Genomic DNA, 283,740 nt, shown 5'->3' on the forward strand with positions numbered 1-283,740 from the left:
AAAGGTTGTAATTATATAATACTCTCAGAATACTCCAACACCTTTGTTGATTACTAAGTGGTATTCCAAGGACTATACATTAAACAAAGAGGTAGGTGAACTCTTGATATAGTTCTAAATTGGTTATTTTAATTCCCAATTCTGATAGTTTTTTAAGAAAATCTTTACACGAAATGTAAGCCAGAGGTAGAATGGTTTCTTCTTGTAGCAGGCCGACAGACTGCTGAGTCAGGGCACATGGCTTCTTGCTGAATTTAGCCCCTAGACATCCCTAGGCCACGTGCCATTTCACAGGCACCAACAGCACAGGGTATGTGAGGGCTCACTTTAAGTTCACCCATTTCATTTACTTTCTCAGCTCCCCAGGCATCTCCGTCCCTGAGCTTAAATAGACTGACTGGATTCTGCCTTTTACTGACCTCATCAGAAACTCTGTCTCAGACACATTGTGATTTTCGTGATTTAACTGAATATTTGCAAGATGAGGTAAAAGATGGAGTAACTTACAAAGTGTATTGATTCGCTCCTCTAGTTGACTTCCAACTTTGCTTTTTCTCTTTATTGTGGCTTATCTCTTCATCATATTCATAACCATATAAAAGCCCCACTCCTGGTATGGAAACTTCCTTGCTATACGTAATATTAGAATTTGTAGTCAAGCTTGTGTACTGCAATTAATTCCCACTACGGATAACCTTGCAGCCAGAGGGACTTTTCAACTGTCCACACTCTCTACCCACCTCCAGGGAATTCTAAGTGAATAAACTTTTCTCTATAAAATAAATAACCACCAAACATGTTTTCTTAGAAAATCAGAGAGTTTTCAGATATTTTGAATAGACTTTATATATCATAGATATCTAGCAACAGAGAAACAATGAACAAGATACACACAATGTAATGTGATTTAAAAAACTTAATAGGTCTTTTGATTTATGTCAAAATACATTGCATGTCAAAAAACCAGTTTCTGGATTGTGTTACTTTTATCACAGTGAAAAATGCCATTAGATTTGTCATTGGAAATTAAGTAATGAAATGATTTGACATATGAAAGAAAATTTTTAAAACAGAAGTTTTTCTTGCAGTTGTCACAACTCATTTAGATACCAATTGTCTGCAATTGCAAATCCCTGAATCAAAATGTCAGCATAATGACTGTCTATGGTGGGGAAAATATCTCTGAGGTGAATTCAAATATTAATTGCCAGAAAAATGCCATCATGGTTTTTTTTCTTTCATAAGTATTAAATACATGCACAGACATTGAAGAATTTGGCAGAATTAAAGACCCAAATCCAAAGCAGTCTCAAGAACATTCTAAGTCTGATGCTATTCCGAAGTTTGTTCATTTACCCAAGTATTACATCATCTATGCTCCATAAATCTTCCCTACAAACTTCTTGAGACACTTGCAATATTTTTGGAAGAAGAGAAAAGATAGGAAAGGAATAATCCCTTGTTCACATTGCTCTCTTTGTCGGTATGTCATAGTCTTGATATGTCACATGCAGGCTATTATGTACTTTGTCATTTTCTTTTCTTTTTGGAATAGTTTTTGTAGAAGAAAACTACTGAAATGTTTGAGAAGAAAACTACTGAAATGTTTCTTTTCTTTTTGGAATAGTTTTGTAGAAGAAAACTACTGATAACTCTTAATAAATTATTTTTTAACTTGCGGCTTACAGAGATACCCACAGGATATACTTTTGAGACTGGTGTACTTGAATTTATTATAATTTTTGTTTAAAACTACAGCTTTATTAAATAAGGATATAGAGATTATTACATACATATGCAAAAAAGAAAGATATTCATTCATAGGCCACTTAAAAATAATACAATTGAAAAAATATGAGATTGCATAATAGAAACAGATTAAGCTAGTTTAAAAGTTTTAGTATTTTACAATACAAAATAGTTGAATACTTAGACAAAAATAGTTTGCTGCTATTTTCAAGTGTTCCAAAATTGGAAAATATGTATGGCATTGTTGCATTTGATCATGTTTTGTGGGACTTATTTTTGGTTGTGGGCTATGAATTAAAAATTTGCATTTGGTAGAAAAAAAACAATAATTGAGGTGAAGATATAGATAATACCAAGATAGGAATCAAATATGATAATTGTAGAAAGATGTCATAAATATACCACACAGTTTAGCTAAGGGCATGAGTCACTAAACATATAGGTGATATGGTTTGGCTCTATGTCCCCAACCAAATCTCATCTTGAACTGTACTCCCATAATTCCCACGTATTGTGCAAGGGACCCAGTGCAAGAAAATTGAATCATGGGAGTGGTTTCTCCCATATTGTTCTTGTGGTATTGAATTAGTCTCATGAGATCTGATGGTTTGATAAGGAAAAACCCATTTCACTTGGCTCACATTCTCTTCTCTTGTCTGCCACCATGTGAGATGTGCCTTTCACCTTCTGCCATGATTGTGAGGCCTCCCCAGACATGTGGAACTGGAAGTCCAATAAACGTCTTTCTTTTGTAAATTGCCGGTCTTTGGTATGTCTTTATCAACAGCATGGAAACAGACGAATACTGTAAATTGGTACTAGCAGAGTAGGGTGCTGCTGAAAAGACCCAAAAATGTGAAAGTGACTTTGGAACTGGGTAACAGGCAGAGGTTGGAACAGTTCGGAGGGCTCAGAAGAAGACAGGAAAATGTGGGAAAGTTTGGAACTTCCTAGAGACTTGTTGAACGGCTTTGACCAAAATGCTGATAGTGATATGAACAATAAGGTCCAAGCTGAGGTCATCTCAGATGGAGATGAGGAACTTGTGAACTGGAGCAAAAGTGACGCTTGTTACATTTTAGCAAAGAGACTGGCAGCATTTTACCCTACCCTAGAGATTTGTGGAACTTTGAACTTGAGAGAGATGACATAGGGTATCTGTCAAAAAAAAAAAAAAAAAAAAAAAAGGATTCAAAGCAGCAAACCATTTAAGAGATTACCTGGGTGCTGTTAAAGGCAAGGAGTTTTAAAATGGAAATGGAGCATAAAAGTTTGGAATATTTGCAGCCTGAAAATGTGATAGAAAAGAAAATTCCATTTTCTGAGGAGAAATTCAAGCCAGCTGCAGAAATTTTCATAAGTAATGAGGAGCCAAATGTTAATCACCAAGACAATGAGGAAAATGTCTTCAGAGCATGTCGGAGACCTTTGTGGCAGCCCCTTCCATCACAGGCCTGGAGTTTTAGGAGTAAAAAATGATTTTGTGGGCCATTCCAGGGTCCCTCTGTTGTATGCAGTCTAGGGACATGGTGCTCTGTGTCCCAGCCACTCCAGCCATGACTATAAGGCGCCAAGGTGTGGCTTGGGCTGTTGCTTCTGAGGGTGGAAGCCCCAAGCCTTGGCAGCTTCCACATGGTGTTGAGCCTATGGGCACAGAAATCAAGAGCTGAGGTTTGGAAACCTCCACCTAGATTTCAGAGGATGAATGAAAACGCCTGGATGTTCAGGCAGAAGTTTGCAGCAGGGATGGGGCTCTCACGGAGAACTTCTCTATGAGGGAGTGTGGAAGGAAATGTAGGGTTGGAGCCCCAACACAAAGTCCCTACTGGGATACTGCCTAGTAGAGCTGTGAGAAGAGGGCCACTGTCCTCCAGACCCCAGAATGGTAGATCCACTGACAGCTTGCACTGTGTGCCTGGAACACCCACAGATACTCAACAGCAGCCCATGAAAGCAGCCAGGAGGGGGGCTATACCCTGCAAAGCCACAGGGGTGGAGCTGCCCAAGGCTGTGGGAGACCACTTTTTGCATCAGTATGACCTGAATGTGAGATATGGAGTCAAAGGAGATCCTTTTGGAGCTTTAAGATTTGACTGCCCTGCTGGATTTTGGACTTGCATGGGGCTTGTAGCTCCTTTGTTTCAGCCAATTTCTCCTATTTGAAATGGCTGTATTTACCCAATACCTATACCCCCATTGTATCTAGGAAGTAATTAACTTGCTTTTGATTTTACAGGCTCATAGGTGGAAGGGACTTGCCTTGTCTCAGATGAGACTTTGGACTATGGACTTTTGAGTTAATGCTGAAATGAGTTAAGACTTTAGGGAACTACTGAGAAAGCATGATTGGTTCTGAAATGTGAGGACATGAGATTTGGGAGTGGTTGGGGTGGAATGATATGGTTTGGCTCTGTGTCCCCAACCAAATCTCATCTTGAATTGTACTCCCATAATTCCCATATGTTGTGGGAGGGACCCAGTGGGAGATAACTGAATCATGGGAGCGGTTTCTCCCACACTGTTCTCATGGTAGTGAATAAGTCTCATGAGATCTGATGGTTTGATAAGGGGAAACCTGTTTTGCTTGGCTCTCATTCTCTTCTCTTGTCTGCTGCCATGTGAGATGTGCCTTTCACCTTCTGCCATGACTATGAGGCCTCCCCAGCCACATGGAACTGTAAGTCCAGTAAACCTCTTTCTTTTGTAAATTGTCCGGTCTTTGGTATGTCTTTATCAACAGCATGAAAACGGACTAATACAGTAGGTGAAACAACAGCCCTCAAATATGCCTACACTTGAATCCTAAAGTCTGTGAAAATTACCTTTATGGCAAAAGGGATGTTGTAGATGTGATTAAATGAAGGATCTTGAGAGGGAAGATTATTCTGTATTAGGTAGGTTGACCAATATAACCAGAGAGGTCATTATAAGAAAGATGCAAGAGGACTGAGAGTTAGAGATGAAGGCTATATATGATGACAGAAACAGTAGTTAGAACAATGTCCTTTGAAGATGGAGGAAAGGCCACAAGTCCAGGAACATGGATAGCCACTAGAAGCTGAAAAAAGGAAAGGAAACAATTTTCCCCTCAGACCCTCCAGAAGGAACAAACTCTACCAACATCTTGACTTTAGCGTTATAAAACTGATTTTGGACTTCTGTCCTCTAGAACCTTAAGATAACAAGTTTGTGTTGTTTCAAGTCATCAAGTTTGTAGTAGGTTTCAAAAGACCTGTAGACAGCTGGTCCTTTGCAGAGCAAACATTGTTTCATTCAATGTTGTGTATTATAATGTTGATGAGGAAAAAATATATATAATATAATGTTGATGAGGAAAAAGTCAATTCCTGGCCAGAGCCACTGTCTGTGTGGAGTTGACATATTCTCCCCATGTCTGAGGAAATTTCCTCCAGGTATTCTACTTTCCTCTCATATCACAAAGATGTGCACATTCAGTGAATCTTTGTGTCTATGTGGTCCCAGCCTGAGTGAGTGTGGGTGTGTGCATGAGTGTATCCCGACCCTATGATGAATGGTGTCCTGACCAGGCTGATTTCTGCCTTGGCCCCTGAACTTTTCTGAACTGAAATAATTGAGTAAATAATTATCTTATTTGTTTTTACTAATTTTTCTTACATGTATGTATACTTCACATTTATTTCATTGTTTAATATGAGAAGTGTTTTGGTCTTTATTTAGAAGTTTGGTGATGTTTTTGTGACCAGAAATATTCTGCAAGAACTGAACTCTAGTTTATATCAATTAGCCTATGGTGAAATTTGTTTTGTTACACTTGTGTTGCTTAAAGAAGCACCTTCCGAGAATCTATGGATGCTGTTAAGTGAGGACTTACTTAATTTGTTATAGAAACAAATAAAAATGAATACAACATATATATGATTTTATATATATATCAAAAATTATATCAATGAAATCATTAACATGAAGATTTCTACTCTTCTAATCAATTTTTCCCTCACACAGGAATATCATAGGATGATTGAGTATGCATAAAATTTATATTTCTGCAAGAGATAATATTTAACAGAGGCAATCAGTGTTGTGATTAAGAAATATATATATGTATATATACACATATATGATGACTGAGAAGGTCAGGAAGTGGGTAGGATATAGAGAAATCTTGTGTGTGTAAGTGCTTACAAGCATCTGAGAATGTGAACAAGCTAAGTCTTGTAGCTAAAGTGCTCTTTTAGACTTTATGACTTAGGTGTTAAGTAACTATTATAGGTGTATAAATATTTTCTTTCTTTTTTTTTTAAAAGATGATTGTATTTGCAATCTATTTCCATGATATCTAGCCTGGAAATCTGGGATAACAATTCTTAAATTAGTTTAGTTCAATTATTATTGTTTTTTTAGAGACAGGGTCTCAATATGTTGCTCAGGCTAGACTCGAACTTTTGGGCTCAAGGTATCCTACTGCCTCAGCCTCGTGACTAATAAAAATATTTTTATTACTTCCATGACTTCAAACTAGTCATGACAGCCTAGAAAGTGTCTTGGTTTTAAATGGTTCACAATTTGGACTAGTTACCAAGCCACAAAAATATGATTATAAAGTGATTATGTCAATCATTGTTTTATGTTATTAAATCTTTATTTAGTATTAAATGTAAAAGCAAGAGGCAAGTGAAAAAGCAAAATTATTTGTATAAATTATTTCAACTAATTTGTAAATATGGATAGATTTAAAGACTAAATAGAAAAGTTAACATTAATTTCCTCTGAGGGATGAGATTATCAGTGATTTGCTCTGCTACTTAATTATATATTATTTTCTAAATTATCTAAAATTAGTATATATTTTATAGTCAGAAATTATGAAAAGTAAGGCATTTAATTTAGTGATATTTGTGCTGCATATATGTTTTCTTTATAATTAATATTTATATCAGATAGCAGTTAATTGCAAAGTTTATATTATTAAACAACTTCATATAATCAAATTTATAGCCACAAACAATTTTAATAGTCCACATCTAAAGAACCTTGAGGGCTTGGTCATTTGAAAACAAAGCATACAACAAATTTTAATAATTAAAATACATTACATTTCTATATGGCAGATGCTAGTCTAAGCATTTCATACAGCAACTTCTTTAATCCTTGGGACAACCCTGTGCCTATTATTATTCTCATTTAGCAGATGGAGAAATTGAAGGGCAGAGAAATTGGGTGATATCTGGAAAGCTTGTACCTAACAAATGGTCAGGATTCAAACTCAGGCAGTTTAACTCCAGAGCTGTACTTCAATCCCCTTTGTTTCCTATCTCTAAAATTTTTGCAGTACAATTTTAGACTGAAAATTTGGAAAATCAGTTTTATTTTCTTTAATTATGAATTTTTGGGGTCTGCATTTTTGGTGTTTTGTTTGTATGTAACATACGTAAGTATTATATATGAGTTGGCCTTATTCTTGTCAAGGGTAAATTATATGAACTGTTATACACACATGCATACATACACATACACATTATACACTTATCGTACCTGCTTTTACCCACTGGTCATCATTTTATAGCATATGGTCATGTTTATGGAAGTATTCTGCATGTCTGCAAGCACTACCCATTTTGTTGAAAAACTACTTTCACACAGGGATATGTCTCTGGGATAGCCTTACTCATGTTACGCAGATCAGTTTCTCAGCACAAGAATTTAGGGCTGGGACTCAGTATACATGAGAATTTAAAATCTACAAATGTGTCAGGCCATTTGAGGCAATTATACTTAGACAAACAGATACCATAAATCAGCTGAAGGAGAAAGAAACAAGAGGTAGATGCACAGAGAGAGCCTGTGAGTAAAGGCTTTCAGGATACAAATGGGTTGTGGGTTCTACACTTCCATTACCCAACAGTGACCTCTGATTTCTGCTCTACATTCTCAGAAAGTGGCTTGGAATCCTTGAAATAAACACCTCTTTTTTTGAGCTATGTGGTATTCTTATTGCTTGAATTGAAATAATCCTAGATTGAAACAATTACATTTCAGAGAAGAAATGTTTATTTCAAAGAACTATGAAAAGAATTTTAAAATAATTTCCTCTTGCCAACAATCTTGAGAATTCTACATTCTGCTTTAAACTTTTTAAATAAAAAAACTAAATCATGTGTTTAATGATACCCTGGGAGTTTGTCTGTTGACTAGTTCTCAGTAGGGCAAGTAAGAGGTACATTTTTTTTTTTAAATAAATTCCATCCCTTATACAGATGCTGAATGGAATTCTCACCGAGGTTTTGGGGAGGAAGGGGAAAGAATTATAAGTGCTAATGTTGATATTATTTATAAGTGTAATAAACTGCTTTGTCTCGTAAGGAAAGTCTAATTTGATGTAAAAAGTATATCTTTTAAAGACTAAGTTTATTCTTTGGGAGGCCGAGACGGGCGGATCACGAGGTCAGGAGATCGAGACTATCCTGGCTAATACGGTGAAACCCCGTCTCTACTAAAAAATACAAAAAAACTAGCCGGGCGAGGTGGCGGGCGCCTGTAGTCCCAGCTACTCGGGAGGCTGAGGCAGGAGAATGGCCTAAACCCGGGAGGCGGAGCTTGCGGTGAGCGAAAACCCGCCACCTGCACCCAACCCGGGGGAAAAAGGGGGACTCCGTTTTCAAAAAAAAAAAAAAAAAAAAAAAGACTAAGTTTATTTAAAAGGTAATTTTAATATATTTTATTGAACTCTGTGTAAGCCTCAAAATATAGGTAAAACACTTAGGAATCAAAATTGACATGATTTCTTTGCTTTATAATGTTCTCTGTAGTTTTCTTTTCATATCAGCAACATGTGATCATTATAGAAAACTAACAAAATAGTAGAAATTAAATGAAAGTCATCTACATCCTTTTCATAGTGAGATACACATTTTAAATCAGTAATGTATTTTCCATCAGTTTTGTCTCTATGTGAATGTGTATATCCATTTGAAAAATACTGGCATTGGAGATATAATTTTAATCATGATTTGAGACAATATATTTGTGAGTATTTTTTTTTTTTTTGGAGACAGAGCCTTGCATTGTCACCCAGGCTGGAGTGCAGCGGCACAATCTTGGCTCACAGCAACTTCCATCTCCAGGTTCAAGCAATTTTTATGTCTCAGCCACCCAAGTAGCTGGGATTAGAGGCGTGCATTACCATGTCTGGCTGATATATATATTTTAATTTTTAGTAGAGATGAGATTTCACCATGTTGGCCAGGCTGGTCTTGAACTCCTGGTCTCAAGTGATCCACCCGCCTTGGCCTCCCAAAGTGCCAGGATTACAGGCGTGAACCACCATGTCTGGCCTTCTATTATTCTTATGTTATTAGTATTATTTCTAAACAGTAGATATTTTAAAGATTATGTTCTACAAATGCCACTGATACTGGAATTTATCTAATCTTGAGTGTTAATGTCAGAGGTGTTGGAACCAGAATGATTCCATCTTGAATAGAGGCCAGGTAAAATAAGGCTGAGATCTACTGAGCTGCATTCCCAAGAGGCTAGGCATTCTTAGTCACAGGATGAGATAGGAGGCCAGAGGAACTGGTATCACAAGACACAGGACATGGAGACCCTGTTGATAAAACAGGATGCAGTAAAGAAGCTGGCCAAAACCAAGATGGCAAGAAAAGTGACTGCTGGTGGTCCTCACTGCTCAGTATATGATAATTATAACGGATTAGTATGCTGAAATACACTACCAATAGCACCATGACTGTTTATAGGTTCCATGGCAACGTCCAGCAGTTACCCTATATGGTGTAAAAGGAAGAACTCTCAGTTCCAGGAAATCCCTGCCCCTTTCCTGGAAAACTCATGAATAATCAACCTCATATTTAGGATATAATCAAGAAATAACTTTGAAAGTAGCCATCCAGCAGCCTTGGAGCCGCTATGTCTGTGGAGTAGCCATTGTTTTTGTTTTATTGCTTTACTTTCTTAATAAATGTGCTTTCATTTTACTCTGTGAACTTGCCCAGAATTCTTTCTTGCCTGAAATACAAGAACCCTCTCTTGGGTCTGGATCCAGTCTTCTTTCCTGTAATATTAAGGCTGCAATAAACATCATTGTACGTGAAAAATCAACAAAAGATGTTTTGCTTTTAACTACTTCCACTATCGTTTCATTTTGTTTTAGGAAGGTTTCGTTTTGATAAAAATTGGGAATGTGTGTATCAGAATGCTTTGTGTTATATCATCTAATCCTAGCATTAATTTATATCTATTTTAGATCATTATTGTGTTGAATATTTTCTTATAAGCCACACCATGCTGAACATATACAAAATTTGGCATGGGTTTCCATTTTACAATTTGAAAGACCTCAATTAGCTTTATTTTTGAATCTAGAATTAGGTAACACTTCATTCTATAAAATAGAGTAAGTGTTCCAATGAACTACTGAGCAGAAAGAGTTGGCTTTGTATTACTTTATTATTTGTAACTAAGAGTTACTAGTTCTTTAAAGTTATTTTTCTTATAAGGTGGAGACAGAGAGATATATTAATAGAAAAGTGACTGAATAGTTAACATCAGGTTACTTCAGGCTACCTCTTTGCGTTAGAATTAAAGCAGGGGAAATCTCATTATCATGCTGATTAAAGATTGAGGCCTGGGTGGTGGCTCATGCCTGTAATCCCAGCACTTTGGGAAGCCAAGGCATTCGGATCACTTGTGGTCAGGAGTTTGAGACCACCATGGCCAACACGGAGAAGCCCTGTATCTACCAAAAATACAAAAATTAGCCGGGCAGTAGGCACCTGTAATCCCAGCCACTCAGGAGGCTTAGAAAAGAGAATTGCTTGAACCCGGGAGGCGGAGGTTGCAGTGAGCCAAAATCGTGCCACTGCACTCCAGTCTGGGTGACAGAGCGAGACTCCGTCTCAAAAAGGAAAAAAAAATATATATATATAAATATATATATAAACTGGATGGTTTGGGAAATTGGATGTTAGTATCTTTCTCCTAACTTCTCAGAAGATCAGATAACAATTTAGATTGGGTTTGGTGACCTGAAACTTTAGCATGGGAGACTTCATATTGATTTTTAGCTTATTCTGTTGGACCTAGTACAGAAACAGCCCAAAACAATGACCTCCTATAATTTTCATTTGACACTAGAAAGTTTCAAGTGCTGTCATATGCTACAATTTCCCGGTAGGCTCTAAGAGCTTACTAAATAGAAACATTAATATTAGCAAAGTAAAAGAATAAGTTAAACCATGTGCTATAATTTAAGTGATTTTTTTTGTCAGTATCAGATTCCTTAAAAAGTAGGTTAAAACATATGGCAAATCACACTACAGCTGATCCAGCCAGTTACAATATGTACATGAAACTTTGAGATTGTATATCCGTGATATTGTGATTTAGAATAAGAAATTTATATTTGGTCTTCATTCCCATTCTTGGCACAGATCTTCTAAAATCCTTGAAATTTCCTAAGGGATAAGATCCATAAAGGTGAAAGGAGGGACTTTTGTTAATCTTAACTAACCTTTTTCAGCCACACTTGGGTTTATGTAATGAGATGACTTTTGGAAAGCCCCTAAGGATAGGGGCTGGTTTCCAGGGGAACTAACTATGTGATTAAACACTTGGAACTGGGCGGACACGGTGGCAAACACCTGTAATCTCAGCACTTTGGGAGGCTGAGGCGGGTGGATCACGAGGTCAAGAGATTGAGACCATCCTGGCCAACATGGTGAGACCCCGTCTCTACTAAAAATACAAAAATTAGCTGGGTGTGGTGGTACCCCATCTCTACTAAAAATACAAAAATTAGCTAGGTGTGGTGGCATGCCCCTGTAATCCCAGCTACTTGGGAGGCTGAGGCAGGAGAATCACTTGAATCCGGGCGGTGGACGTTGCAGTGAGCCGAGATTGCACCACTGCACTCCAGCCTGGGCAACAGACTGAGACTCCATTTCAAAAAAAAAAAGACTTGGAATTTTGAGTGGGATCCCCGACTCTGGGAGAGGGAAGAAAAGCTGAAGGTCAAGTAAATCACCAGTGGCTAATGATTTAATCAATCATGCATATATAATGAAGCCTGCATAAAAACCCAAAAGGAAAAGGTTAGGATAGCTTATGGGTTGGTGAACAAGAAGACATGCATTTGTCAGGAGGGTGGTGCACCCAACTCTATGAGGCAGAAGCTCCTGCACTTGGTACCCTTCCAAACTGTAGCCTATATATAAATATCTGTATCTGGCTGTTTATTTGTATATTTTACAATATCCTTGCAATAAATCAGCAATAGTAACCAAACTGTTTTTCTGGGTTCTATGAAACACTCTTGCAAATTATTGAACCTGAGAAGGGGATTGTGAGAACCTCAGATTTGTAACCACGTGGGACAGAAGTTGTGGTAACCTGGGGACTTAATACTTGTGCTTGACTTCTGAAGTGGGAGGCAGTCTTGTAAAATTGAGCTCTTAATCTGTAGGATCTGAGGTTATTTCTAGCTAGATAGCATCAGAATTGAGTTAAATTGTAGCACACCCAGTTCTTGTTCACTGAGCATTGGAGAACTGCTTGGTGATATGGTTTGGCTGTGTCCCCATCCAAATGTCATCTTGAATGGTAGCTCCCATAATCCCCATGTATGATGGGAGGGATCTAGTGGGAGGAAATTGAATCATGGGGGTGGGTTTTTCCCTGTGTGAAATGGGGAAAAAATGGTTTTTTTCCATTTCACACAGGGAAAATATGATAGTGAATAAGTCTCACAAGATCTGATGATTTTATAAAGGGTAGTTCCCCTGCACATGCTCTTGCGTGCTGACACGTACGATATGCCTTTGCTCCTCCTTCGCCTTCACCATGATGGTGAGGCCTCCCCAGCCGTGTGGAACTGTGTGAGTCCATCAAACCTCTTTCTATTTATAAATTACCCAGTCTTGGGTATTTCTTCATAGCAGTATGAAAATGCACTAATACACTTGGTATGGGTAAAATCATCCCATGTTTTGGTGACCAGTGTGAGAATATTGAAAGTGGTGTGCGTATAAAAGGAAAAACCATTTCTTTATTTTTTCCAACCCCATATGATAAAATAAACTTATACTTAGAAAATTAAATTGATTTAGATTTCTAATGCCTAAGTATGTCTTATACCTTACCTTCCTTGCTGTGTCTGAGAAAAAATGATATAATCAAATGTTTTAGCATGTACTTACAAACTGAGTATCTTGAATTTAATTGGTATGTAGTTGATTTTGACAGTCTTATTAAGTGTCAAAAGGAATGCTGAAGGACAAAATTGGAGAGAATCTGAGAAATGCCCGACATATCTTTATATTTTAGTTCATTAAAATAGTATTTGATAATAGACTATTTATAGGACATTCAAAATTGGGAAAGGATTAATTAGCTAATATTACTGGTGAGTACTAGGATCAGGTACTATCATTAGTGCTATAATTAATATTGGTTGAAATTAATTAACCAGCATTACTCGCAAGTACTATTAATGGAATTATTTATTGGAAGTACTATACCATTGCCAAACAAAGCATTTACTTTTAAACCTGGAACTCAAGTGGAAGTGAATAGTCTACTAAAAAAAGAATTTGAAATGCTCTATTCATACTACCCAAGATGAATTGCTGACCATTGGCTGCTCAGGCTAGAGAGAAGGACAGAGCTGTGGCATCACAGCTTCATTCCTCATGGGAAATAAAACAAGTGGCTAGAAATTTATGAGAGAACAGAAAAAAAGAAAAGCTTTTCTTGCACGTCTACTCATAAAGACCCAGTATTTAAAATAAACTAAGTAAAAGACTGTGAACTTAGCAACTGGGCTCAGAGTACAACGATATCCAATTGCAAAGCAGAAGCAGGGTTGGGGTGGGGTCAGTGCTGGGGATTCACTAAACAAGAGCATCAGACCAAGGTAAAGAAAAGAGACAAAAAGCCCAAATTAAATTAGAAAACTCTGATCTGTCTAAGAACTATTAATATTATCCTGTTATCTACGAAGAAGAATTTAACTGTATATCAGAGCTCCATTAAAGAATATTTATACTTGGCGGGGCGCAGTGGCTCATGCCTGTAATCCCAGCACTTTGGGAGGCCGAGGCGGGCGAATCACGAGGTCAGGAGATCGAGACCATCCTGGCTAACACGGTGAAACCCCGTCTCTACTAAAAATACAAAAATATATATATATATATTTTTATACTGATTTATAGGATTTATATCAACTTATAGATGAATAATTTCAGAAAAATTTATATATAGAATCATATTTATGCATATGCATGTAATACACCCAACATACACACAGAATGACATACTTTCCTTTGCTTACAATAAAAGTGTATTAGTCTGTTCTCACATTGCTAATAAAGATATACCCAAGACTGGGTAATTTATAAGGAAAGAGGTTTAATTGACTCACAGGTCTGAAGGCTTGGTAGGCCTCAGGAAACTTACAGTTATGGCAGAAGGAGAAGCAAATACATCCTTCTTCACATGGCAGCAGCAAGAATTATGAAAGCTGAGCCAAAGGGAAAAGACCCTTACAAAATCATCAGATCTCCTGAGAACTCTCTCACTATAACAAGAACAGCAGCATGGGGCTAACTGCCCCATGATTCAATTACCTTCCACCAGGCCCCTCCCACAACACGTGGGGATTATGAGAATTTACAATTCAAAATGAGATTTGGTTGGGAAAACAGCCAAACCATATCAAAAAGTAAATTGTATAAAGCCAGAGTTTTAATTCACTATTTCTTAAGGAATTTTTTATCTTCGTAAAAACCACAAGTTAAAATGTTTTATGCCTCGTTGTGTCTGAGAGTTGAACTGCTTTTACCCACTTTAAAAAGAAAATCAAGATTCTGATGATCAAATAGTAAGTAAAAACTGACAAACTGCATCCCTTAAAGAATGATTGTTACGGATATTTACTCCTTAATCAGGACGGCGAGTTTCATGAGAAAGACAGATATATTTATTGCTTTTGGTCATTCATTGCTTCTTTCAGTAGCAGCATACCCATTGCAATTTGGGGACTTTTCTCTGTTTTATTACGTATAATCTGTGCCTTGTTTTCCCCCAGCATGTTTCAAACCTGACCAAAACTTGGACAGTTAGCACTTCTGTTCTGGTACTTAACTTTTGATGAGAGAGACAGAAATATGAAAAAAGGGTGGTCTGATGCTCTTGTTTAGTGAATCCCCAGCATTGACCCCACCCCAACCCTGCTTCTGCTTTGCAATTGGATATCATTGTACTCTGAGCCCAGTTGCTAAGTTCACAGTCTTTTACTTAGTTTATTTTAAATACTGGGTCTTTATGAGTAGAAGTGCAAGAAAAGCTTTTCTTTTTTTCTGTTCTCTCATAAATTTCTAGGCACTTGTTTTATTTCCCACGAAGAATGAAGCTGTGATGCCACAGCTCTGTCCTTCTCTCTAGCCTGAGCAGCCAATGGTCAGCAATTCATTCTAACCACAGCCAGAATTTGAAATTTCCTGAGCCCTATATCATTAGAGCTACTCTGGTTCCTGCCCTTTTAAAGACCTTGATCCTTTAGCTAATTTTCTACGCATAGGTAAGTAAACCTAAATCAAGTTTTCTTTTCTGCCCAACTTAGCCTAGTTTACTTTAAATTGCTTGCAACAAACTATCTTAAGTTACACATTACATAAATTACTTATTTCTCATAATGTATTTGAAACAAAATTCTAAACATATTTGGAATACTTGTGTTTCATCAACAAAATAAAAGACATCATTTTTTTCGCCTGTCACAATATATTGAAAGCAATATATTGAAACTCAGCACAATCAGATTCCTGAGTGCTGAATCTTGGAATAAACACTCTTATCAGCCTCCAATTTATGCAATCTGCTTTCAGTAGTACTGGCATAAAAATGTTAAGGAGTTACTGTCAGGATTAATAGACTTTGCACCACTCCAATGCTAAGCATGTATTCATTGCCTGACCATTAATTAGATAGCCTTCAGGAAATGAAGCATTCTAAGAGGAAAAGAGTGGCATCACAGAAAAATGGAGAAATAATTAACAAATCCCAAGTTTACAGGCATTTAAAAATGTTAAATGTTACTTGCCAATTGACATTTTAGTTCAAGAACACTGGAAGACCATTATGCAAACAGATGTTCTGAGGTACTATCTTTTTAAAAAGTTACTACGTAGGAAGAGGAAGCCATTCTCAACTCGAATTACTTGTTAAATATTAATAGATGAAATCAAATAATTTTAGTACTACACTTAGAGTTTCAAGTGCCCCCTTTCTCTCATAAAAGAATGTCTTTACTCATCTGTTATGTTGCTTTCTACTTGTGGTGACTTTAATAGTTTGACATATTTTCCCTGCCTATTCACATTGCAAAGTTATTATATCCAATTCTCCATACAAGGGACCTAAGAAATGCAGAGTGTGATTGTTTGACATTTTGATGGTGTCAGGGGTGCGGCGGCGGGGGAGAGAGATTTATCTGTTTAGGCAGCACAGGCTTCGCTCACACTATTTTTTTCTGTCATATGATCTATGGACCTAGAATTATTTCACCTCTGAAATATCAAATTCAAAATTGAACTTGCTGACTTCAGCCATGTAACATTCCATTTCATTCATTTGCTTAATTCCAGCAGATTTCTTCCAACTTTATCATGACGTTTAGTATCTGGCTTCCTCTAGCTTCTTATTCATTCGATCACAACTATCTATTGAATGCCTCCTCTGTACTGAACCAGGTTCTAGGCTCTGGGAATAAGGTGCTAAATAAGACATACAGGACATTTTCTCAGAGACATCAATATTTTAGAGAGAGAGAAAAACTGAAGAAGCATATTTTAATGTTGGGTAGAAATGAATGACATCAATAATTTAACTGAAAAAGAATAAAAAGTGATGGAATATATATGACTCTTTTAAAAAGAGTGTAATAATTAGCTCTCGCCACAATATTGCTGCAAAATAAAGTTACTTCAAAATTTCAGTACAACACACCTATCTGCAGGCTGTCTAAAGTTTGATTTAGGCTGGGCTTACCTCGACTTGGCTCCATGCTACAGGTTGAGTTCAGTTCCTTTCCACCTGTTTCTTCAACCCGTTTAAGTCAGTAGCCACCCATGCATGTTCTTTTCATGGCAAAAGATCAGAATAAGAGGGAAAGACAAATTGGGTAATCACATTTTGAGCCTTGGTTTTGTCAGGTTTGCTAATACTTGATTGGTTAAAGCAAGTCACAGGGCTAGGCCCCAAATCAAGGATCAGAGAAATACAAGCCGCCTACATGTGCATAAGGCCATGAAAGGTTGGAGTTATAAAAAATTAATGCAGAGGAGTGAAGAGTTGTGTCCAATTATTCAATCTATCATTTTGAGTGAAAGGGGGAAATTTCATTGACATTTCATTTAATTTTTGAATAAGGGATTAAAGAAGTGATATTAATAACTGACAACAGAACAGACCAAGTAGTGGAAACAACAAGTGCAAAGACTTAAAAGTAGAGACAAGTTAGAGAAATAACAGTGTATTTAGAATGGTAAACATGGAGTGAATGAAGGAAGAGTAATAGTAGAAGATAAAGTCGAGGCCGGTCGCGGTGGCTCAAGCCTGTAATCCCAGCACTTTGGGAGGCCGAGACGGGCGGATCACGAGGTCAGGAGATCGAGACCATCCTGGCTAACACGGTGAAACCCCGTCTCTACTAAAAAATACAAAAAGCTAGCCGGGCGAGGTGGCGGGCGCCTGTAGTCCCAGCTACGCGGAGGCTGAGGCAGGAGAATGGCGTCAATCCGGGAGGCGGAGCTTGCAGTGAGCTGAGATCCGGCCACAGCACTCCAGCCGGGGCGACGGAGCGAGACTCCGTCTCAAAAAAAAAAAAAAAAAAGAAGATAAAGTCGAAAGTTGTTTAATGATAACATTTTCGTAGATCTTTAAATCAATGAAAGTTGGATTTTTAAATAAGTACATCGGAAGCCTTTGGAATACTCTGAGCAGGAAATATATATAATCAAATTTCTGTTTCTAGAAGATCACAGTGGCCGGGTACGGTGGCTCACGCCTGTAATCCTAGGACTTTGGGAAGCTGAGGTGAGTGGATTGCCTGAGCTCAGGAGTTCCAGACCAGCCTGGGCAACGTGGTGAAACCCTGTCTCTACTAAAATACAAAAAATTAGCTAGGTGTGGCAGCGTGCACCTATAGTCCCAGCCACCTGGGAGGCTAAGGCAGGAGAATTGCTTGAACCCAGGAGGCAGAGGTTGCAGTGAGCTGAGATTGTGCCTCTGCACTCCAGCCTGGGTGACAGAGCAAGACACCGTCTCTAAAAAAAAAGAAAAAAGAAATCGCAAGTAGCTATGTAGAGAAATGACTTTAGAGGGGACAAAAATGAAAGAGAACAATCACTTACGAGGTTTTTTGGGAAATACTAGGGAGAGAAAGATTATGACTCATACTAGGATATTAATAGTGGAGGGTGAGAAGTAGAATTCTGGATACAGATCCAGGTTATTGGCAAGACTATATTAATATGGGAGGGGGGCAGGGAAGTGCTGGGTAGAGAAGGATGGGATCCCTGGTGAGGGCTCTACCCTCGGGCCTGTGGCCACAGACCTAAGTCAGAATGGGCACTCCTGCTTTCATACCTAAATGTTGCATTTTCCAAGACCACTCTGGCCCACCACAACCCCCATCTTGTGCCCATAAAAACCTGAGACCTAGTAGGTGCAGACACAAGCAGATGGATGTTGAGAGGAACACATCAGCAGACACTGGCAGAACAGCAATGATGGAATGATGTGGATGCCAAGGGGACTTTGACCAGGAATGGTTGGAGGAGAGTCCAACCGCTGGGTGGCCAGACTCCAGAAGACGACCATCTTCCCACTTCATCCCCCTTCTGGCTCCCCATCCATCTCACTGGGAGCCACCTCCACCACTTAATAAAACCTTGCACTCATCCTCCAAGCCCATGTGTGATCTGGTTTTTCCAGTATGCTGAACAAGAACTTGGGATACAGAAAGCCCTCTGACCTTGCAATAGGCAGAGTCCAATGGAGCTAACACAAGCAGTCTGCAGACGGCAAAGTCGAAAGAGCACACTGTAACATATGCCCACTTGGCCTTCGGGAGTTGTAAACACTCAGCCCTAGACACCCAAAAGCCATCCCCATGACCTCTTCACCCACCCGTCTGCATGCTCCCCCGAGGAATTTGAGCAGCAGGCAGCCACACCCCTGTTGAATGTCCTGTGAGGGGGATAAGGGAACTCTCCCATTTCAATATTATATGATGATGGCTTGGATATAAGAAGTAAGAGAAAGAGAAGAATGAAAGGTGACTGCTAAGTTTTTAGTCAGAATAACTTGGTAATTGGCATGGCATTTATTAAGTGGAAACAACTGAAGGAAGGATGGGGTTGGTGGTAAGAATGGAAAATTTGTTTTACATAATTGAAGTGTGAACTGTTTTTCGGACATCTAAATGGAGATGTTAAGTGGTGGGAGAGTAGGAACAGAAGAGATTGATGTTGAAGCTATCAGAAAATAGGTGATATTTAAAGCCTTGAGGTTGGATGAGATCACTTAGGGAATAAGGAAAACGGCTCAATGATTCAGTGCTAGGTGTTTCCAAAATTATGATTCAGAAAGAGGAGATAGAACAGGAGAGCAAGACTAAGGAGTGACTGGGAAGGTAGGAGTAAATCTGAAGATAAATGGTTGTCAGGAACCTAAGTAAAGAAAAAAATTTCAAGAAAGGGAGTGATCCCCTGTCTCTTTTTGATCTTGCTACCGAGGGTCAAGGAAGATGAAGATTGAGAATTCTTCATGGGTATTTGGCATGATGGAAATTATGAATACTCTTCACAGGTACCATTTCTATGGTGTGTTTGAGACAAAGTCTGATTGGAATCAGTTAAAAAGAGAATGAGAGGAAAATAAGTCAGAATATTCAGCTCTTAGGAATTCTACCAGCTGGGCTGTGAACACCTCTTATCTTTATTTCCTGTTCGTATTAGATCATATGTTCACAGTTTCAAATCAGTTTAACTCTATTGCTATATTACTTTTTCACTTGAATACCCAACGGCCCCCCAAATCTTGACCGATATAACTACCACCTTTTCATTTCTATAATTGAGCAGTTGAGCACTGCTGAAGGAAATCATAGACTCACTGTGCCTTGAAAAATTCGTATCATCAATACCATCTGTCATTCTCCCTGCATTTTCCTTGTTATTTGTCTCTCCTATTCCACACATATATAATTTACTTGTTCTACATATATTCTTTCTATTATAATCCTCTCATAGGAAGAAGTGTCCCTTCTTATAATTTGTCTGTCTCAGTCTTATACAATCATTCCTCCTACTTCCTCAGCAATCTTGCTCATTAATTATCTCTTCTTTTTCTTGTAGTTTCATGACCATCCTCCTTATTGGCTCTTTCCCATCTTCATTTATGCATTCTCCATTACTTTCGATCATAACCTCCATATTTCCTCACCTCTCTGCTCCAATCTTTCATTATTCTCCCACCAATGGCTACATTTCTTTAAAATGTGTCTCCAATCATCAAGACCATATCTCGCCTTCCATTTCCTGTTTAGATTTCTGCAGTCTGGAACCCACCTTCACCACCACTGCAATAAAACCTTCTTGTGATTGTAATCAGAAACTTCACTAAATCTCATGGGAATGTTAGAAACCTAATCTAATTTGATTTTTTTTTTCCCTAGTACTTGACACTGTTGCATTGTTATTCTTACTGAAATGTTCTCTTTTGTTGGTTCTGGTTGCTTTCACGCTTAGTTTGTTTTTCTCCTATCTTTCTGGCTGCTCTAAGTAAATGTGATAGCTGGTTTCTCTTTATGTGTTACATATTGGTGTTTCACAGGGTTGCAGCTGAGGTTTTATTTTCTTCTCCCTTTGTGTTCTATTACTGCCTGACCTCATTCACTCCCATGACTTAATTGTCATCTATATCCTGATGATTCACAAATGTATCCTCCTAGGCATGTATTTCCAACAGCCTCCTGGATATTTCCACCTAGCTGCTCCTCTAATAACTTAAGCTCAGCAAGAACATCATCTTGTCCACTGAAACCTGAAACATCCTCCAAAATCCTCTATGTCATTGAGGGGAGCCACCATGCATCCAAATACCTAATAAGGACAATTCGATTTTTTAAAAAAATATACCCTTTGTTTATGCCCCCAACTAATTAGCCAAGTCTTGTTGAGTCTAGATCACATCTAAATCTTTTTATTTATCCAATTCCATTCTTCCCCCTGTGTATCTACTCAAGTTCAAGAACACCATGACTTCTCTCTCCTGGATTTTCCTGGATTTCTTTAGCAGCTCTCTAAATCAGTTCCCTAGTTTTAGTCTCAACTTACTTATTTATCTATAATACAAGTATGCTAGTGTTAGTTTCATTTCACACTTTTCAAAGTCTCTCCTTTTTTTTTTTTTTTTTTTGAGATGAAGTCTCGCTCCTGTCACCCAGGCTGGAGTGCAATGGTGCAATTTTGGCTTACTACAACCTCCGCCTCCCAGGTTCAAGTGATTCTCCAGCCTCAGTCTCCTGAATGACTGGGATTACAGGCGCCTGCCACCACGCCCAGCTAATTTTTGTACTTTTAGTAGAAACGAGGTTTCACCATGTTGGCCAGGCTGGTCTCGTACTCCTGACCTCAGGTGATCTGCCCGCCTCAGCCTCCCAAAGTGCTGGGATTACAGGTGTGAACCACTGCACCGGCCTAGTTTTTTTTTTTTTTTTTTTTTTTTTTTTTTTTTTTTTTTGTAGAGTTTAAACCTCTTCGGGTTTTGATTTTTTGAACACCCTTGTCCATTCATCTCCCATTCTTCCGGAAACTAGCTATATCCTATTATCCTTGAGATCTCTGCTCAAATATCACTACTTCCTGGGTATTTCTTCCCTCTCAAATTCTGACTTATTTCCTTTACAGTACTTATATTGAAATGTATATATCTTATATGAATAGTTTCTGTAGTCTGTACATGCAAATTAACTTCATATTGACAGTAATGCACATGTTCTGTTTTTGCCCACGACTTGTACCCATAGAAACTCTATTGCCCATTCTCCCATGAATATTTCTGAAAATCTTTGAAACAAGTCAGTGCATCAGTCAGCAAATATTTTTTCAAGGACCTGTTATGATGCCAGGCAACACTTTAGATTCTAGGAGTAGAGAGATGAAAACATTGGAAGGCCTACAGGATTATAAGACATTCAATAAACCCACAAACACATACATAATTTGAGACTGCAAGTAAATGCTAAAAACAGTAAAACAAGAAACTCTGGCAGATTAACAAGGTTGAGGGGCTGAAAGGGAGAAAGGGGCAAGAAGAGGTTACTGTTTTAGGCAATTGTGAATTGACCTGAATGGTGAGAAGACAGTCATGCAATCATCTGCAGGTAGATAAGTTCAAGCCAAAGGAACGTACTAATGTCTTGACTTGAGATCAAGCTTGGCACAAGCAGAAACGAGGGTCTTGTCATAGCAGCATTAGTTGTAGAGATAATAGTAGATCAGATTGGTATTCAGGGCCATGTCATGCAAGGCCTTATAGGCATAGCAGGAGATTGGATTTTATTCTGGCTGCAGTGGGAAGTCATCGAGGGTTTGAGCAGCACAGTGGTCTAGTTTGATCACTGGTTCATTTGCTTCTGTGAGATGAGGGGACTCACATGTTCTCACAAATAGACTTCTCCCATATAGTCAATGCATGGGTAATGCACAGGGTCTTTCAGAACCTTAAAAATGCAATAGCTAAAACACAAAGCTTGCAATTTCTGGTTGCCTTTCAAAAATGGACTCTGCTGCATCATTATGTAACCGACTCCCTGTCTTCTAGGGGCAAACAAGGGTAGTGGCATTGGAAACCTCACTTTGTTTCCCCAGTGTTAGTCTGGTTCTCCTTAACTGTCCACAATATTTTAGAGCTACAGTGGTAACTTGTTCACCATTACATCCCCAAGTGCACAGTAACTGAATAGGACTCAATTACTGTTTGTTGAAGAAAGGAGAATTTATGGAGGTAGAATGGAGAATTTTAATGTTCTCTCTATACAATTATTAACTCTTCCTAGGGTCTATTTATATTCCCCAGTGTCCGTCATTCATTTCCCTGAAAGAGTGGTGCACAGTTCACTGCAATATTCTGACATTTGGAACAAATAATCAGGTCTCCTTGGAACAATGGAGCTTTCATTGCTCCAACCCCGACTAGATGAAGACTCTGTATTGCTTATGTTTACTTAGATCCCTATGCAGAAAACATACAAACAACAACAAACCCTTTATTAAAGTGAACTTGAAAAAGTTCACTTGGATTGAAAAGGCATATTTTTTAAAATTTACATTTGGAAATTCAAATGACAGGATCTAGAGTTCTAGGATAGAGTGGTGATTGACAGTAATGAGCAACAATTCAGAAAAGAGAAACATATTGCTAGTCACAAAACCTCTAATGCCCCAAACAATTTCTCTGTTTAAAAAATTAGTCCTTGGTCCTTTTTAAATTATCTTTTTTTTTTTTTTTGTCAGAAGAGTTATAGCTGCCGTTTTAAGCTCAGTTTCTTTCGCATTCATACTCACTAAAAAACAAAACTGCAAAACACAAGAGCTCTAGATTTATGTTCAGATAAAAGGCTGAAATCCCAAACACAGAGAATATTGACAGCTCTGACAGATCCATCTCTGACATTAACAGTCAAAGATGGTTGCATGGAAACACTAACAGTCAAAAATAACTCCTTTTGTTATAAAAAATAATGAGAAGGAGATGAATTGAAAGACTTTGGGACCCAACTGAATATCACAAAGATTATTCTAAAGTTTTAGGCCTGACATTTTGTCTAATACTAATTTTCATTCTAAAATTTTCAAAATGAGCCTCAGAGAAATTTGCTTCACAGGTTGCTAATTTAAGCTTAGAATGGAAAACTGTAACTTTCTCACAATGGCACTTTAAAACATTTAGTTCTAAGTTTTCCTGCTGTGATCCATACCCTGGGTCTTACCTTAACTCACTCACCACCTTCCTCAGGGCACTAGAATTGTATTTCAGCTTTTTGGTTTCACTTTCTCAGTTCTGTTACTATCACTGTTGTCTATAGAGCTTTCCTGAAACAGAATTCTCATTTTTAAAAAGTGATATTTTATGCCACAGTTTGACAAAAAAACAGAAATTAAGAAGGTGAAAAACTTAAAGACAGTTTTTAAGATTCAGGAAATAGACAAAGAGTTACAGTTCTGTAAAACCATTTTGAAACCATCAAAGTAGCTATTTAGGGAAGATTTTGTAAAGTGGTTGTTTAATGGGATTTTTCACCTTCTAGTGAGATATATTGGCAGACTATAGCAAGCCTTATTTCTGAAAAAATTCAACTTGTTTGAAAAAAATGGACATTTTCATAGTTTAAGAAGGATCGAAATTCAGCTGAACTTATTTCCTGTATCTATAAATAACTGTTTATTGAAATTTACCTTCTCACAAATTCTATTTCCTTTCTACCTACAAAGCTCTGCCTGAAAAGTGCCTCTCATTAATATTTATTGGAATTATTTAGTTCCCTAATTTTTCCCTCCGTTTCTTTTTCAGTTCTCCAAGCATACTGTTTCACCTTGGGGAAACTAAGAGCCATTCATTTTTGAGCCACCTTTGAAATTTAAGCTGCCTTTTGCATTTTTATCAAACTCATTCTCTGACTTTTTTTTTTTTTCCTGGCCCAAACTGAGCTTATTTTAACAGAAGACAAGAGACTAATGATGTTGTTTGATTAATAACTTGGTATATCCAAAGGTAGTTTAAGCTGAGGCCACACACTCTCTTCCCAGGTCCTCATCCTTATTTAAAAAGCCATCAAAGTTTTCAGTTTTCTATGCTGCTCTTAAAATATACCAATACACTGGTATAGTTTTCAAATTAATAGCTATACATTTATACTTTTTGTTCACCTATATTTATCAAATACTACCTTTTCTGAACAACTCTTACAGGAGTCCTAGAGCAGCATGAGTTATGGCAGTGAGATAGAGTCCATGGACTTAAGAGATGCTATTGGCTGCTTGGCATATCTCACACCACGGGAATCAGACTTACTGAAGACAAGGAGGCTTCATAAAGATTTTCTTCAATTTTGTCTCCCCTCCCAACACAATAATCTATTGCAAATATTGGTATATGATTTGGACGGAATGAGAGCAATATTAAAGGGGACCACTAGCTGTTACAACCTGACTGCATTGGATACTCTTGCAAATGGGTAGGTGGAGTGTCGTGTGTAAGAGCATGGCCTCTGGATTCAACGACTTGGGTCTGCACTGAAGTTATGCTATGGACCAGCTGGGTGACCCTGAGACACTAACTGCTTTCCTTTGTGCCACAGGTTCCTTACTAGTAAAATGGAGAATAATGAACTCTACTTCATAGGGTTCTCACAAAGATTAAATCAATTAATACATGTAAATCACTCAAAACATGCCTAGTCCATATTAATCCTGTCTTCATATTTGTGCTTTATTAATGATTCTTTCGAATTTTGTTTATTATAATAGTTTAAAATATTCCATTAAAATACTATTTTGTTTGATTACTGAGTTTTTTGTCTCTCCCTTAAATTTTACACCAGAGGTAAGTGTCTTGCTCCTTTCATACTAATCCTTGTCCTGTTTCTTAAATTATTATTATTACTAGCTTTCTTGATGCTCCTGGTCAAATTTGAAAAAAAAATTTTTTTGTTCTGACAATTTCAATTGTGAAATAGATAGGACATGTAGAAAATAGATTTTAATAAATGTATACATCTTGAAGTCTTAATACAAATCAAGTAAATGCAGGTGTAACCACCACCTAGATCAAGAAAGAAACATTACCAGCATCTCATGCCCCCTCCCAATAAGGATCCATTTCTCCTTCTGAAAGGTTGACTCGTATCCTAACATTTCTGGTAATTGATCCCATGACTTATTTGATTGCTGTCTATCTAAGTATGCGTTCTCAAATATTATCTTACCTGGTCTATTTTTAAAAATGATACAAATAGAAAGATGCACATAAAATACGTATTCTTTTAGGTTGTGAGATTTACATAAGTTGTTATAGCTGTAGTTCATTTAATTTCCTTACTGAATAGTAATCCAGTGTATCAATACACTATAATTTATTCATTCTACTATTAATTAATTTTGGATTTGTTTTCAATGTTTGGCTATTATTAGCAATACTACTAGGACCACTCTTAAATAAGTCTCCAGGGGAACATGTGGTACATGTGCTTGCATTTATATTACGTATGTGCTTGAGAGTTGAATTAGTATTAGTGCTGGTTTTCTGAACATGTTTTACCAGCTTTTAACTATTAAACTAATTTTTTAAATTTAATAGTGTATCTGGAAATTATTTTGTATTTTTTATATACATAATCATGTCAACTGTGATTAGTGACATTTGGATTTCTTCCCTTCAAATCTTTCAACATATTATTATTTCCTTATTGCAATAAGACCACCATCTCCACGACATGTTGGTTAGAAAAGTCTGTGTTATGTTCCCAGGTTCACAAGGAAAGCTTTTGACAATTCATGATCAGGTGAGTTCTTTGCTATAACGTTGGTGTAAGGTCCATTTGTCAGATTAAGAAAGGTCCTTAATGTTTTTAAACACACATACATACATCAAATAATATTTTCTTATATAAAAAATGTTTTGTACATCTGTTGAGATGGTCATATGATTTTTCTCCCTTATTTGGTTAATATGATAACTTATATTAATGATTTTCTAAGGTTAAGCCAAACATATGTCTGGGGTAAACCCAAATTAGACATGTATGCAGCATCTTATTATATATTCTGGAGTAGTTTTCTGTTTTTTTGCTTAGGATTTCTGCATCTATACTTATAAAGAGATTGGCTGACTTGTAGTTTTTTTCTTGTAATTTTTATGTCTAGTTTTTTATTGAGGTTTTTATGAACTGTTAAAACATATTTTAGAGTATTCTTTATCTAGTCTCTGTAAGATTTTGTGTTAAAACTTGCATTCATTTTTTCTTGAATATTTAGTGGGATTTACAAGTGAAGGTATCTAGGTCTGGAGGTTCTTTTTTTTTTTTTGAGAAAATTTTAAATTATGGATTTAACTTCATTTTTTCCAGATATCTATAGTTTCTAGAACTTCTTTTGTTAGCTTTTATAATTTATATGTTTCTAAAGTTTTGTGTACTAATTTGTTCTTGCATTGCTATGAGAAGTACCTGAGACTGGGTAATTTATAAAGAAAAGAGGTTTAATTGGCTTATGATCCTGTAGGCTATACAACATGGTACCAGCATCTGCTTGGTTTCTGGGGAGACCTCAGGAGGCTTTAACTCATGGCGGAAGGTGAAGTGGGAACAGGCACATCACATGGTGAAAGTAGGAACAAGAGAGAAAACGTTGGGGGTGGGGTTTGCCACACAATTTTAAATGACTAGATCTCATGAGAACTCACTCACTGTCATGAACACAGCACCAAGGGGATGGTGCTAAACCACTGAAGGGAAATCCACCCCTACGATCTCACCACTTCCCATCAGGCCGCACTCCTATGATCTCACCACCTCCCATCAGGCCCAATTAATATTGGGGATAATAATTCAACATGAGACTTGGTGGGGTCATATATCTAAACTGTATCAGTTTCTAATTATCATTTTCTATTGCTAACTTAATTGTTTAGTAACCACATAATATATTCTATATTATTTTAGTTCTCTGAAATATTTTGAGATTTGTTTTATATATAGTTTAGCATATAATCAAATTTTAATATTATGTTTCATTTTAAAAAGAATGTTTCTTCTGTAGCTTTGAGTAGACTGTAACGTACATATCCAATTATAGTGTTTATGGTGTTCAAATATTTTATATTGCTGTATCTTTCTGATTCTCTTTTGTCCTTTTGTTTGATCAGCTAGTGAGAGATGTGTGGGTTTACCTATTTTTCCCATAAAGTTGTGTAGATTGTGGCTTTGTATTCTTCAAACTATGTTATTAGGTGCATACAAATTTAATATTGTAGCTTCCTGGTTCATTTTAACTTTTCCTCCATTATGGAGTGCCCTTTTTTATTTTTAGCCATGCTTTCTGCCTCAGAGCTGTTTTTGATATTAACATAGTCACACCTGCCTTATTTGGTTGATAGTACAAAGTATAACTTTTTTATCTGTTACCTTTTCATATTTCTATATCATATTTCAGATGAAGGATTTATAAAGAGTATGTAGTTGAGTTTTGTATTTTAATTCAGTTTTTATCTTTAAAACAGAGTATTTAATTCTTTTTACGTTTAATGTAATTTAATGCAATGTAATTACCAATATCTTTTAGCTTTGCCATCTTACTCTGCCCTTTCTATTTGTCCTTCTTGTTTTGGGTTTTCTCTCCCATCTGTCCTTCTTTTAGATTGAGTTTTTTAATATTTCTTTTCACCTCCTATTAGCTTGGATGATATGCAGTCTTAAGATTCTTGTACTGGTCTCTAGAGAAAACTTCATTCTTCACTTCCCAAAGTATCATACTAATTGTTATTTTCACCCTGATCCTGAACAACTCAAGGAACTTGGAACACTTTAACTATGCCATTTTTTATACAATGTAATTATGTTCTATATTTTGAAGGCCACAAGATATCACTGTTATTGTTTTGTATGATCAGTATCACTGAGATATTCGCAAATATTTATGTTTTTGTTGCTTCTTAATTTTTTTCAAAGTGTTCTCTTTTTATGCAATTAAACAGTGGCTTTTAGAATTTTTTTTTTCATTATAGGCAGACTCATGATTAAGTCTTCACATTTTATATTCCTGAAAAGGTCTTAATTTTACCTACATTTTTGAAAGATATTCATAGTTGGTAATAGAATTCTAAGTTATCAGTTTTCTTTCAGCATTCTAAAGAAGTAATTTTATTCTTGTCTGGCTTACATTTTCCTGCTTAAAAGTCAGTTTTAAATCTAACTGATGCTCCTTCTAAGATAACCTTTCTTGTTTTCTCTTGCAGTATTTACATTTTTTTTTTTGTCCTTGGTGTTCAGTGGTTTTACTGGTATGCCTGTGAGAGGTCTCTTTGTATTCATTCTGTACAGTTTCTCATACTTCATGAATCTATGACTTACTTGATGACCTTCTTCAGTGTTAGAAAGTTATTAGTCATTGTATTTTAAAATATCACCTGTCTCCAATTTTATATTTAATACGCATTCTTTCTATTAGCTTTGTCTTGCATCCCATCATCTGTATTTTCCAGCTGATTCTCTCAGCTTTAGTCTGGAGTTATTTATCTATGGCAGAGCCTAATTTGCTATTAAAACTATCCAATGAATCCTTTATTTGACTTATTGACTTTTTCAGTTCTAGGATTCCCTTTAATTCTGTGGTTTTAAAAATTCTCCCTCAAAATTCTCCCTCTTGTCTTTTATCTCCTTAAACATAGTAAGTATAATTATTTTAAAATCAATATTTGATAACTCCAATATCAGAAGCTTTTAGAGACTTTTTCCACTGTTATTTCTGCTTCTGTGTGTTCATGTAATCTTGTGTCTTTATTGCCTGAGTATTTTTAAACTGTGTCTTTGAACAGTATTTACAAGCATTTGGTAAAAATAAACTCTGGCATAGAATATTATCTTCCTCCAGAGAGGATTTATATTTTATTATTATTATTGCTTTGGCCAGGTATCTTAAGAAAACAGCTTTTCAAAATTATCTTAATACAATTTCTGGATTAAATATTACGTGAGTTTGAGCTGCCATCCTTGTGGGAGCCTATTTTCCTTTCTTTTCTTTTCTTCTCTTTTCTTTTTTTTTTTTTTTTTTGGTTTGGTGATGTTTTTATTGTGTGTGTGTGTATATATATATATGGTGTACAACATGGTATTTTTGTATACTTATCTTGATATACATAGTGAAGTGATTATTAAAGTCAAGTAAATTAACATACCCATCATCTCGTATAATTAGGTTTCCTTTTTTTTCTTGTGTTAAGAGTACTTAACATTTCTTAGCAAATTATCAGTATATTATACAATATTATTAATTGTAGTTCTCATATTATACATTAGGACTCTAGACTTAGCCTACAAAACTGCAGTTTTATACCTTTGGACCTACAACTACTCATCCCTTCCTATCCTCTGCATAACTGCTGTTTTATTGTTTCTCTGTATTCAATATGTATTTTTTTTTTTAAGATTTCACTTGAAAGTGAGACTATGCATTATTTTCTTTCTTCATCTGGCTTATTTTACTTAACATAATGTCTTTTAAGTTCATCTATGTTGTGGCACATGACAGGCTCTTCTTCTTTTTAGGGATGAATAATATTTTGTTTTATATTTATATAATATATAACAAATCACACACACACACACATGCACACACCACAAGTTTCTTTATCCATTCATTTATCTATTAAGGGGTGCTTAGATTGTTTCTGGATCTCTGGGGCCTGTTTTTGATTCAACTTTACACCTAGGGTACAGCCTTTCAGTGAGAGAAGTTCAGAAGTTCCATTCTGTTCTGTGAGGACCTGTACTCCAAATCCTCGTTCTCATGCATGAACACTGTCAGCAGTCCCACTCATGTTCTCAACTTTCAACTGTTCCTTCTGAAATAAGAAAGAACCCCAAGAGAAGAGAAGCTCATAACTTGGGCTTCCTTTGTCACTGGATTACTGCCAATTAATCATTGTTTCATTAGTTCTAAAATACAGGTGCTAAAAAATATGTTTTCCTGGTCATCCAAGATTTTCTTGTCTTTGGTGGGAGAATTGGTGCAAATTATCTCATCTGACATTACTAGAAGTGGAATTACTTTTCCCATATAAACCCATTATGCCAGATAAGCAAAAATATCTACACAGTTTAAAGCCACTGAAACTGAATCCAATTTCTTGAGGCCTTGTTTGTTTAACAGAAAAACTCTAACTTAATTAGGAAAGCCTTTTTACAAACACAAAACCATCCAAAACTATCCAGTCTTAAAGGGTTCAGGCAAATATTGGAAAAGAGATGTCAATTGAAGGTTTTTCTCCAAGTTCATTTTCAGTTCTATTTAAATATTTGTATTGTTACTATTATAACTTATACCAAGGGCATGGAACTATGCTAGCTATAGAGATACAATGTGGCTGTGTGAACAAAATAGACAAAGCAGTTGTTCTAAAGAAGTTTAGAGAGACATGATGAAAACATCTAGGATTAAATGAGATAATTGGTAAAAAGTTCTTGGTAATTAAATGGATAATTGGTAAAAAGCACAGTTCCTGGTATATAGTATGTACTCAAACACTGTTTTTATGTATCAGTATACACAGCCATTTCCAAATAGCTGACAATACCTAGGCCCCTGTGGACCTGTGTCCCTACTGAGTAATTTATGGGAATGAGCAACCATGTGCAAACAGATTAGACAATGGGAGGGCTCCATGTAGTCATGTACCTTAATTGTGGACTTTTATTAACCTTTCTGCTTGTTTCAAAATACATGCTATGATCTGAATGTTTGTGTCTTGCCCAAATTCATGTGTTGAAATCCTGACTCATCCAAGGTTATGTCTAGGCCTTTTGGGAGGTGATTGGGTCATAACAAGGCAGAATTCTTCAGAATAGGATTAGTGCCTTGTGAAAGCTGCTCCAGAAAGCTGTCTTGCCCCTTCCACCATGTGAAGACACAGTGAGACAAGATTACCTATGAACAAAAAAAGGGGGATCTTGGACTTCTCACACTCGCTCCAGAACTAGGAGAAATAAATTTCTGTTGTTTATAAGCTACCTACTCTATAGTATTTTGTTATCGCAGCCTGGATAGACTAAAACAATATGGGAAGATGTTTTTATAAGTACATGGAGGAGAACATTTCAATTTGGCCTCAAGCTCCAGTATGGCTCTGTATAGCACTTACATAACTGTCTGATGAAAACAGAAATGGAGGAGATGTTGATGGGTGCTAACATTTCCAGTGAATGAGGGGCTTGCTGGGACATAGATGGCAGTGACAAGATGGAGTATGTGTAGTAAATACATGAATTTTGGAGAAGAGGGAGAAATCTTTCTAAAAAGATAACAAGAAGTAAGACAGACCCCACAAAATACCTCTAGGCGTTAAGATACAAGAGAAAATATTGCTTGCTTGACAGACTGCATGATAAACGGTATCCTCAAGGAATGGTCAGTACTTGACAGAAGTGTAATGGTAAAGAGAACACAAAAAGGATGAGACTTTTGTGGAAAAAAGACTATGTGATATGGTTTGGCTATGTCCCCACCCAAATCTCATCTTGAATTTTAACTCCCATAATCTGCACATATCATGGGAGGGAGCAAGTGGGAGGTAATTAAATCATGTGGGCAGTTTTCTGTGCTGTTCTTGTAATAGTGAATAAGTCTCATGAGCTCTGATAGTTTCATAAAGGGCAGTTCTCCAGCACATGCTGCCTTGCCTGCCACCACCTAAGATGTGCCTTTGCTCCTCCTTCGCCTTCTACTATGATTGTGAGGTCTCCCCAGCCATGTGAAACAGTGACTCTATTAAACTCTTTTTCTTTATAAATTACTCAGTCTCAGGTATGTTTTTATTAGCAGTGTGGGAACAAACCAATACACTATGGTTTTAAGATGGTACCGTGGCACCTTTCATGTGTAGTTTTTGTGGAAAATGAAAACAATTAGTCCGTGCTTCTTTTCAAACTATGTATGACTTTCTGAACCAGGGACAACTACATGTTATTTTTTTCTTCATTTTAAAGAGATTATTCTCTCTACCATTGTATATTAAGTGACTATAGATTGATTAAATGTATCATTTAACTCTAGGTTCAGGATTATAAAAATAAAACATCTAGACCAGATCAAGAGCTTTGTCCGTTATCCAGAGATGAATTAACTGATATGACTTTGTGTTTCAACACTTTAGTGAGGAGGTGAAATGTGTCCTACCTGTATGTGGGATATTTGTGTTAGAAGAACAGGACATTTCACATATACATGACTGAAAAATGTACACACGATTGTATGTGTGTGTTTTCTCATATACGCAATAAAGAGGGAACAACTGTTCTGTTGGCTTAGTACAGTTGATCCTTGTACAACATGGGTTTGAACTGTGTGGGTCCATGTATATGTGGACTTTTTTCTACCTCTGTCACCCCTGAGACAGTGAGATCAACCAACCCTTCTTCATCCTTTTCCTCAGCATATTCAACATGAAGATAATGAAGATCTTTTTGATGATCCACTTTTACTTAATAAATAGTAAATATCTTTTCTCTTCTTTTATGATTTTCTTAGTAACTTTTTTTTTTTTTTTTTTTTTTTGAGATGGAGTCTCACTCTGTCGCCCAGGCTGGAGTTCAGTGATGCGATCTTGGCTCACTGCAAGCTCCACCTCCCAGGTTCAAGCAATTCTCCTGCCACAGCCTCCCAAGTAGCTGAGATTAGTGGTGTCTGCCACCACGCCTGTCTAATTTTTTGTATTTTTAGTAGAGACAGAGTTTCACCATGTTGGCCAGGCTGGTCTTGATCCCCTGACCTTGTGATCCACCCTCTTTCGCCTCCCAAAGCGCTGGGATTACAAGCATAAGCCACTGCGCCCAGCCAATATTTTCTTTTCTCTAGCTTATTTTATTGTAAGAATAGAGGATATAATACACAAAACAGACAAATTATGTGCTAATCAACTGTATGTTATTGGGAGGGCTTCTGGTCAACAGTAAGTTATTAGTAGTTGGGTTTGGGGAAGACAAAGTTACATGCAGATTTTTGACTGTATGGGGGTTGGTGCACCCAAACTTCAGGTTGTTCAAGGGTCAGCTATACTTCTTTTCACTCTCTTCCGGCAATAGCATCTCCTCCTTGGGTCACTGCTCTTCCCTCATTCCCCTATCCTGGATACTTCTGAGAGGCTGTCAATCATTGCACTGAGCCCTGTGGGCCATAAGATTTGATTGGCTTGGGCCTATCAAAGTGTTCCATTCTCCTGGTTAAGATATTGATTGGGAAATGTGCATGTGTTTTAAGCCAGACCATCTCTAAGGGCCCACTTTTATAATTTTTATATGCAGAGATTTGGAAAAGATAATCATCTCTTTCTTCTGAGATAATAATCTTGATTGATCTGAATGAACCTGGGGCTATCTGTAGTCATGCCCGTAACTTGCCCCCATCACATGGAAAATGTCTTTAAAAAATGTGAATGGAGCAAATATATAGATAGAAACAGAGCTGAAAAATGGAGAAAGAACTGGTGATATTATTCCCATCCTTTATTTCAATGATATATAAGACAACCCACCTCTTTTTAGGATTCAGAGTAGACCGAAGGGGATTTATATTTACGATAAATGGGATTCTTGTTCAAATCCAGAAAGGTTGGATAAGGGGGTAAGAAACCCAGCAATGAGCAATGTAAAGATCACTGGGCTGAGTTTCTAGCTTAGGCTCTTTAATAATTTATATACATGTAGGTAAATCACTTAGCCTTTCCAAGAGTTCTTTCCCCTGTAAAATGCCAACATTAGCTTTAACTATTTCTGATATCCTTAAAACTGTAAATGTGCACATTCTAAATATCTCTAAAGTAATCATACTTTGAAATAAGTGCCACCTGTGAGTAGGTAGAAACTTAATAATTTTTTGATAATAATATTTTATTTTTTCTTTTCATTTCCTTGCTTTTAAACTTTCTGTTAAAAAAAAAAGTAGGATGCTGCTAGATTAATCTAGTGGAATGTAAATGCAATCAGTGACTAAATCAAACGTGTCTGTAGTCCACAACATTTCCAAAGCAAAAACAAAATTATAGATCTTTCTGATTTGAACCAGCTGAAGTAACTGCTGATTTTTATAGTTGCAATGATATAGTGAATTGTCAGAATTGTCTCTGCAGATTATAATGCTGAGCACTTATGTATGTAAAAACACAGCAGCCCCTACCCTAATTTAGAGGTTTGTGAAGTTTGGCATTGGCAATGCCCCTGTTTGTCCCTTCAGCGAGATCTCAACCTTCTCAATCAGTCCCTCTGACTCCCTTTTCAAGCTCATGGCACTGAGATTCATCATAAGGACCAACCAGGTAAGCTGTAGTGGCTGCATGGACTGTGATGTTGGACAGGGTTTCAAGACTGTATCTAGACTCTTGAGAGAGGATGCTACAATAAATAAGCAATATCTGTAAAGGGCACAAGCCTGAAAACCAGGGATTCTATGGCAGGATATGCCATACAGTTGCTAACTTAATTTTGTATTCCAAATGTTATTCCCCTTTTGATTAAAAGTAGCCTTCAAATTTAATTTTTAAATTATAGGATGGAATCTTTGATTTGTATACAACAGGCTTCCCTACTGGGTGACACATTTTGGGATAAGGGTGCTTTCTACATTATTCTTCATATTCAACCATCTATTCTACTTACTAACCATCCAGGACAGCATGGATTTTTATCCCTGATGTCGTTCACAACTCTGATTTGTTCCCAGTGTGAAATATCACTTAGTATTGGTTTGAAATTATATTCTAAACTTAAAGCCCACGATTTCTGTGTGGGATGTAAAGTTGACAAAACACGTACATTTTTCCTAATGCAAATCCTACATGCGTTGACTTTGAGGTAGTCAGGCTGACACTGTCGGAGGCGTGTAAGACAGAAAATAACTTCTGTTAAATAAAAGCGTAAGAAGTGAGGAAAGAGAAACAGATCTGTTTTGTTAAATGGAATTTTTAGAGACAGAGTAAATGGTTCTGGTTTGTTTTGAAGGAGATTAAGAATAAAAATAAAGTATTTAAAATGAAAGTGAATGCATGTTAGGAGGTTAAGGAAAGCTGACAATCTGCCAGTTGTGACAACATTTAATAATATTCAAATTAATTATAATATTGAAAATGAAAAATTCTGACTGCAAATGAATAATGAATAACAAAACCAGACACGGCTCTGAGGTGAAATGTGATTTTCATGAGGATGGGAACATTTAACATTTATACAGCAGTTCGTATTCTCAAAGTCATGTATCAGTGACAACTGTAAAATACATCTTTAATTTGAATTGATGAAACACTCTGCAGGGGTACATTCAGGTGGTAGTCTGCTCCCCTCTCCAAATAAAATGAGAGAAAGAAGAGATTTGAATATAGAAATACTTAAAAACTACTTATAAAAATGGAAGTCAAATGCCCTGATATCCAATCATAGAAATGATTTCATTCTTGGTAGGTATGTCTTTGTTCTTCACTCACATGAATATTCATAAGCTGCCACAGCTCTTCATGTATTTAGAAGTACAGGGGTAATCCTCATTCTGAATGCAAAAGGATTGATTTATAAATATGCACTGTAATCCTTAGATACTACTTTAAATAAAAGCCCTTCAGATTATGTATTTTCTCCCAAACTCTCATATCTGTACTCTTCTTCCCATTTCCTTGCCTTGGTTGAACTTTAGCTAAAATTTTCTTGAAGGCCAAACTTTCTAAAGGTTTTGTTTCAACCATCTAATGATCTGTTCCCATGCTCAATCTACTATCACAGCTACAGAGAACCCCAAAACAGTGCTGTGGTGGATACTTCATTCCTAGTAACAGTGTTTTAATAGGATGTCACTGCCATCCCACAATTCTACCCACTTACAGTCAAGAATGACCAAGAATCAAATTTTCCCCGTGGACTGGAGCAGTAGCAATTCATATCGCTTCTAGGCTTGCTTCACATGCCCTTTCTCATGGCCTTTCTTCTGGCTGGAGTGTTAATGACCAGAGCAATTTGGGAAGTCACATAATTGATTGCAGAAGTGCCAATATCCTGTATCTCTAAATGCCCCTATAGAGAATAGCTGCCCTCGAACCTGGAATACCTCCTTGGACTTCTGTAATGACTATAAAATACATCTTTAATTTGAATTGATGAAACACTCTGCAGGGGTACATTCAGGTGATAGTCCACACCCCTCTCCAAATAAAATGAAAGAGAGAAGAGAATTGAATTAAGAAATGCTTAAAAAATGCTTATAAAAATGGAAGTCAAATGCCCTGATATCCAATCATAGAAATGGTTTCATTCTTGGTAGATTGAGTGTCAACAGGAGATGGAAGTAAGTTTTATTTTGTTTTTGAGGCATATTTAAAGGTCTTCTTGGTTTTTCCACTTTACTTACCCTAATTAATACAAGTCTGGATTTGTTACTACAAATGTATGGCCTCTAAGCCCAGTGGCCTCTCACTAGCATTGTACACCCATTATGGAGCTGCTTCTTACTTTAACTCTGCAGCTTTTTGAAACCTTCAGAACTCTCTTCAAGGTATCCTTCCACTTTCACCCTTTGTTTCTCAGCAGATTACATTGACTTATAGAGAAAATAATGCCACAAGGCATGAATTTCTTTAATTCTCTCCTTTCACAACTGAAAACTTATCCATGTTTGTGCCAAATCTTACTTCTTTTCTTTTAGATTTAGGAAGAATTTTATTTCTCTTTAAAAGTATTCTCCATATGAGTTCTAAATTTTACCCTTCCATCTGCTTCAAGCTCCTTCTCTATTTCTTATTTTTTCTCTCTCTGATATTATAAATCTCTCCTCCCTCATTCCTGTATTTCTTCCCTTAAAGGATAATCATGATCAAGACTCTTTGATCTTTAAAAATTTAGCCTGTATCCTAAATTATTCCTAATTTAGCCTGTATCCCCATCTAATTCTTAATCCATTTCACTTCCCTGCTTTTCAAAAAAGCTTCCTTAAAGTGTATTTTAGTTTCATTCTTCATTGTGTGATCTCTCATTTGCCCTTCATCCTGCAATTTGGCTTATATATCTAAGGCTGCGTTGAAATTGTCTTAAGGAAAGTATGATGAACATTTTGTTGCTGTATCCAGTCTTTCTAAAAGGTAAATGTGATCACTTCACGTTCTTTCTTAAAAACACTTTACTGTCATCCTAAATCAGAGTTAAGACAAAATACCTTAGTATGACTTATGAGATACTTTAGTATCCGTCCCTTTTTTATTCTCTTATTTCTTTATCTGTAGTTTCCTTACAAGTACCTCGTGACCAAATGTTACTGAACTATTTAGAGTTCATGATGCTTAGGTCTCTCTAACTTTTCCTGAGTTGTTTCCTCTACTTAGAAAGTACGTCCTCAATCAACCATGTGTTTAAATAGCTTCTTATACTTCAAGACTCAACTCCAGTATTTCCTTTCTCTTATTGTTTTTCCTGGACTGTTACAACTTCTTTTCTGCCCAAATAATGCTTAGAGTTTACTCTAGAATTTAACACGCTGCGTTATAATGTTTAATTCTCTTACTAGACTATAAACTCCTTGAAGAAAAAAAAAATCCTTGTCTTAATTTTTGTATCACTAGAACCTAGCCTAGTGTCCAGAGCAAATAGCTAATATATATTTATTGAGGAAGGGGATTAATAAGTTGCATCATTATTAATAAGTAAGCTCACAAAAATGGTGACTCTTGGAGGTATTTAGTAATGATACACCAGATACAGCAGATAGCATTGTTGATAATATGAAACAGCACAATGCCAAAAACAAGATGACATTATAATTTTTTTCAAAATTAGAAATAGAAATATCCATTTAAATTATTTAAAAGAAAAACATTTGTATCTAAGAATTGGTCATCAGATATTTTATCTTTTATAAGAAAAGTGTGTGTGACTTTATAAGAAAATAGAAAAAGTGTAAATCACAAATTGCTTCTGAATAGCAACCAGGAACGCAGACTGAAGGTCATATGTGATCGACCGCAGAATAGAAAGCAGTAATCTGAATTATGGACTCCACAGGGACCAACTACTGCAGGATACTGCAGATCCTCTTAAACAGGACAATGGTAGTGGACAGATGCCAGGTCTTCAGAGAATGGAATCTCTAAGAAGGAAGGGGCAATCATCGCCTTTGTTAACTAAAAATCAGATTGACACAGAAAAATTTCTAAGAGAATGTTTGACAATGTCAAATGTGTGTGAGGAAAGAAGCCTGATATTGGAGACTCAGCTACTCATGAGTCAGAGTTAAAGAAAGGAAGGTTTTTAATTGCACTGGAATGCCTTCTGTCATTTGAAACGATCTGGATTACACAGTTTCTAAATAATCAGATGGTAAGCCAAACCTATGGAATGACTTTCAACCTTGATTAAAGAAATGAGCACAGGCCATTTAGAGATAGTAATGAGGGCAGAATGATATTTTCCGTGACACAAATAGAAGACAAAACAATTTAAAATGAAGTGAACAGCAGTGCTGAGATGAAGTAAGATTAATGAAATAATAGTTCAATGGAGGCTTGGAGGCTTTTCTTGCGATTCTGAATTCTAAGTTTATTAAATGCAAGGGTCAGAGGAATTTCTAGGTCATTTGATGCTATCTCAAGGTCAAATGAAGGCAAATAGTCTCACATTCACTTCCACTGTTCCTAGTTTCTTCTATATTTCTTCATTTCAATGTTTAAAAAGCCAATGTTTATTCTTTACAAATTTAAATTGTGTTTGCAGTTTTTCTTCACCTGCAAAGCTGAAAGTAAACTTATGTCTATTTTCCCTTGTAAGCTACTTCATCTGAGTCACTAGAACAGTAGCTTATATTTTGTTTACTCTTAATTCTGGAAGTTTTTTGCATCATGATACTCTGCCCTCTCCTTCTCTTTATTGAAATCATTCCAGTTGGTTATTTATTTTTGTCTCCTATTAAAATGAACCTGAAAACTTAGGTTTATGTGGAAGTTATGGCAATTATTATTTTTAAATCCAAGTAAATAGCTTTCTCACCCGATTGTATATCCTACACATTTATTTGCACTCTGTTTAGACATGCTATATTGTACAAAGTGTGTTTCCCATTATTTCCATTTACCACAAATTTATGCGTAGGTTAGCCAAGTATATAAGCCATTTGTGTCTGTAAATTAAGAAACAGAAAACCTTGACAATAAACTCTAAAATTTACTTTCTCTCAAATATCCCCAGTCCTTGAGAAAATAAATGACTAATGGTAAATAGCAATCTACACCCAACTATGTCTCTTCTTGCACACAACAGAAAAAACAAATCAGCACTGAAAAGAGGTAATGCAGTGTGGTTTGACAGTTTTTAAAAATTAATTTTATTTTATTTTGGTGGAAACAAAAAAATCAACAAAACTTCTCTGATTGCCTCCCAAATATTTTGCCATTTTGAAACTTGGTGTGGATGACAGTATTTTGCTCATAGCTAAATAGAATACATGTCTTATTGAGTGTTTATGATAATAGCAGACACAGGAGCAAAGTTTAAACATTTATCTAAGGAAGAATATTTTTATCTACTAATTTGACTATTTAGAATACCTAGTGAATATTTCAAGGGATAATGATCAGTATAATCAGGTAGGAGATGCCCCTTGACCTAAATGCAACATTAATAGGAGAACACATTTTCACAGTTTATCATTTACTTATCTAGACTAGCTCAGTTATTAGTGTCCTAATTTTATAAATACCCCTGTATGCAAAACTATGATAAATCTACCTGTGCTGATGGTACAGAAGTGGAATGTGAGAGTTATCACAGGAGCTATTGCTGAGACGAGAGAACTATCACTTTTGGGTCACGTTGAAAGAGCCCAATGAACTGGTAACACCTCTTTAGAAAGGAAGACCCTTTAAAAATGAACAAGGACAAATGAATTGTTTGTAATGTTTTATTCTTTGAGTTCCCTGAAGAGTGGGTATACACATTTATAAGAATGTCATTTGCTTGGTTTCAGAAAACTTGGCAGGGTTCCATTTGGAATTCAAAGACATACCTCATGAGTTGAGTTTCAGATAAATTGAAAGAATCCTAATAACTTTTCAAAATGAGAACCATGCCAATTTCTCACTGTCTAATAACATTCATCAACTCATCTCACAGAGAGGTTTGAAAAAGCTATTATCTTCAAAACATGTTTATTGGCTAGAATGTTTGCTTATTTTTCCTTCCGGTATGTTTACCATGAAAACAGTGATTGGGAACCTAAGAGTAACATCAATACTAGGAATTTAGTATTTCTTTTCTAGAGTCTTATTCAAACTTTTTATTAAGTAAAATGAGTTTGAAAAGTTGAGTTTTTTCCTGTTCCGGAGCCTAATTTTATTTAGGATCTGACCCATGAAAAGTCTTAATGAGTTACATAAGATGTCATTCCTTCAGTGAACTACAATGAAAGATTATGAAAGTAACTGATGAATGGAGACATGAAGTGCTATGTTTTTTTTAAACAATTGGAAGTACTGCAGCAGTATTTACTGGAGATTCCTTGGGGGGCAGTGTGAGGAGGGCTTTTCTCCTAGGATACCTCCTTAGACCAACCCAGAACTCTGGGAAGCTGCTCTTGAGGATTTTGTATCTTTTCATCCCACTAGTGGGCCTAATTTGCAGTGACCCCCTTTACCTGTAAGTCATAGTATCTGCAACAAGGCCTCACTTCTTGGGAAAGATAGCAAACTTGTAGTTAAAAGGCTCTAGGCCCAGTCCTAGATGTAGGACTTTGAATAAAATCATGAATGCAATCATGTAATCATTTCCTCCTTGTAAATTAAGATTTGTTACTAATTTATGTATTCAGCTGATATACGAGCAACTTTCTATTGTGCCGGGAATGGGGGCAGCAGATAAAGACAGAACCACTAACAGGGAGGAGGTCATTGCCTACAGAAATAGCTGTTGCAGTACTCTTCTGAGCCTGAATTTTAAAAATAACAAACATGGCTTTGCTTCATGATCTATGAAGTACCATATGAATTCAGGAGGTCTGAAAACAAAAGGTAGCAAGTTCAAGCTAAAAGATTAAACTACAAGCATGTAGTAGGTTGAATATGAGAATAAAATAAAAGTGTAGTCCACCCTTGATTATTTACAGATTGGCTAGAGTTTATGATTATCAGTGCCCTTCGATTATCCTTTTCCTTCCAGCTACCAACTATTGAATATTTTTTTGCTCATTAACACCTGTCTAGGAGTGGGAAGGTGAAATGCTAATCAGACAATTTGGTTAATTGTTAGTGGCTGCTATAATCCTTTTTTTTTTTAAGTTGGGAAATATTTTACTAAAATATTGGCTGTGGACCACTAAAGTTTATGTCACCTTCGCTTCCTTTTATTGCAAGGATAAATGCAGATATTTAGTTTTTAGTTAGGTATTAAAGAGAATTGAAAACATAGTAATTCATGAATCCATTGGTTTTCAAGTATCACACTATAAATTCACATTATGTAATTCTTATTGGTCAGTGTTCAGAAAATATTAATCTTCTACAATATGATTACTTTAAAAGAAAGCTTTAGGATTTAATAGTTGCAATTTTAAGTGTAGCCCTATAAAAATAACTGCACTTGCTAAGTGGATTTGTATCAACAGGAACACAACTTTTAGAAAATTACTTAAGACTACCCTCCCGTTTGCCTGTGGTAGACATTTGGGACCCTCCCCAAGCCAAATAAGGGAAAGAAGAATGTTCTGACCATTAAAAGCACTAAGAATAAATCTGAGCTCTCATGGATAAGATTACTTTCAACTCTTTACTTCATGTTTTCTGACATAGACCCCAAGATCTGTAATTGTCTTAGAGAAACTGTGCGGGCTTAGATGGTACTTTGTAGTTCATTTGGCTTCTTCTTCTTCTTCTTTTTTTTTTTTTTTGCCTGTCTCTCTTTGGGGCTGGAGAGCTGGTGTGTCTCTGTGTGTGTTCCTCTAGAGTGCCAAAAAAAAAAAAAAAAAAACCATGCTGAAGAGTCCTAGGGAGATGAGGCTATTTTTGTTTGAAGCTGATACTTCTAGCTGAGCCACAAGTGCTGCTTGGAAAGGGCTTAGGTTGATTCCAGGGGGAGAACTCTGCAGAGGAGAGGCAAAGTTCAACAGGACAACAAAGAAGCAGCAGAAACAGCCAGGAAAAAGAAGAGCCCCCAGGTTTTGACACAGAACCCTCTACCAGAGTTCTCAAATCCCCAAATAGTCTGCAAAGTGCTACTTGACGGGAACTTTTCAACTGACATTTACTTTTGACGACCACCATGACTGAGATCACTGCTGAAGGTATTGCTACTATTTTCCAATAGTATCAAGTAAGGAAAAAAAATATGCAAATTGACAGCCACATGGACTGTTGATGTGTCCATTTAAAACGTTGCTTTAAGGTAATTGTCGTGGTCAATGATTCTATACAGGATCTGAGAAGTGGATTTAGGAGCTGAGAGGCTGCCAGATCTGTATATTGGGGGAGCAAAAAGAGATTTCTCTTAAATTTTGCATGTGGAAACTGTTCTCTGCTATACCAAAGGCCCCACTAGATAACAGTTGTTACTCACACCTCTATAAATAGCTATGGTCATGTAACATGATGGATGATATCTTATCCAGCAAAAATTACAAAGTTTTCAAGGATGGAGACCATGATGAACTTAAAATATTACACTAATGCTTACTTAAACTTAAAAAGTAATTTGAAGCATTTTTACTTTATGATATTTTTAAATGGAGACCTTAAGTTTGTTTTTCCTTTCCTACTAGGGTATGTAAAACACACACGCATATATATGATTTATATACAATTTAAGACATAAGTGGTCCCACTAAATTTGTATTTATTTGACCGTTAATGGAAATTCAGAGATAAAGATTGGAATTCCACAAACTTACTGTGCATCAATATGATTTTTAAAATAAAGTAATTAAGTTTAGAATTCTGGTTCTTTTCATAAATTCATTCTTCATTTTCCTCAAAATGGTAAATTCTATCTTTATGTTACAATAAATATTTTCTGCTTCAATGCTTTACTGAAAGCTACATACTATAATTATAATACATATCTTCTATTTGATGGTTGCTAGTTATATATATTTATATTCCATATATGCTTCATATATATATATGTACATATTTCTTAGAATGAAGAAGCCCTTCAAAACTAAATTACTTTGAGTACAGACACAGTCTGGTTCTAGTTGAGGTAAAATTTTGGAGGTGGATCTAAAATTTGCTTCTGACAGCTGTAAGAAACTCAGACAGGTGGTGCTCTTAACAACTTCCAAGTTAAATGCTATGCTGGTTTGCTTTGAATAATACAACTGAACTATAGAATATGTGTTTTTATTTTGGGGGTAGAAATTAGTATCCACACACAGTAATTTCTGTTGGAGATTTTCAGTCAATATTTGTAAGAATTGCCTTATTTGTACCTTACACTGAGAAATTCAGTCTGACACCCCAAATTAATAACAATTACTGAGAGAGTTCTGTGTGTTAGGTATTTTGCTCAGAATGTTATGTGTGGTTACTTATTTAAAACTGACACAATTCAATTAAGGAGGCATTATTATCGCAGTTTGGCAGAAAAAGGAACTGTAGCTAAAACGTTCTGTGACTTGCTCAAGACTACAGCATTACTAACATTTAAAGCCAGCCCCTTTAAATCTCGTTTGTGTGTGTGTGTGTGTGTTTTCTTTTCTGTGAGAGGATATCAGGTTTACTCTTTACCAATTTTAGTTCAGAATTTGCTAACTAAATATAAATAGCATTTTTCCTATTCCTTAAATATTGTGTGTCATGTTGCTTTTAGTTTGCCTTAAAGAAAGCTATCTATAAAAACTTATTGCTTAGCTCTGCACAAGTTATTAAGATAGCTATGAGTGTCTTAATCTGCTGTTTCTCTACCTCTGCTCACTGTTTGGGCTCCCAGGTGATTCAGGAGGTCGGTTGACTAAACCATCTTGGGCTTGTTTGTGGCTTATGTTCTGTAGAACTTGCAGTTGATTCAAAAGACTTTTTACAGGAAAATTTGTGATTATGAAATAGAACTTTTGTTTCTGCCTCCACTCTGCAGGGGTTTAAAAGGGCCTTAGAAGACCTTCTGGAGTCACCCATAAAAGTAATTGAATTAGTAATAAAATTAAAAAGTAGAAATACCATCTAATTCCTGGGTGATGGTCATTTTCCACTTCCAGATCTTAACAGTTCATAGGATTTATATTATCTGAACATCAATTATGTACTTTTTTTCATTTTCTGGAGTGATTTATTAATAATATTTCTCAAATGAAAATTAGACTGTCAACTCAAATGAAGTTATCTTTTAAGGTAGCACAGTCATTCATTGGAGGATATCCAAAATTTTTTGCACACTGTTTTACTACACAGTTTCATGTTACCTTGACAATTCTCACTTTCTGTGCCCTAGCTACAATTGCCTTCCTCCAGTCCTTTATAAAAGGTATACCTTTGTACAATGCCTTGGTACAGGCTATTTTCTGAGCCTGGAATAGTCTTATTTTATCTCATCTGTTATATTTCTTTCTCAACCACTTATTTATTTATTTATTTATTTATTTATTTACTTTAGAGCAGAGTTTCTCTGTCACCCATATTAGAATGCAGTGGCATGATCATAGCTCACTGCAGTCTCAAACTCCTGGGCTCCAGCAATCTTTCTACCTCAGCATCAGAAGTAGTTAGTACTACAGGTGTGCACCACCATGCCTGGCTAACTTTTTTTTTGCTTTATTTTTGTAAAGACAGGATCTCCTTATGTTGACCAGGCTGTACTTGAACTACTGGCCTCAAGCCAAGATTCTCTTGTCTCTGCCTCCCAAAACATTGGGAATACAGGCATGAACCACCACGCCTGGGGCTTGCAATCACTTTTGGACATATTACTGAAATGCAAGCACTCGATCAGTAGACCTATGCCACCTATCAATTACAATTTCCATCCATTTATCACACACACAAACAAAACAGTTTGTGGCACTTAAGAATATAAGAGGTAACTCATTACCTTAGAAAGCTCTAGTCAACTGTCCTCATCTCAGGTTTTGGGAAGACGAGGCTCATACATATTATATGACTCTCTGATGGTCATGGGGAATTAGGAGAGACCTGAGGATACATTTCATACCTCCTGTGCCTCATCCCATAGCTTATTCAACTACAGTGATGCCGTGCCTATAACCTCACCTAGCTGCTCACATCAATTTCCATTGCAGGTTCCAAGCTGGCTTACTTCAACCAGTGGAAGAAAGGAAACAATGTTAATTACAGAATTGTGTTTCAGGTACAGAGCAATAGATAAATTAGAAATAGGACAAAGTTGAACCTCAAAGGATTTTAGGGTAATAACACCTTTGATTCTGGCACAATAAATTAATAAAGATAATTATAACAACTTACATTTATTCTGAAGACATAAGATGTCAAGCACTGTATTAAGCTTGATAAATATTCATTTAATCTTCACGGTCACCAAATGAGATAAAGGCTAGTATTATTGCTGTTTAGAGAATAGGAAGCTGAGGTTGAGAGAGTTTAAAGAATGTGCTAGAATTCACACAACTGTATGTGATATAGCCAGGATTCATAACCATGCCTGACCACAGAGTCATATTGGATATGTCTTCTTGCTGTGCGAGACTGTTAGGTTGGTCAATTAGGTTGTTGTTGGAGCCTATACTAGGACCATGTTACATTTAGGAGGTTGAATCAGGCCCAGATTGGATTACACTCAAACAGCACACAGGTTTAGGGCTATAAATAGTCCTTTATCTTCCTTGCAATGTAATGTGTCCAAGTTGCTGGGAATCCTATATATAATTAACTTCGTATTTACTAGAACGCTTAGTTGAAGAAAGCTTTTTATTTAAAATGCTAGAAGAGCTTATGTCAAACTGTCAACTTATAAACCATTATATAACCTCAGGCTTCAGGAGAAAAATTATTGTACTATGCGTGGAATTCTTTCCTTACCATTAGCTGAATCACATTTCACTGCTTCTGTAACAATCAAACCTCGGAGAGGATTTGATATTCAAAATTTGAGCAAAAGTGGTCATTTATATTCTACACACCGCATTGCTCCCATAGACTCTGCAGCACAAGATTACTCACGGTTGCTCTCAAAAAAAAAAAAAAAAAAAAAAAAATTCAAGAATTCACAGCCAGACTACTTAACAAGTAGGCAAACAAGTTATATCATCTAGCGTGACAGATGGTGAAATTATGAGGTGGTCCAACCTATGTTTCTTCATTTACCTCGTCAAAGCAAAGGGCAGCTGCTCTGGCTTAAGTGGGGATGACCTGGGGGTACAAAGGATTGTAGCACTAGTTTCAAGCCGTGTTTACTTCCAGGGGATGTTCTTCATTTTCCTGATAAAACAACATACCACATAGAAAATATTATTTTTAGTCTCATAAGTACATTTTAAAACTGACATTAGAAAGATAGCCTATTCAAAAGAGGAGGACCACGACGGTGAAAGTCACAGTTAAATGAAAAGATTTGTGCATGGATTGTTTAAGTAGAAGATTGGATTTGTTCATTATGCAACACTTGAGGGCAATGCACAGACCCATGGATAAAAGTCTGGAAGCCACAAAAAACGCACACTGTTGGCAAAATATAAGGCAAAACCCAACCAACCAGTAAAATGATAGCTAGAACTGACTCTTCTGACTAGAAAGAAAGGAGAAAGCAAGAAAGGAGGGAAGGAAAAGGAAATACACAGCCTCCAATTTTTAAGAAATAGAGGCATGAGGAATATACTAAAATCTACACCACAGTAGGCAGTAGGCTATGGGAACTGCTACAGTACAGACAACCCAGTTACTTCAAATAAGTTCCTGGGAACAAAAACAAGAAAATCTGGAGAATAGATGAAAAGAAATGTAAAAAGGTAGCAACCCATCACAATGTGTGTAATGATGGGATCATGATTCAAGCAAACAACCTTAAAAAATTCTAATGAAATAAGTGAACATTTAATACAGTCTGGATGTTAGATAACCTTAATAATTATATTTTTAGTGGGATAACTGTATTGTGGTTGTGTTTTAAAATTACTTAGTATTTGGAGATACACATTCAAAGATTTATGAAAGAGGTGATGTGATGTTTGCAGTAAAGAACAAGAAGTTTCATATTATTGGTGACATTAATTAGAGACAATAATTAGAAACAGTTTGTTTTTGAGATAGGTCATGAGAAAACCTGAGAACAATTCAAAAGCCTAAGGAGTCAACATGATGCAAGAAAAAATAGTTCTAAAAATTGCTATGGCTTGGAACATTGCATTCATTGACAGGGTATTAAGTATGAAGCTTTTGTATGACTATCTCTTTGAAATATCACAGAAACTGTGAAAGGCAGGTATCAAATAAACCTGATTAGTCTGACTCTGAAACTTCTTGTTCTTTACTGCTCAAGTTGACTTTAGGAAAATAGGAAAAAAGGAGAAAAAAAAAAGCAATTTTGAAAACCAGGAGAGTATAGTTCACTGAAAATCAGAGAGAAAATATAGTGCAGAGCTAAGAGAAAGAAGCATTAAGAAAAGAGAATGTGATAGAGTAGTAAGTGCATGGAGTTTTACTTAAGTCAGAAATTGGGGTTCAGGCACTATCTCCACTACTCAACCACTCTTGGTCTGGGGAGGATGGAGCCTCACAAGAAGGGTCATGAACTTGGTTAATTAAAAATAGTATGGCCAGAGGAATTTTTTAAAATTTTACAGGATCAGGCTATTTGGCAAATTAACTTTACGCTTTTTAAATTGTGCAAGTCATCCATGATGCAAAATTTGCAGTGACAATGAGCAGAAAATATAGCTGTGTAGTGTCAGCCCTTGTTAGGTTCCACTAAGACACTTTTTCTTATAGTTTTTATTATTATTTGTAATAGGAACTATTTTTCTCCCATCCCATAAGCACATAGTATCCATGAAAATGTTCTGTTTATCAGATTAAATGTATGTGTTTTTTTTTCCTATTTACTTTTGGTCATCATTGTGACAGTAATTTAAAATTCATGCTACTTTTACAATGCAAAAACGAATTGAGGCTATTCAGTTATTATACTAAAGGCTTAGGAATCCGTAGAGACTTAAAGTCTCCAATACTGTTTGCATTAATTTTTAATCAGTTAACAATATTTAATATGAGAGAAACATAAAACAGTGCAACTAAGCAATTTTAAAATCATCTACATTGACCTTTGTGTTGAATATATCAATTTGAAAAGAAAATGGTTAAGATTTTCCAGCAAAGCTTTTGGTTTTATACTTATGCTTAGTTGGAGCTCAAAGACAGTATTAAAACATTATTCTTTTCTTCTTTCAAACAAAAAGAAACCCGTTGGGTACATGTTTAATGTATTTTGTAAAAATACATGTTATCTAATGTAACACATTTAAAAAGAACAAAGTAGGGAAAAAATCTTCATCTCGCAACTATGCATTAACATCATACAATAATGTCAAGTTTATGGAGTTAGGCCCCATTTTACTTAAAGTTCTAGGAAGATTTGTCAAGGTTAAGTTTTTGCTGTCCCCAGTTCCCACCTGCCCTGTATAATATGAATGACAGGCTTGGTTTTTTATAGAGAATACTTATTTGATTGTCACGCAAATATATATTACCCCTAGTGAGAGTTATACAGAGACAGATGAACTTCCTGGTCCAAACAGATAGTAATTTTTATCTTCAAAGGAAACCAAAAAGAGTATCTTTGGCAAATGTGCAATGAATAAAGTCTTGCTCTGCTCTATACAAGTTAATGCTCTCTAAACTTCAAACATCTCCACATCTCCATGCCTGAAGTGAAGCTGTCAAAGACACACAGAATTTACAATTTTGAGAGATTCTTTGGTATGTAAATGAGCTGTTTCCTCATAAACTGCAGACTCTATCTCAGTTACAATGTACTTTAAATATTACATTTAAATATATGTGGTTTAGATGTTTTCTAATATGTTATCTGTGCCAGAAGCTAGTGCATGTGGTTTTCACCCAAACAAGTAAAAGACATGATATTTTGACCTATAAGAACAAAGATAATTTAAATGGAGCAACCTGTTCTTCATAGGGGAAACTTGGTTTCATTTAGACAGCATGAAGCTGGAACTCACTGTGACAAACCAGTTTTATCTTTGCTATGCATTTGCTGCATCATTCTCCCCTCCCTGACACAGGTTACTAAAGTGTTAAGAGAAACAAAAGAAATAAAAAAATCTTAGTATTTCAAACTTAGTTTTAATATGGTCTAGGGCATTCGTGAGCTCGTGGATGTGAGAGATTCCGTTTCCATTTATACAGACGTTCAAAATACATATTTAGCAAACTTTCCTTGGAAAATTGTTTGTTGACTTTGAAAATAAAATCATCATGTGATTAGGGGAATTTTCTCTTTGAGGTAGACATTTAATATAATGTCAAGACAAAAATAACAGATATGAAGTGGCACTTCTCTGACATTCACTGCTGGAGCTATTATTTTTGCCCATGGTTATTCTTATTTAACCTATATATTATTGCCTAGGGGAAAAAGTGTACTGTAAAATCTGAAAGTTACTATAGTATAGTAAAATGCCAAGTTTGTGAATTTAAATCTGCAGAAATATTAGGCATTGCATTTAGAAAAAGGCAAGTTACCTCCATCTGAAATATAACAAAAGTTTAGACTGTATGGTATTAATTATCAACCTAGACATAGATTTATAAAGCAGTATGTCATGCCAGAGGTTCAGTTTTATTCAATATTTTAACACCTATTATGCACCAAATTGAATGCCTGACAATGTGGACACAAAAATTAATAATAAAAGGTCCCCGCTACATTGCAAAACAAAAAGGAAAGAGCCAGAAATAATAGTGAGAATAAAGGCTGGACAGATTTTAAAATATTTGATTCAAATTTGAAATTGCAGGCATGTCTCTTTTTATTGCACTTTGCTTCATTGCATGCCACAGATACTGCATTTTTCAAAGAAAATGAATAAAGTTATCACCACCATTTTTCCAACAGGACGTGCTCACTTCCTGTCTCTGTGTCACATTTTGGTAATTCTCATAGTGTTTCAAATGTTTTCATTATTGTTTTATCTGTTTTGGTGATCTGTGATCGTTGATCTTTGTTATTAATATTATAATTGTTTTAGGTCACCACAAGCTGCCTCTATATAAGATGGTGAATTTCATCAATAAATATGTGTATTCTGACTGCTCCAAAAACTAGACATTCCCACTATCTCTCCTTCTCTTCAGGCGTTTTCTATTCCCTGAGACACAACAATATTGAGATTAGGAAAATTAATAACCCTACAACAGCCTCTAAGTATTAAAGTGAAAGGAAGAGTTGCATATCTTTACTTTCAATCAAAAGCTGAAAATAATTAAGCTTACTGAGGAAGGCATGCCAAAAGCCAAGATAGGCTGAAAGCTAGGCCTCTTGCACCAAATAGCCAAGTTGTGAATGCAAAGGAAAAGTTCTTGAAGGAAATTAAAAGTGCTACTCTGGTGAACACACGAATGTTAAGAAAGTGAGACAAACTTATTACTGATGTGGAGAAAGTTTGAGTGCTCTGGATAGGGATAGAAGATCCAATTAGCCAGAATTCTCTTTCAGCCAAAGCCTAATCCAGACCAAGGCCCTAAATCTCTTCAATTCTATGAAGATGTGGAGAGGTAAGGAAGCTGCAGAAGAAAAGTTGGAAGCTAGCAGAGGTTGGTTCATGTGGTTTAAGAAAAGAAGTCATCCCCATAACATAAAAGTGCAAGGTGGAAGCAGCAAGGGTTGATGTACAAGCTGCAGCAAGTTATCCAGAAGATCTAGCTAAGATCATTGATGAAGGTGGCTACATTAAACAACACATTTTCAATGTAGACTAAACAGTCCTCTATTGGAAGAAGATGCCATCCAGGACTTTCAGAGTCAGATAGGAGAAGTCAATGCCTGGCTCTAAAGCTTCAAAGTTTAGGCTGACTCCTGTCAAGGAATAATGCAGCTGGTGACTTCAGGTTGAAGCCAATGCTCATTTACCATTATGACAATTCCAGGGCTCTAAAGAATTATAATAAATTTACTTTGCCTGTGCTCTATCAATGAGATAATAAAGGCCTGGATGACAGCCCATCTCTTTACAACATGGTTTACTGAATATTTTAAGCCCACTGTTGAGATTTACTGCTCAAAAAAAAAAAATTCTTTCAAAGTATTTCTGCTTATTGACAATGCACCTGGTCACCCAAGAGCTCTGATGGTGATATACAAAGAGATTAATGTTGTTTTCATGCCTACTAAAAGATCTATTTTGCAGCTCATGGCTCAAGGAGTAATTTTGATTTTCAAAACTTACTTTTTAAGAAATACATTTTGTGGGCCACGCTCGGTGGCTCATGCCGATAATCCCAGCAATTTGGAGGCCGAGGTGGGTGGATCACTTGAGGTCAGGAGTTCAAGACCAGCCTAGTCAACATGGTGAAACCCTGTCTCTACTAAAAATACAAAACTTAGCCTGCTGTGGTGGCAGGTGCCTGTAATCCCAGCTACTTGGGAGGCTGAGGCAGGAGAATCGCTTGAACCTGGGTGGTGGAGGTTGCAGTGAGCCGAGATCGTGCCACTGCACTCCAGCCTAGGGAACAGAGTGAAACTCTGTCTCAAAAAATAGAATAAAATAAATAAAAAATTTTTAAAAATACATGTTGTAAGGCTATAGCTGACATAGGGAGCAATTCCTCTTATGGATCCAAGCAAAGTATATTGACAACTTTCTCGAGAATTCACCATTCTAGATGCGATTAAAAAATATTTTTGATGCATGAGAAGAGGTCAAAATATCACCATTATCTGGATTCTGTAAAAAGTTGATTCCAACCCTCATGATGACTTTGAGGGGCTCAAGACATCAGTAGAGGCAGTAACTGCAGATGCGGTGGAAATAGCGAGAGATCTAGAATTAGAAGTGGAACCTGAAGATGCTTCAATCTCATGATTAAACTTGAATGGATGAGGAGTGACTTCTTTTTTTTTTTTTTTTTGAGCCAGCATCTAGTTCTGTTACCCAGGTTGGCGTGCAGTGGCACAGTCTCAGCTCACTGCAACCTCTGCCTCCTGGGTTCAAGTGATTCTCATGCCTCACCCACCAAGTAGCTGGGATTATAGGTGTGTACCACCCTGCCAGGCTAATTTTTGTATGTTTTTGTAGAAACAGGGTTTCACCATGTTGGCCAAGGTGGTCTTGAACTCTTGGTCTCAAGGGATCCAGCAGCCTTGGCCTCCCAACGTGCTGGGATTACAGTCATGAGCCACCGTGCCTAGGAGTTGCAACTCCTGGCCTAGGAGTTGCTTTTTATGAATGAGCAAGGAGAGTGGTTTATTGAGATGGAATCTACTCTATTCTTTTTTATTATTATTATACTTTAAGTTCTAGGGTACCTGTGCACAACGTGCAGGTTTGTTAGATATGTATACATGTGCCGTGTTGGTGTGCTGCACCCATTAACTCATCATTTACTTTAGGTATATCTCCTAATGCTATCCCTCCCCCATCCCCCCACCCCACGACAGGCCCTGGTGTGTGATGTTCCCTTTCCTGTGTCCAAGTGTTCTCATCGTTCAATTTCCCCCTGTGAGTGAGAACGTGTGGTGTTTGGTTTTTTGTCGTTGCGATAGTTTGCTGAGAATGATGGTTTCCAGCTTCATCCACGTCCCTACAAAGGACATGAACTCATCCTTTTTTTATGGCTGCATAGTATCCCATGGTGTATATGTGCCACATTTTCTTAATCCAGTCTATCATTGATGGACACTTGGGTTGGTTCCAAGTCTTTGTTATTATGAATAGTGCCGCAATAAACATATGTGTGCATATGCCTTTATAGCAGCATGATTTATAATCCTTTGGGTATGGTATTTCTAGGAACCTACTCTACTCTTGATGGAGATGCTGTAAACGTTGTTGAAAAGACAACAAAGGATTTATAATATAACATAATGTAGAAGATAAAGCAATGGCTGGGTTTAAGAGGATTAACTCCAATTTCAAAAGAAGTTCTCGTATGGGTAAAATCCTATCTAACAGTGAATGTCACATACTACAGAGACACCTTTCATGAAAGACAGAATCCATCGATGTGGCCAATTTCGTTGTTGTCTTATTTTAAGTAATTGCTTCAGCTATCCCAACCTTCAGCAACCACCACCCTGATCAGTCAGCAGCCATCAATATTGGGGCAAGACCTTCAATTAGCAAAAGGATTATCACTCACTGAAGGCTCACATGATTGTCAGTATTTTTCAGCAACGAAGTTTTTTTTTAAATTTTCTATTTTTGTTGGCACAGAGTAGGTGTATATATTTATGAAGTGCATGAAATATTTTTATACAGTCATACAATTAGTAATAATCACATCAGGATAAGTGGGGTATCCATCACCTCAAGCATTTATCCTTTCTTTGTGTTACAAACAATCCAATTATACTCTTTTAGTTATTTTTAAATGTACAATAAATTATTGTTGACTGTAGTCACTATTGTGCTATCAAATGCTAGATATTATTATTTTTAACTGTATTTCTGTGCCCATTAACCATCCCCACCAACAAAGTATTTTTAAGGTCTGTACATTGCTTTTTAAGACATAATGTTATTGCACATTTAACAGACTAGAATGCACTGCATATATAACTTTTATACACACTAGGATACAGAAAAAAACTGTGATTTGCTTTCTTGCAATTATTTGTTTTATTGTATGATATCTCCAAGGTGTGGCTGATGGTGTTTGATGTAAAGAATGTCATATTATTGTTCATAAATCTTATGATTAATTATTTCACTTTGAAACTTGCTGAAAATAATTTAGGGTAAGTAAAGAATGTCCTATTCTTAACACTGATAATTCTCAGTGCACATGACATTATTGTGAAGGTGTAATAATTTTTCAAGGAGTAAGGAGATCAAGAGTACATTTGATCAATGCAGAAATGACAAAAAAAAAAAAAAAAAGAGAGAGAGAGAGACAGGAGGAAGGTAAAAATTAGTAGTCTGTGGGATGTAGCCCTGCGAAGACTGGGGTACCAAGTTACCTTACTAAGAAATTGGGTAAAAGTCCTGATTTAAATACTCAATTTTCAGTCAGGCATACTGTTGCTATAATACTATAAAATCTAGATGTTTCATGTTTCTGATTCATTTGTAACTAGTTATTATGTTTCCTAGTTCTCTGTCATCCCATCTGAGTGTTCTCCCATTATTTTAACTTCTATTGCTGATTTCCATCCCCACATACGCTACTTTGAGCTTACTGTGTTTGTATAGAGACCATTTCCAGCTCATGAAGAAATAATAAAATAATACGAACTGTCAGGTAATCATTAAACAAGTGTCTTCAGGCTAACAAAGAAGAATCAGTTCCTAAAGTAAAACCAAATCTACCAGCATGGGTTGTTCTAAATAATATGAGGACTAGTGGTTAGGTCAGTGGTCTTGTCAAGAGTTCCTGTAAAAGCAATGACAGGGTCCATAGACCAAGCCTCTGAAAATGTGAGCAGAAAGTACTTAGGGTAGCGGTAATGATTAGATTAAAGCAATAAGTCAGCAGAATTCTCTAGGGCCTTTGTTCATAGTGACTGAGAGTTAACATTAGAAATAATAGTTCTGACAGTTTCCAGAAAATTTTGGCTACCTCTTGAATTATGTACACCAGACTTCACTGCTCAGTTTCTGCCCAGTCCCTCAGGATTTGAAGCGTCTTGTTGGTCTGGCTAGAATGATGTGCTATCTCATCGTGCTATGGGTCTCTGTTTTTGAGGGACATGAGCTCTCAATACTCATGTGCTTTGAGACATAGTATTTTATCTTCTTCCTATCACTCTATTATTTACCTGTGGATGGAGAGGAACAAAAAGTCTGGCCCCCTGAGTGATAATCATGCACCTAACAAACATTACTTGTATATATTTTTGGTATTTACTCTTTTAATTCTAGGGATGAAATGTAAAATATATATAAATCTAGTCCTCAAGAAATGATGAGATAATTGTATATGTAACTCTCTGATACTGGACTGCCAGTTCAAAGTTTCTTGAAACAAGTATGTATAAAATTATATACAAAAATTGTGAGATATGTTTCTTGGTTTCTCATCAAATTTAAAATAGACAATGTTTACATATATAAAGCTATTAGGGAATAAATCAACATAAAACAAATAAGCAAATCAACTATTATGAGATATTACTATTGGGAAAATCTGAGAAGCAAAGAGAATGGACGGATTTGTTTGATCAGGGACTGATATAAAGGAGGAGAACTTACGTTAACATTTGAAGAATGTTTCTAAATTAAAGGACAGGGACACAGAAGAAAGAGTAAAGAATTAAGTTTGTAACATCCCTAGGTCCTAAAAATTCATGAAAGGTTAATTCATTTTAGAAACAATTATTTGATTTTTTACACTAAATTAATAAATATGTTGATCTTGGGTTCAATGAACAAAACTGGAGGAGACACACTTCATTGGTATTCGGGGTGGAAAAATTTGTTGTAACGACCTTCCCCAGAGATTGCAGAATAATTAATACCCAGTAGCACCTCTCACCATAATTTAGACTCCATAAACACCCCCAAAATTTTCCTATCAGAGATAATAAACTACACCACAATTAACAAGAACATAAAATAAAGATGTGCATAGATGCTAGTGGTAACTTCAAAGGAGATGGGATTGAAATCCTCAACTATGAGAAACTCTAGGCTTAGTTGTCATTCAATTTTATGTATAAGATTCTTTTGATGTCAATAGAGGGGATTTGGATTGGTGAGAAGGTCATTTTGCTTCTCTAATCAGTTGTTTGCCTCAATTTGCTACTTATAATTCTATAGTAGAAAGGAATAAGAAAGACAATAACCTCAGGGAAATATAGGGCAAAAAGATTCACAAACTAAATGGAATGACATACTTCCCCCTTGAGAAAAATCAGTGAAAGGTGATGGCTTATTTTCTGTGTCCTTGAGCTAACTAATGAGTTGAAAAGTGACAGCATAATTTGAGGAGAGGCACAGGTGGAAGCAGTTCTGACGGGCAAAGTGAGAGAGTGCTCTGTGAAATTGCCCGATAGTTTTACACAAGCTAAATAACAAACCTCAAGGTGGATTACATTTCTTTTACTTGAGAGTCACCCTATATTGTGTCATGTTGAACTCTACGTGTTTGCTTAGAGTACCTCCAGTGTTTTTTTAATCCTTTACAATACTATCATGATGAAAAATGTATTTTCAAATCATATAAAAACTTGCTTAAAATTAAGTTGTTAGGTAATACTGAGCTAGAGGCCAAAATGCACAAAAACTGTACATACAAATGTAAAAAGAATTAGGATACTGTTATGATTGCTGAATAATGCTGTCCTGCTTAATTTTCAAGAGACCAGCCGCCTCCTCAGTTCAGTGTTAAAAAAAAGGTATGAGTCATCATAATTTTAAAAATATTTTTCTTAAAAATTCATTTTAGTAAAATACAGACTCTGAAAGGTTCATAATCACATATGTGGCTGACCCTTGAACACCGCAAGGGTTAAGGACACCGACTCCCCAGTCGAAAATCCACATATAACTTTGACTCCTCCCAAAACTTTATTAATAGCCTACTGTTGACCAGAAACATTACCAATAACATTGTTGATTAATACATATTTTGTATGTTATATGTGTGTGTGTGTGTATGTGTGGGGTGTGTGTGTGTGTATATATATATATATAGGGAGAGAGAGAGAGAGAGAATTACAATGAAGTAAGCTAGGGAAAGGAAAATGTTTTTTAAGAAAATCATAAAGAAGATAAAATATATTTAGTATTCATTTAGTGGAATTGGAGCATCATAAATACCTTCATCTTCATCATCTTCACATTAAGTAGACTGAGGAGGAGAAAAAAGAGGAAGGATTGGTTTTGCTGTCCCAGTGGTGGCAGAAGCAGAAGAGGTTAAGAAGTTCGAGGGGGATGCCGGAGAGCCAGGCACTTTTGCTATAACTTTCATTAAAAAAGATCCTCACATAAGTGGAACCCCACAGTTAAAACCCATGTTCTTCAAGAGTCAACTGTCTTTATATATCATTTACTAAGGAGCAACGCAGTTGACATCCACCTAACCAACACCTAGATCAGGAAACTATTCCCAGCACCTGGAAAGCACATCTTCATCTATCCACACTTTGACTCTCACTTTGGTGTTGCTTCCCAATAAAGGCTCCTCTGTCTTTGAACTTTCCTCTCCAGTGAACCAACTTTTTTAGTAATGGTTTTCTTCCTTTGCTTTATAGTTTTACGACCTCAACATCGATAAACAATATAGTTCTGCTAAGTTTGTTGTTTATATAAATGGAGCAACATGGCATGTATTGTTGTGTTTTGCTGCATTAATTCCTCATTCTGTTTGTAAGAGTCATTTATGTTGTTGTATGTAGCTAGAGTTTGTTGTTCTTCTTTCTGTACAGTGTTCCATTGCATAAAAAAATCACTGTTTATCCATTGGATTTTTGTTTCAATTTTGGGAGGCTATGATGAACAACATTTTTATGGGTTCTTTTTTTAGTTTTAATATTCTATTATCAATGTATATTTATTTCATGGCACTATGTTCTGTGGTGAAAAGGTGCATTCAGCATGAAGCCACTGTGCTCACTCAAATTGGATTGTTTAAATCTAGTTGGAAAATGTGGAGAAAGGATGACCTTGTGGATATCTCCTAGAAATGTCCTGTTTTTTAGAATAAATTGATCTAATCTCACAAGATATATAAAATGGAGGAGCAGAGAGAAAGTGAATAGAATCCTAAGGACTTCTCAGAGTTTTGTCACTGAGATAGTAATCCTCACCATATAGTAACCCCATTTTGAGATTGTATGGGCAGCAATGTAAAAACTGACATATAGAATGAGGCATTCAACTAATATTGATTGAATGTCATGTCTCCTCATTGCCAAGCATTTTACTTGGAGCTGGGCCAATAGCAGTAGACAAAAAAGGTCCCTATTTTCCTGCTGCTATTAGAACACTCTCATCTTTTGACTAGAATCTTCGTTGTCACTAGGTTCTGCACCTTGCTGTCCTGGCTGGCACTTGTGAGTGCAACTGAGTTTTTGCTTGTTGAGGCCCCTCCTTCTAGGATCCTTGGTACACTTTTATCCAATGGACATCATCTTTAATTCGACTTACTGGCATTTATTATAATATTGCTGTTGTTAACATTCAGGCAAAACTTAGGTTTCCACTTCTACTCTTCCTGCTTTTAGATTAAGACTGACCATCTTTAAAAGGTGACAACTTCAGGCAGTTAATTTTATCCACTTTAGTTTGCCAGCTTAAGCTCTCAAAAATTATTCAATATTCAATCTAATGGAAGGAGGTTTTACTGAGGTGGAAAGCCTAACTCTGCCTCAGTGTGTGAGAAAAGAAGGATTAAGAGAGACTCTATCTCCATTTTTCTATATTTTATTATCTCCAAAAATGAAAATGAAAACAAAAATTCTATTTGTAAAACTTTGTGAAGAGCATGGGTACATCAGACATTCTTTTCTGTTTTTTGATTTGGGTCAAAATGTATGAATACATGTGAGCTTTGTAGACATAACAACTTTGAGAAAATTCCAAATAAGTTTTATTCTCCCAGATCAGAGTTTGTCAATGTGTAGTCCCCAGACCAGCAGCGTCAGCATCACCTGGGCACTTATTGGAAAGGGACGTTATTGGGATACATCTCAGACTTTCAGAATCACGAACTATAAGAGGAGAGAAGGGCGTAGTGATCTGTGTTCTAACAAACCTTTCAGATCATTCTGACACATGTTGAAGTTGAGAGCCACAACCCTAGTTAACTACATATAGACTTTTAAAACAAATTTCCTACTGCTTCCAATTAATTAGGAATGAAGATCCAAATCAATCATATAGTATAGTGGCTTAAAACTCACAGTAACAGAGGATTCTTTTCATGATAAATTTATGATCATGCACAAGAAGATTCTTTTCATAGGCAATGGAAATCTGAAGAATGGAGATGAAGGGAAAAAAATGAAAGAAAGAAACTATTTGCCTGGAAGAGAGCAAAAGTGTGTGGAGGCCAAGAGCCCAACAAGTGCCCACTGAAACTCATGAACTTCCCCCATAATCAGCTATTTCTCTGGAACTGCAGAGTTCTGTTTTTTATTCGTACGCTCAGTCTCTAAATTTTGGAGTCCTCATTTCTTGTATTCACCTTTTCCTTTTTCTTCTCATTTAAACTCCAGTTATTTTTTAAATTAGAACTCCTGTTCTAATTTAAACTCCTGTTATTTCATATATGGATGTCTGTACATGACGGATTGTATTTTTCAAAAGTGGCTGCATCAAGATTTCCCATCTCATGTGTTCTTATACTGTGATCTTGACTCTTCTTCTCTTGAGAGGTGAGGTCTATTTTTCCTCCCCTTAAACACAAACAGACCTGTATAACAGCTTCAACAAAGAACATACAGAGCAAATGGCTTCCAAGGTTAGATCATAAAAATGCCAGACATATCCAGGTTGCTAGTTTGGGAGATCTGCTTTTGAAACTATGCTGTGAAAAAATTAAAGCAGCCTGGAAGCACGCCCATAATGAAAGAGACCAAGACCTTGACCTGCAAACCCAGCCAAGCTTCTATCCAACAGCCAGCACCAACTTTCCAGCAATGTGAATGAGTCATCTTGATAATGGATCCTCTAGTCCCCAGTTGAGCCACCACATGTGACAACTGTGGAGAGAGGCAGGCCATACCTGCTGAACTCTAACCAAATTACACATTTCTGAGCAAAGTAAATGATTATAGTTGTTTTAGGCCACTAAGCTTTGGAATCTTTTATTATGCAGCTACAGATAATACATTATATTAGCATCTTTGTAATCTCCTGACTTCTAATGTATCTTGCAATCTGGCACACTAAGTTAAGTTCATAATACTACATTACCCAATGAATAATGGTAACTTATTAAGTGTACAGTTGTTTCAGACAAATTCAAAATGATGCTAGGCAACTTTACAATTGTTATACTTCTTCAGTTTCATCATTGATGTATTTACACATTCATTCCTTGAGTAAAATATATTTAGAAATGTTGATTATTATAATAAAATGTTTGAGTTACTGGAGATAAATTCATAAAAAAGAACCAGGAAGAAGAGGAGGAGAGAGGGGAAAAGAAGGAAGAGGACGAGGAGGAAGAGGAGGAGGAGGAGAGATAAAAGCAGATTCTTAACTAAGGCTGTCACACAACTTGGAGATTTTGCAAATGTGAATGGGCATTTTTTTAAATTAGAGTGCCCGAAAGATACATGGTTGTGAGCCATGGAATTTGAGCAATACTGAATTTCACTGAGCAGGCCTAAACCCAAACAAACTGAGTGCTCACACAATGTCTACTGATGACAAGTAGTGAGAACATTGGTTGTGGTATACAGAATAATTATCCCCCAAAATATTCATGTCCTAATCCCAAGAACCTGTAAATATGTTATCTTACCTGGAAATGAGAATTTGCAGATGTGATTTTATTAAGCACCTGGAGAAGGAGAGAGGACCCTGAATTATCTAGGTGGACCCAATAAAATCACAGAAGTCCTTAAAATTGGAGAACTTTTTCTGTGGGTGGTCAGTGGGAGATGCAATCAGCCACTACTGGCTTTGAAGATAGAGGAAGAAGCTATGAGCCAAGGAATGTGGTAACCTATAGACAGTAGAAAGTACAAGGAGATGAATTCTCTCTAGAGGCCCCAGAAAAGAATGTGGCACTGATGACACTTTGATTTTAGCCCCTTGAGACCCATGTTGGACTTCCATGTACAGAATTGTAAGATAAATTTGTGTTAAAGTTTGTGGTACTATGTTATGATGGAGTAAAAAACTAATATACCAGTGTGTATCTGGTTACTATAACTCTCTCTTACTCACTAGAAGACAAATTTTTAGAGGGCTCATATAAAATTAGCATAGGAGAATGGCAAATTCATTTTTCACAGGCCCAGTGCAGTGGCTCATGCATGTAATCCCAGCACTTTGGGAGGCCGAGATGGGCAGATCACCTGAGGTCAGGAGTTTGAGACCAGCCTGGCCAACATGGTGAAACCCGGCTCTACTAAAAATACAAAAATTAGCCGGGTGTGGTGGCAGGCAAACTGTTATCTCAGCTACATGGAGGCAGAAGAATCACTTGAACCCAGGAGACAGAGGTTGCAGTGAGCCGACATCGCACCACTGCACTCCAGCCTGGGTGACAAGAGCAGAACTCCGTCCCGAAAAACAAACAAATTTATTTTTCATGAAATATTTTTACATAAATATTTTAAAAAATAAATAGTCTCCCTTTTATATTAGCAATCTGAAACTAAAAAGGAGTTCCTTTATCAAGGTCACAGAGCTCATCATTGTGACAACTAATGATACACCGATGAACAAGATTACTCTTTCTGTAGCAACGACTTTCACGTCAAGAAATGAAGTTATCTAGCAAGTAACATTTTCCAGCTAATAATCAGCAAAATTAGAGAGGCACTTTATTTTTTTTTTCCCACAAATGGATATTTGAAAAGTTTAGGAGAGAGATTGTAGCTTGTCAATATTTATTTCTTCTTATGTTGCTACGTTGAACCTGCTTCCATTCAATTCAACGATCTTTTCTGAAATACAAGTTGTGACTTGTTATATAATCAATGGTGTTTGTATATATATATTCAGCCACCTACATACAATATATAATACATATCATCTGAATTTTAAACTGAATTTTTAAAAACAACACCTCTGTTCTTAGACCAGGACACCTTGCCCTACTTTGGAATGGGTATCCTTCACCTTCCTGGGCTTGCACACACCAGGAAGCTATGTACATTTTCAGCTGGATAAGAGCCTATTAATAGAAAGCTGACACTGCTGTGGTTAAAAAAAAAAATCAGGTCAGAGATTAATTTCATGAAACCCATAGTCATGTCAGCTAAATATGATCTGATGATCTGTTTGAGGTAGGTGAAGGATGTGTGATCACTCTGTTGTTCAAACTCAAATAAATATATATTTGCACCATGAAATATTTTTTCATTTGGCTAGGAATTCTAATCTTTGCATAAAATCATGCAAATTTTAAACTTCTGAAACAATTTTTGTGCTTAAACATCTTCCAAATAAGACAACTTAGAGAAAAAAAAAGGTCATCAGAATGTGGGATACAAGAAGATATGACAAGGTGATTAACTGAATTTGTTGAAATAATAAAAGTTAGAAAGAAAAATGTGAAATAAGCATAAAGTTAGGTTTACAGGAAAGCAAGCTGTATCAATTTGACCTGGAAATACCAGATGTTATTTAAAGGGCAGAATGTAGACATACCTTTGATGAGGAGTATTAAAAGAAAATATTCAGGAAGGAAAACAACAATAACAACAGCGCAAAATTGTAAGTGGTAAGAAATCATACATACATATTTATACAGCATTTACACAGTATAAATGCATATGAATAAATATGAAGTATACATATAATTGATTTGTGATGCACAGAATAAAATGTAAAATTAAAGATTTTAATAAATACTGAGTTCCTACAACATATCAGACACTGCATGAAGCACTAAAAGAAAATATTTGATTTCTTTTTGCAAACCTGCTTTATAAATAAAGTGTAATGTATATTATGGATATAATTTTTGTTTTTAAGATGGGGCTTCACTCTGTTACCCAGGCTGGAGTCCAGTGGCATGATCATAGCTCACTGCATCTCAAACTCCTGGGCTCAAGGGATCCTTCCAAGTCGCTACAAGCACAGGCACATGCCACAACACCCAGCTAATTTTTTTGTAGAGACAGGATCTTACTGTGTTGCCCAGGTTGATCTCAAACTCCTAGCCTCAAGTGATCCTCCTGCCTCAGCATACCAAAGTGCTAGGATTATAGGCTTCAGCCACTGCTCCCAGCCTAATTTTTATAGGTCTTTTTTGCTTTGATTATTATGTATTTCTAACTGACACATATTTATGAGTTACATGTGATATTTCCACACATACATACAACGTATAATGATCAAGTCAGGGTAATTAGCATGTTCATCACATCAAATATTTATCCTTTCTTTTTGCTGGAAATATTCAAAATCCATTATTCTAGCTATTTAAAATGTGCAAAAAATTGTTGTTAATTATAGTCACTTTACAATGCTGTAGGACAGTGGAACTTATTCTTCCTATCTAGCTGTAATTTTAAATCCATTAACCAACCTTTGGCTATCCTCACATCCCCACACTTTCTAGCCTCTAGTAACCACTATTCTACTCTCTACCTCTATGAGATCAACTTTTATAGCTTTCACATATGAGTGAGAACAAATAATATTTGTCTTTTTGTGTCTAGCCTATCTCACTTGACATAGCTCATCCACGTTGCTGTGAATGACAGGATTTCATTCTTTTTTAGGGACAAATAGTATTCCATTGTGTGTGTGTGTGTGTGTGTACATGTTTTTCAAATGTGAATGGGCATTATATACATACATACACACACATACACACACACATTCCATTATATATATATACACACACAGACGCACACACATTTTCTTTCTTCATCATCTGTTGACGGATAGTTAGGTTGATTATATATCTTGGTTATCATGAATAGTGCCACACTAAACCTGGGAGTGCAGACCTCTCTTCAACATACTGATTTCAATTCGTTTGGATATATACCAAGTAGTGGGATTCCTGGATCAATGGTAGTTATATTTTTAGTTTTTTGAGGAAGCCCCATACTATTTTTCATAATGGCTGCACTAATTTACATTCCCACCAACAGTATGTGGGAGTTCCCTTCTCTACATCCTTGCCATTATTTATTATCTTTTGTTTTTTCGATAATAGATATTGTAACTGGAGTGAAATATCTCGTAATGGTTTTGATTTATATTTCACTGATGATTTGGGATGTTGAGTATTTTTTTTCATACACCTGTTGGCCATTTGTATGTTATCTTTTGAGTGATGTTGATTCAGTTCATTTGCCAGGTTTTGAATCACACTATTTGTTTTATTATTTGTTTTTGCTGTTGAGTTTCTTGTATATTCTGGACATTAATATCTTGTAACACAAATACTTTGCAAATCTTTTATTCTATTCCGTTGGTTATTTCTTTACTATGTTGATTGTTTCCTTGACTGTGCAGAAGGTTTTTTAGTTTGATATAATCCCATTTGTCTATTTTTGCTTTTGTTTCCTGTGCTTTTGTGGTCTTCTCCATAAAATCTTTTCACAGACCAATGTCTTAAAGGAATTCCCCTAAATTTTCTTGTAGTTTCATGATTTCGGGTCTTACATTTAAGTGTTTATTCAATTTTGAGTTAATTTTTGTATAAATTTTAATTTAAAATTAAATTTTAATTTAAAATAAGTTTAAATTAAAATTTTAAATACATTTATGTTTTTCAAAAATATTTGACCATTCTGCAGTTATAATATTGATATAAAGAAATATTCTTTAATAAGTGTAATTAAAAATAATTTCTAAAATTGTATTTTTATATATAATAACGTAATACCATAACAGTAGCTTAAAGTCAGTAGCTAGTTTAAATATTTCTATTTTAGAATAACATTGCAAGTATGTTTTATTTTCTAAATTTACATTTTGTGTATTTTTGAATTCATATTAAAAGGGTCAATTTGAGAGTTTTTTTTTTTTTTTTTTTTTTTTTTAATGAAGCATTGTCTCACGGTAACATTCTTACATTCATCGTATGGTGGGGAGTTTGGAGCAGGAAGTGATTTATACATACCTACAGCCATGCCTCCCAAACCTTAACATGCATATGAATCACTTGAGGATCTTGTCAAAAGGCAGATTCTGATTTAGTAGCTCTAGGATGGAGCCTGAGAACCTGCATTCCTAGAAAGCTCCCCAGGTAATGAGGAGGCACTGGTCTTAGACCACAGTTCTGAGTAGCAATATCCTAGAGCATCTTAAAGGGTAACTAGAAAATAACTCTGCTTTGGCTTCCAGTCTCTAGGTTTCAATTGAAATGAATAAAACAATGGATAACCTGTAAGAAAGGACCAGAGGAAGAAGATTTTCTTTTATCATTTATCTTTTATGTGACTGTTGAAATAATGTATATGAGCCTTTTTAAGAAGGCAAGTTCACAATACTGGTTGTTTGTGTGCCAACCAACTCATATTCATTGTTTATGTGGTATCAAATAGTTTCAATCCTGCCAAATCTAAAAACAATTTTTTTACCCTTAATGATACTTTTATGATTGCTTTGGAAGGCTTAGATTTTTTAAATGGATATTAATTGTAAGACATTTTATTGCGATGCTTTTAACACTTACATAATATCAATTACCATCAATTTATATTTACTGAATATCATCTGGTGTCTTGTATTAGGTTTGACACTTCTGAATACATTTCTCTCTACAATGCACTGCAAACTGTCTCCATGTTTAATTTAAAAAAAAAAGTTTCAACCAAGCTCTGAATAATTGAGTTCATTGAGCAGAATAAAATAGTTGATTAATTAATAGTGTTGACCTTTAATGGATTAGTGTTGAAAAATATTATGCTCATCTCTCTTTCTGTTAAGAGTGATAAATTTTTAATTCCTTGTAATAATTAGGAAACATAAAATATGCAAATATATGTTTAAATGTACTTATTAATTAAACTGATACCAAATCATTACGTTTATTTTAATTGAAATTGGAAATGTTTCCCAGTTTTAATTTAAGTTGGGATTTTACTCATGGAAAGTTTGGCATTAGCTGACCATTCCCAAATCATGAGTCTGTTTACCGTTGGCACACAATATGAGCCTCAGATTTGTTCAATGCATAAAATTTCCCAATGCTTTGGTAAGTGAAGAATGATGCAATTGCTCTTTGTACTTATTTTAGGTCATTAACCAAATGTAGCACTTTTCCTTGTTATTTGATACATCTAATTTTACTTTTAAGCTGTAGTCAGTTATTGATTTTCTTTTTTTCTGTTTTTTGAGACGGAGTCTCGCGCTGTCAACCAGGCTGGAGTGCAGTGGTGCGATCTCAGCTCACTGCAAGCTCCACCTCCTGGGTTCACCCCATTCTCCTGCCTCAGCCTCCCGAGTAGCTGGGACTACAGGCGCCCGCCACCTCGCCCGGTTAGTTTTTTGTATTTTTAGTAGAGACGGGGTTTCACAGTGGTCTTGATCTACTGACCTCGTGATCCGCCCGCCTCGGCCTCCCAAAGTGCTGGGATTACAGGCGTGAGCCACCGCGCCCGGCCAATTTTATTTCTTTGATGAGAAAGAAATGTCAGGATAATAAGTAGGTGGAATTATAGAAAAATAGAGTTGGAATGAGTTGAATACCACCTCAAACAGTTTCATATTAAGACACAAGTGTTATTCATATTTAAAAATTATGTTCCTGGAGACTACTTCTAGTCTTTCTACCGTCCCTAGGCAGGAATATGCTTAAACTGTGAGAAAGTCAAAGAAAATGAATATCTACCCTATAGTTAAAAATGTCCCTGCACGGGTACTGAATATTTTCCTTAGAAAACTACTTGTGCCTAACCATACTTGTATCAACATGTCTTCATCTAAGCCAGGCACAGTGGTGCGTGCCTGTAGTCCCAGCTATATCGGAGCCTGACGTGGAAGGATCCCTTGAGGCCAGGAATTCAAGGCTGTGATATGTCATCATCAGGCATGTGAACAGCAACTGCACTTAAAAGATGTCGTCTTCTAAATCTCTCCTGTTAAGATTTAACACAATTCCTTCCTTTTTTTTTTTTTGTCTTGTTTTTGAGACGGAGTTTCCCTCTTGTTGCCCAGGCTGGAGTGCAATGGCACAATCTCGGCTCACTGCAACCTCTGCCTCCCAGGTTCAAGCGATTCTCCTTCCTCAGCCTCCTGAGTAGCTGGGATTACAGGTGCCTGCCACCATGCAGAGATACATTTTTTTCCCCCTGTATTTTTAGTAGAGATGGGGTTTCACCATGTTGGCCAGGCTGGTCTCGAACTTCTCACCTCTCAGGCGATCCACCCGCTTCAGCCTCCCAAAGTGCTGGGATTAGAGGTGTGAGCCGCTGCACTCGGCCCCCTCTTCTATTTTCAAACTTGAAAATGGCAGATCACCACTGTCTTTATAGAGACTCTGTTTTGTAGAACACTAATCTTAAAACATCGTTCTTAGCTTTTGACTTAAGTTGAAAGATTTGAACCAAGAAAAACTTTTCTTCATATACTGTGTATTATTTCCAGACTTTTAGTCATATTAACTTCTTATGCACAAATCTCAATAGTGTGTTTTGGGAATGTGTAGATGTGATATTTCAAACTTTATTATCAGATAAAGCAAAGGTTCTGACTGATCCAAAAATCTCCACCAAACTAATTAGATGGAATGCCAGCCTTGATTCTGTGCTTGTGCTTACCGACTAAATATCAGCTCTGTGTATCAAGAATATTTGGTCAAAAAATTGTATGAAGAGTCAGACAATCATAGATCTAAAATCCTGCACTCACAATGTGACTTATCCATGTTATCCTTCTGAAATGCAGCTTTTTTGATCTATGATAGAAAGATTACAATGACAGTTCATATCCTATATATACAAAAGTACCAGCACCACCTTATACATAATAGGACATCATAAATATGAATTTATTTCTTTTATCTTATGTTGATCAAACAACATTATGGGAGCTCTAAAGAATTATATATCTACATAGATGTATGCATGAATCAAACATACATACATAAAATGGATAATACATAAACATTATTTCATTTTTATTTGTTCATAATAGTAAAGATTATAATGTTCCTCTAACTTAAGCAGACTACAGTGTGGGCAACTGTTACATTGTTCTTTTTTGCCCTCTCATATCTTGTGAATATAGTGTAATTTTTATTCTACTCAATTCAGTTCTCTTGGTTATTCCAAAAGTATTCGCATTTGCATTTATCAGATTTAGAATTTAAAGCAAAACCTTATTTTCATACATTGAGGTTTTACTGTTTTACTTTTCAATTTTCATTCACATACTAATCACATTTTAGTATTTTACAGGAATTATGAAGTTCCTAAGTAAATTACTTCTTTCAGCTCTAAGAATGCTCACAAATGACTAAGGCAAATAGAGTCTTCTCAGAGTTGATTTAGCTTATTGGGGCCTTGTGTTATTTTTCTATTGTGCTACAGTGTTATCACAAACTCAGCAGCTTAAAGGCAGTCTTGATTATCCCACAGTTTCTCTGTGTCAGGAGTCTGGGCGTGACTTAATTGGGTCTTCTACTTCGGGGTCTCTCAAATCTGCAGCACATTTTTAGGATCTGATCTGCTCCCCTAGATGTATTTAGACTCCAGGAGTCCCACTTTGGTGCTCAAATAAACTAAATGCAGTTTTTTCCTTTTGTTACATGTTATGAAAAACATGAGGGACCACATACATTTAACTTTGTTTACAGAGAGCCCTCATACTTAAAAGAGGAGGCACTTGGTGTCTGGTCTTGCATTAAGTTCTACTCACAGTCCAACTGTCACTGTCTAAGATGAAGGTAACATTATAGGCTCTTACAGCATGGATATGTCTCGTTTGTAGCATTTGTCACAGATACAATTGTTCATTTATATGATTATTTAATAGATATCTCTGTCACTTACTCTTGGCCCAGTAAAGATAGAGACTATGAAAAAAATTGCTTACCTTTTGAACGCAAGCACCTGGCAGAGTGCTGGTACATAGTAGGCACTCAGTAAATCATTGCAGAGTAATGAACACATAGCCACATGGAATGAGAGTCATCAGTAACTCAAAGCTCTTCCTGGGCCACATAAGTGATGTTACCAAGCATCAGGAAGCAATAGAGGCTGCATTGATTTCAAGCTGGGACCTGTTTTAAGGGAAGAAAGAAATTCACAGTGAGAATGGTGCATTACTATGGCTGAGCCATGTTGTTCTTTGGTATATTCATTTTTATCTCTATTTTCTCTAAAATTTTTTTTTTAATTTATTTATTATTATTATACTTTAAGTTGTAGGGTACATGTGCATAACATGCAGGTTTGTTACATATGTATACTTGTGCCATGTTGGTCTGCTGCACCCATCAACTCGTCATTTACATCAGGTATAACTCCCAATGCAATCCCTCCCCCCTCCCCCCTCCCCATGATAGGCCCCGGTGTGTGATGTTCCCCTTCCTGAGTCCAAGTGATCTCATTGTTCAGTTCCCACCTATGAGTCAGAACATGCGGTGTTTGGTTTTCTGTTCTTGTGATAGTTTGCTAAGAATGATGGTTTCCAGCTGCATCCATGTCCCTACAAAGGACGCAAACTCATCCTTTTTTATGGCTGCATAGTATTCCATGGTGTATATGTGCCACATTTTCTTAATCCAATCTGTCACTGATGGACATTTGGGTTGATTCCAAGTCTTTGCTATTGTGAATAGTGCCGCAATAAATATACGTGTGCATGTGTCTTTATAGCAGCATAATTTATAATCCTTTGGGTATATCCCCAGTAATGGGATGGCTGGGTCATATGGTACATCTAGTTCTAGATCCTTGAGGAATCGCCATACTGTTTTCCATAATGGTTGAACTAGTTTACAATCCCACCAACAGTGTAAAAGTGTTCCTATTTCTCCACATCCTCTCCAGCACCTGTTGTTTCCTGACTTTTGAATGATCGCCATTCTAACTGGTGTGAGATGGTATCTCATTGTGGTTTTGATTTGCATTTCTCTGATGGCCAGTGATGATGAGCATTTTTTCATATGTCTGTTGGCTGTATGAATGTCTTCTTTTGAGAAATGTCTGTTCATATCCTTTGCCCACTTTTTGATGGGGTTGTTTGTTTTTTTCTTGTATATTTGTTGGAGTTCTTTTTAGGTTCTGGATATTAGCCCTTTGTCAGATGAGTAGATTGCAAAAATTTTCTCCCATTCTGTAGGTTGCCTGTTCACTCTGATGGTAGTTTCTTTTGCTGTGCAGAAGCTCTTTAGTTTAATTAGATCCCATTTGTCAATTTTGGCTTTTGCTGCCGTTGCTTTTGGTGTTTTAGACATGAAGTCTTTGCCCATGCCTATGTCCTGAATGGTACTACCTAGGTTTTCCTCTAGGATTTTTATGGTATTAGGTCTAACATTTAAGTCTCTAATCCATCTTGAATTAATTTTCGTATAAGGAGTAAGGAAAGGATCCAGTTTCAGCTTTCTACTTATGGCTAGCCAATTTTCCCAGCACCATTTATTAAATAGGGAATCCTTTCCCCATTTCTTGTTTTTCTCAGGTTTGTCAAAGATCAGATGGCTGTAGATGTGTGGTATTATTTCTGAGGACTCTGTTCTGTTCCATTGGTCTATATCTCTGTTTTGGTACCAGTACCATGCTGTTTTGGTTACTGTAGCCTTGTAGTATAGTTTGAAGTCAGGTAGCGTGATGCCTCCAGCTTTGTTCTTTTGACTTAGGATTGTCTTGGAGATGTGGGCTCTTTTTTGGTTCCATATGAACTTTAAAGCAGTTTTTTCCAATTCTGTGAAGAAACTCATTGGTAGCTTGATGGGGATGGCATTGAATCTATAAATTACCTTGGGCAGTATGGCCATTTTCACGATATTGATTCTTCCTATCCATGAGCATGGTATGTTCTTCCATTTGTTTGTGTCCTCTTTTATTTCACTGAGCAGTGGTTTGTAGTTCTCCTTGAAGAGGTCCTTTACATCCCTTGTAAGTTGGATTCCTAGGTATTTTATTCTCTTTGAAGCAATTGTGAATGGAAGTTCATTCATGATTTGGCTCTGTGTTTGTCTGTTATTGGTGTATAAGAATGCTTGTGATTTTTGCACATTAATTTTGTATCCTGAGACTTTGCTGAAGTTGCTTATCAGCTTAAGGAGATTTTGGGCTGAGACAATGGGGTTTTCTAAATATACAATCATGTCATCTGCAAACAGGGACAATTTGACTTCTTCTTTTCCTAACTGAATACCCCTGATTTCTTTCTCTTGCCTAATTGCCCTAGCCAGAACTTCCAACACTATGTTGAATAGGAGTGGTGAGAGAGGGCATCCCTGTCTTGTGCCAGTTTTCAAAGGGAATTTTTCCAGTTTTTGCCCATTCAGTATGATATTGGCTGTGGGTTTGTCATAAATAGCTCTTATTATTTTGAGGTACGTTCCATCAATACCGAATTTATTGAGCGTTTTTAGCATGAAGGGCTGTTGAATTTTGTCAAAAGCCTTTTCTGCATCTATTGAAATAATCATGTGGTTCTTGTCTTTGGTTCTGTTTATATGCTGGATTATGTTTATTGATCTGCGAATGTTGAACCAGCCTTGCATCCCAGGGATGAAGCCCACTTGATCATGTTGGATAAGCTTTTTGATGTGTTGTTGAATCCGGTTTGCCAGTATTTTATTGAGGATTTTTGCATCGATGTTCATCAGGGATATTGGTCTAAAATTCTCTTTTTTTGTTGTGTCTCTGCCAGGCTTTGGTATCAGGATGATGTTGGCCTCATAAAATGAGTTAGGGAGGATTCCCTCTTTTTCTATTGATTGGAATAGTTTCAGAAGGAATGGTACCAACTCCTCCTTATACCTCTGGTAGAATTCAGCTGTGAATCCATCTGGTCCTGGACTTTTTTTGGTTGGTAGGCTATTAATTATTGCCTCAATTTCAGAGCCTGCTATTGGTCTATTCAGGGATTCAACTTCTTCCTGGTTTAGTCTTGGAAGAGTGTAAGTGTCCAGGAAATTATCCATTTCTTCTAGGTTTTCCAGTTTATTTGCGTAGAGGTGTTTATAGTATTCTCTGATGGTAGTTTGTATTTCTGTGGGGTCGGTGGTGATATCCCCTTTATCATTTTTAATTGCGTCGATTTGATTCTTCTCTCTTTTCTTCTTTATTAGTCTTGCTAGTGGTCTGTCAATTTTGTTGATCTTTTCAAAAAACCAACTCCTGGATTCATTGATTTTTTGGAGGGTTTTTTGTGTCTCTATCTCCTTCAGTTCTGCTCTGATCTTAGTTATTTCTTGCCTTCTGCTAGCTTTGGAATGTGTTTGCTCTTGCTTCTCTAGTTCTTTTAATTGCGATGTTAGAGTGTCAATTTTTGATCTTTCCTGCTTTCTCTTGTGGGCATTTAGTGCTATAAATTTCCCTCTGCACACTGCTTTAAATGTGTCCCAGAGATTCTGGTATGTTGTATCTTTGTTCTCATTGGTTTCAAAGAACATCTTTATTTCTGCCTTCATTTCGTGATGTACCCAGTAGTCATTCAGGAGCAGGTTGTTCAGTTTCCATGTAGTTGAGCGGTTTTGATTGAGTTTCTTAGTCCTGAGTTCTAGTTTGATTGCACTGTGGTCTGAGAGACAGTTTGTTATAATTTCTGTTCTTGTACATTTGCTGAGGAGTGCTTTACTTCCAATTATATGGTCAATTTTGGAGTAAGTACGATGTGGTGCTGAGAAGAATGTATATTCTGTTGATTTGGGGTGGAGAGTTCTATAGATGTCTATTAGGTCTGCTTGCTGCAGAGATGAGTTCAATTCCTGGATATCCTTGTTAACTTTCTGTCTCGTTGATCTGTCTAATGTTGACAGTGGAGTGTTGAAGTCTCCCATTATTATTGTATGGGAGTCTAAGTCTCTTTGTAAGTCTCTAAGGACTTGCTTTATGAATCTGGGTGCTCCTGTATTGGGTGCATATATATTTAGGATAGTTAGCTCTTCCTGTTGAATTGATCCCTTTACCATTATGTAATGGCCTTCTTTGTCTCTTTTGATCTTTGATGGTTTAAAGTCTGTTTTATCAGAGACTAGGATTGCAACCCCTGCTTTTTTTTGTTCTCCATTTGCTTGGTAAATCTTCCTCCATCCCTTTATTTTGAGCCTATGTATGTCTCTGCGTGTGAGATGGGTCTCCTGAATACAGCAGACTGATGGGTCTTGACTCTTTATCCAGTTTGCCAGTCTGTGTCTTTTAATTGGAGCATTTAGTCCATTTACATTTAAGGTTAATATTGTTATGTGTGAACTTGATCCTGCCATTATGATATTAACTGGTTATTTTGCTCGTTAGTTGATGCAGTTTCTTCCTAGCCTCGATGGTCTTTACATTTTGGCATGTTTTTGCAATGGCTGGTACCGGTTGTTCCTTTCCATGTTGAGTGCTTCCTTCAGGGTCTCTTGTAAGGCAGGCCTAGTGGTGACAAAATCTCTAAGCATTTGCTTATCTGTAAAGGATTTTATTTCTCCTTCACTTATGAAACTTAGTTTGGCTGGATATGAAATTCTGGGTTTAAAATTCTTTTCTTTAAGAATGTTGAATATTGGCCCCCACTCTCTTCTGGCTTGTAGAGTTTCTGCCGAGAGATCTGCTGTGAGTCTGATGGGCTTCCCTTTGTGGGTAACCCGACCTTTCTCTATGACTGCCCTTAAGATTTTTTCCTTCATTTCAACTTTGGTGAATCTGGCGATTATGTGTCTTGGAGTTGCTCTTCTCGAGGAGTATCTTTGTGGCGTTCTCTGTATTTCCTGGATTTGAATGTTGGCCTGCCCTACTAGGTTGGGGAAGTTCTCCTGGATGATATCCTGAAGAGTGTTTTCCAACTTGGTTCCATTTTCCCCCTCACTTTCAGGCACCCCAATCAGACGGAGATTTGGTCTTTTTACATAATCCCATACTTCTTGCAGGCTTTGTTCATTTCTTTTTCTTCTTTTTTCTTTTGGTTTCTCTTCTCGCTTCATTTCATTCATTTGATCCTCAATCGCTGATACTCTTTCTTCCAGTTGATCGAGTCGGTTACTGAAGCTTGTGCATTTGTCACGTATTTCTCGTGTCATGCTTTTCATCTCTTTCATTTCGTTTATGACCTTCTCTGCATTAATTAGTCTAGCCGTCAATTCTTCCACTTTTTTTTCAAGATTTTTAGTTTCTTTGCGCTGGGTACGTAATTCCTCCTTTAGCTCTAAGAAATTTGATGGACTGAAGCCTTCTTCTCTCATCTCGTCAAAGTCATTTTCCGTCCAGCTTTGATCCGTTGCTGGCGATGAGCTGCGCTCCTTTGCCGGGGGAGATGTGCTCTTATTTTTTGAATTTCCAGCTTTTCTGCCCTGCTTTTTCCCCATCTTTGTGGTTTTATCTGCCTCTGGTCTTTGATGATGGTGATGTACTGATGGGGTTTTGGTGTAGGTGTCCTTCCTGTTTGATAGTTTTCCTTCTAACAGTCAGGACCCTCAGCTGTAGGTCTGTTGGAGATTGCTTGAGGTCCACTCCAGACCCTGTTTGCCTGGGTATCAGCAGCAGAGGCTGCAGAAGATAGAATATTTCTGAACAGCGAGTGTACCTGTCTGATTCTTGCTTTGGAAGCTTCCTCTCAGGGGTGTACTCCACCCTGTGAGGTGTGGGGTGTCAGACTGCCCCTAGTGGGGGATGTCTCCCAGTTAGGCTACTCAGGGGTCAGGGACCCACTTGAGCAGGCAGTCTGTCCCTTCTCAGATCTCAACCTCCGTGTTGGGAGATCCACTGCTCTCTTCAAAGCTGTCAGACAGAGTCCTTTGCGTCTGCAGAGGTTTCTGCTGCTTTTTTGTTGTTGTTGTTGTTGTGTAGCTGTGCCCTGTCCCCAGAGGTGGAGTCTACAGAGACAGGCAGGTTTCCTTGAGCTGCTGTGAGCTCCACCCAGTTGGAGCTTCCCAGCAGCTTTGTTTACCTACTTAAGCCTCAGCAATGGCGGGCGCCCCTCCCCCAGCCTCACTGCTGCCTTGCCGGTAGATCACAGACTGCTGTGCTAGCAATGAGGGAGGCTCCGTGGGCGTGGGACCCTCCCGGCCAGGTGTGGGATATGATCTCCTGGTGTGCCTGTTTGCTTAAAGCGCAATATTGGGGTGGGAGTTACCCGATTTTCCAGGTGTTGTGTGTCTCAGTTCCCCTGGCTAGGAAAAGGGATTCCCTTCCCCCTTGCGCTTCCCAGGTGAGGCGATGCCTGGCCCTGCTTCAGCTCTCGCTGGTCGGGCTGCAGCAGCTGACCAGCACGGATCGTCCGGCACTCCCCAGTGAGATGAACCCAGTACCTCAGTTGAAAATGCAGAAATCACCGGTCTTCTGTGTCGCTGGCGCTGGGAGTTGGAGACTGGAGCTGTTCCTATTCGGCCATCTTGCTCCGCCCCCCCCCGAAAGACTCTCTCTAAAAATTTTTAATACCCTGGCATCTACTGAGGCATCATTAGACATGGCACTTGTATAACTTCAGTATATTTTGGAGACTCTTAATAGCTATTGCATGCAAGAAATCATTCCGTTCACTTGCAAGGTCAACTGGACAGGTGAAAATTAAACCTATTTTTGAAATCACTTGTGGTTGTTCCGTATAAAATTATTCTCCAGTTGTAACTTTAGTTTATTGAAAAAGTTTATTCCAGGATTTCTAGTATGAATTTACTTCTAATTATTTGGAAAGTTTCTTATATATCATCCATCTGCTGAACAATCATATTCTAAGTGCCTCCTTTTTAAGCTAGATATAGTAGAAAGAACTAGGAATAGAGACTGGTAGGGTGGAAAGACAGGAATTTTAATGTAGTATATCTATAAACTTTATATGAGAATAATTATGATTCATGCACACAATATCATGATAGCACGTAAGCAGGATACTAGTCCATAGGCTAGGGATAAAAGTGGGAACATTCTCAGGAATGAATTCTATTTAGAGGAGATACGTGAGTGAAGTCTTTAAGAACCAATTCAAGTCAGTTTGGAGAAGAACAAAGAGAGAAGTGATTAATTCCCTAATTTTGGTCCATCTGTGTTTTGCCAACTTATATTTAATTCTCTCATATAATTAAAAAAACAAGTGTTTATCAAGCAGTTTGAGATTGGCAAGATGGATTTCTTTTTTTATAAATACACAAATAACATATGTTTGAGTTATAAAAGAAAGTACAGATAACAGAAAAAGAGATACACTCTTGTCATTATAACAATATTATGCTTCTCTAATTTATTTTCACATATATAATTATATATTTTTACAAAAAATGAGGTTATGCTGACTAATGTTTTACAATAAGTTCTCTCATAAAAATTTCTTAAATTTTTCCTATCAGTAAATACAAATTTTACTCAGCATATATATGCATGGATATATTGTATTTCATTATATTATTTACTTAGCTGATCCTTTTTTGTTGAGTATTGCTTCCATTCTTTTTTTTTTTTTTTTTTTTTAGATGGAGTCTCCCTCTGTCGCCCAGGCCGGAGTGCAGTGTCACAACCTCGGCTCACTGCAACCTCCGCCTCCTGGGTTCAAGTGATTCTCCTGCCTCAGACTCCCAAGTTGCTGGGATTACAGGCGCCCACCACCATGCCCGCCTAATTTTTGTATTTTTAGTAGAGACAGTGTTTCACTATGTTGGCCAGGCTGGTCACAACCTCCTGACCTCAAGGGATCTGCCTGCCTTGGCCTCCCAAAGTGCTGAGATTACAGGTGTGAGCCACCCAGCCCAGAATGCTTCCATTTTTTTTTTCCATGAATATAAACAATACAGAAATCATCATATTTTTGCTCAGTGTGATTCATTCCTTTGTAAAACTTTAAAATGCTGATTCAAAGGCATGTGATTTTAAGCATTTGACATAATGACAAATTTTCCCCAGAAAACTTATCCCAGTTTTAACAACCATATTCAATATGTTAATCTTCATTTCTTTATACCTTTTCCAATACTGTGTAATGTACTTTTGAATGTTTTCTGATGATATAAGAAAAAATATATCATTTTTAAAGTTGCATAATGAGATTGAAGTTTATCATTTATTGTTCAATTCTGTTTCTTTTGTGAATTGCCTACACATTTCAGGATAAATCTTGTCAAATTCAAATGAGTTATAACCATATATTTGAAATATATAGACCTTTACTAGGTTGCTTCCAATTCTCACTGATGTAGTCATTTTTTCACTAAGATATTTATGATAAACACAACTCTTGTGAAAATGTTTTAAGAAGGCTAAAGTGAAATTGGCAATAAGATAACACTTTTGAAGACTGTGCTGGGATCAGGATAGAATTGCAAGTGATTGACAAGTATTTTTAAAATTAAATTATCATAGCTGCCCTAGAAGATAGATCATAATAATGAAACTTAAAGATAAGGAAATTAAAGTACAGAGATATTAAATAATTTATCCAATCCATTAGTAAGATGTACAGAAAGGAATTAAGCCCATGTTGTCTGAGTTCATATATATGTTTATAAGTTTACACATTGAAGCATCACATTTATCTCAGGCTCCTAAGTTCAATATCATTATTTTCACTTGCAGTTAGTACGTTTTGGAGTATATTTGACACTTTATTGGCACTTCTTCATAGTAAAAGCTATCTTGAAAGTATAAATCTGGGCTGGGCTTGGAGGCTCAAGCTGTAATCCAGGCACTTTGGGAGGCCGAGGTGGGAGGATTGCCTGAGGCCAAGAGTTCAAGACCAGCCTGGGCAACATATGAGACCCCATCTCTAATTTAAAAAAAAAAAAAAAAAAAAAAAATGAAGAAAAGAGAAAGCGTAAATCTGAATGTGGCATTAATAAAGTTACATGTTTAGAACACAGTAGGCTGTGAAGCCATGGAGTAGCTTAACAATAAAGGAAAGAGACTTTAATATTTTCCTTACAAATGAAAGTATCTTCAGGTTGTAAATCAGAATTTATGAATATGGCAAATAAACATAATCTGAAAGTTGTGTACTTTCTATATGGAGAGCATCTGACGATTTAAAAAAAAAACACACTTCCTTCAGCGAGACAAATGGCATGTTTGTAAATTCAAACACAAACCATGTGTGGAGAGACTGCAATCTTCATCCAAACGCTTGTTTAACATAGCAAAGGGCCATGTGCTGAAAATACAGTCTACACATGTTAAGTCCCAGTAATCTTCTAAATTAATGTAATCTGCATATATAGAGAAAGTATATGATCACAGTTTCTGAACCTTTTTTGAGGTTTCTTCTGAGTTTCTTCATAGGCATATATCAACATTTATAATCTATTTTATTTTTTACCAACAATAGTGAGTTTATATCCTTCCAGCACAATGGTGCTTTTATAAGTCCCATTGAGTTTAGTCTATGAAGCATATTTACTTTCACATTTCCAAATTAGCAGAATTAAAATGTTAAAGACCATGTACTTCATAATGGAAGCAGAAATTCATTAAGAAATAATTTATGAAAATGAATCAATAAAGTAATCCCTAATTAATACAATAATCCAGTACTGTAATTGAATTCAGTTTCTTTTTGAGAACCACTTGTGACTGTGTCTGAAAGCATTGCAGTGTTTTCAAATTGTTTTGTAAAAAGAGAACCCTCCAGATTCTTTCAGTGGAGGCAAAGGCAAAAACTTAGGCTTATCAATGTGTGGGGGTACTCCCAGAGGCAACAAGTTCCCAGGGGACCTCAGTATCTAATCTAGTGCTTGCCAACATGTAACAGGTGCCACTAATGGTAAAGATGATTGTATATAGTGTAAAGATGAGCATTTCTATTTTAATAGTCATACATTTCTTTGAATATTTATTAGAAGCAATATAACTAGCACATCTAACCCACAATTTATAGATTATAGCTGATGAAGTTATATTTTTTGAAAATTGTTACATAATAATTTAAAAAATATTATAGCTTTATACATAACAAAGAATATTTTGCTTATGATTAAAAATGGGTTATTTAATAAATACTGCATGGACACATTTATATATCAGGAAGAAAATCAGTGCACCTCTGTTTCTACCATATATGAGTAACTACTGAAGGATTAACATCTTAAATATAAAAACAAAACAATAGGCCAGGCACGGTGGCTCAAGCCTGTAATCCCAGCACTTTGGGAGGCCGAGACAAAATACAAAAAACTAGCCGGGCGAGGTGGCGGGCGCCTGTAGTCCCAGCTACTCGGGAGGCTGAGGCAGGAGAATGGCATAAACCCGGGTGGCAGAGATTGCAGTGAGCTGAGATCCGGCCACTGCACTCCAGCCTGGGTGACAGAGCGAGACTCTGTCTCAAACAAAACAAAACAAAACAAAACAAAACAAAACAAAACAATAAAAATGTTAACTAAACTAGAAAACTGTATGTAAAGCCTAATGATGAGAAACTTCCTGAGAATGAAAATTTAGAACATACTTTTTAATAAGATGGACATATTCATACACTCACACAGACACACACACACACAAAATCTATTGTACAACAAATTATGGCATAAACAAAGCAAATAGGAAACAAAGGGAAAAAAACCATGCTTGTTCAATAGAAGTCTATATTGGTCAGATGTATTTATGCACGTATGTAAAATGTATGTATATGTATCTATGGATTAAAACATTAAAATAAAATATTTTTCAGATCATATTAAAAATAATATGAGTGATACTTGATTATGTTAGAAATAATAAAGTTGATATTTAAATTACTGAAAAATCTCTTTACGGTCTTTCTCACTCTACTATTTAATTTTGTTCTTTGTAATTTCATTAAATGTCATTTTTGTCTTGCTTGCACTATAAATATATTTAGCAAATTCTTTATTCACGGGAAACTAGGAGATGAACTTCAGCTTGGTAACATCAAATGACCACACATTTGAAAGGATTGATTTTCCAATAATGATCATTGGCTTGGCTTCCTCTTTCACAGAGATAATGAGGCCAGTCTCTGCCCATGCCACGGAAACTTCAACTTGAAAATTTTACTTAGTGATGCTAACCATCAAAAACAAAATAGGAGGCTTAATAGGCATAAAAGTTAATTAAACTATGGTTATAGTTTTTACAAATATTAATTTCTTCAGGAATGCTTTTGTTTAAAAAGCATTTGTTTTTGTTTTTGAGATACAGTCTTGCTTTGTCACCCAGACTGAAGTACAGTGGTACAATCTCGACTCACCTCCCGGGTTCAAGCAATTATCCTGCCTCAGTCTTCTGAGTAGCTGGGTTATAGGCACACACAACCACATTTGGCTAATTTTTTTTTTTTTTTTTTTGTAGAGACAGGATTTTGCCATGTTGCCCAGACTGGTCTTGAACTCTAGGCCTCCCAAAATGTTGGAGTTATAGGCTTGAGCCACACCTGGCCCAAAAGACATTTTTATTTGTTGTTGGCTGCCATTATTAAACCGTCTTGAATCATATGAATCCTCGTACATATCTGATGTGTTATATCAATTATTTCAGGCTTTCTTCCAAAATATCTGCTTATTTCTCTCCAATATGTTCAGAGGAGTTTTGTCTAGTCCTAGAAAGAGTTAATGTATATTTTATACATGTATGTTTATATATATGTGTGTATGTGTGGCTTTGATGGAAATAATTATTAAAATATTTATTTTGACAAAGTATCATTTAGAATAAAATGAGGATAGAAGGCAGCATACCATCTGGCTACTTTGTTACAAGAGTCACAATGATGACAGCTTACCTCTCAAATTAAAGTCTTATTTTGTAAACAAATATATCTACATGCATCTAATCAACAATGATATGCAAATCACATCTGCTTGTGCACACAATGAGATATGTGTATGTGTTTAAATGTTTGGCATATTCATTAATAATATAAAATATTAAGAACCAAGAAATGAACATTATTTTTCCAATCTAGGTACTAATCTATTCTAGTGCCTATAAATTCATAATTTTCCCCAGCAAACTTACTTCTTTTCCTTGATTTTCCATAATGGTGAATGACATCACTGTCTGTTTATCTACCTACTTTCTAGAAATAGAAGACTAATAATCAAATCATTGACCTTCCCCACCCTCGATTTATCATATCATTACCCCTTCCAACACAAACACTCTCTGATCATCAAATAATTTAAGTCCTGCAGACACTGTTTCCTGGATATTTTTAAAATTCCATCTCTTTCTCTCTATTCTTCATGTCATTCTGAGAGTTTGGCCTCTTATCACAAAAACCTGGATTTCGGCAAAATCTTATAATTTAGCTTCTGAGTCTTACCCCAACTACTGTCCCCAGCTGTTTAAATAAACTTTCCAAAATACAAATATGATTAAGATCCTTCTGTAATATTTAACTCTGTGTTGTTTGTTATGAAGTCCAGCCTCTTCGTTTCAGCACTCATGGTCATTGTAAATGTATTTTCTGCCTACCTATCTCTTTATCCTCTTCTCTCTCCATTTTGCTGCAAGTGTCTTTGCCTCCAGCAACATGAATAGACCTGCAATGTCATGAAATGTTAGTTGTAGCAATCTTTCAGTAACTCATCAATTTATTCCAGATATGTATAATGTTATTCCTTTGGATAAAAATATTAACTCTAATCACATTTCCTAAACAACATATAAGAGAATATCAATAGGGGTGAGTACATTATTGGAACTGATGCATTTGAGAAAAGTAGACTATTAGATGCATGTGAATTGCTAATTTCAGTTTATGTCCAATTATATCTTCAGAAATGCAAGTTGCAAGGTAAAAATTTCTGGAAAGATCTAACTTTTAAGAAATGATTGCAAAGTAGGTATCCAAAGGAATTTCCAGTTATCATTGTCAGTGAAGCGTTCAGAATCTATGGAAGATAGACAATGGCAGTAAGCAAAGTATAAAGAATCTCAAATCTTTAAAAATTAGGGAATATAAAGTGTAGGTCCATCTTTTTCATTATCATAACATGAAACAATGTCTGAAACATAGTAAGTGCTCAGCAAACATTTGATAAATGAATGTATGAATGAATAAATGCATGAATATTGGAGGGATAATTGAATAAATAAATAAATTGATCCCATTTTATAATATTTAGCTATGGGATAAAAACAAAACAAATATCAAAATAAGATGTCTTGAAAAATCATCACAGACCTCAATACCAAAAAAAAAAAAAAAAAGGTATATATGTAAATAAAAGAGGCTTTGAGAGGAAGGGAAATAACTCTGAACACAATTTATAGCACTAAAGTTTCAGTAAAGGATAAGATATGCATTGAGTTTGGTTAGAAAGATAAAAATTGAGTGTTGACATTTTTCCTGTGGCCTCTGAGATAAGACTAAGACTAAATCAGGCTGTTCATTTCTAGTTCTAATTGTGTGTCTGTGATCTTAGATTATGTGTACAATTCATGAAAAACCAAACTCAGAAACACAAGCATTCTTCTCTTCTTTAACGCCTTTCTAATTTTTTTTAATTTTTTTATTTTTTTGGTGCTAATTACTTTAGGAAACTAGCACAGAGAAAAAAGTAAAAATAAATACTATTATGGTTGTGATTGGATTTCAGTAGTTCTTTGATCTATCCATGTGTGATACATTAGTTTTTGGAATAACAAAGGTCTGAGTTCTAAATATCTGAAATTTAAGTGAGAACTAATGCTAGATTAAATAATACATCCAACATTAAAATTCAGTTTAGTGCTGCTGCATAATCTTATAAATGTAAATCACATACTGATTTTTTTTTTTTTAAATCACTGTCCTTTGGCTGAAGTAATAGCATGAAGTCTTTGATATGTGTGAATAGCACAGTAATTAAGTTGGTTTTTTTTTATGCTGGTTTGAGATTTTGTCCTGGGCTATGGGTGTTAGTGCACTGACATATGGAAATAACCAAAGCTTCCTTTCAAAAGGTGCTCTTTCCACCCTAAGTGCAGAGAGAGGGAAGTTTATCCTAAGGAGTATGATTTTCATGGAGTCCAGTTTCTCTATGTTGTCAGTGGTACCCTTCACATGGAAGGAAATACACTGAGATAGGGTAACTCCTGGAGTCAGCTGAGTTGGGGAACCCCTCTTTGCTCTTCAAACTCATTGTATTTTTTAATTTTAATTTTAATTTTATTTCAATAATTGTTGGGGTACAGGTGGTTTTTGGGTGCACAGGTAAGTTCTTTAGTGGTTGTTTTTGAGATTTTGGTGAACTCATCACCTGAGCAGTGTACACTGTACCTAATATGTAATCTTTTATCCCTCATTCCCCCACCAACCCTTCCCTCTGTGTCCCCAAATTCCATTATATCATTCTAATGCCTTTGCATTTTCATAGCTTAGCTCTCACTTATAAGTGAGAACATATGATATTTGGTTTTCCATTCCTGTGTTACTTCACTTAGAATAATGCCCCCCAGCTCCATTCAAGTTGCTGCAAAGGCCATTACTTGATTCTGTTTTATGACTGAGTGGTATTCCATGCGATATATATAACACATTTTATCATTTGTTGGTTGATGGGCATTTAGGTAGGTTATATATTTTTATTCAAACTTATTTAAAAAAAAAAACAGATTCAAATGCAACTTCTCCTCGCTAGAATGTACACATCATGAGAGCAGGGACTATATTGCCAGTGTTTAGAAGAGGGCCTGACATATAGTTACCGTTCATTAGGTATTTACAATTATTCTTGATTAGTTCCAGCTAATAGAATTAGTTCCAGCTAATAGAATTGACAAAGTCTAGTTCTCTAGTCTTGATACCACCGTTTTCCAGTACTTATCACATAATGTTTCTGAGCCTCAGTTTCCTCTTTTCTAAAGTAAGAGTGAGATTAGCTGCTAACCAACCTCAAGAAGATCAGTTGACATGATGTATGTGAATTGTGTAACAAACTGAAGTGTTGCACAAATGTATTAATATAATATTATTAACCTAACAAAGAAGTAAAAACTTTGGAAGTGGTCTTTTGTTACCTGCCAGTTTATAGTTCCCCAGTTCATATAGATCAAAACTGGGACTGCCACCGGTTGCAGAAAGATGCCTGGACAAAGAAGGGAGAATGAGTGCAAATCTGACATGTTCTCTATGCAACAAACCCTGAGCTCCGGTGTAGCAGCCCTGACTGCTTAGAGGAGGGAACTCCTTTTACCAATTAGCACCAATGGGGCACGTGGAGTAACTGGAGCCATGGCAAAGACCACCATTGATTCTCCATCATACTCGATTTAGTGTTAAAAAATATAGTCCCTGTTATAATGAAACCTGCTATTCAATGTACAGAAAGAGCTGCAACTTTATCCTTCTTAAATCCTATGGGTGGGCATACCGCAGGGGTGAACAAAAGGTACTGATGACAACTATCACTTTGACTTTCTTTAACCTGTTGCAAGGTAAAGCATTATGCTGTTCATAGAAAGTTGATACATTTTGGTCCTCAAAAGTCAAACTTGTCAATGCAGGACATTTTGTTACCTACTTAAATTCTATCTCTGCTGTGCATCCAGAAAAATATAAAACTTTAATACTGATATCTTCATTAAAAGTGGATGTGCACATATTTAATAGTCATCATCACAAAATTGATTATGGTCGGCTTTAAATAGCCTTTCTTGGCCAGCTTTGTATACTAACATAGATAAATTGTCTAATTTTGCTGGTGAGAGAGTGGGGAAAAAATAAGGAATTAGGTAGATACAGCATGTATGTTTTTCCAATTTTCATATTTGGAATTCTTCAGTTATGTTCAGTATCTAACTGATAAGTACAATATAAATTTTTTTTTTGTTTTTAAAACAATTTACTAACAGCCATAAGTACATGTAATACTATTCAATAGATGCAACTGTGCTAAACAAAGACAGAATTCTTTACTCTAGGGTTTAAATGTGGGAAACAAAAATTGGACAATAGAATTATCCCTGTACTTATGAATATCTCTCAACAATACTTATAATTATTTGTGATTTTGAATGGTGAATGTTCTACTGCCTCATCCCCCTTTCTCCAACTGCTGTATAACCAGAGCTGTTAATATTTTTGGACACAAAACTGAATGCATTTCCTATCCCTGTGTGTCTCTACCAGGACAAAACTTTAGGACCCAGAAAAACTGAGAACAACTATCACTATTTCTGCTCCCTCAAATTATATCCTAGCACTTTTATTTGCCTAGTGCCAGTCATTGTGCTGAGCACCAGAGGTATACAAATGAGTATGAGAAGTTTCTAAGAGCTTATGTTCTAATGGGAGATCTGGAAACGTAAACAGGCAATTGCAATGTGATATGCCAATATGTACAAAAAGGGTATTCTGGAAATATCTGGGAAGGACATTTATCTCATCTCAGAGGCATATATCCATGGCTTCCTGAAAGAACTGAAGCTTGAGCTGACTAGCACCTGCTCCACAATAGATAAAATGTAAACATATTTAAAAGTGCGAGGATGTCTAGAGTTTTATTTGTATAACAATTCAGCTGCATAATACTAAAAAGGTTTTGATAGGTTGCATAATATTAAAAAGGTTTTGATACTGAGACCATAACCAACCCTCATACATTCTTTAATTAAAATGGGGAAATACATTTGTGCTCCATATAACCATCTTACAAAAATCTTTCAGGACATAATGCTTGTTTAGAAAAAAAATAGCATCAAATTGTGGAAGGGATTAACCAAGAAAAAAAATGGCAATAGTGTGCTTTTTTGCAATTGGTAGTGAACGCATTAAAAACAGTATGATTTTTACATGAATGAAAATGCATAATTTTACCTATTATGCATTCTGAACATTGGTTGTAGAAATAAATTTCTGAACTGTTTACATCTCGTGGCTTTATTGCAATGGTAGTTATGAATGAGTTTAGCATCAGTTGTGTGCTTTGCAATGTAAAGTCTCTTCAAATAAATGAAACTCTAAGCCTCCAGGGCTTATATTCTCAGTTATATAACCCCAATTATCATATCCATGAAAAAGCAGTTTAATCTCAGTATTTTAGAATTTCATGTACAGAGCAAAGACTAAATGGATAGAGCTGGCGTAATTTCCCCTCTGAGAGACATTGTAAATAGTCATATTTATATGCAAGAATATTTATCATTGTTATCAAGTAATAGTCAGGGAGTTTGTCAATAGAAGGAAGAGGAGTTAACAGCTATTGTGCTTGACGTCTTGCTAAATACTGCAACTATTTTTTATGATCATCCTATGAGGTAGTTTTAATGATCTGTTTTTATAGAGAACACAGAGGTGCAGTTGCTAATACAAAGTCAGGATTCAAATCCAGCACTGTCCCATCCTAGCACTTTTATTTCCTGTGCCACATGCCTCCCCTATGCCTGATTCATATTTATGAAATGCCAGCTTAAATTATTAGTACCAAATTTTTAAAACATGTAATATTTTTTAAAGTTTTTACTACGTCAGTTACTTTTCTAGACTAAAAGAGCAGAAATTGGCAAACTCTTTTTGTAAAGGGCCTGTTAGTAAATGTTTTAGGTTTCGTGGACTGTATGGTCTATATCACTCCTGCTCAACTCTGCCACTGTGGGAGGAACGCATAGACAATAGACAAAATGCAATACGAAAACGAATGTGTGTAGCTGTGTTCCAATAAACTTGAGTCCTAGAAAGGGAGTAGGTAGCAAGGTAGACAATCAGATGAACTTATTTCAGATTTCAGATGCAGAATACTCAAATTCATGAAGGACCAAGAGGTCACTTTGAGTCCCAAGACTCACACAGGTTTTGGGTTTGCTGGAGTATATAACTAGAAGGGATGAGTGATGGGAGCTAGGGTTTCTTTTTTTTTTTTTTTTTTTTTTGAGGCCGAGTCTCGCTCTGTCACCCAGGCTGGAGTGCAGTGGCCGGATCTCAGCTCACTGCAAGCTCCGCCTCCCGGGTTCCCGCCATTCTCCTGCCTCAGCCTCCCGAGTAGCTGGGACTACAGGCGCCCGCCACCTCGCCCGGCTAGTTTTTTGTATTTTTTAGTAGAGACGGGGTTTCATTGTGTTAGCCAGGATGGTCTCGATCTCCTGACCTCGTGATCCGCCCGTCTCGGCCTCCCAAAGTGCTGGGATTACAGGCTTGAGCCACCGCGCCCGGCCAGGAGCTAGGGTTTCTTAAACGTCGTGTGTGCAATCTTTGATATTCATCTATGTTTTTTTTTTTTGTAATTTTGAAGCTATACACAGGGCCTTAAATGTAGAAGTGGAAAATATACATACAATATGATCTATTATTTTTGCTTCAACCTCACGATAGCATGTCTATTGCACTTAGGATTTTGCTATAGGGTACATTCCCTAAAGGGCATTTACTGAGTACTGCTGTTTACCTTGAATATTACATACTTTCACTTTCCATTGATCTTGGTCACCATAGAAGGAAAGGTCAGTCACTAATTTATATTTGAGGAAAATGACTAGTTTTTAGACAAATGAAGTGATACCTCTAGGGTCCCTCAGCAAACTCTTCTTCCAGCACCCAGTTTACTGTTCCATCTACAACTTTTTGCTATGGAGCCATAGTATATTCTTAATGTCTTATTAAAATAATCTGATAAGACCTTTTCTAATTATTCTTTACTTTCAGAAGAACTAAAGTCATCTTCAAAGGAAAAAATAATACAGGAATACCTTGAAGATACTACAGATTTAGTTCTAGATCACTGCAATAAAGTCATTATCTCATTAAAACAAATCACAATACTTTTTGGGTACCCCAATGCATATAAAAGTTATATCTACACTATGGAGTAGTCCATTATATATACAATAACATTATGTCTAAAAATATATACATTCTTTAATTTAAAAATACTTCATTTCTAAAAAATGCTAACAAACATCAAAGCTTTCAGCAAGTCCTAATCTTTTTCTGGTAAAGAATCTTTCCTTGATGTTGATGTCTGCTGACCGATCATGGCAGTGGTCGCTAAAGGCTGGGGTGGCTGTGGCAATTTCTTAACAAAAGACAACAATGAAGTGTGCTGCATCAATGGACTCTGTCTTTCACAAAAGATTTCTCTGTACCATGCAACAATGATAGCATTTTACTCACAAGAGAACTTCTTTCAGTATTGGAGATAATCTTCTACAACTAGGCCAGTTTTTTAATCTATTAATTTATAAATATTCTAAATCCTTTGTTGTCATTTCAACAATGTTCACAGCATCTTTACCAGGAGTAGTTTCCATTTCAAGAAACCACTTTCTTTGCTCATCCATAAGAAGCATCTGCTCACCTTTTCAAGTTTAATCATGAGCTTGCAGCAGTTCAATTCCATCTTCAGGCTCCACTTCTCATTCTAGATCTCTTCCTATTTCTATTCCATCTGCAGTTATTTCCTCCAATGAAGTCTTGAACCCCTCAAAGTAATCATGAGGGTTAGAATCAGCTGTTAAGGAAATCCTGATAATATTGATATTTTGATGTCCTCCTTTGAATCCCAAATATTTTTGATGGCATGCAGAATGGTGAATCCTCCAGAAGACTGTAAATTTACTTCATTTATATCTAAGAAAAGAATCACTAGCTATAGCTTTGCAAAAACATATTTCTTAAAAAATGACTCTAGAAATAAAAATTACTCTTTGATCCATGGGCTACAGAAAGGATTTTTGTGTTAAGGGGCATCAAAAACCACATTAATCTCCTTAAACATCTCTAACAGAGCTCTTGAGTGATGAAGTACATTGTCAATAAGCAGAAATATTTTGAAAGATATATATATATATATATATATATATATTTTTTTTTTTTTTTTTCTGAGTAATAGGTCTCAACAGTGGGCTTGAACTATTCAGTAAACAATGCTGTAAACAGATGTGTTGTCATGCAGGTTTGTTGTTCCACTGATAGAGCATAGACAAGGTAGATTTAGTATAATTCTTCAGAGCCTTGGGTTTGTCAGAATGGTAAATGAACATTGGTTTCAACTGTAAGTCACCAGCTACATTAGCTCCTAATGACAGCTAGCCTGTCCTTTGAAGCTTTGAAGCCAAGCTTTGAATTCTCTAGCTATGAAAGTCCTAAATGGCATCTTCTTTCAATATAAGGCTGTTTCATCTACTCTGAAAGTTTGTTGTTTAGTGTAGCCATTTTTTCATCAATCATCTTAGCTACATCTTCTGGACACCTTGCAGTGTATAGCTTCTACATTAGCATTTGCTGCTTCATCTCACACTTCTATTTTATTTTATTTTATTTTATTTTATTTTATTTTATTTTATTTTTTGAGATGGAATCTTGTTCTGTCACCCTGGCTGGAGTGCACTGGCATGATCTCGGCTCACTGCAAACTCCGCCTCCCTGGTTCACGCCATTCTCCTGCCTCAGCCTCCGGAGTAACTGGGACTACAGGTGCCCGCTACAATGCCCGGCTAATTTTTTGTATTTTTAGTAGAGACGGGGTTTCACCGTGTTAGCCAGGATGGTCTCGATCTCCTGATCTCATGATCCGCCCACCTTGGCCTCCCAAAGTGCTGGGATTACAGACGTGAACCACCGCGCCTGGCAACCTTGCACTTCTATCTTATGGAGATGGCTTATTTCACTAAATCTCATGAACCAACCTCTGCTAGCTTCCAATTTTTCTTCTGCAGCTTCTTTACCTCTCTAAGCCTTCATAGAATTGAAGAGAGTTATTGCCTTGGTCTGGATTATGCTTTGGCTGAAGGGAGCGTGTTGGTTGGTTTGATCTATTCAGACCACTCAAATTTTCTTCAGATCAGCATTAAGGCTGTTTTGCTTTTTTATCATTTATGTCCTCACCAGAGTAGCACTTTTTAATTTCTTTCAATAACTTTTCCTTTGCATTCACAACTCAGCTGTTTGGTGCAAAAGGTCTAGCTTTTGGCCTATCTCAGCTTTGAACATGGCTTCCTTGCGAAGCTTAATCATTGTAGCTTTTGATTTAAAAGAAGAGATGTGTAACTCTTCCTCTCAGTTGAACATTAAGAGGCCATTGTAGGGTTATTAATTGGCCTAGTTTTGATTGTGTCTCAGGGAATAGGGAAGTCCAAGGAGAGGGAGAGAGAGTAGAGGAGGCCAGTCAATGGAACAGTCAGAACACACACAACATTTATCAATTAAGTTCACCTTCTTGAATGGGTGGGATTCATGGAACCTGTAAACAATTAATGGGTGCAAACAAATACAACAGTAACATCAGAAATCACTGATCACAGATCACTGTAACACATGTAATAATAATGGAATAGTTTGAAATATTGTGAGAATTACCAAAATGTGACACAGAGGCATGAAGCAAGCACAGGCTACGGAAAAAATGATGCCAATGGACTTGCTGGACACAGGGTTGCTACAGCCTTCAATCTGTAAAAGTGCAGGATCTGCAACATGTGATAAAGTGAAGGGCAATGAAAGGTTGTATGCCTTTACTTGTATTCTTTTAATTTCTCACTTCAATTTCCAAATCTCTTTAGGGTAAGTTCACTTAGTAACCAGTCAGTCTTTCATCAGGATCCACTGCAGGGCAAATTGGTTTTGTCCCATTCACCAATAGCTTGCTTTAGGTCATAGAGTCTGAGAAGAATGTGACTACAGAAAGTGTCATATAAAAAATAATAAAATCCTGTTTCATAGGGAACACTACTAGAATAATGAGCTTTATAAAAGACTTTTATTCAAAAGAACTATGAAAAGTACAAATGACCAATGGAATAAATTAATAAGTGATTTCATTAAAATGTTCTGCTTTACATAATTAAGATTTAGATGTTATAGATTATTCTCAGTTTAAATTTCATGAGAAATAATTTGAAGGGCACCAGGAAATGTTACTATTTAGCTGTAACACCCATTTTACCATTATTATGAATTCCAAAGACTCAAAAATGGTCATTATTTTCTGTATAAAGAACTGTGAATCTCAAGATGGCATGACTTAATGCTATTTGCATACCACAGAGGCATATTCTGGGTGGAGTCATGTTCTAGAATTTTTTTTTTCCACTAGTTTGTTTGCTTTTTGTTTCAAGGATCAGGCCTTCTTGCTAGAGAATGGGATTTGTTCATTTCACAACTTAGAATTTCTCAGGATTAATTGATAAATTTAATAAGCTTGATTTTTAAAAACTAAAGTCATGCTAACTAAATAATACTAAAAATATATTAAAATGCAATTTTTGACATTTCACATTATAACTTTTCAGTTGTTTATTAACCCTAAAATGATCCCTATATTTTAGGTTCTGAGAGTAGTGGATTTTGTTGAATAAATTATCATAGAATCATTTAACAAATATTATAACCAGGATTTCATTCTGTTTGGTAACATTCATGCTGTAGACATTTTTAAATCACTAGATAAACATTTTCTTCTTCTGGGATAAGTGAAGAAAGTGGGTTTCCTTTGGAGAAACATTTTTTTTTGTAAATATTTTAATTTAACAATCAATTTTTACAATGACACGATGTAATTAAATTATGTAAAAGCTACAACCTATACTAAAACTTTCTCTGAAAGCTCTATCCTTCACAGAATTGAAGAGAGTTAGTGCCTTGGTCTGGATTAGGCTGGATTAGGCATCCATAAATATTGATTTTTGATGAAAGAATAAAATATGTGGTCTTTTACAGTTTATAGATTCATAAGGTATAAATAATAGGATTATTTGAATGTTAAAATCTTATTTAAAGAATCTAATATTTCAATTTATTGAAAAAATGAGTAATTTTGCACAAATAGCTGCATTTAATATCTGGTCGAATTGCAGTTACTTTGAATTCTGACATTCTATCATTTCATTAAAATATGTTGATGGCATGTGCCTCACTGACCTATGGTGTTTGCACGTATGTGCACACATGCGTACATATTTTAAAATATACACTTTTCTACATACAAATATTTTTAATCCAGCCAACCTAATTATGACCAGAAGCCATCCCTTGGATGATTTCTGTTTTTAGCTACATCTGGAATTTGAGAAGGAATCAATTTCCTCTACAATTTAATCAAATTTTATTTTACACAATTCATTAATAGTAATGCCTTAGGTATACATTTAACTTAAACTTTTAAAAGATAATTTTATTGTATGGTGAGGAGACCATATAGCATTTGTCATAGGTTGAGTTGTATCTTCCCTCATCCTTATGTTGAAGTTCTAATTCCCAGAAACTCAGAGGATGATCTTACTTGGTCATAGTGTCTTTACAGAGGTAATTAAGTTAAAATTAGGTCATTAAGGTGTGATCCAATCCATTATAACTGGTATCCTTACGGAAAGGGGAAATTTGGAGACAGAAACACATAGAGGAAGAATGCCATGTTAACATGAAGCCAGCCATCTACAAGACAAAGAGAGAAGCTTAAATGGATTCTTGCCTCACAGACCTCAGAAGAAACCCTATCAATGCTTTGATTTCAGACTTCCGCTTCCTCCAGAACTGTGCGGCAACACATTTGTGTTGTGTGTAAGTCACTCAGTTTGTGATATGTTGTTATGTCAGCCTTAGCAAACTAATATAGCACTTTTTTTTTTTTTTTTTTTTTGCCAGATGACAAGTCAGGCTTCATCCACGGTTAAGTTTTGGTAAGCCCTACTCATATGATGGCCTCATTTTATTACTGAAGTGCTCTCACTGAGACATTGTGGCTTCTGAAACGATGGAATATTTCTCAGAAGTCATATATACCTCCAGAAATCTGGCTTGAGTGACGATTTTCAGTTTCACTGGTACAGAGATGTTATATAAGCCTATAGCAATGCAATTGTGATCAATTTTGGGGCTAGCATATTTTCCATGATGGTTTTCTTATGAAAACGGCCTTAGCAAAACTCTTTAATGATCTGGCTCTTTTGATGATCTGTAGAGTTTTTGAAAGAAGACATGTTTAATTGGAAGTAACATGGGTAAAATAATTGATACTATTTTTGAAGAACTTCCTGTAATACTGAACCAGTGAGTTTAATATTCAAATTTGAATATATAATGTGTATCCCTGTTGTTATCAGATTAAGAAGGAAAGTGATTTTTATGCAAGAAAAAAAAAAATGATTCCTAAACTGTTTTTCATTTCTCTTACTTTTTTCTAAGGTAGAAGCAGACATTGAATGGCAGACATCTTGCAGAGTGTAACCCTAGATCCATACTATTCAAGGGAGGCTGCTTAGTAGTTTCCAAAAACACAAGCTCTAAAGCAACCACAATTTTATAAAGCCTATTTTACTGAATCAGCTATGGCTTGCTGATACTGATGCAGTTGTAGTGCTTGAATAAGCTTAGTAAAATAAAGCTTATGAAGCTCACTCCACAGAAACTACTGCTTTGAGTGATTTAAATGTCAGAAATGTGGGCTTGTCATTTTTTTTTTCCCAGTAAAATCCTATTCAGATAAGCTATTTGAAATGATTCGATAGGGAATTCACTCTTCCGTGTAATACTGACAGTCCCAATGCCTAGAGTCCACCCTGGACTGACCCCAAGGAAAGTGACTTCCTCCCCGTCTCTAGCAGTAATACAAGGTTGAGTCCCCCGACAGTAAATACCAACTTGGTTCTTAGAGGACAAGGGTCTCATTTTTCATTTATTTTTTAACCTCCTTTAGATGCTGAGGATGTAATTTTATCTTTGGAATACTTAATAAAATGACTGCCCTCCTGCTTAGTAAAAACTGAAATGTTAAGCAGTGTGAAGGGGCTAGATAGAAAAAGTCCATTCATTATTTTATTTATATCTTTGCTTTTAAAATCAGTTTCTATCAGCACTGCAATTGCCCAGAGAAAAAGCCTTTTATTAGTTGCCAATGAGTGGCATTTCTTCCTCACAAAAAATTTAAGACCCCCATCTTAGGTCTATTTGGACGAGCAGGATGAGAATGTTGAAGACTAAGCAACACACAGTACTTTGAAAACTCTGATAATGAGTAGACTTCAGAAAACTGGTTCTTTTTAACTCTTCTTTTTCAGTTTCCTTTCATATCAAAGAGGAAAAGAATACTTGTCCCCACTCTCTAGATGTGTGCAGCTTTATCAGCCTGTTTCTAAAACTGTGTGAGTTCCTTAGAAGAAAGGTGTTGTATAAAGTATTATTTGTGTTTACCTAATTGCTTGCTCTTTTGAAATATGGGCATGAATACCTTAATGTTCTTTTCAGAAGCACATAAAGGAGCTTCAGGCTCATTTAAAAGTCCTTTGAAAGGCACAGGAAGCTGCTGGTTATTTTCTTCATAGATTAAATGATAAAAACAAAACACATAAGAAATCTTATCTCCCTAAATTTTCAGGCTGCATTTTCATCATAAAATATGTGTATTTCCTTCATGAGACATGTATACTCAATCCAGAAAGATAGAGGTTTGGGCAAAACTATCATGATCTGTTCTAAACCTTTTAAATAACTTAATAAAGATTTGGGCTGGGCATGGTTGCTCATACCTGTATTCTCAGCACTTTGGGAGGCTGAAACAGGTGGATCATCTGAGGTCAGGAGTTCGACACTAGTCTAGCCAACATGGTGAAACCCTGTCTCTACTAAAAATATAAAAATTAGCTGGGCGTGGTGGTGCATGCCTGTAATCCCAGCTACTCAGGAGGCTGAGGCAGGAGAATTGTTTGAACCCAGGAGGTGGAGGTTGCAGTGAGCCAAGATAGTGCCACTTTACCCCAGCCTGGGCAACAAGAGTGAAATTCCATCTCAAAGAAAAAAAAATTGGGGTTCAAGTAAAACAAATATAATAATATGTTAATACAATGGTGTCCACATTTAAATATATTTTTGTTCTCACAAAATTCTTAAATATTTTATTATATGAGAGAGAAAAATACTCTGTGGATTTGTTTTCTACACAATTGTGGTAATAGCATTAATTCTGGAGTCACTGAAGAAAGTGTCAATTTATATTACTGATAAATTTATATTACTGATAATTAAAGATGCATGAAAGTAGACATACTTTATTATACTTTTTTTATATCAAAGCTCTTGGGCTACTCAATAAAATCAGTCATTTCCCTGTTTACTGATTATACACTTTAATACAGTGGTTTCCATTCTTTTTTGGCACCAGACACCGGTTTTGTGGAAGACAATTTTTCCACAGGCCAGGGCAGGGGGCATGGTTTCAGGATAAGTCAAGCACATTATATTTATTGTGCACTTTATTTCTATTATTATTACTATTATTATTATTATTTTGAGATAGAGTATCACTCTGTCACCCACGCTGGAGTACAATGGCACAATCTCGGCTCACTGCCACCTCTGCTTCCTGAGTTCAAGCAATTCTCCTGCCTCAGCGTCCCAAGTAGTTGGGACTACAGGCATGAGCCACACACCTGGCTAATTTTTGTATTTTTAGTAGAGACGGGGTTTCACCATGTTGGTCAGGCTGGTCTCAAGCTGCTGACCTCATGATCCACCCGCCTCAGCCTCCCAAAGTGCTGGGATTACAGGCATGAGTCACAGCGTCTGGCCCTATTTCTATTATTATTACACTGTAATATATAATGAAGTAATTATACAACTCACCATAATGTAGAACTGGTAGAAGCCCTGAAGTGTGTTTCCTGCAACTGGACAGTCCCACCTGGGGGTGACTGGAGACGGTGACAGATCATCAGGCATTAGATTCTCGTAAGGAGCACACAACCTAGATCCCTCCGATGCACAGTTCACTACAGGGTTCGTGATCCCATGCGAATATAATGCCGCTGCTGATCTGACAGGAGGTGGAGCTCAGGCAGTAATGCAAGCCATGAGGAGTGACTGTAAATACAGATAAAGCATTGCCTGCCCACCCACCACTCGCCTCCTGCTGTGTGACCTGGTTCCTAATGGGTCTAGGGCCTGGGAGTTCGTGACTCCTGCTGTAACATATCTCTATTCATATACACATGCGTATTAAAAATTGTAATTATTAAATTTTCACTACTTTTCCAATAAATGGATGGAAATTTCCTTATAAGTAGAAAATATGACTACTTTTGTTTATATTTAAATATATTTTGAAAAATAGGTTGCTTCATCACATTTGCCTGAATACTGAGAAAAGTAAAATTTAGAAAAGAAACTTAGGTCTTAGTTCTTGCATTTCCATAAATTTCCTGAAAGTAGCTATTGGCAATATGATAAATCTACCATTTTCTGACTATAGTTTTAAGCAGAAGCTTTATATGAAGTACTTATCATTATTAGTGAATACATCTACATGAACTTATGGTTACCTTGTGTGCCTTTGAAGGAGGGGGGCTGTCATACTCTCTTGCAGGTAATAAAATAGAATCTATTGTGACACAATAGTATGATTATGACTCCATATGGGGTAAAGCAGCAGGAAATGATTAATTCTTAAGGAAGAGCTGATTTCCATGAAAATATCTTTAGGAAAGAGAAAGTAAAAAACACACATTAGAGTCAACAAATCATGGAAAGCTCATGATTCTGAAGCATTCAGCTTAGTATTTTTTTCCAAATTGAAATGGCACATCATTACTCAAGGCTTTTGTGTTTCAGTGGGTTTGCAATTCAATGACAATGGAACAATTTAGTAGGAGGACTGCTGGGGCTAGGTAAAGTTTTATTTGTGCAAATTTGGCCCAGGAAGAAAATATGTCAACACAAACATAAAATACTAGAAAATTAATTTCCCAAATGAACCGAATATAGTTCATGTATCTTATGTTTATCTTATTCAAATGATATTTGCTAAGAATCAGAGCCTTGCTACTATTTCCGTGAGATTGAATCCACATAATTTGGGAGATTTTCTGCAGATTCTTTTCCAAAACTTCTAACTCACAAAATTGGACAAATCCTGGAATGGATTATCTTACTGCATGAGACTTCCTGGGTTCATGAGAGGAAGATGAATAATTTTTCTAGAATGAACCTGATTCAACCTGTCAAATTAATTTTCATAAAAGGTCTGTTCATGAGTCATATTAATTTTTATCCCTAACCTGGCCCACTATATATAGTGCCCTCTGACATTTTGATTTAGGCTACTTGGGCATGTAGTGGTAATAAGGAATCCTGGCCACGATTTCTGTTATTTTAACATGAAAGATATTTATTCTATTAAAATGGCTATGCTTATCAAGTTTAACATATACTAATAGTCTTTTAGAGCATTTCTTTAAACATTTCAAGAAAAAGAGACATGCTATGGACTGGTTTGCATCCAGCCCTGCCCCATAAAACTTATATGTTGAAATCCTTACTCTTAATGTAATGGTATTTATAAATAGGGACTTTTGAGAGGTAATTAGACAAAGTCATAAGGGCAGGGCCCTCATAATAAACTTGGTGCTCCTATAAGGAGAAACACCAGCGATTTTGCTCTCTGCCATATGAGAACACAGACAGAATGTAGCCATCTACCAGCCAGGAAGAGAGGCCTCACCAGTACCCAACCTTGCTGGCACCCTGACCTCAGAGCAACCTTCAGACGCTGAGAAGTAAATGTCTCCTATTTAAGCACTCTAGGGATAGTATTTTGTTATGGCAGCCCAAGCAGGCTAAGACCATGAATCATCACACATTTGTAAATTGATAATCAGATTTTTATTCCTTTTGTAAAGTAAAAATAAAAATCTAAACCCCCCAACTTACTGAATGGCTCCTTCCTCTCTGCCAAGGGAATTCCAAAGTAAACCTGAAAAACTAGTTCAGGTCATGATGGGAAGGAGGTGTCAGACATGTCTCCTTATATCCTCTTCCCTTTGGAATTCAGGTGCAACTGGCCAGCATTAACATTAAAACAGAGATTTTAAGAGTTACAAAACAGACTCTTTGTAGCAATAAGATACCAGATCCCAACTTCACTAGTATAGCGTCACATGACAGATAGCAGACCCTAAAAGAAATAAAAATATTTTACCCTAAAATACTTTTGACATATTTTGAAATGGCCTTATTAAGCTGTCTCTTGTAGAAAATCTACATTCTGTAGAGAATTTCCCTCCCTTTCCAGATCTTATCCTGATGCAGGAGAGAGTAACTGAGAGTCTAGCACCTTTTTGGGTTTGGTAAGAGACATTTGCCATCTATTCTCTCTGAAGCCTTCATCTACATAACAAGAACCTTGATCTCCACAACTCCTTATCTTAACCCAGACATGGGTTATCTATTGATTCTGGGTTCTTAGATAATAACCTTACTCTTACTTAACTTTTTCAACCAGTTGTCAATCAGAAAATCTTTGAATCTGCCTATGACCTACCCCCTATTTCGAGTTGTCTCACTCTTCTGAACTGAACCAATATATATGGTACATGTATTGATTATTGGCTTTGCCTGTAACTTTTGTCCCCCTAAAATGTGTAAAATCAAGCTGTAACCCATTCACCTTTGGCATATGTTCTTGGGACCTCTTGAGATGTGCCTTGGGCTTTGGTCATTTATATTTGGCTCAGAATAAATCCATTCATTTATGTTACAGAGTTTGATTCTTTTTGATTGGCCATCTACACATTTAATCTCTTCAATCTGGTTTTGGAAACCTCTCCTAGATGTTGCCACTTGGAAATTTAAAAGCTTTAATAACATCTGAAATTGTCTCCCTACAAAAAGTTTTCTCTGCTTAATGATTGACATTATTTAGTTAATATATGCTTTCTTTCAGTCATTTTTCTCTAACCCACTAGTCTTTCCTCTATGGTTGTAGCCTTCTTTGGACCAGCAAAACTTTGCAGTTCTTATGAGATTCTCTTGAACAGATATGTTTTTACTTCTACCATTAGCATACCTCTCATCTCAATGTTTTCTCATATCATGAAAATGTTATCTTTGCTACTTCATTTATTTCTCTGATTAGAGTTCACTATGTACCGCATAACCTTCTATATGCAGAAATATTGAGGTTATTTAACATGACAGTTTTTAAAGCTGATTTCCTGTAGCTACACCTCTAATATTTCTCATATTTAATAAGTATCGGGACCTTATTGTGCAAAATGTGCTATGAAAGTGCTATGAAAGGATAGATGACTTGATCCCTACCTAGTGCCTTGTTGAAGAACAAAGAGCTATAAAACAGAATAATTTTGTTCACATCACTGTATTCATCAAAAAATGCTATAGTATTACAAGTAAGAACAGTAGAGTTCAGGCCAAAAGATTAAGGAAATATTGTCAAGGAGTTGACATCTGAGGTAAATCTTGGAAGAGGAGTTTAGATTTATACAGTGGGAATTTAATAAGATTTAAAAAATAAATAAATACAGATTCATCAGGAACCTTTGGCCACTTTAAATTAGTAAAATGCAATGGGTTTCACCTGTAATGTCTTAGGAATTCAATATCTCTGGTTTCAAAAAATGAATTCTAACCAAGTGTGGTGGCTCTTGCTTGTAGTCTCAGATGCCTGGGAGGCTGTTGGGAAAGGATCATTTGAGGCTTGGGTTTGAGACCAGCCTAGGCAATAGAGCGAGACCCTGTCTCTAAAAATAATAAAAAATTAGTTAAGAAATGAATTCTAGTTTTCAACCTAAAATAATCAAAAGTATCAGCATCTCATAATTTAAAGAGAGTTTCTTCAAGTGCAAAGTGTGAGAATGGACCACTTGGAAACACCAACTACAAAGGAATGGAGTCAGTGTTCCAAAGTAGAGATGCTGAGGCTTTATTTACATAGAGAGGAGCTCTAAGCAGTTTTCCAACATTATTTATACAAGGTTGTTGCATAGTTGCAGCTATTTGATTGGTGATAGGCAGGGCTTCTTTTTGTGAGGGTGCATTTAATATTTTTTTATAAAGGGTATAACAATCATGGTTTTCTGTCATCTGTTCTAAGCAAACCAGGACTACAAAGAGGAAGTTAATCTATAACAATGTCATTAGGAGGCAAGAGGTTTTCCCCTGATGTCATTTAATTCTCTCTAGCCATTGCAGAGAACAAGAAAAATATGTAGGTAAGTTAATCTATAATCTGAGAAAAGAAAGTGTAACTCTAGGTAACTCAGATCACAGTCCCATCTTTCTCAAGGCTTAAAGTATTTTGGGGAGGTTCTAAATTTTAAATTTTAGCTTTAAAATTTTACTAGCTTTTAAATGTTACTGATTTTACATAGTTATGCTCTAAGCATTGCTTTTCACCTTTAAATTCAATTTGCTATTTGTAGAAAAACTAGTATTCTGAATGGTGAGGACCTGCTAAATTGAAAATGTAAAGTCAAAGACCAATAACCAGCTCGGAAATGGACTGAAATGGTCAGTAACAAGTACCCTACTGACCAAAAAAAGAAAAACAAAACAAAATGCAGGACCAGATAGATTCACAGGTGAATTCTATTATTAATTGATATAAAATGAAGAGCTAGTGCCATTTCTTCTAAAATTGTGTATTAGTTCCTTTTCATATGACTATAAAGAACTGCCCGAGACTGTGTAATTTTTAAAGGAAAGAGATTCAACTGACTCACAGTTCAGCATGGCTGAGGAAGCCTCAGGAAACTTACAATCATGGTGGAAGGTGAAGGGAAAGTAAGGCACCTTCTTTTCAGGGCAGCAGGAAGGAGAAGTGCTGAGTGAGGGAGGGGGCAGAGCCCCTTATAAAGCCATCAGGTCTTGTGAGAACTCACTCATCACAAGAACAGCATGGGGAAACTGCCCTCATGATTCAATTACTTCCACTTCTTCTCTCCCTTGACACATGGGGATTATACGCATTACAATTTAAGATGAGTTTGAGTAGGCACACAGAGCCTAACCACATCAGAGGCACTCCTCTCCAACTCATTATATGAGGCCAGCATCATCCTCATACCAAAACTTAGCAGAGACAGAACAACAAAAAAGAAAATTTCATGCCGATATTCTTGATAAACATTGATGCAAAAATCCTCAACAAAATCTTGCAAACCAAATCCAACAACGTATCAAAAAGCTAATCGATCACTATCAAGTAATCTTCATCCCTGTGATGCCAGGTTGGTTCAATTTGATTCATCAAATAAATGGACCCAAAGACAAAAAACACATGATTATCTCAATAATCATGAAGAAAAGGGTTCTGATAAAATTCAACATTCTTTTATGTTAAAAACTCTCAATAAACGAGGTATTGAAGGAACATACCTCAAAATATTAAGAGCCATCTATGATAAACCCACAGCCAACATCATACTATGGGGTAATAGCTGGAAGCATTTCCCTTGAAAACCAGCACAAGAAAAGGATGCCCTCTCTCACCACTCCTCTTCAACATAGTATTGGAAGTCCTGTCCAGGCAAGAGAAAGAAATAAAGGGCATCCAAACAGGAATATAGAAAGTCAAACTATTCCTATTTGCACATGATGTGATTCTATATCTAAAAATCCCAATAGTCTTGGCCTGAAAGCTCCTTCAACTGATAAACAACTTCAGCACAATGTCAGGATACAAAGTAATATACAAAAATCAGTACCATTCCCATACACCAACAACAGCCAAGCTAACAGCCAAATCAGGAAGTCAATTCCATTCACAATTGCTACATACACACAAAAACCACCTAGGAATACATCTAATCAGGGAGGTAAAAGATCTCTACAATGAGAATTACAAAACAAATGGAAAAACATCCCATGCTCATGGTTAAAAATAATCAATATCATTAAAATGGCCATACTGCCCAAGGCAATTTATAGATTCAATGCTATTTCTATCAAACTACCAATAACATTCTTCGCAGAACTAGAAAAATATTTTAAAATATATATAAAGCCAAAATAAGGGCCCAAATAGCCAAGACAATCCTAAGCAAAAAGGAAAAAGATGGAGGCATTACATTACTCAACTTCAAACTATACTACAGGGCTACAGTGAGCAAAATAGCATGGTACTCATACAAAAACAGTCACATAGAACAATGGAACAGAATATAGGGCCCAGAAATAAAGCCCCACACCTACGACCCTCTGATCTTCGACAAAACTGACAAAAACAAGCAACGGGGAAAAGATGCCCCATTCAATAAATGATGCTGGGATAACTGGCTAGCCATATGCAGAAGATTGAAATTGGACAACTTCCATACACCTTACACAAAAATCAACTCAAGATGGATTAAAGACTTAAATGTAAAACCCAAAACTATAAAATCCCTGGAAGGCAATCTAGGCAATACCATCCTGAACACAGGAATGGGCAAAGATTTCATGACAAAGATACAAAAAGCAATAGCCACAAAGGTAAAAATTGACAGATGAGATCTAATTAAACTTAAGAGTTTCTGCACAGCAAAGGAAACTATCAACAGAGTGAACAGACAACCTACAGAGTGGAAGAAAATTTTTGCAAACTGTGTATCTGACAAAGGTCTAATATCCAGCATCTATAAAGAACTTAAATTAGTAAGAGGAAAACAAACAACTCCATTAAGAAGTGGGCAAAGGATATGAACACTTTTCAAAAGAAGATATATATGCAGCCAACAAACCCATGAAAAGAGCTCAATATCACTGATCTTTAGAGAAATGCAAATCAAAACTACAATGAGACACTATGTCACACCAGTCAGAACAGCTATGATTAAAAAGTCAAAAAATAACAGATGTGAGATCGCAAAGAAAAGGGAACACTTATACACTGTTGGTGGGAGTGTAAATTAGTTCAACCATTGTGGAAAGCAGTATGGTGATTCGTCAAAGAACTAAAAACTAAACTCGTTCAACCCAGCAATCCCATTACTGGGTCTATGCCCAGAGAAATAGAAATGATTGTACCATAGAGACACATGCATGCAAATGTTTTGCAGCATTATCACAATAGCAAAGACATGAAATCAGCCTACATGCTCACCAATGACAGATTAAATAAAGAAAATGTGGTACATATACACCATGGAATACTATGCAGCCATAAAAAGAACAAGATCTTGTCTTTTGAGGAAACACGGATGGAGCTGCAGGCTATTATATTTAGCAAACTAATGCAGGAACAGAAAATGAAATACCGCATGTTCTCACTTACAAGTGGGAACTAAACTATGACAACTCATGAATGCAAAGAAGGGAATGACAGACAATGGGTCCTACTTGAGGGTAGAGGGTGGCAGGAGGGAAAGGAGCAGGAAAAAAATAACTGTTGGGTAACGAAGCTTACTACTTGGGTGATGAAATAATCTGTACAACAAACCTCCGTGAAATGAAATCTCCCTTGACTTGCCATTTCCAAGCCACCAGAACTGTAAGAAATATTTGTTGTTGATAGCTACCTAGTTTATAGTATTTTGTCAAAGCAGCCTGAGCAAATGAAGACACTTGCTGTGATTTGCTAACCTACTTCTCAACAGTGTTAACGGCATATAACAGATGTTCCTTCTTATTTTAATTCCTGTAAATTAACTTTCCCCCTACCTTATGAAGTTTGCATTTTCTTTATTATTATTATTATTATTATTATTTTAAGTTTGGGAGTACATGTGCAGGTGAGTTATATGTAAACCCATGTGACATGTCGCCTGATACTTTTAACGAAAGCCCTACATTGCCACCCACTCCATCCACTGTTCCATTAAGTGAATTTCTTTTTCTAGTGGTGGGACTAGAAATGGAACCAGTCCTTGTTTCCCAGATCTCCCTTTCCTGGCAGTAGACCTTTACTGCTATGGTCTGAATGTTTATGTCCCTCCAAAACACACACTGAAATCCTCACTCCTAAGGTGATGGCATTAGGAGTTGGGGCCATTGGGGAGTGATTAGGTCAGGAGGGTGGAGTCCATGAATGGAATTAGTGACTTATAAAAGTAGCCTGGGAGAGACTCCTCACCCCTTCCACTTAATGGAACAGTGAATGGAGTGGATGGGTAGGAAGGAGTGCTGGATAATGTTAAAAAATAAATAAATAAATAAATAAAAATAAAAATAAATAAAAAAGAAAAACCATATATATATATATATCAACCTCAGCAGACATATTAAGTGGCAAAAACATCCTCTCAAATTGCATTATGATGATCATATCCCAAAAACCTGGGAGAAAAGGTGGCAATTTAGGGCTTTCATTAAAAGTGTCAGGAGACTAGTTTACATTTTGTAAACACTAGAATTGGTAAAAAAACATTTTAAGTTAAATAATGAATTTATTACTTTTGAGCTTTATCTGCCCAAGTGTCTTTCCACTTGAATTTCTATGAAGTTCTTATTTACATGCATGTGTTTTGGAACACAAACAATATAGCAAGGGTCACTCTTACATGTGATTGGGAATTATGTTCTTAATGTAATTTGGGAATAACACATATAATGTCATCAGTAGTATATGCTTCCTCTCTCTCATTTGCTCTACTCATCTTGAAAGAGAGATATAGCGTAAGAGTACTACACTAACCACATTACAGGGTGAAATGCAAAATTCATAATTAATGCTTTTATATAATGAGAATGCAATGTTTCATTTATACCATTCTAGAATGTAGGTGTCTTCCTTGAGCGTCCTGAAAGAGATTGCATTGTCAGCGTCCCATAGGAAAAATAAGGAATAACAATATGGAAGTGCACTTGGCAGTTTCTTCATCTGATCGATAAGGCATCATGCGGTTAAGTGACTTCTATCAGGATGCTTATGGCTTATTCTTCTTTGTATAACCTGACTCTGGAGCCAGTCTTTGGATCCATTATATAAGGAACCCCTCCTTTTACACTATAGGAAAGAGTCACATGGCCATTAAGTGAGATCCCTACTTCTTTTGAGGCTGATTCTGCCTGACAATCAAAATTTTGTATGAGATCAAAATGAATAGAATTAAAAAGTAGGCCTGGAAAGTGCTTCACATATCCTAGCTGCTCTGCTCCAATTCTGAGATACCAACTTTCAAGAAGCATAGCGCATGTCAAATTGCTCAGTAATATTTACCTCTCATTTTTCCTGCCATATCAATAACTAGCTCTTGTCATCTTTAAAGTGCTTCTCAAACATTAAATAATCTCAGATTACACACTCTGTTCTTTGCATTTATCTTGACCAGCTGTCAGAGAAGGCAATTTATTCCCTCTCAATTTTATTCCTCTTGGCTCTGTGTGGCTTTTGCAGTAAATTTGAATGGAAATTGAAAGGTACAACTTAATGTGTTTCATAACAAGGGCAACACATAATTTTCTTTAAGAAGGATGACCTTCAGATTACTTTCAAATTGCTTATAGCTTTGTGGTTGTATATTCAGAACATATTTTCATTACCTTTGAGTCATGATTAATTCTTAAGTGGAAATTTTGAGGGTGTGAAGATTTAAAAAAGGACAATGAAAAACATAACTTAGTATTAATTTATCATTTTCACCTATTTAATAGTTGTACCATAATTGGATTGGAAGGATCATGAAGTGAATAAAAATTTAGAATCCATATTATGTCAGTTGTTTAAAAAACATAAAATTCATTTTCAGCTCAGAGCTTGCATTTCTGAATATTTATGTTTTCTCAATTTTTTTATCAAAAAAAGGAAAATGTGTGTGTGCGTGTGTGTGTGTGTGTGTGTGTGTGTATATATATATATATAAATAAATATAAATTCATGTTCTGTTTTAAAGGCTTTGCCTTTTTATAATGTGACCAGGATTCAACTAATTTGTATCAAATCTCAGTAAAATTACTCCTTGAGTTTCAGTATACAAAGCAGGTGTGTGTGATACTGTTTACAGAAATAGACTCTAATATACAACTCAATAAAGTGAATCTGAAGTGCAAAAGCAATTCTTGTGTTCTCTGCTTAGTGCTAGTAGGAAGGCTTCCAGTGGTTAAAACACTGCAGATTACAACATATCAACTTTCAGGTGGGCCAGTCCTAAACACTCATAATTGGTTTACTTTGCTGCAAATCATTATTCCAAAGGTTTGATTCACTTGTAGCCCCACTTGGGTCTTCAATTGCATTTCAAAGCACTCCTATCATTCATCCATTTTCAGAACTACCATTAGGAGTGATGTGAATTTGGCACAATAATCAATGAGAAGATATTATATGACTCCTTTTACATTTTTCCTTCTTGAGCACCACCTCAAGTGCAGTTTGTAAAATCTGAGTTTTAGAGGTATTTTTTCATCTTGCTATCATTTTCACTAAATTGAGTTCATGAACCTTGAATATGTATTCCACAGTTTTTTTTCGGAAAAGAGATTTGTTGTCGCTATTGTTAATTCCTACCTAAAGTAATTTAAACATCTTAATTAAATTATTTTGCCCCTGATGTTCCTTATCAGCTTTTGAATTTTTTGAAAATATGGGGCTAAATTTATCATTGTTATCTAAAAAATAATTTAAAAACTAATTTTGTTTGGTTACTACTACCTATTAATATGTACTCTTGAATGCATTTGATTTTCTTTCCTGATTAGTCATAGAATTTCATGTTATTTATCTCATTTTTGTAAAGAGAAGGATAATATTATTTTATGACTAAAGAAACTAGAAGAGTAAAGTACTTAATTTTGCTGGCAGTGTTATTTCTTTCTCCAATACTTAAAAATTATCTTATAAACTGGATTTATATTACAAGCATCCTGTGTACATATCTGTTTGAAAGGTTCACATATTATTTTTCTAATTTAATGAATTCAGTTATAGTGATAATGTTTGCACCGTAATGAAATAACTCTATTTGCTATAGATCATCTTTCTTAATTTTGCTAATAGGGAAAAACAGCTTCTACTTATATGGATAAATTATACTCTATGTTCCTCTTTGCCTGTATTACAAGAAATAAATTAATTGAATGGACAGGATGCCAAGGAAGTCAGAGAATTCTTTTTTGATTCCCTGAAAATATCTTAGCCTAATATATGTGCTTATTAAATGGAAACAAATGCCTGCATCTATTGAAGAGCTGGTGCTTCCACCTTTGTTTCTGAGGTTAATCCTGCCTTTCGGGCCATTTCTTAGAGTGACATTGGTAGTTGTATTAAGAGTCACAGTTGTGCTGATAGCAATGAAGGTGATGATGTAATAAATGAATATAGTGGTGATGATAATAATGATTATGATGTAGTTCAGTAGTTGTTGCATTGTCACTTATTAAATGACTACCATGTACCAGGAAATGTGTCAAACAGTTTGCGTGAGTTATTTCTCCACCATCATACACCTGCAAATTGAGTCTTACCAATCTCACTTATCAGATATAGATGCTTCTCACTCAGAGATGTAGTGTAGAGTGACCTTCTAGCCATGTGGGTAATGCAGAGAGAAGCCAGGAGTTAATTCCAATCTCTTATCTATAATGCCCAAAGCATACATTTTTTGCTTGACTGTTTCCATGAAAAAGCTAGACATACCTGAAAGGAAGAGTTTTGATAGTAGAGCAAGAGACTGATGGAAAGAAGCACTTTAATTCCACCCTGACTTCAAAGAGCACAAAGGCTAAAATCTTCCAATTATTATTGGACACATTCTAAGAGAAACTACAGCAACTCTTTCCAGTTGGGTAAAATTTACTTTATGAAAAATGTTAAAGAAATTTGAAAATTTAGATTTTCTTATGTATCCATCACACAGAAATGTTGCAATTTTGAGATAAATAGTAACATTGAAAAAATGTAATCATGTATTTTATATTGAATCAAAGTTTTCTTTCTTGGCATGTAATTCTTAAATTATTATAGATAATGTGGTCTACATTTTAATCCCCCCCAAAATATGTTTTTTAACTGTGCTTTTGGCAAAAATATTTGGATTGGTAGAGTTTTGTTTTCCCTTAAATATTCAATTACTTACTTCACATCTGTGTAATTTGGGATTTTAAGTGCTATGAACATCACTTGAATTTTCTGCTAGGTCTTCAATTGTTCTTAAATGTAACATGAAACAGTTGTTTCAGATGATCTCTAAGTTACTTCTAGATTTAACTTTCTATGAGTTAAGAGTGGCCAAGATAATCAGACATGTCTTGTCTCCATCCAGGAGGCTTTCTAGCCATATGGTAGTATCAATTTTATAGAAGAAGAATGAGCTACAACATTATTAGATGTATGTTCCATATATAAAAATAGCATTAAAATAAAAGGTAAAGAGTCATCAAAAAAAGCCACATAAATATTAAAGTGTTACTATCTTATGTATATGTGTATGTATGCAATTTTATAAACCACTAAAAGGAGGTTTACAGAAAAATGGAGGAAAAACCCACAAGAAAAGAAATATCAAGGAAAAATAAATATATAAATAGCTCATTCCTAGTAATTGAATAACTGCAAATAAAACCCAAATCTTCTCTTATGTCATTGCAAAAATTTTAAACATCACTAATAGTATTGTCAAGGATAAGGTAATACAACTACTGGCATACACTATTTTCAAAAGATACTAGCTTTCAAATACGTGCGTGTATTCTCAAAGGTATAAAAGCGATTATGTTATTTGTCCCTGGAATTCTATATTTAGGACTTTCTCCTTAAGAAATAAATAACAGGCCGGGCGCGGTGGCTCAAGCCTGTAATCCCAGCACTTTGGGAGGCCGAGACGGGCGGATCACGAGGTCAGGAGATCGAGACCATCCTGGCTAACACGGTGAAACCCCGTCTCTACTAAAAAATACAAAAAACTAGCCGGGCGAGGTGGCGGGCGCCTGTAGTCCCAGCTACTCGGGAGGCTGAGGCAGGAGAATGGCGTGAACCCGGGAGGCGGAGCTTGCAGTGAGCTGAGATCCGGCCACTGCACTCCAGCCTGGGTGACAGAGCAAGACTCCGTCTCAAAACAAACAAACAAACAAACAAACAAACAAACAAAGAAATAAATAACAATATGTGCTGAGAAAATTTCTGCTCTGTCCCACAGTATAAAGCTTTTTGATTAAATTATGCACGGCCATAAAATTACATGTCATGAAGCCACTTAAGTGGTATTTTGAGAAATACATAATGGCAATAAAACACAGTTCTGATATATTGCATAGTATAAAAGTAAAAGACAATGTGCTAATGACTTGTCAAAACCAGATAAATCATATTTATATATTATATGTATGTACAGAAATATAGGTGCAAAATATTAACAGTGGTTATTTCTGGGTGGTGAGATTAAAACTGTCTATCTACTTATCTATTTATTTTGTTTTTGTATTTTTTGAATTTTCTCTCATGAAAATGTGGACTCTTAAAATCAGGAATATAAGAGTTACTGGATATAGTAAGATTTTCTAACATCATTCTCTTAGATCTACTGTGCCCCTACAAACAAACAAACAAACAAACAAACATGAATGACCTCATTAGATGACCTCACTAGATGGGTCAATTATGCAATTAAGTTAAAATATTCGGAAGAAGTTTTACCCAGTTGAACCATTTTATCACTTGTGTTGATTCTCCCTCAGAGGACTTGGGAGATGAGAAATGCTGATTGTATGAGCACAGGAGTTTTAGGGTGAACAGGAAATGCTGAGGAGAAAATAATGTGCTAGTGGGCAGGAAGGCTTTGTCCTGCCACTAAGGAGTTGTGTCTGTTCTAGAAAGTGGTATAAACAGGTTCAACTCATATAGTCAGTGCTCCTTTTCATCAATATTTAACGTGAATTTCTAAATTATATTTTCCTTTCTGAATGTTTGATTAGGAAATGCATCTACAACCACAACTGTGATAGACAGCAAAAATGGATCTGTGCCCAAATCCCCTGGAAAAGTGCTGAAGAGGACAGTCACAGAAGATATAGTGACCACGTTCAGCTCTCCTGCAGCCTGGCTTCTGGTCATTGCCCTGATAATCACGTGGTCAGCTGTTGCCGTCGTTATGTTTGATTTAGTGGATTACAAAAACTTTTCAGGTAAGATCCATGAAATTTGGCTTTAAAATTAAAATTAATTCAAATGGAAAGAAACAGTGTCCCCTCCAGTTCTTGTTTGGTTTCTCTTTCATCTTAGTGTGAGAAAGAAAGCACCTCACAAATGTGCTTGAGGATCACTGAAATCTGTTTCATTCTTCTCCTTTTCGTCCTGTTCCCTTTCTTTGTCTGGGGTACTTGTTGATTTCCAATGAAATTGATATCCTTATTTGCAAGAGCTGAACAAAGGCTGAATGTTGCAGTTCATCAAGATCATAGTTAAAAAGCTTGGGTGAAAATTTCATTTGGAACTGGTACTTTATCAAGCATTAATAAGGAATAATTTGTAGGTTTTACACTTGGCAATATAAAACCAAACCAATCGAAAAACTTTTGGACAAACGGAAAATATTTTAAAGCATTTTTTAAGCCCCGCTGTCATGTGGTCCTAAGCGTACTTGCCAGACAAACTCTTTGCTTCTCCCACCAAGCCATTCTATTTCGAGTTCCTGAAAATAAAGAGAGTTTTTCACAAAATTACATGTAATTGTTCATTTTTTGTTTAGTGATATTTTACATATTTTAAACTGTATTTATCTATTTTCACATATGATACCCTCTATTGACTGTGAGCTCCTTAAGGAAAGGAATCAGCCAAGTGCTCAGTAAATGTTAAATGACTATTGATGAGTTAACTTATTCTTATTACTTTTTTTACCATAAGCAAAAACATTTCATTAATATTTTAATGTATTCTCTCATATGTACTCTCCCCTCCCCTTTTTTCTTTCTCCAACAGGAGGAGAATCTGTAGGACCCAGACACTATAAATACTATTAGTTGTATTCTATATAGTCAGGGTTCTCCTATTTCTCATTACGGAATTTTACTCATTCAACAATTACTTATCAAATATTTACTCTTTGTGTCAGGAAATGGCTATGCCAGAGTTGTCAAGAAGAAATACAATATAAAATCATGAAAATATAGAACTCTTTTATTTGGGTTTATTGGCATAAAGGTGTGATATAGTTTGGATATGTGTCCCTTCTAATCTCATGATGAATTATAATCCCCAGTGTTGGACATGGGCCTGGCAGGAGGTGACTGGATCATGGGGATAAATTTTTTAGTGAATGGTTTAGTGCTGTCCCCTTGGTGCTGTCCTCACAATAGTGAGTTCTCATGAGATCTGGTTATTTAAGTGTGTGGCACCTTCCTCTTCCACTCTCTGCCTCTTGCTTCTTCTCTGACCATATGACATGCCTGCTCCTCCCTCTTCTCCTTCTACTATTATTGCAAGCTTCCTGAAGTCCTCCCAGAATCCAAGACACCAACATCATTCTTCCTGTACAGCCTGCATAACTGTGAGCCAATTAAACCTCTTTTGTTTATAAATTACCCAGTCTTAAGTATTTCTTTATAGCAATGCAAGAACAGCTTAATACAGAAAATTGGCAACAGTAGTGGGGTATTGCTATAAAGATACCAGAAAATGTGGAGAAACTTTGGAAATGGGTAATGGGCAGAGGTTCAAAGAGTTTGGATTGCTCAGAAGATAGGAGGAGGAAGGAAAGATTGAAACTTCTTAGTGACTGGTTAAATGGTTGAGATCAAAATGCTGATAGTGATATGAACAATGAAGTACATGCTGACGAGGTCTCAGATGAAAATAAGGAATGTACTGGAGACTGGATCAAAGGTGATGCACGGCCGGGCGCGGTGGCTCAAGCCTGTAATCCCAGCACTTTGGGAGGCCGAGATGGGCGGATCACGAGGTCAGGAGATCGAGACCATCCTGGCTAACACGGTGAAACCCCGTCTCTACTAAGAAATACAAAAAAAAAATAGCCGGGCGAGGTGGCGGGCGCCTGTAGTCCCAGCTACTCGGGAGGCTGAGGCCGGAGAATGGCGTGAACCCGGGAGGCGGAGCTTGCAGTGAGCTGAGATCCGGCCACTGCACTCCAGCCTGGGCTACAGAGCGAGACTCCGTCTCAAAAAAAAAAAAAAAAGGTGATGCACGTTATGCCTTAGCAAAGATCTTGGCTGCATTCTGTTCATGCCCTAGGGATCTGTAGAAGTATGGACCTGAGAGTAATGACCTAGTGTATCTGCTGGAAGAAATATCTAAGCAGCAAAACATTTAAGATGTAGTCTGGCTGCCTCTAACTAACAACCTATTCAAAGATGTGGAAACAAAAAAAATGACTTAAAGTGGAACTTATCTTTAAAGGGGATGTAGAGTATAAAAATTTGGAAAATTTGCAGCCTAGTCATGTGACAAAGAAAGAAACAGCGTTTTTTGAGAGGAATTCAAGCAGGCTGTGGAGAAACCACTTGCTAGAGAAATGTGCATAACTAAAAAGAAGCCACGTGCTGATAGCCAAGAAGATGGGAAAAGGGCCTTGAAAGCATTTCAGAGACCTTTGCAGCAGGCTTTCCCACCATAGGCCCAGAGGTCTAGGAGGTAAGAAGGGTTTCCTGGGTCAGGCTTAGGGCCCCACTACCCTGGCCAGCCTCAGAAGAGTGCTGCCTACATTCTGGATGCTCTGGGTCCAGCTGTGGCTTAAAAGGCCACAGGTGCAGATCAGCCTCCCGCTCCAGAGGGCACAAGCCATAAGCCTTTGTGGCTTTCATGTGATGTTAAGCCTGCAGCCATGCAGAGTGCAAGAGTTAAAGAGGCTTGGCAGCCTCCATCTAGATTTCAGAGAATGTATGGGAAAGCCTGGGTGCCCAGGCAGACGCTTGTTGCAGTGTCAGAGCCGGAACAGAGAACCTCTACTAGGACAGTGCAGAAGGGAAATGTGTGTTTGGGGGATCCAACCACACAGATTCCTCATTGGGGCATTCCTCTTGCACTCTGCATGTCTGCAGGCTTAACGTAAATAGGCAATATATAGTTTACTGTGTAATAGAGGCTCTTAAAATATACACAGTTGAAATGTCTATAATGTAAAGTATGACCTAGAGTTTTAAGTAAAAGACACTTGGTTACCTTACTCTACAAAATTTCATGTCCCTTGAGCTTGTATTGATTGAAGTATTTCCCTATCAGATGAAATGCTAGTAACATAGGCATTGTCCATAGAACTTAATTGCAGCGCTCCAATGGAAGCTCTACTGTGAACTATAAATATGCCTTATATTTAAGTAATCTAATCTAAAAATCTAATTATAGGTAGTTGTGTATTTTATACAATAAGAACAAATTCCTTTCAATGATAATTTCTGTAGTACATTTGTACATTGCTAACTTTACAAATATTTGATTTATATGCAATTCTTGAAATATGTGTATTATAAAAATGAAAGAATTATATAAATTATGGTTTCAACAACAGCTTTAAAATGTAAATTATACTATCATATTTAATGTTAATTTTGATAGACACAATTCAAACTTTTGCTAGGGATTAGTATTATCATGATGAATATTTTGTACTAGCTGATAATCTTTGGAATATGTAATTGTTAGTATTTACAAAACAAGGCTAGTGGGAAAAGAAATAAGCTGGAAATGATCTGGAAGGTCAGAAAGTCAGGGCAGCTGTCAGTTACTCTCTGGAAGTTTAGAAAAGTAGGTAAATGCTGTGAAGCCATGAAAAGGTTGTTCACAGAGAAATGAAAATCTGTTTTCATAAGCACATACTGTACTGGATTGAAAAGAACAATTCTCTTCTGGGCAACATCTACAAATCCCTATTTTCAGAATTCTGTCTGATTTATGCATATATTTGCTACTAGTGGGGGACATGCAGAATTGGCTTTTATTTGTGCATCACTTAGATAATTTGGGTTCATTCTTCAGCTCTATGAACCCATAAACTAACATGTCTAGGAACTTACATTTTCTTACCCCTGAAATGGGGATAACATCTTGCTTTGTATTCTGCAAAATTTTTGACTTTGATTCTTTTTATCAAATGAGACAAATTTTAGGGCACCAAATAAACAGACTAGAAAAGATATTTCACCTACACCACATTTCTTACTTAGTATAACATCCAAATAATATTCAAACAATACTATGTATATCTGTCAATGTTTGACACAATAGCTGAAAGCTACTCTGAATTACATAGAATAAGGGTTTATTATACCGTTTATGAATTCATGGTAGCTGATTAACCTATATAAGGCTGTTGTTGCAATGCATCTGGTGTTGAGTGGAAAGTAGGCACGGTGGAAACTGGGAAGGGAGGATGGATAGAATGGGAGGGAATTGGGACAAACTGAAACTGACAAGAACAAACTGGAAGACTTGTTTGTCTCTCACCACCACAAATTACAATTATGCGGATGAGCTGCAGGATAAATTGATGCCTTTCCCCCACGGAACTGCACGTGCACCTGGCCAGGATTTGGAGATGCTGAAGGAGCCAGCCCAGTGCGAGCTGGAGATGTGGCGGCTGTTGCCACACAACAAGGGCAGCTAGACTCTTTGGGATCACGAGTATGAGCTGCAAAAGCACCTGCCCTACACCAACTTCAGACAATAAATAATGGCTTCATTATTGCTACATTTTTGCCTTCCAAAACTTGCAAAAATGTCTTGTCTCCAACTGTTACCTGAAAACATACATATAAGGGAATTCTGGGAAGATAGTTCCAGCTTAGCGCTTTGACAGTGTACAAAATCTTCATATAGGACAACAATGTCATCTAACAGCTGAAAGAGGATACTTATGAGAGTGAAATGGAGAGCGATTAAGATTTACCTCAGGACATCAGACACAAACCAAGCCGTATGATCGCTCTGTTATCCACATTGACTTTAGTTCTCTCCTCAAAGAAGAATGTCTTTGGAACCCCTAAGTGGGGGGATGGGGGGACAGAGGAACATTGCTCTCTTAGTAATTGAGGCTAGGGAGTTACAAAGGCTGCTGGAGATCTTCCCTCCAAGCTTCCGCAGACTCAGCCAGAGAGACCACCCTCTCAGAAAATGAAGGGGTGTTTTGATAATGTATTCTGATCTTTTGGGGCCAGAATTTGTAGGCTTTGGTTGAAATTTCTTACACATTTCTTTTGCTTTATTTATGAAGTGACAACTTTCTCTCTAAACAATCAGCAGTGCAAACAAATAGGATTTATAAAGAAATGACTACAAACTAAGGTATTAGTGGATGTTGATGATTTTCCTCAAGGTCAGAATGCACAGCAATAGAGTGTGGTAAATCTCCTCCTTCCTAAGAACAAGGATCATCATTCATTAGCGTCCTCATCCATAAGAGGAAAACACTGTTATATGGTTGTACCAGCATGTCTCAAAGCGCATTTGGTAATTTTTGCAAGCATTCCACAAAATATACTTATTTCAAACCAATATTGTAAGAATTAAATACAATAATCTATGTAAAACATACGTGCCTGGCACATAGGAGAGACTCATTAAACGTAACTTTAATTTGAATCTTATTACCAGGAAGTAAGATCCGTAATCTGAGAAGAGAGCCAGCAAGGACATAATGGTAGGAACCATCAATTTCTTATGAAAAGTCTTGCAGACATCTCTTGATGTGCCTTTTAAATAGATTTTCTAATGAGGTGTGCCATTTATCTACTGCTCTTGGAAATTAATTTTCCTGACTTTTTTCTTTTCTTGGCACTTAGCCCAGTTAAGCAGGTGCACTGTTTGTCAGGCTATGAGTTTAGCAGAGTAAAATCATTTAGGGAAGGCCCAAAGTCAGTCAGAAAGTACAAATTTAACATTTAATTTTTTACACACACACACACACACACACAAATATGTTATTACTTTTTAGGAAACATGGAAGACTGAAATACTAAATGCAACATTTAGGACTCTATCAACTCTCATGTGTACTGAGTTTTCAAGAAGCACATTTTGTGTGTTTCTTATTCTGATTCAAGTCTTATCTCAAATCCCATATTTTCTGCTCACTGCCCCAGGCCTCTTTGGTTCTCTTGGTCATTACACCTAAAAAGATGCATTTTACTACCCAACTTCAGTCTGTCTATGAGTACCTGAAGGAAACAAAGAGTTCTATAATTCAATATTTCCCAGACTCTAATAGAAAGTGTATTGATTCTTCACGAAATGAGGAAAAAGATAAAGAAAAATGTATTCATTTTTAAGAAGTGTTCTTAATTCTTAGACTATATTGTGCCTACATTTTTAGTCTTAAAATTCTCTTTTGAAATTGTGGTAAAACCAGATATTGTTTTTATTATTGTTTCAATAAAGGCAAGAGCCTGAGATGGGAGAATCACTTGAGCCCAGGAGGCGGAGGTTGTACTGAGTTGAGATTGTGCCACTGCACTCAAGCCTAGGTGACAGAGTGAGACCCTATCTCAAAATAAATAAATAAATAAATAAATAAATAAATAAATAAATAAATAAAAATAAATAAAAATAAAATAAAAGCCCACAAAAAACAAAGTTTCCAAAATGAAACCTCAACTTCATTAAACAAATATGCATTAAATAATTAGGCAGAATATGTTAATTGCTGTAGTATCTCCTCTCCACTAATCTTATAAATTTATAATACAGTGATCTAAGTAAATCATCCAACTGGAGTAGTAAAATATTTTGACTTTTATGCTACCAGAAAATTATTTCTGTTGAATCTTAGCTTGGAAACAAATCTATGGAAATCTATAAACCTACAAAAACCATGTGTTCCCATTTCTTATTATATGCATAGATTCAAATCTTGTTTATATTTAACATGGATTTTTATAAGAAGAGAAAAGCAAATTCAATAGTCACACCTTTTATTTATATTTATTAATAAAAGTATAATATGATGCCCTAATTTTCATGTGGATACTTGACAGGGGTAAAAGAAGCCTGAGATATTTTTTAATTTTGCTTTGAAATATAAAGTGCCCGTTATTTGACATGGGTCTAGCCCCAGTTAGCTGGAAATATTCCAGGTTTAAACATCTGTCACACAATTTTGCTGGTAAAAAAGTTGGTTGATTGGGGTCATATTGAGTAAGAGAGGTGAAATATACATCTATTTGCATTCAGTAATGTTCCTTTTGCCTCAAGAAGTAACAGTTGAGTAACAACAAGAGTAATTTAGTTTTACATTACCATAAACTATGATATACTGAGATAACCACATAATTGTAACTGGGGATGCTTGCGTTTAATTTCATTAGGTCCCACACAAGTGCACATTTCTAAACTACTGAAGTAAGTTAATAGTAAAGATGAGTGTGGAAAAATTTCAATTGAGAAAGTTTTTTAAAGCAGAGGGAAAATGCCCATGCCTCAGATATTGAAAAGCAAGGATTGGAGCTACAATATGACTATTCAAATGTAGATTAGCAAAGTGACAGTCATTTCCTTCTGCAGTCAATAAAACAATTAGCTCACCAAAAGTGCTTTTAAATCAGGATCTTAGCTTTTCCTTTGGTTTAAAAGCATCTAAATATCCAACAATTCTTGCAGATGCAAGTATTTTATTTTTTCAAAATTGCAAATCAAATGGATTTTATCTTTTAGAATCCAATGTACTTCAGGAGTTTTGCATCCTACCCTTTATTTTATTTTATTTTTTTGCATGTGTCTCACTCTCTTAGTCTCTTTTGCTGATATAACAAAATACCATAAACTGGATGGCTTATAAACAGACATTTATTTCTCACAATTCTAGAGGCTGGGAAATTCCAGATCAAATTGCTAGCAGTTTTGCTATCTGGTGAGAGCCTACTTTCTAGCTCATAGGCTTCTTGCTGTGTCCTCACATCATGGAAGGGGTGAGCTCTGTTAGGCCTCTTTTATAAGGGCACTAATTCTGTTTGTGAGGGTTCTGCCCTTCAGGACCTAATTGCCTCCAAAGGCCACAACTCCAAAAACTATCTTGCACAGTTCACTCACATCCCTATGAAGAGACCACCAAACAGGCTTTGTGTGAGCAACAAGGCTGTTTATTTCACCTGGGTGCAGGCGGGCTGAGTCTGAAAAGAGAGTCAGCGAAGGCAGATGGGGTGGGGCCATTTTATAAGATTTGGGTAGGTAAAGGAAAATTATAGTCAAAGGGCAGTTGTTCTCTGGTGGGCAGGGGTGGGGATCACGAGGTGCTCAGTGGGGGAGCTTTTGAGCCAAGATGAGCCAGGAGAAGGAATTTCACAAGGTAATGTCATCAGTTAAGGCAGGGACCGGCCATTTTCACTTCTTTTATGGTGGAATGTCATCAGTTAAGGCAGGAACTGGCCATCTGGATGTGTATGTGCAGACCACAGGGGATATGATGGCTTAGCTCGGGCTCAGAGGCCTGACATTCCTGTCTTCTTATATTAATAAGAAATATAAAACAAAATAGCGGTAAAGTGTTGGGGTGGCGAAAATTTTTTGGGCAGTGGTATGGAGAGATAATGGGCAATGTTTCTCAGGGCTGCTTCAAGCAGGATTAGGGACGGTGTGGCAACCTAGAGTGGGAGAGATTAAGCTGAAGGAAGATTTTGTGGTAAGGGGTGATATTGTGGGGTTGTTAGAAGAAACATTTGTCATATAGAATTATTGGTGATGGCTGGGATACAGTTTTGTATGAATTGAAAAACTAAACGGAATAAGAGAAGGAGAAAAACAGGTATTAAAGGATTAAGAATTGAGAGAACCCAGGACATCCAATTAGAGAGTGCCCAAGGTGGTTCAGCATCATTACTTGCTTGGTTGGTGAGTTTTTAGGCTCTATCCAAGTTTTTGGGGTGCAGTTCAAATTGGGCTGGTGTCTGGAATGAGACTGGGGCCTAATAAAAAGGAATGTCCATACAGGAGCTCAAATGGGCTATACCCTGTAGCATTCTGAGGACAGGCCTGAATTCTGAGAAGGGAAAGCAGTAAAAGTATTGTCCAGTCCTTTTTAAGTTGGTGGCTGAGCTTGGTGAGGTGTGTTTTTAAAAGACCATTAGTTCATTCTGCCTTTCCTGAAGATTGAGGACGGTGAGGTGTATTAACGTTTCACTGAATTCCAAGAGCCTGAAAAACTGCTTGGGTGATTTGACTAATAAAGGCTGGTTCACTATTGGACTGTATGGAGGTGGGAAGGCCAAACCAAGGAATTATGTCTGACAGAAGGGAAGAAATGACCATGGTGCCTTCTCAGACCCTGTGGGAAAGGCCTCTGCCCATCCACTGAAAGTGTCTACCCAGACCAACAGTTATTTTACTTTTCTGACTCGAGGGATGTGAGTAAAGTCAGTTTGCCAGTCCTGGGCAGGGACAAATCCCCAAGTTTGGTGTGTAGGGAAGGGAGAGGGCCTGAGAAGTGATTTCCTTGAGGATAGATTTCCACGATGGAAAGGAAATGAGAGGTTCTAAGAGGCAGACTAGCGGCTTGTAACCTACATGGAAGAGGTTATGAAATGATGACAGAATAGAATGGGCCTCTGAGGCTGGAATGGGATATTTCCCTTGGTCCAAGAACCATTTGCCTTATGTGGGAAGAGATTGATAGGTGGAAGTTTCAGTGGGGGAGTGACCAGATGAGAAGGAGAAAAGCCGCCATGAGGGCTAGTAGTTGAAATGCTAGCTGGTTTTTTAGTTACCTTATCAGCATAAGCATTGTCCTGATGATGGGATCTAATGCCTTTTGATGGCTGCTTTTTTAGCTACCTTATCAGCATAGGCATTGTCCTGAGTGATGGGATCTGAAGCCTTTTGATGGCCTTTGCGCTGAATGACTACAGCTTCCTTTGGAAGTAAATCGACTTTGAGAAGCGTTTTTATTAAAGAGGCATTAATGATGGAGGACCCTTGCATAGTGAGGAAATTTCTTTCTGCCCATATAACAGCATGGTGGTGCAGGATATGGAAGGCATATTTAGTCAGTATAAATATTGACATGTAGTCCCTTTGCAAGAGTGAAGTCCCTAGTTAAGGCAATGAGTTTGGCTTGCTGAGAGGTAGTTGGGGGGGAGAGCAGAAAGTATATGCGTCAGGTGTGAGGAAGAAAATAGATTTTGGAAGTTATGAGAACTGTAGAGAGTGAGTTGAGCACAGTTGGTGATTTTGAGGTCCTCTAAAAGTATTAAAGCAGTGGCAGCCACTGTACACAGACATGAGGGCTAGGTTAAAACAGTAAGGTCAAATTGTTTGGACAGAAAGGCTACAGGGTGTGGTCCTGGCTCTTGTGTAAGAATTCTGACTTGACTGAAGTAATGGGGGCTGTATGTGAAGATTTGCAGCAGTACAGCCCAGGTAATTTGCTGAGCCTGATGGGTGTCAGGGTCAGTCCAAGTGAAAGCAAAGAGAGGTTGGGATGATGGGTGCAAAGGAATAGTAAAGAAAGCATGTTTGAGATCCAGAACAGAATAATGGGTTGTGGATGGAGGTATTGAGAAGAGTATATGGTTTGGCACCATGGGGTGGACAGGCAAAACAATTTGGTTGATAAGGTGCAGATCCTGAACTAACCTGTAAGACTTGTTCAGTTTTAGGACAGGTAAAATGGGGGAATTGTAAGGGGAATTTATAGGCTTTAAAAGGCCATGCTGTAGCAGGTGAGTGATAACAGGTGTTTACCCTTTTAAAGCATACTGTGGAATGGGATATTGACATTGAGCAGGGTAAGGGTGATTAGGTATTAATGGGATGGTAAGAGGGGCATGATCAGTCACCAAGGAGGGAGTAGAGGTGTCCTGTACTTGTGGTTTAAGGTGGGGAGATACAAGGGGAAGATGCCAAGGGGGCTTTGCGTTGGGAAGAAGGGTGGCAATGAGATGTGGCTATAGTCCAAGAATAGTCAGGGAAGCAGATAATTTGGTTAAAATGTCTCGGCCTGATAAAGGAACTGGGCAGGTGGGGATAACTAAAAAAAGAGTGCAGAAAAGAATGTTGTCCAAGTTGGCACCAGAGTTGGGGAGTTTTAAGAAGTTTAGAAGCCTAGCCGTCCATACCCACAACAGTTATGGAGACAAGGGAAACAGGCCCTTGAAAAGAAGGTAATGTGGAGTGGGTAGCCTCCGTATTGATTAAGAAGGGGACGGACTTACCCTCCACTGTGAAAGTTACCCAAAGCATCTGTGATGGTCTATGGGGCTTCCGAGGCAATCGGGTAGTGTCAGTCTTCAGCTGCTAAGCCAAGAAGATCTGGGAAGGAGTCTGAGAGTCTTGGGCCAGAATTCCAGGGGCTTTGGGAGTGGTTGCCAGGTGAGTTGGCCAGTCCGATTTCCAGTGGGGTCCTGCACAGATGGGACATGGTTTAGAAGGAATCTGGGGCTGCAGGCATTCCTTGGCCCAGTGGCCAGATTTCTGGCACTTATAAGCAAGCTCCTGGGGGAGGAGGTTCTGAAGGAACCCCTGGCAGCTGTGGTTCAGGCATTTGGAGCTCTTGTGTTCTGGAGATGTGGCTGAGGTTTGTCTCACAGTGGAGGCAAGGAATTGCAACTCAGAAATGCATTGCTTGAAGGCAAGGTTAATTAAGTCCTGTTGTGGGGTTCGAGGGCTGGAATTTAATTTTTGGAGTTTTATTTAATATTGGGAGCAGATTGGGTAATAAAATGTATATTAAGACAGCCTATTGACCTTTTAGGGTCTAGGGCTGTAAAGCGTCTCGGGGTTGCTGCCAAACGAGCCATGAACTGGGCTCGGTTTTTCATATTTGATGAAAAAGAGCGTAAACACTAACTGATTAGGGATAAAGAAAAAGGAGCATTAACCTTGATTGTGCCTTTAGCTCCAGCCACCTTTTTAAGAGGAAATTGCTGGGCAGGTGGGGGAGGGATAGTCGTGGAACAAAACTGTAAGCCAGATCAGGTGTGAGAAGGGGAGGTGATAAAAAGATTATAGGGTAGAGGAGTGGAGGCTGAGGAAGAATTGACACCTAGCTTGGCCTGGCGATGAGCAGCCTGCGGAGGAGGGGAGAGGTCAGACGGGTCTGTATAAAAGGAAGATTGGAAAGAGGAAAGACTCAGAGGAAGACTCAGAGACGCTTGGGGTTGGGACTGAGGGGACAGGCAGGAGGAAAAGAAGGAAGATTTGGGAAGAGTTGCATTGGGAACAGAGACTAGGGAGGGACTGATATGTAAAAGAGTGCCTGTATGTCGGGCACCTCAGACCGCTTGCCCATTTTATGACAAGAATTATTTAGGTCTTGTAGGATAGAAAAACCGAAAGTGCCATTTTCTGGCTCGTTAGAACAACTGTCTAGTTTGTATTGGGGTCAAGTGGCATTGAAGAAGAAAAGAAGGCATTTAGGTTTTAGGTCAGATGTGAGTTGAAGAGGTTTTAAGTCTTTGGGAACAAAGGCTAAGGGAGAAGAGGGAGGAATGGAGGGTGGAAAGTTGCCCATAGTGAAGGAGGCAAGTCCAGAGGAAAGAGAGAATAGAGACACGGAGAGAAGGGGTGGAGGGTGCTTACCCCCCCAGGAAAGTGGAGAAGGGGTAGAGACACAGAGAGAAGGGGTTGGGGGGTGCTTGCCCCCCAGAAAGGCGGTGCTTGACGCTAATGGTGAAGGACCAAGGCAGGCGTCCCCGCGTGGTCAGACACCTCTGAAACGTGGGTGAATAATCAAGCAGGTGTCCCCGCGTGATTAAACATCAAGGGAAGACTGTCCTCCTGAGTCCGTGACCGGCGCCAGAGTTTTGGGTTCACGGATAAAACACATCTCCTTTGTCTGTACCAGAAAAGGAAAGGAACTGAAATTAAGAGAAGGGAGAGATTGGAGTGTGGCGCCAAGATTGAAAGGAGAAAGAGGTTGAAGGATAGTGAGAGAGGTTGGAGAAGAGAGTAAAAAGAGGCCGCTTACCCGATTTAAAATTGGTGAGATGTTCCTTGGACTGGTTAGTCTGAAGACCAGAGGTCGTAGGTGGATCTTTTTCATGGAGCAAACAGTAACAGGATAGGGGATTGATCTCAAGGGAGGTCCCCGATCTGAGTCACAGCACCAAATTTCACATTTCACTCACGTCCGTGTGAAGAGACCACCAAACAGGTTTTGTGTGAGCAACAAGGCTGTTTATTTCACCTGGGGGCAGGCAGGCTGAGTCTGAAAAGAGAGTCAGCGAAGGCAGATGGGGTGGGGCCATTTTATAAGATTTGGGTAGGTAAAGGAAAATTATAGTCAAAGGGCGGTTGTTCTCTGGTGGGCAGGGGTGGGGGTCATGAGGTGCTCGGTGGGGGAGATTTCGAGCCAGGATGAGCCAGGAGAAGGAATTTCACAAGGTAATGTCATCAGTTAAGGCAGGGACCGGCCATTTTCACTTCTTTTGTGGTGGAATGTCATCAGTTAAGGCAGGAACTGGCCATCTGGATGTGTATATGCAGGTCACATGGGATGTGATGGCTTAGCTTGGGCTCAGAGGCCTGACACTATCACTTTGGTATTTGGATGTCAACATATGGATTTTTGTGGGGGCATAGACATTTAGATCATAGAACTCACTAAAGGAGAGGGACAGACTGGTCATTTTAGTCTAATATTGGTATTATCCAGAAGTCATAAGGAGAGAGAATGAGTGAGAGTTAGAGAGAGAGAGAAAAGAAAAAGAAGAAGAAAAAGAAAGAAGGAAGATGGAAGAGGAGGAGGAAGAGAAAGAGGAGGAAAGAAAGAGAGACTGAACAGGAAAAAAGAGGAAAAAATTACATTGCAATTAGAATTTTTGTAAAATCAATCCTCCAAGTGAGGTTAATATTAGAAGCACTATGGGTATTTTATTAACCCAATTTTTTTTATTATACTTTAAGTTCTAGAGTACATGTGCACAATGTCACACGTATACATATGTAACAAACCTGCACGTTGTGCACATGAACACTCCTCAAAACATGTTGGTGTGCTGCACCCGCTAACTCATCATTTACATTAGGTATATCTCCTAATGTTATCCCTCCGCCCTCCCCCAACCCCACGACAGGGCCCGGTGTGTGATGTTCCCTTCCTGTGTCCAAGTGTTCTCATTGTTCAATTCACACCTATGAGTGAGAACATGTGGTGTTTGTATTAACTCAATTTTTAATGTCATCATGTTTTGAGGAGTGTTCATTGAGAGTAAAGATAAGAGACTCCAGAGAATTTCAATCTATGTATATGGTCTCTATGTTAAAAATCTCACTGAATGAAAATCTATTCAGACACTTAATTTTGAAGTTAAATCACTTACATAATTTTGATTTATTGTTCAGATGACTGTATACAACTATTTAAATGTTCTATTTTTAAGATAGAACATTTATTCCTAAGTATGGCAATAGCAAAATATTCACTTATTTTTAAAGTAAGGCATTTAAATATATGAAAATGAGGTTTCCTCGTACTTTTCTCTTTACAAAAGCATCTGAAAGGTGCTGCATTGAAGCATTTCATAATTTATTTCACAATCTGATTACTCATTCTGAAATCAAATTATTCAACATTTCTATATCTTGCTAAATCATAAAGTTAAATAAAAAATTCATTTTAATGTACATATTTAGTTTCAAGAAAATTTTACAGCATAGCTTTTATTCTGCATTTTTGTCCATGTGAGGATCTTATATACTGTAAACAAAATTATCAAATGCAAAGAATATAGCACAGTAACTGGATTCAATTTTCATTGGCTTCCACCTCTGCGTTTCATTATTATTTTTACCTTTGCTCCTCTCAAATTGCTATCAGTTAGCCAGGTCTTCCTGAATTAATCCTTTAGTATAAATAATTTTAAAGAGTCAATATAAGTGAATATAAAAAGAGGATCTCAAAAAATGAGCCTCTCTTAAAATGCTTCTGTGTGGAAAATCTATTTTTAAAACATGGTTTTAGGACTATAAATTATTACTATTTTGGTTACAATAAAAGTGGCTTATCAGATGCCAAATATCAAGTGTTGCTTCTGGAACTGAAGCAATTTATACAAATATAGCCATCCTTCCTGCATTTTTCAAGAAAAAATAATAGGAAAATGTGTAATTCCAGTACTATACATTTAGAAACCTCCACTGGCAGGATATAAACTCATCTTAGGGGTTAAATACAGAGGAATAAAGGTGTTGCAATAAACGTTTTTGGATGTTTTACTTATGTCTCTAATTTTGTCTTTACTTTCAATTTGAAATAAAACAGAAAATAAGAAAGCAATAAATTCATGGGAGAAAAAAAGGCATTTGGCTCTAAGAGGTTGAAACCCCTTCCCCTGTGATGACAATAATTAAAAATGGCAGTTCTAACATCATCGAAGTCAACCAAACATACCAAGAACAAGTGGCCCAATTTTTGAGAAATTGTTTGGACTTAAAAAGCTCTAAAGTACAACGTCTTGAGTAAACATCAAGTCAATGAAGACACCAAATTTCACTGTGAATGTATGGGCACATATTTTTGTTTATTCATAAATACCTGTGCCTAGTATTGTTGATGCTGGAAACTCCAGGACCCAAAGTCTCAGAAGACTATTAAATTCACTATGAATGCTTTTTGTTTCCAATGAATTCTGCTTAGAAATAAATTAAATTAGCATTTCTACCCTACATCCTTAGGAAATAGTTGACTATTACAAATAATGCCAGACCTTGAGCCCAAACTGTTTCATAAGCCTTTGTATTCTCTGAGCTACATTTCTGAGTCTAAGAAACCTATTAACTTAGTGGAGACAGCATTGTTTTACGCATATACCGACCCAACACTTCAGATTTTAAAAAACATTTTTGTTTTGTTTTCCTATCTGTTTTTCCTTTCTTCTCATCTGAGGCTGTGGGTTGAGAATGAGGAAACACATCTGAAGATTCATTTGGCACTGGGAAAGTTCTGAGGAAATTTGTTTACCTTCAAGACAAAGACTAAGTAATTTCACAGGAATTTAAGCAAAAAATGACATGTAACTCAGGGCATATTAAATGACACATAATTTGCTAAAATTTTTCTTGATAAAAATTTCACCATCAGAAGCAAAAGTATTCATATACATATTTGCAGAAAGGGAGAAAAACTAGTCACTTAAAATTATTTCTTTAGGTCTAGAAAATTATCTGTATGTATTTTGAAATAACTTTCCTCACATGCCAAAATTAGAACCATGTAGATATCAATTATATATTACACTTAGAATATTGTACATAATCAGTGCTCAATAATTATTGTAAAAGAGAAATCTCTGTTTTGTTTAGCCAACCTCATACTGAGTACTACCATACAGAAGGTACATACAGCAACATATACCAAGTTTACTTGTTCCTGGTTTGGGTAGCATTCATGACATTATAAAAAACCCTTACCTCAATTTAGTTCCAAATATTTGGATCTGAATATTTTCTGGGAGGTCAGGGGCAAGCATTAGTTCTTTCATGAGTTCCAATGAAAACAGTCTTTGGATTTCATGGACCTTACCAAGCTTGGCTATGAGGGCGCAGTGACTAAGTGATCTCATGCTAATATTTACAGCAACCTGCATTTATGGAGTGTTGTTGTATGTTTTAGTTAAATGATCATGAAATTTAAACTGATAATTATCTAACATTTATTAAATCATATGTTCTGCCCTATATGCTGATATCGTTTGGTAGTGCCCCACCCAAATATCATCTTGAATTATAGCTCCCATAATTCCCACATGTTGTGGGAGGGACCCAGTGGGAGATAATTGAATCACAGGGGGCAGTTTCCCCCATACTGTTCTTGTGGTAGTGAATAAGTCTCCCAAGATGTGATGGTTTTATAAGGGCTTTCCCCTTTCACTTGGCTCTCATTTTCTCTTGCTGGCTGCCATACAAGATATGCCTTTCACCTTCCATCATGACTGTGAGGCCTCCTCAGCAACGTGGAACTGTGAGTCCATTATAACTCTTTATCTTTATAAATTACCCAGTCTCGGGTGTCTCTTTATCAGCAGTGTGAAAACGGACAAATACACATGCTTTACACCAAAAAGTTTATGTATACTGTGCTTCAGTGAACACCAATAAGTGCTATCTGGTGCATGCAGAGTCATGGGCAGAAGGGCAGAAGATTCCTGGGACCCTTGTTTTCTTGCCTTCCTGTGGAGTGGCTCAGACAGATGCAGATGGGCAAATCTAGAGACTCCACCTCTTAGTTGTTCTTTCCTTTGAAGGAAAGCATGAGGGTAGCATTAAGGTTGGGGTTAATCATTTGAGTTTGAGTGCTGTGCAGTCAGAGTTTAGGTGCCAAGTGCATCAGGAAATACTGGAAACACCAGTTGTGTAGCACTTGAAGACTTTGGGAGAAATTGAGATGAACACAGGCCTCCTTGTTGAGGGGAGGGGAAGCTATTAGTTCCAGCTAGCAAGCTCAGAAGAACTTTTGGTCATTCAACAGACAATCTCGCTTATTTCTTCACATTGATGTTTACTAATTACCAGGCATTGTACCATTTGAAGTGTCTATATTATCTCATGTATTACGCATAAGATCCTTATGCAGTCTTATTTTTATTGTCATTTTATGGTTCAGCAAATGGAAGCACAGAGTACTTTATCCTTTTTCCCACTAACTGAATATGTTACAAATTGGAGTACAGAGAGGTTGAATACAGGAATAACAGGCACTAGAGGGTTGAGGTCTTGATTTAGAATAGTGACTTTGGAAAAGCAAGGCATTGCTAACTTTTATAGATGTGGCAAAAGTTAGTCTTCTCAATATCATAGAGCTAATAGGTTGGGGAAGTACCAGGACTAGAGAAAAGTGAGCAAAGTACCATGGGTGCAAAATTGGAGTCCTCCAAAACACTCAAAAATTGAAATAAATAATATTTTCATGCAGAATTTAAATTTTCAAAATTAATGCAAAAATCTATGATGACGAAAATATCAACATTTTAAATACAGGAAGAATGATTATTACTGTTTCTTCTTTTGTTTCAGTATAGTTGGCACAGCACTGGGTAGGAAGCTTGAACTTGAATGCTATCAGTCTGAACTCAGAGCCCAAGCTTGTAACCATTGTTCGCTGATGTTTCTCAGGATATGAAAAATAAAGAAGGGTCAAATATTACCTACAGACTCTGAGACTGATGGCCAAAGATAACAGTGAAACTATGGACTTGATTTTTTAGAAGGGAAGCTGAGAAAATGATTATTTTTCTTGTGTAGCCCCAATTAGAAACTTAAGTATGTGCATAGCTTAGCTTCAAAACCAGAGGACAAACAAAAATCTTATTTAACTTTAAACTTTTCTTGGCCTCTCTTGTCTCTCTTGGCACTCTTTCATCAGTGCCAAGAATCCAATTACTGACCACAAGTAACCTAAAGCAGTTTTCCCGGCATTCAGTGGTATATTTTTCTGTAAGAAAACTTGGATACAATTAAGAATGACTTGAACACTGAGAAACATTTCTTATCTCATATAACAGAAGTGCTGAAGGTACGGTGATTTCAACATTGGATACTTCAAGGCCTTAGCAATGTCATCGTGGACTCATTTTTTTTTTTTTTTTCCAGTTTTAATCCTTGCCTTTCTCAAAGAGCCAGCTACTGTTCTCATGGTTACAAGATGACTGCAGCAGCTGCAAGCTTTTTTGTTCCCATGCAGTAAAGTCTTTGTTCTTCCTTTTAAGAGCAAGAAAACCCCTTCTAAAATCTCCCCATCCCAAACATGACCCTAGAATCAATTGTGATTTTATGCTTTTTGTTTTGACAGCGTATAGCACAATAGTTAAGAATCTTGTTTTGGTGACCTAAAATGGGTGTAAAATGTGGCTCCATCACTTACTAGCTATGTAACCTGAGGCATCTTATTTAAATTAACTGTGCCTTAGTTTTCCTATGTTTTACAAAAAGGTAGAAAATAATATACCTATGTCACTGGGTTATTGAGAAGAAAATGTGAGTTAATACATGTAAAGTTTTTATAATGGTGTCTGACTATTATTTTTAAGATGATCATCACTGTCATGTATGCAATTAAACTTAGGGAAACATGAAAGCTAAGAAAGTAAAATTACCTAAGTATCTCCTTAAAAAAAGACATCAATAAAATTTTTAGTTTGCATTGAATAATTTTTTTTTCCATTGATATGATCTAAATTTGGATGTGAGGTCTGAAAGAGATAATAAGAATCAACTTCAGGACTACTGTCTTATTTAAGTGTGTGTGTGTGTGTGTGTGTGTGTGTGTGTATTTAGGTTTCGGAAAAAGTGGTCCACATGGCTGAAAATCAGAAAATCAGAAGCTGATCTCAAGCTAGCAATGATAACTTCATAAAAATAGCCTGCTTTGACTATTTTAGAACCAGGCAATATATATATGTCTGCAAAGTACATATAGTGCATTTAAGCATAAGCATAATTAAACTGATTTCAATTTTGTTGGATTTTATTGTTAAGCTCTTCAGTTAACACTTAGAAAGAAGGGAAATGGAGAAATAGTCTCAATCTATTCTCATCATAAAAATCTCATTTGCAGATTTTTCCATTAGGTATAAAATATACCAGTGCTAAAAATGCCTTTAATGGTGCCAGAACAATCCAGTTCCTTACATATGATTCTTTTAAAATCCTCAATTGCAATTATAAAATTATATTTCATTTCCTTTGTCTAAGGTTTAATCTCACCATTCAAATGGCCATTTCTTGCTCACATGAAACACTCAGGAATGTAGTAAAATGGGGTGCAAAGAGTGAAAATACGTTATCAATGAATCATGGAGACAGGCTTCCCAGAGAGCAGCATTTTATACCGGGGGTCACTGAATGGTCTGTGTGCTCCACAAATCCCTCAGAATGGAATATAAAATTAAAAATTAAAAAATTTCCCCAGAAATACTCTCTTTCATATAATTTTCCCATCTCTATGAGATCTTCCCATCAGTATAAACCATGGTACATTCTTCCTATTTGAACAGTGGTATAAACAGAAAGACTCACTATGATCCTAGTTCCTCTTCTAGTATTACTCAATCTCTGTCATAGACAGAAAAATATACTCACTGCCTCTACTGAATTATACCTTCTTGGTTCCTTCTTCCTCTCTCTCTCTCTTGCTCACTCCTGCTCTGCCTGTCACTCTCTCCGTCATGTCCCCTCAGAATCCATTGCAGCCTTCTTCCTATCTCTCTGACTTATCTCCCTGACATTTGTTTAAGTGTCTCTGGGTCAACTTCCTTGGTGATCTCACTCATTGTTATGGCTTTGATACCTTCTGTCTTCTGTTGGATTCTTAAGTTTCTGTTTTCAGGTAGAACTCCTCTTTTCTACATCACATTGCATTATACAAATGTCTACATCTTGATGTAAGTATCTAATAGGCAACTCAAATTTTGAAAGTCTAAAACTCAGCTACTTTTCTACTCCCAACCCCACTCGCACCCAACAAGAATCTTGTTTCTCTCCAGTCCTCCTCCAGCTCAGAGCATTTCCTTCCTTCCAGTTTCTCACACCAAAAACCTAGAAGTTATCCTGAATTTCTTTCTGTCACATCACAACCACACTGGAAGCATCTACTATTAATTCTCTCTTTGAAATACATTCAGAATCTGATTGCGTCTCACCACACACACTGTTACCACCCTGATAGAAATCACCATCATCTTTCTCTTGGATTATTTCAGTTGGCTTCATATTTGTCTTCCTGTTTCCAGCCTGGCACCCTTTCAGTCTTCAACACAGCAAAGGAAGTCAAATCACTTCATCTTTCTGCTCAAATCTTCCAATGACTTCCTATGTCAATCAGAGTAAAAGTCTAATTTTATGTACTTAACCTTTAGATAATATAATACATTGATATAATTCTCATCTCTTAAATATGTCAAACAGAGAAGAATCTCTGAAAAGCTAAAATAGTTTTTAAAATTAAGGAAAACATAGCTCTAAAATTTAATTACAGATGGATAAAAAATCAGAGATAATTTATACCATATTTCTAGATAGATCACCTCTGTAATCACATCCTAAAGGCTATGTTTGCCTCTTCAGAGCAGTTTTCATATGATTGGAAAAACAAAATTTTGGAAATTCCTAATCATTTACTTGCACATTTTATGATTCAATCTTTCATTTCACAAACATTTTATATCTCCTAGGACATAGAAAAGGGAAGACTTATAGATTCCATCCATTGAAGTTACTAGCAGTTCGAATACTTTTTAATTTAATGTACAGGGATGACTAACAGATAAATACAATCTATTCCAACTAGAGCTTGATATGATCACTAACTTGACTACTCCAGATTCTTCCTGTGGTATCACAAATTAGAATAAATGGGCCTATCAGTCTTAATTTTGCCACAACTACCTTAGTCAACTTGCAGAACTTGTTATTTGTCTGAAAACTTACAGAGTCATCTTTTCTATAATGCTGTCCCCTACAATATGGGCCGAAATGATTTCTTCCATTCCTGAACATCCCTAACACAGCGTTTATTTGCAATCTGGGTAACATACATACACATTATTTTAATTCACACCTAATTTTTTTCCTGTGTTAACTCTTATTTGGATTATAAACTTCCCAAGGGCATTTTCTTTCTTGGCATGCATATTACAGCAAGATAAAGTTTCTATTTCTGAGCAAAAAATTGCAGCCAGGAGATATTTAGAATGTTGAAATTGACATATTCATTGTGTCAAAAGAACAAATCAGTAAAAACAGCTTTTCTTAAGTTCTTTGGAAATGATTGCAATTTTTTTCTTTCTTTCTTTTTTTTTTTTTTTTATTACTTTTAGCAAGCTCTATTGCCAAGATTGGCTCGGATCCTTTAAAACTTGTACATGATGCTGTGGAGGAAACCACGGACTGGATCTATGGCTTCTTTTCTTTGTTATCCGACATAATCTCATCTGAAGCTGATGAAGAAGATGATGGTGATGAAGACACTGATAAAGGTACAAAGAACATAGAGATATATCTAACTGCTAGGACCAATATTAGATATGTATTATAGTGGCTTGCCTCAGTTTACATTCAAATGAGCCCTTGGGTCAAGCTAAAACAAAATGTATACCCTTCCCACTGCTAAAAGCATATCAACAGGCTGCCAAACACAGTAAATTGGTCTTTATTTGATTTTTATCTTATAGCTTATCTGCCAGTATGGTAAAGATGTCAACATTAAATGCTAATATTAATGTAGCATTACAGCAAAGAGAGTCTCATTATGCACTACTATAAAACCACAATACAAACTCACATTTATATGATTCTTTGGAAAAAATAGTAGTTATTTTTCAAGTTTATCTCTAGGAAGATTAAAATAAAAACAGTAAAACTAAAAATACATGTAAGTGTTTTATACACATGTGTCATATTTATAGTCAAATAGCAGAAAGCAATCTTACTAAAAGTACAATCAAAAGAGTAAATTTATTGAACCAAATGGTGGTGTAGAATAGAAGGGCACATTCTAAATGTCCTAACAATTATGCAACTAACCTATGTGCTCTCTTATATATATTAATGAATAAAAGGAAATAGCCAACTCAAACCACATAAAAACTACCATTGAATGTGTATGAAAAAAACAAAGCATTATGATTCCATCTATTAGATAACATTTTTTAGGGTCAGTCTTAGTCATCAGAAATCATGTATTCAGCCTTGACTACCAGGAATGCTTTTATTATTAGAGTACTTTTATAACTTTTCCTGAATTTATATTTGTTTTGGCCCCAGTAAGAGTACAAGACGAACAATAGAGAATTGAAATTAACATGATTTATAACCTATAATGTATAATTTGGATCACTGCCATAATTTTATTGAATTCATAAAAATGAAACAATCTTATATAAATGTATATAAACGAAGTTTATACTTAAAAACTGGAATTTGGGAAGCAAAGTAATGTAAAGACTATGATTGTTAAAACTAATAGTTTTTTTAAATGAACAAAGAAAGGGGGGAAATAATGATGTCTTATTCTATGTTAAAATATTTTCTAATTTTTTGTTTCAATCCTGGTCTAGGAGAAGTAGAGGAGCCTCCCTTGAGAAAAAAAGGTTTGTTGTTCTCACCTTTGATAATAATTCTTTTTCTCTTATGGTAATATCAATTTTCAGCATGGTTCAGATATATTTTACTTGAGTTGTAGGCTTAATTTATTTTAATATGAAGGTTTTGTTTAATAATTAGGTCAAGATTTATAGTCAGTAAAAAAAATATACTCAATTTCTTTTCCAATGAAGGTGGTCTCACTATTTTTCTGATGATTATTTTTAAAATACCTTCTTCAGTAGATTGTATGGATTCATTTATATACAGACCGATATGAGCTGGAATTTGAGGAATGAGGGGAGAACTCTGTAGCCTTAGAAATAGCCCAGAAAGCCGGGCGCGGTGGCTCACGCCTGTAATCCCAGCACTTTGGGAGGCCGAGGCGGGTGGATCACGAGGTCAGGAGATCGAGACCATCCTGGCTAACACGGTGAAACCCCGTCTCTACTAAAAATACAAAAAACTAGCCGGGCGAGGTGGCGGCGCCTATAGTCCCAGCTACTCGGAGGCTGAGGCAGGAGAATGGCGTGAACCCGGGAGGCGGAGCTTGCAGTGAGCGGAGATCGCGCCACTGCACTCCAGCCTGGGTGACAAAGCGAGACTCCGTCTCAAAAAAAAAAAAAAAAAAAAAGAAATAGCCCAGAAAATCATGACACCCATGACACCCATGATTTATTCTCACCATGGTCAGATGTATTGATTTTAAATTTTTATTCTTATTCTTTTCCTTCTTATTTTCTTGCCATCATTATTTTGCAAGTTAGGTGATGACCGTGGGCCAGGACAACAAGATGGTGAGGGACATAACAGTCTAGGAGGCAAAGGCATATCCAGTCAGTATGTGTGATATGTCACTGTCATGGAGTGGAGTCACCCGGATGTGCCTGGATGTGCTGTGGAGGAATTCCTTGCAGGAATAGATAAGGTGACTGAGTGAGGTGGTCACAACCTGAATGAAGAGAATGATAAACCTCAGACAAAGGAGGACAGCAGTGGGGCAGGAATTTCAGAAGCGCAGGAATTTTGACATGCAGGGGTAGGAACTTCATGGAAGTTCCACTGGGGAGCAGATAGTACATCCTGAGGTACATTTGTTGTGAGAAAAGAGCCAATATTTATGCCAGATTTTAAACAATTGCAATGTTTTAGTCACTGCTACACATGGGCAGGCTGTCGAAGGTACTTACCCAGGAAGATAACCCTGGCTTCTGTTGCTCTCTCCTAATACCTACTGTGGATTCAAACAGTGGGATCCAAACTTACAGTTTCAGCCTTCCCTGAGAAAATGATGATTACCTCACACTATCTGGGGTAAAATCCACTTAGTGTATGTTAACTTAGAAACTTTGGATTTGTAACTCATGCAGCAAAAAAGAGCTAAGCCAGTCAAACTCAACTGTGGCAAAGGCATCCAGAAATGAAAATGTTTATAAAGCTCTGTGAGGAGAAAGGAAGGGTTTCTACACCTAGAAATCCAGAATTAGAACTCGAGCACTCAAGACAGACTTCAGCCATGAAATTCAGGTTTAGAGATTCTAGATTTGTCTATAAACTTCAAGAGATAAGGAGCAGTGTCTTTCTGTAGCTGATTTCCCATAGAGAGTGAACATAGATAAACTTTAAGTGAGCTATCAGTCATTATCTGGAAATAACAGCTTATGCATGTTTATTTTCATTGGAAATGGAAGAGGGGAAAACAGATAAATGATGTTTGCTCATTTATACTTATAAACTGAATTCCATAAGACTATCATAAAGCCATATTTTTCATAAATTGATATTTACTATTTAAGAAATCTGTTCTTTTGACTTAAATTTTTCTTTGAAATTCTTTAAAAATTAAGCTTCATATAGTAATTAGTATAAACTGCAAATTCATACAAAGCTGTTTTATTATTGTTTCTTAAATTATTTCCTTGATTGAGCATATCAAATTTTTACCAGAAAAACTATCAAATAGTTGTTTAGGGTACTTTTAAAAAATGTTAGAAATGCTTATTAGTTAAAAATAGTCTAAGGGATATATGTCCTTCAACACATGTACATTAATGTCTTTAAAGATTACACACTCAAAATTAGGGGAACTGACTTTAAATCACCTGAATATATTTTCTTAAAAGTATTATTCACAGTTACATGAAAAAAATGGACATTTAAGTAAAAATCTCAGATGCCCTATCCTGGGTACAGAGGCTATGTAATAATAAACCTTAATTGAAAGTGAACTCAAGAAGATCATTTCATTGTAATTATTATTTTTTATGTGTAAGCTTTTCTTTCATAGAAGTATAGAGGCAATGAGAGCTTTAAAGTAGTAGGTAATATTTTATAAAACATTTATAATATATATTCTACATTTCAAGTATACTTTTAACATTATTATCAGGGGAAAAAATTCTATAAATTACTCTTGTCTTATAGGTTATTTTATTCATTTTTACATTTACAAATTTTGGTTTAAGAAAGAATTTGGGGGCAATGTAGAATGATAGTCTCTTAAAACATTTGTTTTTCACCCATCTAAATGACTCTTCATTAACACCCTTGTCAATTCATATATATTCAATAATATTTAGTCATTTTATATTGCCTAAATTATCAGGCTGTAGCATTTTTTATTCAACTGTCCTATGTCTACCTAAAACATTTTATTTGAGTATGCTTTATTTGTTGAGTTATTGCTATTCTTAACAAAATAAAATTTCAGCCAGCTTGTTATTTGTGGTTGAAGTCTGCAGTTCTTAATTTGATATGGAATAATAGTGTAGTCAACTAATCTCAGGGTTGCAGTATTGATTATTAAACGGATTATTAATATGGATGAAATATGTGATTCTGCTAGTCCATGGAATCAGTTGTTATATATAAATATAGCTTCAGGGTACTACATGTGGTACCTGGTGTCTTTATGTTCTTCATGCATAGTTATTTTTCAACTTGTCAAAATTTTAAAATACTAAGTTCTATTACAAAACACTTCATGATGAGACCTCCAGGCACTGAATCTTTAGAAAATACTATATTTTATTACACAATTATCTAAAAATTATAACTCTGAAAACCAAATACTATTATAAATCACATTTTCTGAAAAAATTATATTTTGTATATTGTGGTATACTATCTGGAAGTGTGCTTTTAAGCAATATTTTTGACACCAGGGTATATATCATGGAAATGTTAACACCTCACTTTCTAAGGGGTAAATAAGAGCAGAGAGATTTAAAGGAATTGAATGCCATTTGAGTGTTTTCCTAAAATTGATCTGCTTGAGAGCATGCCCAGGTTTATAACTGTACTATTTTCACTTCAGATACAAATACATTTGTTGTTGGTTCTTCATGTCGTTTGACATTACTTGGAAGGAGACAAAAAAATTAAGTAACATTGCCCTAATAATATTGTGTGTGTGTCTGTGTGTGTGTGTGTGTTTATACAGATGTGCATAAGGCTTCTCAATATTTGTATCTTTAAAAGTAAAATATAAGGTTAGATTTGTTGATGAAGCCGGTCTCATTCTAACTGTAAAATACATTAATCCACAGATAGGTGAACTACTTTTAAAGCCCCATTCACTAGATGGCATTCTAAAAAAAATTCCACTTTTCAGGCTTAATAATAACTTATGAAGATTTGCAATATATTAACCTTTAGATTCTTAGATTCTTATGGTCTAAAGGTTAATATATTACAGGATATGAAATCACAGAATATGAAGGAAATTTTAAAATTTCAATATACACAATTTTTTTCCTTAGAGAATCATAATGTAGCTCTTGAGTAAAATTTGTATGAGAGAGGTGGAATGAAAATATGAATTCAAAAAGAGAAAGATAAAAAATTTCCAAATGTTAAGAAATAATTTTTTGATAAATATTTTAAGTTGATTATGACATCTAAAAATATTATAGTGTTTGGATTCCACTAACTCAGTTTTTAAAAGGGATATGGCAACTTTATTTTTAAATGTCAACATTTACAATAATCTATAAATTATATCACTTGTAATCCTTTAACTTATGATGAAAAATTTTAGAACTTGTGGAAAGGGATGCAGAGTTTTGCAAAATTTCTAAGAAATGTAAAAGGGAAAAAATTGAACATGATTGTAATAGAAAATAAACATTTTGCTTTCTGGGTAACTCCTAGGTTTGTGAGTGAGAGCAAAGCACAGAGGTCTAAGATTTCATGACGGCACAATGTATATCCTTAGCTAATCACTACAACAGAATACGGACATGTTTTATGCCTTCTGGGATTAAACTCAATCAACAAATGTATTTTTCAATTAATCTTTTTCAAGTGTTTTCTATGAGACAAGCAATGAGCTGGTAGAACAGAACATGTACTATGTGCTTACCACATTGCCAAAGACTAATGATGAAAATTTATTAAATAAAATAATAAATGACCATAATGGAGTTTTGACGTGGTATTGCTAGCATCAGGATCAATGCAACATGTTATTTTACAGCTTAAGTAATTGCAAAGATGTAAAAGATCACCTTACTTAGTAAAATGTCCTGCAAATACCACAGTTAAAAGTTTAATGAATACATGATTAAACAAGACAGTAAATAAGATAGAATAGTTGGGGCATTGTATATTTGATAAAGATGAGGGTAAATCTTTATATGATTTTATCATTAATAAATTGAACTGAAAGAATATGAAAATATGAATAATAGCAATGATATCATAAATGGATATACTCTATTTTTTAGAAATATAAATTAATTTTAAATCCCTTAATTATTCATAAAGACCCAAAGTTAAAGTTAAAACCAGGGCCAGACTCAGTGACAGATAGAGATGCACACACACACACACACACACAAACACACACACACTCAGAGAGAAAGAAAAAGGGAGGGAAATAAAGAGAGAATGAAAATCCAAGTCTTAATGCAAAGTTAAAAAATATACGTTTTTTCAGCATAGGTATCTTAGTGTTTTTCTCTATTTATGTGCAAAATAAAATACTGGTTTATTACTGGTCTATTGTACTAATAAAATACTGGTACTAACACTTTTAAGTGCAACTTAACAGATACACCTATCTCTATCTCCTTTTTACAGTTTATTCTTACTTAAACCTCCATCTATAATATATCTGTATATAAGAATAATCATTACAGCATTTATATCCTTTGGAATATGTAATTTTAGAGGAGAATAATAGGCTCCTAACAAGAAATTAGGTTTTGTAATGTCTTTTTCCTGACATGTAGCTTTAAAGTTAAGAAAGAATAATTGCAGTCATTCAGAGTTACGCACATTTAGTTTTTTGGACAGGAGAAACTGATCTTTAATTTTAGGAGCATGGTGGCCTTGTGGGCTATAGGTTTACTCTTGCCTTAGAGGAAAGCACCAGAAGCCAATCTACATTGTTTAATTTCCTTTGTTGCGAACTACTTGCTCTTTGAAATAAGAAATTGTCCTTAAGGATAAGCTGGACCCAATATAAAGGCTGATGTTCTATGAGATTGTACTTGATGTATGTCAATGGCAGAGGAAGAGATTCCTCACTTAGAGCAAAACAAATTACATTTCCCCCTATAGTTGTATGTTTAAATTTCCCTAAAACTTTGCGAGTTGAAAAGAGCTGCCTGGTAAATTTTAACTCAGTTCTTTCATTGTGTATTTTTCTTACTTTATTACAATCCACAATAGCTCTTGCAGTCAGAGTGAATGAGAAAGAGCCAGAAAATTTAAGCATCATAAATATTCAAGACTTTAGGATTAGGCCATTCAGAAGGTTGTATCGCGTCATCGGGAGTAAGATGGATGGACATATGTGTATGTCAGAGCTTTCATTGCATCCATCTTTGCTGGCAGCTTCAGTGGTTTACACCAGGCTGAACATTAAGTGTCTGGAAAATACGGTGCATGAAAAAAGGAAGGAGAATGGAAAGATGACTAAACTTGTTAAAATTCATAGCCTCAGAATATTGGTTACTAGGTAGGCCTTAGTAACATTGTTAAGTATACATTTATCTTTGGATGTCTCCTCTAAATAAATCTAGATCAAAACTCATCTCCATAACTGCACCATTGCATATCGCTCTCAGGCTGCAGGAGGAGCTTAAGAGCTTTATCTTCTGCCTGTCTTTTCCAAGCATGGATCAGACTTGTGACGGGGATGGGAGAAGGACAAAGCCCAGAGAGAATAGGCAGTAGGTGTGGAGGTTGGCTCAAAATGAAAAAGGCTGAGGAGGGTGAGGTAAAAGGAGATTTAGGATCCAGTCACTTCTCCAGGTAGTTGCTAAGAAGTAAACTCTGAGCCCAATGACTCAGGCAAATGTAACACTTTGTGCTACTAAAAGAGCTCATCTCTTGTCAAGGCACGCAAACTGATGAAACAAATAACGGTGGGTCAAACCAGAGCCTGAATTAACAGGCCAAGAAAAGCAAGAGATCAGGTTTTGGTGCCAACATCAGAAGATATTAAAAGAGTCTCTGAAGCAACTCAACTCAGGCCCAATCATTTTATGTAGTTCTTCTTGGAGCAAGAATAATTTCATTGGTGTTATATTTCTACCTGTACCTAAGATGAGTAATAGAGAAAAGGATGTGGGGGGGGGAAGCTGTTAGGTCTAATGTATTTCAGAATCTTCTCTGCAGTTCTGTGTTTCTTGTTTCAAATTCAAGAGAAACTAATGTGCTAGTTGAGTGCAGATGGCTTAAAGTTTTACCTATTTTATAGATTTCATTTAGAAAGGGTCTGTTGGAAAATAAAACAACAACCAAAAAAAGCATAACGGAAGCCTTACCAATGGTTCTCAACTCTGTGTGTCAGATTCAAGTGATGTCTTAATCAGAACTATTTTGCCCATGAGAGACCAAAATCCAATTCACACTTGCTTAATGAAAAAAAAACAAAAAAAACACAAAAAACTTTTTTGGCCGGGCGCGGTGGCTCACGCCTGTAACCCCACTTTGGGAGGCCGAGGCGGGCAGATCACAAGGTCAGGAGATTGAAACCATCCTGGCTAACAAGGTGAAACCCCGTCTCTACTAAAAATACAAAAAATTAGCCGGGCATGGTGGCGGGCGCCTGTAGTCCCAGCTACTGGGAGCCTGAGGCAGGAGAATGGCATGAAGCCGGGAGGCGGAGCTTGCCGTGAGCCGAGATCGTACCACTGCACTCCAGCCTGGGGGACAGAGCGAGAGTTGGCTTCCGAAATGACTTGATACGGTTTTTTTTTTTTTTTTTTAATCACGTTATTAATAAATCCTCTTTCTTCACTTCTGGAACCTGCTTTCCTTCCCCTGTTTCATTTGTTTCAGTCTCAGGCAGGGTTTTCTCTCCTAGTGTCTCCTATGGGGATCAGAAAGTTGAGGTCAAAATTATTTTACCTTAGCAACTCAGTAGAAGAGCCTGTTCTCTTCCCCAATGTCTCTACAAAAGCATTTGGTTCACTCCCATTAATCTGGATTCAGTAGCATATCCTTGTTGGAGCCAATCAGTTGGACAGAGAGATGAAATACGTACTTTGTCAAGGCCTATGAAATGGGCACCCGTCCTTGGAACCGAAGGGTGGGCTAGCATGGGGGAAAAAGTGGTTCCTAAAATTAAGAGGAATGTTATCAGGAATAATGGATTCTAGCAGGAAAGCCACAAATGTCTACATCATCTAATTTTTGTTTCTAATTCAGAATTCCAGGTTACTTCCCATCTCCGATTTACTAAATAAGAATCTCTAGGGCTCAAGCCTTAAATAGTTGAATTTTTAAAATCTCCACAATGTTATTCTAACTCATAATCAGGGTGAGAGCCATTGCAACCCAAAAGAGTAATTCTAAAAATATGGAATTTTATGCATCCTGAGGCCAGTGAGGGAAACAGTCGAGGATAAGTGAATAACTGCACAATATTTTTACACACAGTGACTAGTGTATGTATATATAAAGCTACTGTTCAAAATCCCAAAACATGAATGATAGGATGCAAACTAAGTTAATATATATATCACTGTCGCATTGACCTGAGCCACTGGAATAACTATTGATAGTTGATGCTCATCATCTGAACATATCAAAATTTTAAACATGACTGAGATAAGCTTGAATGAATGCAACAAGGAGGTAATGGTATTTTTTCCCTTTGTGCTGTTAACTGGCTATGGTCAAGTCACTTCAGTGGCTCTCAGTTCTCACACCTGTAAAACAAATCTGCCGGATTTACTGATGTCCAGGTATTTTCTAGCTATGATGTTTGACAATTCTATGATTAAATTGTGATGCCATACATTGATAATTTTTTCAAGAGTTTCATCTGGACTAGAGCTTTGAAATTCAAAGCATGACCCATGGACCAGCAATGTTAGCATCATATGGAACCTATTTAGAATTGCAGTATCTAAGCTCTATCTAGACATAATGAATCAAAATCTGCCTTTTAAGAACCCCAATGACTCATATGCACATTAATATTTGAGAAACATTGATCAAGACAGTAGTTTCACTTTGGACTGTGGTTCTGAAATTACCTGGGAGTTTATTTAAATTGTAGATCTCTAAAAATTTCCTTGCCATGAGAGACAAGTTAATAACATCTGAGTTGTAGCTCAGGAATATGTTTTAAAATCTCCCCAGATAATTCTGATGTACAGACACATCGGTCTTACCTAGCACTTATCATCAAATATGAAACATGCTAACACAGCCAAAATCTTACTCAGATCTCCAAATCTGCAAACTTCACCATTGGTTATCTATAAAATGTATTATTTGCAATAATTTCTACCTGTCTGGTTTATGTACACATGGAAAATGATATATCATTTATAGATGGAGAAAATAAAATTCAAAGAGAAAAATGAATTAAAACAAATTTAATGGCAAAAGTGAGATTAGGTAGATATCATCTTAGTATATTTATTTTTGAAAATTTTTAAGGGTCATTAGTATACAGTGTTGAATCTATTATTTTTTCTTGATAAAGTTCAGCTTATCTTACCAAGTAATCAAACACGATAAAATAAAGATCCAAAATAATTTACATTTATGGGCTTCAACATCTGTGAAAGAAACTGTTCTTAATATCTTCCTATCACTGTATCTGGAGTGGTTGCCCATTTAGTCATACACACATTAGGTGCTTCAAGGGGGAAAGAATATTCCTTTTTATAGTCTTCATCAATGGTGAGTAGTACACTTTTCCCAGAAATATTTGTTTACCAATCAAACATAAAAAGTATTAGAAAATCAAAGAATATATAGATACGTACAGATAATCTGGAATATTTATTTAAAATATTGATAATTCAGCAAAATAGCTGTGTTTGGCATTATTCAATTAGTCACTAAATAGATAATAAGATTTTCTTGTTCATCTCTTACAATTAATCTTTTGTGCCCTAATAACAATTGGCAGATTCTTACAAATAAAGATTCTATGTTTAAGTGAATAAATAATTTGATTTTTTAATATTAAAATGGGAAATAATGTAAGAAGGCATTTTATTTTATCATTGCTTGTGAGGTTTCTAGAGCAAACATAATACCATAATACGATGCATTCTTTGAAATACACAACCCTTTTAATAATTTAATAAACAAAACTGTCATCTTAAAAGAATCAGGATGATTGCCTTGGTGACAGAGATTATCCTTTTAACTTCTCAAATCCGTCATTTGAAAATCTTCAATTGATAACATTTTGAATTTATTAACAGTTTGCCATATTAATAGAGAAAAAATTGCATGCTTTAAACTGGTCATGTAAGGTCTTAGGCAAAATTACAAACTATCTATCTACTCAACAGCAAACTCTGGTATGATTGTAAGTAGATCAAAACTATCATAAGCAAAATACATGTAATATAATAAAATAAATTAGAAATATGTCACTACAAAATCAACTCATTCATAGGAATCACTGACACAATCTATTTTCACCAATTTTGATTCCATTGGTTGTTGCTACTACCGGCCTTCTCATTTTGGACACCTGTGGCCTCTCTTCTCAGTTACATGTGGAAGTTGAGCTCAGAGACTCTGGGGAAAATGCATTGGCCTGATGATTAGTAACATTGGCACTGTGGCAGACACAGACCTTATGTAAACATTTCGAAAAAATTAAACAGTCTAATGAGGAAGAAGAAAAACCAATGAAGTGAATCTTCACTTGGAATTTGTTGAAGTTTTAGAGATTATACTCTTTGAGTAATTGTATGTTCCTATGGGACATTCAGCACATGTCATGGGAACAAGAAAGGTCTCCATTATACTTGAAAACTCTTTACTTGGACTACCAAGAGGATCATTAAATCTATCCTTGTCCTCTCAAATGTCCAGCATAAATATACTTAGTAAAGGGCTAAATTTTGTAATTTCTGCATATAGAATACCATAAATATAGAGACAAGTGTTATAAGGCAAAATAAAATGTAGATTATCACTGAAAAACCCTAATCAGTAATAAGGAATGCTAGAGAAATGTAATAATATTAAACCTGCAGAACAAAGGAAGAGAAATTTTGTGTCCCTTCCTTTAAGCTCAGTTAAGTAGTATTTTCCATTTTTAAATCTTGCTCCCGATTTTTTTCTGTTGAAATAGTTATATTTTATTAACGTTTTCTTATAGGCATAATATATTCACTTACAGTTTATCTAGTTTTTGTATGAGCATCTATAAGTAAATTTTGAAATAAAGCAATGTTAAAAACATGCTTAATGTCCTTAATTTAACTATAATTTAGCTTTTTAGTGCTCTAGAAAAAACAGTATGAAAAACATTTCTGAAATATAAAAAACTTTGAATTGTTGCAATTGTTTTTCTGTTTTCTCTTTTATTTTTGTATTTATTTTGAGACAGGGTCTTACTCTGTTGCCCAGGCTGAAATGCAGTGTCACCATCATGGCTCACTGCAGCCTCAACCTCCTGGGCTCAAGGGATCCTCCTATCTCAGCCTCCCAAGCAGCCAGACTACAGGTGTGTACCACCACACCCAGCTCATTTTTATTTTATTTATTTATTGTAGAGATGGGGTTTCACCCTGTTGCCCAGGTTGGTCTTCAATTCCTGGATTCAAGCAATCTGGCCACCTCAGCTTTCCAAAGTGCTGGGATTACAGGTGTGAGATACTGCACCTGGCCAATTATTGCAGTTTATAAATACCTTTGGCATATCTTATTTCCATAAGTAGTAAAATCTTGAAACTTTCCCATGTATTTCAAATAGAAATTTAAAATATTTAGAAATGAAATATTTTTTTCAAATTTTCAACTGTAATCATTTTAGTAGTTAAATGGTATTTTGAAAGTTATATCATAAAAACAAGTAAAATATGATCCATCACCACCTTCTAAAATATGCAAGAATTGATAACTCGTAATCATGGTTGAATATTTTTTCAAGTAGTATGCATTTCTCAAGTGTCTAGTATATTCTAGTCATCATGTTAGGCATTGAAAATTTAATGTGGAACAAAATAGACATAATTCTTGCCCTCATCAAATTTAGTTATTTAGTGAGAAAGAGAGACAAGTAATAATAATAGCTGGCATTCACATGATGCTTACTTGACACAAATGATGCTCTAAATGTTTTACATTTTAACTTACTTTAATCCCCATATAATCCTATCTGGTAGATACTACTGTTAATCTTATTTTATGGATGAGGAAATGAAGTTTACACAGCTAGTAAGTATGGAAATCAGATTTGAATAGAGTAGATTGACTCCAGTGTTAATTATCTTCAACATTAAGCTGTATTTTAATGGATGTCAGAGATGCAAATATTTTTGTATAGATCTTTTAATAGTTTTATCTATGTCTACATTTTCCTTTCAAAATGCATATTTTAATTATGTTGGTATATTATAGATTTAAAACATCTTTCAGGCCGGGCGCGGTGGCTCAAGCCTGTAATCCCAGCACTTTGGGAGGCCGAGACGGGCGGATCACGAGGTCAGGAGATCGAGACCATCCTGGCTAACACAGTGAAACCCCGTCTCTACTAAAAATACAAAAAAACTTAGCCGGGCGAGGTGGCAGGCGCCTGTAGTCCCAGCTACTCGGGAGGCTGAGGCAGGAGAATGGCGTGAACCCGGGAGGCGGAGCTTGCAGTGAGCTGAGATCCGGCCACTGCACTCCAGCCTGGGTGACAGAGCGAGACTCCGTCTCAAAAAAAAAAAACAAAAAAAAACAAAAAAAAAACATCTTTCAGATGATGATTATTAAAATAATTAAAATAATTCTTTACAGATCATTGGAATCCTGAAATAAAGAATAGTCTAAAAATAAGACTAGTTTTTATTTATTCTCAACAGCATAATAAATTATTATAACTCCTCCTCTGTTTGGCATTGTACTTTGGAAAAACAGTCTATGTGAGGAAGATATATTTCATTGCTATCGCCATTGAATGATAAACCATGAAAGTCAGAGTTTAAATTCTCTGAGTTCCTTAATGAAATAAAGTTATAAATGCATTTAAGCCTAGTATGATAATGTTTTCTTTGAATTTCAAAAGCTTTTAGTCTTGAAGTGAGAGATGAATAGTGATAAGAATCTAAGAGGAGATACTACCTTTTCCTCCACTTATCTTCACTCATACCTCCCTACCAGCTGCCAGAGAAGTGTTAGGGCAAAGTCAGGAGTAGTCAAAGAAGTAGAAATACACTTCCTGCATTCTTTGAAATTAATTTGCCCTTCTCTTAAATCCTTCAGTGCCACTGAAACCGTTACTGACACCGGCAACTTTGGTGGAGTACTACTAATTCTTTCTTATTAGGCAAAGCTGCCAGTGACTCAGTAGAACAAAGGGATTTCCCTTGGTCGCCTCCTAACACATTAAGATAATTGTAACTTCTTTTCCCACGTCTTTTTCCCTTCTCCCCTTCTCAAAATTCAAATAGAAACTCATATCTTTAAGAATTTATGGACAGACTCACAGGTGGATTAAGATACTTTGACCTTTGTGCTTTCTAAGATACAAAACATTTTTCAAGATTTGCCAGTTACAAATGTGGCTTATGATTCCAACTAGCATCTGGTGCTGAGACTTAACACCTTTTCAGAGACATTGGACATCCACCTAATTGCAAAGGACACATATGTGGAGGTGAATAATGACTGCCTTGCCTTTCTTCTAAGTCTCTTGTATCCAGGTTTGGTTCAGGTTTAAGTGAACTGGTCCTCAAAAAGTGTCATGATGTTTAAGTAAAGTTTTATGCTATTATCCATTATTTCATGTTATATTAAGTGGAGACATTCACCTATCTTTGCAAATTATTAAATAACCAGAAGCTAGTAATAACATAATATAGAAAACTTAATTTTATTTGAAGATTGTGAGACAATAAATTACCACCTTTAATGACTTGAATCTTTTAAATTTGATTTTCCAATTTATACAAATATAGCCTTAGCTGGAAAGAACAATTGAAGGTAACAAATTAGGCATTGCCTCCTTGTGAGAAAAATTCCAAAGTCTTTCCAAAGTCTACGTTAGTAACATGTTACTGAATTGGACAGGAGTTTGAATGGTCATCATTTCCTGGCTAAAGTGTAAGATGACAGAACTGGCACACCATGTGGAGGCTTTACTGGATTCTTCTGACATCAGATATCCACAGTCAGTGACACCAGTGATGGAATCCAGTCCCCAAAGAAAATGCGAAGTTGCAATAAAATATGCAGAGAAACATTTAATTTCCCCTTAAGTCTGAATCATCAGAAATAATTTTTTGTCTTCCTGAGCAAAGAAATGTAGGTGGATGTATGTCTTTACTAGTTCAGCTGTGTTTATTTATGCTTGCCTCTGTAGAAATATTAATATTTCAGCTAAAAAATAGTCAATAATGTACCTGTAAAACAAAAATCTGCCTATGTAAGTTTGTATACTTTGTTGTGAGCTGTAGAGACTTTACTGTGTGTGTATCTCTTTAAGAATGGGTGACCTCTGTTTACAAGAAAACTGCCTGCATCTGCCCAGAGCAGTGAGGTTGCCTTAGTTTGTTCTAAGGCTGAAGTGCAGAATAAGGAAAATAAAGAATGAGGCTTTACCTGTGAGATTGATCTAAGTTGCAGAACTAGGTAGCATCTACTGTACTTACCACAGAGTAAAAAATAACTGTTCTGAAATAAATTACCATTTTTTCAGTCTAATTTTCCTCTATTCATTTTTATTTTTACTTAAGTAAAGCTTATAATGAAGTGTATCCAACATGCAAGTATTTGCTTTTCACTTTAGAGTTACCTCCCTTTCATGTATTTGGAAAAGGGAGATAATATATTTGCCCCGGCCTTTCCCTTCACCTGAGTGGTGGTCTTGACCCTAGTCTTTTTGAGATTTGTCTTTTGTTGTTGTTGTTGTTCAGGATGGTCCCTAGCTCATTTCAATTACTGCTACTACCTAGCACTCATTCCCTTTGTCAGGATATGACTGAGTACACAAGAGCTAAGAGGAGCAAGGTAGCTCCTGCTAGTACTTCTTTCACCTGTTTTCTGATGTGCAAATTTACACCTACCATGCAGGAAACCCTACTATGATCAACAAGGACTGGCTTTCTAGTCCCCCAAACCACCACCACTCTGGTCCAGTCTTTTCTCCAAAATCTAAGTTAGACTGGGAGATTCGACAGGATTTTTCAGGCAAGGTGGCCTTCAGTACCGGATTCTGTGTAAGAGTCTAACTCACGTCTTATTCTCCCATGTGAGCTCCAGAATCCCTTCTTTATTCTTTTGAATGGTCAACTGATGTCTACGGAAGACACACGTATATACACACACATATGCACACACCCCTACCTCTACAAAAAATATTATTCTAAATGACAATTTTAAGGCCTCCCCATTACGTGGTGACTGTAGCATTCCATGCATTTTTTCAATTTTCAAAATTTCATGCCATCTCTATATTCCAGTTAATACCTACTAGGAGTAAGGTATGATCTCCTAAACGCAAACTCCCTTAGTATATCCAAAGATCATTATAAATCTTTGATATTTTGCTTGCTTTATGGACCTGAATTAAACAAAGCACCAGTCTTCTTCATAGCATCTGATGGTTTGGAGAGGAGGGAGCAAGCAAAACAGTATTGACAGGAGAGAATATCAAGTTGGTTTTTGCAGTTCATTTGAAATCAATTTGTCTCTGTGGATGACCTAAAGTTATTTATAAAGGTCCTTTGCTCCCCCTGGGATTAGACCTGCATTAGACCTGTCTAGTAGTAATATAATAGGAGCCACATATGTAATTTAAAATTTTCTAGTAGTCACATTTGAAATAGTAAAAAGAAAAATATAAAATTAACTTTAATAATATATCTTATTTAATTCAATGTATCAGTCAGGGATTAAATAGAGAAGTAGAACCAATAGAATATCTTGGAGACACTTTTATACTTTTAAAAATTATTACAAGGAATTGGCTTACACAAATGTTGGTAACAGGCTACGCATTTTTTAACCCATATGACAGGAAGTCAGGAAGGGAGGATCACAGGCAAGTTGAGCCTAGAAGCTGTCAACCAAAGTTGTCATTCAGAGGCAGAATTTCTCCTTTTGCCCTGGTCAGTCTCAGGCCTGTTTTTAAGGCTTTCCAAAGAAATCAGAGAAGCCCATCCAAATTATACAAAATCTGCAAAATCATCTTACTTAAAGTCAACTAATTAGTGATTTTAATTGCATCTGCAATATACCTGCAAGCAACTCTAGGTTAGTGTTAAATAAAATAAGTTGGGATAATAGCCTAGCCAAATGGAGTGATCAATAAAACCATCACACCCAATATGACCAAAATATCATTTCAAAATGTAGTTCACATAGAAATTATTAATGAGATATTTTACTTATATTTTATTCTAAGTCTTCATAATCTAGTGTATATTTTACACTTATAGCACATCTCAATTTGGATTAACCATATATCATGTCCTTAATATGCACACATGTCTAATGGTTACTGCATTGGATAGTATAGGTCTGGACAGTGATAGTGATTACTCTGGTTATAATGTAAGTTTAGAGCAGTGGTTCTCAACTAGGGTTCATTTTGCCCTATAGGAGACATTTGGCAAAGTCTCTGGACATGTTTCATGGTCAAGACTGGGAGGTGGATATGGGGGCTACTGGCATCTAAAAGGTAGAGGCTAGGAATGCTGCTGAATATCCTAAAATGCACAAAATAGCCCCTCCCCCAAATAATGCTTCACCCAATTCAAAAAGTCAATAGTATTAAGGTAAGAAACCCTGCTGCAGAGTAAAGTTTGGAGACTAGAGAAGAAATAAACAAAATAGTGAGAGAGGCAGGAAGATGGACATTTCCTATATCGTTTGGAGATATTTCCTTGCATTTTGGAGAATTGTTTTCAGAGATAAGAATGAGTGCCTTACCTGTTCATATCTCCATCACCATATTCAAAGTCAGAGTTGAGATAAGAGTTGATTAGTGACCCTGTAAATAGTAAGATGACTGATTAATGAGGAAAATTAGGAAGAAAATCTTCACAATGGTGGTTACCTCCTTAACAGGTGAATGAAAGCTAGTGACTATCTTTTCTGAAGATATTTAGGGTGTTTCTATGGTTGATCTTAATTTAGTAGAGTTTTGGAAAAATTACAAAAATGCAAATGCAAATTTACAAATGGAGAATTTAAAATATGTACAGTAATTAACACCATCTCAGACCATCTGTGGAATAAAGTTGTGATAAATAAATAAGTAAACCTCATTAGCATTTTTCTAAGAAAAAACATGATATTTAAAATTAAGTCACTTTTCAAAGGTAGTAATCATATTTGTAAACTCTAATCTCAAATTTACTTCTATCCAAATTAACTGCAAATTCAGAATTAACTCCATTTTCTTAGCCTTGGCAATGTATGTATACTGAAGCTAGCAGAAAATTGAATGTATTTACTAAAACCTGATGTTTAAAAAAAACGTACAACTAACTTATTCTATGAAATGTGTCATATCTGCTTGCAGTAATTATTGGTTAAATGTAATGCCAAATGCTGATTATAAACATAGCTCAGAGTCAATACTTCTGAGATGTATTTCCTATTAGATAGTTGTTACAGTTCATTTCACAAATTCTTAATTTAATATGTAAAAACTAAATCTTCCTAAATCTAAATGACATTCTTATTAAGGAGTCTTAATTTGTATTGAGAGTAATTGAAATAAAACATAATTATAGTTTGTGACCAATTTTAGCACTGAAAATGGTGACAACATAGCTCTGTCTATTAAATGTTTAAGCTTTTCCAAATGACTCTAATTTTGAGATAACTCCATTTTTTCCCTTATTTCTATAAATAAGTGATTTGTTTAGCAATATGTTACAAAGACTCTTTTAGACTCCAATAAACTTGTTAGTGACTGTATAATAATTTAAACTTTGTGGTAGGTTTATAAAGTTTAGGTCATAGCTATGGCTTAGATTTTATACATTTTCAGACTTTTAAAATTATAAATTCTATTTTTTCTTAGAAATCCACAAAGATAAGACTGAAAAACAAGAGAAACCTGAAAGGAAAATACAAACTAAAGGTAAATGTTTAATTTTATGGTTATTCTTCATTTAAAGATATATTTTTGTGTATTCATATGGGAGAAAGAAAAATTTTCATGTTTAGTGTTTTTTGTAACATTTTTGAAATTAAATAAGTACATTTACTCCTCAGTTAATTTCAGTTATAAATGTATAAATAACATAAACAATACTTTATAATTGGAATCAAAGTAACTTCAAAATATGTAACAATTTTTTAATTATTTACAATTACTAAGAGAGTAGCTCAAATATATATTGACTTACTGAGGAAATATATTTTTTTCTTTAAGAAGTTACTGTAACAAGTCAGAGTTTATTTTTATCTTAACCTGAATTCCTTCTGTCATGCAATATCTTTACAATCTTTGGTGCAGAAATGCAGAGTCATTATATGACCTCATGGCAGAGGTCATATAATGCACAGCTTCAAGAGGTAGATGGACAGTGACAACATGATGGTGAATATCACTTTCAACTGAACTAAATCCGGTTACAGCAATCTTGCAGCAGAAGCATATTAAGAAAGGCCAGCATTGTCTTGCTCATCTTATAAGCATAACTTTTCTGTGGGTGACAGAGATCGTCATAAAACTTTAAAGAAGCTAATAGGAAGCAAGACGTTCGAAAATATATTCTCTAAGCATTCCCAGGTTTTCCCAATGGTCAGTTTCACATGATTTTGAATGAGCCAGGGCAAAAATAAAGATTTCATAATAACTATATTTGTGTAATACAGACAGAAAATAAGATAATTTGTTTCTGAGATAAAAATGGAATTTTAACCAGTGTTTGCTGTGTCATAAACCAGCTAATGCAAAATTATCTGTAGTAAATGCTACAGTTGCAGATAGTAAATTTTCAAATAACAAAAGTACCAATTAAATTATACTAGCATGTGAGTTTATATTAATACAATGCCATGTTGTTGCTGTTGTTTTTAAAATATACTTCATGTACTTCCTTTTTGTGAAGGGCTCAAATCATTCTACAGATATTATGTCTTTAATCCTAATGTTTGAATTCATTCTAGATTGGTCAGCCAATTCTTCAACAATCAGAACTTTGAAGCTCACTCAGTTGAAACCTATTTATATTTGTACTTAGGCAGCTAATGTCTTCTTACTGTTCTCTTTCTTTTTTTTTTGGTTCTTAATTCCTTTGGTCATAGAAGTTGGACACAGCTCTTGAGTATGGATTGACTAAGCGAACCATGACTGAACTGGCTCTGTGTTTCTATCTGCTGAAGGTTAAACAGAAACTCAACTGGTTCCACATCATTTGGGTCCCTGCTGTTTTTTTCTTGCAGACTGTGCTATTAATTTAATAACAGTGCTGCTGGAGTGGAGGTAGTAATGCAGATGGCACCATTTGCATTTTGGACCTGGCTATATTAGAATTCTGATGTCAAAGACTTTGAGCAGTGGGCTGTAGAGTAGGTTTATTAAACTAGCAAGTCTTCCATAATTAAAACAGTGAATTTGGCTGAAGTTTAAAATAAATTTCTCAAAGACTGAGCTGGAGATTATTAATCTGAATATATTTCTTGAGTAGACCAAATATGTTTTGTAAAAGTAACTATTTCTCAAGAAAGGGAAAGTAGAGCCTTAGTTGTTCCACGTTGAGCTGGAAATCAGAGATAGCTTATTTTTTCCACAGTTTTTCTGTGTGAATATGAACAAAAGATTTCACTTTATTGCTTAGTTTCCTATCTGTAAATGAGGTAAACTAATGCTTGCTTTTTATTCTCAAATAGTTCAGTGAAAATAAATGTTTTGTTTTGCAACTGCTCTTGTATATAGATAAATACTGTTTTCTGTATGCCATATTCCATGTCAGTTATGGTTGTATGTGATAGATAGTTAGGAATTTAAATTATTATCACAGCATTTTCAACCCTTAGAAGAAAAGATATGGTATTTGAAAGGTAGTAGTAGTCTGTGATGATTATAAAAGAGTCAATAAATACTTGAGTGTAAAGATTCATTATGTTCAAAGTGGTGTGTTTGTGGGGAGACAAAAGATTTTTGTTATGGTGGAAGCTAGATCACATTCTATTTCTCTATATATTTTTTTCTCCTTTAAGGGACAATATGATATTCTAAAAGTTTTTAGTAGCATGGAACTCATTGGGAGAGCCTTGGAATTTACACCTATATAATTTACCCATCAAGTGGGATACAAAAAAAAAAAAAACAAAAAACACAAAAAACAACCCCCACACAGAGTATGTAATCCCACAGATATATATTCCTAAAACAATTCTATATTAATATGCTAACTAATTGATTTTATAGTGTCAAAAAATGAGTTTCAATTCTGATTCCTTTTCTATAAAAATTAGTTACTTTTATAGGCATCCACATTAAGAAATTTTAATTTATCATATCAAGCTAACTTATTTCTACTTTGTCCCTCTGTTTATTTTGTTTGATATTTTCCTCAGGGAAGAATGCAGCAGTGTATGGAGCTAAAGAATATGCCTTTTAAATGATAACCAGGCAATGAGTACTTATTATGGTTTTAGGGCATAAGTTTTGACATGTTAGTTAAGGTTTACCTTGAACTAAATTAACCTTGGATTTTTTCCTCATAAAAGAGGTAGAAATTTATTTTATTTTATAAATATAATCAGAATACTGTATGTATGTGTGACCTTGTATTGAATGTATATAGTAATATAGCGGAACATTGCATTTGCTTAGAAGAATTTTTTGGGTTACCAAATATCATTAACTAAATTGTGACTCATATAAATGGTCCTGGGGAACAGGCAGAATGAGTTAACAGCAATGGAATAGTTGTGAGTACCAAGCAGAGCGCTCTAGTACAAGTTACCTACAAGAACGCACAAGATTCCACATTAGGGTGATGGTTTCAAATTAAAGTTTTTGTAGGTCAAAATGATCTTGCAGAATACAATCATATTTAAAGCTATATCCAACAATGGATACCCATGGTTAGATGTAGGTCCACATGTTAAATGATAAGAAATGTTAACCAGTCTTCTCTAGCTGTCAACAGTCTGAGGATCCTTTGTAATCATAAATAACTCTGCCCACAGGTGTTTTAAATAAGAAGATAGATACAGACTAATTGCAGAGAATTAGAGAGACTGTTATTTGTCATACATAAAAGGTTCCAGTCATGATTATTAAAGAACATTTCCTTTACCCATGGTAAATACTCAGATATTCTAATAAATAAATAAACTAAGAGCACAGGGTATGATTTTCATAAAGGGTGATATTACCATAACTTTTCTTACTTTTAGAAGGTCTTTAATTAAATTATCTGGGTTAGAATCCAAATTTGATAACTTCTGGCTATCTGTCTTCGGGCAAGATAATTAATCTTTATTTGCCTTTATTTCCTCATCTGTAAAATGGGTATAATAGGGTTGTCATAAGGATTAAATAATTATGAAATGTATATATGAAATTCTTGAAAGAATTATTGACTAATTTTAAACAGTAGCTATCAGCTAATTAATGAATCATCTTAACCACCTCTAATTGGATAAGTGAGGTCTCTTGTAGGTTTGTTATCTGAATTCCTTTTTTTCTCTATCTTTAGTATCATTTGATATCTGTCTGATCATAGGCTGAACAAATATAAGATATGTCATCCCAAGTTCCTGTAACACAACACTAAACTACTTTTACTGCCCTGTCAGTTCTATATTTGTGGTTCCCTTCTTAAAAAATTAATATTGTATGAGTGTTTATCTACTATGGACCAAATACTGTATATAATTTTTTATGTCTAGTATTTCACTTAATCTTCATAGAACAATCTAGCATCGTAGATATAATTCCATTTAAACTAAGAATACGTAGGTTTAGCTGGACTCAATCATTATGTCAAGTTTAGTAATTTGTAGAGCGACATTTTTGCCTGTTATCTCTAACATAAGAACATGTGGTTTTTCCACTACATCCTATATCCAATTTTCTTTTTTCTTTTTGTTCTTTGGTGCCTGCTGAGACTGTAGCACCAGAATTTGTTCATAGCCATAGGATCTAGAATTTGTCTCTGAAACCCTGTGGTTAGGACCTCGCTTCCTGCTGGTTGACCTCACTGATCTGCTTGCATTTGCACATATCTACCAGTTCCTAGATACCATCTCTGTTCCCTTTCCATCAGTCTGTGTGCCATGTAGCCTGGTGTGGGCTTACCTAATTCTAATAGCTTACCTGTAGAGCAGACACCATATAAAAGATGTATAGACTGTATGCACCTTTAAATCTCCTTTCCACTATTTTCAGTCTTAACACAACTGAGAAATGAGATGTGGCAGTACTTATCTCGGTAGACAGGTCAGATGGCTTGTCATAGGTGTACTAGTTTTCTATGGCTGTTGTAACAAATTACCACAAACTGGGCCCACCTGAATAACCCAAGATAATCTCACCATCTCAAGATCCTTGACTTAATCATGTTGCAAAATCATGTTGCAAATATATATATATATATATATATATATATATATATATGTATGGACACACACACACACACATATATCTATTATATATATATTATATATTTGTGTGTGTGTATATATGTATAAAACATTCACAGATTCCAGAAAGTAGGATGTAGCCATGTTTTAGAGGGCTATAATTTAGCCTATTACACTGTTTTTTCAATAAATAAACTTCAAATCACTAGATCTAATTACTTAAACAGCATCCTGGAGTCAAAGGATTAATTAAAGGCACCATTTAGAAAGGAATCTTGACAAGCATGCATGCCAGTCAGAGTTTAGAGGGACTGATAATTAAATACAAAAATACAAGTTTTAAAAAAACGTTTTAGATTCAAGCGATACATGCACATGTTTGTTACTTGGGTATGTTGCATAATGATGGGAATTGAGCTTTTCTAGTACAACCATCACCCAAATATTCAGCATAATACTCAATAGGTAATTTTTCAAGCCTCAGTCCCCATTCTAATCTCCCCCATTTTGGGATCCCTAGTGTCTGTTATTTCCATCTTTATTTCCATGTGTACCCATTGTAAGTGAGAACATGCAATATTTGATTTGATTTTCTATTTCTGAGTTAGTTCACTTAGGATAATGGCCTCCCACTCTATCCATGTTGCTCCAGAGGACATAATTCCATTCCTTTTTTAATGACTGCATAGTATTTCAGTATTCCATGGTATATATATATCATATTTTCTTTACCCAATCATCCACTGATGGATGCTTAGGTTGGTTCCATGACTTTGCTACTGTGAATAGTGCTGTGATCAACATGTGAGTACAGGTGTCTGTTTTATATAACAATTTTTTTTTCCTTTGAGCAGATACCTCATAGTGGCATTGCTGGGTCAAATGGTAGTTTTATATTTAGTTCTTTGAGATAGCCCCATACTGTTTTCCATAGAAGTTGAACAAATTTACATTGCAACTAACAATGTATAAGTGTTCCCTATTTTATGCATCCATGACATCGTTTTTTTGACTTTTTAATAGTAATAATTCTGAATGTGTAAGATGATATCTCACTGTGGCTGTGAGTTGCATTTCTCTGATGATTACTGATGTTGAGCAATTTTTATGTTTGTGAATAGAAAAAAGTATTTAAAGACAGAAATCACAAAATGGCAAATATTACCAAGTTTACAGTCATGGTAGAAAAATAGCATTATCACAAAGACTTTTGCATATCTTCAGATATCAACATAGCAAAAGTAAAACGTAAAGTTACTATGCTTATGGATCACAGGTTTATGAAAATTTCTGAAATTTCAAAATTTCATTATTTGGGAGATCAGAACAAGTCAGAATAACTACTATTTTTGCTTTTTCCTTAGGCAGCAAGATGAGTTCTTCTGTTTTTTTGGTGGTTTTAAAATTTTGTTTTGTTTTTGTTTTGCTTTTCTTACTATATGTGAAGAGCTTAGTCACATTGACAATAGGATACAGTTTATGTATGACCAATGTAGTGTCATCATTCCCTTAAGATATTATAAATTCCTCATTAAAAATGCATCTTTAATGTGCACATATCTTAAACAAAATCTTAAGAATGTCTTGAATATCCTGAGTTTTTTCTTAATTGGATAATCCCTTAGTATTTCATTTAAGCCATCAACTAATTTAGGAGCCCATGTGGTTCATTAATTTTGATATTTGAAAAGTCTGAAGGTATAGAATATAAAAAGTCTCTGAGCCTTCTTATAAAATTCCCACCTGACTTTACACAGGTAACTAAAAGACTTCTTTCATCTAATATATTCAAGCCCATATTAACATCTGTTGCAGAAAATGTCTTCACCTGTCTGTATTCTTTGTCCTAATAACTGACATCACTGTCCACCCAAATTATTCAGGCTAAATATCTAGGAGCTGTTGTTGCCAGGGGTGGTACTCAACCCCGACTGCAGTTTAGATCACCAGGATAGCTTTTAAAAATATATATCCATGTGCAGACTCCATCCTGGGGCCATTAATGTTTGGGAAGTAATGCCGGGGTTTGAACATAGCTGCCCTAATGATTCAAATGAGTAGCCAGAGTTAGAATCACTGTCTGCTGAACTCATGACTTAGAGTTCAAGTATATCCCACGGTGGTTTCTTTTGACGAGCCAGTGTTTTAGATAACGAGCAACTGGATGCCTTTAAGTAGAACCTGCACCCTCTGTTTACCACAGTCTCCACCACTCCCTCTTTCACCATTGGGGTACATGTTAATTTACCTGCCTCATCTATGAAGGCATTTGAATTTTAGTTCCTGCCATAGACTTCTTGTTCTCTTTCAACGCCAAAGCTTGTCCCTGTCATAGACCTCTTGGTATCTCAACACTAGAGCTCAATATATTTGGCTCCTCTTTACTATAGTTTAGTCTACTTTCTCTCTTCTCAAACTGCTATCTTCTCCACAATCATCTCTCAATTAAATTGTGACAGTGACTTCTTAACTAATTTCCCAGCATTAACCCCTCAGGTCCATGCTAATCCAGTCACTTATGGGCTTAAATCCATTTGTTGGTGCCCCAGTGCTAAGAGATAAAAGTGACATTTTCTAACCTGGCTTATAAAACCTTCCTCATACGATCACTGCTACCCCTACAATTTTCCAGCTTCATAGTTTATCACGTCTTCCCTGTTCTGCTACCTCCTTACCAAGCTTTCCCACAGATACAACCTCCTCCTCCCCGCTACCCTTAGCACTACAGACCCCACTGATGCCCCCTGTACTGCAGGCAGGCTGAGCTGTTGAGTAGTCCCTAGGCAGGCATTGTCACTGTCTCATAACTGTGCGCTTTTGTATGTTCTCTTCTCTCCAGCCGTCAGGCCCTTCCTGTGCAGTCCCTCTGCAAAAGCCTGCTTATTTCTTTGATTCTCATATGGAATATCAGTTCCTGTAAGAAGTCCTCACTGCTGTTCTTCACTGGGGACATTTAAGCACTTTGTCCATGCTGTTACACCCCAGCTTTTGCTCTTCCAAGTACTTTGACAACATATTTTAATTGTGGGTGTATGTCGATCTAAGTAACTGAGGGAGGGAACTATGTTTGTCTTCATGTATGTTCTAGGTCAGCTTTGCCGCGCCCTTTTATGATTCTGTTTCCTTATGCATGAACAAAGGGATACGGGCTCATAGTCTCTCAGGTTTTCCCCAGCTCTGAATGTGTGTGCTTATATCAAATTAAAAATCACTCTAACATCTAACAGAGTACTCAACACACTCAATAAATATTGAAATAATGATTTAATTTGTGAATGAAGTATTCTTCTATTTTGCTAATCTCTGCTGGATTACTACAGAAAACTTTGCATTTGACATTCCAACAGACAACTTTCCACTTAGCTTTAATTAAGCCATTGTAATTTAAGTTGAATTTATGTGGTTAATGGTAACAAACAATTTCATAGTAAAACAAAAACTTTCTGTAATATATAATCTAAAAACACCCACACTGAAACAACAAAAATTATAATAATACAGATAAATATGGATGATTTGGAAAATGAAAAAAAAAAAAAAAGAAAAGAAAAAAGGAACCACACCCCCACAATCCAATTATCTGGAGAAAAACAGTAATGTATTTCTAATTTTCCTCTAGCTTTCCCCACCCCATGTAGTTGTTTATTGTATATTGCCTTATTTTTTGCAATCGTGAGTTTTATTAGTGATATTAGATAAGATTTGGGCTTCTATTTAACTAATAAACATGTCAATTTACTTGTAGAACAGAACAAATCAGAAAAGACAGGAACCCGGTGGTAAACATATAACTAAATATGTGAACTTTTTCCGAGAAGGCTCCTAGACCATAGGACGGCCTGGTAGGCAGGCAGAACGGTGGGTTTCTGCTACATCCACCTGTATTGTCAGGTGGTTGGGTGAACAAGTGACCTCAAAAAAGGAAAAGTTTACTTAACAGAAATGTATACTGGACAGACAGTGTTTGGTTAGCTTCAGAGTGGGCTAGACAGTGGGAATAGGGTGTATTCTGACAGGCAGATAGTGTGAATGGAAAAAGTGGCCACAGTCACTAGGTGAGAATACACATTCACTTATTCACAGTACCTACTTTGTACCAAACACCATACTGGACACTACAAATTCCATGATGAATGAGATCCAGTTAATGATAAATTTGAAAAAGTAAATACACAACTATACCACTGTGTAGTAAGCACTTCACAGAGACGTCCTGGAGGAGAGACGTAGTTTGGGGTTTGGCAACCTCCATTGTTTTTTTTTTTTTTTTTTTTTTTGAGACAGAGTCTCGCTTAGTCGCCCAGGCTGGAGTGCAGTGGCGCGATCTCGGCTCACTGCAAGCTCCGCCTCCCGGGTTCACGCCATTCTCCTGCCTCAGCCTCCCGAGTAGCTGGGACTACAGGCGCCCGCCGCCTCGCCCGGCTAGTTTTTTGTATTTTTAGTAGAGACGGGGTTTCACCGTGTTAGCCAGGATGGTCTCGATCTCCTGACCTCGTGATCCACCCGCCTCAGCCTCCCAAAGTGCTGGGATTACAGGCGTGAGCCACCGCGCCTGGCCACCTCCATTGTTGAGTAAGTCTGACTGCAGTTTTCTGGAAGGACCTCAGAGGAGTTAGTGGTTTGTGGTTCAGGTGTGCACTCTGAAACTTAACAGGGAAGACACAAAAGCTAAGCTGAGGTCAGTCGTCAAGGAACCAGGTGGGAACTTGGTTCAATGGCTGCAACAGAAGTCTAATTATTACTATTATTACCAGCATTAGACTTAATACTACCTTATTGAGACTAGAAGTCCAAAGTCAAGGTTTCCACAGGATGAGTTTTTTCTGAGGACTGTGACGGAGAATCTGTTCTATGCCTCTCTCCTGGCCTCTGGAGGATTGTGGGCAAGCTTTCGGGCCTTATAGATGAAGTTCTCCAATTCCTGCCTTCATCTTCAAATGATGCTCTCCCTGTGTCTCTGTCTTTTCACAGGATATGCATTCCCTCTGTGCATATCCTTCTCTGTGCCCAAATTTCCCTTTTTATAACGACATCAGTCCTATTGGATTAGGGACTAGCCTCATGACTTAAACTTGGATTGTCTCTGTAAAAACCTTATTTCCAAATAAAGTCACATTCTTAGGTTCTGGGGGTAATGACTTCAACATAGATTTTTGGGGATACACAATTCAACCCATAGCAATATGACATGCACAAAAAAAAAAAATCAAAAGGAGTTTTTAAAAAGGGTGATTCAGAATAATAACACTGATTTGTCTAGAACTCCTTCAGTTTTTGGGAAACAAATTGCAAGATTGGAATCATAGGCTGACAAGGGATTTAGCTGATGGTGAGGCTGAAAAGTCAAAATGTAATCAAATACATTAAAATGTGTTTAAATATCCTGAACCCTCTTACAAAAATGCTCTTAAAGCCCACAAATTCATTTAGTCATCCTCTACTATATAAACTTTTACTTTTGTCTTCTCTTAGCTGCACTTAATTAACTCCTTAGAGTACAAAATATATTTTCTTTCCCTGTCTGGCAATCATGAAAAATAAACCTGGACAAGAAAGCCAGAAGAGTGTGCACAAAGCTACGCATCACAGTGTCCATAGTGAATGTTCACTTATGAGAAAGCGATTGCAGTTCTTACTATGGCTATGTAGCCCCAGGAGAAGGGGAAATTGTCCATACAATTAAATTGAATTTGAAAATAAAACTAATATTTTAGAATTATAAAATATCTTTTGTGATTCAATGCATAAGTATCAGATTAGTTTTACAACTTTGGGTAATTTGCCAAATCTTCACTTTAATAGGTAAATGAAAGTACTTTTATTATGAAAAAGAAGTATGTACACTATTGGAAGGTAGATCACAGACAATGTGCTTGGAGAATTCTATCAGCACAATTTGGCTCATGAGAACAAGTTTACAGTCTGCACAGAACCTGGGACGGACATAACAGTGTAGTTTTGAAGGAAGAGTACTGTTTTAGCAATTAGATAACTACATTCTTTTCCTGGTCTGTCATGGACTGTTATGAGCATGTTTTCTTATCCGTGGACAAAGAAGTTCAGGGTAGTTACCTCTTATATTCCTATCAGCTCCAAAATTACATGCTTGTATTAAAGTTAAAATAATAAATTCTTCCTTTAGGAAAAATGGATAATGTAATATTTAAGAAGATTTTTAACTCAATATTGCATTTCTATGGAGTTTATGATTATCTCTTAAAAAGCATCGAGATCATCTTGCCTTACCACGGAACTGAACTTCTACAAATTAGCTACCCAAAATAAAAAAGAAACATACACACAAAGACATACACACTAACCAAAAGATCTGGCCTTATCATTTAATGGTGGCTAAAACGGAATTTTTTTAAGGGTTTAAGATGAATTTGTATCATGCTCTTTCATAAAACATTACAAATTAGAATATAAATACATATGAATTTTATGAAGCTGTTTGCAATGTTCACCCACTGCAATGTTCACCCACTTAAAGTCTGTAGACTATTTTAGCACTAATACCTACTAAAAAAGCACAAGAAATGTGAAAATGAGAGGATCCTCAAAGTATTTTTTTGTTGTTGTTAATAATGAAAAGGTGTAATGCTTACCTGCTTATCCCTCTGATTTTTTTTTTTTTTTTTTTTTGCGGTTGGGTATTTAAGATTAGTCCTATACAATAGTCTAAAGTTAAGTATGTTCTAGAGTTTGGTTAAATTTATTTGTTAGCCATCAATTGAAGAATGTAGTAGCCTATACTAATCAGTACTTTAAAAATATTGGCATTACAATTTTTGATTTTCAAGCTAAGAACAGGAAGATTAAGTAAAGAACTCTGACAACCTGGCTCTCATTATCTCTCATTATTTGACCCCAAGAGACTGTTTTTCCCTGTGGGGAAAAAAAAAAAAAAAAACAGGGTCAGGCAGATTATGAGCTCTGATATACCTGAGAAAAAGACATAGTCTGCCTGGCAACTACCAGGGTCAAAAGCAAAAGCACAGAGCACAGCTTGGGGAGGGCTGGAAAAGGGCCAGATGGGAGGGTGAGAGATGTGCTTGGGTCCAGTTGAGCTGAATGTTCTGGTCAGAGAAAGGTCAGAGTCTGGGCAAGGGTAGGAACAGCAGGACCGTGCCAACTCAGATGCCAGACATCAGCGCCATTCCAACTGGTGGATTCCATTTGTTTTTAATTATCAGCATACCAAAGGGACTTTTGTTTCTTGTAAATAAGGATGACAAACAAATTAAACTCTAGCAGGTGCAAGAGGCTTATTCCGTCCTGAGCTAAAAACTGTGCTGGCGGGCGCGGTGGCTCAAGCCTGTAATCCCAGCACTTTGGGAGGCCGAGGCGGGTGGATCACAAGGTCAGGAGATCGAGACTATCCTGGCTAACATGGTGAAACCCCGTCTCTACTAAAAATACAAAAAACTAGCCGGGCCCGGTAGCGGGCGCCTTTAGTCCCAGCTACTTGGGAGGCTGAGCCGGGAGAATGGCGTGAACCCGGGGGGCGGAGCTTGCAGTGAGCCGAGATCGCGCCACTGCACTCTAGCCTGGGAGACACAGTGAGACTCCGTCTCAAAAAAAAAAAAAAATAAATAAATAAAAAATAAATAAATAAATAAATAAATAAATAAATAAATAAATAAATAAACTGTGCTGGCTAAGCTATAACTTGCCAAACAGGGCTGGTGACAAGGAAGTACTCTGCTTCCATATGAAATCTCCTGGTTGTGGGCTCTAAGCAAAGAGACGCTCAAACAAATGCAGCTGTTGTATCAGGTGATTTTTATTTTAGAGTGATTACCAGGGCAGTTGCTGATTGTTGCATTGCTGTGTTGAAAGTCGTTTCACAACTTGGTATTTGAGCACAGTCTTGCCAAAGTTTGTAGTTTCTGTCCAAGAAGCTTCGGTGGCCGTCTGCCATTATGAAAAGCTCCCTAGGGCCCAAGGGTCCAGCTGCTTCACTACGAAGTGTTGTGATGCCATTTCTGAAGGGGATAATAAAATGCTAGCATACAGTACAGGGTCTGTAAATCAACACTTCAACTGGGAGGAACTAGATTTCTCTCTAGGGTAACAGGAATGAGGCATGAATATGCTAATTTGAGTCCGAATTCAGTCCCTTTGCTCTTTTGATTTTGCGTTAATTCTCCCGTTTATGCCTATGCACACGTCAATCTGAAAATCCTTTAGTGGAATGGACAACCAGCTGTCCAAGGTGGGTGAGTCCTCATTTCTTACAGAGGCAGAGACAGAGATTAGGTGTTCCCCTGGGAGGTCTTTCCAATCAGGGCTCTGAAAGCACAGCTTATCTCACACAAACTTGGGTCCCCCCAGAGAAGCTTTAAAAGAAGCTTTGTTTTTGCCAAAATTTTCTCTTGGTTTTCTGCTTAATTAATAGGGATTCAAAGGAACCAAAATAAACCGTTTGTGGTCAGTATGAATAGTGATTTCCTCACCTTATTTTGTGAGTTATTTATATTGAACTTAGTAGCTCAGAAACAACTAAAAGAACCATTAGATGTGGAAAAAAAAAATCTCAATGTTCTAAGATGAGTTTTTTCTCCTTTTTCTCAATAGGTTTTAATTATTTGAGAAATTTTAATGAGTTGTCAAAAATTTCACATAATTGGAAGCAAGCAGTGTCTATTATAGCTCTACCACATCATCCATAAATAGAATTTAACTAGACAATACAACGAGCTCTTAGAATATTTTAGAATTTCACTTATTCAAAAATATTACAGAGTCCACTAAGTGACTGAGATCTTGTGATGACCTGGAAATGTAAAATAATAATAATAATAAATATGGTGTAGCCCCAAAGGATTTCATTTACTGAGTAGTTAGAAATGTTAACAATATCAATATTATTATTAAATTCCTGAAACATAATTATGTATATGGTGCAATTGGTGTATGGAATTAGTAGAGATCAAAGAAAATGTTACAGAGGAGACATTTGAACCAAGATGAAAGAGTGCATGGAATAGGGAAAGGAAAATGAATAAATGTGGGTGTGGTAATTCTAGGTGGAAGACACACACAGGCAGAGACACAGAGACATTATGAGGGCACACGGTGTGCTTGTGGAGCTACCAGCATTTAGTTATAACTAGAATATAAAGTTCAAGGAGAAATTCTTCGCAGATGACATTGGGTTGGTAAACACGGGGTGGTGAGCAAATGTCAGATCACTAGAGCAGTAAAATATTTTTATTTTGATATAGCACCCACTATGTGACAGATATCATGCTAAGCAGTGAGGAGGCACAAACATTTGTAACAGAGGAGTGAATGATATCGGATTTTCATGTTAGAAAGGTTAATATGAGACATAAAAATCTAAAATCTAAAAGTTCAAAAGACAAGTCAGGATATTATAATATTATGATAGGTAAAATAATATGCCCAAAAGAGACATCCTGCTTCAACTGCTGAATTGGAAATTGTTCTCTTCCCCTTTGCCCTCCTAATCTCTTACTAGGCTAATTTCTTCTCATTTCTCATACTCTTAAATGTCATTTCTACCAAGGACTCCTCCCCTAACAAACAGATTAGATTAGGTCATTTTATACATCAACATTCCACATTGCATTTTTTCTTCATAGCAATTTGACTCCCTGCAATTACCTACCTTTATAATTATTTGCTTAGCATCCACTAATCATTAGTTTATTGACATCATGGCGACAGGAATGAACTCTATCTTGTTGAGAAGAGTCTTTAGCACATAGCAGGTGTTCTTTCTATATTCTTGCGTAAATAAGTGATAGTTAAGGAGAATAATATTGGATAAAAGAAAACAAGTAAGAGGAATATTAAAAAGGCATGATTGAAAGAGCTTGGTGAATGAATGAAAAGGAAAAATAAAAGAGAAAGACAAATTGGGATAAGTCTCATGTTTCTAGCATGGATAATGAATAAGAATTATGACTAAGGTATGGGGTAAGATTATGACTTAAATTTTAGTCTTGTAATAATTGATGAGATCACTGCTCATATTAAGTTAAATTTTATTTTTGCTGAAAAGATTTGGTATTTTCTAGTCTTATTCCAGTATATATTTTAAAACATCTAGTGTGGAGTGTTTCTGTATAAGATTAATACATACTATTTAGGTTGATTGTTCTCTGCTTCAAGATCAGAAAATTATCTCTCTATATTTTCATCCTCATATTTCTGGCATTCATCCAATATCAAAGCCAGGCTCCTTTGGCATATAGCATGGTATTTTTTTAAATTGTCCAATTATTTCAATTAAGGATTTGGAAAAGCTGACGGGTATTATTATCTTTGCAATCAAACTTGGTTTAGGTACTAGTTTGTGCTTGGAGGATATGAAATAAAAATAGAAATAAGAAATAAATCTATAATTATCTTGAAGTTTAAACCTCTAACTACATAAAATCTCAATCCAGTTAAAGAAAGATTTCTAAAAGTAGCAGGTAAGTTTTTGACATCAAAAACTGCCATGCAAGCATCTCCTCATTTATTCCTGTTATTTAGATGAAAACTATTTATCTGTTTCTTTTCAGTTACACACAAAGAAAAAGAAAAAGTAAGAGAAAAAGAAAAACCTGAAAAGAAAGGTATGAAGTTATTTTTATTACTGTTTTAACACACCGATTCCTTTCCCATTGACTTCCTACTCTTTACATTCAGATTTTAGATGACCACGCAGTTTTACAAATTAAATTAGGATTATTTTCTCTGACTAGAATCTGAAAAAAGGAATTTCTGAATTGAGATAAATACTTACGGCTGTTGAACTCAGTTACCACTTTACTTTCCAGAAATGTTGTGTCAGTTTTTCCCCTGGCAGTTTTCAGACTGTGTTAGACAGCAATGAGGAGACTGTATCAGAAGTACTTGTCAGTTTGATAGGTAAGAAAGTAGATGTCATTATTGTAACTTGCATATTTTGATTATCTATTAGATTGCTTTAATTTCTAATTGTTATTCATTTATGTAAAATAGATAATAAGATCTAATTGCTCTACACATAAAGATACTTTGTGAAAACCTTCCTCTTACCTTGCTCCCAGCCTACTGATTCCCATATCATGCCAAACCCACATACTCACAGTAAACCACTCCGTAAATTTTACATGCATCCTTCCAGAGCTTTATTATGTGTTTTCCAGATAGTACATGTTATTTTCCTGCTATTTTTACACAAAATCTAGTATGTCCTATAACCTGACTTTTACAATTTAACAATACATCCTGAAATATTTTCATATCACTAAATATTGTTCTCATTCTCTTTAAAAAGCTGCATAGTGTTTAAATGGGAATGTTCTTCCTCTGTATTTTTTCCTGATAATCTAGTTAATTGTTAAAGTTAATTTTATTTTTTATTTTATTCATTAAGTTCTTCAGTTCTAGGATTTCTGTTTGGGTCTTTCTTATGATATTTATCTGTTTACTGAATTTCATGTTCAGATCATGAATTATTTTTCTCCTTCCTTTGTATTTTTTGTGTTCTCTTTATTTCTCTCTGAGTTTCCTCATGATTATTATTTTGGAAGGCATTTCATAGATTTCCCTTTTTTGGAGGCCTGTTACTGGAGTGTTATTGTGTTCCTTTGAAGGTATCATGTTTTCTTAGTTTTTCTTTCTTCTTTTAAAATTTTACTTTAAATTCTGGGATACATATCCAGGTTTGTTACATAGGTGTACATGTGCCATGATGGTTTGCTGCACCTATCAACCTGTCACCTAGATTTTAAGCCCTGCATGCATTAGGTATTTGTCCTAATGCTCTCCCTCCCCTTGCCCCCAACCCCCTGACAAGCCTCACTGTGTGATGTTACTCCCGAGTCCATGTGTTCTCCTTGTTTAACTCCCACTTATGAGTGAGAACATGCAGTGTTTGGTTTTCTGTTCCTGTGTTAGTTTGCTGAGAATGATGGCTTCCAGCTTCATCTATGTCTCTGCAAAGTATTTTTAACCTCTTACTATTTATAAGTTGAAAGATTCAAATATGGTTTTTAGCGATGTATATACCATGTGTAACTGTTCATACTCACTGCCCATTTCTCCAAATGATATGTGTGTGTGTGTGTGTGTGTGTGTGTGTTGGATATGTATACCCCTTCGTCTATAACTTATTTTCAAATATTTTTCTGACTTTGTTTTACAGTTAATCTTATGCTTTCTGTCTTTGTGAACAGACATGTGTGAGTTCATATATGTGTGTATGCATGTATGCATATGTTTAGATTCTTGAATTTTTAGGTGGTTAGATATGCTGATATTTTCTTGTGGTGTTTCTGGCTTTGAATCTTCATTCAATAATTAATTCAATAGCCACTAATATTTTCCTCAAGTTGAAAAAAGATTTTGTTTTTGTTTTTGTTTGTTTTGAGACAGAGTCTCACTCTGCCACCCAGACTGGAGTTCAGTGGTGCAATCTTAGCTCACTGGAACCTCTGCCTCCAGGGTTCAAGAGATTCTCATGCCTCAGCAGCTCTGGTAGCTAGAACTACAGACATGTGCCACTACACACTACACCTGGCTAATTTTTGTATTTTTAGTAGAAATGGGGTTTTGCCATGTTGGCCAGGCTGGTCTCGAACTCCTGACCTCAAGTGATCTGCTCACCTCAGCCTCCCAAAGTGCTGGGATTACAGGTGTGAACCACAGTGCCCATCCAAAAAAGATTGTTTCCTATTTTAAATGAACGTTAATTCCTCAAAAATCCATCTCAATGTATGATGTGAAGTAAAATTCTAACTTAATTTTTGCCATTGTTTTACGGTGGATTGTGTCTAGGATAACCGGGCCAGATTTCAGCTGATTTATGCATCCAGAGTATGCATAGTCTGCTGAAGTTTTTGTTTTGTTAAACACTCCAGTTAGGTAGAACACATTATGACATTTAGGAATCAGATCAGTTGGAATACGTTTCAATATTTTTTATGGTATATTTACACTTAAAAATACCAAAATCCCACAAATCACCGCTAAAAATCTTACTCATGTAACCAAAAACCACCTGTACCCCAATAACCTACAGAAAAAAGAAGAAAATTTCAATTAAATAGTTGTTGTTTTCTTCATGTTTATTTTCTTATTTTCTTATCATGTTTTCTTCATGTTCAATTTCCATGAACTTCAATACAACCATCTCCTTTCTCTGTTCTAGAAATAGGTGACCTTTTCTTGTCTGCTATTGGGTTAAGCAGAATTATTAGCACTAGGTTCTGTGTATTCTGACTTAATGAAATAATCTGCTATTCCTTGTGATTTTTTTTTTTCAAACTTCACAGTAGCTAAATGTTTTCTATTAAAAAAAAAAAGTTAGGAATTTTTACCCTTAAATTATAAGTGCTGCAGAAAAATGTATTCAAATTGAAAAGCAGAAATAAAATGCTACATTGTAAGTGCTCTTTTATTTACCTTATGCCAATTAAAAGATGTTTACTTTTTAGAAGATATGTTATTATAATGTAATCCTGTGACCTTATGTGTCTAGTGCCTTGCTTAGCCTAGCATAATGCTCCTTTTGTTAACATTGTCTAATATATTATGCATAATCCCAAGTGGTAGTGTAGGTGGCTGTGAGCAGGCCTGAGTGGTGGAGAGGCTGAAACTCTGGAGGAGGAGGCACTTGGGCTCTCAGCAACTCTGCATCTGTCAGGGACACTGGTCTTCAACTGAACATTAGGCTTTCTAAGGCTTAAATCATCTCTCCAAGATTCTGGAGGACACTATTCAACAACTGTATTTAAAAATAATAGATTTTTGAGTACATATTTTAAACATTTCTTGATGATGTAAGTAAAGCTGATGTACATTCTTACTATTCTTGTTATACGTTGGAGAAATGGAAATCTGTGGAACCAATTTTTTCTCTAGTAATCAATACATATACTTTATCAACTGTCCAATTAAATCTCATATTTTACTACTTAATTTTCATAGTTTATTTAATTACCATTGTTATTCTTGAAAAAGTAGCATGTAAATATTGAAAAAATGTATGATTATTTGGTAATCTACCAAATGACACAATTTAATTGAAATTTAAAAATAAACATAATGATATATTTTTTGACAAATTCTTATAAAAAATTTTCCCTCTCAGTTTGTCTTCCCTGAAAGCTTTATCTATTTGCAATAATGACTTGAAAAAGAGTGGATCTGATTTTCAAAAAGCTAAATCTTAATGCCTAGACTTTTACATTGAATTCTATACAACTGTTATTACATTGGTGACTCTTTATTTCTGAATTAGACTTATTAATGTCATAAATTTTCAAAATATTACATATTAGGTTTTAGCACTTATGAAGCTGAGGTCAAAAGAAAGCTTGGTTTTGAAATCTATTAAAACTGTGTACTAATGTAAAATTTTCTGTTTAAGCAACTCACAAGGAAAAAATTGAGAAAAAAGAAAAACCAGAAACAAAGACAGTGGCAAAAGGTAACTTTTCAATTTATTATTTCCATAACTAAATTATTTTTACTTTGAAAGATTAATTTTTGGGTAACAGATAGTTGGATATTTGTAAACTTTTATCATTTTATTTACATTAAAAAGTTAATTTGGTCTTACATTTAAAATTTAATATCTAAAAGAATAATTAAACTGAACAATTACTAGAGAATCTCAAAATGTGAGAGGAAAATGAAGAGCTTCATCATATGTGGTAGACAGAATTTTGAGCCCCATGACCTTCATTCACCCCTTGGTGTCATCCCTGTGGCTATGTTATATTACATGTAAAAAAAAAATTGCAGAGGCAGTGAAGATTGTTCTAAAATAGGGAGGTTATCCTGGATTATCCAGGTGGGTTCAATGTAATACCATGAGTCTTTAAATGTGGAGACATTCAGCAGACAACAAAGAGATTTGAAGTATGAAGACTTTTGCCCATTGGCTGGCTTGAAAACGTGAGAAGAAAATGAATTCTGCCTCCCTGTTGAATAAGCATTAAAGCCAATTCTTTCCTCTAGTCTCCAGTAAAACACAAAGACTGGGTGACAATTTGATTTCAGCTTTGTGGGCCCTAAGCAGAGAATTCAGTAGAGCCATGCTGAGCCAACACTTTGGAATCATAAAAACTGGAAGATAATATAAGTGGGTGTTATTTTAATTGGCTAAGTTTGTTGTAATTTGTTACCACAACAATAAAGAAACTAAAATAACATATTTGGTTCACAATTTTTCACCAGTATTATACCTTGAATTTGATTTTAGAATACTCAAATTCAGAATTTTCTTTTTAAAATTTCTTTATTTTCAATATTTATAGGTACATAGTAGTTGTACATATTTATGGGGTACATGTGATGTTTTGATACAAGCATACAATATCTAATGATCAAATCAGGGTAATTGGGATATCCGTCACCTCAAACATTTATTATTTCTTTGAGTTGGGAACATTCCAAATTCACTCTCTAGTTATTTTGAAATATACAATAAATTATTGTTAACTATAGTCATTCTATTTTGCCACTGAGCACCAAGAACATATGTTGAGGAAAGGACAGTCTCTTCTATAAATTGTACTAGGAAAACTGATTATGCAGAAGAATGAAACTAGACGCCTATCTCTCACCATATACAAAAATCAAATCAAACTGAATTAAAGACTTAAATGTAAGACCTGAAACTATGAAACTACTTGAAGAAAACATTGGGGAAATGCTTTAGGACGTTGGTGTGGGCAAAGATTTCTTGAACAAGACCTCAAAAGCATAGGTAACCAAAGCAAAAATAGACAAATAGACAACTTCTGCACAGTAAATTATTTTCTTGTATCAAAAAGAAAGAATTGGCTGGGCACAGTGGCTCACACCTGTAATCCCAGCATGTTGGGAGGCTGAGGCAGGTGAATCGCTTGAGGTCAGGAGTTCAAAACCAGCCTGGCCAAAATGGTGAAACCCTGTCTCTAGTAAAAATTTAAAAATTGGTAAAGTGTGGTGGCACACACTTGTAATCCCAGCTACTTGGAAGGCTGAGACAGGAGAATATCTTGAAACCTGGAGGCAGAGGTTGCAGTGAGCTGAGATAGTGCCACTGCACTCCGGCCTGGGCAACAGAGTGAGACTGTCTAAATAAAAAAAAAAAGTGGTCATACATAAATCTTGATCAATATTTTTTACTTTAAAAGTTTGAGAACTGAAAGTACCATAATAATATGCCAAATATATTCATTAGTATATCACTTTAATATTATACATTTTGGCATATTGAACAACAACGTTTTTCTGTATTAAATTTATCTGCCAATTACTAGAAAAAAATGGATTTTATTTGGTAGTTTAATCCTATTCCCTACATTTAAACTTCTCCCTTTTTTTTTTTTTTAAATATACATTTTAGGCGATCAGCTAGAAGCTTCAATTCAGTAGTTTTAAGAAACTACTCATTTAGGTAAAGCTTAGAAGCATTTTTAAAATTTAGTTTGATTATCTACTAAATGTAAAATAATGAGATATTTGAAGCAGATATATTTTCAATAAATCTTCCATTAGATAACCAAATATCATTTTATTAAATTTAATATGGATGAATTATAAATTGAAACATTTTTAGAAGATAACATGAATTTACTTTCAAGATTAAATTACAGTAAATAAAAGTAATTTTATTTTGTTTCTCCTGTTTCATAGATATAAATGAAAACACATTTTGCATATATATAATTTATTTTCATTACATATACATGAAATCTTATGTGATAGATGTATGAAATCTAGTGGACATTTTAAAGATCACATAAATTAATTGCCTAGTTTAACAGATGAAGAAAGTGACCTCTAGAGAGAGAGAAACAAATTTTTGCCAGGTCATAAAAATACTTTATGATTGGGGTAAGACTAAAAACCCAGGTGCGGTAAGTATAAATTGAGTATTCTTCACAAAAATAATTAAATACATGTCTTCAAGCATCATAGTTTTTCCAAAAATTTGTTGAATACTGCATTAGTTACGCATTGCTTTGTAGAGCATTACCACAACATTTGAGACTTAAATCAATGCACATTTATTATCTCACAGTTTCTGTGGATCAAGAATCTGGGCATGGCTTAGCTCAGGCCTCTGTTTCGCAATCTTACAAGGCAGCAAACAAAGTGTTAACTAGGACTTCAGTCTCATCTGAAAGTTCAACTGAGGAAGCACCATTTTTAAGTTCATTATATGGTTGTTAGTGAGATTCAGTTCCTCGAGGACTACTAGTCAATCAGTTCCTGGCTGGCTGTTGGCTACGGACCATCTTTAGTTCTTTGACATATGAGTCCTATGAACATGACAGCTGGCTTCATTAAACCTAATGAGAGAGAAACAGGAAGACAGAAATTACAATCTTATCGTATTCAATCACCTTTGCCATATGGGTTAGCAGCAAATTCCTAGGCCAACCCATATTGAAGGGAAGATGATTGCGCAAGAATATGAATGCCACAAGTTGGGAGTCACTGGGGGCCATCTTGAGTCTGCTTGCCATAAATACTTTCCATTTACATATTTACATCATTCCTCTGGGGGAGGTACACATGCACATACACATACACACACAAACATACATATATATGTGTATATATATGTATGCATAAATATATATATGTCTGTTTACAACATGTATATGTATTTGTATGTGTGTACACATGTTTGTATACAGTATATACTTTTTATTTTTATTTTATATGTGTATGTATTATGTTATAAGAAATTAATAGAAAGTGTTCTTTATATAATAGGTGGTTTCTGGTGAAACAAAATAAGATAAAAAAGTCATAAGCCTTCTATGTGACATTAAAGTTAGAAAAAATTATAAAGTATCTTTGAAAGGTGTGATCAGTTAAAGTAGAATCTCCCTTTGAAGAGCTGTGATTTCCAGAGGCACTTGCATAGAACCCAGCATGTTTCTTGCTCTGTTGCATACTGCTTGCTGAAAGGCAGTCATTGGTTAGAACACTTCAGGGATTCCTCCTGGGGAAGAGTGGACCTTTAATGTCTACCTTGATACATATGTAGGACCCCATATCCACCGAGAAAACTAGCCTATTTCTGTAGTTCATTAAAAATAACAAAGACAGGGTAGAAGAAGAAGAAAACAATGATGAAAAGACAAGTTGAGTGAGGTGAGCCAAGTTTGGGCCAGGCTGTCTATTTGATGTGGATGTCAGTGTGACCTTCAGATGTCTGTGTGTTTGATGAAGAGAGGTTATTGTTTCCTTGGTCACTTTCAGGAAGACATTTTATCACTTTCACATGGTTCATGTATATTTACGTCTGCCCTTATATGTCTTAAAGTACATTTTTTTGTATCATCTTTTCAGGTTAATATTAATAAGTGTGAAATTTATTGTGATTAGAAATTGGGTTAGTCATTCTGATTCTACTCTTTCTACTCCTGACTCATTTAGTTGCACCATCTTTGATAAATGGCTTTTTGATACTTAGATTTTTCAAATGTAAAATAATAATGAAATAGTAATTCTTGCTGTACGTTAAACTTTGAGCAAGTTCTAGGGAAACTCCAAGAGCTCTAGACATGCGGATTATGCAGATATAATATTAGAAATGTTTATGTACTTATTTTGCAGAATTCAAATTCGTTTGCTCAGTGTTACTTATCTCCACAGCTTCCATAGAGGAAGAGGCAGCTATAGTGGCGATTCTTTTTTTTTTTCAATGCAAAGAAACTGAAGCAAAGATAAGTTAAGCAGTTTGCAGTTCTTTATGGAATGAGATATAAAATTTGTTATTTTCTAACTCCCAACATGTGTAGTATGTTTATTGAGGGATATTGTTCTATTTAATACTTTGGCATCAGACATTCTGAATCTGATGCAGTAGCTAATGGATCATGCTAATTCCAAGATCTAATGAAATATGCTGATATAATTTTTTTGATTTAGCCATTTTATTTTCCATTTGACAAAAGTCATGAATAAAATGCCTTCCTAAATAAAAATGGGTGATTTGAATACCCATGGCAATACTTTTTATTTTTTTCATTCCTTAATAAAGTTCATCACTTAAATTATTTTAGGAAAAAATCAGGAAAAATATTTTGGCACAAAATTGAAGAATATCTACTCAACTTAAAACTAAATAGAAGTTGGGTGTTGCTTTAGTTTCATGATATTTTCTTTATTATAGCCACATCGTTGTTTAGTTCTCACTCATTTTTTTCTAGTATAAGGCAAAGTTATCTATTTCCAGGGTGAAGGTGATTGAAAAGTGTCTAAAATAGGTAGAAAATATTTTATTATTTTTATACTTAAAGTCAATGATTATGAGTTGGCTATATATGTGGTTCTACCTCTTAGAAAATAATAATTGCCCAGTTATAAATTTTAATGGCATTAAAAATAAATCTGAATTTCACACATCTATAATTCCATACTACAAGTTAAGGTTAAATCAACTGTAACTTACAAGGAGTAAATAGCTGTCATTTAGAGTAAGCAAATATAGCAATTTCACACCAATTAGTATAAACAAAAAAAGGCTGTCAAATTTCACAGGTTTAGACAAGTTTATTTCTAAACACATATGTACATATGCAGTCTCTATATCACTATATTATACATATGATCTGAGTATAGTGGAATATTTACTCTCTCCTTCATCAAAATTCCTAATCAAGTATACATTTATCCTGTGTTTTCCCTGAAAAAAGCATTGTGCTAGACACTATGGTGATACAAAAATGAATAATAGAATTCCTACCCCCAAGCACTCTCTGTCTGGTAGGGAAGACAGATAGATCAAACTATCTATAATTCAAGATATATAATGAAGAATAAAATGTATACTTTAATAAAAATTCAGGCAAATGGAAGCTCAGGGGAAGACATTATTAATTCAATTGGGAGAGCCATTTTTTTTTTGCATATGAATTGACCATGAAGAAATTTAATCCCAGTACTTTGGGAGGCTGAGGTGGGTGGATTGCCTGAGGTCAGGAGTTCAAGACCAGCCTGGCCAACATGGTGAAAACCCATCTCTACTAAAAATACAAAAATTAGCCGATCATGGTGGATCATGGTGGCACATGCCTGTAATCCCAGCTACTCAGGAGGCTGATGCAGGAGAGTGGCTTGAACCCGGGAGGCGGAGGTTGCACTGAGCCGAGATCATGCCATTGCACTCCAGCCTGGTAACAGAGCTGAGAGTCTGTCTAAACAAAAACAAACAAACAAAAAACAAAAAAAAGAAAGAAAGAAATTTAAATATGTGGAAAAATATAGAAAATATAGAGAATTCAGTCTGACAATATTTGACACATGGAAAAATACATAAAATATTCAAAAGAAAGAAAGCCGTTCAGTAGAGGAATAAATTTTTGGAAAGATGCTGTAAGATGGGAGATAGGAGGAAGTCAGATACTGCAGGGTTTTAATTTTGCTATGCTAAAATTTATTCAGATAGTTTTATTATTATGCTGATTTTTAGAGCTCCAGCAATTAGCTATGAGTCCTGGTCAACACAAAGTCTCTAGAAGTGTTTTTAGGTGAACATATAATGAGTTGTATGAGATTGAGGTGCTGTTGACCATTCCAGTGAAACTTTCTTCCCAGACAGACACTAATAAACATTCCAGTGTGGAATTCTGGTATGATTTCAATTTAAAGTCCTGCGCAGAAAGTTGCTGGTTTCAGTCACAGAAATGTTTGAGTTTACTGCAGGGAAGAGCAGAAACCAGCAAAGGAGGTTTAGAAATGATTTACAGGAAGAAGAAGAAAATCCCCTGAATGTAGTCATAGAAGCCACAAAGATGTTGAAAGTTTATGGACATGTGAAACCCCATCACTATTAACAATACAAAATTAACCAGGCTTGGTGGCAGTAGCCTGTAATCCCAGCTACTTGGGAGGCTGAGGCAGGAGAATTGCTTAAAACTGAGAGGCAGAGGTTGCATTGAGCCAAGATCATGCGATTGCACTCCAACCTGGATGACAAAGCAAGACTCCATCTCAATTAAAAAAAAATTATGCAGTAATTGGGTAATATTTGTATGATAATTTTATGATTAAACAATATTGAATAATGTGTATCATAATTCCCTTTCTTAAAAAATTCTCAATACACTTCAGTTTTGAGAAAGTCCAAGTTAAATGACCAGGTTAGCTTATGGTTTCCAAATGAATTTGGTCATGAGAATATTCTCCAGCACCTAATACAGTATCAACATCTTCCTGTAAATATCTGAAGTATCTGAGAAACAGTGTTTTGGGAAGTGCTGGCATAGTCAATTAAGTGCAGTACCACAGATGATTTTTGTTTTGCAAGCTAACCAGCATCTGGCATTATCATTTTCATTCTCTCAATGGGACCTTCTGATATTATCTTGGTTTAGCCTGAAATCATCATTTAGGGTACCAAAGTCAATAAACTTGATTACATTTTTTCATCAAATTTTTTTTTTTTTTTTTTGAGACGGAGTTTCGCTCTTGTTACCCTAGCTGGAGTGCAATGACCCAATCTCGGCTCACTGCAACCTCCGCCTTCCGGGTTCAAGTGATTCTCCTGCCTCAGTCTCCTGAGTAGCTGGGGTTACAGGCATGCACCACCAAGCCCAGCTAATTTTTGCATTTTTAGTAGAGACGGGGTTTCACCATGTTAGTCAGGATGGTCTCAATCTCCTGACCTCGTGATCTGCCCACCTTGGCCTCCCAAAGTGCTGGGATTACAGGCATGAGCCAACATGCCCGGCCTTCATCAAATTCTTTAACATGGGTGACAATAAAGGCTCCATAGTACATTAGCGAATGACACAGAGGATTCCAACATTGCAGTAGAGCTGCTGTGGTATATAGTGGTTATGTGTAGTCACATATAATAAGGAATGTCCAATATGCAGGATCTATTATGAACAATTTTCCACACATTATGTGCTGCATTATTATTGCTTTTTAAAAGATGCTTGAATGATCCACAGACTAGTTAATTTGCATCCCAGTTCCCTCTTCCAAAATGCAGATAATATCAAATTAAGAATATATGTGTGTAAAATATATATATTCTAATTTATGTATCTATTCATATATATTTTTATTTATAGCCCTTTGAATTTCTCAGGATATGTTTAAGGACTTTAAAAACTAGCAGAATTATCGCTGACTTAAGATAAATAGGAGCCAATATCTCAATTTCTGCACTTTCAGTTTTTCTAAAGCCAAATCATTAGAGACTATATGTCTCTCAGTTATCCTCTAATGGATTTTATTGTTTTATTTCTATTAGTCAACACCAATGTGGATAATTTTACACTTGCATTCCTAATTGTTGTCTTTAAAAAAGACTATTGGCATTTCAGTTTCTTGAATGACCCTTAAGATCTTTCAGTTATGGAGCAAAATGATTACGTGCTTATAAAAGGAGACTACTTCACTGGACTCTTTGGTATGGACATTGTCTTTCACTGAACATGCCTGTATATCCATCCACTGCATACTACAAATGCCTCCTTGTTGACATGCTAAGTTACTATTGCCTTAAAAAATAGTGTTTTCATGTACAAATTAAGAGCCACAACACTTTTAGTAGTCTATCTAATATAGCACTTTATAAACTATAAAACTCTGGTAAGTCACAAGTGTTTATGTTAAGAACAGTATTTTTCATTGTTTTCCATTCTTCCCTCTTTCTTTTCCAATTTTCCTTAATGACATAGTACAGATGAAACATTATGTTTGTAAATAAACAAAAATATTTCAACATCTCTTAACTTTATACAGAACAGAAGAAAGCTAAGACTGCAGAAAAGAGTGAAGAAAAGACTAAAAAGGAAGTGAAAGGTGGAAAACAGGAGAAAGTGAAGCAAACAGCTGCAAAAGTAAAAGAAGTACAAAAAACACCATCAAAACCCAAAGAAAAGGAGGACAAAGAGAAAACAGCTGTGTCAAAGCATGAACAGAAAGGTAAACATTCAGAGCAGGAGGCTGCCGGAGGTTCTAAGAGAATATTGGGCAAGAAGCACATGCAGTGAAATTAAAAGCTGAGAAAGACCAAAACCAAACTTCAAATGGGGGTAAAAGACATTAAAGTAAATATATCAGAAAGGAAATACAGTACATTGGAAATTAATGTTTATTTATAAAAATACTAAAATGTGTTCACATATCTAAAGGGGCATTTTGAAATATTTTAAAAAGGGGTTTGGAGGTAGCATCCAAAATCGTATAAAGATTAGGGATAAATGTTGAATTTTTGAGATATGGAATGTCTATTAAGAGGTGGAATAAAGATTGCATATGTCGTACTCTTTGGAGGAAAGTGGTCCCCCAAAATGACAGCAATTCCTAAGGAGTTTGTTAAGGGGCACATGTTGGCATCATATAGAGTAAATATCATAAAAACTATCCATACATTACTGTTGCATTGGCAAGAGCACATAATTTAGAATACACATCAAATTTTTAAATTTATTTAATAGGCAAGATGTTATAGAGAAGACAGCTCTCAAGATTCTTTTTCAGTTTCCATTGACTAAATTTCTAACTTTAGAAAGCTCTGAATGTGACATATTGTGCCACTCTTCAGCAAGAGTGATGTCAAACTTACATCCCCACTTCGCAAAAATATAGCACTTAAATGCAGGTGGAATATAAATCTGATTTTTTTTTTTTTTAATGGAAGGTTGCTATGTGAATATACAGAGCTGAAGGTTTAGGAGGGCAACTAAGGGTCTTATTGTACCACATCTCTGGCACTCGTTGACTCTTTCTTTTCCTAAGTCCATTCCTGACTCCAGGTTGCTATATAATCCTGAGACTCCTTTACAGAATACGGGGATCTAATATGTAGGGACTATTTCTATAACTGATGTTTCTTAGAGGCATTGCAAAACCAAATTTTTCTTTACTTTGTAGAACTTTTGATTAATGTTATCTAAGGACTGTGTCAAAGAATTGGTTTCTATTAGATTTTAGTTTAAGACATCTTACAATTTTGTTACAGAGCAAGCTATTTAGAGGATGAAACTGAAATTAATTTTTCTTCATTATAAGGGACAAGGAATGAAATTTGCAATCCGCTCATACTGTATTTTCATCTTTTTTCTCTTGAATTTGCATTTGTAAACGATTCACATGTAGTATTTGTCAACTCTGATTTATACGACAAAAGATACATATTTTAAAAAGGAAAGAGTTTTTCTTTTTTTAGTGATCTACAAACTTTTTAATTTAGATAATTTTAATTTACTTAATATTTTAAGTTATAAGTCATATTAAAATTTAGGAGCTCTAAAACTTTTTCCAATTTTCAAGGTGATTATATCAGCATGAAAAAAATTTAGAAGTTAATTATTACTTCTATCAAAATTTTGTTGTTAATGATGTATTTTCGTAGGAAAAAAGAATGAAGTAAATAAAGAGAAAATAGATTGAATACAATATTTTACTGTGGTTAAAAAAAAAAAAAAAAGGCCGAAATAATCTTTGGATTCACTGGTATGATTACTTAGATCCTAAAATCCTTTACACTTTAGATGGTTGTTCAAAAAGAAAAATAATCACATGAAATCAGTGAAAACCTACAAAGTACATTCTAATTTTTAACCATAAATACAGAATGTAAAAATTGATGCCAGTTATATTTGGAAATGTCAAAATACTTATTTGGCAACTAGGAATGTGAATGTATTTTTTTGATGTTAATTTTTCATATCTTTGGGGATTTGGGAGCCATATTTTATTGATAAAAACTCATCACCAGAATACTTTAAAATAATATTTATTTTCCAGGCCACAAATATTGTATTTCATTTCTATCAGCAATCAGATTTATTAAAGACAGCATTATATTACCATATCCATTTTCAGTCTACTATTTTTATTTCTACACAAAGAGCTATTTATCTATTAAAAAGACATTCAAATATCTTTTAGAGTTAAAAACAAAAGCACAAATGTGATTTTATCAGCTAAACAATTGCAGTTGCTAAAGCAAGTCTCAGTATTGAGAACAGTTGCCATCAATTATATAAATGTGTCATTAGGTAAGTAATCAAAACTTAACCTCTAATGGCAGATCAGACATGTAAATATGTCATTTTACTTTTCATTTATTTTTTACTAAGTAAAGATTTAATTAAGAGCATTTTTAAATTAAAGAAAGCTAATTACATTATGATTTTAACTAAACAAGATAAACAAAGATATAGTTTTTTTTTTAAATTTCTGAGGCTTTGGTTTTGAAAATTTTATATGATGACTTAGTGTAACTGTTGAGTTAGCTTTTTGGACAAGAGAATACTCATTCACATAGTTAAGTTAGACCTAATATGTTTAAGGCATTCTTTTCATATAGATTTCTAAATACTTCTTTTTAAAGAAACAAAGCTCATAGGTCCTTCACTCACTTGGAAACAGATTTTTTACATGGCACGTGTTTATTAGTAATTATTGAATTGCATAGTATACATGTGAATATATTCAATGTAGTTACTCTCAGTATGGTATACAGAAATAATACATCTCTTTTTCTGCTTGAAGCATTAGGGATAAGATGTACATGTATATACATACCTACCATAAAAACACACACACACATACACACACACAAACACATATCAAATAATCTAGTTTTTATGAACCCATCTAAATCTGTTTATATAGAGTAGGAAGAGTTGGCATAATCAGACATTGCTCCCTAGTTTTCTGATGACCTCTGGGAGGTCCGTGGGGAAGGAAAAACAAATTTTTCAGCTGCCACACACTTTGCTCATTCATTCATTCATTCTTTCTTTTTAAACAACTATTTAAATATTTGCGGCAGGCAAAGAAATTATAGCTAATGTGAATCTGTTATAGAGCACTGGACCACATGTGCCCCATCCTCATTAGAGGTTTCATATTTTTTTTTATTTGTTTTTGTTGACACTCTGCACCCAGAATGTATTTTCCCTTGGTTACCACTCCACAGGGAACACCAACTAGGTATCCTTTGAATGACATGTATCACTGCTTCCTGAGGATCAAGGAGAGAAATGGAGGACAGCATGTGTTATTCCAAGAAGGATGTTTATTTGGGAAAAAAGTGCTTACAATGATGAGCAAATTTAACATTATATAAATCATTATCTCAGAACTATGAAAGTTAGAATGGCAGGACAATTTATATTTTCTTTATGAAAAGTTTTCTGCTATGATATTTAAGTTGGGTTTAAAGAAACACTTTTAGAAAACAAATCTTTCAAAATCAGGAAGGCTTGGTTTTTCTGTATTCTTAGATAGGTTAAGCAAATAAACTGGAGACTTCCCAACCCATACCTACCTAGAATTCTTATACATTGTTAAGGTCATTGCCAAGGACAGGTGGAAATGGGCATCCTAACTTAAAATAGTTGAAAATTCCTATCAGCTTTGATAGGAATAAAAACATCTTTCTCATATTCCTATTGATATATTGGTGCCATTAGAATACAAGATCAGAGCACTATTTACATATAACAAAACCTTCTAAGTGTTGTAACAAATAATTTTCTAGGTTAAAAAAATCCTATGACTTCATAAGAAATTTCATTTTTATAATTAGAAGTTCATTGGGCTGTTGGTGTATTAATGAATGATTTTTGGATCTAGGAAATATAAGAAATATAAGTAAGGTACAGTTGTCCCACAGTATCTGTGGGGGATAGGTTTCAGGATTCCCTGTGGATACCAAAATCCACAGATGTTCAGAGTCTTTCATATAAAATTGAGTAATATTTGCATATAACCTATGCACATCCTCTTGTATACACTAAATCATCTCTAGATTAGTTATACTACCTAATGTATTTAATAAATGCTTTGTAAATACTTATTATACTGTATTGTTTAGTAAATAATAAGAAAAATGTCTGTATATGTTCAGTACAGATGCAACATGATAGCCATAACTATATATATATATATGTTTGTTTGTTTTGAGACGGAGTCTTACTATGTCACCCAGGCTGGAGTCTAGTGGCACAATCTCGGCTCACTGCAACTGCAACCTCTGCCTCCTGGGTTCAAGTGGTTCTCCTGTCTCAGCCTCCCAGGTAGCTGGGATTAGAGGTGCCCGCCACCATGCCCAGATAGTTTTTGTATTTTCAGTAGAGACGAGGTTTCACTATGTTGGCTAGGCTGGCCTTGAACGCCTGACCTACAGTGATCCTCCCACCTTGGCCTCCCAAAGTGCTGGGATTACAGGCGTGTGGTTTGTTGAATGCTCAGATGTGGAACCCAGGGAAATGGAGGGCTAACTGTACTTTGATAATATTTCAGCATACAAGCTGAAAAGTTTCATTACATTGTCAGCGTTCAGCTAAAGAAGAATCTCCGAAGTGTGAAGATTTTAATTAATTCAGTACACTGTTCAACATGTTATGTATATAACCATCCCATCACAACTTGGGGCAGATAATATTTCATTTGGAGGAGATGTTATACTACAAATGGTCCCTGCATTTTAAACTTCCAACGTAAATAAAAACAAACACTCTTATTTGCTGTCATGGGAGTCTATAGTGCCTTTAAGAGTAATTATTTTGCGAAAAATGAATGAAAGATTTTAGATCAGTGATTCTGTAAATGCAGTCTATTTAGATTCATCTAAGGAGTTTGTATAAAATGCATATTCCTAGGGTCCAGATCTATGGCGTTTAAATTTTGTGGATGATGGAGCCCAAAAATCTGTATTTTGACAACTCCCCTCTCTTTCTCATGTTTAAGTTGCCCTTTGAGTACTACTCCTAGAGTATAAGGAGAACAAATCTAAAAATAGTATAGTCACTTAAGGTACTGAAATAAAGGGAACATACTGCCAATTTCAAAAAGTTCATACTGGTCTAACTTCAAACTTTTCATTTAAGCAAAATGTACTTTTTCATTTTGCTTTGTCTCAGAGTCAAATTGCCATTTCTACAGTTTTGCTCAGGAAAACAGTCTTATGTCTAGGAAAGAGAAAATACTCTCTACTTTAGCCTTATGTCTTTCCCAATCATAGGGGTCCCAGGTCCTGGGATTAGAAACTCCAGCTATTACTGCCAGTACATCAAAGGGCAAATCAATGCATGGACTGACCTGAGGACTAGCCGCCTTCCCTTTCCCTACCTCTCCTGTGGGAAAATATGGTACAATTTCAACAACTAAAATACATCTAAATTTTTGGAACTTTATGAGTTTTGGCCTGCCCATATTTAGGTATTAATGAAAAATATTATATTTTTATATCTTCTTCAATAACTATATTTATTTTCAAAGACCTAACAGAATTTCATAATAAAATGGATTCCTCTAAAAATGCTGTTACTACTCCAAAAGAATGAGATTTACAAAAATCCTTAGAGGTGTATCTAGTAACAAGCTTTGTTATTTCATATGTTTGACATGCATAATTTGGAGCAATTAAGATTGTAACATGTTGCTTAAATTCAATAAACTCTCTTGGTCCTGAAGCTACCTTTGGATTTGGTGGATTAATAAAATGCATATTTCAGGAATATTGAAATGTAAAGTATTTCATAATATGTATGCTTTAAAGAAGATACGGTAAAGATTCATTGATTGAGCTTTGAGTTGGGTTGACCTCAGGAGAATCTAAAGTTCTGTGAGGATTTAAAGTTAAGTGCAATGTCTTTAATCTAGAGGCAATAGAAAAAACCCAACTCCTGAAGACCAAGTCTGCCTAAAATGATGTTTACATACTATGTTCTTTTTTGTTTGTTTGTTTACTTTCATCATAGGCCATAAACCAGTCAAGATCATAAGATGATCTTAAGAAGATTACTCATTTGATTAGTTTAACAACAATATTATTTGGTTCTGTTACTCTGTTCTTGATTTACTCTCCCAATTAAACAGCATTTTTATTCAGAGGTCACCTAACAGGTGGCAAAGAGGTTAGTTCTCCTGATGGTCTTTTGGAAAAGACATTCTGCAGCTCCATAGAGACAATTAGCAGAAGGGCTGGGACCGAGTATTTGATAAAACACTCCAAGATGGAAACAATTTCCTCTTGTAAAACTTCTGTTTCTTTATTGAAAGTTTATAAAAAGACAAATGGGAAAAAATTGCTTTACTATGATGACTTTTGTAATCAATTATTCTACAAAACAGATTTTTATTTTGAAAACAACCACTATAAGATTACACTGAACTAGTCCTTTTCAGTTTTTAAGGTTATTTTTGTATGGAAGAAATGAAACATTACATTTGTTGTCTTTCTTTCCTTCTGTATTTTCCTATAAGTGCAACTTATTTTTTTTTAAAGAAAACATTGTAGTAACCAAAATAGAATTGTGCTATTTTGTTTGTTTTGTTAAATCATTTCTCTGTAGGAAAATGACGTGTTGAGGACATTTTTTCATTGCTTTTTTTCTTTCTACTCTGTCAGATCAGTATGCATTCTGTCGATATATGATTGACATGTTTGTCCATGGGGATTTAAAACCAGGTATTCCAAGCAATTCTTGTACTTGTCTGTTTTAATAGTCTTTGTTTCTAAGATTGTTGGCTTTTTATGTACCTAACTGTATTTTCATTTTTTAAGAATTGCATAATGCATGTGTAGATCTAGAATAAAACCAATAAAAAACAGCGGTAATAACTTGCATTAAAGTCTTAATTTTACTTTCAGTCACTGCATGGCCTATTGCAAATGAAGTCAGCTGAAATGTAAAATATGTGCTAATATCTCTCTATATAAAGAACGCTAAAATCTTTAATAATGTCTTGAAGTGAAGCAGTGAATCATCTTATTTTATTCTTGGTAAACTTAGAAGAAAAGACCCATGACAATGAAAATATCTTTCTTTTCTTAGTAGTGAATACAATTCACATTAAAATCATCACATTTCAAATATTTACGCTTTGTTTTGCAAAACTTTAAAATTTTCTCCCTTATACATGAACTCGGTTTAGGCACTCCAAAGAACTATTGATGGAGATAGATAAACTTGGAATTAATATTCAAAACAATGGGGAAGGATTTTGAGTTAAAGGAATATATCTACCTTGTCTTATATCTTTAATTGTTGTCCAGAGTATAAAAAGGTATTTTTTACTAACATCTGAACTAAGTATGAGTAACTTGATTGCTTGTACTATGCCTTTTGCAGATTTATAAAAGGACAGAACTATGTTCATGTTTGGGAAAATGTTTCCAAGAAGACAGTATTGTTAAGAAAGGAGTTCATTTATATGAGAATAAATGAAGCTAATTGCTTAAATCCACTATATTTTTATTTTCTTAACTGTTTTTGTGAAAGCCTTTCTAAAATATAGAATTATAATTTATGCGTATGTTGTCAAAGAGACATTTCATTTCTAAAACAAATAGGTAACACATCTAGGCTCTAGAAAACTAGACAATGAGAACCTTTGACTCCAGAAAATTACGTTGATCCCAGTAATTTATTCTAATTAAATATTTTCCTCCTCCTCCTCCTCTTTTCCTTCTTCTGCATTTTCAGTAAGAAATTTAAATGAGGAGGAAAATCGTGATATATTATAACTTAATAGGTGAAGCTAATTACTATCGATGTTTGTGTATAGTAACATAGCATAATCGGAAATAAACCTTCAGGAAGGTAGTGTGATATGGTGGAAAGACAAGGCTTTGGATAGAAATACAGTGATAATTCTTAACTCCATCCTTTTCTGGTATTAGGTCTTGAGCAAATAATTGAACTCCACCTCATCTTTAGTGTTCTTACATTTAAAATGAAGACCACAGTCACAACCTTGCATTGTTGACAAACCATCTAGTGACTATAAACAAATGTTATAACTTTAATTCATTCATTTCACCACCGCCTGCCTGGTGAGTTCCCTACATGAAGAGAACCTCTCAATACTTACAAGTTTCAGTCTGTATATATCAAAAATTCAATGTTAGGGCTGGGTGTGGTGGCTTATACCTGTCATCCCAGCACTTTAGGAAGCTGAGGCAGAAGGATCACTTCAGCCCAGGAGTTTGAGACTAGCCTGGACAAACTAGAGAGACCAGATTCCTACAATTTTTTTTTTTTTTTTTTTTTTTTTTTGAGACGGATTCTCACTCTCGTCACTCAGGCTGGAGTGCAATGGTGCAATCTCGGCTCATTGCAACCTCTACCTCCTGGGTTCAAGTGATTCTCCCACTTCAGCCTCCTGAGTAGCTGGGATTACAGGCCCCTGCCACCATACTCAGCTAAGTTTTGTATTTTTAGTAGAAACGGGGTTTTACCATGTTAGCCAGGATGGTCTCGAACTCCTGACCTCAGGTTATCTGCACGACTCGGCCTCCCAAAGTGCTGGGATTACAGGCGTGAGCCACTGCGACTGGCCAAAAAGGTAATAAAAATTATCTGGGCATGGTGGTACGTACCCATTGTCCCAGCTACTTGGTACGGTGAGGTGGGAGGATTGCTTGAGCCCAGGAGGTTGGGGCTGCAGGGGTGTATGAGCTATGATGGCACCATCACATTCCATTCTGGGCTACAGGGTGAGACTCTATCTCAAAATAAATAAATAATTTAAAAGTTCAATTTAGTCGGGCTCGATGGCTCACACCTATAATGCAAGCACTTTGGGAGACTGAGGCGGGTGGATCACCTGAGGTCAGGAGTTTGAGACCAGCCTGGCCAACATGGTGAAACTCTGTCTCTACTAAAAATACAAAAATTAGCCAGATGTGGTGGTGGGTCCCTGTAATCCCAGCCACTTGGGAGGCTGAGGTAGGAGAATTGCTTGAACCTGAGAGGCAGAAGTTGCGGTAAGTTGAGATCTTGCCCCAGTATTCCAGCCTGGGTGACAGAGCAAGACTCCGTCTCAAAAGACCAAAAGTTCAATTTTAGATCAGAGGTGTGCTGACAATTTTGTTCACCTGTGTTGGTTCAAGAAAGTCATACTCTACACATAATTTTTATAAAGTCAGCTAGGTGTTTACTTACGTATGAGATGAGATGAATCTATGTTGCTGATGATCACGAATTAATAAATGACTAACATGTATTATTTTCTTCATATTCCATTAGTTTTAAAATTTCATTACCTGAAGAAAATAATGTATTTTCTGTCCCACTGAAATAATTCATAGTAGTTATTTATTGATCATAAAATATAATTCCTAAGAAAGTCTCAGGACACAGAGAACCATGCACTAATAAATTCAGTGAGGGATGCTAGCAGTTTAACAGTCACAATACCAATCATTTCTTTCTGAAAATCTAACAGAGTAAGGTCAGAAGAAATAATAAAATCATCTATGCATGAAGCAAAGATGATTTTTTAATGACTACACAGAGAACCCTTCTAAAGGCATATGCAAACATACTCTAAAAAGTCCTAAGTTCAGATCTACACACTATCGAGTATTCCAACCCCTAAAAATAATTCCCAGTTCTATAGGATTAGATTTCTTTGTATCGTTAATTTACTTACTAATTGACTTCTTAATTTATTTAACCTACCTACATTCATTATTTTGAAGGTTTAAGAAATGAAAGAAATACTTGAAAAGCGAGTATTTCTTGTCCAGGAGTTGGAAAGGAAGAAGGGAGAGAAGGGAAGCCTTTGTAGTATGCCTGTTGTTTCATTTAATAAACGATATGATGTCATGTAAATGTACCTAAACAAAGTTAAGGAATATTCTTTGTCAGTGTGGCAATACAAAACATGGAGTGAAAAAGTCCTAAATATGACTTGCGTTTTCAAAAATAAGGAATGAGAAACACAGATTTAATCTGGGCATATTAATTTAGAGAAAATGTAAGTGATGAGACATTGACTCTGACTGACAATTAAAGAATAAGACAATTCTTGCCAAGTTTATTGCTCTGCATGTATCCACTGTTTATAAAACATTTGTGCTTCCATCTGTTTCTGTTTGGGATTAGTGGAACACCTGTTATTGTTTAGCTAGAGTTCATTATTAATTATTGGTAATGAGTTTTTAAAACTATAATTTGATTTTCCCTCTGGGATTCAGTTTTTCCTTTGTAGAATACTGTCACACCCTCCAAAGTAGCCCAAATTGCAGTTCTAATTTGAAAACCCTTGCTGATGAAATGTGCTGACATGATGACATAAGTCACAAGTTTTGCCTTTTATCCCATCAAATAAAATGCTTCTAAGATATCCTAAAAATTTTTAGCTAAGATTTTGTCTATAACCTGAAGATTAATTGAATTGCTCTTTCTGATTTTCTGTTGTGAATGGTGAATATGCACTATCCTAGGGTCAGTAATAATCCTCAATTCAATTATAGGGACCATCTTAATAAACCAGTATAAATTATAAAGATCTGCTCATTTGGTTGTATTGAATCAAAATTCTCTTGTACTGACTCACTCTATATTAAGTTGAAACATGAAGAAAATTATAAATTATATTTTCTTCAGTGAATGCATAGTATCAACACTGGTCCTATGGGCAACTGGCATAGACCTGTATCTACGTTTCATAATTTTAGGTATATTATGAATACTGAAGATCTCCCCTCTCCAGAAATACTTTCTCCTTTTAATGACCTAACATCTTCATATTGAGATTTTTTGGTTGTGCAGATGGTCAGCATTATATAGGATGTGTTTCAGTAACTCATAACCCACCTTAGGGAAGACAGAGAGAGGAGGGCTGGGGAGAGATTGAGAGAGAAAGAAAAAGATTGATTCCGTTTTATGGTAGCTGTCTTGAAACTGACTAACCTCCGCTTTTTTTCCTAGGGTTTACAGTAGTCTACTTGTCACTTACTTATAAGGGAACTATTAAAACTGGTCAAGATAGACATTATTTGCAACATCGAAACACAATTTATGGGTTTTTTTCTTTTTCTTTTTTTGGAAATTGATACTACAGATGGTCAAGGTATATTCCTCCAGATTTATTTATCTTTATCAACCTTCCAGTAATTCCAATTTCCTTTTCAATTTTGTGTGGCTTACCACATTTTTCTTAAGTGACAGCTATACTGATAATTTTATTCATTTAGGTAGACTATTTTTAAGAAAACATATCAGGATCTTGCTTGGCATTTTCATATTCCTTCTTCACCAACTTCTATCTGGGCTTAATAAATTGCATGGGTTTCTGGGCAGAGTCATCCAAGTTAAAGAGACAAATTTCTGTAAGGAAGAAATCACATGGTTCACAGACCTCTTTATATTCACTATAGATAAAGAAACCAATTTAAACGTCCAGTACAAGGACCAGGGCTAGTGTGCTTTTGCTTAGTAATTTTAATAATTTTTTTAGCTTTCATCTCTGTAGCTATTATGATTAAAGTTTAATATAAGTTAAAGTTTATCCCTTAGAAGTTATTCCACTATTAAAATTTCAGCTACTGTCTGACTTTTACTTGAGCCAAGAATTATGTCAAGGTAATTTATTCTGCTTTTTGTGTCATTTATATTCTTTAAATTGAGTGTACTCACCTATCAAAATCTTCTCTGATTGTAATAAGGCATTCTTTGGCAGCCTGTATTCCAATTCAATGGGTTTTAAGTCTGTAGCTAGAAAGAGCCTCAAGGAAGTTAGTACTCTCATTTTATTAAGATCCTTTCCTTGAACTTTAGTGATGCTTAAGTATATTTTTGGTTAAATCCCACTGAGAAGAGGTCAAATGTAATTGCATTATAGTCACTGTTATTTAATGGTTTAATCTAATGTATTTTAGAGTTCACTGGTTGTATTAGACAAGACTAGGTACAATTTAGCTTTGCTTTAGACGTCTAAAAAAATTCCTGCTTCAAGGTAGGCATAGTTCCATTAAAACATATGCACTCTGATTCCAATCATTTAATTATTTTCACACAACAAAAGTTTCGGGAATTTTAATGTTTACTCGGTAAGTAGTTGTTGAATTCTCTCAGCAAGCTGGTAGTCCAGAAAAGAGGTAAGCTAAGACATAAATAATTGTATGATAAAGGATAACTTGATAAGTATACAATGAAGACATAGAAAATATACATTTTAATCTCAGTATACCAGGAATGAGTAGTTTTCTCTATTTATCAACCACTTGGAGTTTTAATTATTAAAAAAAACATTTATTTTTTTTAATAGTTTACAGGAGTAGCAATAACGGGAGAGTGAAACTTTTGATAAGAATTTAAATATAGTAAAGCAAAATGTTTCTATCTTATATTCTCTGTTTTCAAAGATATATATACTTCAAATGGGAAATATCTTCAGAAAGAAACTAACTGCTCATCAGCTATCATCTCTGAGCCTTCAGTGTATTCATCTTGCAGATACCAATTTCAAATTTTGAATAGATCTTTAATAGGTTCTATTATATATTATTACTTCTGGTTTTTCTAGAACGTGCATTGTCAAAATGCAGTACTTTAATTTTTGTAATCTTTGATGGTCCATAATTTTGTTGAAAAGAAAATGTCATCTTCATTTCATAATAAAACATTTCCTTCCCTCCCTCCCTCCCTCCCTCCCTTCCTTCCTTCCTTCCTTCCTTCCTTCCTCCCTCCCTCCCTCCCTCCTTTCCTTCCTTCCTTTTTTTTTTCTTTTTTTTTTTTTTTTTGACATGGTCTCACTCTGTCTCCAGGCTGGAGTGCAGTGGCGCCATCTAAGCTCACTGCGACCTCCGACCTCCGCCTCCCTAGCTCAAGCGATTCTCCCGCCTCAGCCTTGCGAGTAGCGGGGACTACAGGTGCGCGCCACCATGCCCAGCTAATTTTTTTGTTTGTTTGTTTTTAGTAGAGACAGGATTTCACCATGTTGGCCAGGATGGCCTTGATCTCTTGACCTTGTGATCCTCCCACCTTGGCCTCCCAAAGTGCTGGGATTATAGGCATGAGCCACTGTGCCCAGCCAAGTTTTCATTTTTATATTTACAAACATGGATTACAGTAAAACTTTCAATTATTTTTAAATTCACATTGTCCATTTCTTTTGGATGCCTGCCTTTCTCTTTCTTAAGCATTTGTGCACTTAGAAACCACAGATTTTGGCACATGAATTTTATAAAGAGTACCGTGACATGCTCTTTTAGCAAAATGAAATGGCTCAGGTTCTTGTCACAAAATATACCATGATAAAGTCCTTCCTGTTAAAGAGCTAACTAGATGAGAATACAGTAGTGTCCTCTTATCCATGATTTATTGCAGTTTCAGTAACCCATAGTCAACCACAGTCTGAAAATATCAAATGGAAAATTCCTGAAATAAACAACTCACAAGTTTTAAACTGGACACCATTCTGAGTAGCATGTCATGTTATCATGCTCTATTCCACCAAGTATGTGAATCATCCCTTTGTCTGTGTATCCACACTGTCTAAGCTACCTGCCTGTAAGACACTTATTAGCTATCTCAGATGTCAGATCAAGAAAACACAGTATACATAGAATTCAGCATTATTCATTGTTTCAGGTATCTACTGGATATCTTGGAATACATTTTTTATGGATAAGAGGGAACTACCATAACATATTTCCTTTTTTTCTCTTTGAAATGTATTGTGCACTCATTGATTCTATAGTGTAAGAAAATTCATTGTCTTATGAAGATTCATAGTCTGAGATTTCACTTGTATAATCAATTTCAATTTTACCCTAATCATTAGAGTCTAGCTTACTGCTGTCTGTCTTTTTGCATTCATCTTCTGATTCATCTAATAATTTAGAAATATCTTCCTCTGTCACTTTTCTTCTGTTTGCAGTTATGGATGGAAAAAGTAATTCTGAATTATAAACTGTATTCAGTGAAACAAAGTAGACCATAAAAATGGTGTCTCAAAAAAAAATAAATAAATAAATAAAGGTGTCTCCAGGCTTCTTTTATATCTTCTTGAATGATGATGTGATATTTCAGTCAACACTATAAGCAATCATAGTGATGATGCAGTAATAATGATATATGTTACAGTTGCATCATCTTTCTAGGCAATTTCATTATTATTCCGTTTCCTTATTGTTTTAGTTTTAAGCATTGTTAGGAACAATTGATGAGTAATGATGAAACAGTTCCTATGCCGATGAAACAGAAAATGCTCAATATAAGAAAAAAAAGATCATGAAGTTTCCATAAAGTGCCTTAAATGTTTAAAATTATCCAATGCTGCCACATGGTAATTACAAGATATAATGTGTTTTATTCTGTTTAATAAATAAGTAAATTTCCTTTTGTTCCTTGGAAGACCTATAAGAAAACAAATAAGTCAAGAAATATTAATTTTTATAAACAGAACTGCTTAACAAAAGAAACTAAAAAAAATTATGATTGGCTCCAGTAGGCCCTGATAGTGTAATGAGAACCAATAGGAAAAGTATAAACACGGTGATCACACAAGCCAAGATTTAAGTCCTTCACTTGTGATTTTTTGGTTTTTTGAATCTCAGTTTATTTATAAGATTTATTACTTAAGGTTGTTTAGATGATTAAATGACATATATGTACATGTTCTCCCAAATCCCTTTTTTGCTTTCTCTTTTATTATGAATATTTATTGCAAAAAATAAAATAGTACTTGTAGTGTGAAAGACCAAACAAGATGGTATGGAAGACATAAAAATTGAAATAGAATTTGAGATATTGGTAGGATATGTCTATGTGAAATTGAGAATAAAAATATACAAGGCTAAGGTGATAATATCAAAGTACAGAATCACAAAATGTTAAGTACTTTCTGTGAATACCAGTTGCTAAATATTTACTCTCCACTAGGCTCTTGAAATCTTATATAATCCTAATAAAACCTTCAAAAGAGTGTATTATCATCCATGTTTTATAGATGAAAGAATTGAGACACAAAGAGCTTAAGTGGTTTGTCCAGGTGGCACACAGTAGCAGACAGGAGATTGAAATCCAAGACTGCCGAATTCCACAATCCTCAGTATTATCTTTATACCAAATCTATCTTTATCCCAGACATAGACAGGGAATTGCAAATGAGGTCACTTTGGTTAGTATTCAGGAAATCTAGAAAAAAATAATAACAGGATTGGAAATGTTGTACAAGGTGGTTTGGAGAGAATGAAATTAAAAATATCAATCAGGGAAGGTCCAAGGAGAGGAAATAAAGTCTGATCCTAGAATATGGGATGGGGAAAATTATGACAGTTTTAGAGCTATCACAGAGATAGAGTCATGGGATTTGTAGAAATAAAAATATAGGAAAGTAAAAGATAATTTAGAAGCTGGTGGTCTGTAAAATATAAAAGGATACCTTAAGTAGGGAGTATAGGAAGAGAGTGGGGTCAGTGCTCACTGGACTGGACAAGGCTGGGAGAAGTGGGAGACTTTGAACTCATCACATGTTCTTCAAGCCACAAATGCTATCTAGTTGCAAAAGGAAAGTATGTGAAGATTCCAATCCAAATATCATTTGTTTAGCATCTGCCAAATACCAAAGATCATTACCATTTTTTTGCATACTTATCTCATTAATTCTCACAGCAAACTGTGACATCTATATAGTGCAATGATAATTCACAGCACTTCTAAGTGAAGTAAGCAGCTAGATAATCAGGTGTGGAATTTTGGAGAAAGGTCAGAGGTGGAGAAGGGGTCACTAGGAGAGAGAGTAAAATAAGTCAGAGTACAAATATTAAATATCTTCTGCATGCTCAGCAGTCCTAGGCTCAGCATAGTAGAGGATATAAGAATACTAAAAGATGATCACTGATTGGAGCAAGTGAAATGAATAACTATTTAAAAGACAAAAAAAAAAAATAGAATAAGCTTAGACTTAGGCATTAGATTGTGTAATACAAACTCCAAATGTTTTAAGTTTCAGAGGAGAAACATCTGTGATTCCTGCTGTCAAAAAAAGTTGGAGTGTATCTAGGACTTGAAAGATAGATAATATTTGACTAAGTGCTGAGGAATACATTGGCATTGCTTTGTTTGTATGTGAATGAAAGAGAAAATGAATGCAAACATTACAGTGCATGTGAAGTTGATGTGTTTATAAGACAATGAGTATATCAGATTGAAAGAGGATAAACTAAATTTGGCAAACATCAGACAATAATAAGCGATATATGTTTTGATGACATTATAGAACACTTGGTTAATCAGAAAGAGGTGATGTTTGGCATAAAGGGAAGTCTTTGAAGGATTTTAGCAGAACAGTGAAGGAAAGCAGCATTTCATGAAGCATGATGAGTAGCAGTCTGTTCATGGGATCAGAAATGAGAAAAAATCTGTAGAATATGGCCAAAACTGGTGTGTCTAAAGCATAGGTTTGAAGGAAGGAAGGGTAACCTTTAGGAAGCCATTATTCATGGGTGGCAATGAGCACTATGTGTGACTTTAGAAATTATTGTTGCAACTCAAAATTCTACAAAGTATCTTGACAATTTAAATTCACGTATGTGGTGGATATTTAAATGAGATCTAGACTTAAAGGAGGACCAACAGTGACATGTGCATGACTATCCACTAAAAATATAATGCAGTAAGGAAGCTGCTAGAACTTGACCTGTTTATAACCTGAAATGGAGCAATATATCTTCCTTCCCTCCTTTGGCTGAGTCCTGTTGTTTTGTATTTCTCGTCAAAGTGCATTTACAGCACATGGCTCTCTGAGTGTTGGCTCTTCTTTACTAATTGAGCACATATATAATGACTATTACAAGTAGAATTTTGATAATAAGAGAAAAATATTTTTTCAGAAACACATCAACAAATAACATACCAGACTCATTTTGCCCATAGTAGCCATCTGATATCTCCTAGCCTTTTTTCTACTATCTATTATATAACATGAGCAATAATATTACATAATTTGGAGTGTTACGAGGATCATATGGACAAATTCTGTAGTCCTGATAGAATTTAGACAAATGTTGTTTGTCTTCTGAATTCTAGAAACTGTACTAGATTCTGTAGATACAGCAGTAAACAAAATATGTATGGTACCTGCCCTCATGGAGCCCAGGTAGAATTTATGTAGAACGTATTGCTAGCCATCAAGCATACACACACATCCAGAAAAAAATTGTTATTATTATTAAAGTAGAAGAATGATTAAAATGATTAATGCCTATAGTTGTAGATCTGCTTATATTTTTGATAAGGTTATATAGTTGGCCTTATTAAATATGATAAAAATAAATTGCTCTATTTGGTTTATACAAACTTGAAATGTGATTCTGTGAGACAGAACATTATTCCAAGAGCCTCAGGTAATGTTTACAAAAATTAACTCTCTTAGTTGAAGGATCAAGGGGAATGCAATAAAAGTGTCTTATTATAATTGAATTAAAATTATCAGCTAAAAGGCAACTTCTATAGTATAATGAATTTATTGAATAAGACCGCAAAAATAGATTGGCATATTTACGCAGAGGAAATATTCTAGATCTCCAAATTGAGAGAAAATACCCAATAAGCCCATCATAAATCTTACTATTCAACAGAGGTTAATAAAAAAAGAAGTTACACCAAGAGAACCCAAGATGTTATAAGACGTTTAGACATACAACATTTTTCTAAGAGTAAAATCTTTCAGAAAATATGTTTGGGTCCATTTCGTTTATTGTAATTGAAGTCATCTTATGCCTCTGTTGGAACTCCACTTGCACGCCCTTTAAATTTAATAATGGAAGAGTTTGACTATTTATCAGACGAACTACAGTCTGGGAAATGGAGCTTCTTCTCAATTTACTGTGAATGAAAGCCCAGGTCCTTGGATTCCTCAGTTACCTGATAACAAAACCACTAGTGATACAACATTCACAGAATGAACTACACAAAGATTTCAGGAGCAAATAAAAGAGAAAATGGTCGAAGCCGTGGAATAAGTAGGAGAGAAAAGAATTAAATAGAGTAACTAGTGTCATAAAATGAATTAATTATATAAGAAAAAATTCAAGTGAACATGGGCAAGTTACTTAACTTTCTGAGCCTCTTTCCTCATCTATAAAATGAGATAAGTTTATAGGGTTAATGTACCTTTTAAACAACAAGCATATACATACACATAAAACACTCTTGACTCTAATAACCATAATAAGTATTATTTAAGTGTTTGGTGGGGATGATGTTCCCATATATAGCAGAATTGTGATTTTTTTCCCCATTTCTTATAGCTTTCTGATTTAATTTTCATGTAGCATTATTATTCTCTCCCTAGAACATCTTTTTTTGCTGCTTATGTATACCTTCAATAAATATTTATCTTTAAATCTCCACTGCCTCATACCTTGCCAGAAACCTGATATGTTTGTTGAATTAAATTCAGGGTGTAGAATATTTATTTCAATGAAAAAAATTGATGATCATCCCAGAGCAGCCCTTTTTATTCATTTGTAGAAATAATCTTGTTATTTTAAAAGATGACAGGTTTGTAAGCATTGCAAATAGACCTGTGTAAAGATTTCTTACAGGAGTTATTGGTTTTATCTCTAGAGACAGAAGCTCAGAATTAACAAAGACTGGTTTGCTGCATGCATGAGTAAACTACAGGCAGCATACAGAATTTGGCTACAATGAGAGAAAAAATGAGAGCAAGCCTAGGCTTAATTATGGAAGCACAGAGTTCCTGGACTTGCCATACCCTCATGAGAGTTGCTTTCTGATTATATGAAGTCTATGGAAGCTATTCAACTATTCAAGATAAATGTATCAGATTGTCATATTTGTCGAAATCAATCCATTAAACGTTCTAGTCACTATAAGTAACTGGAATGCACACAGATATAGATCCATGTACTTCTGAGTGGAGGTTTCCTCTGTAGCTGTTACCACTCTCTCTGTCAGTTTCATTGTGTCAAAACGCTTCAGTTTTTTGGAGAAGGCTAGTGACTACTTTGCCCTTAATACAGTGTTCATATTAACTTACATCCTCTGTGTCCAGAAAAGAAAACAAAATGAAGGCTTAAGCTTTCATTTTTCTTGCAATTTTAAAATTTTGTCTCCTAGTCGTTTGAAAGAGGAGGTAGGTTCTATAGGTATATCTTTGCTTTGAGAGAACTTTCCTTAAAGTGGCTTTTTTGGTCTAGCCTTGTCACTGTTAATGGCATGGGCTTGCTGTCAGACGAGAATAAATTCCTTCTCAGGTAACCCACTGGACTATTAAAAGCATGTTCTAAAATACTCTGAAAAGGAAGAAATAATACAGACTAATTTGAATTGCTGCATGAGAAACAAGGAAAATTAAGGTTTAATCAAAGAATCATTGAAATAATTATGTGTTATTTATTAATGCACCATGTATTTTAATAATCATATCTGTTAGTTTATATGCACAAGTGAAGATTGAAAAAGAACTCTAGAAAATTACATGAATATATTCTTCCAGTGCTGTTCTAAGGTTCATTTGTGTGGCCTAGTGGATAAAAAGTAGAGAATAGGACTCTTTCTAACCATTTCTATAAATGCATAGTTCTTATCCCTTTTCTTAAGCAAGACTTATTTTTAAATATGGAAATAATAAATATGCTCATACCAATTTTGATATGAATAATTGGCTATTTTCAGAGAGAGCTATTTGATAAACAAGTATCTATTTTCTATAGTTTTTTTTTTTCTTCTCTGTAGAGGATGCTTTTGTGTTTGCAAAAGATGAAGACAAAAACGAATTTTGCAATATTAACATTAACGTTACTGATTGTAGCATTAATGATTATACTGATTGTACTGATTATAGACTATTCAACCAGTTGCTTAATAGTTTTTAGTCAATTCTATGACTTTTATTCTAGTTCAGTATATTTCATATTTTGGTTTCTAAAGTATCATACATTAAGATGTAATAATACTGTTATTCTTACATAGTTCTAATAATTGTTCCACATTCAAAAGACAGCGTATTTTCCTATTTACATCCTCATCAACATCTGAGTTGCTATGCTCGAAGTTGTTCTATTAATCAATCTCTCAGCAGTTATTGAATCTCTAGTATATACTTAATGCTAGCAGTCATAACAGGAGTTTCAAACCAGAAGGAGATAACAATCCAGTCAGATATTATGAATAAAACAATGAATAATATAAAGCAGCTGTGGGAGAAAAAGGGAAGAAGGTGCTAATTAAGCACTAAATCGTCTGATGCAGATTATACTCTATAAAATTGCAGAGAGAGGGCCACAGTGGTTAGAAAAGGCTTTATCAAGGCGTGTTTTATCAATGCTTATCTTCAGCTTTATTGTGGTTGTTATTATTAATTGCTTGCAATGAGTTTAGTATTGTTTCCTATTTATTTGTCCGTTTTTTTCATCCCAAATAGGGGAAGAAGTGGTAATAAAATTAGATGTGTTTTTTAAAAATTAATAATACTGGCCAGGTGCTGTGGCTCATGCCTGTAATCCCAGCACTTTGTGAGGCCACGGCGGGTGGATCACGAGGTCAGGAGATCGAGACCATCCTGGCTAACGTGGTGAAACCCCGTCTCTACTGACAATACAAAAAAATTAGCCGGGCGTGGTGGCAGGTGCCTGTAGTCCCAGCTACTCGGGAGACTGAGGCAGGAGAATGGTGTGAACCTGGGAGGTGGAGCTTGTAGTCTGCCAAGATCACACCACTACACTCAAACCTGGGCGACAGGGCGAGACTCTGTCTCAAAAACAAACAAAAAACAAAATTAATAATAGTAAGTGAGAAATGAATCCAGGGTAAAAACTGAACAAAACATTGCACCATATAGATGTGATCTATACCATTGTGTTCTCTTCCAAATTAGACCATTCATACTTGTGACTGTCCTTAGTTATTCACACTTAATTATTGGTATTCTGTCTTACAAATGCCTACTGCCCTATTTGATTCCATATTTCTGTTTTGTGATTAATATGCTGCTTTCCTGAGGGAAAAGTGTCACCTGTAAACCACTTTCTATTGTAAGCATCCACAGTGTTTGGGGAAAGAACCCTTGTTTAGTAAATAAGACTCGTTTGCAACAATTCCAATTCCAATTTCTTATAGGAAGTGAGTGAAAATAGATATGAACAAAGTACCAATATTGTCATTGAAACTCCTTGTTAGAAACAAAATGATGATTTAATATTCTCTTATATATTGGTTGCATTAAGATGTAAACATTTTCCATTTTCTATAATTCATGACAATGTTTACATTAATAATGATTTTCTCCCAGAGGAATATTATTTTTATGTGATTATAAATAGCCTCTTGGCAGACACTGGATAAGCACTGTGTGCTGTTTTAAATGACAACATAGTATCAATTATACACAATACAAAGCAGAGAGAGAGATTGGATGACTTCCAAATGTGTCCTTCAAGTGAGAATATATTTGTGAATTTAATTGTCATGTTAAGCCTATTAAATAACAATTATTAACATGCTTCCATTTTATCCTCTATCTATAAAATATTTTATAGATATTTTATGTTTATGTTATATGCCTGTAGTTGAAAATGTGTGAAGTTTTATTATCTTTATTAAAGCACCCTGTAGAAAATTTTCTGCTGAAGTAAAACCTCAAGTTCTTTTTTCTCCTTCTGAGGTAAACTCCAAAACCAGATTTCTTTTTAATGGGCTATATGGTTTTATGCTTTTCATGTCTCTTTTAATTTCTTTTGAATATAGAATATTTGCATGTGTAGGAGCCAAAAAATAGAGGGAAAAAAAGGCATTTTCCCACACGTGGAAACAAAGGGGAAAGGAAGTATTACAGTCGCAACATCCCTTCCTTTTGCCAAATATCAAGTAGGATGGAAATAGTTTACCGGGGTGATTAAAGTGCCAAATTGATTTTATTTTATAGGAATTAGATCTCTGTATAACAGAGAAGCAACACTTTTTCATGTGCCATATAATAGCTTTAAAAATCATTCCCTTGCATTTAAGGATAATGAGAAAGGAAATTTACAAAGAGCCTGGCTTAGCATGCTAAGTGGAATTGGAGGAAAACTCAGGTAGTTCTCAAGATATTATTCTACATCTACTCTTTAAGGATTTTTGAAGTTTTGGAGATTGTTTGTTAGAGATGATCATGATGACAACATGAGGACAGTAAAACTAGATGTAACACGTGTGGTACTGAGTGCTAATGGTATGCCAGGTACTGTGCTAAGTTCTAGGTATGGATCATCTTATGTATTTCTCACAAAGCCCTGTGAGGTGGATTATAACCTCTTCAACTCAGAAATTAGGAAACTGAACCAGGGGAAATTATAGAATTTTCTCCAATGACTATATATTGCCTCCAGGACTTAGGGAGAATTACAAATATGTTTTCAAAAACGGTGGGTCCCTACCACTTAGGTCTTTTTCTTTTTTCTTTTTTTTTTTCCTTTTTCTTCACTCTGTTTCCTTAGTGCTATAATTTAAGACAAATGTATAATTGCTATTTCCCTTATATTTTAAATATGACATCTACACCTAAACCTTGTCGATATAATTGCCAAATAAAGCAGATACTTGGCTAATAACTTTGAGCTGCCTTTGTTGGTTGGTGAGTGCAAGGAATCTGGCATAGAAACCACAAACAGAGTTGTCTGTGATCTTATACTTGACAGCACAAATGGTTTATCACCAAAATTGTTGAGAGAGTCTTGGATATGGTTTACTTTCAAATTTCGTGAGTATCCACTAAGCTGACTGTAAGGCCTGATAAAATATCATCCAGTTCCATGATTAGATTTTTAAATGTAAATTGTATTCTTAATGGTTAGAGTGACAGCAAATTGAGATGAAAGAGAACACAGAGTAAATTTATCTCTGGAGTTGTTGGTGGATCTTAAGGTTGTTTAGAATGAAAACAACAGATTCTAGGAGTCTGGGAATTGATTTAGCAATCAACTATGCCAGTTGCTCTCTGTCAATAACCTTTTTAGTAGAATCCTAAAGTCAAACAACCAGAAAAGATAGGAGACAGGAGGCATTATTTATTTTCTATGTTTAGGTAGTTTACAAAAATGTCAAGCCTCCTATCTCTTAAGAACAAATTTGTTACTCTGTTTCTAAATTATTTTAATATATTTTGTAAATGTAATGGTTTTACCTCTGGGAACCATTTTTCCTCTTACTTCTCCACCTTTCTGGTTGCCATTCATATTACCAAAAATGAAAAATTAGATGTGACTCAATTTTCAGTCTTTTAGTGAGTCACTAATACATGTTGGATCTCTGAAAAGCAATACTGAATATAAAACCTAAACTATTACATTTCAACTTGAGAGGTTATGACATATTCAATATACCCATATTCAGGAATATGCATTGTGAATACTTGGTTGGTAAACAACAGCCTTATGAGAACTGATATCTCTTCTGTATTCACAGCAGGGATCAATTAAATTAAATGAATAACGTTATTATTTATTTATTAGTGAGCCAGTATGTTAACACGTGAGAGGGGAAGGGCATGCCGAGGGATATAAATGAAGCCTAGGATTTTAGCTTGAAGTTTTACTTAAAGTTTTGTGTTTTTTCTGGAAAGTCATTCATTTTTTTTTTTTTTTCGAAAGGGAGTCTCACTCTGTTGTGAAAGTCATTCATTTTTAATTATATTTAAATACGGACCTAAACAATTTATACATAAATCTAATATTTTAAATATTTGCCATGAAGAAAAATGGATTTCTAATGAAATGAATGATATATGTTCTACAGCCTCTCCTACCATTCAACACCTTGGAGAATAGGTATCACTATTTTGATTAAAAAATGTTAAATATTTTTGAGATTGAAAAAAGATATCCAGAAACTTGAATTCATTATAACTGAATTTTGTCTTATCATAACTGATGGTTGAAAACATGTGTTCTTTGTATTTTAAGGTATCCTCAAATAAAAAAAGTGTTAAAATGCCCATCAATAATATCTTCCTACTGTAATATGGAATATTACATTTTAATCCTGTTTTCTTTATTATTCTAAAATTATATAAACTAGAATTCTAAAACATAATATGGCAATATAATATTTGTCTGTAGTTAATTGAAATTGTTTTGCACCTTTCTAAAATTTTATCTCATGTTTTGTTCATTCCCTGTCCCCTATGCTCTTTTGAAAATACCTGCAAATGCAAGCTCAAAGACAGGATACTGTTGTATAAGATCATTGCACTGGGACTCTGCATACTTGGGTCCTACTTGTAAATCAGTTGGATGAATTTGGCAAATCATCCATTTTGTTTGGGTTTCGATGGTCTCAGTGAACTCTAAGGCATCTTCAGGCACTAAAACACTCTTCAAGTTTCATATGTGAGTGCGGAATTCGTTAGGCTGAATGATACCACAATAGATAATTGACATAGTCCTTCCACTTGCGGGGAGTTATAGATATTCAGAATACATTAAAAGTGCTATATGTTAGTAGAGCTGTTTAAATAATGAAGCTATCTTTCTTCATCTTGAAGCTTTAATTCACTTTTTCCCACTAATCATGGAAAAATGTATAACTTTCTTTGAAAGATTAGTGTTCTACTCATAAATTAGTACACTTCCCCCACAAAGAAAATAAATACTTTGGTATAGAACTATAAATAATTGGGGAAAAAACCCATAAATATATAAGTTAAAGTTTCATTGTATGTCTTTGGTATTATTTCATATTTTACCAAGAGCTCTAAAAATACTGTAAGTCAGTCTGTTTACATTAAAACACTCCAGAAGCAGTAAAATAGAGTCTCATTTAGCAATATTCATTTGTTTACTCACTCATTTAAGCAATAATTTTCACTTTTAATAATGCTCTTTCCTTTACTAAATATATATTGCCTAACATGGTCCATATTTTGGCTTCAAGTTGTTTATTGTCTGCTGAGGATTAAGAAAAAAAACTTGTAAATAAACAAATGTATTGAGAACCACGGAAGCAGAGGATAACGCATACATTGGGTCCTCTGAGAGCATAAAGTGTTTTCAGGGGAATGGGTAGAGGGGAGTCCAAGAAGAGCTAAAAGAGCTAAGCTTTGAGGATTGACTGAAATTAGCCAAGTTCTAGGCAGTTTATCACTGAAAACTTGAAATCCCATGTATTGAACATTTCATTGGATGATTCTATGGCACGTTAGGACATTGCATGCTGGGCGTATTAAACAGATTTATTATTTTTAATTAAGACTTCAATCCATCCACTTGGCCTCATTAATCTCTTTCCCTATCAGCTTTGGTCTTTGTACTAAAATAAAAACACAATTCATATTTACCTATGTCTTCTGTCTTCACCATCTCCCCTTTCCCTTACCTATATGCAAATATGATTTTCTGTGGAGTTGAAAGAGATATTGTTCAGATAACTAGAAGAAATTATTTTTAAAAAATGAAGATTTGGTAATTCTGAAAGTTTTAAAAATATCCCAGTTGACAGTCTATCTAGAACTGCAGAAATTGGTCAGCTAATGTGGAGACTGGTCTTAAAGTATTGGGCCTATTCTATGGGATATGTCAAGTCCATTCAATGTCTAACAAAGGTTAAGCAGAAAATGATCATGTAAAATAGTATGATTTTTTTTTTTAAGTCTTAGGAAGTGAATACCTATAGATTTGTCAATGGTTATGAGGAATTTATGGTAACAGGTAAAATGATTGGCATTTATCTTGACTGTCCAAATAGTTGATTAAATAGGAAAATGAAATGGAGTTAAAAATTTTGATCTTATATTAGGTTTGTCCTCAATGCATGACCTTTGTTAGGCTATTTATCCTTCCAGAGACCATTTTTGGTCTATCTTAAAAATTAGAGTGTTAGAATGGTTGATTTCAAATGTCTTTTACATTCTTAAACTCTATGATTCTATGCATCTATTTTTATTATACCCCAAACATCAGGTACTCTGTCATAAACAGGGTACAAGGATAAATGGAACAATGATATGATCTGAATTTATCATATTTCCTTTCTTTAGTTGGCCATTCCATGGAAAATTATTTTTACTTCATAAATTGGAGATGAGAAAGAAAAAACCACTAATATTACCTTTATCATTTTTAATCAAAAGAAAGCATGAAATATGTATTTGGCTGCTATTCTTGCTTTCTATCAAAGTGAATACGCAAATATGTAATAACACATGGAAATATATTAGGGAAGCTTTTAATCAGGAAGCAAAGAAACCGTTCCAGTGGAAACATTTTGGCCTGGAGGATGTCCTTTGATCTAAGAAGTTTAAGCTTTTGGTGTTTTAAACACCTTATAGTAGGGTCACATAGCCAATTTATTTTGAATAATTCATTTGCTTAAAAATTTTCTAAAATTGTGAAAAAAAAAACCCTTGAGAGTTAATTAACAATAAGATGTATTATTGGGATAACCAAATAAGCCATCTCTGGCTTCCTCACTGGTGATCTTCTATACAGGTACTCCAGCAAGGTGAAAACTATATAATGCAAGAGGCAATAAAGACTAAGCAAATGAGTTCATAAGTAGTTGGGTGAATGGAAAATTTTCTGCCCTTGTTTGGGCACTGCACTTATTTGTTCCCAGATACGCAAGTCAAATTATAAAAGTCATCCTTGATTTACTTTTCTCACTTGCCACATCAAATTCATTAAGTCTTGTTAGATCTACTTTAAAATGTGCTGTGAATTTATCCACTTCTCTACAACTTCTGATTTTCATTGACCATACATGTAAGATCACTACCCATTACTCTGAAAGGTATTCCTTATAACATTTCCCTGATAAATTTTTATAGGGTACTCATTTCCTTTTTACTTATTTAGTTACTATTTTTCTTTTTTTTGTCTCTGCCCACTGGAGTCTTAGCTGCATGAATTAGGGGATTTTTTCTATATTGTTCACTGCTATAACTCCATGTCCTAGAAAAGGGTCTGGTACTGAGTAGGCACTCAATAAGTATTTCCTGCATGAATGAATGAGTTTACACTGCCCCTGTGTAGTCCAAGCCAGCTTGGGTTATTTCAATAGTTTCCAACTGATCTGATACAGCTCATATCCTTTTCTTTACAACATTATTTTTGTTCACATAGCAGCCAGCGATCTTTTAAAATCCTATCATGCTAAAGCCCTTCAAAGGCTTACTATTGCCCTTAGGACAAATCCAAACTCACATGAGCAGCCTAAAATGTTCTATGTGTGTTCATGTGATTTGCACAAAACTCCATATAGTTTAGTGGGGCCCTGCTCTTCCTTTACCATCCAGTTTAGTTTATCTCTTTCTCCACTCATTCTCTGCCTCACCACTCTATGCTTGCCATTCATTTATGAAATCTGAAATATTGTCTTGCTTTTGTATCTCCCATCTCCTTCTATCGCTAATGTAGGTTCCATGATACGGCCCTATCTTCACCATTGTCCCTCAGTAATTTCATTTGTACTATTATCTCCACAAACATCCCAGCTAACACAGATGTTATTATTCTTATTTTACTTTGAAACAACAGACCTAAGTTAGATGACAATTGCCCATTTCCTGTCTGTCCCTCACAAGACCAAGTCTCTTCAAGGCACTTTTACATATCTTTTCCATAATATACATTACTGTGTCCTCAGTGGAAGTCCTATATATGTTGTATGTTAATGACTCAATAAATATATACTAAAAAAAAGAGAAAAAATATTTAATAAATAAAGGAATAAGGGTATGGACTAGACACTTGAAATCCCAGTCCCTAGACCTGTGCAACATACCATATCCAGAACAAAAGGCTTATCATCATAAATTCTAAAAGTGCCTCTCTAGTATTAAAGATAAGCCTTTGTTGTTAAGCCTTTGCCATTAACTGAAAGAGCAAATTATTAGTTGTAGAAAATTGAGAGACTGAAAAAATACTGGGCTCATACTGTTCTGGAACAGAACAAGGCAGAAGTTGTAGTGCTGAGAACGTTTTGGTTTCCTTTCTTTCTTCCTTCCTTATTTCCCCATTGAATCTCTGTCTCTCTATGCATCTGCCTTCTCTGTGTTTTCCACTCTCTGCCTTTCTGCCCGGTTCTCTGGCTCTGGCTCACTGGCTCTGTCTTTGTTTTTCCATCTAGGCCTCTTTCACACTGCTCTATCTTTCTTTGTATAGGACTCTATGGTTGCCCTTGGGATTGAGAAGTCCCTGGAAGGAAGAAAAGAAATGCAAAGTACAGTGGTGACATTTAGCAATACACAAATGAAAGGTATAAGGATGCCTATGTTTGAAGTAAAAACCTCCTGTGCCTGCCCACCTCACACAAACTCCTGAACTTCTTCAGATTATTCCCAGTTGGAGAGGTCTTTGTTTAACAGGCAAATTTGAACATCTCTGATTATTATATGAGTGGCAATTCAATTATTTTTAATAGATGGGGTTCAGAAAGGGAGGAGTGGTTGCCACTCCATATCTCTAGGGTCCCCTCCTTCCATCTCTAAGTGGTCCAAAAGTACAAGGCAGAAGCAAGTGATAGTAAGGAAGCATGAAGGTCAAGGTGCCCCTATTAACACAGGACCTTAGCACAATCCCATGTCTCAGCCAAAATATAAAATCATCTTTTCCTTTAATTTTAGTATTTGTTAAATTCCAAACTTTGAAAATATTCTATATTTTACAAAAGTAGTCTAGGAAGCTTATACCAATACATAAGTAATATTATTGCTTTAATAAACTTGACTATCATTTCCTTATTAAACTCACATCTTCTCACTTTACTTTTAGTCATAGATTTATAAATGCCTTCTACGCACCTGAAAGAATAAATTGACACAGGGATTTGTAATGATTTCCTATATCGTGTGTTTTTAATGTAAATAAATTTCAACTCAGTGGTTACTTGGAGGTCCTCATAACTTTCCAGTACCAGGATTTATTGCCATTCATTGTTCGCACGATTGGGGTCCTTCCAAAATGTTCAGAGTTCTCTGGATGTAACTCTCCATACTTCCAGGAAAATCCAATGAGGGTCTATGACATAAAATCTCTATTAGGTGTTAGAGAAAAAAATAGCCTCAACATTTGTTACAAGATAGAGGGAGTAGGCTTCAGATGTTCAGAAATGGCTTTCAATCAGGGAATCTCATTCATAAAGAAACTAGATAGATTAAACTTTAGTGTAGTGAATTGTTTTTCTTCCTTCATGCAATCAGAATTCAGCTCATAGCCTCCTACCTTGACAAGATTTTGAGTAATCTCATTCATCATTTCTAGCAAAGTAAAGAAAACATCAGTAACTTAGATCATTAGAATGAATGCACACTGTATACTAGACCCAAAAGACTTTGACTAAATCAAAAACAACCAAATTGACTTGTATGGGAAAGAACTCAGAACAACAAAATATTAGCAATTTGCCAACCTACCATTCAGGTATTATGGAAATAAGCCAGCCCAAATCACTCAAGGAACAGAAATGAAGTCAACTTACTGTGTTTGAATGTCAGAGGGATTTTCAGGTAATAGCTTGTAAAATGAAGGGCACCTTTAGAGTTCGAATGTAAATTTCAACAGGCTAAATCTTTCCTTCAGAGAGTAACAATCTTTAGGAATTCCAAAAGAATATATTCCTAATAAAATTATAAGCCTCTTTTCTGCAAATGAATTCTGCTATTTCTGTCATGTTCAATTTTCTTTGTTTTTGTTTTCTTACTTCAAAAGTCAGCTTCAAATCTTCTTGTGTAATTAGATGGGATTTAAATTGTAAACACATTATCAGGAAAAGAATTAATATTTTGAGTATCTCCCATGCACTGGGTGCTTCATCACTTAATCCTTATAACACCCCTATAACTATCCGCATTTTATAAATATCCTAACTGAAGCTTGGAGATGTTATGAGGTTTTCAAATTTACACAGCTTCTAAGTGACGGATCTGAAGCCATCACTTACACCCATGTGACTCCTAAGCATGCAGTCTTTATACTAAACAACTCTGATTTTGCTGTAGGACTGTATTATTAATATAATATTACATGTAATATAATTCATTATGTATTTATTGTATATGTTATATGATGTATTCATTCACCTAGCAAAACAATGTGTGATTTTAGTAAGTTTTTCTGACATCACTTATTATACGAGTCAGGATCAAAGTCGTGTGTCATGCTCAAGTATGACCCATTTGATTTGTTTTGGTGCACCCTAACACGACAAAACCTTGTCCTGAGTTAGTAATTCCCTGCCAGGGCTAGTATCACTGTCGCCATGGAGACAGGCAGCCAGCTGGCTTCTCCTTTGCTTTTTTAATTTTTTTTTTTGCTTGTGTTCCTACTTTCCCATTGTACCCATTGTATCCACCGCCTTACAACCATGCCATCAGCCATGTTAGAGAGCAGAATAAAAAGAGATTATAGTTGTGGAGAATTTCCGATATCAACTGCATATTGCATTTTATGCTGCAGAAGCACCAGTTTGTGTGTTTTAATAAATATATCTATTTTGGCATCCAGGCTTTTCTTTTTTCAATTTACCACATACCTTCCACCTAGAATCCCTCCATCTTCCCCATCCTTCCTTACCTGGCAGGCTCCTTTTAGGCTGTTAACTTACTCTCTTTCAAGACTCTTTCTGCAGTATATCCTTTGTATATATGATTTTCCTTCAACACACTATAACGTGATGATCTGTCTAGACGTCTGTTTCAGCCAGTATATTGGGAACTTCTTGAAGACAGGGTTGAGTTTTAATAATTCTTCAGTGTTTGTATATAGTAAGAATGCAATAAAGTTGTTTTAAATAAAATAATAACTCTATAGTTCCTTTAGATAAATCTAAAAATATGGAATAGTGTAAATTACGTGAAATTTCCAGGGAAATGATTTTATATATTGTATAATAACTTCCTCAATAACTCAACAAGACTATAAAAGACTATAATTATACAGCCACTACTATTCACTGACAGGGTAGTCAACAGGTACTATTCTGACAGGGTAGAAAACAGCTTAGGCTCAACAGGCACCATTCTATGAAGATAGCGATATATCTTTGTATTTAGAAACAACTGATGTATATTTATGGACACTAGTATTTTAAAAGTTTTGTCATTTAACTGACTCCTTCTTTGTCCTTGTAGGCTTATTTTCAAAACCACAAAATACTACCCTACCTTAGAATTATTTTTTCAAGAATGGCCCTCAAACAAGGTTGGGGAATAGATCTTTCCAAGCATAAATCCCTTTAACCCACCGAGAAAGTAGAAACTTAGGGTAGAGGCTTCACTCCCCTGTCCCTCGTCAGCTATAGTCATGGACTCCTGATAGATGACCCTTCTGTTAGGCTTAGACAATCTGAGAGGAGCTTTAAGAACTGCAACTTGGGAACCTGCACTGAAATCCAGTTCCGCATATTAGGAGCTGAGTAGCCTAAACTCCGGTTAACCTCAGTTTTAAAAACTATAAAATGAGACTAATATGTACATTCTAAAGAGCTTGTAAAGATTAAATGACTTAATACAGGAAGACCATTTGGATCATTCTTGGCACATAGTAAACACTATATAAATATTAGCTCGGGAAAGATAATGTGGATCAATCTTTTTAGTGTTTCCAGCCTTATTTTTTTCTTTGCTAACTAAAAAATAAACTTCCATGTTATATTATGTTTAAGTCAATCTTTACTTCCATAAGGAAAAAAATTAACAATATTATAAATGGATATTTTTGTAGGTATATGGCCTGTAAGTTATGAAACAGTATGTTTGGCTTCTATACATACTTAAACATGCTCAGTAATTAACCTGTATGGGTGTAACAACTACAAGAACACAAAATGATGAACAGAGCTCCATGTGGCAGGAGGGCCTAGGCCTGGAATGTGGTGTTTGTGCAACTCTAATTACTTTGCTTGTTAAACCATTTTACACCATCCAGAACTAATTTTGGTGAATTCTAAGAAAGGAAACCTTTCAGTAAGCAGGCAGGTCTGCTGACATTTGATAATATCTAGTTGTCAGTGAGATTTTAGAAGGTATACATGCCCATGTTGCATGTTGATTTCAGGATAAAAAACACACAGCAGAAGTTTATGGAATGAAAAGTAATGATAAAATGTTTTGCAAGCAATTTATATGGGATCATATGATAGCTAATGTTGAGAGTTCATGGCCTGGATGGTATTGTTAATTAAAGAAATCACTTGGGATAAAGAAGTACTTGGAAATGATTGTGGGTTTTCTTTCTCTCTCTCTCTCTCTCTCTCTCTCTCTCTCTTCAGTTTATAATAAGCTCAGAGACTTGAGAGAAGCTTTCAAGGTTCTATAAAACTGAATATATTTTCTCTTTGGCTCATTGTTTACTTAACTACAGGTCATTTATTATGGCAGGAAAAAAATGTATCTTTTCAATATGAAAAGGCCTATGAATTTCAACCTTCTTTTATTGCTCATATTATATCATTTGAGAATTTTCAGTTAACTGGAAAAAAACAGTGATTTCTTTTATATTAAGATTCCCCCTCAGCTTCTGAGATTTTAGTTTCCATAATTTAATGTGCGTGTTAAAAATAAATTGCTTAATTTGAGTACATGTACATTTTCCATTAATGAAGTCCAGTAGATACATTTAACATTGCATATCCATCTATGGAAAATAATATATTCAGAAATGGCTCTGAAGATAACTGAATCTGCGAAAGTATCTTCTTGAAGATCTCACTTAATAATAGCTTTCTTATTGCATAATAATATGATTTATATTTGGCTTGGTTTTATGAATTATGCATGTAGGGGACAGATCTAGCTTTTTAGTTGTGGATATTAGATTTGTTAATACTTTTTTTTTTTTCCAATGCCTACTTCTGCATTGTACGTACAGGACAAAGCCCAGCCATTCCACCTCCATTACCGACAGAACAAGCTTCCAGACCCACCCTGGCATCACCTGCCCTTGAAGGCAAGTACTTTTTTTTCTCTTAAAGATCTCTATTGTAGATAAAATAGAATGTAGAGAAACAAAAAAACCCAAAAATAGTCACAAAGCAACAGCAAAATCCAATGTTTTCTTACATACTTTTAGTATGTCTAAACTACAATTTGCTTTTCCTAAAATTGCAATTTGCCGTTCTTTAGAAAACCAAAAGTTTCCCCTTAAGATCCTATATTGGTGACCCTCAGCTTCCAGAAGGATGCCAACTCTAGTACTTTGGGAATCAAGCCAAAAAAAATATAGGGACAAACAGATAAGGCTATGCTTTGCAACTCTTGCGGTTTTACCACAGCTTGATCAATTTAGTCTCTGAAGAGGCTGCGGCCAGAGTTGCTGGGTTTGAATCTGAGCTCCACCTTTTCCTAGCTTTGTGTGTGTGTGTATAAATATACACACACACACACAAACACACATACACACACAAATACACACTGTTGTATGTACATGTATGTATAGTTTATAAGTACACAATACTACTACTAATTCTTGAAAAATATGATGTCTCAAGATCAGTATTGTAATAAATTTTGCTGGAAATTTAAAGTCATTTCTTTAAGTCTTCATTCATTTCTTAAACTTTTATTAAAACCCAAACATGGGATCATTTCAGATATTATCCAAAATACCAGGGATTCAGAGATGAATAGAAAACAGTTCCTTCTCTGTCAAGACTCAGTTTGCCAATATAAAAACACCAGTAATTAAAGCTAAAGCACCATTAAATTTTTACAAGAGTACAAATGGAGGTCTTCCTCAGATCACAGCCACCCTAGAAAGGGGTAGAAACCCCTAGCTTTGTCCCACATTGGAAAGGATCTTCTGTGTGCAATGTGGACACTCCAGCCTGCTTGTTCAAGATCTTCCCACTTAGCTCAACAACTGCCCATTGACTTTGGCCATCCCTTGAGACTAAGTGATGACACTCATGAGGATTCATCCAGGAAGAGGTTACTCTTGTATGTCACTTATCTAGAGAGTAAACAAGTGATTTAGAAACAAACAGTCCAAAAAAAAAAAAAGAAAATAGAGAGAGAGAAAAAAAATCAGAATTACATTTCTTTTGGCATTTGGACTATAATATGTCATATTACTTAAGAGAATTTGACACAAAACTGACTATCTCACTCAACAAAATGTTCACTGGACAAGACAACACATATAAATAATAGCATTACCTCAATTTTTCATGGTATTCTAATTCTGTTGTTGTTCCAGATGGACATAAAGCAAGGAATTCAGATTTCCCAACTTGAGGGAGAATTTGATAGTCAGATTATTCAAGTGTTTGGTGCCAAGTTATCTCCTAGCAGAGGCTCATAAAACACCAAGTAGCATATATTTTGCCTAGCAATCTGTCTCTTGGAAAAGGATGTGTCATTTGTTAAGTAGGACTCTTAGGTTCTGTTATTGTATTAAAAGAGCAATGTAATTTGACAGTTCATCCCAGAACCTAGTACTGTGTTGTGGTGAATAAAATAACAAGGTTTGAGGACCACAAGCCTTTGTCAGTGTCTTCTCTGAAAGCTCGGAGGCTGCTAACCCTGAGCAGCTCGAGGAGTCTATATTATCAGGCAATGCTGAGATCATGGACTTTGTCAGGGCTTGCAGATGTGCTGCCTATGACTTCATTAACATAATTGATTAGGAGCTAGGACATATTTAGTATTAATCAAGCTGTTTTTAGTGAGGCTGATTATGACAGTCCTCTTGATGCACTATTTTAGTCTGGAACTTCCTTAGAACCAAGTTGCAAAAAAGAAAAAAAAAAAACCACACACACAAAAAAACAAAAATAAAACGCTTTATGTAAAAAGGGGGAAATTTCATCTGGCACTAAAGTGTGCTCTTATACGTGAGGAATACAATTATAACAGGTCAGAATGTAGGAGCATGTACATATTTCAATTTTAATGTTTTTAAAAAGTAGAGCTCATGTAGAGACTAGATTATTAAATTTGTTCACGGGAGACTAGAAACAAATAAAACTTCATTAGTAGAAATCTAAAAAAAAAAAAATGTGGCTCTCTTTGTGGGTAAAAGAATACTACAAATCTGTAAAGCCAATACTACACGTCTGTAAAGCCCATAAAAGCCTTCTTTGTGCTTTCACAGCACTTAAGAAACAAAATTTCCACAGCACTTACTTTGTTTGGGGAAGTATCTGTGTACTTCTTCTCTCGGTCCACTTATTTAGTGCCTTGAAATTGCTCTTGCTTTTCTTGGATTTCTGTGTTGTCCCCACATTGCATGCTTTGTCTGCCATAATGAAGTTTTTATTACTTTGAATTTTTTGCTACAAAAGGATGAATTATATACTGAATCATTTATTTCCTTTGACTCTTATTTTATGTTTTAGGGTTTCTTTGGCCAGGAAAAATTGGCTACAATAGGTTTTGGAAAGATCTTATATAATAACCACTTCACATCGTCATTCTGGTCATTGTTGTCAATTTGTATTTAATTATGGATATAATTGAAACTAATTTAAAATGAACCTATTGTAAATATAATGTTAATTCTCATCTTTTTAAACAATTTTGAATTTCCATGTCTATTGAGAGCTTTTACTAGGGCTGAAATGCCTACAAGTTCAAAGGGTTATCCATTTCTTTCACAAATGGAGCTCACTTATATGAGTTTTTTCCTCCAATCAAATGGTATCTTATAATATTAACATGATAGGTGATTTTAGCTCTTAGCATGAAGGTCCTTTATCGTCAAATGTTTTTCAGCATTCCTGCTAACCTCTTACCCCGAGAACTGTATTTCTCAGACTCTTCAGTGGTTAAACAGAACAACTTCAAGCAATGTTGCCCACCCTCTTCCCAATTACCAAGGAAGGCAGAAAAGCTGTTTCATAAAATCCTTGTATAAGCAAAATTACCATATATTATTCCATTCATCTTTAATCAACAATACCAGATAATGTCTTTCGCACTACTTTCACCCGCATGTAATTATTGGGCATTTAGTATAAAATTACCAGGACTCTTCTTTTGTGGCAAAGATGTGGAAAGAAGAAGTTAAGTTATACTTAAATTACTTTTAATATTCCATTAAATAGCTGCAATTTACATGAATGAAGTCAAATAGAGAAAGGTAAATTACTATCAAGTACCCTATATCTTGTTGAATAAATATATAACTAATAATTAGTCTTGCAATTATAAATAATAGTATAAATGCTATCACTTGTATGTGAACAGGAGAACTCTAGAGAGCAGATCAGAGTCTGCTCAATCTCAGCTTTGGTACTAATGAGTTGTACGGTCTTTGACAGATCAATTGACTTCTTAGGACCTCAATTTCTTCACCTATGAACCAAACTTAAATAGTCTCTGAAGTCCCTCTATGCTTTTATACCCAAATATTTCACACCTGGTTTTTTCAGGCTGGTAGATTGGTAATAAACTGCCATAAGAACAGAGTGAACCCTACATAGCTTTGCCTAGTGGTTAAATAGCAACTATAGATATGATAGAGATGTCAAACTTTTTGGGACGATGGATAATACTATGAAGCATTATTTACTGAAACACAAAAATAAGTTACAGAGATCATAAAGGCTGTAAAAGTTAGGAGGAGGATGAGATATAAATGAGGCCAGGTTATGAAGTGAAACCGCAAATCTTTCATTGAGCCATAAAGAGTAAGTTAGTTGAATTGCATAGATACAGAGGAGAAAGGAACATTATATAAAATTTATTATAAGATAATTTTTTACCATAGGATACATCTGAAGACAATATTCTACAGGAGCTAGTAAGGTTTTATTTACAATTCTATTAAACCAAGAACTTTATTACCTTAGCTCCTCAGTGAGATATATCCTGAGAAGTAAAAAATAAAATAAAATAATAAAATAGAAATTTGTCCTCAATTTTTATTTCATTAACTCTATGACACAATAGATTTTATTGAACTTCAGGTCAATATAATATTTTTTCTTTGTTTTGTGGAGAAATAAAATCATATTTTTTGGTGGTTTTTAATAGGATTGGCCTTTATTTATAAATTATGATAAAATATATAAACCAAACTACTTTTACCACCTATTTAACTTAGAGAGTTGCTAATAACAATATAGCACATTTTCTAGCACAGTTAGGCACTCAAGCATTGGTTGCTATTAATTCTTTTTTATATCAGGACATTTCTTAAACATATAAAAAACATTAATTTTATGGTAGCTCTTTATTGGTATCCATAGAAGCTGATAAGGTGATTGCTTTCATGACATTGGTCAGTATACATAAAACTCTAATATAATTTTTCAATACAGGACTGGAACCGTATCTTGGAGGGCTTTGTATACACAGCTAAAGCTTTTACATGTCCTTATAGATTGTGTGGTACTGCTTAAGCAATTGAGCAAAGAGTAGTATGATTAAATTTATCTTTAAGATTATGTGTCAACTATAGAAAGGATGAATTCGTGAGGGGTGAACTTAAGAGTTGGGAGTATAAGACAAATTTAGGAGAATAGTGCCCATGGGAAAACTTACGCTACTTTTCTTTTTAAACAATCACATTTTACTCTCAAAACAACTGCAAGCAGTGAACATGATTTATGTCATTTTACAGAGAAGATCGGAGAAATCAAGTAAATTGCCTAAGATAACACAGCTCTAAATCTGGTATAACTGGAATTGGAAGCTAGGTGTCTTCTACCAAGGCTCAGTCTATTTCCATTATCCTAAAATGGCAATTAAGTGTTAGAGCTGGGTATAATTGTTAAAGTTCTTATCTGATTTGGTTAATTGAATGGCGTTAAGAATAAGAACAGGTTTTGAAAGACAATAATGAGTTAGGTTTGGGGCTTGCTGGGTTTATTGAGGTCCCTGGAACACTTACATGAGTGATTAAGAGAGTTTAATGACTGTTATTTTTAAAGGTTTGCAGGGTTATGGTGGAGCACCCCAGAGCTAGCCAAATCACTCCTATGCCTGAAGAGGAAGCCTTTATCACTCCTATGCCTGAAGAGGCAAGAGAATAGAATGGTTTAGACATCCAGAAGGCCTTATAGCTTTAGGGAAAGATGTCCAATCAGAACATCTGAAGGTCGTGTCCTTCAGCAGGGGACCACAACCACCAACCAACACTTTGCAAAATGAAGTATGTAAAATTCTTAGTGAGCCTTGGAGGAAACTAGAGAATAAATGCCCAGATCTCTCTCTTTGCCTTACTCTATTATCTCTTGATGTTGCTCTCATAGGTCAAAACAGCCCACACTCAGAGGACATGGGGCTTGATTAACGTAACCTATAAGGGTCAGGGTAGAGACAGGACCTGGAGAGAACATGGAGACTACCACGTGTCAGGCAGGATGTTGAGCTTGATTCACACAAGTGGTAATCTGCAGTGGACAACTGAATATATAAGTCAGGAGTTTACAAATGACGGAGATATAGATATTGAAGTCATAAGTTAGCCCTGGCACAGCATTTCTTGGAGTATGTTATGAGAAACTCTAGTTCTATGATATTATTTGTTAAAAAGTGTTTTCATGACAAAATAACTTTTGGGCAGCTTAATATGTTGTAGTTTTTCTTTTGCATTCACAATGCACACACACATATATCAAAGGATCCAAAAATTCTGTATATTAAGGAAATCTGTTTAACTTTTTTAAACCCAGTGTTCCCATGTTTGTTTGTTTAATCACAGAAATATTTCTGTTTCTGATAATACTCATCAATATCCTAAGGAGCAAATGATCTCGAAAACACTGTCGTACAAAGGTTGGCTTCAAATATAACTAAAGAGTAGGTCAGCCATGAATCTGAAGCTGTCTAGAACACAGCATAGACCCAAGAAAGGAAATGTAGAACACATTGATTTAGTCAACATTCTCCAGAGAAACAAAACCAATAGGAGATATCTATCTCACTATCTGTCTATTGAGAAAATATTGTTTATTTTAAAAGATTGACTGATGCAGCTGCAGGGGCTAGTAAGTCCAAAATCTGAAGGGCATGCAGGCAGGCTGAAGACCCAGGGAATAGTTTATTTTGCAGTCTTGAGTCTGAAGGCAGTCTGAAAGAAGACTTCCTTCCTCCTTGGGGAACTTCAGTCTTTTCTCTTTAAGTCCTTCAGCTGATTAGACAAGGCCCATCCCACATTACAGAGGGTAATCTGCTTTATTCAAAGTCTACGATTTAAATGTGAATTACATCTAAAAACTACCTTCATAGAAACATCTAGACTTATCTTTGATGAAATAAGTGTTACCAAAGCCTAGCCGAATTGATGCATAAATTTATCACAAATGTCATTAGAATACAAACTGATAAAGCCAAGGATGAGAGAATATGAAAGAGAAAAGGATATAAGAGGCCCCAGTGCTCCAGAGAGATGGATAACACAAAGATTGGCCAGGAAAAGTTAGATTTGTCAATTAGAAAATTATGCTTATCTACTCTTGACTCTAAATTTTCTCTCTGCTACATATAAATGAGGATGCAGTAGTCATGAGTTTGAACTAAAGGGCCAACTGTAAGATTTTTATTAGTTCCCTTAATCTCTGAAAGACTGGGTTTCCTCATCTGCCAGATGATATTTACTAGTAGGATTTGGTAGTGCTTTCGGAAGAAAAAAGAATTTTGGAGAGAAAGCTGTGATGGGGGAGGCTTGGGGAACTAGATTAAGAATGGGACCTTTAGAATATTTTGTTTAGGGTCATATGATGTTGACTATTTGAGAGATTTCAATAAAGATCTAAACATATCTTCAATTTTTTTTCTTCGAATTTTAGACTTTTGTTTTTTATTTTTTTAATTGAAACACTGTACTAGGGCTTGGCCTGAGGTAACATAGGTATATTTGAGTTAATATGTTAGAAGAAGTATAATTCAACTTAGTGTCATGGAAAAGTGGGTAAGTATTAATAACTGTTGAGTACATTTTCTTAAAAGACACAAAAACTAATAGGTGGCAAAGCGTCCCCCCCAAAAAAGGAAAATGAAAAGGGAAAGAAATGATAGTTCCCCATGAATTATGAGCTATAAATACATTTTAGTAGACAAGAAACTTGTATCTCTAAACTTACAACTTTCTTCTTTTGTTATATTGGTTTTGATTTCCTGTTATCGATTATTAAAAAGACCTTTTATGAAAACAATTAACTTTTTCTCACTATCGTATCCATAAGAGGAAGTAGTTTTGTTTTTCTTACCCTCTACATCTGCCAAGATAGCTAGGGGCATCTGTCTGTCTTGACTGTTCAGTAGCAACAGATATTTACTCTGAAGACCAAGAATGTTCCCCATGATGTGGGAAACAGGAAAAGGGCCTTCTGTTCAGGTCAGGGCCAGTTTCCTGCCTCAAGCCCTTTCCTAACTGTTAACGCTAGTATAAAAGAAATGTTTTTTCACCTGCATTTTGACCTGTAAAAGACCAAAGAAGAAGTCAAGGATGACACAGTTTGTGAATTTGAGCGAATTTGATCTAATTGCTTTCTTATTATGGAATTCTGAAACTTTTCTGTGTCAGCACATTTTCTCGTAAAACATTTTATAGAAAAGAATGTTTCCTCCAATGTTCTTGCTTACAAGTACCAGTTTTTCCTTATAAAACATTTGTTTGCTATCTGGTCTTTTCGACATAAATATTTCTTCCTACTGTACCAGTTTGTTACAATTCCAAATGGCATCATCCTTTCCCTCTCTAGAATGAATGAGAAAAGTGGCTGCATCTTCAAGACCAAGTGTATTTTAGATAGATGGAGTAAAGAGTCTTAGAAATTGCTCATTTAATAAAGGATAAGGAATGCTGTAATCCCAACATTTTGGAAGGCCAGCGGGGGTGGATCGCTTCAGCTCTGGAGTTAGAGACCAGCCTGGGCAACATGGTGAAACTCCATCTCTACAAAAAATATAAAAATTAGCTGGGCATGGTGGTGTATGCCTGTAGTCCCAGCTACTCAGTAGGATGAGGTGAGAGGATCACTTGAACCTGGTAAACAGAGGTTGCAGTGAGCCGAGATCTTATGACTGCACTCTAGCCTGGGTAACAAAGTGAGGCCCTGTCTCAAAAAAAAGAAAAAAAAAAGGCTGCTTCAATTAAATGAGAATTTTATATTAAAAAGTTTTTAATTTACTAGAATAAATTTTATATTAAGAAGTAGAAGACGTAATGTGTTACTAGTTTGTTTTAATCCATAAAAGATGGTAAAATGTATGTAGTGTATCAGTTCAAATAAGCCTGAATTCAGTATATTCAAATTATTACAACTTAAAAAGTTGTAGTCTTTACATGGGCACTTGCTTCTATTTTAAGAACTGATATCCATTAGGCATAATTTTAAAAATTGAAAGGCTTCATTTGAAAATCAGACTTATACATGTGTCCCATATACTAGTAATTTTTTATTTTAGTCAAATCATATTTTAAAATAGCTATTGGATCTTACTAATTTATTTAATAAATCAAGTCCAAAAATGTTATAAAAATAGCAGTATCTTTGAAATACTACTTTAAGGAAATGTATGTTTTGCTTTTGAGTTGCAACCAACTTTTTCTTGTACCGATAATTTAGTCATGAAAAGAAAGAGCTCAATTTTCTAATGTTTCTAGGCATCCTTGACATTTTAAATGTAATGAAATATTCTTGCAATCCATTTCCAATTACAGAAAAATGTAGAAAACATATAGATAAAATATGGAAAAAGTAAATTTATGTAAATAACATGATATTGTAAATGAAAAGTTGTTAGAAAAGAAACTTATATTTATGTTTTCTTTACTATTTCTACAAGACACTTTGGGAAAGCTTACAATAAAACATCTTGAGTAAGCAGTGATTCTGCATAAAAATTTTAAAGAGTTTTCAAGAATTTCCAAATGTCAGCAACACCAAACAAACAAACAAAAGCAATTGTAATTTATGGAGTTATCTAAATAGACAAGTGCATGTGAATTGAGCTTCTTCTCTGAGTCCAAGTGAACAAACTTTGAGCATTTGCCTTCTGAAATGCAAAAGCACTGAGTGGAAAAATAAAATATAGCATCTCCCCTTCTTTCTCCCATCTTGCTCCTCTTTCCTTCTCTCTGTTTCTCTAACACACACACACACACACACACACACACACACAGTGGTTGCCTTTTTTGTTTCACAGAAAGTGAGAAAGAACAGATGTGGCACCCCTCAGCTATATAAACACAACCCATTTTAAATAAATGCAATCACTCATGTAAAAAGCTTTACCATTTTCAAAAGGTATGGGAGGAATCTACTTTATCCATTTTAAATGCTAAGTTTAATTAATTTGAAATGTATTAAATAATCTTGCTCATTGCATTTCCTTTTGCATACTAAATTCAGAAACAGGGAAAAAAAATCATGAAGTCAAAGAACTTTTGTTGTGAGACAGCTGAAAGGTAAGTTTGGCATTGATGAGATAAAAGGTGGCACTTCTTTTCTGCCCATGACTCAATCAGTTTGAAAGTTTTTCAGAGAGTATATCTATCTCAAGTTTCATTATCCGTGTTGCAGGACAGAAACAGGGTTTGTGATCATCTTTAAATTTGAATATTTGTTCTGTCACCTACATCAGCATTCCCCAACCCTTTTGGCACCAGGAACCTGGTTCCTGGAAGACAGTTTTCCCATGGACAGGGTGAGGGGAGGGATGGTTTCAGGATGAAACTTCCACTTCAGATCACCAGGCATTAGATTCTCATAAGGAGTGCACAACCTGGATCCCTCGCATGTGCAGCTCACAAGAAGGTTTACTCTCCTATGAGAATCTAATGCAACTGCTGATCTGACAGGAGGCGAAACTCAGGCAGCAATGCTCACGTGCACTCTGCTCACCTCCTGCTGTGCACCCCGGTTCCTAACATAGCACTGACCAATACTGGCTTGCAGCACAGGGGTTGGGGACCCCTGACTTATATGACCCGTGAAGTTGGCCACGTTAGTCATCTTTCCTGAACCCATTTCCTCACAGCTTATAAGATGTGTAGACTTTTACCTGAGAATGAAGTATATCCTAATGCATATAAGATCATGTGCTTTATTCTATAAATTCTTATCATCTTGAAATTACTGCAGTTCCAACCCAAACTAAAACGTATTTTTTTTCACCTTGTTTGACCATATAAAATAAAGTGATCATTACAATCCTTTCATCACACCTTTTTGAAGCTTAAAGGGAAAAATGTAGTAAGATATCTTTTTTTAACATTTTTCCATCAGTTATTGGGATACAGGTGGTATTTGGTTACATGAGTAAATTCTTTAGTGGTGATTTGTGAGATTTTGGTGTGCCCATCACCCAAGAAGTATATACTGCACCATATTTGTAGTCTTTAATTCCTCGTCCCCCTCCCACTCTTCCCCCAAGTCTGCAAATTTCGTTGTATCATTCTTATGTCTTTGTGTCCTTGTAGCTCAGCTCCCACATATCAGTGAGAACACAGGATGCTTGGTTTTCCATTCCTGAGTTACTTCACTTAGAATAATTATCTCCAGTCTCATCCAGGTCACTGCAAATGCTGTTAATTCATTCGTTTTTATGGCTGAGTAGTATTCCATTATACACACACACACACACACACACACACACGATACTTTATCTACTCATTGAGTGATGGGCATTTGGGTTGGTTTCACGATTTTGTAATTGTGAATTGTGCTTCTATAAACATGCGTCTTCAAATACCTTTTTCAAATAATGTCTTCTTTACCTTTGGGTAGATACTCAGTAGTGGGATTGCTGGATCAAATGGTAGTTCTATTTTTGGTTCTTTAAAGAACCTCCACATTATTTTCCATAGTGGTTGTACTAGTTTACTCCCCACCAGCAGTGTAAAAGTGTTCCCCAATCACCACATACATGCCAAAATCTACTGTTTTTTGATTTTTGTTTTTTATTATAGCCATTCTTGAGGGGGGAAGGTGGTATCGCATTGTGGTTTTGATTTGCATTTCCTTGATCATTAGTGATGCTGAGCATTTTTTCATATTTTTGTTGGCCATTTATATATCTTCTTTTGAGAATTGTCTATTCTTGTCCATAGTCCACTTTTTGATGAGATTGTCTGTTTTTTTTTTTTTTTTTTCTTACTGTCTTGTTTGAGTTTCTTGTAGATTCTGGATATTAGTCCTTTGTCAGATGAATCGATTGTGAAGATTTTCCCCGACTCTGTGGGTTGTCTGTTTACTCTGCCAGTTATTCCTTTTGCTGTGCAAAAGCTCTTTAGTTTAATTAGGTCCCAGCTATTTATCTTTGTTTTTATTGCATTTACTTTTGGGTTAATGGTCCTGAAAACCTTGCCTAAGTCACTGTCTAGAAGGGTTTTTTCAATGTTTTCTTCTAGAATTTTTATAGTTTCGGGTATTAGGTTTAAGTCCTTTATCCATCTTGAGTTGATTTCTGTATAAGGTGAGAGATGAGGATCCAGTTTCATTCTCCTGCATGTGGCTAGCCAATTATCCCAGCATCATTTGTTGAAAAGGGTGTCCTTTCCCCACTTTATGTTTTTGTTTGCTTTGTTGAACATCAGTTGGCTGTAAGTATTTGGGTTTATTTCTGGGTTCTCTATTTTGTTCCATTAATCTATGTGCCTATTTTTATAACAGTACCATGCTGTTTTGGTGACCATGGCCTCATAGTATAGTTCGAAATCAGGTAATGTGATGGCTCCAGATTTGTTCTTTTTGCTTAGTCTTGCTTTGGCTATATGGGCTCTTTTATGGTTCCATATGAATTTTAGAATTGTTTTTTCTAACTCTGAAGAATTATGGTGGTATTTTGATGGGGATTGCATTGAATTTGCAGATTGCTTTTGGCAGTATGGTCATTTTCCCAATATTGATTATACCCATCCATGAGTGTGGGATGTGTTTCCATTTGTTTGTGTTGTCTATGATTGCTTTCAGCAGTGTTTTGTAGTTTTCCTTGTATAGGTCTTTTGACTCCTTGTTTAGGCACATTCCTAACTATTTTATGTTTTTTTGCAGCTATTGTAAAAGGAATTGAGTTCTTGATTTAATTTCTGCTTGGTTGGCTTGGTTGCTGTTGATATATAGAAGAACTGTTGATTTGTGTACATTAATCTTGTATCTGGAAACTTTGCTGAATTCTTTTATCAGTTCTAGGAGCTTTCTGGAGGAGTCTTTAGGTTTTTCAAGGTAAATGATTATATTGTCAGCAAATTGTGACAGTTTGACTTCCTCTTTACCTATTTGAATGCCCTTTCTTTCTTTCTCTTGGCTAATTGCTCTGGCTAGGACTTCTAGTACTATGTTGAAGATAAGTGGTGAGAGTGGACATCCTTGTCTTGTTCCAGCTCTCAGAGGAATGCTTACAACTTTTACCCATTCAATATACGTTGGCTGTGGGTTTTTCATGGAAAGCTTTTATTATATTAAGGTATGTCCCTCATATGCTGATTTTGCTGAGAGTTTCAATCACAAAGTGATGCTGGATTTTGTCTAATGCTTTTTCTGCATCAATTGAGATGATCATATGATTTTTGTTTTTAATTCTGTTTATGTGGTGTATTGAATTTATTGACTTGTGTATGTTAAACCATACCTTCATCCCTGGTATGAAACCCACTTGATCATGGTGGATTGTCTTTTTGATATGTTGTTGGATTTGGTTAGCTAGTATTTTGTTAAGGATTTTAACATCTATGTTCATCAAAGATATTGGTCTGTAGTTTTTGTTTTTGGTTATGTCCTTTCCTGGTTTTGGTATTCAGGTAATACTGGCTTCCTAAAATGAATTGGGGAGAATTCCATATTTCTCTATCTTGTGGAATAGTGTCAAAAGTATTGGCACCAATTCTTCTTGGAATGTCTGCTAGAATTCTGTGAATCCATCTGGTCCTGAACTGTTTTTGTTGGTAATTTTTAAATTACCATTTCAGTCTTGCTGCTTGTTACTGGTCTGCTCAGGGTATCCAGTTCTTCCTGATTTAAACTAGGAGGGATGTATTTTTCCAGGAATTTATCCATCTCTTCTAGGTTTTTAGTTTATATGGGTAAAGGTGTTCATAATAGCCTTGAGTGATCTTTTTCATTTCAGCGGTGTCAATTGTAATGTCTCCTGTTTCATTTCTTAGTGAAGTTATTTGTATTTTCTGTCTTCTCTTCTTGGTTAATCTTGCTAATGGTCTATCAATTTTATTTACCTTTTCAAAGTACCAGCTTTTTGTTTCTTTTATCTTTTGTATTTTGTTTTGTTGTTGTTTCAATTTTATTCAGTTCTGCTCTGATTTTGGTTATTTCTTTCTTCTGCGGGGTTTGGTTTGGTTTGTTCTTGTTTCTCTAGCTCTGTGAGGTGTGACCTTAGAAGTCAGTTTTTGCTTTTTTAGTCTTTTTGATGTAGGCATTTAGGGCTATGAACTTTCCTCTTAGCACTGCCTTTGCTGTATCCCAGAGGTTTTGGTAGGTTGGTTATTATTGTCATTCAGTTCAAATACTTTTTAAATTTTCTTCTTGATTTTGTTTTTGACCCAGTGCTCATTTGGGAGCAGGTTATTTAATTTCCATGTATTTGCATGGTTTTGAAGATTCCTGTTGGAGTTGATTTCCAGTTTTATTGCACTGTGATCTGAGAGAGTGCTTGATGTAATTTCAATTTTCTTAAATGTATTGGGGCTCATTTTATGGCCTACTATATGATCTATCCTGGTGAAAGTTTCACGTGCTATTGAATATTATGTGTATTCTGTGGTTGTTGGTTGAAATTTCTGTATATATCTGTTACGTCTGGTTGTTCCAAGATATCGTTTAAATACATTGTTTCTTTGTTGACTTTCTGTCTTGATGACCAGTTCAGTGCTGTCAGTGGAGTATTATAGTCCCCCACTATTTTTGTGTTGCTGTCTATCTAATTTCTTAGGTATGTTAGTAATTGTTTTACAACTTTGGGAGCTCCAGTATTAGATGCATATATATTTAGGATTGCAATATTTTCCTGTTGGACAAGACCTTTTACCATTATATAATCTCCTTCTTTGTCTCTTTTTACTGCTGTTGGTTTAAGGTTTGTCTTGTCTGATATAAGAATAGCTACCTCTGCTCGCTTTTGGTGTCCATTTGCATGAAATGCCTTTTCCTTAAAGTTTATGTGAGTCCTTTGGTCTTAGGTGAGTCTCCTGAAGGCAGCAGACAGTTGGTTGGTGATTTCTTATCCATTCTGTGGTTCTATATCTTTTAAGTGGAGCATTTAGGCCATTTACGTTCAATGTTAGTATTGAACTGTGAGGCCCCATTGCATTCACTGTGCTCTTTGTTGCCTATGTACTTTGTTTTGTTTTTGTTTTTGTTTTTGCTTTTTAACTTCTATTTTGTTTTATAGGGCCTATGTGATTTATGCTTTAAAGAGGTTCTATTTTGATATGTTCCCAGGATTTGTTTGAATATTTAGAGCTCCTTTTAGCAGTTCTTGTAGTGGTGGCTTGGTATTCACAAATTCTCTCAGTATTTGTTTGTCTGAAAAAGACTGTATCTTTCCTTCATATATGATGCTTAGTTTCACGGGATACAAAATTCTTGCTGATGATTGTTTTGTTTGAGGAGGCTGAAGATAGGGCCCCAATCCCTTCTGGCTTGTAGGGTTTCTGCTCAGAAATCTGTTGTTAATCTGATAGGTTTTTCTTCAGAGGTTACCTAGTGCTTCTGTCTCATGGCTCTTAATATTGTTTCCTTCATTTTAACTTCTGATAACCTGATGACAATGTGCCTAGGTAATGATCTTTTTGCAATGAAGTTCCCAGTTCTTTGTGCTTCTTGTATTTGGATGTCTAGGTCTCTAGCAAGGCTGGGGTAGTTTTCCTTGATTATTCCCCCAAATATGTTTTACAAGATTTCAGAATTCTCTTATTCCTCAGGAAAACTGATTATTCTTAAGTTTGGTCACTTTACATAATCCCAGACTTCTTGGAGGCTTTGTTCATATTTTCTTATTCACTGTTCTTTGTCTTTGTTGGATTGGGTTAATTCAAAGACCTTGTTTTAGAGCTCTGAATTTCTTTATTTAATTGTTCAGTTCTGTTGCTGAGACGTTCCAGAGCATTTCACATTTCTAAAAGTATGTCCAAAGTTTCCTGAATTGTTGAATTTTTTTAAAGTGATCTATTTCCTTGAATATTTCTCCCTTCACTTCCTGTATAGTTTGTTGAATTTCCTTGCACTGGGCTTTGCCTTCCTCTAGTGCCTCCCTGATTAGCTTAATAACTAACCTCCTGAATTCTTTTTCAGGTAAATCAGGGATTTCTTCTTGGTTTGGATCCTTTGCTGGTGAACTAGTATGATTTTGGGGGGTGTTGAGAAGCCTTGTTTCGTCATATTACCAGGGTTGGCTTTCTGGTTCCTTCTCATTTGGGTAGGCTCTGTCAGAGTGAAGGTCTAGGGCTGAGGGCTGTTGTTCAGATTCTTTTGTCCCATGTGGTGTTCTCTTGATGTAGTACTCTCCTCCTTTTCCTATGAATGTGGCTTCCTGTGAGCCGAACTACAGTGTTTGTTGTCTGTCTTCTGGGTTTAGCCACCCAGTGAGTCTACCCAGCTCTGGGCTGATACTGGGGTTGTCTGCACAGAATCCTGTTATGTGAACCATCTATGAGTCTCTCAGCCATGAATACCAGTGCCTGTTCTGGTGGAGGTGGCAGGGGAGTGCAATGGACTCTGTGAGAGTTCTTAGCTTTTGTGGTTTAATGCTCTATTTTTGTGCTGGTTGGCCTCCTGCTGGGAGGTGGCCGTTTCCACAGAGCATCAGCTGCAGTTTTATGGAGAGGGACCAGTAGTGGGTGGGGCCCTAGAACTCCCAAGATAATATGCCCTTTATCTTCTGCTACCTGGGTGGGTAGGGAAGAACCATCAAGTGGGGGCAGGGCTAGGCATGTCTGGGCTCAGACTCTCCTTGAGTGGGCTTGCTGCAGCTGCTGTGGGGGATGGGGGTGAGATTCCCAGGTCACTGGAGTTGTGTATGTAGGAGTATTATGGCTGCCTCTGCTGAGTTATGCAGATTGACAGGGAAGTTGGGAAAAGCCGGCAGTCGCAGGCCTGACCCAGTTCCCAAGCTAACCAAAGGGCTGGTCTCACTCCCACCGTGTCCCCTGCCAATAGCCCAAATCTGTTTCCAGGTGGAGGGTGAGATGGGCTTGAAAACTTGCCTCAGGCTACCCATCTCCCAGCTGCAAAAGAAAAGGGCTTGGTTCTCCCTCCACCTGTGGAGTCTGCACACCAGATTTGTAGCCTCCCTTGAGTTCTGGCCAGGAGGCTTCCCACTCCATTCAAATTGTTACGAAGTTCAGCTAGAGATTTTCTCCTCCCTGTGGTTTTACCCCCTGCTCCTCTGACCACCCTCCTGAGGAATCCATGTGGTACCAGGGAGCAATGGTCTGCTAGGGAACCCAGTGAACTCCCAGGGTCTTTCTGCTGCTTCCTCTACCCCTGTATTTTGCTCAACTCTCTAAATTGACTCAGCTCCAGATGAAGTCGGAAACTTCTCCCACAAACAGCCCATCAGTTTCTACAGTGGGGGTGTATGTTTGGGAGAGGAGGGTCTCCCTTTCCCCCTTCCACATTTGAGGCACTATTGGTATTTGAGGTGTCTCCCAGGGCCTGCAGAAGCAGTCTGCTTCCTTCAGAGGGTCTGTGGGTCCTCTTAGGATTGCTGGTTTGTTCTTGCAGTTGATCTGGAGCTAACATTCACAACGGCCTTTTTTTTTTTTTTTTTTTGAAACTGATCTCACTCTGTGGCCCAGACTAGAGTGCAGTGGCCACAATCTTGGGTCACTGCCTGTAGTATGGTATCTTGAGGAAGTTTGAATTTAAACAGATAAGACCTAGAGTCCTTTACAACATTTACTTCATGAATGATATAGTATCACTGAGTTCTCAACTGTATCTGCAAGACATGAGCTATCACTGTACCTCAGTTCCTTTCTGGCATTTATAATAACACATGCTATCCACAGTTCACGCCAGGCCCCACAGGCCCTTTTAGACTCAGTCTGAGGTTACATCCCCAGGAGTAGCTTTCCACTCCACTCAGCTGTGAGGAGTTGCATGTCTCTCTTGATTCCCACATGCTTCACGTCCACTGTTTCTCAAAGTCCTTATTGTAATTATGAACTTTCTTACTGCTCTCACACCTAGTATTACTGGAAGGAGGTTTTTAAAACTCCAAACACTAGCAAAGGGTTTTGGCATAAGACTAGATAAGCATTTGTTGATTTATGTGAATAAATTGTATGACTAAAGGTCTCGGGTAGTCGCTGGAAAGTGCTGTAGAATTGCTACTTGTTAGTTGTTTGTTGTTGATAGTTAATAATGAGAAGAGCAGACTTCTGAGAATAATTCAGCTATGACTAAAGAAAAGTCAAGGCAAAAAAAAAAAAAAACAAAAAAAAATGGATTCAGAGCCTGAAAGACCAGCTTAGTTATGCCACATCACTCAAGTGAAGTCCTTAATTTAAAAAGCTTTTCTGTTATAGCAACCTAATTACAATGTGAAGGGAGGTACTCTTACCATGTTTCTATAAAGTTGCATGCCTTCCAGAGTCCCAAATAAAATTCCAAGGAAATTTTTGGAAAAAAAATGAAGAATATTTGTTCTGAAGTATTTTTTTCCCTAAGTCTTCTCCCTTTCAATTTGATTATAAAATCCAACGAGACACTTGACACTACCTAGCAACAGCCAAAGTTTTTCTTAAACCTTCACTCAGAATTGTGTAACTTCTCTGCTTAAACCTCTCAGTGGCTTCCTATGTTACTCACAGGGAAACGGAAAATTCATACCGGTAACAAGATTCTAGGAGATCTGCCCCACTACATCTCGGCTGAAGCACTCAGCACTCCCCTACTGAGTCCTCAACTCTGGCCTCACTGGCTCTTCTTTGAATTTATCTAGCCTGCTCTGATTTCAGGGTCTCTGCAGACATTTTTCCTCTGCTGAAAAGTCTTCTCGCTAATAGCCCAAAGCTCTTCCACTTGTTTTCAATAATCTTTCCAATTGCCCATTTAGAAAGGTTTACCCCGATCCACCTTTAAAAAAACCAAGCCACCTCCTATGCTCTCAGGTTTTAATTCTCAAAACAAAGTTCTCTTTTTTTTCTAATCTTTATCATCACCTGTCCAAAAAATTTATATATATAAAATATGTATATGTATATATGTATATAGCATATACATATGTATTCATTTTAAGCCTCTAAAATGGACTTTTCTCTTGCTTTAAACAATTTTAAGCCATATCAAAACCAGACAACACACCATAGATATTTGCAACTCTTTTTAGGTTACCTATTCCCAGAAAAATTTGAAAATAAATGCAAAATTATGCATATTTCACTTGGTAAATAAGGAGTAAACAGGTGAAAGGGGACTCAAACATATTCTACTCATTTCTCTGACTTTTATGGTTGAAGACAGAAGATACAGCATTCATCTATAGTTGCATAAGGTAATGACTACTAATTACAGCAAAATAGATACTTGAATCCACCTCATTGCAGTACAGTACCCTTCATAACATGTTTCTGTCTTGCTTATGGGTATTTTTTCCCTTTAATTTCTCAATAAAAAATATTCTAGACATACCATCCCTGGATATAGAAAAATAAGAATAAAGTTGTATTTACTCAAAAAGATCAGTAAATGTCACACCTAAAAAAATTACCTAAAAAGATTATATGTGGTCAGATTTTTATTATTTATAAAACCTAGTAGAACTTGTCATTATTATCATTATTTTTCTACATCTACTCTGTTTCAGGCATTTTAGCCCAGTTATCTGCATTTCTCACAAGTAAGCAAGGTAGATTTTATTAGCGCCACTTTTCAAATGAGGAAAATGAAATTCGGTGTGCTATAGCACATTTTTCAAGGTCACACAACTAGAAAGAGTCATGGACAGAATTCAGACCATTGTCATCAATGCCAGCACCTGTGCTTTCTGTCGTGCTCCACACCCCTCTGTAGATAACAATGGGACAACTCTAATAATCACTCGTGTAATTGAACTTATCTTAAGCTTATGTAAAATTTTCCACGGTCATATTGTGAGCTGGGTTCCCGGCCAATCTTTACCACTCTAAGAAAACAAGGTGACAGTGATGAGATATGTTGGAATGTGTTGTTCTTAAAGAAACAAGTTCTTATTTACTTAACTGGAACCAGGAATACATCAATTCTGGCCAGAGTGTTAGAATAAAAGCACGCATCTGACACACAGAATTAGGATAATCTCTACACTAGAAGGGCAAAGAGGGGAGAAACAAGACATAAGACAAAAATAAAACATTTTGCATTTGTTTCCTCGTGAAACCAGCATCTTAGAAAGTTTTACAATTGTAATTAAGTATTGTGTTATTGTCTGGCTTTGAGATGGCATAAAAACATTTAAAAGCAAAAGAAAAGCCCATTGTGAGGGCTTAGAAAGTAAGAAGTAAGTCATCTAATTTTTCTTTCATCTGATGTTAATTTATGCAGAAGCTAATAACATATTTGTGACTCTGAGCTTCTCATTGTAGGGAAGATTTCTCTCCCAACCACACTCTCTTGTAATCCCTGCCAGAATACAGCCATCGTTTCAGGGCTTATTATACTTTTGTCAGGGAAAGGTAATATTCTGATACTTTCATATCCTATAGATATATTTAATTTTTAACCTTCTGAACATCAATGGGCTTAAATGCTCTAATTCTTCTCTAGCTGTTACAAACAAAACGGCAAACCAATAAGAAAGAGATGGAAGAGGGAACTTGTTATGTGTGTTCAAAGTCAGATAAACAGAAAGGGAAGAGTACTGTTGGCTGTTGAGGAAGAAAAAGTCAGGGGCAGGGAAGTTTTCATAAAAGAAACATGGGTTATTTTTATATCCAAGTAGGATATAATTAAATTGTTAAGTTTTTATAAATGAAAAATTTAATTCCATTACTGCCAAATCACCTATGGAACAGAGACTATAGTGCTTGAAGAAATGTAGAATCTTCAGAAGTTGACATTTTAAATGAAATTCACCATGAATAAAGTAAGTCTCATAAGGACAGCTTAAAGGTCTAATTCATAAAAATGTTATTAAAGGACATTATTTGTATCTGCTTTTTGTGGACTTCTGCTCTTATTCCTGACTCTCACAGTGTATGACTGTAATCACAAGCAGAGTGTATAATGGGAGAATTAATTCAATTTGGACTAAGACAAGAATATTATATCACCACAATAAAATCTCAGCTATATTAATTTGAAGGGTAGAAATTGTTGCACAAGAGCAACAAATAGAAAAAGAAATGAATGCCTTCCATATTCCGGGTTCAAATATCTACTTTATTTGTGAAGTTCAGTGTAAGACTGACTAATTGGCACAAACTTTTTAATGAAATATTTATTCATTAACCTTATGGAATTTGGAGACTTGGATGCTGAGTTCTGATCTTATGGTGATTATGGCATTGGTGTTTAGCATGAACTTAGAAATGTTTACATGTCATTTGTATTTTAATTAACCCCTTTTCTGATACATGACATCAGAGGTGATGCTTAGCAAATGCCTATTCAATTGTCTGGCATATACATTTATTTAGAGAAGATGTAAAATTCACTGCTACATAAAATTTCTCCCAGAGAAGCTGAAAGTAGTGATACTTGAAAGTATCTTTATTCAGAATTTTAAATATGATCTGCATATTTAATATGCATAAATCTTTAGGAACAGGAAAAGTGGAAATCAACTGGTTTATTTCTATCTGTGGAACTATCAAAATTTGACTTCTTGACTTTCTACTTCTGATTGGAGGAGCTGTAATAGCATGCTGTAGACACGTTTAGACAAAGTGTGAATACATTTTTCCCTGCGACATTAGATTATATCTAGAAGTCATGAAAGTGGTTCTTTATAAATTATATGTCTAACATTGAAAGAAAGTGTTGTCTTTGATCTTGTAGGTAAAAAAGCTCTATACCTAAGAGAATGTGTTAATTCCTATATTTAATAAGATGCAGTCATTAGTAGACACAATTTAAGGATTCATTGTAGAACTATATATTGAATTTCTTTAGCATAATAATGATCTTATAATAGTTCTGGGTAATAGAAGTCTTTGAATGTACCTGTACCTGAGATGAGAGACAACTGACAAAGAGAAAGGCATTTCAAATTTACGATAAATAGCACTAATTGAAGATAAAAATCAGTACATTTACAACATTAGCAACAGCTATTATTGCCTCAAATCTAAAACCACTGAACATTCAATTTAAACAACTATGTATTAGTACAGAACTTTGTTATTTGAAATGACTATGCTTACCAGAAAAGTGTCCAGGGATGTCCATCTGCTACGTCGCTATGCCTGGGCAGCACATGAATTCTCTGTCTTTGCCCCCTCAGACCAAGACGGTCTCAGATTTATGAAACAGGGTTCTTCCACGAAGTTTAGAAGTACCACAAACAGTTTGATGTGGCATCCAGACTTACTGCAACATCTGGGTGCAAAGATTGAACAACCTTGTTGATACAACCACTCAGAAAGGACAGTGGAAGATATGTCTTCACCACACTGCCAAATGCTTGTCATCAGGCTTAAATGCCTGTTGACAAGAGCCAGATATGAAACACAGCTACATCAAAATAGATATCTTTTTAATGGCCTAATATATTATTTCTAATGAAATTGAATGTATTAAAAGAAAACAAAAATTAATTCTTTTAGTTTATCTGTAGTATATTTTCCAAGAAATATATTTTAATTTTATATATCAATACTTTTAAGCACTAGATAAACAATTGTCTGGTTCAGAAAGTTCAAACTATCTTGTTCATTATTTGTAAACAGTATTAGCAGTCTACAGTGTTAAGCATTTTCTGTGAGCCAGGCACTTTACAGAGTGTTTTGTAAACATTAACTTTGAGGGAGGTACTATTATTTGATAAATGAGGAAAACAAGTCTTAGTGGGATTAAACTACTTGCTCAGTAACAAAGCTAGCTGGAAGCAGAACTGACTTAACAAAAATCCTTCATTTCAACCTTGGTTTTGCTTTCATACTAAATTTCCCTAAAGCAATTATTTTAAATTTCTTCTCTAGAAAAAGAAGGGGAAAAGAAGAAGGCTGAGAAGAAAGTTACTCCTGAAACAAAAAAGAAAGGTAAGAAATTTAAAAACCGTATACCACATAAATCAATTAGTGTCCATGCATAATACTACTGGTAAATCTATTATTCTCTAGGAAAGAAATTCCCTTAATAAATACAGTGTCATTGTTATTAATGAACACTCTTAACATGTCTAAATATTCCAAATAAAATTAAAATTGTCAATTTTTTAAAAAGGAATTCAAGCCTAAACACTTTTTGAAAATTACTACTGTGATTATTTTTTTCTTTCTTAAGAGCAGTTGCTTAATTCTCTCTAATTCACTACTTTACTTAACTATATATGTGAATATGACAGTTACTATTTAAATAATTCAGTTTAATTTTAAAAGTCCACCAAAAGATCAAGTCATTTTATGTAGAGGGCAGAAAATATTTGAATACTTGATTGGTTTGTTTTACACACACAAACATACACATATATATATGTGTGTGTACATATATGTTTTTTTAAATTGTTTTTTTCCAAATAATTCATTTGATGTCCTAAGTGAACTTCAGAGATTTCAGAACTTTTGACATGGTTCTGGTGACCTCATAGTTCAGAGAACATTCGACATATTCTTTTTAATATATGTTAGGAAAGCTGTTAAATAATACCATAATTAATAATGCCATTTAATGTTTTTACTGTTATTAAATAATTTTTGCCTTTGGCAAAAAAAAAAAAAAAAAATCCGTTTCCTGAAGAGAAATTATACCTAAGCCACTAGTGTGTTACGAAAGTGCTACCTTATTCATATTTGACATGACTTATGGCTGATTTAGGATTCCTCTATACAAGACAAATTAGATGCCTCCCTGGCAATCATGCATAGCCTATAACATATGCAAGTTAAACAGGTAAAGGCTTATACTTTTCTTATTTTACCAGCAGAAAAAGATGCCAAAAAGAAAAGTGAGAAGGAAACTGCCGTTGATGTGGAAAAAAAAGGTATTGCACTTTCTTTGTTTCCTTAGATGGATTATATTCAGGATGTTTGCTTCATGAAAGTGGAAAAAAAAGATATTGCACTTTCTTTGCTTCCTTACATGGATTATGTTCAGGATGTTTGCTTCATGAAAGACACCTCATGCAACATACACAAAGTGTATACAGTTACTTACGTCTACCCAAAAAGTGAAGGGGTCAAAGCAAAACTTGCATTAGAGAAAGTTAAACAGGCAAAGAAGACTTTATTCAAGGTTATTGCAATAGGAGAGAGACTGGAACTGAGCCTGAACTCAATTCCACTAAAACAAACAAACAAAACAAAGCAAAACAAAACAAAATCGCAGGAGTGTTTGTAATGGTTGGTATGGGGAATCGCAGGACATCTGTTTTTGCATATTAGCCTTTCTCCCTCAAAACATAAACTTTCACTTTTATATCTCCATGACAGGAAGCAGTTTCACAACGTGGAGCAAGGAGTCCAAGGAAGTTAGGCTCCTACTCTTCCACAGAAACTGAGAGATGGGGCACTATCTTTCTTGGTGATTACATTTCAGAGGGATGGCTCTCAGTTCCTTGAGAAAGGCTTTATGGGTTGCGAAACTGGAAAGTGGCTTGCAAATGTCCCAGCTACTCGAGTGGCCAAGACAGGAACATTGCTTGAGACCAGGAGGTTGAGGCTGTAGTGAGCACCCTAATTGCATTACTGCACTCCAGCCTGGATGACAGAGGGAGACCCTGTCTCCTCATCCCCCTACCAAAAAAAAAAAAAAAAAAGGTTTATATCTCAACAGAGCCGAGAAAGAGTTTACAATGACAAGTTTTCCAGTTTTCTGAAGTAAATGTTCTAAGAAAAGGGAGATCAGGAGCCACTGAAAGTCAGAAAGAAACCTATTAAGGTTTAATCAAGGTGAAGGCAACATTGGTCAAGATACAATGAACTTGAGAAGAGATACATAGTAATAACAATACCACATTGCAAAGATAAGAAGCTGAGAGAGAATAATGCACCCCATTAAGAAATAAGGTTATTCAACTATTTGACAGTTTCAATTTTTGCTTTAAATTTTGTTCTGTTTCTATTCTTGTTCAAACATGAATATTGGCTTCTAGTCAGGTTAGGCTTAAGTTTACATGGGAAAGACAATCATCTCAAGTATTATGGTTTGGTGATAAGCATTCTCACCTCAAAGATTTCCTCCACCGATCTCAGTGATGCTTAAAATTCTACCATTAGAACCATTCCATTCCTTTGACTTATGAAGGAATTGTCCCCTATTAAAATGCAAATCTTCTAAGGCTTGTGTATATGGGGTAAAAACCTAATTCCTCTCAGCTATTAAGAACTTAAAGTAAATGAGATTTCCAGATCTTTCCTGTGTAATAGTAAGCTGAAAATTGTACCCTAGAAAATGAGGTGGTAGGTAAGCTTAAACGAAGAAGATTGAAAACTTCAGGGTGGGGAACCGTCTGGGGAGGGCAGGCTGGGTTAGATGGCATTTTAGTGAAAATCTTTCCCTTTCTAGGTAGTAATAGTGTATGTGGAAAAAATGATGGTGGTGAGAACCCTAAAAAGAAGAGAATAGGATGTTAACTATATAAAGATTACGATTAGCAAGCAGCAAATAGAAACGCCTAAAAATATCTGGTATCATGCTATAAATGGGGTAGAAAAAAATGTAAAATGTTAAGAATTGTATGATTAAACAGCTCATGAAATGAGCAGGAAGGATCAGCCAGACATTCTGTGTGTGCAAGAGTCTATTGCCCATTCCTTTGCATCCAAGTTTCCATTATTAAGGATGTATTTTTGTAGTCTGTTGTTCTATTAAATATTCACTCATTTTCTTTTAAAGCTTTCTTATTTTCTGATGAAATATATGTTCTATCATAAGAAGGGAAAAACAGTTCCGACTCTATGAGGATACTGAGAAACTGCTTGCTCAGAGCAGTGGATCTGTGAAAATTACATGATTGAGGGTTAAAGATAAACCAAGATACTTCTTCCTTGCTATCGATTTTACTAAAAGAGCTGCAGAAGAAAATTTTGAGGTGTAATTTTCAAACATTCTTCATATGCATGCAAATGCAAAATCTGAAAACATGTTTTTGGCAAAACTCAATGATTGTGTCTGTGTGTGTGTGTGTGCGAGCGCGCTCATGCGTGTGTGTGTGTGTGTGTGTGTATGTATTTGGCTTGGTTTTAGCTTTTTGAGGGAAATGGTGAAACATGTTTATGTGCAATGGTTCATGGGAAAATCTGATACTCCCCTGCCACTGGGAGACCTGTGTTATCAGCCCAGCAGTCATGTCAAAGTGAGGTTGTGAGCCACTGGCAAGAGAACTGATTATCCCAATATCACTTCCTACAAGGACAGTGCTCAGCTACCAAAGCAGAGACCAAACTGGGGTAATGGCTCAGCACATCTGGGCAGGACTACTCAGCGTTGCAAAACAAGTTTGTCCTACTTGGAACCAGTTTTCTGTTTGTATGCTTAACATTTTCACTTTTGATTACACAAAATTCCATTGCTTTTTCCAAATCAGTTCAACTTCCTGATAAAAAATATGCACAGTTTGTTTACAATCCCTTAACCCCCAAATACTCAAAATAGTGTGTGCGTGTGTGTGTGTGTGTGTGTGTGTGTGTCAGAGAAAGAGAGACAGAGAGATTGAGTTTCAGTTAGTGCTAGTTTTTAACTCGTTTCTTTTTAGGGTTTAATAATTCTTTACATTTTCATGTGACAGCTATCTGGTTTACAAACAGCAAGTTTTAAGCTTATTATGAAAGTAGTAAAATTTTATAGAGATAATGAGAGAAATTGAGAATAACCTGAAATCTTGAAGAGCTGGGGAAAATATTTCATTTCTTCCTAAAATAGAGGAATATGGCAGAGCATATGATCTCACTACTGTGGCCCCAAATAGTAGCAAATTTATAAGGCATAAGATATGCCTACATGCTTATTTAATATTTGAGTGTTATTGTGATATTTTATTATATTTATGTTAATGTTAATATTATTTCTATTATAAAATATATGCATTTAGTTATATGCTATTTTATTTTATTCTCCTTATATTTTATTGTTACGCTGACACAACAAACCTAAGGCTTACACTCTGCTCAGTGATAAATGGGCTTCTACTGTATGACACTGGTAAATCACACTTTGTCAGTGATGTCTGGGGAAGATGTGGATGGGTGGGCTTTATATGATATAAAATTGCCAGCCCATTAATTAATAAGGGTTGAAACTGAGCAATTGGCACATTGGGGTTAATTATAACACTCTTTTATTTAGTATTCATTTGAAATAATCCATGGTAAAAAATAAAAAAATAAATACCCGCCACTTAAAAACATGATATAAAAAAAATCATCTTGATATTTTTGCAATGTTATAAGGTACATTTTCACTTAAAGAAATACCATGAAAAAAAAATCAACAAAAGAAATAAAGACTTTAAAAACAAACCTCTAGGTTTGCATAGGACTTCAGTGCTAGAAACACTAAACACTGTAGTTAGTTCTACTAGAAGACATTTCATACTGGGAACTGAGTACCTCCAATGTTATTGAAAGACTAAAAGAATTGAAATCAAATAATCAAAATTTGGATGATGAAGCATCAGGGCAGATCAATAGGTTAGTAGACTGCTTTGTTCACTAGCACTGTCTCCTCACACCCACGAAGACTGGATCCTGAAAATGTGGAGGCAGGCCTCAGCAAATTACTAACATCTTCACTTGCCAAATCATTCATCTGCTCTGCCAAACCATTTCTGCTTTCAGTCTGGTGGAACTTGATATGTCTCCAGAACTCTGGCTGCAAGTGAGTCTGTAAGATACATCCCAAGTCTCCCAAGTGGAAGTGGGGTTAAATGGAAGTTGAAAGAGGTTATCAACAGTATCTATAAAAATGATCTTTTCAGAAATGTCCAAGATGATACAATTCATACAACAAGAGATGATTTTTGACGGCCTACACTTTATAGTGATGAAACCTATCTTGGAGTTCCCCCAAAAGATGAAAAGGATGATACAACTAAGCAACATGATCAAATTTGGAAATTCCAAGTGTTCACAAGTCACACTTACCTGAAGTTTATGTTGCTCTTCACCTTCATTGTAGATAAAAGAAGCATGGATGTTCTTTCTCTCTTCCACCACAAAGTGATATTTTTGAAGAAATAACGTTTCACCTACTTGATTAGATTATAATATGTGAACAATTAACAAGTCGACTTGTCTCATAACAAAACAATTATAACCTGGGCAAAACATATAGACACACAAGAGAAACAGGCCAAAGCTAAGACGACCCGTTGCTGTTGGGTTGGCCTTTTCATAGTTACAATTGTAAACTTTTTGGAGTTAAGTTTGTCATTATCTTATATGTTTATAAACTTATTAACTGTGAAAATAATTTTGACAAAATAACTGTTGATAATGGTATAAAATCATATTTAATTATCACACTTTACAATAGGATTTTTTTCCAGGAATTACATGTATAGAACTATAAATTACAAGAAGGACATTAAAAGCCACATAGCTTTTCTGAAATAAGCTACTAGAAAAGAATGAATTTGTTCATTCATTCATGCATGCATCTTGAAGGAAATATTTTAAAAAATGCCTACTATATGCTAAGTTTGTACTAGGTGCTGAATACACAGAAGTGGATAAACAGACAAGATCTGCCCCAATGGAGCTTACAGTTTGACAAGTGAGGCACACAGTGAATAAAGACAAAATGTCCATAAGTTGAACTCTGAGTAAGGGCCGTGGAGAAAATAAATTTAAGGCAATGATTGAAAATAATGCGTTGGGGTGGGAAGCTATTTAAATAGATAAGGTTATTAGAGCAGGCCTCTCTGAGAGACAACATTTAAATTGAGATCTGATGTATTGAAAGGACTCAGCCATTGATTCCTGTATCATTGTGTGATGTGTATATATATATACACCACGTGTCAGGGAAGGAGAGAGTGGTTTGTACTAGGAGTCAGAATATGAAGGAACATGTATGGGTGTTTGGATTTTATTAAAAGTGTAATGGAAGAAATTGAGTTGAAGTTTTAAATACAGCAATCTTTATAGATTATAGTTAGTGCTCTTGGAATAGATGAGATTAAAAAGAGACGTTGTGTCAAAAGAAAAAGGGAATAGAATCCAGGATCAAGACCTGGGGAAGTGCAACACGTACAAATTCAATAGTGGAAAATAAAGCAAGAGAGGCTGAAAGGAATTGCCAGAGAAATGAAAGGAAAAGTTAAGAGCTTGGTATTACAGATGTTTCAGAAATAGATGTTACAAAAAGCAAAAAGTTATCAACTTTGTGAATGTCACTTACAGTTTGTTTTACGAGGGCAGAAGACACAAGGGCAGTCGGTGGGATGAAAGGATAAAGCCAGGTTGGAATGGGAGGTGCAAAAATGGAGACTGAAGTGGAGATTTTGCGGGGAAGGAGGAAGGATTATGGTTGTATGAGGAGTAAAGTCTTTTGTGTTTTGTCTAGGTTTGCTTTAATAGTTCAATCTAGTGCCCGATGTACATAAACAGAATGTAGGAGATTGATGCTCAGAGGGACAGAATATATAAACAGAAATCGAAAAGATAATTGAGAAATCATAGTTTGATGAGTATGTGGTGAAAAATATTCTTTTATTTTTGGAGATAATACCACAGGTGTTCTGATATTTTAAAAGTTGGTGTTTTCAAATCATGACTAGGATTCTATGCAGATTGCCTTAAAAGAGAGGCATGCATTTGTAAGATATACAATATATGATTAGATGGCTCTGGTGATAAAACTAAAACTCCAATAATAAATACATTCTGAGATAAAAACCTCAATTTTAGAAAAAGATGTATCCAAAATGTCTTTTGTGCTCACTGAGGAAAGTTTGTGAAATGTATTTTAGCAAAGCTCTTTAAGGATCATTCATTTACAATATGCCATTAGAGCTTTACACTGAAACATCTTTGTGGTGATGAATTGATCAGGTAAGATTCGTCTAGTATAGAACTCATAAAGAATTTGTGCTGTTTTGAGAGATACATTCATATCTATTTCCATAGAATATTTTCAGTTACTGTATGGGGCAAATAATATTAAATTCTGCACAAACTAAAACCTTTGGCTATCTGCTTTCTCTCTACAAAATCTACTTTTGTCATTGAGAAATTGCAAAGAGTTCTTTACAGAAGCTTATTGCTTTGAATATATCATTAAATGTTATTGTCTACCAGGCATTAGAATATCATCTATTTTACTTTTGAATCTTTGGTAACAGTTGTTCTAGCTCAAAATAATATATATGGCAGACTACAGATCACTTAAATTTCTACATTTACATGTAACTAAAAGAAACCTATTTGAAATATTTATGTGTACATTTATAATTGTACAAAATAATATGTAGTATCTTTCATATGTATTCATGTTAAGTTTTAGTTTAAATGAACATCCTTCCATTTTCTAGACTTGTGTATTGAGACGATTATAGTTTCTTTTTTCTGATCACCCTCATCTTTCTCTTTATTTGAAAAGCACTTGGTTTTAGAAAGTTATCTTTCCTCTGGGGTTTTGCAAACATGTGTTTGGGCAAGATTTAACAAATGCGTCTGATTGGTATTGTTAGACACTGAAATCTAGATAAATTTTTTCAGGATATTTGATAGTAATCCAGGAGTTACTATCAAGTTATAACATGTAGATAATTCACAGACTTTTGAGCGATATTGGGACAGTTATATTATTTTATATTCCAGATAAAATTTTTAAAAGTTCATTCAGATGAGTAAAAAACGGGAAGTTTAATACAAATTAGACCTGGTTTAATCAGTAATCCCCAGCCTTGACTTAGTGAGGCTTCACAATTACAAGGCAATAGTAGATTCAAGTTAGCTTTTTGTTCTGCAACAGGTTAGGTTGCAAATCTGAGTTTCGATGATGGAAGCTTGACTGTGTTGAAAACACTGGCTATGTTTGAAGGGTTTTGAAGGAAACAGAGTATATTTTCAAGTGTTTTATAATCATGGAACTTATGTAAGACAATAGTTGTTTACACCTTTGAGAGTAAGAGATTTTCCAACAGTGGAAAGTCTTCTGACTTGTCACTTACTATGATATCTTTGACTACCTCTGATATTAGCTCTGGATTAGGCATATGGAAGCTAATCTGTTTTAGAGAAGGTAAAATGGAGTTACCACCATGACTTATTGTGGGAATATCTGAGATAACTTTTCACGTATTCACTTTTGGTTTGAACAATACAAAAGTGTGCTTGGGCTGAATGCAAAAATGAGGTAAGGGCATTTTAGTTTAAAAAGGGATTTAAAAATAAATATAAAAACTCAGAAAGAGAGAAGGTTCATATTAGAAATATTTAGGCCTGGAAAAAATGGACTAGTATATATGTGACTATTTTTCATCTTTTTAATGTTTATTTTGGGGACTTGGGGTTACCCTCCCTGAGGACATAAACAAGATCACCCCTAAACTTGAGAGTTGTGTTATATTATATTACATTGTATTATATTATATTTATTTTTTTGAGACGGAGTCTTGCTCTGTCACCAGGCTGGAATGCAGTGGCATGATCTCAGCACACTGCAACCTCTGCCTCCCGGGTTCAAGCAATTCTCCTGCCTCGGCCTCCCGAGTAGCTGGGACTACAGGCACATGTCACCACACTAGGCTAATTTTTTGTATTTTTAGTAGAGACAGGGTTTCACCATGTCAGCCAGGATGGTCTTGATCTTCTGAACTCGTGATCCGTGCTGAGGTTACAGGCATAAGCCACTGCGCCCAGCCTATTTTATTATTGTTGTTATTATTATTATTATTGTTATTATTATTATTATATTTTGAGACAGGGTCTCGTTCTGTCTCCCTGGCTTTAATGCAGTAGTGCAATATCATCTCACTGCAGCCTCAACCTCCTGGACCCAAGTGATACTCCCACCTGAGCCTCCTGTGTAGCTGGGACCACAGGCACGTGCCACCATGCCTGGTTAATTTTGTTTATTTTTGTAGAGGTGAGGTCTCACTGTGATTTAACAAATGCGTCTGATTGGTACTGTCAAACTCCAGGCTAGTGTCAAACTCCTGGACTAAAGTGATCTTCCTGCCTGCATTTCCCAAAGTGCTGGGATTACAGGCATAAGCCACTGCACCCAGCCTTGTGTTATCTTTTATTAAGTTCTTTCAACTGGGAGAATTGAAATATATATAAAGAAGAATCAATAAATATCAGTAAATAGACCGCATATTTCTTCTCTGTATGCATTGATATATCAATATTTTTACCAGGTCTTGCACCCATATTAGATAAATTATTTTAAATTCCAGTTTATACTTATTAATAAGATAAATTGTTTTCTGAAAAAAAAAAAGAAATAAAATAATGTAATTACACAGTAGTCTCTTGCAAATGTCATAAATTAAATTTTCCTGGGAAAATGACACAGAGTGGCACAGGAAGTGGAATGTCAGTTAAACCAAGTTATTTTTAATCTGTTAATCTCAATTTTAAAATATGGAGAGATTTTGATCAATTTGTTAAACCACAATGTGACAGTGCGGCCTGAGTTTTCTCTGTGGTTTGAGATATGTATTTAATATTGCAGATGTGAAATATCCAGGCGAATTTTGTTGTTACATATCCTAGAAGTCTACAGGATTTTCCTTTCAGTGCAAGTAAAGCTTTAAAAACATCAAAGCGATATCTCCCTTAACTGCAGCCTCTCTAGAGATCCCAAAAGCGTATTTTTGAAACAACAGCAAATTCTGCCGGTATAGATTCATTTTATCAGGAACATTTTAAAGTAATAATAAGAACAGTTATTAAATCTGTTTTCTCATTTAATCATAAGAACTCTGTAAGGTAACCATTATAATCCACTTTTTATAGAAAGAGAAATCCAGCATTGGGATAGGTAAATAACTTGCCCATCATCACCAGTAAGTAGAGTGAAGTCAGTATGAAAGTCACCAAATTAAGCTTCACTGTCTTGTGGGACCTGAAAGCATGTGGTCTTCTAATTCTAGGAAACAATGGTGGTAGACTGCTTTAGTGTCTTATTTTTTTCCACCCTCTTTTTTTGTTTTTTTTTTGCTAATTTCCTTGAGATGATATTGCAGACAGTGGTAAACATGGAGGAAAAAATGCAGAAAAGATCCTGCAGGTCTGACTCTTATTTCCCTTGTAGAAATTATGCTTTCCTTCATTCATTCACTCAACAAATATTTAATAATCCCATAATATATGCAGGGAAATCTGCTTAATGTTGGACATAGATCAGTGTAATAGACATAGAACTTGTCTCCAAGGACTTCAGCAAACAGATAAGTAAAAATTATACCATGAGCACTATCATAGGGTAAATGCAAGGGCTCACACAAAAATCAAGGCATAAGTATAGAAATTATTTCACTTTTATGGTAGGTGGGAGATTATTACAGATCTAGAACAGGGACACCACTGGCCTATATAATTAGGTATTTGACCAAGACACATATCATATTTATTTTTAATCCGGATAGAGACAAACACTTTTAACAGTGGTATATCACTGAAGATACTCGATCTTGCAAGTGGCACGTCATCTAAAAGAAGGAATTTATTAGTTTATCCAACTACTATTCTGTAGTAAACTGGCTTTGAGTTTAGCTTGATGCAGAGGTCACATGATATCATCAGGATATTTCTCTCTCTCTGTGTTTGGACTCTAGTCCCTTGGGATTGGCCCATGTAGCTGTGAATTGGCCATAGGTGCTGTCCTACATCTTCTCTTGTTCCTGTCCTGCTAGGGGCTTGGGAAAGCAGGGCGGGGGGCGGGGGGTGGGGGCAGGAGTGGAATAGATCAGTGTCCTGCAAGTTCAAACAAAAACTTGAGTAGTATCAGTCTCCATAGGCTGATATGGAGCCTATGGACTAACCTTTCATTCCTGAACTAACCTTTTTGGTGAGGGTGAAAAAATAATCTGATTGTTTTATCTTAGGCCATGGGTCCTATCCCTCCAGCAGAGAAATTACATAAACTTTGTCCAAAACATTTGAGCTGAAATTGGATTGGGTGATGATTCCCTAGATTAGGTTTAAAAAATGATGAAATGGAGTAGCTACAACATTGAAAAAGAAATATAAGAATTCTCTTCAAGAAGTCATTTCTAGATGGTGAAAATATTGGTGATATGATTTCTTTATTTTTATTTAGAGAATAACAAGGGAGAAATTTTAGTGTCATCTATGGAGGGAAAACTTAAGTATTTTAGAAAACCAACCCAACATAGAATAATGTAGTGTGATCAGCAAAAGCAAATGAAATTGCAGGTTTCATTCATAAAAATATTATGTCTAGTAAAGATTGAAATCCCTTCCCTCTACTTTGTACTTTTAGAATTACACTTGGATAATAGTCTTTAATTTTAATAAAGATATTTTGAAACAAACCAGATTATATTCAGGAGAGAGTAGTTCAGAAATGTGGATGTGTAATATGGAAATGAGGAAACAGAGAACATCAAAGCCATGTTTCTAACTTTGATCTACTCTCCTATTTAGGTGTAGATTTACTTTTTATTATCCCTAAGAATGAGGACTCCATGGTGGAAGTTAGAAGTAGACAATGTGGGATGTTCAAGATTATATGGGGAAACTTTCAAGTCAGTGAATGCTGCCATTTGAAGTTTTCAAACAGAGGAAGAGTGGGCATCTTTCTTGAATTTGTGGAGGTAATCCTGTAAGAAGAAGGATTACATTACTTTTGATAAGACTTACAAGATTCTATGTTTTTCAAAATTAAACATCTGGCTAAATGAAACTGATGTCTAGATTATTTAAATTTTGAAGTGAAGTTATTAATATTATTGTTATCATTGTCTTAAATTTAGCCGCTTGTCTAACTCTTCTAGAAGGTTAGTTATTTAAAAAAAAAAAAAAATGGTGTGGTCAAGAGTTTATTCCAGGAAGTGAGGCCATAGTAAATGTTCACTATATATAACCTGAATTTCCACCATCTCTCCTGACTGCCTATTCCAGCAAAATACATCACTGTGAATCTTATCATAGAATGTTTTATTGATGTCTGCATAAACCAAGGGCAGTAAAAAATTAAAATTTATTACACATGTGGAATAATGATTAATTGTCCTCAGGGCAAAGAAATATCTTGAGACATCTCAGTAGAAAAACCCCAAAGACAATAAGCCTAAGGTAGGAAAGAAAGTTTAATAATTATTTATAATGCAAAAAATAGGGAAAAATGATTCACACAGACCAGAAAATAAGAATTGTGGTTATTTTTTGAAAGTTTGTTTGTTGTAAGTAGTTAAAGGAGGCTTGAGGAGCACGTGTAATAAATTGTCTCTGCAATTAACAGTATTTTTCAAAAAATAATTTATGGCAGTATAAACAATTAAGTAATTCTGTTAGTCACTTGCACATATCCTGTTAGCTATATTAATTTTGGAATATAAGGTCAAAAATGTTGAAGTAGCTTATGCCAACAGACAAAGTAGCTAATGCTAAAAAACACTAGAAGGAAAGGCACATAAAATAATTGCCTTGAAAAATACCGTGCTGGTGTAGAGGTGAGAATATGTTATACAAATCCGAGGAGAAAGGAGAAAATACACCATGGCTTGGACATGTGATGCAAGCCTATCAGTGGAATATGGTAAACCACTTGGACTGTCTTCCCTCTAAAAATATGTATAGACACCAACATTCCCAGGAATTTGTACTACTTAGTATTATTGCTCCACTATGCCGCGCATGCAGCAGGGGCTCAGTGGACATTTGTGAAATCAATCCTAAGTTAACTTTTGAAAGAATGCCTGGTGATTCCATTATGTTTTAGAAATGGAATCCTAATAGTTCACCTTCTCTTTTCTGAGACTACTCTCTCTGAACTGTTCCTTTTTTAAAACTCTCCTTTACCTTTTCACCCTTCTTCTCAATCAGCCAAATTATTTGCTTCCTATTTTTCTCAGAAAATAAAAATTAGAAGAGATCTCCCACAAGTGCTGACCATCAGATCTCATAACGTACTTCATCTGTCTCCTTACATTCTCTGCCTTCTTGGTGGAATACAATACAATACAATGGTTTCAATGTTCATACTTCTACGAAAAATCCTTCCACTGGTGCACAGTATACGCTTTCCCCACCTGCTAACTAAAGAGCATCACTCCTGCAATTCTCTCCTCTGCAAATTCATTTTGTTTTCTATGGTAATTCTCAGTAGCATAAAATGTGTTATGTCATATGTGTGCATATGTATCTCTCTGTGTGTGTAGATAGCTAGATGATTGATGATAGATAGATAGATAGATAGACAGACAGACATGTTGTGTGCTATATAAATATCCTGGTATTGACAGCACATCCTTCTCAAATTTCTGCCTGATTTCTCAGATCCCCTTTACAGCTGAACTCCTCATAAGCATTGTCTACACTCTCCTTCCAGTCTCTCATCCCTACTGTACTCAGGCTTTCATCTCCACCACAGTTCTTGTCAACTCTCCATATTACCATGTCCAAAGGTGAACTCCATTCTCAAGAGCATTTCACAGCATCTTTCTTCACTCAGCCTCTTAGACAATATTCTTTCCTTTTAAGTTCTCTGGTCACTTTCTTGTTTTATTTTGCTGGTTTCCTCCCTTTCTTTCTGGAATCTCAAATTGGAAGCACTCTAGGGCTCAATTCTCTCTCTATCCTCACTTCCTTGGTGATCTCATGGTCTTATAAGTTTAGAACCATTCTTATAATAATGACTCTCAAATGTATATCTCCAACTGTGGCCTCTCACTGAACTCCAAACTCACACCCTCATCTATCCAATTGCCTATTCACCATCTCCAGTAGACTTTAAATATACAGTAGACTTCTCTAAGTTAATATGTTTTTTTAAAAAAAGAACAACACCCCTCATCTACACACACACACACACACACACACACACACACCCCTCTACCTCTGAATGTGGCTCTATACTCAGTATTTTCCTCTTATTAGTAAATTACTACAACTTTTTCTTCCCCAGGTTTAAATCTCTCTAGCCACTGTTGACTCCTTTATTTCTCTTCCTTAATTCATTATTAAATACCCTCATTTTCACCTTTGAAATATGTTTAGTAGCTGAACTTTTCTCACTACCTTTATGAATCACGTCAGCTCTGGTACCATAGCCTGTTTCCTCTAAAGTCAAGTTGATAGTGTAACAACAATATGAAAACCCTTGAAAATTTCAGCAACTTTGCAAAATGAGAAAGCTTTTTCTTATTCATGCACAAGTTGGGAAAGTTGCTGTACTCATCATAGCCGCTTAGGCACCCAGGTTGATGCACCTTTACAGAGGCTTCCACTTCACTCAGAGTAAAATCTGAAGTCTCCACAAAGGTGTAAAAGGCTATTCATCAACTGAAGGGCGAAGATAACACCTGAGCAGCCTTTCTCGTGCAGCAAAGCCATTAACTGATGTCCTAATCGCACATGCTTGCCATTTGTAATCATTTGTTACTTGAAGAAATTTCTTCCATTTCCAATAGAACTCACAGTTTCAGCATTTAGATTTCAAAAGTACATGTACAATTTAATTTCCTATTGTAACTGAATTTTAGCTTCACCCAAATTTTATCAAAATGACAAGACAAATGAGTGTATGAAATCTTAACTCTCAAGTTAAAAAAAAAAACGCAGACAGAAAGCTAATTGATGCATGAGTTATTCTTTCTTGTTTATAGAGGGCCTGTGAAAACATAATGCATATAAAAAGAGCCATGACTTCAACTTTGCTGTAAAATGGTCCCTATTGAAAGGATTTAGCCTTGGTGAGAAGGTGTGGATGTGTGAATGTCATTGTGAAAGAAGTAGGGCCGAATAACCAATTAGGAACAGGAAAGGGCAGTTAGGCAGGAGAGAGTTAAAGACTGCAGGTTAGAAAACAGTTTTTTTTGTTTGTTTGTTTTTTGTTTTTTTTTTCAGTTTGATGCCTTGGTAACACGAGGCATAAAGTTTCCATATGTGCCTTTGAATGTGGATGGGTAGGGTATATAAATACGATGATTAAAAACTCATATTCTTGCCTAATAAAAGACTGAATCAACAAAAAATGACAAGGGACCGTTCTAATTTTCCTCTGGCATTTCTCTCTCCTTCTTATTCTGCTCGTTTGGTGAATGACCCTTCCCCTAAACTCCAACCATGTAGGCTCAACTGGGATTTCAAGTTCCTGTCATCGTTCCACCTGTCACTTTCCCCATGAGTGTGGACCCATGACCCAGGTTGGGCCAGAGTGCTGTCCATATGCTTTAAATAAAAAGGAAAAAAGGAAGATGATTTCTTTTTATAGTTTGTAATTTGAGTGAGGGCAAGAAATGCTATTGGCCATATTTACATCCTTGATGTGGTAGCATTTTAAAAATAATGCTGCCCCATAAAATAAGAAAAAACAACATACTAAGGTAGAAGTTTAAAGGTATTTCAGGATTATGATTCATGTATCCCTGGAAAGCACTATTCCCCTGACCTCCTGACATTACACTACATGATGTAATTAATTCTTCATTTTGTCTAAGTTAGTTTATATTTGTATTTTGTAATTTTCAAACTAAATGTTTATTACTCAAATAAACATCCATACAGATTTAAAATAGTTATAGCAATTTTAAAACTCTTGAATAATGAGAGTGAGATAACAAACTAAATAAAACATTTTATGTTTGATATAACTCACCTTGCTGCACAACTTCTTATAGGAGGAAAATAACTTCTCTGATAATTGTTTAAATATGCCTATTTTGGTAGCTGGTTTAAAGAGTGAACAAATATGTATTTATTTAATGAGACTTAGGAAGAAAAATATATTTGTCAATTCAGTATTTACTTGCCAGAAAACATTATGTTAATGTAAATTTAAAAAATTTTATAACTAAAAGCAGGGGTAACTTTCATTGGTTTTATCTTATGAATAAAATAGGAAACAAAATTCAAATGCTTCTTTTAATTTTATTCTGAGCTTTAACTTCTGTTTTTTTAAATGTTTAATGTGAAAAGATGGCATTTTATAGCTGGAGTATAAAATTAACAACATGTTTATTCCTCCAAACTATTAATAAACACAGTGAGACAGCCCAAGACAAATTAGACACAGCTACCCATAACGCTGTTACATTTATTTGCTTTGCTAGTAATTATAGTTAGAAAATATCCACTATCATTTGTGCCAGATAGTAATCCATAATTTATTCCTGTTATACCTTTTTACTAATTTTTTCCCAATAGCCCCTTGAAGGAAACACACAACCTCTTCATTATAATCTGTATCTACAGCAGATTTAGGAGGTTTTAAAGCCTGTTATAGTTGTCATTGAGGATAAGTAGAGGGGTTTGCAATCTAGAACTTAACCTTAGGTAATAAGTACCGAAGACTTTCTTTGTTAGGCCTAAGTCTTGTTACATAAACTTGCTTCATTTTAATTAACCATTTTGACCTAAAATAAATTGTGAGCAACAATGGTTCCATTCAAAAATTTTTTAAATGTGTGGAATTCCCACTATTTTATGGGGAACTTTTATGTCTTTGACTCATCATGATTAATTTAGTCCAAATTGGTTTTTAAAATATACATTGGATTGCTTTTCTTGGAATTCCAATGGGAGGAATGTTGGATTCAGAGTTATAAAGGATATTATCATGACTCTCTCTCTCTCAATCTCTCTTTTCCCATCTCCCATCAGCTTTCCTGCTTAGTTAAGGCTTTGGATAAAAACTCTATACCTTGTAACAAGATTGCTTCTGTAAATGTCAGGCTTACAAAGTCGTTAAATGCTGAACTCCAAGGAAAAAACACTCTGAACTCAAAATTCTAAGGGAATTTTCTGATTGGCCAAACTTGGGTAACATGTTAGATGTGTGGGCAGAACTAAATACAGTTATGTCCCCGCAATTGGTTCCAAGATCCCTCAAGAATACCAAAATCCAAGGATGTTCAAGTCTCTTATAAAAAATGAGATAATATTTGCATATAACCTATGCACATCCTCCCATATGCTTTAAATTATCTTTAGGTTATCTAAAATATATAATACAAAATATATGTAATGTAAATAGTTGTTATTCTGTATCAGTTTGTAATTTATGTATATATTTTTATATTTGTGTTTTTATTGTTTTTTTGGAAATATTTCAATTTTTTTTTTTTTTTTTTTTTTTGAGATGTGACCTTTCTCTATAAGCTGAAGTATAGTGGTGCTATTACGGCTCACTACAACTTCAAACCCCTAGGCTCAAGCAATCCTCCTGCCTCAGTCCCCTGAGTTGCTGGGACTACAGGAGTGGGCCACCACTCTAAGCCAATTTTTTTTTTTTTTTTTTTGGAGAGAAAGGGTCTCACTCTGTTGACCAGGCTGCTATCAAACTCCTAACCTTAAGCAGCTCTCCTGCCTAGGCCTTCCAAAGTTCTAGGATTATAGGTAGGAGCCACTGCACCTGTCCCCAAATATTCCTGATCTGCAAAAACATGGTGGCGTTCACCCATACAAAGCCTGTTGATGCAGAGTTGGCCATCTGTATATACTTACTTCTATGACTGAGTCCTCCTGAAAAAGTCAAAAGAGATTAGGTGGGAAGAGGATGAAGAAAAGTTCAGGTCAAGTATGAAGAGAGAACAGCAGAGACAGTGGGAAATGAAATTGGGAAGACAGATCCTGATATTCCTATCAGGTAGCTGATGTAATTAAGTTTGTGGGCACAAGTGGATAATTTACACTTCATTTGACAGGTAAATGTGTAAAGGAAAGGGATTGACAAAATCATATCTATGCCTAAAAAGTATTAATCTGCCAATATATTGTCAAGGGCAAGAGACTAAGAGAAATAGTAATTAGAAAGTTATATCAATAAATATTACAGAGCTCAAGTCAGTTACAGCAGTACTGGTGACAGGTAAGGAGAGCCTGATCCAACGTGGCAGATTGAGGAGGAGAGCGCCATGGAAAGCATTACAAAGGGAATTCACCCAGTATGTAGCAACTGAGCTTCAAAGGAAGGAAAAGAAAACATGTATCAGTATTTATTTAAATGGCTTTTTAGCGGATATATTTCCTCAGAGAATTTTGTGATCTCTGCTGTTTCCTCTCTTTTAACTGGAAGAAGAATGTTGCTAGAAAAAAAAAAAAAAAGAATCAGAGGGAAATAGATACCTTTCTGTCATGATGACTTTTTAAAACACTGTTTTCACATGAGCACTTCAGTTGGCTGGTTCAGTTGTTGTTAAACAATATTTTGGGGAACCCAAAAGCCATTTTCCTTTTGGCATTTAACGACAATTAAATTTTTTTTTCAATTAATTTATAATGTGGTTCCTTTGTTAGTTAAGTAATCTTTAGGCTAGAGAAAAAAAGAAGTAAGTGAGTCCATTCTGTTTTTTTCGACACTGAGTATCTAGCACCTAGTGTAATGCCAGCATGAAGCAGATGCTGAATCCACCCATTGAATAAACAAAGGAAGCATCTTCCATCACATGAGATGTATTTTTAGTTTTATATCCTTCAAAAAGGATTTGCCTCCCATCTGTGAATTGCTACATTCACTTTGTCTTTATTCACTTTTGCTCACTGTGGTCATGTAGAGAAAAACTAAATATTGTATTCCCAGTCTCCTCTGCTGTATGTGGAGTCTTAATTAGCTTTTCAAACACATTGCAGATAAAACCTATTAATCCTCTGACCTTCACTGAATTCAAAAGTTTTTGTGTTAATTGTTTTGAGAGAGTAATAGACAGTTCTGCTGTTTTTTAAAAAAATCCTTGCATCTCTGCCAGGAAAACAGTAGAACCAGAAAGAACATTTGAAAGGCTGCTTGTATTTGAGCTGCCATCTTTTACAATTAGTGCGTGTCAGAGGACAGTCATTTCTAAACTTTATGAAAACCATTTATTTTCTTACAGCTTTATAAAATAAGCTTTTAAAAAGTGATTTCTATGCAAGAATAGCAATTAGATCATTTAAGATCATTGTAATTTTGTTTATGAAAGCCCTGAGTGGAAAAGGAACTTACATTTATTGTCCACCCATTAAATTACAAGCACTTTGCTTGCATTAATTCCTTAAAACCTCAGGATCCCCCTTTACCTGTGGTTTGACCATTCATGTCAACATTCACTTCTGTTTACAAGGTTTCAATCACTCCATTGGGTACTGAAGAAAAACTGATGAAAATTGTCACCCTCATTTCACAGAAAAGCACACATTCATTTGTTCTCGAGAGTAAAAATTTCTAGCGCTGATATAGGAAGGAATTAGGACTTGAAATCTGTTTTCTCTGATTCTAAAATGATTGTAAAAATTTCAATGACCATTAGCACGTGGGAGGCAGGAGGTATTCAGTAGTATCACCCAAGGTTGAGGTGACATACACACCCGTTTTCTCCTGCAGCATTGACATACTTATTCATCACACTTTCTTTTATTCTCAGAGATGTCCAGTGTGGATGATTATACTCCATCTCAGAAGCTTTTAAAATTATGCATTTGTGAGTGCTTTGGGAGACCAAAGTGAAAAGATCACTTGAAACTGGGAGTTGGAGACCAGCCTGGGCAACATAGTGAGACCCCCACTCTCTAAACAATTAAAAAATTCACCTGGGGCTGTGGCACATGCTTATAGTCCTAGCCACTTTGGAGGCTGAGGCAGGGGAATCATTTGAACCCAGGAAATAAGCGGCTGCCGTGAGTTATCACACCACTGTACTCCAGCCTGGGTGCCCGAGTAAGACCCTATCTCTAAAACAAAAAATAAATTTTAAAAAATTATCCATGTGTAGAGGCTAAAGCAACTCCATCATGGAAACTAATCCACTATGCTGACTTCTGCTTAACCTCAGTTCCTCTCAGATTTCTACTTTCAAGTACTTACCATAAATCCTGCATAATAGGCAAATTGCTCCTGAAACATCTGCACCCTTTCCCTGTGGTATAGAAGCCCTGACTCTGCGGGGGTAACAGTGCGGGGATCCACCACCTCTCAGCCACCCGAGACATGGCTTCTGCTCATAAATCCCCAGGAAATGCTTCTTTCAGAGAAACTGGATCTGTCGGTTTCTTTTTTTAGCCTCTCAGCTCCCAATGCCTCTGGGAGTAGGTTCACATAGACCTGCTCATCTTGAAACAGCATCTCTAGAGGTTTAGAATACCAGAATCTCTCTTCCCATCAGAGGTTATGATTCAGTTGGCCTGGTATAAGGATAAGAAAGACAGCTGTATTTTAAAAATGTTCCTTGGGTGATTCTGTGCTGCCAGGTAAGCAAAACACTCATCAAAGCTCATTTAAAAAGCAGCCATGAGCAGTGAAACAGAATGCTCTGCTCGGAGTCGGGAGCCTGGCCCTGAGGTCTAACCTTGACACTGGATGCACAGCCCTCATCGTTTCGGGCTTCTGCTTTGTCTTTATAAACCGAGAAGATGGAATGGAGTCAGTGGTTTTCTGTTGGGGTTGGGGGTTGAGTGTAGGGGAAAGAGAACCTTACAAAGTCTCAAAGTATGAGATTTGTCAAACTATACAAGATTCTGAGATTCTTGTAGCCACCTGTCTCCAAGGGACTGAGGGTGAGTGAAGAGATACTTGGTCTTTTGGAAAATCACTGCTTTGAGAGTGCTAGTGTTTGGGATGGAAGTGTGTTGTATGGCATCATCATTGCCTATGTTGGAGCAGGAAAAAAGAAAGCATGGAAACTGAGGTAGATGATCCTGAATTTTTATTTCTAAATCAAAACATTAAAAAAACCTTGGATTTAGCAACTACTTGATTCAATAACTTGCTTTTCAGCTGCTTAGTTTAACCACACACACACACACACACACACACACAGTGTGAAACAACAGCTGAAGACATATTTGATGATGTGAGCACAAATGAATTTTTTTAGTCTTTTTCCTACTGAGTTGCTGGAGGACAATAGTGCGAACATCCACCCTTCCTTGCCAGCTGGCGTGTATTCCTAAACCAGGGAAATAACCGTCACACTTACCCTACCCATTATGACAAGCTACCTCTGGTCAAAATTATTGCAGCATGTTCTTATTAGTGTCTGAATCCCACTTTCATTTGTGTGTTATACCTACCCAGTCCCGGATGAGTAATTTTAATTGTGAGAACCAAATAAGCAAAATGTGGAGTTAGCCTTTGACAAAAATAGCCACTGTTACAAATGTGATTTAAGGGCTGAAATGGTTCAGATCATCACCCCTGGTGTCTTTGCTTCACAAAGGCAGCTAGGAGGGGTTATTGGTCTCAGAGGTGGAATATAGCTGTTGCTCTGTTGGAAGGAACGTGCTCCTTTCGCTACTTCTTCTTTGTCCACAGGGCAAATACTGTGATATGAGAAACCGGAGAGGTGGGATGTATCATTGGCAGCTTGGCCCTGAAGGCGTCAGGGCAGTATTTTTCTCTTTCTGCCCCTAGCCAGCTGTCTTTTTGCACAGATTGAACGCATGTGCTCTGTCTTTGACATTGTGCATTTAAATGCCAGCTTGTGCAATTTACAGTACAAAAGGGCAAGGATACGTAGGGGAATGAGGAAAAAAACCTCTTTTCTCTTCTCATTGGCTGACCTTTGTGATTTCGCTCTATAAAGGCATGAAAAGAGTCCCTATGACCATATTTCTGATCTTCAAAACAATCACAGAAATAGCCCTCTGTAATGTTATTTATATACGTTGCTACCAGTCTTCATGCATTAGAATATAAAGAATAATTTGAATCCCTGAACGGAACGTGGAAAACCATTCCTATCTCATTTGACTGAAAGTAAAACCAAACTGCATTCTGTGATTTTGGTAATAGGGATCAAAAATGTTTATATTATAGGATTTTAAGCCAAAAATACCTGAATCTGAAAGGTATAGCTAATATGTTTACCTCAAATTAATTTAGAAAATTTCAAATTTGGAGAGATCATAATATAATAATTGTATGAAACAGATATAAAAGGAGATGCAGGACTGAGAGTGACCTTGGTGGTGTGCAAATCCACATTCTTAAGAAATGATTTATGTAGACTTAATGATTTTCTTATTCTCCTTAGGTGTTCATTCATTAATCCATTTGTTCACTTATTGAGTCCTTTCATGAGAAAGATGCTTTTCTGGGTACTAAAGAAAAATAGTAGCTGGGCGTGGTGGCTCATGCCTGTAATCACAGCACTTTGGGAGACCGAGGCGGGAGGATCACCTGAGGTCAGGAGTTCAAGTCCAGCCTGGCCAATATGGAGAAGCCCCATCTCTACTAAAAATACAAAAATATTAGCTAGGCGTGGTGGCAGGTGCCTGTAATCCCAGCTACTTGAGAAACTTGAGGCCGGAGAATCACTTGAACCCGGGAGGCAGAGGTTGCAGCGAGCTGAGATCATGCCGCTGCACTCCAGCTTGAATGCGACAGAGACTGTCAAAAAAAAAAAAAAGAAAAGAAAAAGAAAAGAATAATGGTGACAAGGAGACAAAGTTTTTGCATATATAGAACTTCATAGTTCAGTGAAGGAAACAAATCATAAAGGGCATGTAGTATGATATCCGAGAATGATACTTGCTATGAAGAATTGAGAGGGCAAGTGGATAGAGAATAAAGAAGGTGCTATGTTTTCACTGGGTGGTCTGGGAAGGCCTCTCTAAGGAGATGCTATCTGAGAAGAAACTTGGATGAAGAAAGAAGTGAGCTGTACAAACATTTGTGAAAATAGTTTCATACCATAAAAATGCAAGTTTCACACAGAAGAAATGCAAAAACTCCAAAGATCAGGGAACAGGAAAAGAAGCAGTGGAATAAAGGCCGGGCGCGGTGGCTCAAGCCTGTAATCCCAGCACTTTGGGAGGCCGAGACGGGCGGATCACGAGGTCAGGAGATCGAGACCATCCTGGCTAACACGGTGAAACCCTGTCTCTACTAAAAAATACAAAAAAACTAGCCGGGCGAAGTGGCGGGCGCCTGTAGTCCCAGCTACTCGGGAGGCTGAGGCAGGAGAATGGCTAAACCTGGGAGGCGGAGCTTGCAGTGAGCTGAGATCCGGCCACTGCACTCCAGCCTGGGCGACAGAGCGAGACTCCGTCTCAAAAAAAAAAAAAAAAAAAGCAGTGGAATAGAATAGCATGAGTGAGGAGCAGGTGGTAGGAGGTGAAGTTAACAGAGTTGTGGAGATCTGGATCACAAAAGGTATTATCCTAAGTGAGGTCCGATGCTTTCAAAGGGCCTGAGTACAGATCATTTTAAGCAATTATAAAGGTGAAAACAATTAGAAGCAACAACACATTTCTCATCTGTTTTGTTGGCTGGAAAAGTTGTTTAGTTGCCTCTTGCTCTGTCCCCTTAACTTTAGTGACACTGCTGTCACTGAATTTTGCATGTGAAATTCTCTTCAGAAAAGGATAAGGCTAGTGCCATCTGGTGGCCGCAGTTGTGAACCTCATACTCCGTCCTGGAGTATTTGCAAAACCAAAAACATTTAGGCCCAACAGTGCTAAAGCTTTCAATGATACTTATACTTCTAGGTAAATATATCTATTGAGCGCATATAAAACTAGAATATGGGAACTCGGCTAAAATATTGGCTGATGTTGTTTTGTGTTTTGAGCAATCTTTTAGTTTAGGCCAATAGTTATTTTTGTCTATACAGTATATGCAGTGCAGTTCATATAGTATGTAATAAATAAATTAGCCTAACGTCTACCTATCACTGAGGAACCATTGACCTTTGTTAGGTCGTCTTTCTTAGGTCTCTACAGCAGTAGTATTCTTGAATTCAGAGGGAGACCACATCATTTTCTTTTTATTGTGATATTTGTGGTTATGATTGTTTGGCTAGTATACTTACTATTTGTATATAGTGTTTGCCTAATAAATATATATTTACATATGGGATAGAAAGAACTATGTTTTAACATTACATAGATGTTTATCTCAAGGGCTACCTGCTTAGACTGTCTGGCTTGGAGCCTTGCCTCAGTCACCTGCAAGTTCTATGAATGAGTCTTAGTTTCCTTCTATGGAAAGACACTAATGGCTCTAACTTTACAGTGGTCTTGTGAAGGTTAAATGAGAAAATATAGGTAAGCCGTCTCGCCCAGTACTTGGAATATTACAAGTAGCCAATACATGGTAAATATTTTTATTATTTTTATGTATTTGGTATGTAGCATTTGATAAGCTAAAGGTCAAATCATGTCTCGTGGGAAAATTAAACATGAAAAAGTAACTAGCTTGTAAAGATAGTTCAGCCTGATCACTCAATAAGCATTTAGTTGAATTCCTTATCTGTAGTAAACACTGTTCGGGAATATCCATCATACATTTATATTGCCAAGAAGTATGCAAAGCTACAAAAGGACAAGCCTCTGAGGGTTTAATAATTGTGTTTACAGAGCCTAGAGTGGCATCTGGCACAGAGTAGATGCTCAGTAAATATTTGCTGAATGAGCGAATTAGAAAGGACTCCTTAAATATAAATATTACCTAGTTTTACTTCTTATTCATGTAATTATTTAATAAAATTTAAGTTAAAGTTTCTATATATAGATGTATGTAAAACTGAAATGATATTCAAAATTGTATTATTATTAAATTTTTTTTTTTTTTTTTTTTTTGAGACAGAGTCTCGCTCTGTAGCCCAGGCTGGAGTGCAGTGGCGCGATCTCGGCTCACTGCAAGCTCCACCTCCCGGGTTCCCGCCATTCTCCTGCCTCAGCCTCCCGAGTAGCTGGGACTACAGGTGCCCACCACCTCGCCCGGCTAGTTTTTTTGTATTTTTTTAGTAGAGACGGGGTTTCACCGCGTTAGCCAGGATGGTCTCGATCTCCTGACCTCGTGATCCGCCCGTCTCTGCCTCCCAAAGTGCTGGGATTACAGGCTTGAGCCACCGCGCCCGGCCTATCATTACATTTTTACCTACGAAGATGAGATCAATAATAATCCTAGGGTACTCATTTTCCAGCAATAATCAAAAGATTCTTGCATTACTAATTGTGAACAGAATAATTAAAGAGAGGAATTTTGGCAAAACTATTAGGCGAATTGCTAAATTTGTATGTAGTGGCTTTTCCCCTAAAATATAATGTGTGATTTAAGACTTAATGGCAATTCCATTTTCCTGTTTCCAAGTTCTTGATTGGCAACTCCTTATTATTACACATATATTTTCTATTTGACTAAAACCTCCACAACATACAGAACAAAAGATTTGATTTTTCCTGACTTAAAGAAAAGCTGATATTTGTATATACACATTTGCTATTTATCAAATGAACTCTAGGACAATGTCAACTGCTTACTAATATCCAATATATGTCCATGGTCAGCCTCCCTCAAGTAATGCATCTCAGAGTATCATGGCAATGTGAAAATTCCTATAACTCACATATTTATATAAATCCTATGGAGTAAGTTCTTGTTAAACATGAGGTAACACTTATCCTGTGTTTTAATGATATTTCAGTGGTTTCTAGAATTTTTTTAAAAATCTCAATAGAAAGGATTTGGTAACCTTAAGGTTAACCTTGATCAATATTTCAGAAAATATTATTAATTGGAACCTAAAAGGAATGCTAAATGCAAAGACGTGGCATAGGTTCATCAAAATTAAAGAAGTCATGTAAAATTAACCTTAATTCTTCATCAGATAAAGAACTTGAAGATCAGAGAAACTGTGTTGACTTAATGCATGTGTAGCAAAGCATTTGAAAAAGTGCATTTCGATGTGTGATTGAAAGGTAAGAAAATGCGCTGAATGCAAGAGACAACTAGTTACCCCTTGAACCTTTACTAACCAACACTTAGTAATGGATAACTCTTAATCTGGTAGAGATGTCTAATGGTGAGTACGGGGCTTCATCCTCTCCTGAGAGTCTCTGGATTTAGTCATTACTGAAAAGATTTTGCATTTGACACTGTTGACTATCTCTTTATCTGTAAGAAGCCTATTCATGATTTGTCAATGGTTTTTTGACATGTTTGTTATCATAATAGGCAAGCACATCTTCAAAGCCAATGATATTTGTTACAATTTTATGTGAAAAAACACCTTCAAGAATGGTTTTTGGGAAACTATATTCACTTGCCAACTGGCTATATTAAACACCACTCTTTCTCTTCTCAAGTGCTTTTTCTTACAACGCCCTATTTATTCCTGCAGAATTCACTTTGATCAGGCTATAAAGTCATCAATTCAAGTTCACCATAAAGAATCAAAGCTTCACCTTAAGTACTTAAAACACTCCTAAGTAATTTTGAGTAATAGCCAATTCTATACCCTTTAGAAAAACTATTTTAATTATTTTTTATAGCCAGTACTTTCTGGTATTTCACCAAGGTGTGATTTCAGATGTAATCCGAATTAAAGTAGCAGTTTGATTATTTGATGCCAGAAAATCCAGACATTTACAAGTCTCTGAAATTGAAGTGTTTTTGATAATTGTTCTGGGAGCAATCACAAGATATTATGTCCAAGATTCAGTTTGAGAGACTGAGATGCTGATGTCATTGACATTACTGCTACTGTTGCCCCTGACACTGGGAATTTGTTGAGAACAGGATGATGAAACCATTAAATGACATTTTCACAGAATCACATTGCATGGATTCCAAACTTTTTAAAGAGTGTTAACTTTTCAAATCAAGAAGTACTATGATATCTTGATTTCTTATATTGCCTTTCCCCGCTTTTCTCCATGCTATTTTCTTTTTAATGTGATTTTTTTCATTGCCCACCACATTCCTCTTTAAGTAATCATGTTTAGTTCTATGTTGGAACACAGAGAATTATTGGACATTTTAGATATTTTTGGGGGGATTCCAATCTGCTGGAAGCTGTCAAGGTCTAAGTTAGCTAGTTACTAATGAACCCAACATAATGTTCTTTATTTTTTTCTCATGATTTTATCACATGATATGAATTATTTTGTTCGTTTTAAGATTTACCATTATTATTTAGAAGTTTTTAAAAAATTGATACTGTTTTACTTAATTTGTAAAATGTTTGCCACAAAATATTTATTCATAGAAGTTACTAAAAGCTACATCTCAGAGTTTGGTAGCCAATAGTCTGTTGATAAAGAGATGTAAACAGTGATGATCAGGCATCCTGCTTACAGAACATTAAGAGACACAGAAGAGTATTCACAATCTCACCAGGCAGCTAGACCACAATGAAATTCTAAATCTAGGAAGAAAAATAGGACATTTCTTAAAATATGAATGGTCTTCTAGCACTATCCAATTAAACTTTCTGTATTGGTAGAAAATATCTTATGTCTGCACTGTTGCATGTGGCAGCCACTAGCCACAGGTGGCTCTTTAGCTGTTGAAATATGACTAGTTATTGAGAAGTCAGATTTTCAATTCTATTTAATTTTAAATTATTTAATTTTGCATTTAAACAGCCTAATGTGGTTATTGGCTGCCATATTGGACAGCACTGCCTACTCTTTAAATTTACCATGTCCTCCCCAGCTCCCACCCATTTCCCTTGTTTTCCAATAACATAGACTTGGGAAGTAAATTGTGGTTTTAGTTAAGTCAATGGTCAGGTCCTGTGTTCCTCTAATAACTAGATAAGATTCCATGGTGTGCTGGTAAGCTATATTTTGGGGAGATAAAAATAGTACTAAGTTACAGTGTTTGCTGATTTCCAAGGTGTACATAATTCCACCAAGGCCAATTTGAAGCTATCAACATGAAATTAACCAGCCAGGAAGATTTCTGAAAATTTAACTATCTGGTCTCATAAGCTGGTACAAACTGTCTCTAATATACCTACACTATGTAAAAGTCCCAAATCCTTCCCATGTTCTCTTAAATGTTGCTAAGGTTTACATGCCCTAGATCACTTCTCTCTGTGAGTTCTGCTCTTACTTACTTGGTTCAGCTCATGGACTGGCTTCTTAATTCTCTATATGCTGGCCTTTTGTTTTTTTGTTTTTTGTTTTTGTCATAGAAGCACTTTTCTTTAGTTTCCATAAAATCCATTTTCAGAAACCATTTGTACAAAGCATAGAATTGTTTTAAAAAAGAGATCTGTGGATGGCAGAGGGGATGGGGAAAGAGTTCACTATGTGGCAATATTAATAAATATAGATTAAGTATTTGGTATCTTTGCTATTTAATATCCTCAGACTACTCTTCACTTCCCTTTCCCAGGTTCCCTTCCCCTGCATGTCATCTCTCTGACTCCTCTTTGGTGCCTTCCTTCTGCCATAGCTTATCCTCACTCCCTGACTTTTGGATTTCCCCCAGAAACTACAAACTTTCCAACTAGGTCATACAAAGCAATTCAGTTCTCTTCAGCCTCTATTCCCAAACTCTCCTTTTGATATTCACACTCATCTCGCTGCTTGAAGGACCCTTTATTTGCCATAATCAATCTTCCTTAGAAAGTAGTTATTCAGGCTGGGAGCGTTAGCTCAGGCTTGTAATCCCAGAATTTTGGGAGCCCAAGGTGGGCGGATCACGAGATCAGGAGTTCGAGACCAGCCCTGCCAACATGGTGAAACCTCATCTCTACTAAAAATACAAAAATTAACTGGGCATGGGGCATGGTGGCGGGCTCCTGTAACCCCAGCTATTCGTGAGGCTGAGGCTGGGATTGAACCCAGGAGGTGGAGGTTGCAGTGAGCCGAGATTCCACCACTGTACTCCAGCCTGGGCAACAGAGCGAGACTCTGACTCAAAAAAACAAAAAAAGAAAGAAAGTTATTCATACATGTAACAAAACTTATTGAATAACAACTACAAGCGAGGCACTCTTCTGCTTGTAAATATCAAATTTGGCCCTTCATTATATTAGTATTGGGTGTAATAATTTTCAAAGTGCCTAGCACACTGCTGACATACATTGGCAATCAATAGGTGTCATTTTATTATGTATTTTTGAAGCAAAATTTAGAAATATATTAACACACTAAGGGACAGAAATAAAGGCTACAACCTTTGGAAAGATTCAGCCTTTCATCTCTGTCTTCCTCTTAATTACACATTCTATTTCACCTTCAAAGCTGACTCTTAAATACTAATATTTGTGATGTCTAGATATGTATTAACAATGATGTAATCCACTATCATTTTAGTAAAACTATGTATAAATCACTGTACATTTAATTAATACAGCATGTATTTTCCCTGGCCCTGTGTTTATTTGTTGCTGTTGCTCTCATAAATTCCCTAGTTACTTATTGTGGACACGCAATAAATATACACTTAAAATACTTTTAGTTTCAATAAGTGAAGAGAAAATACAATAAATGTTATAGAAATGATTAACATTATATTTTGGTTCATTTTATTTCTTCGTTGATCACTTTTTGTTTTGCTGTAAAACTGTTTGGTAATTTTTGTGAGTGCAGTGAGTAATATTTTATTGTCCTGATGCTAGGTGCTTGCAAAAGGAGAGGAAATGCATGGTGTTCTGTTTTACTTTATGTGACTGGGCATAGAAATGTCTTACCAATTTGATCTCTTATATCTGCCCACAGCTCTTGGACTCCACTGCCTTTGTCCTAGTTCAGGTCATCATTATTCTAGTCTGGAACATTAGTCTGGAACAGTCTGGATCATTACTCTAGTTTGGAACAGAAAAATTAGCCATGCCCAGCGAATTTTTGTATTTTTGATAGAGACGGGGTTCACCATGTTGGCCAGGCTGGTCCTCCTTGGCTGGTCCTTCACCATGTGTAATTTACACCAAATATTCTGCATCAGTGATTTCACAGAAGGCATATCTGATTATTTCACTCTCCACTTAAATCTGCCAAAGCTTTACTTTGTCCTTAGGATAAAGTCTTAATTGAAGAGTTTCAATGCCTTTCCTGATCTCTCTCTGGCTTCATCTCTTGATAACTCTCTCCTCACCCTTTGCTCCATCCATATAAAAGTCCATCTAATTGTTTAAAGTCAACCCATTATGTCTCACAATTATGATTCTTTCAGAGGCTTCTTTGTTCAAATCCTTATCCTCATCTCTCCACCTCCCCTTTGTTTGAATACCAGTTGCTATTTTCATAAAATCTCACCCCTTACTGGTCCTCTGGTTGGGCAGGTGTCTTGTTTCAATGAATTTTCATAAAATCTCTATCCTACAGAATGGCACATGGCATACAATACTGGGTATTTAATTGTTTCTCACTAAACTCTAAGTAGTGTGTGTGTGTGTGTGTGTGTGTGTGTGTGTGTGTTTAAATTACATTATCTGTTTTAACTGACAGAGCGAAGCACATTTTGCAAAGTGAATGTCATGCTTGTGTTCAAAATTAAGGTGAATTAATAACTGTAATACATAACCAGAAGAATCTTTCTCTGCTAGCATTCAAAAGTAGGAAGAAAGAATACCTTTGCAAGTGCCTGTTATGTTCAAAGTACTATGGGTAGTACTTTACATATGTCACCTAGTTTAATCCTCACAGCAATATGAGCCTTTGAAAACTTAAGCATGCTCAAGGAAAATATGAAATGGCAAAGCCAGAATTCAAAGCGTGACCTTTCTGACTGCAATATTTATGTTCTTTTCACTAATCCACATTGCTTTTGAGAATCTGTGAAAGCTGTGTTGCTGACTACTACCCATCGTGTTGGTTAAATTGAAGAATATATGTCAAAGAGGCTTGTAAACTGTAAATATTCTACATAAGTACTGTGAACTTTGTAGGTATTCAAGACACATCTGTTAAATGAGTCACTAAGTGACTATATGATATTATTATTGTAGTTCGTTTGAAAGAGAAGCAAGGAATACTGATTATTTCCATTTCCAGGAGTAACATCACCCACTCTATGTTCCTCATTAATGAGTGTTGCATTAAAGAAGAATTCTATCATCAAGTATGTTTAGGAAACAATGCCCTTAGATTGGTTTCTCTACTGTAGAATTTCAGTCTGGTATATGTAAAGTACATTGTAAAGTCTTAGGAGGGTAACATTTTTGATGCGGTGCTCTCTAGTGTTACTTGACCCTGAACTGTTTTTTAGAAGAGCATCTGTCTGGACTAGTATTCCATGGATTCCACTTTAAAGTGTTATAAATCACTTGTAAAACGATATTTCTTGTCAGAGATTATTACTGTTAAACATGTGTTCTGCTATGTAAATTTAAACAAGGAATTTGAAAGGGGACTTCTGGGATGGTAGAGTATGGAAATTAATTTATATACGTACGTTGCAAAACAATTTCTTTCTTTTTTTTTTTTTTTTTTTGAGAAAAAGTCTCACTCTTGTCCTCCAGGCTGGAGTGCAATGGCGTGATCTTGGCTCACTGCAACGTCTGTGTCCTGGGTTCAAGCGATTCTCCTGCCTCAGCGTCCTGAGTAGCTGGGATTACAGGTGCCCGCCACCACGTCCGGCTAATTTTTGTATTTTTGGTAGAGATGGGGTTTCATCATGTTGGCCAGGCTGGTCTCAAACTCCTGACCTCAGGTGATCCGCCCGCCTTGGCCTCCCAGAGTGTTGGGATTACAGGCGTGAGTCACTGCGCCTGGCCCAAAACAATTCTTATCAAGTTACTTCTCTAAGACATAGATATGAGAATTTTGTACTTTATATTAGAAAATATAAAATATGACCTTATTCAAGTGCTTAATTAGTACCATGAGTAGTGAGATGCTTCAATGAAATTCAGTGATTTTGATGATGAAATATTGTGAGCACAGTGTTGGTATGAACAAGACAAATAGCACTAAGCACATGGTATTGACTATTTATTATTGGCCAGGTTCTCCTATAAGAATTTTTCAGTGCATTGATTCATTGTATTCCAATGCACTGGTTTGTAGCAGCATAAAACCAGGTACTATTGTTAATACATTTTAAAACCATATTTGGAAAACTGAGGAAGAGAGCTGTTGAATGACTCGCCAGTGCCACGCAATCAGAAATCGGTTGGAGTGGGATTTAAACCCAGACCAGGCACCTCTAGGACTTACGCTCTTAATGTGTTTACAATATTGCTACTTCCTAGGTGATTTATTGTGGTGAGGTCTTTGTGGAAAAATAATTTCTTATTACGAAAGTGTTTCATGTTTTGTTATCATTTTCAAGGTTTATAGCAATTTTGAATCAAGCAACATAAAAGGCAGAGGCCTTACTTTTACCTTCCGATTAATTTTCACAAGAAAAAAATTGCCATGCTTTTTTTCCCTTGCTCTTTAATTCTTCAAAATAATAAACATTTTTTATTCAAGGGGCTTGTTCCTTCAGTTCATTATGTACACAAAAAAAGGGTAAAGATTATGTATTGTCCGTAGCCATAGGGAGGGTGGCATGAGAAAAAAACAAAATGCATATGGGAATTTTATGGGGAGTATGCAGCTTAGGAGGAGAGATAGAAACATGTCTGTGAACAGCAAAAGCAAGCATAGAAAGGGACAGATGCCTTAAGTAAGAAAGTCCTGGTGAAGCACTACGTCGGCCCCAGGGAGGGAGAAAGAAATACAGGGATCAGAAAAGTTTCCAAGAAATGATAGTATTTCATTTTGGAGGGTGAGAAGTGGTTGGTTGACTGAGAAGTAAAAGAGAAAAGTAGAACAAGACAAATAAGGGCATGGGAAAGAGCCCTGACTCTGTTTCTGTATGTACAGAGTTAATAAAACATGTTCCATTCAGTTCGGTTGGTATAAGCAGAAAGCAACTTTATTCTTTCTGTAAAAACCAATGCAAACCCATTCTGTAGACTTGCTTCTCTTCACCCCTTGGGTGAAATCAGGAACAGACTCTAGCTTGCCTGGTCATGTTCAACTCAGATAATAAAACAATGGTGTCTTTTTTTAAGACGTTCAGTCCAGTATATTATCAAAGCTCCCAATTTCCATTCAAATAAATTTTCCCCCACCCCACGCCAACCTAAGCTTGGGCCCTCTCAGCAAGCACCCTGAGCTTGGAGCCTGAAAGTGGGAAGGTATTGTGGGTTTCTTGTCTCTTTTTTCTGCTCTACGGAAGCCCCTGAAATTAATTACTCCACCAGCCAATTCACCAGGCTTGGAGCAAGGGGAGAGCACAGAGATAAAGATGACAATTTTGTTTTTTGAATCAGTAAACCTTGAAACCCTTCTATGTTGGACTGCTTGTTATGTGAAATAATACTTTCTCTTCTTAAGTCAAACAATATGGGATTTTTCTATAAATTTGCTGTATAGAAATTAGCTGTTATAATTGCCATTGTTGCTATTTTATTTTAAAGGCAGAGCTATTTATGTAAAAGATTTTCCTGTGTTTATATATGGCTATCACAATGAGTCGCAGCAAAACTTTTAGAAATTATATTGGCTCTTCATTTTATATACATGCATATAATGTAAAAAAAAGTAATGTATTATATATTACATCATATAAAGTTTTAAGCTTTATACTAAAATTTATAGTTTAAAACTGCAAGGAAAAATGGCATTATTTTGAAGAGAAGTGGTAATTCCTCTTATATTGGCAACATCTTGGACGAGGGTCAGAATGCTTGCAGTTTAGTCCAGGCCTAGCAGCCTATCTTATAAAGCAATGATACAGATCAAGTGCAGTAATTAATGCAAAAACTTTTGAAATACTGTGCTTAGAAATTTAACTTTTTAATCAAATAATAGTGTAGAGTAACTTTTCGGTATATTGGAGATGCTTTCTGAATTTAATGTGTTACACAACCTTGATGTTTGTGAAATTTTTTTTGTTGAATATAACAATCAGAATATTTATAAGTTTTGGTTTTCTTTGGTTCTACATCATTCTATTTTGGGTTTTACTTGGTTTAAAAATGTTTCGGACTAAAATTTTAATCTGTGCATTTGTGCTTATCTGGTTTTCTAGAAAATTCAATAAATAAAGGATGAACAATCAATGCAGTTTTTAGAAATTTGAGTAGACATATTTAGCTATTATTGGGAGTCAAATATGGTCTCAAGATAAATTAAATATGAACTATAAAACATTATAGCACAAAATACTGTGGGACTATCATTAAGCTTCCATTTGCTTTTCAATAGATGGGAGATTTTTCTTAGTGTAAGTAATCTAATGAGTGTTCTCTGCTTATAGTACATGAAGTATTGGGTTAGGTACCCATGAGGATTACAATTAGTATGGGGCCATTGGTCAAAGGTATATTCCTCTTTTGATTAAAAAAAAATTGCAATTATTTGTTTTTTAAATTAAATTGACTTTTTAAATTGTACATCATATGTGAGCCTGGTTGAAAGATGAGAATTAGTAAACTTTTTGGTCTGAGAATTTATTATGGTAACCTACTGCATCCTTCCTTTAGCCATTTTGTCATGTAATACAAAAACCAATTGTGTTTGCTTCTGAGATTTCTTGTTGATGCTAAAGTCTTCAAAAATGTACTCCACAGAAGAAAACATTGTAACATTTTATCCTTAAAAGAATTTTCCAAAATCTTTAATTTTAAAACAGCGTACAGTTCATATTTATAAAATTTCTACTGCCTTCAAATGGGTTAGTTGGAATTCAGACCATCTGTGAGATGATGGAGATGGGCTAACTGGAAAGCCTAGTAGCTATAAAAGTAGATTTCAGTTGAGCCGTTTGTTAGAAGACAAATGCCTTGCCTTTTACCAAGGTATTTGGGAAATTGTTTTTTGGTCCTAGCATTCACTCACTTGCTCTCAAACACTTCTATGCACATTGCTCTAGCAATTGAATATTGATTCATGTATTTGTGCATATAAGCATGGATTTTGAATATTCGGTGGTTAAAGGTAACCTCCAGGTTGACTGCTAAAGAAACACATTATCCTTTATAGAATAGTTTTCCAAAGAAAGTGGTACATTTGCTGCAATACGTGAAAATGCAGGCTCCAGAAGCAATGTTAATATTCAGTAACCTTAGCTTGTATTAATATTATGAGAACCACTAGGCTGCCAGCTAAATACTAATTTAAGTTTAGATCTGCATGCCTAACACTGCGGACTACTGTTCCTCAGAGCTGTGCATAATTCCTTTTAACACTGATGGAAAGGAAAGAATGAAGTGGTGAAATTCCCTTTCAGGGAAGCCAATATTGAGAAGCCCATTTATTTATCTAGATCATTAGCCTGTGAGCTGACAGTTAAAGCATTTGAACTCTTAGAACCATGACACAAACGTGAACTAAAGAACAGTCCATAGGAGACGCAGTGACTCACATTTGTAATCCCAGCACTTTGGGAAGCTGAGGTGGGTGGATCACCTGAGGTCAAGAGTTCGAAACAAGCCTGACCAACATGGCAGAAACCCCGTCTCTATTAAATATACAACAACTAGCCAGGTGTGGTGGTGCATGCCTGTAATCCTAGCTACTTGGGAGACTGAGGCAGGAGAATTGCTTGTACCTGGGAGATGGAGGTTGCGGTGAGCTGAGATCGCATCACTGCACTCCTGCCTAGGTGACAGAAACTTCTCAAAAAACAAAACAAAACAAAAAAGCAAAAAACAGTTCGCCACACATTACAAAAAGTCCACAGTCTCTAAAATTAAAAATGTTAAATATAGATTATAATCTAAATGGCTCAGTAATTCAGTGATATTGCATCTCAAGTACTAACTGCATATTTTCCCACACATCTTAGAGATAACAAACAACATATAAAATCATTTCCATGTTTACAGAAATGAATATTTTTATATATTAGGTTGGAAAGGACATCAAGCCTGTGGCATCTATCATAGTACATAGCTTCAACATTAATTGTCCTTTCATCCTAATTTTTGCTTTGCTTTTAATGAATGTTTATAAAATTCCAAGGAGAAGATTGAGAGTCCAATATCAGAAAGAAGGAAATAATCAAGTGTGACTTGTCTGTCTTTATTAGGGATTTCTTAACTATTTATTAGGTGGTCCTTTTTGGTTTGAGAAGGAAAAGTTGCCCTATAACCTTAATATTTTAGAATATTCACCAATAATATGTAATATCCTAATTATATATTATAAAACCTGAATCGTTTCAGTAATAATTTGAATATCAAATATCTTGTCCCATTTTCCTCCCTTCAACTGCTGTCTTTTATCTCACTATTTTCTATTTGTATTACTTACATTTTTTCAATTCCTCTTTTCTCCTGTATTTTCTTAATTCTTGATTTTGACTCTCAAAACTTTTCTCTATTTAGTAAAATTCTATTTTCAGTTATGTTGAGTTTTTAAAATTTGGAGCTCTTCCTTATGTTCTGCAATGTGTCATCATTGATCAGAATACTGTCCTTCTAGGAAGCAGCTATATATTCCTGCTATTTTAACCGGGGAATTTTGATTTCTAGACTAAGATGTGCTTTATCTCCGTAGCCAGATACCTGTACCTATGCTTTTTTCTTATTTCTTCCCACACATTCTGGGATCTTGCTACCCTAATTGTCTTCCCACTTCCCAGATGTTTCCATATATTTGTCTCCATTTGGTATTTCTTTACTCTTTTCAAACAAAACAGGAAAAAAAACCTTTGCTTGTTCTTCCTGCCATCTTCAAGCCCCTTTGTAGTTTCTTTTTGTCCTAGTGCCTCTGCCATATTTGTCACAGGAATGGATTCCACGCTCTACTTCCATTTTGTTACTGTCCACCTTAGAGCGCTAAAGGTAGGCTTCCTTCTATCCTCATTTCTATTCCAAAACCATGTCCACAGTGGTTTCCAGGGATTTCTTAGATACAAAATTTTATTTCTTTTATTTAACCCTGAAGTTTATTGCCTCATTTAAAAAAAATGTCTTTTCCCTGGCCTTGTTGAAATCAACATTTGGATTTTTCTTATAGATTATTAACTAATATATTTCTTGATAGGATGGTAGTCTGAGTCCTTCTGTTCATTTGTCTCTGGGAAAAATTGCTCACTCTCTTAATTTCAGTTTACACCGCGACATATATGACTTTAGAATCTCCATATCTTTTCAAGGACCCTCCTTTCTTCAAATGTCTACTCAATATTTTCATTTGAATTTCTACCATTGTTTCAAACTTAACATGTGTCAAAAGCTTTAAATTATGTTAAAACCTATTCTGTTTATCAGTCTGTCTTATTTGAACAAACAGCCTTCTTTCCTTCTCTGTATATGTCAAACAAATCTCAAAATTGTATTAGGTTCTTCTTTTAAATATCTAGCTTTTTTTTTTTTTTCCATTTCCATTAACATTTGCTTAGTCTAAGGTATTATCACCTTACATCGAGTATTCCAGCGACATTGTACCTGGCTTCTACGCTACAGGGATAGAAACCCTTTCCCCAGACAATCCTGGACACTTTTATCTCTTCAAACCACTGCCGTGTAACTTTCCTGCCCAAAAATGTGGTAGTGCTCAATGTACTAAGACAAAAGTCTACGTTATTTGCTGAGATTTCAAGGTCAATTATTTTAACCATAATTTACTTTTAAACAAACTTTAACATTTGGTTTATTAAAATAAAATGTTTAAACAAATTAAATTTAACAATTTACTTGAGCAAAAAAATGATTCATAAACCTGGCATGATTCAAAACTAAAGAGCTTCAGAGAGCTCTGCTCAGGTGGGCAGTGAGCTGTTATAGCCCAAACGGGAAGGGAACTACAGAAATAGCTTGATTGGTTAAATCTAGACATTTGCCTTATTTGGGCATGGTCTAGTCAGTTGGCTGCCTATGACTGGCTGAAGCTCAGCTGTTTGTGATTGACTGAGACTCTGTTTTCTGTTACAAAAAATATACTCCTAAGTAAGGTTTCAGTTTGTTTACATACTGAGTTAGGTTACAGTTCATTATGAAGGAACTTGCAATGTGAAGACAGCCTCAGGCTAATGGCCTTCTGCTTATTTCCCATGTTTTACTTCTCCTTAACATCAAACAAGGCTCTTCCGCTCCAGCTGGATTGATTTACAATTCTAGGCGAATACATTATCATTCACTCTACAGCTTTCTTTCCCTTCGCCCTTTGTGACTCTACACCTTATCTCTCCTTAAATTTTTTTTTTTTTCTTTTTGAGATGGAGTCTCGCTCTGTTGCCCAGGCTGGAGTGCAGTGGCGTGATCTTGGTTCACTGCAACCTCCACCTCCCAGGTTCAAGCAATTCTCCTGCCTCAGCCTCCCTAGTAGCTGGAATTACAGGTGCGCACTCCTACACCCGGCTAATTTTTGTATTTTTAGTAGAGATGGGGTTTCACCATGTTGGCCAGGAGGCTGTTCTTGAACTCCTGACCTCAGGTGATCTGCCTCCCAAAGTGCTGGGATTATAGGCATGAGCCACTACACCCAACCTCCTTTAAATCTTATCTATATCCTGCCTTCTTAAAAATTGCCAATCTCTAAAACTCAGATTACCATACACCTTATTTAGTTTTTTTCACACAACGTTCCTAACCAAACTGTGGGTGGAACTAGTTCTTATGTTTAGGTAATATAGATGCCTTATTACGAATAAGCAATAAATACAGAAGAGTAAGTGACAAACCTCAGCAATTATTTAGAGAAGCATTTTCTCATTTAAAATCAAATTGCACAATGTTCAACCTCTAACCCCCTGTTTAATCTGAGGACTAAATTTACCGGAAAATGTTTGCTTAGAAATAACCTCTGAATTCTTCTTTGGTCTACTTGATTTAGAATTCTTCATTCAGGATTTCTATCCTTTAGAAATCATGGTAATTTATCAGTGTAATCTGCATTTTACAAACTTAGCCACTTTTACAAAAAACTTAAATTCTCTTTGAATCTGATTTTTTTTTTTTTTTTTTTTTTTTTTGAGAGGGAGTCTCGCACTGTCGCCCAGGCTGGAGTGCAGTGGCCGGATCTCAGCTCACTGCAAGCTCCGCCTCCCAGGTTTACGCCATTCTCCTGCCTCAGCCTCCCTATAGCTGGGACTACAGGCGCCCGCCACCTCGCCCGGCTATTTTTTTTGTATTTTTTAGTAGAGACGGGGTTTCACTGTGTTAGCCAGGATGGTCTCGATCTCCTGACCTCGTGATCCGCCCGTCTCGGCCTCCCAAAGTGCTGGGATTACAGGCTTGAGCCACCGCGCCCGGCCGAATCTGATTATAACATCTTTAGATTTTGACATCTATAGAACTGTAGAGGGAAAAAAGGGCTCAAGAAGTCTGCGTCATTTTGTGAGGATAATTGCCACATACTTGGTTTAGAATTGTCAGGCATATAATATTGGCTTTTCAAACACCTTGTCTCCTAATCATTATTCACTTATTTACCGCAGTAATGTTTCGGGATGCCTGCTCAGTACCAAGAACTGTGTTAGAGATACAAGATACACAAAAGCCAGTCTTTGGCCTTAGTTTTTCTTTCCACTTTTCTTATTTTGATATATTTTTAGAGGACTACATTCACACAATTCTGTTTGTTTATAACATTTCCAAATTGGGTAAGGAGATAAAAGTGGTGTGTGTGTTTCTTATTTTCTAGGAAAGGAAAAACAGAATGGTGATATTCACATACACTGCTTACTAATGTTAGAAAAACAGGAGCTTTTTTTTTTTAAGTGCTAAATTTAGGTCATATTGTTCTACGACACCTTTTAATGAGGAAAACTCTCTCTACCCTATATGTAAATTGGGCATTAGAGCAGGGGTCCCCGAACCCTGGTACTGGTCTGTGACCTAATAGGAACCAGGTTGCACAGCAGAGGATGAGCAGCCAGCAAGGGAGCATCCCAGCCTGAGCTCTGCCTCCTGTCAGATCAGCGGGGGCATTAGATTCTCATAGGAGCGTGAACCCTGTTGTGAATTGCTCATGCGAGGGATCTAGGTTGTGTACTCCTTATGAGGATCTAACTAATGCCTAACGATCTGAGGTGAAACAGTTTCATCTCGAAACCATCCCCCATTACCCCCATCCTCCACTGTCCCTGGGAGGAAAAATTGTCTTCCACAAAACCGGTCCCTGGTGCCAAAAATGTTGGGGACTGTCAAAATTAGAGGTCCTGTCAACTAGACCTTATTTAACTTTTAAAATAGAAATTCTAACTGGAGAATATGGCTAAATAATCAGAAATTTTGTTTCCTTTATATGTTTGTGTGTGTGTATGTGTGTGTGTGTATACATATTCTTTATGTCAAATAAAATGGCTTATTTTTTAAAATAAACTCTTGACTTTTAAAATCATTACTATATTTTTTTCTTAGAGTCTGAATCAATCCTAGCCCAATACAGAAATCACTCATGTGGAGAATGCAATAGTTTTTCCAAATCATAATATTTATTTCACTAAAGTGTCAAATTTCTACTTAAAATTCTAAGTAGAATTCACATTTCTGTTTGAGTCCTAACTGTTCTGGAAAGTGTATGCTTCTCCTAAGGAAATCATTCCAATTTGTTGGTCAGGATGCTTGCTTTTAAAATATTATCAATGCAAAAGGAATGCTTATTTTATGGTAGTGGAAGACTACCAGGATAAGTCGTAATAATACAAATGAATAAATAATCAAGAAATTTGCCATCACAGATAATGTAGGCAAATTCTTCTAATACTTTTATCTGTGTTCATAATCACTGATTTTAGAAAGTTGCTATAGAAGGTAGAAAGGAACCTTGAGTGACCAGCTGGTACTCTCTCTTTGCTTTAGGCAAAAATGTCTAGGACCCCTCTAAGACAGGTATTTCTTTCTCTGGCATCTCAAGAAATGGGACTTCATATCTTCCCATCATATTGCATTCTGTTGTTTTATTAGATATATGGAATAAACCTTCTTCTTGGTCTAAATGTAATCTGCCCTTAATATGGTAAATATTTTGAAGAGTAAACGGCCAGATGATCTGTTTCTTGCACATAACTTTCCTTTATATTAAAAAAAGTTTCTTCTGCTAATCATTTAAATATATTGATACCTTGGTCTTCAATCCTAAATTGTTGATTACTTAAGAAACTTATCATTCTCACACATTCTATCCAGAAAGCTAGTTAATGCCATGAGGGGGAAATGCTCATTATTCTGATTGATGTTTCCCAAACACTTTCTGTTTTCCTATGCTTAATTTTTGGAGAAAGCTGATTTTATGTGTAACATCTATAGGTAGATTTTGACTTACATGTAGTAAAGGCATCCAAATTCTTTCTTTTTCAAGTTAAGAAATCCTTGGAATGATTTAAATGGAAGAGATATTCTTTTTTAAAAATTAAAAAATAGACTATTTTAGTAGCCGTGGAATAATCAATTTTTTTCTGAATTAAATGCTATAATGCTAAGTTATTAAGGTAAAGGCTACTTAGATTCCAAAACAAAATACTTGGCATGATGAGGTGAAGATTTTCTGGGGGGAAAAAATCTAGCAAAATTATGCTACCTATTGTAAATCATTTTGCCAACTTATTTAGATTTTTAACCTCTAGCAATAACAGATTATTTTGATAAATTATTCATATTTCTGCATTGTGCACCTTTTGCAATTTGCATATCTGGCTGCAAATAGGCCCGTCTTTCAGGCTTCAGTCCCCCTGGTCACACAGGATGGCCAAAGGCTGCTTCATGATTAATTTCATCTCAATAGGGTAATTATCATACTGAAATGAAGCAGTGCCCCTGAAATATGCTTTCCTAGAGCTCTAAGTACAAGAGGCTTAGCCTAGAGCTTTCAAGTATGTAGTAACTTTTAGCTTAAATGTTAACCTTTCTCTATTTTGGTATTTTGGTACTATCTATATCTAAAAATAACACTGGATTTTATAAGAATAGGAAACAATAATTTAGAATTTGATCTAGCAACTCATTGGACTGCAAAATAATTTGTCATTAGTTTCCACTGTCTTGTGCAAAAAACAAAGGATGTATATATTTTGAGGGGTCAAGATTTTATATTGCTGGGTCAAATTGTAGCTGCTGAATTAATAAACATGAATTTATCTCCTGGTCTATGGAAAAGCCATTTACCTTTTCTATATTTAGTTTTCTTACCTAAGAAAATAAGAACAGTTGGCCGGGCACGGTGGCTCACGCCTGTAATCCCAGCACTTTGGGAGGCCAAGGCAGGTGAATCACGAGGTCAGGAGTTCGAGAGCAGCCTGACCAACATGGTGAAACCCTGTCTTTACTATAAATACAAAAAATTAGCTAGGCGCAGGGGTGGATGCCTGTAATCGCAACTACTCAGGAAGCTGAGGCAGGAGAATCGCTTGAACTTGGGAGGCGGAGGTTGCAGTGAGCCAAGATCGTGCCACTGCATGCCAGCCTGGGCGACAGAGTGAGACACTGTCTCAAAAAAAAAAAAAAAAAAAAAAAAAAGATTCTAAGTTCCTTGTAATGTTGAAGAAATAGCAAGAGACAGCTTTTAAAGCTGTTTTCCTTTCTTTGGAAAATTAATAAAAGAAATTTGATTCATAATTTGGACCCTGAAAAAATGTTTATCTCAAACATGCTCTTAAGTAGAATTCCAATATTTTCATTTTTTGCTGTTTGTTTCCCCTCCTATTCTTTTATCAAAATCCATTCAAATTAATTAAAAATTTGCAAATTTGTCTAAATTAGTTAATTTTACAAAATTCCCAACTGCAATGTGGGATACCATATATTCTACTAAAAATCTAGTTCTAAAATTTAGAGTTAATACACTTTCTGAATAACACATGTCAGTGATCAAAGAGAAAAAGAGATTTTGCATCATCTTAAAAGTGAAATAGATTCCCGAACTTAATGTTCCATTTCAAAGCAGTCAATTGGATTTTTGTTTTCATTTTTATACTTAGATATTCTGTGCCATTTCTTACATGTTTCATAGAGACAATTTTTCCAGCAGTTTGTTGACTCTGGAGTTATAAAGTTGAACAAGTGACAATCAATCAGTGATCTCAGGGAATTTATAGGGTATTAGGAAGGGAAGTTGTACGAGTAAATAATTGTATTATCTCACATTGAAATGGAAATTCGTAGTGTGGAGGTCAGTGGGCTGGGTATTGTCAATAACAAGGACAAAGTCTGTGTGGTAGGAGCCTACTACCTGCTTTACCATCTGCTGCTACTCATTCTCCTGCCCCTGTCAGTTCCTCTCTCTAATGTCCAGTCACTTCACTGCAGCTGGGAGGATCTTTCTTACTTATTTTGTTGTTACTATAAGTAAGGGACTTACATGTTATTCAGGTATTTGAATAACACTGCTTATTGTCTCTTGTGAAGTAGTAATTGATCTCTACCAACTTATTCTAAAATTAAAACGTAATAAATACACTGATTTTTTTCAGAGATGGGAGAATGCTCAAAAACATGTAAGATGTGGATAGGATTTTCAACAATACTATTATTCTTTATCTGCTGTCCATTAGCCAAAGACCAATTCTAGCAGCTGACAATGTAGCAGTCCATTTGCCACTAAAGTTATATGAAACCTATTTTTGAAAATGTATTGGATTTGCACTTTACATTAAATGAAGTCAAAATGTAAACAGTGTCCTAGAAATGAAAAGTTAATTATATTAAACTAATATTTAAATCTCTGTGCAAAAATTGGCTCTTTAACAAAATGTTTGCAGACTAATGATATCTTTTCAGTTTTGTAAATCAGATTGTTCCATGTCTGTGGAATCAGAAGACATTGAAACATTTGGCCCATCTGATTCATGACAATTTGTTTATATAAATACTACATGTTTCAGGGATCTACAAATACTAACTTCTCTGATAATTTCCTGCGAAAACACCCCCAAGTGAATTGTGCTGACATTTTAATCTAGGTCCATCCTGTCTCTGATTTAAAAGTCCAAAATACTATTTATCAATTTCAGAATTACTATAATCTTTAGTTGAATATTGTTATGGTCATCTGTTTTTTATTGAAATCATTGTACTTTATTTCCAAAAACATAGCTATAACCAAAACTATGACAAGATAAAATCATTTGATATAATGAAATTTGCATTAGAATATGTATAGTGCAGGCAGTACAGATGAAATACTGTAGTAGGTGTTGGAAACAGTGGGTTCATTATCCTGTCTTCTTTATTTTTGTATAGGTTTAGAATTATTTTCCCTAACAAAAATGTAGTTTCTTTTGTAGTTGGCAGAAATCAAAAGAAGACAGAAAAATTATTTCTAACGAAAATTTGTCTGTCTGGATTAATGTGTTTTCTGTAGTACAATATTTGGTGCAGCCTTCTTGTGTCGTACATGTATGGACTCAGGGTCGATTTCTTCCCCTAATGTCATGCGATTTTGAAAATGGAAATGCTGTGCAAGATCATATGTCAAATCTGATCTTCTTTGCATGTGTCCTCAATAGTTTCAAGGATGATATTGTTGTTGGTTGGATGCAAGCTGGCAAAATTACTGAAAAGGCATTTGGTTTTAAACTGTTAATTTCTATTGAGATGTACATCATGTAGTAGTTTATGAGCTAATATTTTAGACGGGTGCAAACGCAGTTGAGGGTGGTGCAACTGCAATTGTGTTTGCACCAACCTCATAAATGAACTTTAAAGCTTAAAATCAGAGAAGGAATAGATGCAGTTATGAGGGCCAAACATGATACTGCTACGATCCCGAGATTTTCCTCAATTAAAATCATACTTTTGCAGGTAGACATTGTAGAATCCTCTTTAAAATACACTTTTACCTGGAAACAGTATCTTCAATGCATCAGTGTGCATTTGTGGACTGTTTTCTTTGGCATGGGTTGGGGACAGGACAATGAGGTGCAGGGAAGACTTAGGGAGGGAACTAAGTCTTAGTAGAAAGAAGAGCCCATAGGTAAGGAACCCTAAAACACGCCCAATCAATATGCACAATATGCACACAGCCAAACCCAGGACAGGCTAAGGTTATTAAAGAGGGAAATTCCATTGAGAGATGACCAACCTGTTGGGACACTCAAATGGGAAAAGCTCAGCAATCGGGGCATGTTTCTGAACCTGACCCCTGAGGGAGAAAGCAGCTGACAGAGAAACCCAACGGTCTGTGGGAGAAGTGATAAGGCCCTAGGAAAAGCACTACATAATTTGCAGGTGTGTGTGACCTCGCTGGTCTAATATAATCTTAGGTGTGATGGGGTTGTTTAGTATCAATGATTTAAGAGGATATAAAGAAAAAGGAGAAGATAGAAGGAAAATTGGCTGCAAAGTTTTTGCAAATATTTCTACAAATTCTAAGTTACTTTACCTACTGATATTTTAAAATCTTTTTCTTTAACATTTAATTGCAAACTACAGTATAATTTTCTAATATTTTGAGATCTCCAGGAAGTAAAACATCTGAGCAGAATGGTGTTCTTTTGTTGAAAATTTTGGTCATATTATTTTCTTCCTTTCTTCCATTGGTTTTGGTCAACAATAATTTAATACTTGTCCGCTAAATGTCAGTCATATATAATTACTAATTGAGACCCTCTAGTCTAGGTTTGACAGAGATGGTACTAGCATGCGTGCAGTTTTCCTCCAGAAAAAAAATTAATTATGAAAATATCAAGGGTAGACTTAATTCAGTTTTGGCAAAAGATTTTTTGTCTGGAGAAATAGCTATAGTAATTAGAATATTTATGGATCAAATAATGTGTATTTTATATAACAACAAATAAAAATTAGCATTTTTATAATCATGGTTACATATAAATGAATAATTATCTTACCAACAAGAGGTAAAGCATGAATTAGAAATCAAATCAACATTAAACAAGTTATAATCAACATTTGACAACAATTAAATGAAAGATTGAACATATATGTGAATTAACTACTACATATACACCTAACTTCGTGTCCACACATAATTATTCCTAAACATGTGATGAATGAATAAAAGTGAATATCTAAAACAAATGACCCAATCTTACTTTCCATTATTAAATAATAATTCAATTATTGAAAACAGTAAAGACAATCAAGAACCACACTAAGTCAAATGTGAAGTGAGCCACTATTTTTTGAAATTTTTATTTACCCATTATTTCCCATTCTGATTAAGTATATTTAAATGTTTATCATATAAGCTATTTAAAATAAATCCTGTTTCTTTAAAGGAAAAATTCTGAACAAAGGAGAAAAAAAATAGTAAAAAACGTAGAACAAGAGGGAAGAAAGATCCAAAATGAAGCTTGCTCATTCTCTCGGATATATTTTGCCCAGGGCCACACTAATAGTGATTGGTGCCACTGCAGTTTAGGGAAGGGCATTTTAGAGTCAAAGGCTTGAACTTGAGATTGGTTGTTCTAGGCTTTATTCTCACATTAGTCACTAAGGGAACTTCAGTAAGTCATCTTATTTGGTTCTACGTGTACCATCGATTTCGAAGGACTGATAATACAGACATAATTTACATAGAATTCTGAGATTTTCAAATTCAGATGCTCAACAAATGCAAAGTGATATTCCATGGCCAGTTAACAGTGAGGCAAAACAGTTTTTGGAATATTTATCTTATGCTTTAAATTGCTTCAGTCATGTCTTTCTTTCAGTAAGCTCAATTCTCAGCAATTCCTCTAATAACTGTTTATTTCTTAACAAAAATTCTGCGTGTCAAAGGCAACACTTTTTATGCTCATTTGTGTTTGTGCTCCCCTGCCCCTGTTTTATTTATATATTTTTCCAAAATCGTACTTCATGGTAATTTATGTTTTTTTTTTTTTTTTCATTCTAAGAGCCGGGAAAAGCTCCTGAAACCAAACAAGGGACTGTAAAAATTGCAGCACAAGGTAAGCAATAAGATACTTTAAAAATCATGGCTTTTTTTTTTTTTTTTTAAACATCTATAGCACTTGATTGACAAAAGCAAAAACTGTTTATTGCAGAATAGCACCATCTGCTGGGATATTGCAAAAAAAAAAAAACCATATTGTTGAATGAAAATACACAGTTCAAGTATTTATTTAGTAATTAGCAAACATGACTGAGAGTAATGCCAGATTTGCAGAGGAAATGCCTAAGGACCCAATAACTAGTCTTGGCTCCAAGTTTCAGTATTTGAGCTTTATGTGTATTTTTAAAAATAAGCCATAGATGTGCATAAAGAAATACAGACACAGATATAAAATAATGTGCACTTTTCTATAATTTTCAGTATACCTTGTAATTTATGTCACATGAGAGAATCAGAATGTTATTAAATTAATAGTACTTCATAAACATCAAAACTGTAAAAATTGGGTTCCAGATATGGCTATAAAATAATTATCCTATTTTTATGAGCCATCTAAGAAAATTAGCTTCATCATTTATTAATATCTTCAGGATATCAAAAGTCCTTTCATCTCACACCATGAGGATTAATTTGATGAAAGCATAAGGGAAGGGTACAAGTGTTCTGTTTTTGTCATGTGGCAAAACTTTATGGAACGCACTTAGAAAATAAAAGATTCAATATTTACTGGAGAAGATCTTTATCATCTCTTCTATGCTAGATTATATAATATCAAGCAATAAAGGAGATACACATAGGTGGTGATACAATTTTCAGGGGGTAGAAGGCTCTCATAGCAGACTCAGCGTATTACATGATGTATGACTGCATGTATTATATCTGAGCAACATTTTTCTCTTGTATTTAATCTCGGACCCAACAACATGCAGAATCACCCCCCAAAATATTGGTAACATGGGTTTGTTAAATGCCATTTGACTCAAGGATGTTGTCTGTGAGCAAAATAAGCTAGAATTGTTAAAAGCTGTGACACCAGTTTTTAGTTTTCATGTTGAAAAACTTGTTTTTCTTTAGGAAAGTTCTGATAGGGAATATAGTAAATATTATGAATGGTAGAAAGGCAGGACAAATTGTATTACCTTTGATTTTTTAATACATGAAAATGCAGGTCAGGGTGAGTTCCTCAAGCCAATGACTACCAGTTTAAGAAATCATTGCTATTAGTGTATATATGTTCTCATAGAAAACCACAATCACCTTAGACTCCTTCTGTTTAACTGAGACTTCTGAGGACCATAGTGTAGATATGAAACTATGACTTGAGGCAGGAATTTTGTGTTAGTTACTTCAGCCTCATGTTAGAGGCGTTCATGAGGAAGAAAATTAAGAGATATTCGAAAATTTGCTTCATATTTGAGCTTGAGGGTAGGGGCTCTTTAAACTACATTTAACCATTCAAGATTTAAAATACATTGGACAAGGCAACTTCAGAGTTTATTGTTTTGGAATAAAATATTTATTTTTGAGTAAATAGTAACATAGAGTTTCAAAGTCTTGTTAGAATTATCCTTGGAAGGAAATTGGATGAAAAGATTGGTGAAGCACAGTGAACAAGGCAAGAGTGAGGTATTCGGTGTATACATTTACTAAAATAAAAATGACACACCAGTGCAGGGACACACCAAAGCAGAATTGCATATTTTTCACTTCTTTGCAAATCCTGCATAGATCTTTCTTAGATATGTTTATTTTAATGTCATAGGCATATAATTAAATTATGCAGAGAAATAATTAATATTTGCAAGTACTTCACGTGGAGACAAAACTTAAACAAAATTGACAATAATCCTATAGTAGACTGATGTTTTTGAAGTATAAGTGATAAAACTGATCATGATCTTTGTGGCATGGTAAAACGCTAGATTAGATCTGTTCATTTATTGATTTTGAACTTTTACAACCAAGGACATATTAAAAATCTGGTTTCCATGCATATGTATGTGTATACGTTGATATTTATTTATAACTATTATTAAGATTTAGCATAGATTCTTTGGAATTTTAAAATAATTTAAGGAAAATTATTTTTCCAAACTTTTGAGGCGCTGAGGAGACTACAAAATAAATATTTCACTACTACAGGAAATTCCAATTTGGAGATCTAACAAATTTAGGTAAATATAAGGAAAGGCTTTTGTTTCTATTAAGACATGAGACAATAACCTCAACTAGGACGGTGGCAATGACAAGAGAAAAACCACAAATGTCATTAACATTTTGAAGAACTAATGTCTGATAGAATATATGAAAAGAAACAAAGGAAAGAACAAAAATGATACTGAGCTTTGGAACCTGGGTAATGAGGAGATCAACTATCTCCATTGTCACTGGAAACTGGAAACTGAAACTATCAAACATATAAGAATGGGGGAAAAAAGATACATGTGTATGTATGCATGCTTGCATCTCTTCATGCTTATATACAGATTTCAAGGGAAGAGACTAGCTGAAGGGAAAAGATGATTCACTCTTCAGTGGATGAATGTTGAGCGGAAGGAGAATAATTGTACAATAATTTTTTTGTAGCCAACTAGAATTTAGGTGGGAAATCAATCTAGTTCATAGGTATTACATAAAAAAAATTGTTGGAAAAAATCCATATAGACCCAAATTGGAAAGGAAGTAGAGAGATGGGGAATTATTTTTTTAGTCAGGTGCAGTGGTGAGGTAGACACCTAGTGATATCAAAATGCCAAAGAGAGAACACATGAAAAATTAAACTCAGCTTAAAAGATGGGGTTATGTGCACTCTGTGTTAGTATATTTCCACTGGCTTTTTTCTTCTGGATTCCTAAAGCAAACATTAAGAATTTCCCGGATACTATAGGAAGAGTATAGAAAGAGAACAACATCAACAAAACTAGAATGTTAGCCATTCCAGTTTTTTTACAATGCAAAAACCAAAACCCCAGTTATTCAGAACCATGTCTACTCAGTAAATTCAAGAGTCATCCAATCCCATAACAGAGTTAAATAGATGAGAACCAGGCAAGCTGAATTTGAGGACCAGAAGTGGGACACATGGAACACAAGCTACAAAACCGTTCTGGAAACAATTGAATCCCGAGACCCTGGCTTTGATTAGCTTGTGGGCCTGGAATCCAGGTTGGCAGATAACATGGCCTTCCAACTGGCAATAAACAAAAGCTATGCACCTTCAAGGGACCCAGGGCAGCAACAGAAAACAGAGTCAGTTATGATGGAATAGGTCAAACTGCTTCATTCAACTATCTCTATTGTCACTATAAACTGGAAACTGAAACTATCAAATATATAAGGATGGGAATAAAAGAAGATGCATGTACATGCATGCATGCTTGCATCTCTACATGCATATGTGCAGATTGTTTTTCATGTATTATTTTAGAAATCAAAAAATTTGTTGCAATTTAACAAGATTTTGCTAATTCTTGAAGGAATTTAAGTTTCAGAGGCTTTCTTGTCTGTAGAATTGACAAGAAACTATGGTTTTGTTAAATGTATTCACATTCTCAGCCCTTTTTTTTTGTCATTGGTCAAGGCCTTTTTCAGGTTGCCCTTTACACATGTGTTTATGGTTAAATTGATGAAGTTTAGAGCTCAGAGCAATTCATTGACCAGAGCTCCTTCAAGGGGGTAATTTTGTGTTGTTTTATTTTGTCTTTCTTTAAAGAGTTCCCCACTCCCATCCATCCAAATCATGATCAGATGATTTTGAAAATTATAAAATTTTTTGAAGGAAATTCTTATTTTCAATGTAAAGAATCAACAATAAACAAGTCTATTGAGTCAAACTCACAGACTTACTGAAATTAAACCTCATGGCTTTGAAATTCATCAGGCCATGAATTTTGTGTATTATTATATAATTATATAATATATAATATATATTATATAATATATATTATACATATAATATAATATATTATATATTATACATATATAAAATAATATATAATACATAAATATATAATATATAATATGTTATTATATAATATATAGTAATATATATAATATATAATAATTAATATATAATAAATTATGTTAATATTATATATAAATAAAAAATGTATTAATATATAATATAGTATATAAGATATATGATATAATATATATAATATATAATATACATAGTTATGTAGTATATATTATAACATAATATATAATATCGTATATCATATACATATAATATGATATATATTATATATAACATATATTACATATTATATATTATTATGTGATATATATGTTATATAATATATAATATGTAATATATTATATAATATTATATATTATATATAATATAAATATAATATATTACATATAATATAAATAATATATTTATATTATATATAATATTATATAATATATTACACATTATATAATAAATAAATATATAATATAATAAAAATAAAATAATAAAGTATAATAAAGCAACAACATGGATCCAGATTTAGATTCATGGTCCAGCATTAGATAAACATCAGCACAGAGGAAGCCAGAAAAGGTGATTAAAGAGTTCTGTACTTTTTTCTCTATGTAAAAGAAGGCATAAGTTTGCTAAAAGGAGGGTAGGA

The 283,740-nt window shown here is 35.6% G+C and overlaps 2 protein-coding genes and 2 long non-coding RNA genes across 6 annotated transcripts in view; 2 read left to right on the top strand and 2 right to left on the bottom strand.

Annotated features, from left to right (window-relative positions):
- LOC116275370 overlaps positions 1-2,671 on the bottom strand; it is a 16,121-nt gene extending 13,450 nt beyond the window's left edge. Inside the window, exon 1 of the long non-coding RNA XR_004184419.1 lies at positions 1-2,671. This exon is cut by the window's left edge and continues 1,213 nt beyond it. This is a non-coding gene — a long non-coding RNA (uncharacterized LOC116275370).
- A 39,670-nt stretch (positions 2,672-42,341) lies between these two features.
- Positions 42,342-179,677, top strand: LOC110743170 (triadin-like). Of its 2 annotated transcripts, XM_021937917.2 has the most exons (8): positions 42,342-42,872; positions 109,872-110,081; positions 131,646-131,804; positions 132,885-132,917; positions 150,365-150,424; positions 165,426-165,479; positions 169,262-169,321; positions 177,601-179,677. In XM_021937917.2, the coding sequence occupies exons 1-8, from the start codon at positions 42,851-42,853 to the stop codon at positions 177,849-177,851; spliced, it is 849 nt and encodes a 282-aa protein (XP_021793609.1). In that variant the 5' UTR covers positions 42,342-42,850; the 3' UTR covers positions 177,852-179,677. The 2 variants fall into 2 exon arrangements, with proteins under 2 accessions (XP_021793609.1, XP_021793608.1); XM_021937916.2 differs by lacking the exons at positions 165,426-165,479; positions 169,262-169,321; positions 177,601-179,677 and adding an exon at positions 151,597-152,621.
- Positions 62,208-95,946, bottom strand: LOC110743177. Of its 2 annotated transcripts, XR_004184421.1 has the most exons (5): positions 95,877-95,946; positions 84,350-84,417; positions 81,821-81,888; positions 69,348-69,534; positions 62,208-62,290 (listed from the first exon to the last, which is right to left on the bottom strand). It is a non-coding gene; the product is annotated as an uncharacterized LOC110743177 (long non-coding RNA). The 2 variants fall into 2 exon arrangements; XR_004184422.1 differs by lacking the exon at positions 84,350-84,417.
- LOC110743175 (triadin-like) lies at positions 177,605-232,710 on the top strand. Its single transcript, XM_021937926.2, has 4 exons — positions 177,605-177,783; positions 184,229-184,288; positions 210,425-210,502; positions 232,583-232,710. The coding sequence occupies exons 2-4, from the start codon at positions 184,252-184,254 to the stop codon at positions 232,693-232,695; spliced, it is 228 nt and encodes a 75-aa protein (XP_021793618.2). The 5' UTR covers positions 177,605-177,783; positions 184,229-184,251; the 3' UTR covers positions 232,696-232,710.
- Positions 232,711-283,740: the final 51,030 nt, after the last annotated feature.

The sequence above is a fragment of the Papio anubis genome, chromosome 6 (genome assembly GCF_008728515.1).
Source record: "Papio anubis isolate 15944 chromosome 6, Panubis1.0, whole genome shotgun sequence".
In the NCBI taxonomy this organism is placed as follows: Eukaryota; Metazoa; Chordata; class Mammalia; order Primates; family Cercopithecidae; genus Papio; species Papio anubis.

Coding starts and splice junctions, on each gene's coding strand:
- LOC110743170 (XM_021937917.2), top strand. CDS start 42,851: ATGACTGAGATCACTGCTGAAG. Junction 110,082..131,645: donor GGATTACAAAAACTTTTCAG/GTAAGATCCATG, acceptor TATTACTTTTAG/CAAGCTCTATTGCCAAGATT. Junction 132,918..150,364: donor GCCTCCCTTGAGAAAAAAAG/GTTTGTTGTTCT, acceptor ATTTTTTCTTAG/AAATCCACAAAGATAAGACT.
- LOC110743175 (XM_021937926.2), top strand. CDS start 184,252: ATGATTGACATGTTTGTCCATGGGGATTTAAAACCAG. Junction 184,289..210,424: donor CCATGGGGATTTAAAACCAG/GTATTCCAAGCA, acceptor TTGTACGTACAG/GACAAAGCCCAGCCATTCCA. Junction 210,503..232,582: donor GGCATCACCTGCCCTTGAAG/GCAAGTACTTTT, acceptor TTTCTTCTCTAG/AAAAAGAAGGGGAAAAGAAG.